At 47.0% G+C, this 288,358-nt stretch overlaps 8 protein-coding genes across 16 annotated transcripts in view; 2 read left to right on the forward strand and 6 right to left on the reverse strand.

Moving 5' to 3' along the window:
* PARVG (parvin gamma) overlaps positions 1 to 8,202 on the reverse strand; it is an 88,229-nt gene extending 80,027 nt beyond the window's left edge. For both annotated transcript variants that reach the window (XM_075342148.1, XM_075342149.1), the window contains exons 1-3: positions 8,117 to 8,202; positions 3,145 to 3,210; positions 2,726 to 2,790 (exon numbers count right to left, since the gene is read on the reverse strand). In XM_075342148.1, the coding sequence (XP_075198263.1) occupies positions 2,726 to 2,790; positions 3,145 to 3,205 (126 nt within the window). In that variant the 5' untranslated portion in view covers positions 3,206 to 3,210; positions 8,117 to 8,202. The remainder of the gene's footprint in view (positions 1 to 2,725; positions 2,791 to 3,144; positions 3,211 to 8,116) is intronic.
* A 5,031-nt stretch (positions 8,203 to 13,233) lies between these two features.
* On the reverse strand, positions 13,234 to 91,383 carry PARVB (parvin beta). Of its 3 annotated transcripts, none has more exons than XM_075344218.1 (13): positions 91,213 to 91,383; positions 70,849 to 70,938; positions 67,251 to 67,321; positions 60,436 to 60,538; positions 49,396 to 49,536; positions 46,919 to 47,034; positions 43,270 to 43,328; positions 38,266 to 38,285; positions 34,752 to 34,813; positions 34,599 to 34,667; positions 28,248 to 28,349; positions 19,306 to 19,378; positions 13,234 to 16,274 (listed from the first exon to the last, which is right to left on the reverse strand). In XM_075344218.1, exons 1-13 carry the CDS (start codon positions 91,325 to 91,327, stop codon positions 16,198 to 16,200), a joined length of 1,098 nt encoding a protein of 365 aa, XP_075200333.1. In that variant the 5' UTR covers positions 91,328 to 91,383; the 3' UTR covers positions 13,234 to 16,197. The 3 variants fall into 3 exon arrangements, with proteins under 3 accessions (XP_075200333.1, XP_075200336.1, XP_075200334.1); XM_075344221.1 differs by lacking the exon at positions 91,213 to 91,383 and adding an exon at positions 87,123 to 87,165; XM_075344219.1 differs by lacking the exon at positions 91,213 to 91,383 and adding an exon at positions 71,243 to 71,546.
* Positions 91,384 to 95,235: 3,852 nt separating this feature from the next.
* Positions 95,236 to 99,309, forward strand: YARS2 (tyrosyl-tRNA synthetase 2). The gene is made up of 5 exons (XM_075342150.1): positions 95,236 to 95,989; positions 97,321 to 97,488; positions 97,911 to 98,066; positions 98,693 to 98,863; positions 99,035 to 99,309. Exons 1-5 carry the CDS (start codon positions 95,268 to 95,270, stop codon positions 99,192 to 99,194), a joined length of 1,377 nt encoding a protein of 458 aa, XP_075198265.1. The 5' UTR covers positions 95,236 to 95,267; the 3' UTR covers positions 99,195 to 99,309.
* Positions 99,310 to 100,770: 1,461 nt separating this feature from the next.
* CDPF1 (cysteine rich DPF motif domain containing 1) lies at positions 100,771 to 109,018 on the reverse strand. 2 transcript variants are annotated; one of them, XM_075344227.1, is made up of 4 exons: positions 108,913 to 109,018; positions 106,890 to 107,002; positions 105,231 to 105,342; positions 100,771 to 101,883 (listed from the first exon to the last, which is right to left on the reverse strand). In XM_075344227.1, the coding sequence occupies exons 1-4, from the start codon at positions 108,997 to 108,999 to the stop codon at positions 101,767 to 101,769; spliced, it is 429 nt and encodes a 142-aa protein (XP_075200342.1). In that variant the 5' UTR covers positions 109,000 to 109,018; the 3' UTR covers positions 100,771 to 101,766. The 2 variants fall into 2 exon arrangements, with proteins under 2 accessions (XP_075200342.1, XP_075200343.1); XM_075344228.1 differs by having other exon boundaries at positions 108,870 to 108,957.
* On the forward strand, positions 108,958 to 133,920 carry TTC38 (tetratricopeptide repeat domain 38). Of its 2 annotated transcripts, XM_075344225.1 has the most exons (14): positions 108,958 to 109,059; positions 115,192 to 115,269; positions 117,582 to 117,663; positions 122,155 to 122,326; positions 124,459 to 124,632; positions 124,979 to 125,054; positions 126,689 to 126,808; positions 126,997 to 127,056; positions 127,234 to 127,272; positions 127,378 to 127,459; positions 129,709 to 129,874; positions 131,950 to 132,109; positions 132,863 to 132,936; positions 133,460 to 133,920. In XM_075344225.1, the coding sequence occupies exons 1-14, from the start codon at positions 109,030 to 109,032 to the stop codon at positions 133,551 to 133,553; spliced, it is 1,407 nt and encodes a 468-aa protein (XP_075200340.1). In that variant the 5' UTR covers positions 108,958 to 109,029; the 3' UTR covers positions 133,554 to 133,920. The 2 variants fall into 2 exon arrangements, with proteins under 2 accessions (XP_075200340.1, XP_075200341.1); XM_075344226.1 differs by lacking the exons at positions 108,958 to 109,059; positions 117,582 to 117,663 and having other exon boundaries at positions 115,190 to 115,269.
* A 1,258-nt stretch (positions 133,921 to 135,178) lies between these two features.
* Positions 135,179 to 158,280, reverse strand: SAMM50 (SAMM50 sorting and assembly machinery component). Its single transcript, XM_075342151.1, has 15 exons — positions 158,147 to 158,280; positions 154,638 to 154,748; positions 150,963 to 151,064; positions 150,806 to 150,893; positions 150,513 to 150,619; positions 150,089 to 150,219; positions 147,685 to 147,772; positions 140,261 to 140,389; positions 139,992 to 140,063; positions 138,913 to 138,999; positions 137,864 to 137,934; positions 137,703 to 137,770; positions 135,967 to 136,113; positions 135,748 to 135,889; positions 135,179 to 135,401 (listed from the first exon to the last, which is right to left on the reverse strand). Exons 1-15 carry the CDS (start codon positions 158,165 to 158,167, stop codon positions 135,356 to 135,358), a joined length of 1,410 nt encoding a protein of 469 aa, XP_075198266.1. The 5' UTR covers positions 158,168 to 158,280; the 3' UTR covers positions 135,179 to 135,355.
* Positions 158,281 to 169,065: 10,785 nt separating this feature from the next.
* Positions 169,066 to 259,387, reverse strand: PACSIN2 (protein kinase C and casein kinase substrate in neurons 2). Of its 3 annotated transcripts, XM_075342156.1 has the most exons (11): positions 228,428 to 228,641; positions 208,387 to 208,520; positions 191,448 to 191,604; positions 190,060 to 190,295; positions 189,746 to 189,901; positions 186,973 to 187,148; positions 185,630 to 185,750; positions 183,699 to 183,823; positions 182,570 to 182,677; positions 170,933 to 171,123; positions 169,066 to 169,749 (listed from the first exon to the last, which is right to left on the reverse strand). In XM_075342156.1, the coding sequence occupies exons 2-11, from the start codon at positions 208,444 to 208,446 to the stop codon at positions 169,637 to 169,639; spliced, it is 1,443 nt and encodes a 480-aa protein (XP_075198271.1). In that variant the 5' UTR covers positions 208,447 to 208,520; positions 228,428 to 228,641; the 3' UTR covers positions 169,066 to 169,636. The 3 variants fall into 3 exon arrangements, with proteins under 3 accessions (XP_075198271.1, XP_075198270.1, XP_075198268.1); XM_075342155.1 differs by lacking the exons at positions 182,570 to 182,677; positions 228,428 to 228,641 and adding an exon at positions 259,336 to 259,387; XM_075342153.1 differs by lacking the exon at positions 182,570 to 182,677 and having other exon boundaries at positions 228,428 to 228,639.
* Positions 259,388 to 267,318: 7,931 nt separating this feature from the next.
* The window catches only part of TTLL1 (TTL family tubulin polyglutamylase complex subunit L1), a 65,980-nt gene continuing 44,940 nt past the window's right edge, over positions 267,319 to 288,358 (reverse strand). For both annotated transcript variants that reach the window (XM_075344231.1, XM_075344230.1), the window contains exons 6-10: positions 286,531 to 286,639; positions 283,149 to 283,292; positions 277,798 to 277,884; positions 272,673 to 272,836; positions 267,319 to 271,380 (exon numbers count right to left, since the gene is read on the reverse strand). In XM_075344231.1, coding sequence (XP_075200346.1) covers positions 271,251 to 271,380; positions 272,673 to 272,836; positions 277,798 to 277,884; positions 283,149 to 283,292; positions 286,531 to 286,639 — 634 coding nt within the window. In that variant the 3' untranslated portion in view covers positions 267,319 to 271,250. The remainder of the gene's footprint in view (positions 271,381 to 272,672; positions 272,837 to 277,797; positions 277,885 to 283,148; positions 283,293 to 286,530; positions 286,640 to 288,358) is intronic.

A 288,358-nucleotide genomic window follows, 5' to 3' on the forward strand; every position in this document is an offset into this window, starting at 1 on the left:
TCTAGCTGTCTGTCGGTCAGTTCCCCCCTCTCTCATACTTACCATTCCCCGATCTCCGGCGCAGCGCTGCACGGCTGTTATAAAAACTCCAGCGGCTTTTCCTCTTTTGAAAAAGCCGGCCGCCCATTAATCAATCTCGTATTCCCTGCTTTACCCGCCCACCGGCGGCTGTGATTGGTTGCAGTGAGACACGCCCACCACGCTGAGTGACAGGTGTCACACTGCACCCAATCATAGGCGCCGGTGGGCGGGTAAAGCAGGGAATACGAGATTGATTAATGGGCGGCCGGCTTTTTCAAATTAGAAAAAGCCGCCGGAACAGTGTGAACGCCGTGCAGCGCCGGTGATCGGGGAACGGTGAGTATGAGAGAGGGGGGGACACTTCAGTCACTCGGGGGATTAGTGGTCACCGGTGAATCCTTCACAGGTGACCGCTAATCAGTACACGGCACAGACAGAGCCGCGGCATGACAATGAAGTCGGGTGAAGTTCACCCGAGTTCATTCTCATCCCGCTACTCTGTCTTCCGACATGTAGTAACGACATTTTGCATCACACACGTACATTTCACACGGACAACACATACACGTCAGTTATTTCACTCACGCACACACGGACATTCCACACGCACATACGGCTAGCATACGGGATACACACGCAGGCCACACATACCATAAAAACGGACCTAAAAAACGGAAAACGGACCCGAAAAACGGCCCGTTTTACACGGACGTGGTTTTCACGGATGTGTGGCGGAGCCCTTAGATAGAGAAGAACATGTTTTTTTAGGGATTCCACTTTAAGGGTGAAGAACAAAGAATAAATCTAAATTTAAATTCTCTAAATGGGCCATAGTCAGCAGTGGGGGCCGCAGGGATCTGTGCTTGGACCGATTCTTTTTACTCTCTTTATTAATGACCTTGTGGATGGGATTGATAGTAAAGTGTCAGTCTTTGCCGATGACACCAAACTATGTAGGATATTAAAAACTGACCTGGATAGTACAATATTACAAAAAGATCTGGATAAGATGTCAGAATGGGCAGATACTTGGCAAATGAGATTTAATGTTGATAAATGTAAAGTAATGCACCTAGGACGGAGTAATCCTATAGCTGCATATACATTAAATGGAAGTAAACTCGGGACTACAGAACAGGAGAAGGACTTGGGTATTCTCATTACAAATAGGCTGAGCAGCAGCACTCAATGTCAAGCAGCAGCTGCTAAAGCAAACAAGATTTTAGGGTGTATAAAAAGAGAGATTAGATCCCGTGATCCCAACGTATTGTTACCCCTCTATAAATCAGTTGTAAGGCCACATCTGGAATACGGGATCCAGTTTTGGGCTCCACATTTTAAAAAGGACATTCAGAAGTTAGAGTCAGTTCAAAGGCGGGCAACTAGATTATTACAAGGAATGGAGGCCGCCCGTATGATGAGAGGAATGGAGGCCGCCCGTATGATGACAGGTTGAAAAAGTTAGATATGTTTAGCTTAGAAAAAAGACGTCTCAGAGGAGATCTCATTTATATGTATAAATACATGTGTGGTCAATATAAAGGACTGGCACATGACTTATTCCTTCCAAAGACAGTACTAAGGACCAGGGGGCATTCACTGCGAGTGGAAGAAAAGCGATTCCGAAACCTAAATAGGAAAGGGTTCTTTACAGTTAGAGCGGTCAGACTGTGGAATGCCGACCACAAGAGGTAGTAATGGCAGATACTATAACAGCTTTTAAAAAAAGGGCTGGATGATTTCCTCAGTACACAACATTGTTGGTTATAAATGACTTAGTGACTAAATGTAGAACTGGTGGAGGAAGGTTGAACTAGATGGACCTAGGTCTTTTTTCAACCTAAGTAACTATGTAACTATGTAATACCTATTGGTCCAAAAAACATGACCTAAAAGTTGGCTGAAACCATCCAATGTCAGGCAGTTGAAATTCCAACTGCCAATTCTTATTTTTTCAGATAGTCGGGAGATATTGCTGTTGGTCGACATTCATGATTATGGCCAGTTTTAGACTGACCCAATCTTATTCCAGTCTCCAGGAACCAGTCTCTAGTTATAGACTGAGCCAATCTTATTCCAGTCTCCAGGAACCAGTCTCTAGTTATAGACTGAGCTCCTGGAACTGGTCTCTGGTTTGCGCCGCACATTTAGCTCTACCCAAACCTACTGTATCCTCACCTATCCCTTGTAGACTGTGAGCCCTCGCGGGCAGGGACCTCTCTCCTCCTCGTGGGCAGGGTCCTCTCTCCTCCTCGCGGGCAGGGTCCTCCATCCTCCTGTACCTGTCTGTGTCTTGTATTGTTTATGATTATTGTACTCATCCCTATTATGTATACCCCTTTCACATGTAAAGCGCCATGGAATTGATGGCGCTATAATAATAAATAATAATAATAATAATAATAGTTATAGACTGAGCCAACCTTATTCCAGTCTCCTTGAACCAGTTTCTAGTTTTAGACTGAGCCATCCTTATTCCAGTCTCCAGGAACCGGTCTCTACTTATAGACTGAGCCAACCTTATTCCAGTCTTCTGGAACTGGTCTCTAGTTATAGACTAAGCCAACCTTATAATTGGTCTCTAGTTTTAGACCGATCCAACCTTATTCCAGTCTCCTGGGACCAGTCTCTAGTTACTGTATGTCTCGTAAGATTTGAGCAAACTGTGGAATTTACAACACACATACAAAAATACACAGCCTACCGTCTTCAGCTCCTGAAGCTTTACGTCATTCTCCGAGGTGGGCTGCAAAATTTTTCGCGCTTCACCTGCACCAAAATAAAATCTTAAGGACTATACATATATACGGCGGATATAAAGACATCTACCACGGAAGATATATACCCATTTTACTAAAAACAGATTTATGGATTTATGCATTTATGGATTCGCCAGCTGTAATGACCAAACCCTCTTTAATGTATCCAACCTTCACCCATTAGACTTGGTCACAAATAGACACTCTGTTTGGACTTTTTATACCTAATTTTCCAAAAAGCAGCTCAGTGAGACTCTCAAATATATATAAAAAGTGGATAAGTTGAGCATATATATATATATATTTTATAAATTAAAACTGACAGCGATTCATAAAATAGTAGCAGGTGCCCATTAAATATTACCTATAGGTGCTTCATCAAAAATAGTTTCCTGGGAGCCTTCAGACTGATTTTCTGGGTCCATTTAGTCTATGGGAGAATATATCGATTACTATCTTCTTTACTACAATGCTTTGCAAACCACATTCAAAAAGGGTCATATATAGGGATGAGAGGACTCATGGATGTTTGGGTTGCCCAGTTCAGCAAGACATTAGTTAAAAGTTTGGTTCGGGACCCAGACTTGAGCATGGACCCCATATAAGTCAATAGGGACCTGAACTTTGGTGTTGTAAAATGGCTGCAAAATGGATGTTGTAAGGATTAGAAGCCTGCAGAGGGTAGCAAAATGGGGGTAAGAGCAGGACAATTGCCTGCCAAACAATTGTTGATAGGGAATCAAAAATGGCATGAGGTCCCCCCTATTTTGAATAACCAGTGCAGGTGAAGCAGACAGCTGGGGACTGGTATTATCAGGTTGGGAAGGCCCATGGTTATTTGGCCTTTCCCAACCTAAAATTAGAAGCCCGCAGCCACCCCAGAAGGGCACATTCATTAGATGCACCAATTCTGATGCCCTGTCCTGCTCTTCTCGATTGCTCTGGTGTGGTGGCAATCGAGGTAATACTTTTGGGGTTAATGTCAGCTGTGAATTGACAGCTAGCATCAAGCCCAGACACCCTCATTACTCACCTGGTACGTGTAGAGTTAAAAAAAACACACGCACAGGAAAAAATAGTTATTTGAATAATGACTCAGCCACACAATAAAGTGGTGAAAGAGGGGGCTTTTTTGTCTTTTATTTCAAATAAAGGATTTTTTCAGTGTTTGTGTTTATTTACTTTCACTTACAGATTAGTGATGGGTGGTGTCTCATAGACGCCTGCCATGACTAATCTAGGACTTAGTGGCAGCTATGGGCTGCCATTAACTCCTTATTACCCCCATTGCCTCAGTACCAGGGTAATCAGGAAGAGCCAAGTACAGTCCCGAGACTGTCGCATCTAATGGATGCAGCAACTCCAGGTGGCTGGTCGGTGATATTTTTAGGCTGGGGGCTCCCAATAACGTGGGTCTCCCTAGCCTGAGAATACCAGCCGTCAGCTGTGAGGCATTTTCTTGGCTGGGTATCAAAATTGGCGGGACCGCACGTCGTTTTTTTTTTAATTATTTATTTATTGTAATGCACGATATAGACCCGCCCACCAGTGGCCGTGCTTGGTTGCAGTTAGACAGCTGTCACTCAGCGTGGGGGCGAATCTGACTGCAACCAATCACAGAAGGGGGAAGTAGTTAATATGTGTGAGCCTAATGAGCGGGTGCTGTGAATAGATAGGTCGGAAAGAAGAATGAGAGGCCATGGGAGCAGTGTGACAGCCGTGCCAGTGATCGGTGAGTATGAAGTGGAAAGAGAGAGACACTGACACCAACACCCCAAAATCATTGCAGCATTGATTTTGTCATTCTGGAACTCAGTTGGTGACAAAACCGAGGGTAAAACATACAGTGCCTACAAGTAGTATTCAACCCCCTGCAGATTTAGCAGGTTTACACATTCGGAATTAGCTTGGCATTGTGACATTTGGACTGTAGATCAGCCTGGAAGTGTGAAATGCAGCAAAAAAGAATGTTATTTCTTTTTTTTTTTTTTTTTTAAATTGTGAAAAGTTTATTCAGAGGGTCATTTATTATTCAACCCCTCAATCCACCAGAATTCTGTTTGGTTCCCCTAAAGTATTAAGAAGTATTTCAGGCACAAGAACAATGAGCTTCACATGTTTGGATTAATTATCTCTTTTTCCAGCCTTTTCTGACTAATTAAGACCCTCCCCAAACTTGTGAACAGCACTCATACTTGGTCAACATGGGAAAGACAAAGGAGCATTCCAAGGCCATCAGAGACAAGATCGTGGAGGGTCACAAGGCTGGCAAGGGGTACAAAACCCTTTCCAAGGAGTTGGGCCTACCTGTCTCCACTGTTGGGAGCATCATCCGGAAGTCGAAGGCTTATGGAACTACTGTTAGCCTTCCACGGCCTGGACAGCCTTTGAAAGTTTCCACCCGTGCCGAGGCCAGGCTTGTCCGAAGAGTCAAGGCTAACCCAAGGACAACAAGGAAGGAGCTCCGGGAAGATCTCATGGCAGTGGGGACATTGGTTTCAGTCAATACCATAAGTAACGTACTCCATCGCAATGGTCTCTGTTCCAGACGAGCCCGTAAGGTACCTTTACTTTCAAAGCGTCATGTCAAGGCTCGTCTACAGTTTGCTCATGATCACTTGGAGGACTCTGAGACAGACTGGTTCAAGGTTCTTTGGTCTGATGAGACCAAGATCGAGATCTTTGGTGCCAACCACACACGTGACGTTTGGAGACTGGATGGCACTGCAAACGACCCCAAGAATACCATCCCTACAGTCAAGCATGGTGGTGGCAGCATCATGCTGTGGGGCTGTTTCTCAGCCAAGGGGCCTGGTCATCTGGTCCGCATCCATGGGAAGATGGATAGCACGGCCTACCTGGAGATTTTGGCCAAGAACCTCCGCTCCTCCATCAAGGATCTTAAGATGGGTCATCATTTCATCTTCCAACAAGACAACGACCCAAAGCACACAGCCAAGAAAACCAAGGCCTGGTTCAAGAGGGAAAAAATCAAGGTGTTGCAGGGGCCTAGTCAGTCTCCTGACCTTAACCCAATTGAAAACTTGTGGAAGGAGCTCAAGATTAAAGTCCACATGAGACACCCAAAGAACCTAGATAACTTGGAGAAGATCTGCATGGAGGAGTGGGCCAAGATAACTCCAGAGACCTGTGCCGGCCTGATCAGGTCTTATAAAAGACGATTATTAGCTGTAATTGCAAACAAGGGTTATTCCACAAAATATTAAACCTAGGGGTTGAATAATAATTGACCCACACTTTTATGTTGAAAATGTATTAAAATTTAACTGAGCAACATAACTTGTTGGTTTGTAAGATTTGTGCATCTGTTAATAAATCCTGCTCTTGTTTGAAGTTTGCAGGCTCTAACTTATTTGCATCTTATCAAACCTGCTAAATCTGCAGGGGGTTGAAGACTACTTGTAGGCACTGTATGCAAAAAGCAAACAATTTGTAACCATGCGGTTTTCCTTGCGTTTTTCATCCCCTCATTGATTTCAATGGGTGACAAAAGTTGACAAAAACTCAAAGAATGAACATGCTGCTTCTTTTTTGTCACAAAATTCTGTAAAAAACAAAACTGCTGACAAACTGCAACGTGCGCACAGCAGATCTGACTTCTCATAGACTTTGCTGGGGAGTCAAAAGTGAGAAAGTTCTGACAACAAAACAGCCCCCACAGAGCCTGGTGCAGAGTGCCCCCACAGAGCCTGGTGCAGAGTGCCCCCACAGAGCCTGGTGCAGAGTGCCCCCACAGAGCCTGGTGCAGAGTGCCCCCACAGAGCCTGGTGCAGAGTGGCCCCACAGAGCCTGGTGCAGAGTGCCCCCACAGAGCCTGGTGCAGAGTGCCCCCACAGAGCCTGGTGCAGAGTGGCCCCACAGAGCCTGGTGCAGAGTGCCCCCACAGAGCCTGGTGCAGAGTGCCCCCACAGAGCCTGGTGCAGAGTGCCTCCACAGAGCCTGGTGCAGAGTGCCCCCACAGCGCCTGGTGCAGAGTGCCCCCACAGAGCCTGGTGCAGAGTGCCTCCACAGCGCCTGGTGCAGAGTGCCCCCACAGAGCCTGGTGCAGAGTGCCCCCACAGAGCCTGGTGCAGAGTGCCTCCACAGCGCCTGGTGCAGAGTGCCCCCACAGAGCCTGGTGCAGAGTACCCCCACAGCACCTGGTGCAGAGTGGCCCCACAGAGCCTGGTGCAGAGTGCCCTAACAGAGCCTGGTGCAGAGTGCCCCAACAGAGCCTGGTGCAGAGTGCCCCAACAGAGCCTGGTGCAGAGTGCCCCCACAGAGCCTGGTGCAGAGTGCCTCCACAGAGCCTGGTGCAGAGTACCCCCACAGAGCCTGGTGCAGAGTGCCCCCACAGAGCCTGGTGCAGAGTGCCACCACAGAGCCTGGTGCAGAGTGCCCCCACAGAGCCTGGTGCAGAGTGCCCCCACAGAGCCTGGTGCAGAGTGCCCCCACAGCGCCTGGTGCAGAGTGCCCCCACAGAGCCTGGTGCACAGTGCCCCCACAGAGCCTGGTGCAGAGTGCCACCACAGAGCCTGGTGCAGAGTGCCCCCACAGAGCCTGGTGCAGAGTGCCCCACAGAGCCTGGTGCAGAGTGCCCCCACAGAGCCTGGTGCAGAGTGCCCCCACAGAGCCTGGTGCAGAGTGCCCCCACAGAGCCTGGTGCAGAGTGCCCCCACAGAGCCTGGTGCAGAGTGCCCCCACAGAGCCTGGTGCAGAGTGCCCCCATAGAGCCTGGTGCAGAGTGCCCCCATAGAAGAGTGCCCCACAGAGCCTGGTGCAGAGTGCCCCCACAGAGCCTGGTGCAGAGTGCCCCCACAGAGCCTGGTGCAGAGTGCCCCCACAGAGCCTGGTGCAGAGTGCCCCCACAGAGCCTGGTGCAGAGTGCCCCCACAGAGCCTGGTGCAGAGTGCCCCCACAGAGCCTGGTGCAGAGTGCCCCCATAGAGCCTGGTGCAGAGTGCCCCCACAGAGCCTGGTGCAGAGTGGCCCCACAGAGCCTGGTGCAGAGTGCCCCCACAGAGCCTGGTGCAGAGTGCCCCCACAGAGCCAGGTGTAGAGTGCCTCCACAGGTCAGAAAAGGTATTACACCGCTCCAATTGAAATCAATGGATTGTGTGTATAATCCACTAACAAGTCAGGTCCTCCACTGTGAGAAACACTCTTTACAGGCACTTTTCACTTTGGCTAAGAAATCAGGGTCCTGTTTGTAAGAAATGACTTCTCTTTAGAGCAGTGAGCAGCCCCTTTAAGTGACTGCAGCTATTGTCCGTCTATTCTTGGATAAACCCCTCTTATTATTATTATTATTATTATTATTATTATTATTATTATTACCTTGCCTGTCCAATCTGAGGTCGAAGTTTTTAGCAGCTGCTGCGTCCACACCGGGGACCAAACCGTATATAGCTGTAACGTCTAGGAGATGAAAAAGTGACCGAATTAAAGCTGCGCGCCGTCACTTCCTCTTCCTGTGCGGCAAGTGACAGCGAAAAAAAATTGTGGTGTTCGAGGGAAGATTACAAAGTTCCCCATTCTGCTGTAAACGAGAAGTCAGCGGCACAAATCTGACTGTGACCAATATCAGAAGTTATAAAAAGTGAAAACTCCTTTAATCTGACATCAATAGGATGTAACAGGAGTCAGATTATCAAATATTCCAAATTATCAAACAGTCATAGAGAAGGAGCAAGCAGAATAGAAAATGTCACCATGCTAGAAAATGGCGCGGTCTTGGCTCAGTCTTCTGCTTCTGGATTTAGGAAATTCTATACTGTATTGCAGACGATATTCTCAAGACAGATCATTAATATCAGAAACGTGGGGATCGGACTTCACCGCCGCAATCAGCTGGTACCAGGTCCCACCACCAGAACCAGAACATCACAGCGCCATGTACAGTGTCCATTCTCATATACTACAGCTCAGATCCCATTCTCTTCAATAGGAGCTGAGCTGCAGTACCCAAAGCAGCCACTAAAGATCAAAGCTAATCCATCTCCATACAATTTCTAGTTTCTGGTGGCCACGTGCCGTTAGATCGGCATCTGCCCCTCATGATGGCGACTAGGGGGTCCAATCTGAGACTTTAGCCATAACTGCATGGTATATACAGTTGAAACCAGACGTTTACATACACTATCTATAAAGACACATCTGCAGGTTTTTCCCTCTGTTCTCTATAAAGACACATCTGCAGGTTTTTCCCTCCTCTTTCTAGAAAGACATGTGGCGCCCTGGTCTAGCCAGGTCATCACAGATAACACTCAAACACCCCCACCCCCATTAGACAGGGACACCAACCAAACAAAAATCCTTGTTGCCTCCCTCCAGCGTCTGATGTCCACACCAGGTGGGGCAGAGCCAAGCGGTTGGCCCCACCCACCGTGGAGTTCACAGGCCTGGAGGCGGGAAAAGTGACAGAACAGTGTTGGAGTTTGAGGAGTGAACACTTGGGTGTCTGGGTTTGTGGCCCAGGCACTGACAGCAAGGTTGGCAGACGGTGGTGGCCGTCTGCAGGAGTGGTGGAGCAACGCGGAACCGTAGGACCGGGGTCGGGCGACGGCCCGCCGGTACCGACCGGGGAGCGAAGTGAAGCCAGCACACAGAGGCAGGGCCATCGGACCCCGACCAGGCTTGGAGCCGCCGACAATAGTCAGATCCAAATGTGACTGGAACCCCAGGGGTTTCACAACAGCCAGAGTCCCTATTGAAGGCAACCGCCCACACCGTGAGGGTATACAGCTACCGCCTAAGGCTAGAGACCCAAGGGCCAGCGCCTGCGGGCAAACGGGCTCCTCCGGTACCCATACACCGGGGAGCGGACTACCGTTGGGAATCCATAGTAGTCAGAAAGAGAACATTAAGGTGCAGGGAAAGACAGCTGCCATCACCTGTCCGGGGAGAAGCACTACAGCCTGCTGCGGGACCCGTCCATCCAGCCGTTTGGTTTACCAAGGACTTTGTACCTTTCTTGCTGAGTGAGTACACCCGTGCCATCCGGCACCGCGCCGCGCTGCCCCTGCAACCCTGCACCTTGCCAACCCTGCCTCCCCGTCACATCACCGGGCCCCGGGACCACCGACCCCTACCCACGGAGGGGGAAAACAACATCCCATTACTGCTTAGTTGCTAGGCAACCTGGAAACCAACTAGGCCCAAAGCCTAGCAGTAAACAACAAAGTGTAGTAAAACACTTTCCTCATAAATACCATTACAGAAATAATTTCTTCCCCAAGCGGCAAAATATTACAGATTAACTGGAGTCTCAAACGGGGCTTACTTTTTGATATGCGGACTTTTGATGCATTTATATCTGTGGGAGTTTTGCTGACATCCCTAGAATGGTTTCTACTTTTTCAAGATGTCACCTAAACACAAAATTGTTCTAGGTCACAGGTGACGTGAAATATAGCAGTAACCACTACAGCTTAGTTGCCAAGTTTCCCACAAGGTCTCAAAAAAAGGGGAGACCTCCAGGGAACGTCTCAAATTTGGCAAGTCATCTAGCTTCTGAAGAAAACTTCTAGAAATCAGTGATTCTCAAAGGTGTTTTGGTGGCTATGATCTATTCATAAGGCTCATGACCGGGCTCTGAAATCCATAAGCCCGCTTTCACACTGCGTTCCGACCTCCGTTCAATGGTCCTGTCGGGGTTTCCACCTGAACCCCCCGCAAAACGGGTTTTGGGCACATGCACCGACGGAGCCATTGACTATAATATTGCAGCCAGAGTCACTGTGTGCTCTGTTCTGCACCATTTTCAGGAGTATATGTGACGCACACACACACCCCTTCCCCTGGGTAGGTGACACCAGTCATTCAAATCCTTGTTGCCACCCTCCAGGCTTGATGTCCACACCAAGTGGGGCGGAGCCAGGCGGTTGACCCCGCCCACCAAGGAGTTCACAGGCCTGGAGGCGGGAAAAGACAGTAGTTAGAGAGTTGGTGGTAGTGGAGGTGAGAGGAGTAGAAACTGTTGGTGTCTGGGTTGGAGCCCAGGCACGTTCAGCAAGGTCGGCAGACGATGGTGGCCGTCTGCAGGAGTTGGTGTAGGTCAGCGGAACCGTAGGACCGGGGTCGGGCGGTGGCCCGCCGGTACCGAACCGGGGAGCAGATTGAAGCCAAGCACCAAGGCAGGGTACTCAGACCCCGGCTAGGCTAGGAGCCGCCGAAAAGGTCAAATTATCTGATTGCGGTCTGGACCTCAGGGGTTCATTCCCACCTAAGTCCCGTCAGAAGGCAACAGCCCAACAGGTCCGGATAAGTGCCACCGCCAAGGGCCAGAGATCCAAGGGCCAGCGCCTGCGGGCAAACGGGCTCTCCCGACACGTACACGCCGGGGAGAGGACTACCCGTGGGAAGCCATAGAAGTCAAATACACTTACACAGGTGCAGGAAAACGACAGCCGCCATCAACCCGTCCAGGGAGAGTGAGAACACCGCAGCCGGCTGTGGGCCCCGTCCATCCAGCCATTTGGTTTACTAGAGACTCTGTCCTTCTGTGTCTGAGTGAGTACAACAGTGCTATCCGGCACCGCGCTGCACCCGCGCCCAACGCTGCCTCCCCACCTCGGCACCTGCACCTATACCTACTCCCTACCTCCCCAACCGGGGCCCCGGGACCAACAGCCCCTACCCACGGAGGGGTCAACACCTCAGCTGCTCTCCGCCATCTCTCCCGGGATCCCCCGTCACCAGCAGTGGTGGTGCCCACCATCACCACAACCCGTGGGTGGCGTCACGACCGACATCCCCAAATACCCACCGAAAACCTCCCCTTTTCACTCGTGGGCGAGGAGGCGCTGCTCGAGCCCCGGGTTCGGCCCCGTGCTCGAGCCGAGGAGCAGAAGCACCGGACCAGAGCGCCAGCAATTCCAGACGAGCGGCGTTCCCCACCCCTCCGCCCGCGACATATACACTTTCTGGAGGGAAACACCCAGATGCAGTCTAATACGTCTGGGTGTCTGCCTTCAGAAAGCGTAAACTCCCGAAAATGGTGCTAGACAGAGCACACGGTGACTCCAGCTGCACCATTACAGTCCATCTGAAACCCATCTTGCGGGGGGTCCAAACAGAAGCCACGATGGGACCACTGAATGGAGATCGGAATGCACTGTGAAAAGGGCCTAAGACCCCAACTTTCCTGGGTTCCTAAATTCAAAAATTGTCAACTAGTTGGTTCCTAGAAAATGGGAAGAGTTGGCAAATTTTTCAGGTGGAAATCTAAGACCACCGGAAAGCAGCACTTCTTGAAAATGTATTTTACATTCCAGAGGTTTTAAACGGGGTTCAGGTCTGGAGATTGGGCTGGCCATGACAGGGTTTTGATGTGGTGGTTCTTCATCCACACATTGATTGACCTAGCTGTGTGGCATGGCGCATTGTCCTGCTGGAATAAACACTCCTCAGAATTGGGGAACATTGCCTGAGCAGAAGGAAGCAACTGTTTTTCTAGAATAACCTTGTATGTGTGACACTCCTGACCTTATCAGGGTGTCACAGGGAACTGCACTCCTTTCTCTTATGGTGCAGAACTCATCCTCCATGGTTCTGGGATCCTAACTCTGGTCGCAGGGTATTGGAGAAGGGTGCCCAGACTTAGTTTGGGAGAACGGTCGGCACCGGAAAGTCCAGTAACCGGACCGGTACCGAGCACAGAGGGGTACAGGACCCTAGATCAGGGAGTAGCTTCACGCAACCTGGTAATTCACCTGTGGAGGATAGTCTCTTTATGAACTTCCCCAAGAGCTCAGAGATTGAAGGCATCAACACAACGAGGGGGATAGGGCTTTCCAACCCATGCGTCCCACTGCAATCCCAAGTGTCAGCCATCGAGAGCAAAGCTTCCCTATTTAAACATAGGAAGTGGGACCCCGACAGCTTCAGACAAAGGGGTCACTCAGAAACATCTATCTACATGTGCATGGAGGCAGGCTTCAGTCCACCAAAAAATACCAGAGGCGAGCTCCCCAGAGTGGCAGCGGCACCTAGAGACTTGGTTTACTTTTGTGTCAGAGTCTGTTTAATGGTCGCACCAACATCTTCACAGCCTGAGTGAGTACACTGCTCCCCCTGCGTCCTGCCTGCCCACGCAGCCCGCCCCACGTTATCCTCCACCTATTCTCTAGAGTCCCGGGGTCTCCCCCACCTGTGGAGGGATCATCATCTGGCTGCCCCGCTAGATCTCCCCCGGGTACTCCCATCGGCAGCGGCGGTACTCCCCTTACTGCGAACCACGGGTGCCGTCACGAACTCTCCTTTGTAAATATTCCCCCTTTTTACTTCGAAGTGGCCGCAAGCCCCCGGGTCTGGAGACCCTCGAGCCACAGTGACCCTGGATCCGAGCAGTTCGACTGCTGCAAGGGCGGTACGTATGCGCCTTGATTCATACGTCCTACGAAAACATAAAAGTAACGCACCAGTATATACAGTCAGTATATATACAGTCAGTATTCCAGAACATCGTGTTTTATTATATTTATCATATTTCCAGAGAATAAATACATGAAAACATAATACAAAATGCGAGAAAAACCAACATAAATAGCAGTGGAAATAAAAAGGTGGAGCCACCCAGAGCCGGAGGCCTCCGTTCTGTGGATTTCCACCAGGCACACAGGGTATGCAGTATCACATGGCTCTTTGGTATAAATTAGCTAAATGGCAATTCTGAAATAATCTGTAATTCCAGCATTATCAGAGTAAAAACAATCGCAAATATCGTAGAATAATTCTATTTTTGGCTTTTCACAAAAACAGGACCACTTCGGTGTCTATGGGCCCTCGCTGGTATTGCAGGGGGCAAAAAACCCATTGTTCCTCATAAGATAAATAAACTAAATAAAAGTCATTTTCAAGTAATTTCCTAACAATACTTACATCTGGGAAAATGACCACCAATATGGCCGGCCCAGAGGTCCCAGTTAAAGGGGGTATATATAGAATTATATATTCAGGATCAGTAATGTAATGTCTGTACACAGTGACTGCACCAGCAGAATAGTGAGTGCAGCTCTGGAGTGTAATACAGGAGGTAACTCAGGATCAGTAATGTAATATATGTACACAGTAACTCCACCAGCAGAATAATGAGTGCAGCTCTGGAGGATAATACAGGATGTAACTCAGGATCAGTAATATAATGTATGTACACAGTGACTGCAGCAGCAGAATAATGAGTGCAGCTCTGGAGGATAATACAGGATGTAACTCAGGATCAGTAATGTAATGTATGTACACAGTGACTGCACCAGCAGAATAGTGAGTGCAGCTCTGGAGTATAATACAGGATGTGCAGCCATATTGGTTGTCTCTTTTGGAAAAATGGTCTCTAACAAAATCGAAACCTGCAAGAGGAGGATGGAGTGTAGTTTATTTACAAGCCTTTATTTCAGTAATAAAGACCTGAGGGAGTAGTATTTTCTTATAGGATTTTATTTGATGAGAATATGCCACCAATGAACACTATAATACAGTTCATAAATGGGATTATTCTCTACCAAGAGTCACTTTGTAAGCCCTGCACTGATCTGGAGTTACCTCCTGTATTATACTCCAGAGCTGCACTCACTATTCTGCTGATGCAGTCACTGTGTACATATGTTCCATTACTGATCCTCAGTTACCACTGATATTGAACTGCAGAGCTGCACTCACTATTCTGCTTGTGCAGTCCAGTGTACATACATTACATTATTTATCCAATACTGATCCAGAGCTACCTTCTGTATTATACCCCAGAGCTGCACTCACTATTCTGCTGGAGCAGTCAGTGTGTACATACATTACATTAAATTATTCAGTACTGATCCACAGTCACCTCCTGTATTATACTCCAGAGCTGCACTCACTATTCTGCCGGTGCAGTCACTGTGTAAATATGTTCCATTACTGATCCTCAGTTACCACTGGTATTGAACTCCAGAGCTGCACTCACTATTCTGCTGGTGCAGTCCAGTGTACATACATTACATTATTTATCCAATACTGATCCAGAGCTACCTTCTGTATTATACCCCAGAGCTGCACTCACTATTCTGCTGGTGAACTCACTGTGTACATACATAACTTAGCCTTTACTGATTCTGAGTACAGCTGTGGAGTATAATACAGAATGTAACTCAGGATCAGTAATGTAGAGTATGTACACAATAATTGCACCAGCAGAATAGTGAGTGCAGCTCTGGAGTATAATACAGGAGGTAACTCCGGATCAGTACAGGATAAGTAATGTAATGTATGTACACAGTGACTGCACCAGCAGAATAGTGAGCGCAGCTCTGGAGTATAATACAGGAGGTAACTCAGGATCAGTACAGGATAACTAATGTAATGTTTGTACACAGTGACTGCACCAGCAGAATAGTGAGTGCAGCTCTGGAGTATAATACAGGAGGTAACTCAGGATCCATAATATAATGTATGTACACAGTGACTGCACCAGCAGAATAGTGAGTGCAGCTCTGGAGTATAATACAGGTTGTAACTCAGGATTAGTACAGAATAAGTCATGTAATAACTCAGCTTTTCAAGTATATAATTAGAATTTCCAGTAGTCTCCTAGAACAGGCTACGACCTCAGATTTGGATACAGTTGCACAAAATTATAAAATACCACAATGGGGTATTTAAATCTAAATGGCAGGAGCTATAAGCTGCAAGAAAATACTGTTGCAGCTGCACCGCGCCATACATTTATTGGTGTTGCAATACCAGGTGCAGCCACTAGTAACAGTATGGAGCATCACAGATCCTTTAATCACCTGATCAGAGGTCCTTTAAATTTAGTCGTCCCTGAAACCCCATGGAAATAGAAGGATTTTTATTTATTTGCTTTGTTTGCCTTCCTAGAATAACCTTTCACAATAAGGACACCAGCGTTCTCCTACGACGATGAAGGAAAGTAAATGTGTCGGGCAGAGATTCGTCACTACCGGCTGATGTTACTGAGTAATACTGAGAGCGCTGAGGAATATTTCAGCAGCCGGGGACATTAATCTAACCTGAAGGTCTCGGCTGCTTTAACTCTGCAGCCTTCAAGATGATCAGAAAAAGGTGCAGACCCGCACTTAAAACTTCTAAAGAAGCATCAATATAAATTAGGGGCTTATTTACTCACAAAAAATGACGAAAATGACTACAGGTCACCACTGAGCAATAAAAGATCAGAAAAGCCTCTCGAAATGTCGGCCATTGCTAGGAGGAGTGTTACAGTAGCCATTAGTCCTTACCCCTATAATTTAGGTGTTCAGGAACTACAGAGCCTAGAAAACCCTAAAGCAGTGTTAAGACTTATAAAAAAAAAAAAACATTATGTATAAAAAGTTTTTTGGCTTCCCCGAGAAGGGAAAAATTGAGAGTTCTCAAAAGCAGAAACCAACATAAGGCAAAAGTCTTTTTTCAGCCCCAGCGTCTCGTCATTCAATGTTCTTATACTTTGTAAACAGGTTGTATAACACTCGCATGGTGGACTTCAAATCCAGGTTTACAATGTCTGTAAAAAAAGAAAAAAAATTACATTTTTTATTATTTTAAATTATTATTATTTTTATTATTTTATTTATTTTTATTATTATTATTATTTTATTTATTTATTATTATTTTTTAATTAATTAAATTTATGTAATTATACACTGAGGATCCTAAAAGCCATCAATATCGGACCGGTGGAGATCAGACTCCTTAAAAAAGTTATTCCCATCTCCAAGATCTTATCCCAAGATGTAGTAGGTGTAATAATAAGAATATGAGCAAATACCTCCAATTAGAAATGTAGTATAGTTCTCCTGATTAGCCAAGTCTCTCACCTCATGTGCAGGGCATCGTAGTAGCTTAGTTATGTCTAGTCATATAGTGACAGTTAGTTGCCAGTGGTCGTAACCATGGATACCTAAGCTACTACAATGCCCTGCACATGAGGTAAGAGACATGGCTAATCAGGAGAACTATATTAAATTCCTTAAAAAACGTTTTACAAAAGGAGAGATTTGATATACACATATAAAAATTTATTTTTTTTCTTTCTTAATTTAGCTCTGTGACGGACCACTCCTGGCCCAATGTCACCGAGACTAGGAGAAGACATGAAGGTCACACCAGGAGTGTTTATGGAACCCTGACAACAGATTGAACCAATCAGATTGCTGTAAATTTAGGCATCTCAAGGGAGAAGAGGAAATGGAATTGTCAAGCCTTGCTGCGAAGAGCGAAGTCCATTATCACATTGATTTGTAATCCTCGTCACCTCGGGGCAACGTGCAAACTCAGAATAATAAACCCAATTTACACAGTCATTTTATTCCACGCCACCAACAGAATACTGACAGATATCGACACGCGGGCGAGTGCACGCCGCTCCTGCAAATCATGGAAGATGGAAAACAACCGTCCTTGTGATTATTAAAGGGATTGTACACGTTTAAAAATAGAAAAAATTATATATACTGTATATTATATATATATATATATATATATATATATATATATATATATACACACACATACCCACGCACACACACACACACACACACACACACACACACACACACACACACACACATACATACATACATACACCCATACATACAGTTGAAGCAAGAAGTTTCCCTTCGCTCTCTATACAGACACATCTGCAAGTTTTTCCCTCTGCTCTCTATACAGACACATCTGCAGGTTTTTCCCTCCGCTCTCTATAAAGACACATCTGCAGGTTTTTCCCTCTGCTCTCTATACAGACACATCTGCAGGTTTTCCCCTCTACTCTCTATACAGACACATCTGCAGGTTTTTCCCTCCGCTCGCTATACAGACACATCTGCAGGTTTTTCCCTCCGCTCTCTATACAGACACATCTACAGGTTTTTCCCTTTGCTCTCTATACAGACACATCTGCAGGTTTTTCTCACTATCTGACATGAAATCAGAATAAACCTTTCCCGTTTTAGGTCAATTAGCAACCAAAACTATATTTGCCAAATGCCAGAATAATGAGAGAGAGAATGTTTTAAGACATTTTTATTACTTTCTGCATAAGTAGGTTTCCATACACTAATGCCGGTGTCACACGAGAAGATATATCGGGCGATATGTCGTCAGGGTCACGTCGTTAGTGACATACATCCGGCATTGTTAGACATATCGTAGCGTATGACATCTCCGAACGACTGTGAACGAGCAAAAATACTCGCCTTATCGTTGCTCGTTGACACGTCGTTCATTTTCAAAATGTTGTTCCTCCTTCTGTGCTCCGGTTGTTCATCGTTCCCGAGGCAGCACACATCGCTCCGTGTGACACCCCGGGAACGACGAACACAGCTTACCTACGTCCCGCCGGCAATGCGGAAGGAAGGAGGTGGGCGGGATGTTTACGTCCCGCTCATCTCCGCCCCTCCGCTTCTATTGGCCGGCCGCTGTGTGACGTCGCTGTGATGCCGCACGTCCCTCCCCCTTCAGGAAGAGGATGTTTGCTGCCCACGGTTAACGACTTTGTGCAACACGGGCAACTAATTGCCCGTGACGCACAAACGACGGGGACGGGTACAATCGCACGATAGATTGTCCCGTGTGACGCCCGCATAAGAGTACTATGCCTTTGAAAATATGGGACAGCCCATATGATGATGTCATGTCTTTGGAAGTTTCTGATAGGTTTATTGGCAACATCTGAGTTAATTAGAGACACACTTATGGATGTATTGTAATGCACACCTGATACACACTGCCTCTGTGTAGCATCATGGGAAAGTCAAAAGAAATCAGCCAAGATCTCAGGAAGAGGATTGTGGACTTGCACAAGTCTGGCTCATCCTTGGGTGCAATTTACAGATACCTGAAGGTGCCTCATTCATCTGTACAAACAATTATACGCAAGTACAAACAAGATTGCTGCAGCAGCCGGTATGACATGTGCGTCTAGTGGTTGTGACCCTCAACCCCACAAGGTGAACACCCTCAGTGTTTGTCTCCCATAACACCTTTCAGATAAGACCCTATTTGTGCTCCTTTTGTCTTCCAGTTTATTTATAGGTTAATGGGACTAAGCTGCAATACCACTCACAACCTGTCAACTGGGGTGGCGCTGTTTTGGAAGAAATCCTAATCCTGTACAACACAAAAAAAAACCAAACTATTGGAGATGTAGTTTATATAGTTGAGTGTAATAAGGTGGCCGTACATTGTCATTAGCTGTGGGATGAAATCTCATTCATCTGACAGCAGTTCCTCTAGGCCTTCCTGCCCATACACATGCATGCTCGAATCAGTTAAGTGTGCATGTGTACTGCATGGGAAGAGGCAAGGAGGCCAACGCACGATACCTCTAACAGTAGCTTATCTCCTGTGAGAATAAATGATTGGGCATATTGAATTTCAACATGCCCAATACTTTTCAATCAGCTGTCAGGAGGGAAGATCCAAGATATACAAACTAAAAGGTTGTCCTGAATTCTAGAATATTTGATGATCAGGTATGTATACAGTCATTGATGCCATGGGAAAACAATGTTATCGTTAGTAATAATCCATACCTTCTGGTCTTGCTTTTGGCTTCTTGAGACCCCCATCTTGCATCAATTCGAAAGCAAAGATGACATTGTGGACCTGCAACGATAGACCGTCATTGTAATGACAAAGTATTCGGTGATACATGTCCGATCCTATCTGTATGGATACCTGTAAACAAACAGGGTGAAAATCTACTGGAATATACCTCAGGAGCCTATAGGCCAAGGATATCTAGAGCCATCAGCCAAGCCATACCTTACACCTTAAAGGGGTTGTTTCTTTTGCAACACTTAGCACCTGACCGGTGGCAAATGTATGATTAATACGATCCCCAAAATCTTAAAGTCCCTGTGTGAATGAAGCAGCAGTTTTCATCAGTTTTCGACTTTGCAGAATCAATCTCTAATTTCCAGTTGTCTCTGAGCTAGCGGATGGAAATTAGCTGCTATGATATCTACCTTACACAAACATGAGGGAACCCTCTCCTGTCTCTTTGTAGTATTGTCTCTGAGCTAGTGGGTGGAAATTAGCTGCTATCATATCTCCCATACATAAATATGAGGGATACCTGCTCTCCTGTCTCTGTGTAGTATTGTCTCTGAGCTAGTGGATGTTAATTTGCTGCTATCATACCTCCCATACATAAATATGAGGGATACCTGCTCTCCTGTCTCTGTGTAGTATTGTCTCTGAGCTAGTGGATGGAAATTTGCTGCTATCATACCTCCCATACATAAATATGAGGGATACCTGCTCTCCTGTCTCTGTGTAGTATTGTCTCTGAGCTAGTGGATGGAAATTAGCTGCTATGATATCTCCCTTACACAAACATGAGGGAACCCTCTCCTGTCTCTTTGTAGTATTGTCTCTGAGCTAGTGGGTGGAAATTAGCTGCTATCATATCTCCCATACATAAATATGAGGGATACCTGCTCTCCTGTCTCTGTGTAGTATTGTCTCTGAGCTAGTGGATGTTAATTTGCTGCTATCATACCTCCCATACATAAATATGAGGGATACCTGCTCTCCTGTCTGTGTAGTATTGTCTCTGAGCTAGTGGATGGAAATTTGCTGCTATCATACCTCCCATACATAAATATGAGGGATACCTGCTCTCCTGTCTCTGTGTAGTATTGTCTCTGAGCTAGTGGATGGAAATTTGCTGCTATGATATCTCCCTTACACAAACATGAGGGAACCCTGCTCTCCTGTCTCTGTGTAATATTGTCTCTGAGCTAGTGGGTGGAAATTAGCTGCTGATATCACCTATGTACAAACATGAGGGATTCTCACTCTCCTGTCTGTGTAGTATTGTCTCTGAGCTAGTGGGTGGAAATTAGCTGCTATCATATCTCCCATACATAAATATGAGGGATACCTGATCTCCTGTCTCTGTGTAGTATTGTCTCTGAGCTACCTGGTGGAAATTAGCTGCTATCATATCTCCCATACATAAATATGAGGGATACCTGCTCTCCTGTCTCTGTGTAGTATTGTCTCTGAGCTAGTGGGTGGAAATTAGCTGCTATCATATCTCCCATACATAAATATGAGGGATACCTGCTCTCCTGTCTGTGTAGTATTGTCTCTGAGCTAGTGGGTGGAAATTAGCTGCTATCATATCTCCCATACATAAATATGAGGGATACCTGCTCTCCTGTCTCTGTGTAGTATTGTCTCTGAGCTAGTGGATGTTAATTTGCTGCTATCATACCTCCCATACATAAATATGAGGGATACCTGCTCTCCTGTCTCTGTGTAGTATTGTCTCTGAGCTAGTGGATGGAAATTTGCTGCTATCATACCTCCCATACATAAATATGAGGGATACCTGCTCTCCTGTCTGTGTAGTATTGTCTCTGAGCTAGTAGGTGGAAATTTGCTGCTATCATACCTCCCATACATAAATATGAGGGATACCTGCTCTCCTGTCTCTGTGTAGTATTGTCTCTGAGCTAGTGGATGGAAATTTGCTGCTATCATACCTCCCATACATAAATATGAGGGATACCTGCTCTCCTGTCTCTGTGTAGTATTGTCTCTGAGCTAGTGGATGGAAATTTGCTGCTATGATATCTCCCATACATAAATATGAGGGATACCTGCTCTCCTGTCTCTGTGTAGTATTGTCTCTGAGCTAGTGGATGGAAATTTGCTGCTATGATATCTCCCTTACACAAACATGAGGGAACCCTGCTCTCCTGTCTCTGTGTAATATTGTCTCTGAGCTAGTGGGTGGAAATTAGCTGCTGATATCACCTATGTACAAACATGAGGGATTCTCACTCTCCTGTCTGTGTAGTATTGTCTCTGAGCTAGTGGGTGGAAATTAGCTGCTATCATATCTCCCATACATAAATATGAGGGATACATGATCTCCTGTCTCTGTGTAATATTGTCTCTGAGCTACCTGGTGGAAATTAGCTGCTATCATTTCTCCCATACATAAATATGAGGAATAGCTGATCTCCTGTCCCTGAATAGTATTGTCTGAGCTAGTGGGTGGAAATTAGCTATGACTCACGTACACAAACATGAGGGATTCCTGCTCTCCTATGTGTGTGATGTTGTCTCTGAGATAGTGGGTGGAAATTAGCTGCTGATATCACCTATGTACAAACATGAGGGATTCTCACTCTCCTGTCTGTGTAGTATTGTCTCTGAGCTAGTAGGTGGAAATTAGCTGCTATCATATCTCCCATACATAAATATGAGGGATACCTGCTCTCCTGTCTCTGTGTAGTATTGTCTCTGAGCTAGTGGATGTTAATTTGCTGCTATCATACCTCCCATACATAAATATGAGGGATACCTGCTCTCCTGTCTCTGTGTAGTATTGTCTCTGAGCTAGTGGATGGAAATTTGCTGCTATCATACCTCCCATACATAAATATGAGGGATACCTGCTCTCCTGTCTCTGTGTAGTATTGTCTCTGAGCTAGTGGATGGAAATTTGCTGCTATGATATCTCCCATACATAAATATGAGGGATACCTGCTCTCCTGTCTCTGTGTAGTATTGTCTCTGAGCTAGTGGATGGAAATTTGCTGCTATGATATCTCCCTTACACAAACATGAGGGAACCCTGCTCTCCTGTCTCTGTGTAATATTGTCTCTGAGCTAGTGGGTGGAAATTAGCTGCTGATATCACCTATGTACAAACATGAGGGATTCTCACTCTCCTGTCTGTGTAGTATTGTCTCTGAGCTAGTGGGTGGAAATTAGCTGCTATCATATCTCCCATACATAAATATGAGGGATACATGATCTCCTGTCTCTGTGTAATATTGTCTCTGAGCTACCTGGTGGAAATTAGCTGCTATCATTTCTCCCATACATAAATATGAGGAATAGCTGATCTCCTGTCCCTGAATAGTATTGTCTGAGCTAGTGGGTGGAAATTAGCTATGACTCACGTACACAAACATGAGGGATTCCTGCTCTCCTATGTGTGTGATGTTGTCTCTGAGATAGTGGGTGGAAATTAGCTGCTGATATCACCTATGTACAAACATGAGGGATTCTCACTCTCCTGTCTGTGTAGTATTGTCTCTGAGCTAGTAGGTGGAAATTAGCTGCTATCATATCTCCCATACATAAATATGAGGGATACCTGATCTCCTGTCTCTGTGTAATATTGTCTCTGAGCTAGTGGGTGGAAATTAGCTGCTATCATTTCTCCCATACAAAAATATGAGGGATACCTGATCTCCTGTCTCTGTGTAATATTGTCTCTGAGCTAGTGGGTGGAAATAAGCTGCTATCATTTCTCCCATACATAAATATGAGGAATACCTGATCTCCTGTCCCTGAATAGTATTGTCTGAGCTAGTGGGTGGAAATTAGCTATGACTACCGTACACAAACATGAGGGATTCCTGCTCTCCTATGTGTGTGATGTTGTCTCTGAGATAGTGGGTGGAAATTAGCTGCTGATATCACCCATATACAAACATGAGGGATTCTCACTCTCCTGTCTGTGTAGTATTGTCTTTGAGCTAGTGGGTGAAAATTAACTGCTATGATATCTCCCATACACAAACATGGGAGATTTCTGCTCTATTGTCTCTGTGTAGTATTGTCTCTGAGCTAGTAGAGGGAAATCAGCTGCTAGGATATCTACCATACACAAACATGAGGGATTCCTGCTCTCCTATCCGTAGTATTGTCTCTGAGCTACTGAGTAGAAATTAGCTGCTATCATATGTCCAAGAGACAAACATGAGGGATTCCTACTCTCCTGTCTGTGTAGTATTGTCTCTGAGATAGTGGGTGGAAGTTAGCTGATATCACCCATACACAAACATGAGGGATTTCTGCTCCCCTGTCATTGTGTAGTATTGTCTCCGAGCTAGTGAGTAGAAATTAGATGCTATGATATCTTCCATACACAAACATGAGTGATTCCTGCTCTATCTGTAGTATAGTCTCTGAGCTAGTGGGTGGAAATTAGCTATTATCATATCTCCCATACACAAATATGAGGGATCACTGCTCTCTTGTCTCTGTGTCGTAATGTCTGAGCTAGTGGGTGGAAATTAGCTATTATCATATCTCCCATACACAAATATGAGGGATCACTGCTCTCTTGTCTCTGTGTCGTAATGTCTGAGCTAGTGGGTGGAAATTAGCCGCTATGAAATCTCCCATACACAAACATGAGGAATATTTGCTCTCCTGTCTGTGTAGTATTGTCTCTTAGCTAGTGGGTGGAAATTAGCTGCTGATATCACCTATACACAAACATGAGGGATTTCTTCTCTCCTGTGATTGTATAGTTTTGTCTCTGAGCTAGTGGGTGGAAATTAGCTGCTATTATATCTCTATATATAAATATGAGGGATACCTGATCTCCTGTCTCTGAATAGTATTGTCTGAGCTGGTGGGTGGAAATTAGCTATGACTCCTGTACACAAACATGAGGGATTCTCATTCTCCTCTCTGTGTAGTATTCTCTGAGATAGTGGGTTGATATTAGCTGCTATCACATCTCCTACACACAAATATCAGGAATTCACGCTCTCCTGTCTCTGTGTAGTATTGTCTGATCTAGTGAGTGGAAATTAGCTGCAATGATATCCCCCAAACACAAATTTGAGGGATTCCTGCTCTCCTGTCTCTGTGTAGTGTTGTCTCTGAGCTAGTGGGTGGAAATCAGCTGCTATGATTTCTCCCATACACAAACATGACGGGATCCTGCTCTCCTGTCTCTGTGTAATATTGTCTCTGAGCTAGTGAGTGGAAATTAGCTATGATTTCTCCCATACACAAACATGAAGGATTCTCACTCTCCTGTCTGTGTAGTGTTGTCTCTGAGCTAGTGGGTGGAAATCAGCTGCTATAATAACTCCCATACACAAACATGAGGGATTCCTGCTCTCCTTTCTCTGAATAGTATTGTCTGAGCTGGTGCGTGGAAATTAGCTATGACTCCTGTACACAAACATGAGGGATTCTCCTTCTCCTCTCTGTGTAGTATTCTCTGAGATAGTGGGTTGATATTAGCTGCTATCACATCTCCCACACACAAATATGAGGAATTCACGCTCTCCTGTCTCTGTGTAGTATTGTCTGATCTAGTGAGTGGAAATTAGCTGCAATGATATCCCCCATACACAAATTTGAGGGATTCCTGCTCTCCTGTCTCTGTGTAGTGTTGTCTCTGAGCTAGTGGGTGGAAATCAGCTGCTATGATTTCTCCCATACACAAACATGACGGGATCCTGCTCTCCTGTCTCTGTGCAATATTGTCTCTGAGCTAGTGAGTGGAAATTAGCTATGATTTCTCCCATACACAACCATGAAGGATTCTCACTCTTCTGTCTGTGTAGTGTTGTCTCTGAGCTAGTGGGTGGAAATTAGCTGCTATAATAACTCCCATACACAAACATGAGGGATTCCTGCTCTCCTGACTCTGTGTAGTGTTGTCTCTGAGCTAGTAAGTGGAAATTAGCTGCTATAACTCCCATACACAAATATTAGGGATTCCGTCTCTCCTGTCTCTGTGTAGTATTGTCTGAGCTAGTGAGTGGAAATTAGCTGCAAGGATATCCAACCATACATAAAGATGAGGGATCCCTGCTCTCCTTTCTCTGTGTAGTACATGGAGAACATTATACAGAAGTACTAAGCAGTGTAGCTGTGAATCCATCTCGAGGGTGAGAAAACACTAGAAAGCAGCAGCACGATTTCTCTCTGACTCTTACTTTACTCACCCGCCCCTCTCTATACTCCACTGTAATCTGATCCCTCAGTGAAGAAGCCGTCAGTCATTTTAGCTATTTTTTTAAAGTAAATGAGGAGCTCAAGAGTCAAAGAAGTGGCTCATAAGTGGTGACAGAAGGACATTTCTTCAGTATGATATATTACAAAGTTTCTTCAATCCGCTTGTACTATTGATTTATGCAAAGTTTGTTGACCATTTAATCATTAAAAATAGGAAAATTAAAAGAGGATCAAACAGAATATATAATAAAAAATAGTCCCTGGAGGTGTAAAAAAAAAAAAAATCATCGATAAACCCGCTATTTTCCTACCAGCCCCGCGTGGAGAATAACACGCAATACTGATTAGGTGGCACAGACTGAATGTCACGTTAGACAAATTAAAATGTCACCTTCTGATTTATGTAAGTTTCATGCAGAATTTTAAAAGGAAAATATTTAATTTACATGTATAATTTGTTTTACATTTTTTAGAAGTGTTTGCAAAAGATGTGCACACAAGAAGTCAGGGAAATTGGCCTTTCGGTACAAAACGTTTCATGGGTAATTAGAAGCAATTTTACTAAAATCTACCATAAATTACCTTTAAATTGTACCCGTCATCCCTCCTGTCACATCTGTTATAGTTTTAGAATAATGAGTCACAATTCTACAGCATTGTTAGGACTATTCGTTGTGCTGATCCTCTGTTATTCCTCCTGGAAATTTATAAATGTACAACTGGGTGTGACTTCTGTGTCCTACAAATCACACTGTCCAATCAGAGCTATCAGTGCCAGACTGCGGGGAAACGCCCATCTGTCAAAACTAATGCTGACCCTTTGTATCATAATAACTTCGCTATGTTCTCTCATTAGATTGCTGATGGTTTCCATAAAAAGAGCAGAATTGTGAATTCAGCTCTGGACTGATTAGAGTAGAATTGTGAATGTAGCTCCGGACTGATTAGAGTAGAATTGTGAATGCAGCTCCGGAGTGATTAGAGTAGAATTGTGAATGCAGCTCCGGAGTGATTAGAGTAGAATTGTGAATGCAGCTCTGGATTGATTAGAGTAGAATTGTGAATGCAGCGCCGGAGTGATTAGAGTAGAATTATGAATGCAGCTCCGGATTGATTAGAGTAGAATTGTGAATGCAGCTCCAGAGTGATTAGAGTAGAATTGTGAATGCAGCTCCGGAGTCATTAGAGTAGAATTGTGAATGCAGCTCTGGATTGATTAGAATAGAATCTGTGAATGCAGCTTCGGAGTGATTAGAGTAGAATTGTGAATGCAGCTCTGGATTGATTAGAATAGAATCTGTGAATGCAGCTTCGGAGTGATTAGAGTAGAATTGTGAATGCAGCTCCGGAGTGATTAGAGTAAAATTGTGAATGCAGCTCCAGAGTGATTAGAGTAGAATTGTGAATGCAGCTCCGGAGTGATTAGAGTAGAATTGTTAATGCAGCTCTGGATTGATTAGAGTAGAAATGTGAATGCAGCTCCGGAGTGATTAGAGTAGAATTGTGAATGCAGCTCCGCAGTGATTAGAGTAGAATTGTGAATGCAGCTCCGAAGTGATTAGAGTAGAATTGTGAATGCAGCTCCGGAGTGATCAGAGTAGAATTGTGAATGCAGCTCCGGAGTGATTAGAGTAGAATTGTGAATGCAGCTCTGGAGTGATTAGAGTAGAATTGTGAATGCAGCTCCAGACTATAATAGATGTGATCAACAGGGGCTTAACGATCGCAGTCTGAGCAATTGAGACAGGGCTCAGGGGTACAGGGAGGCCGTTGGCCCCAGTGCCTGTTTCAACTGGCTATGCATCCGAGAGGGCTCATCCAGCTGAAATACATCACAGCACAGACTGCTTACACGCTGGTCAGTAGCAGCATGCCATCACTGGAGGAGGACACTGGGGGAGCGGGGGAAAGGAGAGTATAATCTTCAATTATTTTACTGTGTGCGGCGCCCAGGGATATCTTATGTATCAGGATGCGGCCATAAACCAGGCTGGGGCCATTCTGGGGACATGTATACCAGGATGGGGCCATAAACCAGGGTGGGGGTCATAAATTAAGCTGGGGCCATTATGGGGACGTGCATACCAGGATGGGGCCATAAACCAGGGTGGGGGTCATAAACCAAGCTGGGGGCCATTATGGGGACGTGCATACCAGGATGGGGCCATAAACCAGGGTGGGGGTCATAAACCAAGCTGGGGCCATTTTGGGGACATGTATACCAGAATGGGGTCATTATGTGGGATCTATACCAGGATAGGGCCAAGATGTGGACATATACCAGGAAGGGCCACGATGGAGGTATATATATATACCAGGATATAGCCATGATGGGGTCATACACCAAGATATGGCCACGATGGAGACATATACCAGGATGGGGTCATGATGGAGACATATATACCAGGATGAGGTTATTATGGGGATATCTATACCAGGATGGGGCCAGGATGTGGACATATATTCCAGGATATAGCTATGAAGAGGTCATACACCAGGATGGGGACATATCTACTAGGAAGTGGCCCAAGATGGGGGACATTAGTGCATGATGGGGTCACTACTACACAATAATGGGGGGGTCAACTCGTATGTGTTATAGGATTTAGAACGCTACAATGGCCCATGCATCTGACCAACATGTGGGGGGGGGGCCAGGCTCAAACTTTGCACTGAGGCCGTCAGACGAATTACGCCACTGGTGAGTAACGTACAAGATCAGTCTCTCTATAGGCTTTACCTTCTGGTCAAAGTCTTCTGGGGTCAAGAAGAAATTGTGCAGTGGGACGAAGTAATTCTCCAGGAGTCCCATAATGAGGACAAGGTAGACGCCATCGGCAAACTGGGGACAAAAATAGACAAGAAACACATTTTTCGATGCGCGGTAAAATGAACCCCCCCGTAACAAATTTCTCCAGGTCTGTACAATTCCGGAAATACGTACATTTATGTAGATCTTCTTAATAATTTTATGGGTTAAAAATTATATAAAAAGAAATAATAGTTGTGTTGCAATTTCCTAAGATCCCTTAGCTTTTTTTGGGGGGGAGGGGCTTATGTATATGAGTGCATGTGTATTGCATACTGGAGCTAATTTTGGGGGACGTGGGATGCTTAATTCCCTTTTTATTGAAATTTTAATTACATTCTATTTACTAGTTATATGATTTTATATATATATATATATATATATATATATATATATATATATATATATATATATATATATACACACACACATACAGTGCCTTGCGAAAGTATTCAGCCCCTTGAATTTTTCAACCTTTTCTCACATTTCAGGGTTTAAACAAAGATAAAAAATTAAAATTTTATGGTGAAGTGGAACAACAAGTGGAACGAAATGTATTGCTTATTTTAAACTTTTTTAAAAAAATAACTGAAAATTGGGGCGTGCAATATTATTCATCCCCTTTAAGTTAATACTTTGTAGCGTCCCCTTTTGCTGCGATTACAGCTGCAGTCTCTTGGGGAATGTGTCTATCAGTTTTGCACATTGAGAGGCTGAAATTCTCGCCCATTCTTCCTTTGTAAACAGCTGGAGCTGAGTGAGGTTGGATGGAGGCGTTTGTGAACAGCAGTTTTCAGCTCTTTCCACAGATTCTCGATTGGGTTCAGGTCTGGACTGTGACTTGGCCATTCTAACACCTGGATACGTTTATTTGTGAACCATTCCATTGTAGATTGTGCTTTATGTTTGGGATCATTGTTTTGCTTATTTTTTTAAAAAAAGTTGAAAATAAACAATAAAGACCGTTCAACTTCACAATTGTGTCCCACTTGTTGTTGATTCTTCACCAGAACATTAACATTTTATCTTTATGTTTGAAGCCTGAAATGTGGGAAAAGGCTGAAAAATTCAAGGGGGGCGAATACTTTCGCAAGGCACTATATATACGGTATATATATATATATATATATATATATATATATATATATATATATATATATATATATATATATATAGAGACACATACATACATATACAGTATATACACTGTTATATATTTTTATATATATATATATATATATATATATATATATATACATACACACACACACACATATAGATACACACTGTATTACATTATATATAATATTATATATTATTACAGTGCTAACCACTGAGCCACCGTGCCACCCATGTTATATATATATATATATATATATATATATATATAATATATAATATATATATATATATATAATATATAATATATATATATATATATATATATATATTATATATTATATATATATATAACATGGGTGGCACGGTGGCTCAGTGGTTAGCACTGCAGCCTTGCAGTGCTGGGGTCCTGGGTTCTAGTCCCACTAAGGACAACCTCTGCAAGGAGTTTGTATGTTCTCCCTGTGTTTGCGTGGGTTTCTTCCAGGTTCTCCGGTTTCCTCCCACATTCCAAAGACATACTGATAGGGAATTTAGATTGTGAGCCCCAATGGGGACAGAGTTGCCAATGCATGTAAAGTGCTATGGAATTAATAGCGCTATATAAATTAATAAAATTATTTTTATCAATTTTATATATATATATATATATATATATATATATATATATATATAATATATATATATATATATATATATATATAATATATATATATATATATATATATATACACACACACACACACACACACACACACACACTGTATTACATATATATACATATATATATATATATATATATATATATATATATATATATATATATATATATATATATGCAAAAAGGAGGGGAGCCAGCACTGCTTATGAGTGGCATGCAACAATGAGAAAGTAAAAAGTGTAATATTCACAAATTCATTCCTACTGTGACAATTCAATGAGATTTTTGGCAAATAATTGATCAATGATTTGAGCCCCCTGCCCCGTCACGGCAAATCTCTATAGGGGGGTCCCTACACTATATTTATAATTTATATACGTACCATAAGGTCTCGTGTAATGCGCAGGACCGTATAAGAACATCACCTACCTGAGAAGTGTCAGAACCGCTCCCATGCTGCAAGGGCTGACAACTGCGAGTAAAAGGGCAGTCCAGGTGCCAGCGTGTGTGGCAGAACCATCAAAATTTTTATAATAAGTACAGTTTGGAATGTTTAGTGCTGAAGTGCACATTTGGTGCTGGCTTTTTGTTTTTTCTTCATATATATATATATATATATATATATACATATATATTACTGTATATGTGTGTGGGTATGGAAGTGGTAGTAAAGCTTTTTTTTTAATTCTTTATATTTGAACTGGGAAAAAGATGGCCAATTCATCAAGGCTGGTGTCTTGCCTAAGTACAAGGTGTCAAACTCACCAAGATACACACACCATTAGCTTGTCACCTCTTATGATTGATGTGCACTAAGGGCTGGAGTACAATTTCTGGAGTACACAGCGCCGGCAGCTATGATTCATTTGACAGCCGGGCTTGGCCATGCCCCTGCCCCAGCTGCGCCCATAAAACGGCAAAATTCACAAAACTTTTTTGTGCTATATTCTTGTGACTTTTCAAAGCATTAATGCCACTTTTCCCGACATATAAAAGTTCTGTTGAATCGGCATCTTACACTTTTAGCATATACATATATGAGCTGGAATTCATAGAAGGCCTTGATTTTCATTATACATCGCAGTGCTTATGCACTGCTATGTATAGTACAAGCAATCAGCCAATCGCAGCTTTGAGCCTTGTAAAAGAACTGGTAAATAGAGAAAAAAAAAAAATTTTCAAACTCTAATCCCCCCTTAAAAACAAAAAAAGTTAAAATCACCTTATTTGGCCCCATTGAAAATAAAAAGTAAATAAAAAATTACACATATATTTGGTATTGCTGCAATCAGAAATATCCAATGAAAAATCTAAAAAAAATGTGGCAGTCTACTGATCAGATTAAAGAAAATAAAATTAAAAAAATAAATAAATAAATAAATAAATGAAAATTAAAAAAAAAAATGGCCAGAATTAGTTTTCGGCTCCCGCATCTGCAACCAAATACAGTAAGAGGCAATCAAAATATTGCATCTACTCGAAAATAGTATCAGAAAAAACATCAGCTCAGTGCGCAAAAAATAAGCCATCACACAGCCCCAGATCCCGAAAAATAAAAATGTCATGGTTCTCGGAAAATGGAGACAAAAGCAAAATTTTTCTTTGTGACAAATTTCTGAATTTTTTTCCACCACTTAAATAAAAAAAAACAACAAAAAAACAAAAAAAAAACTATATGTTTTGTATATACAATCTCGTACTGACCTGGAAAAACATGCTGTCAGGTCAGTTTTACCATATAGTGAACATGGTAAATAGAAAAAAAAAAAAATTGTGAAATTGCAGGGGTTTTTTTTTTGCAATTTTACCGCACTAGGATTTTTTTCCCGTTTTCCACTAGAATAAGGGGCAGAATAAATGAGGTCATTCAAAAGTACAACTCGTCCTGCAAAATAAAATAAGTCATCATACGTATATATTGATGAATAAACAAAAGTATGTCTCTTTTAAGAGTAAGAGGAAAAAACAAAAAAATGAAAAATGGCCATGGCATGAAGGGCTTAAAGCCTAGGAACACACCGGACAGGTCAGGGATAAAGTTGTGGATTAAAGGAAAGAAAGGTTAGGTTCTAAAAGTAAAAAATTAAAATACAGTTAGGTCCAGAAATATTTGGACAGTGACACAATTATGGCGAGTTGGGCTCTGCATGCCACCACATTGGATTTGAAATGAAACCTCTACAACAGAATTCAAGTGCAGATTGTAACGTTTAATTTGAAGGTTTGAACAAAAATATCTGATAGAAATTGTAGGAATTGTACACATTTCTTTACAAACACTCCACATTTTAGGAGGTCAAAAGTAATTGGACAAATAAACCAAACCCAAACAAAATATTTTTATTTTCAATATTTTGTTGCGAATCCTTTGGAGGCAATCACTGCCTTAAGTCTGGAACCCATGGACATCACCAAACGCTGGGTTTCCTCCTTCTTAATGCTTTGCCAGGCCTTTACAGCCGCAGCCTTCAGGTCTTGCTTGTTTGTGGGTCTTTTCGTCTTAAGTCTGGATTTGAGCAAGTGAAATGCATGCTCAATTGGGTTAAGATCTGGTGACTGACTTGGCCATTGCAGAATGTTCCACTTTTTTGCACTCATGAACTCCTGGGTAGCTTTGGCTGTATGCTTGGGGTCATTGTCCATCTGTACTATGAAGCGCCGTCCGATCAACTTTGCGGCATTTGGCTGAATCTGGGCTGAAAGTATATCCCGGTACACTTCAGAATTCATCCGGCTACTCTTGTCTGCTGTTATGTCATCAATAAACACAAGTGACCCAGTGCCATTGAAAGCCATGCATGCCCATGCCATCACGTTGCCTCCACCATGTTTTACAGAGGATGTGGTGTGCCTTGGATCATGTGCCGTTCCCTTTCTTCTCCAAACTTTTTCCTTCCCATCATTCTGGTACAGGTTGATCTTGGTCTCATCTGTCCATAGAATACTTTTCCAGAACTGAGCTGGCTTCATGAGGTGTTTTTCAGCAAATTTAACTCTGGCCTGTCTATTTTTGGAATTGATGAATGGTTTGCATCTAGATGTGAACCCTTTGTATTTACTTTCATGGAGTCTTCTCTTTACTGGTGACTTAGAGACAGATACACCTACTTCACTGAGAGTGTTCTGGACTTCAGTTGATGTTGTGAACGGGTTCTTCTTCACCAAAGAAAGTATGCGGCGATCATCCACCACTGTTGTCATCCGTGGACGCCCAGGCCTTTTTGAGTTCCCAAGATCACCAGTCAATTCCTTTTTTCTCAGAATGTACCCGACTGTTGATTTTGCTACTCCAAGCATGTCTGCTATCTCTCTGATGGATTTTTTCTTTTTTTTCAGCCTCAGGATGTTCTGCTTCACCTCAATTGAGAGTTCCTTAGACCGCATGTTGTCTGGTCACAGCAACAGCTTCCAAATGCAAAACCACACACCTGTAATCAACCCCAGACCTTTTAACTACTTCATTGATTACAGGTTAACGAGGGAGACGCCTTCAGAGTTAATTGCAGCCCTTACAGTCCCTTGTCCAATTACTTTTGGTCCCTTGAAAAAGAGGAGGCTATGCATTACAGAGCTATGATTCCTAAACCCTTTCTCCGATTTGGATGTGAAAACTCTCATATTGCAGCTGGGAGTGTGCACTTTCAGCCCATATTATATATATAATTGTATTTCTGAACATGTTTTTGTAAACAGCTAAAATAACAAAACTTGTGTCACTGTCCAAATATTTCTGGACCTAACTGTATATAACCCAAGCTCTGGACATCTTACAGAGCACTGTTCAAACCATCATCCAAGCATGGAAGGAGTATGGAGCAACTCGAAACCTACCAAGACATGGCCGTCCACCGAAACGGGCGTCCCAAGAGAGGAGAGCACTAATTAGAGAAGCAGCCAAGAGGCCCATGATCACTCTGGAGGCGCTGCAGAGATCAGAGCTCAGGGGGGAGAATCTGTCTACAGGACAACTATTAATTGTATACTCCACAAATCTGGCCTTTAAGGAAAAGTGGCAAGAAGAAAGCCATTTTGGAAGCAAGGAGCTTTAAGAAGTCCTCTTTGTGGCTTGCAAAAATCAAAGTAGGGGACACAGGTAGAATGTGGACGAAGGTGCTCTGGTCAGATGAGACCAGAAAAGACCTTTGTGGCATAAATGCAAAATGTATGTGGTGAAAAATTAACCTTGTCACATCACCCTGAAAACACCATCCCCACCGTCACACATGGTGGTGGCCGCATCATGCTGTGGGGAGACTTTTCTTCAGCAGAGGCAGGGAAGCTTGTCAGAATTGATGTGAAGATGGATAGAGCTAAATACAGGGCAATCCTGGGGGAAAACCTATTAGAGGGTGCAGAAGACTAGAGACTGGGGTGTAGCTTCACCTTCTATCCTGCCAGAGCTACAAAGGAGGGTGTAGATCAAAGCATGCTCATGTGTGTGTTTTCTACAAGTAAAAAGGCAATTTTTGTTTTTCTATGGAGCACATAGGAGGGGACGGTACCTGCGTCTCCAGTTCTGTGACCTCCAGGTTCAGCTTGTTTAGATGCTTATTAACAAACGTGATCAGCGACTGCAAATAAAGTGGAGATGTCAAGAGCGCGTCCATGATATCATCAGAGGAAACGCACCGGTGTCAGGACCACAAAGCACTCACCTTCTTGACGACACTCAGTTTATCGGGGGCGTGGTCGAAGAGGGTGTCGAACGCGTCTCGCTCTGGGAAGAGAGATACGAGAAAAACATAACTTCTCTCTTTCAGAAACAGCGCCACACTTGTCTACAGGTTGTACTTGGTATTGCATCTCCGTCCCATTTATTTCAATAGAGCTGAACTGCAATATCAGACAAGTGTGGCGCGGTTTAAAAAAGTAAGTGGAAAGAGCTCTATATTCCATGCATAAATAGGTGAAATGCTGACATTCCGGCTGCCTGCAGCCCCCACTAGAGGGAGCCGGTGAGTTCACTGTACACAGATTATCATCAATGTACTCACTGTGTATAGCAGCAACTAGGATGATGAAAGAGCAACTAGGATGATGACGGAGGCGTTATCACGTCAATCAAGAAAGGAGGACGGCGAACAGCGACAGGAGGGGGGACAGGAGCCAAAAACGAGGACGCCCACCCGACTAGATGAGGTAATTAGCATACATGGGGGTCAGATTTTATAAAGTTATTTTTGGGGTCTGCAAGGGGAGTCAGGGCACAAGTTGCACCTTCATAGAATGCAGCCGAGGAGCTGTAGAAGGTGAGACTTTCAGTTTAATAGTGAAAAAACTGGTGACAGGTTCCCTTTAAATACTCTGTGCTGCTGTGGATCAGTACTTCTTTAGCAGTGTGCGCTTTCCCATATTAATATCCCGCCCTTCTCCCGATCTGCTACAGCAGCCATCTCTCCCGCCCTTTTCCCGATCTGCCACAGCAGTCGTCTCTCCCGCCCTTTTCCCGATCTGCTACAGCAGCCATCTCTCCCCCCTTCTCCCGATCTGCTACAGCAGCCATCTCTCCCGCCCTTTTCCCGATCTGCCACAGCAGCCGTCTCTCCCGCCCTTTTCCCGATCTGCTACAGCAGCCATCTCTCCCCCCTTCTCACGATCTGCTACAGCAGCCGTCTCTCCCGCCCTTCTCCCGATCTGCTACAGCAGCCGTCTCTCCCGCCCTTCTCCCGATCTGCTACAGCAGCCGTCTCTCTCGCCCTTCTCCCGATCTGCTACGGCAGCCGTCTCTCCCGCCCTTCTCCCGATCTGCTACAGCAGCCGTCTCTCCCGCCCTTCTCCCGATCTGCTACAGCAGCCGTCTCTCCCGCCCTTCTCCCGATCTGCTACAGCAGCCATCTCTCCCCCCTTCTCACGATCTGCTACAGCAGCCATCTCTCCCGCCCTTTTCCCGATCTGCTACAGCAGCCGTCTCTCTCGCCCTTCTCACGATCTGCTACAGCAGCCATCTCTCTCGCCCTTCTCCCGATCTGCTACAGCAGCCGTTTCTCTCGCCCTTCTCCCGATCTGCCACAGCAGCCGTCTCTCCCGCCCTTTTCCCGATCTGCTACAGCAGCCATCTCTCCCCCCTTCTCACGATCTGCTACAGCAGCCATCTCTCCCGCCCTTTTCCCGATCTGCTACAGCAGCCGTCTCTCTCGCCCTTCTCACGATCTGCTACAGCAGCCATCTCTCTCGCCCTTCTCCCGATCTGCTACAGCAGCCGTCTCTCTCGCCCTTCTCCTGATCTGCTACAGCAGCCGTCTCTCCTGCCCTTCTCATGATCTGCTACAGCAGCCGTTTCTCCCGCCCTTCACCCGATCTGCTACAGCAGCCGTCTCTCCCGCCCTTCTCCCGATCTGCCACAGCAGCCGTCTCTCCCGCCCTTCACCCGATCTGCTACAGCAGCCATCTCTCCCGCTCTTTTCACGATCTGCTACAGCTGCCATCTCTCCCGCCCTTCTCCCGAGCTGCTACAGCTGCCATCTCTCCCGCCCTTCTCCCGAGCTGCTACAGCAGCCGTCTCTCCCGCCCTTCACCCGATCTGCTACAGCAGCCATCTCTCCCGCTCTTTTCACGATCTGCTACAGCTGCCATCTCTCCCGCTCTTTTCACGATCTGCTACAGCAGCCATCTCTCCCGCTCTTTTCACGATCTGCTACAGCTGCCATCTCTCCCGCCCTTCTCCCGAGCTGCTACAGCTGCCATCTCTCCCGCCCTTCTCCCGATCTGCCACAGCAGCCGTCTCTCCCGCCCTTCACCCGATCTGCTACAGCAGCCATCTCTCCCGCTCTTTTCACGATCTGCTACAGCTGCCATCTCTCCCGCCCTTCTCCCGAGCTGCTACAGCAGCCGTCTTTCCCGCCCTTCTCCCAATCTGTTACAATAGCCATCTCTCCTGCCCTTTTCTCTATCTGCTACAGCAGAAGTCTCTCCCGCCCTTCTCCCGATCTGCTACAGCAGCCGTCTCTCCCGCCCTTCTCCCGATCTGCTATAGCAGCCATCTCTCCCGCCCTTCACCCGATCTGCTACAGCATCCATCTCTCCTGCCCTTTTCCCGATCTGCTACAGCAGCCATCTCTCCTGCCCTTCTCATGATCTGCTACAGCTGCCATCTCTCCCGCCCTTTTCCCGATCTGCTACAGCTGCCATCTCTCCCGCCCTTCTCCCAATCTGTTACAACAGCCATCTCTCCTGCCCTTTTCTCTATCTGCTACAGCAGCCGTCTCTCCCGCCCTTCTCCCGATCTGCTACAGCAGCCGTCTCTCCCGCCCTTCTCCCGATCTGCCACAGCAGCCGTCTCTCCCACCCTTCACCCGATCTGCTACAGCAGCCGTCTCTCCTGCCCTTTTCCCGATCTGCTACAGCAGCCGTCTCTCCTGCCCTTTTCCCGATCTGCTACAGCAGCCATCTCTTCTGCCCTTTTCCCGATCTGCTACAGCAGCCGTCTCTCCCGCCCTTCTCCCGATCTGCTACAGCCATCTCTCCCGCCCTTCTCCCGATCTGCTACAGCAGCCGTCTCTCCCGCCCTTCTCCCGATCTGCTACAGCAGCCGTCTCTCCCGCCCTTCTCCCGATCTGCCACAGCAGCCGTCTCTCCCACCCTTCACCCGATCTGCTACAGCAGCCGTCTCTCCTGCCCTTTTCCCGATCTGCTACAGCAGCCGTCTCTCCTGCCCTTTTCCCGATCTGCTACAGCAGCCATCTCTTCTGCCCTTTTCCCGATCTGCTACAGCAGCCGTCTCTCCCGCCCTTCTCCCGATCTGCTACAGCCATCTCTCCCGCCCTTCTCCCGATCTGCTACAGCAGCCGTCTCTCCCGCCCTTCTCCCGATCTGCTACAGCCATCTCTCCCGCCCTTCTCCCGATCTGCTACAGCAGCCATCTCTCCCGCCCCTCTCCCGATCTGCTACAGCCATCTCTCCCGCCCTTCTCTCGATCTGCTATGACAGCCATCTCTCCCGCCCCTCTCCCGATCTGCTACAGCAGCCATCTCTCCCGCCCTTCTCCCGATCTGCTATGACAGCCATCTCTCCCATGCTTCTCCTGATCTGCTACAGCCGTCTCTCTCACCCTTCTCCCGATCTGCTACAGCAGCCATCTCCACCTCATTGTAAAACTACTACTGTGAGCTGTTGCTGGGAAGTAAACACCACTGTGATACCAGGAAGCACCTCAAATATAAAGTTACTTACCAAATTTTCCCATCATCATCCTAGAAGAAAAAAAAAATAATATATATTAGAGAAAAAAAAACACACACAGCTACAACAACAAAGCCAGCACTTTACCCAATATACCCCAATGACAGATACCAAAAACTCAGTAATCTCGGGAGTTGTTACTGTATTAAAGTAAGACTATGATGCAATATAGGGTTTAAGGGATGGAGTAGAACCCAAAAACTGAAAGAGTCCCTGCAGATTCATCCCCACCACTCCAGAAGGGACACAGACAGCTTCGGATTGGCTGTGGGGCCCTTATATATATGTAACATAAATAACAATGGGGAGGGGGGAGCTCTGTGATGTGTTCTCCCCTTTTCCTTTAAAATGCATTGTTTGTTTGTTTGTTTTTTTAAGTTCATTAAATCGTGTGCAGCCTGTTTTAGTGCTGCCACCTTGTGGTGACATTTTCCCGTTTTGCCGTTTACAATGAAAAAGAGAAAAATGAAAGAGAAAAGAAAAACAAAGGAAATAAAAAAAAGGAAGAGGAAAAAAGAAATCTTGTTTGTGCCAATTAGTTTACTCTCAACACTCCTCTGTTGTGAATGTCAACCGATTGGGTGCTAGTGTGGAGCTCCCTCTGGTGGCCAGGAATGGTAATGAAACTGAGTCTGAATCTATGACTCCGACAAGTGTTAGAGTTAATTGGGAAGTCAGGAAGTCCTATTGCAGATCAGCCTAGTGTATTTAGAAGAGCATTTTCTGCCTGGCGGCCGCCGGTGATGGTTGTTTTCCTGCCTGCTTCTGAAGATGGCTGGGAGTTTTCCCTTCAGTTTCTCCCATTTCTTCTGTGCCTGAATCTACTCCAGATAAGTTTGCTAGTTTCTGTGCTTATTTGCTGAAATTGCACTTTAGGGTGTTTCTGCTTATTCCATTTGGTTCTGTGTTTGGTTTCTTGTATGTGAGGATCTGTCTCTCTGCTTTTGTGAGCAGGGCGGTCCCTCCAGCAAAAAAGGGAGCTTGCTCCCTGTTCATGTTTGGATTATTGGCACTTTAGAATATTGTTTGCTCTGTGATTTGTTTCTTCCCATTATATCTGCAGTTCACCTTAAAGTGTCTGGCACAAGAGTACCTGATATAGCGGGGGAAGACCCCGTGGTCTTAGTATTTTTTTCCTATCAGGAGTTAGGTATTTTTTGCAGGGTTTTGTGCTGGCTGCAATCAGTTTTCTTTCCTGTCCTATCGTATCTAGCAAGTCGGGCCTCACCTTTGCTAATCTATATTTTCTATCTGTGTATTGTGATTTCTTTCATCACCGTTGTTGCATGTTGGGGGCTTGCTATTTCTTTGGGGACTGCTCTGAGGCAAGTAAGGATTCCTCATTTCTATCTTTGAGGTGTAGCACGTTTCTTCAGCGGTGACGAGGTGTCTAGGTGTGTTAGGAACATCCCACTGATACTTCTAGTGTTGTCTGATAGATAGGGGATTGCGGTCAGCTCAGTTTCCAACTACTCTTGTGATTTTGTTTTTTCCTGATTAATGGGATTTTTTCTGATCGTTTGACAGTTACCAAATCATAACACTCCTCTTTCTAGACTTGTCCTTTAAATGTAAACACAGTTGACATCTTCCTGCTACTACAGATCCTCTTCCATCGGCATCACAGACCTTGTCCTCTCCTGGATGTCCTCATTCCTCACTAACAGCACATTTAGACTCTTCAACACTATCTCCTCATCCCATCCTCTCTCTGTCCTGGGACTCCTTTCTCTTTTCCATCTAAACCTTTTGTTTGGCCTGGAACAACTCAGACCGTCCCACGTCTTCCAGGGTCACCTATACGCTGATGACCCTCACATCTACCTCTCTGGCCTGGACATCACCACCTTGCTGTCCAGAATTGTCTATAGGCCATATTCTCCTCCTCCTCTCGTTTTCGAAAACTCAATGTGGACAAATCTGAACTCACCATCTTTCCTCCATCTCACCTAACTCCCCTCCCCAATCTATCTATCACAACTACACTTTTCCTCGTACCGGAAGTCCACTGCCTCCAAGTAACCCTTGACTCTGTCCTTCAAATCGCACATCCAAGCTATCACCACCTCCAACTCAAAATATTTCCAGAATCCGTCCTTTCCTCAACCCTCAATCTACTCAAACGTTAGTGTTGCCCTCATCATCTCCCACATTGACTACTGCAACATTCTTCTTTGTGGAGTCCTTGCTAACACTCTCGCTCCTCTCCAGTCCGTCCATAACTCTACTGCCCGACTAATCCTCCTCTCTCCTCGCTGCTCCTCCCCTCTGCAAACCTCCTCACTGGCTCCTACTTGTTGAACAAGTCAAGTTCAAACTACTAACACTGACCTACAATGCCAACCATAATCTGTCTCCTCCGTAGATCTCCGAACTAATCTCCGGTCCTCTCAGGACCTTTTCCTCTCCTCCACTACTTGTATGTTCCTCACATAAATCACCTCCAAGACATATCCTGAGTATCCCTCCATGTATCCTCTGGAATTATGTGCCCCAACACGTCCAATTATCCGCCACATTCGAGACCTGAAAACCCATCTCTTCAAGAAAGCTACAGCCTGCAAAGACCACGCTGACACCTCACCACCACCGGAGCTGCCGAAACCTCCCAACCTACTGACTCCTCCCCCATTATCGTGTAGCCAGTAAGCCCGCGAGGGCCGAGCCTTCTGCCCTCTGCACCAGTTATCTGTCATTGTTAGTTTGTGCCCTGTAACTTATATTTGTTCTGTATGTAACATCTTCTCTTGTATGGAATCAAAGGTGCTCTAAAAATAAATAATAATAATGGGAGAAAGCTAATTTGCATACTTTTTCCCTCCCCCAAGGAGCCTTGCCAATAAGACTTCATAAACAGCCCATTTGGATACTTTTTCCCTCCCCCGAGGAACCTTTCCATAAACAGCTGGAATCCTTTTAAGGATATGTCAACTATAATTTCCATATATTGGGTTAAAAATAACATTTTTGCAATTGTCTTTCCTTAAAAATGTCTCACAGTTTGCTGTCTAAAGCCTCAGTGCTGCACTTTATAATGCGGGGTTTGTATGTTTTTTCTGAGCTCATCTCAGTTGATTCATGACCACCTCAAAGCTCAGCTCAACTTTGATGTGGTCTCATCAGTAAAGAACAGCTCAGAAAAAAAAAAGGACAGGTAAACGTGTTACAAATTGTCAGAATGAGCTCACTGATGGTTCCTCAGTTAGCTCATTCTGCAGTCAGCAATAGACAATGCAACATAGAGGCTGTGGAAGGCAAACTGTGCACAACTTTTAATGCTTAAAGTATTTTTTTACCAAAGATGCATACATTTAAGTAAAAAATTTAAGTGATTTTATTTTTTTATGTAAATAAAAAACAGTTCCTGAAGGGGTTGTTGCACATGTATAGCATACCCAAAGGTTCATTAGGTGGGGGTCCTGTGAGAGAATACAATCCATTTTGTTGTTGTCTTATAACTGAATGATGTCATAGGGCTCAGCTAACACTGCTGTGCGGGGAAGTTTCACATTTCTATACACACCTCTGCGGCTCTTATTGGTGCATAGTTCTGAGGAGTTGTTTCTTTGTTTGGGGTACTATATAAACTGGTCGGTCATAAAGCAAAAACTTCCAGTTCACCACAAAGCATGTGTCCTGCAATGATTTCCCAAGTTTCAGATTTCTATACACACCCCTGTGGCTCTTATTGGTGCATAGTTCTGAGGAGTTATTTCTTTGTTTGGGGTACTATATAAGCTGGTCACATGAGGTCATAAAGCAAAAACTTTCAGTTCACCACAAAGCATGTGTGCTGCAATGATTTCCCGTGTTTCATATCTCTACATACACCCCTGTGACTCTTATTGGTGCATAGTACAGGTGAGTTATTTCTTTGTTTGGAGTACTATATAAACTGGTCACATGAGGTCATAAAGTAAAAACTTTCAGTTCACCACAAAGCGTGTGTGCTGCAATGATTTCCCGAGTTTCACATTTCTATACATACCCCTGTGACTCTTATTGGTGCATAGTACAGATGAGTTATTTCTTTGTTTGGGGTACTATATAAACTGGTCACATCATGTAATAAAGCAGAAACTTTCAGTACACCACAAAGCATCTGTGCTGCAGTGATTTCTCGAGCGTTCATAAACAAATCGCATTAAATTTGGAGTTCCAATGGCATAGAAGGAGTGTATTTCGCTCACAGTCCCAACTCTGGGATTTTGAAAATGGGGGCCATTTTTCAGAACAAACAGCAGGTGGCGTACGTGCGCAGCTTTCTCCATTAGTTTGGATGGGAGTGCTTGGCAATTTTTAGAAATGATTGGAGAGAGCTGCGCAGGCACGGCCGCTCTCCGCTGTTGCAGGAGGGTAGCTAATGCTCAAAATTGATCTCATCCGTATAACCAGACCCCATTAGCATCAAACCCACGGGTCCGTCATTGCCATTTTGAACTTTTTTAGCAAAAGCCAGCAGCAGCCTGTGAATGTCACGAGGCGGCTCACACCTCAACATCAGCCGCTCGTCAGTACGGAGCCGCGGACGGCTGGAGATTAGTTAGAAAGCAATTATATTTTAGTCATGTCTCAGTGGTTCCACCGTCTCATATCAGGCCTTAATTTTCAGGTTGTCAGTCACGGCAAGACCCTGTATTATATATTCTGTGTGAACACAAGCAGCACGGAACAAGGCCAGGGTTGTACATAGCTGCTTACATCCAAAAATAGCGCCATCCCTGACCACAGGTTGAGAGCGGTATTGCAACTCGGTCATATTAATGTCAAAAGAGCTTAGCTGCAATACCAGGCATCACCTGCGGACATGTGTGGCGCTGTTCATAGAAGAAAGCAGATTTGTTTTTCCAATCCTGGACAAACCCTCCAAAAAAAAAAAAATGGCGCATGGGTGGCCAGACTTTTCCATCATGGCCCACAAGTTTATGCAGTTCGGACAACAGCATGACTTCTGGTACAGTGGGCAAGTGCGGCGTGTGTTTAGGAAGAGCTTACTCTGTGGTGGTCGTCAGTTCCTCGGTCACGTGGTTCGTCTGCAGGAGGCCTTCTCGTTTCTGAAACGCAAGGACGGAAAATTCAGATAAGTTTTCACACCGCGGCATGATTAACGCAAACGTGATCAAAGTTGACATTTTGACTGTAGCGGATGTCATGGCTGGTTTGTTTTCAGAAATAGCGCCACACTTGTTCACAGGAGGTGTCTGGTATTGCAGCTCAGTCCCAATGAGGTGAATGAGGCTGAGCTGCAATACCAGATGCAACCTGTGGCGCTGTTTGGGGAAGAAAGCAGCAATGTTTATCTAACCCATTTAACCCCTCAATGGTCACTGTTGTTCAAGCGGTTAAAGAGCCAAAATTTCAGGTTCCCCTGATCCCACTCCAGGGTTTAACTCATCTATTATGGTGGGGGTGAAATTGTGCACTCACTCCAGGGTTTATTCCATGGCCCTGTGAAGGGGTTAAAATCAGACGTAGGGGCTGCAGGGGTCCTGAAGCCCATAGGGGCACCCAAATGAGAAGACCTATACCAGACATGGGCCCCCATTTGAGATATTGGGGCTTATAAACGCTACCAAGAAGCTGGGATAGGAGGAGCTGTTTGATGCACCTATCCCATTGTAGAGCAGTTTGCCCTGCGCCCGCTGGTGGCATGAGAAGACCTACAGTGCCTACAAGTAGTGTTCAACCCCCTGCAGATTTAGCAGGTTTGATAAGATGCAAATAAGTTAGAGCCTGCAAACTTCAAACAAGAGCAGGATTTATTAACAGATGCATAAATCTTACAAACCAACAAGTTATGTTGCTCAGTTACATTTTAATAAATTTTCAACATAAAAGTGTGGGTCAATTATTATTCAACCCCTAGGTTTAATATTTTGTGGAATAACCCTTGTTTGCAATTACAGCTAATAATCGTCTTTTATAAGACCTGATCAGGCCGGCACAGGTCTCTGGAGTTATCTTGGCCCACTCCTCCATGCAGATCTTCTCCAAGTTATCTAGGTTCTTTGGGTGTCTCATGTGGACTTTAATCTTGAGCTCCTTCCACAAGTTTTCAATTGGGTTAAGGTCAGGAGACTGAGTAGGCCACTGCAACACCTTGATTTTTTCCGTCTTGAACCAGGCCTTGGTTTTCTTGGCTGTGTGCTTTGGGTCGTTGTCTTGTTGGAAGATGAAATGACGACCCATCTTAAGATCCTTAATGGAGGAGCGGAGGTTCTTGGCCAAAATCTCCAGGTAGGCCGTGCTATCCATCTTCCCATGGATGCGGACCAGATGGCCAGGCCCCTTGGCTGAGAAACAGCCCCACAACATGATGCTGCCACCACCATGCTTGACTGTAGGGATGGTATTCTTGGGGTCGTATGCAGTGCCATCCAGTCTCCAAACGTCACGTGTGTGGTTGGCACCAAAGATCTCGATCTTGGTCTCATCAGACCAGAGAACCTTGAACCAGTCTGTCTCAGAGTCCTCCAAGTGATCATGAACAAACTGTAGACGAGCCTTGACATGACGCTTTGAAAGTAAAGGTACCTTACGGGCTCGTCTGGAACGGAGACCATTGCGGTGGAGTACGTTACTTATGGTATTGACTGAAACCAATGTCCCCACTGCCATGAGATCTTCCCGGAGCTCCTTCCTTGTTGTCCTTGGGTTAGCCTTGACTCTTCGGACAAGCCTGGCCTCGGCACGGGTGGAAACTTTCAAAGGCTGTCCAGGCCGTAGAAGGCTAACAGTAGTTCCATAAGCCTTCCACTTCCGGATGATGCTCCCAACAGTGGAGACAGGTAGGCCCAACTCCTTGGAAAGGGTTTTGTACCCCTTGCCAGCCTTGTGACCCTCCACGATCTTGTCTCTGATGCCTTGGAATGCTCCTTTGTCTTTCCCATGTTGACCAAGTATGAGTGCTGTTCACAAGTTTGGGGAGGGTCTTAATTAGTCAGAAAAGGCTGGAAAAAGAGATAATTAATCCAAACATGTGAAGCTCATTGTTCTTTGTGCCTGAAATACTTCTTAATACTTTAGGGGAACCAAACAGAATTCTTGTGGTTTGAGGGGTTGAATAATAAATGACCCTCTGAATAAACTTTTCACAATTTAAAACAAAAAAAACAACATTCTTTTTTGCTGCATTTCACACTTCCAGGCTGATCTACAGTCCAAATGTCACAATGCCAAGTTAATTCTGAATGTGTAACCCTGCTAAATCTGCAGGGGGTTGAATACTACTTGTAGGCACTGTATATATATATATATATATATATACTGTATATTTTTTACATCGAATCCTTTTTAGATTAAGTTGTAGTGGAATATAGCGTCCAATGATTAAATGTGAACTTACACAGGTCTGGAAAGTATGAAGCGCTTACTCCAATCCCCCTATCCCTTCTACCACCATGGTGAAAAGATTCTGGTCCCCATAGACGTATATGGGGACCGACGTCCGGCCAGATATCCAGGATCAATTCCAGCCCTGTACCAGACAGGGGCCCCCATTGGAGATTTTGGGGCTTATAACTCTACCAAGAAGTTGGGATAGGAGGAGCTGTTTGATGCACCTCTCCCACTATGGAGCAGTTCGCCCTGCGCCTGCTGGTGGCATGAGAAGACCTATACCAGACAGGGAACCCCATTAGAGATTTTAGGGCTTATAACTCTACCAAGAAGTTGAGATAGGAGGGGCTGTTTGATGCACTTCTCCCATTGTGGAGCAGTTCGCCCTTCGCTTGCTGGTGGCATGAGAAGACCTATACCAGACAGGGGCCCCGATTGGAGATTTTGGGGCCTATAAATGCTACCAAGAAGCTGAGATAGGAGGAACTGTTTGATGCACTGTGGAGCAGTTCGCCCTTCGCCTTCGGCTTATAAACGCTATCAAGCAGCTAAGATAGGAGGGGCTGTTTCATGCACCTCTCCCACTATGGAGCAGTTCGCCCTGCGCCTGCTGGTGGCATGAGAAGACCTATGTCAGACAGGGGTCCCCATTGGAGATTTTGGGGCTTAGTAAAACTCTACCAAGAAGCTGAGATAGGAGGAGCTGTTTGATGCACTTCTCCCATTGTGGAGCAGTTCACTCTTCGCCTGCTGGTGGCAAAAGACCTATACTAGACAGGGGCCCCAATTGGAGATTTTGGGGCTTATAAACTACCAAGAAGCTGAGATAGGAGGAGCTGTGTTGATGCACTGTGGAGCAGTTCGCCCTGCACCTGCTGGCGGCACGGAGGCAGCGTAGTTATCGCTTTCTCTTTCTCTGTTTAACCAACTCTAACATTTTCATAAACAGAAATCCCATCTGAAAAGTAATGAATCTGTAAATAGACTATGACCATCGAGACAACAATTGAGACCCAGAAACCACAAGGCACTACCAATTGAAAAAAAACAATTTATCTGCGGGAGCGCTGATCGGAGAGTAGGCGCTGTGATCAGATGGAGGATTTCCTGGAGTTTTTAGTGTTAAACTCTGCTGCCATCTAGTGTCCGTTTACGAGAATTGTCCACATACATAGAAAACGATCAAACTAGTTGATTGCCCTCTGATAAAATGTTCAGAAAAGCCGTAATCTGATATGTAATGGCGCACAGACCACCCGGGCACACATCCATAGCTCCCATCGAATACACAATATTCAGGTCTTACCTTTACCACCACTACCTGCACACACACATGTTCAGGAAGTCGTATAGGAGCTCGGAAATGCATGGCCAGGGCTACTAGAAGGTGCAAGATGGCAACCAGGTTTTTTCCATGTATGGCTGGAAGCAAAAAAAAAAATTGAGAGCAAATGTCAGAATAACACGTTACAATAATATTTCTCAAAAAAAAAAGAAAAAGAAAAAAAACTTAAAATAAAATAAAAATGTTCCCTCCTCCTTTCCTTTTATAAAACACCTCCATCAGTGTCCCAGAAAATCAACCGTTTTCCCTTCTTATAAGCCTTTTCTTTGCAGATGTCTGCAGCAGGAGCCTCTCCCCATATTATCATATACTGAATATTATGTACAATGTTATCACTTTTTGTGATCATAGTTGACGATTTTGAGTTTATAGGCTTATTATTATCATTACTTGACCTAATTATACCAGGATATATCGGTATATTTCAGGATATATTCCCTTTCCTTTACAACACTTATTGATTTATGTTTAAATGTCACATACATTTTTGCACAGAAAGCCTGGAGAAAGGCCTCAAGGCTGAACCATTGGATGCTATATCTATTTGCCACATGTTGGCTTGATTTAAATGACCTATATTCACCAATTCTTCAAGTCTCTTATCTCTATAAATACAAGAGAACCAGAGCATAATGTGCAAAAGTAACAAAGGACAGAGAGTACACATTACCTAAAGTACCTAGTGCAAAGCAGCATACAAGTTATATCACTGATGAAGCAAGAAAACCCTAGCGAAATGTGCATTGGGGGTCCTTGGGTCATTTGATGGTGTGGGACCCCAACGCACGTTTTGCTAGGGTTTTCTTGCTTACTCAGGGATATACCCTGTATGCTGCTCTGCACTAGGCACTTTAGGTAATGTGTACTCTCTGTCCATTGTTACTTTTTGTACTATGTTACGGGGGGCTGGGGTTTTGTACCTTTGTTGTACTGATGCATTCTTCATGTTCTGAAGCATTGACTCTTAATAGCCTAATTTTTTCGCTATTTATACTAGCTATTTCTATCTGGTGCAGGAGGAGAGAGGAGGGGGGCAGCCACATTTTACATTCATGCCCTTTATGTTTATATCTTCTTTCCCTCTCCCTCCCAATTTCCCCTTCCCCCCTATCCTGTCATATGTACTCTCATCGGTCTAAGTACACTTACCTTTACTTTATCAACCATCATATCCCCTCTTTCATGCCTATTCTTAAAGGTATGGTGGCGCGGAATACAGTAGGGTGTGCGGAATACAGCGGAAAGTGGTATACAGCGGAGCACGGTATACAGCGGAGCGCGGTATAGAGCAGGGAGCACAGAATACAGCAGAGCGCAGTATATAGCGGGGCACGGTATACATCGGAACACGGAATATAGCGAAGTGCGGTATATAGCGGGGGCCCAAAAGACGGCGGAGCACAGTATACAGTGGGGGGGCACGGAATACAGTGGAGCGCAATATACAGCAGGGGGCGCGGTATACAGCGGAGCGCAGTATACATTGGCGCACAGTATACAGTGGAGCACTATGCCAGCTGTCCTCGGTGACACTTTAGACATTAGGATCACTTTACAGTCACCAACAAAATGGCTCCGTACTGTGATCCTAAATTTTATCCTCCCTTATCCTTTTGCAAACACCCAGATTGGGAGCGGGAGGTGACATCACACACAGGAGAGCAGATTCTGCCCACTTTACTGCAGCTGTAATGTGAGCTAGTTCTACAGTAGGATTTCAGCAGCTGCTCCCCCTAGTGTTTAAGAGTGGAAAATATCAAACTTTAATTTTTGCTCAATTAAAAACAAATAATATTTAAACAAAACATTAATACTTCACATTTTTTCAGTTGTTTTTTTTTTTACAACACCTTCCCTTTAATACACGGTGGGTTTTAATGTTAACTCTGTTTGTGAACAATTTAAATTTTGGTCAATAAATGTTGTTACTTTTGCCCATTATACTCTGGTTCTCTTGTATTTATGTTGTATTTTGAGTAGTGCATGACACTGGACAAGCCCTACCTCGACGTTCCAGCTGCTAATATGGTTAGCTATATACCTTCTGTAGAAGGCTGATCATGTTGAGGATCTTACGTTCTCCTTCTGAGCATGACTATGATTCTGCACAGGAGCGCGAACCTCTTTACCCGTTTATGAATTATACTGTACAGACCTCACAGGTTGATCGTTAAGGGGTTAATAGAGCGGAATCCTCATTTCTTGGAAATAGTAGCACCTCTGCCTCTCTGAAGCACCCGCTCTAAATTACCAAGACGACCCAATGGCTTAAATTAAACATTGTGTAATGCTTCATTTCTCCTGCGGAGGCACTGCAGGAAAACTGAGCACTTACTGCAAGGATTCCCTACAGCTGATCGCTGGGGTCCCAGTAGAACATATTGCGTTCAACTGTTAAAAAGACCCTTTAACAAGTAGGGACGGCCTGATCCACTTACAATCAACGTTCCAGCGTATGGTCCATCCCTGCGGCCTCAGAAATTCCTGTATATCATCCAAGATGGTCTGAAGCTTCTGTTTCTGTCCGATCTCAGACTGCGTCACCTCAGCAACACTCAGTTTTCGGTTTGCCAGCTTCTCTGTAAAAAAAGGGCACAGGTAGTAGTGTTGGTGCATGAGAAGAATATAATAATAATAATAATAATAATATAATAATAATAATATATATATATTATATATACATACATATATATTTTTATATATATATATATATACTCTGTATATATGCAAAAAAATTATATATATATATATGTACATATAATATGATATATAATATGTACATATAATATGATATGTAATATGTACATATAATATATGTATATATATATATATATATATATATATATACACACACACACAGTATATTACAGTATACGGTATATACATGCAAACATACATACACACATACTGTATATACATACACAAAAACAAATAAAAATAATTATGTATAATAGATATATCCTGTAAATATATTATATCTTTTTGATTTATATATATTATATACAGTGTATATATTTATTGTACACAAAACAAAAAAATAAAATAAAAAGATACATTTTTTGTTTTATTTTGCGTATAATATATATATATATATATATATTATTATTATTATTATTTATTATTATAGCGCCATTTATTCCATGGCGCTTTACAAGTGAAAGAGGGTATACGTACAACAATCATTAACAGTACAAGACAGACTGGTATAGGAGGAGAGAGGACCCTGCCCGCGAGGGCTCACAGTCTACAGGGAATGGGTGATGGTACAATAGGTGAGGACAGAGCTGGTTGCGCAGTGGTCTACTGGGCTGAGGGCTATTGTAGGTTGTAGGCTTGTTGGAAGAGGTGGGTACACATATACATATGTGTATGTACATATGTGTACATATGTGTATATGTGGGTACACATATACATATACACATACACACACACACACATATACATATATATATATATATATATATTATATGCAAAATAAAACTAAAAATATATCTAATTTATTTTTTTGTTTTGTGTGTATATATATATATATATATATATATATATATATATATATATTAATGTGTGTATGTATGTATGTATATATAGATATATATATATATATGTGTGATGTGTGTATATATATATATTATATGCAAAATAAAACAAAAAATATATCTCTTTAATTTATTTTTTTGTTTTGTGTGTGTGTATATATATCCTTTTTTGTATATATGTGTATATATATGTATATTAATGTGTGTATGTGTGTGTGTGTATATATATATATATATATATACACACATATATATACACACACACACACACACACACACACACACACACACACATACACACATTAATATACATATATATACACATATATACAAAAGAAGGGAATTTTGTTTACTTACCGTAAATTCCTTTTCTTCTAGCTCCAATTGGGAGACCCAGACAATTGGGTGTATAGCTACTGCCTCCGGAGGCCACACAAAGCACTACACTTAAAAGTGTAAAGCCCCTCCCCTTCTGCCTATACACCCCCCCGTGGGATCACGGGCTCCTCAGTTTTAGTGCAAGAGCAAGAAGGAGGAAAGCCAATAACTGGTTTAAAAACAAATTCGATCCGAAGAAACATCGGAGAACTGAAACCATTCAACATGAACAACATGTGTACCCGAAAAAACAAAAATCCCTAAGAAAACAGGGCGGGTGCTGGGTCTCCCAATTGGAGCTAGAAGAAAAGGAATTTACGGTAAGTAAACAAAATTCCCTTCTTCTTTGTCGCTCCTAATTGGGAGACCCAGACAATTGGGACGTCCAAAAGCAGTCCCTGGGTGGGTAAAATAACACCCCGTGATAGGGCCGTAAAAACAGCCCTTTCCTACAGGTGGGCAACCGCCGCCTGAAGGACTTGTCTACCTAGGCTGGCGTCCGCCGAAGCGTAGGTATGCACCTGATAATGCTTGGTAAAAGTGTGCAGACTCGACCAGGTAGCCGCCTGGCACACCTGCTGAGCCGTAGCCTGGTGCCGTAATGCCCAGGATGCACCCATGGCTCTGGTAGAATGGGCCTTCAGCCCTGAGGGAACCGGAATCCCAGCAGAACGGTAGGCTTCAAGAATTGGTTCCTTGATCCACCGAGCCAGGGTGGATTTGGAAGCTTGCGACCCTTTACGCTGACCAGCGACAAGGACAAAGAGTGCATCCGAGCGGCGCAGAGGCGCCGTGCGGGAAATGTAGATTCTGAGTGCTCTCACCAGATCCAACAAATGCAAATCCTTTTCACATTGATGAACTGGATGAGGACACAAAGAAGGTAAGACGATATCCTGATTGAGATGAAAGGGGGATACCACCTTAGGGAGAAACTCCGGAATCGGGCGCAGAACCACCTTGTCCTGGTGAAACACCAGGAAGGGAGATTTGCATGACAGCGCTGCTAGCTCGGACACTCTCCGAAGAGACGTGACCGCTACTAGAAAGGCCACTTTCTGTGAAAGGCGAGAAAGGGAAACATCCCTCATAGGCTCGAAAGGCGGCTTCTGGAGAGCAATTAGAACCCTGTTCAGATCCCAGGGCTCTAACGGCCGCTTGTAAGGAGGGACGATATGACAAACCCCTTGCAGGAACGTGCGTACCTGAGGAAGTCGTGCTAGGCGTTTCTGAAAAAATACAGATAGCGCTGAGACTTGTCCTTTAAGGGAGCCTAGCGACAAACCTTTTTCCAAACCGGATTGCAGGAAGGAAAGAAGAGTAGGCAATGCAAATGGCCAGGGAGAAACTCCCTGAGCAGAGCACCAAGATAAGAATATCTTCCACGTCCTGTGGTAGATCTTGGCGGAGGATGGTTTTCTAGCCTGTCTCATGGTGGCAATGACCTCTTGAGATAATCCTGAAGACGCTAGGATCCAGGACTCAATGGCCACCAGTCAGGTTCAGGGCCGCAGAATTCCGATGGAAAAACGGCCCTTGGGACAACAAGTCTGGTCGGTCTGGTAGTGCCCACGGTTGGCCTACCGTGAGGTGCCACAGATCCGGGTACCACGACCTCCTCGGCCAGTCTGGAGCGACGAGGATGGCGCGGCGGCAGTCGGACCTGATCTTGCGCAGCACTCTGGGCAACAGTGCCAGAGGTGGGAACACATAAGGTAGCCGGAACTGCGACCAATCTTGAACTAAGGCGTCCGCCGCCAGAGCTCGGTGATCGTGAGACCGTGCCATGAAAGCCGGGACCTTGTTGTTGTGCCGGGACGCCATTAGGTCGACGTCCGGCATCCCCCAGCGGCGACAGATCTCCTGAAACACGTCCGGGTGAAGAGACCATTCCCCTGCGTCCATACCCTGGCGACTGAGGAAGTCTGCTTCCCAGTTTTCCACGCCTGGGATGTGAACTGCGGATATGGTGGATGCCATGTCTTCCACCCACGTCAGAATCCGCCGGACTTCCCGGAAGGCTTGCCGACTGCGTGTTCCTCCTTGGTGGTTGATGTATGCCACCGCTGTGGAGTTGTCCGACTGAATTCGGATCTGCTTGCCTTCCAGCCACTGCTGGAAGGCTTGTAGGGCAAGATACACTGCTCTGATTTCCAGAACATTGATCTGAAGGGTGGACTCTTGCTGAGTCCACGTACCTTGAGCCCTGTGGTGGAGAAAAACTGCTCCCCACCCTGAAAGACTCGCGTCTGTCGTAACTACCGCCCAGGATGGGGGTAGAAAGGACTTTCCTTTTGACAATGAGGTGGGAAGAAGCCACCACCGAAGAGATTCCTTGGCCGCCTGAGAAAGGGAGACGTTCCTGTCGAGGGACGTCGACTTCCCGTCCCATTGGCGGAGAATGTCCCATTGTAGTGGACGCAGATGAAACTGCGCGAAAGGGACTGCCTCCATTGTTGCTACCATCTTCCCTAGGAAGTGCATGAGGCGTCTCAAGGGGTGTGACTGGCCTTGAAGGAGAGATTGCACCCCTGTCTGTAGTGAACGCTGTTTGTCCAGCGGAAGCTTCACTATCGCTGAGAGAGTATGAAACTCCATGCCAAGGTATGTTAGCGATTGGGTCGGGGTCAGATTTGACTTTGAAAAGTTGATGATCCACCCGAAACTCTGGAGAGTCTCCAGCGCAACGTTCAGGCTGTGTTGGCATGCCTCTTGAGAGGGTGCCTTGACAAGTAGATCGTCCAAATACGGGATCACAGAGTGACCTTGAGAGTGCAGGACTGCTACTACTGCTGCCATGACCTTGGTGAAGACCCGTGGGGCTGTCGCCAGCCCGAAAGGCAGAGCTACGAACTGAAGGTGTTCGTCTCCTATAACGAAGCGTAGAAAACGCTGGTGCTCTGGAGCAATCGGCACGTGGAGATAAGCATCCTTGATGTCTATTGATGCTAGGAAATCTCCTTGAGACATTGAGGCGATGACGGAGCGGAGGGATTCCATCCGGAACCGCCTGGTTTTCACGTGCTTGTTGAGCAGTTTTAGATCCAGAACGGGACGGAAAGACCCGTCCTTTTTTGGCACCACAAACAAATTGGAGTAAAAACCGTGACCTTGCTCCTGAAGAGGAACAGGGGTCACCACTCCTTCTGCCTTTAGAGTGCACACCGCTTGCAGAAGAGCATCGGCTCGGTCGGGAGGTGGAGAAGTTCTGAAGAATCGAGTTGGAGGACGAGAACTGAACTCTATCCTGTACCCGTGAGACAGAATGTCTCTCACCCAACGGTCTTTGACCTGTGGCAGCCAAATGTCGCCAAAGCGGGAGAGCCTGCCACCGACCGAGGATGCGGAGAGAGGAGGCCGAAAGTCATGAGGAAGCCGCCTTGGTAGCGGGTCTTCCGGCTGTCTTTTTTGGGCGTGACTGAGCCCGCCAAGAATCTGAGCTCCTCTGATCCTTTTGAGTCCTTTTGGATGAGGAGAATTGGGACCTGCCCGAGCCTCGAAAGGACCGAAACCCCGACTGTCCCCTCCTCTGTTGGGGTTTGTTTTGTCTGGGCTGAGGTAAGGATGAATCCTTACCCTTGGACTGTTTAATGATTTCATCCAAACGCTCACCAAACAGTCGGTCACCAGAAAATGGCAAACTGGTTAAGCACTTTTTGGAAGCAGAATCTGCCTTCCATTCCCTTAACCACAAGGCTCTGCGTAAAACCACGGAGTTGGCTGACGCCACTGCCGTACGGCTCGTAGAGTCCAGGACAGCATTAATCGCGTAAGACGCAAATGCAGACATTTGAGAGGTTAAGGATGCCACCTGCGGAACAGATGTACGTGTGACCGTGTCAATCTGTGTAAGACCAGCTGAAATAGCTTGGAGTGCCCATACGGCTGCGAATGCTGGAGCAAACGACGCGCCGATAGCTTCATAGATGGATTTCAACCAGAGCTCCATCTGTCTGTCAGTGGCATCTTTAAGTGCAGCCCCATCCTCCACTGCAACTATGGATCTAGCCGCAAGCCTGGAGATTGGAGGATCCACCTTGGGACACTGGGTCCAGCCCTTGACCACGTCAGGGGGAAAGGGATAACGTGTATCCTTAAGCCGTTTGGAGAAACGCTTATCTGGATAAGCGTGGTGTTTCTGGACTGCCTCTCTAAAGTCAGAGTGGTCCAGAAAAGTACTTAATTTACGCTTGGGATACCTGAAATGGAATTTCTCCTGCTGTGAAGCTGACTCCTCCACTGGAGGAGCTGTGGGAGAAATATCCAACATTCTATTGATGGACGCTATAAGATCATTCACTATGGCGTCACCATCAGGAGTATCCAGATTGAGAGCGGTCTCAGGATCAGAATCCTGATCAGCTACCTCCGCCTCATCACACAGAGAGTCCTCCTGCTGGGACCCTGACCAGTGTGATGAAGTCGAGGGCCGCTCATAGCGAGCCCGCTTAGGCTGTCTGGGACTGTCGTCCGTGTCAGAGCCTTCACCCTGGGATGCATGGGACACCCCCGGAGCCCGGAGCTGTTCCAACTGAGGGGGATCAGGGAGCAATGATTCAACAGTGCCCATGGTCTGAGTTACTGGTCTAGACTGCAAAGTTTCTAGAATTTTAGTCATAGTCACAGACAATCTATCAGCAAAAACTGCAAACTCCGTCCCTGTCACCTGGACAGTATTCACAGGTGGTTCTCCCTGGGTCACCTCTAGCAGAGGCCCCGGCCGAGCAAGTGCCACAGGGGCCGAGCACTGCACACAATGGGGGTCAGTGGAACCTGCCGGTAGAGTAGCCTCACATGCGGTACAAGCAGCATAGAAAGCCTGTGCCTTGGCACCCTTGCTTTTTGCGGATGACATGCTGTTGTCTCCTCTGAGCAATCTAGGAGGGTATATAGCCAAGAATCACCAGCGACCGTACAGTGCAATGTATCGCATGCAAGCATAAAAATACAAATGTACACTTCGGCACTAGTGGGGTCAGCACCAGAGGTGCCGCTTACCGCCCGCGGAAACGCGGGTGTGTGGTCGCCAGAATCCCGTGTCTGGGTCTCCCAGAACTTGTCTCCCCTCTCCAGCTCAGACTGCACACAGGAATGGCTGCCGGCGTTCTGTGAAGAGGGGCGGACCGTGGGCGTGCCTCAGACAAAGTGCGGGAAACTGGCGTCCCACTGTGCCCAGTGTGAGGGCTGGAGTATGTAAAGTAGACTCCAGCCCTCGGCGCTGACGTTCTGTACAGCGTCCCGCCCTTCCCCTGACTGGCAGGTCTGGGGGCGGGAACGAAACGAAACTGGGCCGCAAAAGCCGGGGACTCGAGTAATAAGCGCGGCCGTCATATATGCACGGCCAGCACGGAAGTCCCCGGCGCACCACAAGTCCCAGCCGCGCCGCAGCGTAAACTGACAGCAGCGGCCGGCACGGCAGTTCCCAATACATTGACTCACTCAGCAGAGCTGTAGCTAGTAATGGCACAAGCGCGCAGCGCTGTTGTCCCCGGCGCACTAACACACCCAGCAATGCTGCAGTGTGTCTGCGCGCGGTCTGTACGGGGACACAGAGTACCTTGACGTAGCAGGGCCCTGTCCCTGACGATACTCAGCTCCATATCCAGCAGAATCCCCAGCGGCTGTGGATGGAGCACGGTCTCAGTGCCTGGAGACCGGTAAAATCCCACTTCACCCAGAGCCCTAAGGGGGATGGGGAAGGAAGCAGCATGTGGGCTCCAGCCTCCGTACCCGCAATGGGTACCTCAACCTTAACAAACACCGCCAACAAAAGTGGGGTGAGAAGGGAGCATGCTGGGGGCCCTAGTATGGGCCCTCTTTTCTTCCATCCGACATAGTCAGCAGCTGCTGCTGACTAAACAGTGGAGCTATGCGTGGATGTCTGACCTCCTTCGCACAAAGCATGAAAACTGAGGAGCCCGTGATCCCACGGGGGGTGTATAGGCAGAAGGGGAGGGGCTTTACACTTTTAAGTGTAGTGCTTTGTGTGGCCTCCGGAGGCAGTAGCTATACACCCAATTGTCTGGGTCTCCCAATTAGGAGCGACAAAGAAAAGTATATATATATATATATATATATATATATATAGACACACACACAAAACAAAAAAATAAATTAAAAAGATATATTTTTTGTTTTATTTTGCATATAATATATATATACATACATAGAAGAAAGTATAATATATAGATATACACACACATACACACACAATACTAAAAAAATAACATGATATATATATATATATATATGTATCATGTTATTTTTTTAGTATTGTATGTGTGTATGTATATATATATATATATATATATATATATATATATATATATATATATATAAAAACATATATAAAGCAGCTCTTCTCTGCAGGTTAGGAGCATTTGCCGCTCTGTGCACTTTAAATAGGACCAGACCAGTCACTTGCCGTATATATGTAATATGTTTACCCGGTGTAAATGCCGTTGTTCTCCTGAATCCGGGGATGTTTTTCTTTTGTTTCTGCACCTCTCTGTTCCCGAGATATGGCCCCTTCTTCTCTATGTATAAATCTAGTCTTGTTTGCCAAGAGGGCAGAGTCTTCAAGACGACGCCCACATGAGTTGAAGACCACGCCCATTTAGCCAGCAAGACTAGATTTATATACAGGGAACAAAGGATTATATCTCAGGAACAGAGAGGCGTAGGAAGAAAAGAAAAACAACGCCGGATTCAGGAGAACAGCGGCTTTTACACCAGGTAAAAATAATACATATTAATGGTGAGTGACAGATCCCCTTTAAGAAGGCAGAGCTGCAATATCAGCAGTGGACAAGAGTGGCACCATTTCAGAAAATAATGCAGACCCCTTCTTTCTAATCTAGGCAGCAGAAAACGGTTATATAGTGTGGAGAAGGATCATTCTATCAGCAATTATCAACACAGTCTTAAAGGGGTATTCCAGTGTTTGCAAAAAAAAAGTTATATAGTTTTCTAAGCAAATAAAACGTTAGTTATACAGTTTTCCAATAAGCTTATTTCTGGATCACCTTTTTAAAGATCTCTGCTTGCTGTGGATAAAAAAAGAAATCATAGGTCATGTGACCTTACTTTTAGGCTATGTGTGCACTTTGCGTACAGTTCACTGCAGAAATTTCTGCAGCGATCTGAAGAGCACATGTGCGCTTTAAATCGCTGCAGAAATGTCCGTAGTGAAGCCGATTCCATGCGCTCTGCCTGCAGCTCCTCCCATAGACAGAGCAGGAGCTGCCGGCAAAGCGCACGGAAGAAGTGACATGTCACTTCTTTTTACGCAGCGCTTCGGCGGTAGCCGAAGCGCTGCGCTCTAAAACGCCACGTGCGCACGGCCCCTGCACAATCTCCATAGACTGTGCAGGGGACGCAGGACGCATGCAGTTACGCTGCGCTACAAAGCGCAGCGTAACTGCATGAATTTACGCAACGTGCGCACATAGCCTAAATCCATCAACTGATTCGTACAGATTTATATCCTGGGCACTGATTAAGGTTTTTATTGAATGACAGCAAGCAGAGATCTTGGAACCTATGTACACAATTCATAGTATCTGTGTGCTAAGAACCACCCCCCCCATAGTATCTCCCTTAGATAATGCACCATTAATCCTTAAAGGGGTATTCTTGTTTAGCAATTCACTTAGAAATCAGTGATAAGTTAATATAAGGGGCTACAACATTCAGAAAAACTGCTATAAAATGTGTCTCCCACCCCGGAGGACCAGCATATATATATATATATATATATATATATATATATATATATATATATATATTGTATATAGAAAACCCATTGATTTAAATGGAAACTGCAATGCTTCATTTTTCCTGCGGGGGCAGTGTAGAAAAAAAAGGAATTCTTGAGTTTCTCCAAAGATCACAGTTTATATCTAAAAGGGTTCCTACAACCTGCAAGCAACGTATAGTCAAAGGATAAACTTTTAACTAAAAGGGATTGTCCATTGTAGACTTTCCCTTTAACAATCCTTGGTAAGTGGCTATTGAAATTAAAGTGAAAAATCCCCTCTCGTTCCCACAATAATCATATAACTTGGTTAAGCTCCGAATGGATTTATAAAAGAGCTGCGGAGATTTCTACAGGTTTAAAAAGTAATTTAATTTGGACTTAACCTTTAAGGAGGGCAGAACGAATGGAGATATGTAATTAAAAGACCATAATTCCTTCCCATCCTACTAGATCATTAAATCCCAGGTGTAGGAAGCGGGTCAATGAAAATTAATTAAAGCTTCCTGAATAATGTCAAGAAAAAAACAAACGAAAAACTCTGCACTGAATAGGAATTGAACTGCAGTATTCAAAATCAGCCACTAGATTGTGTACTGAGCTGTGTTCTGGTCCTGTACCCGTGTAATTCCAGTGGATATTGATGAGCTATCCTTAGGACAAGTCATCAGGTCCCCCCCATTTAATTAGCTGTTAGCAGGTCATGTGGCAGCCGGATGTATAGAGAGTGGCACATCGCAGCTCCATACACCGTGTAGTGGCCACTCTCAGGTACTGCAGCCCAGCTGCAATTACAGTGAATAGGAGCTGAACTGCCGTATTCAAAAAAAAGGACCCGTGAAATTTCAGTGTATATTGATGAGCTATACTTAGGACAAGTCATCAAATCCCCCTATTTGATTAGCTGTTAGCAGGTCCCATGGCAGCCAAATACATACAGAATGGCACATCACAGCTCCATACACCGTGTAGTGGTCATTCTCAGGTACTGCAGCCTAGCTGCTATTACAGTGAATAGGAGCTGAACTGCAGTATTCAAAATCAGCTACTAGATGGTGTACTGAGCTGTGTTCTGGTTCTGTATCCGTGTAATTCCAGTAGTTCTGGACCCCCAACCATCTGATATTGATGATCGATTAATATTTTGGTTGTGAATAACCCCTCTAATATTAATTACACAGCTGTATCATAAAAATTGCTGTGAGCTGTGTTCAGCTTTGTGTCTGAGGCCCATTTGCAGATTTTGGGTCTATTTGCTAAGAAAAAATAGAGTCGAGCGCCAATCATTAGGGGCACGTTAGGTGGGTGTGGAGGTCAGCTGTGCACCAAATATGGCACAAAGTCATGATGATCTAGGAGGGGGTACTGTTTTTTCTTGTAGAAATTGCCAGCACAGGCAATGCCCACAGGCAAAAAAAAAAGGGTAGGCAAATTAGCTCTCCTTAAAAAGAAAGGGGGCGGTCACTCTAGTGCCCACATTTTGGAGGTAGCGACCCTAAAAGTCAGCATTCAACCCTTAAAATAACCGTATAATAGCAGATGTTGGTATTATTTGAGCACCATATGGTGGTATTTATTTATAATTATATTATATGAGCAATGTATGATGGTGGCGGCGCAGTATAGCATTATTATAAGCGACTGGAGCAGACATTTGTGGGAACACCTGGGACCAAACAAGTGAAAATGTGACTCCATCAGTTTCTAAGGAAACTTTTCTGTCCATTAACTCCCGTTCTTTGCAGCAGCCATAAAGCGTACACACCCTGCTGTACTGTCTATACAGGCATATTATCATTTTAGTCACCTAGGAGCTTCTGTAAGACCTGTCCGTCGTAAAAGTCTTCCTCCAGGTTCTTCACTATTATCCGCTCCTCCACAAGGACTTCATTAATCCAGTCTATTAGGACCTGAGGAGGCAGTAGACAGATATGAAGGGGTGAATATTTATTAAAAAGGAAAGCATGTCTGTCATTTCAGGTGACTGCTCAGAATAAGCTGTGAATGTGCATCAGGGTTAATGGTATTACAGGACTCTGTATTCTGCATTTTTCCCCTCTGCAGGTTCTATTGCTAATTATCAGTTGTCTCTGAGCTAGTGGGTGGAGTAGAGACTCGCTGCTATGATGTCTCCCATACACAGCACACACACAAGGGATTCCTGCTCTCCTGTCTCTATGTAGCGCATGTCACAAAGCACGGCGGACATTGTACAGCAGCGCATTGCTATGTAGATGTGAATCCAGCTCTGGGATGAAGTAAAAGACTTGTTAGAACGCTCAGCAGGATTTCTCTGTGTTTCCCTCTGCTTGTTTCCTTACTCTGCTCCTTCCAACTAGAATTTAGGAGGTGTAACCTGACACCTCATTGTGTTTGCAGTCCATTTTGTCTGGAGATAAAGTTGAGCTATTTATTTCAGAGTGGATGATAACTTGAGGAAGCAGATGGGACTGGAAATAAGCGGCTGCTCAGAATAAGCTGCGTATGCTCATCAGGGTTATTACAGGTCACTGTATCCTGCATTTTTCACCAATTTGTCCCTATGTAGGCTCTATTGCTAGTGGTCAATTGTCTCTGAGCTAGTGGGTGTAGTAGAGACTAGCTGCTATGATGTCTCCCATACACAGCACACAAGGGATTTCTGCTCTCCTGTCTCTATGTAGAGTCAGTAGCATGGAGAACATTATACAGCAGTGCTGTGCTATGTACTGTAGATGTGCTGTGTCTGGGGTGATATAAAAGACTTGTTAGAATGCTCAGCAGGCTTTCTCCATGTCTCCCTCTGCTTGTTTCCTCACTCTGCTCCCTCCAACTCCACTTTCCAAAGCATATAAGAGGTGATGTAACCTCACACCTCACTGTGCTTTCAGTTTGTGTGGTCTGAAGACAAGTTTGAGCTGTCTTTTTCAGTGTGGATGATAAGCTGATGAAGCAGGTGGGACTGGAAATAAGCGACTGCTCAGAATAAGCTGCGTATGTGCATCAGATTTAATGTTATTACAGAACTCTGTATCCTGCATTTTTCACCAGTTTTCCCTTCTGTAGGCTTTATTGCTATTGGTATTGGTATGAGCTAGTGAGTATTGTAGAAACTAGCTGCTATAATATCTACCATACACAAAACCAACACACATGAGGGATTCCTGCTCTCCTGTCTCTATGTAGAGCATGTTCAGATGCAGCAGCAGCATGGAGAACATTATACAGCAGCACTGTGCTATGTACATGTGAATCCAGCTCTGTGCTGAAGTAAAAGACTTGTTAGAAAGCTCAGCAGGCTTTCTCCATGTCTCCCTCTGCTTGTTTCCTCACTCTGCTCCCTCCAAATCCACTTTACATAGGTTACATCTCCTATTATATTCTAACACCTCACTGTGCCTATAGTCTGTCTTGTCTGGAGAGAGAATTAAGCTGTTTTTTTTTCCTGAGTCCAATGATAAGCTGAGGAAGCAGATGGGAGTGGAAATAAGTGACTGCTCAGAATAAGCTGTGGATGTGGATCAGGATTAATGTTATTACAGGACTCTGTATCCTGCCTTTTTCGCCCGTTTTCCCCTATGTAGGTTCTATTACTAGTGGTCAATTTTCTCTGAGCTAGTGGGTGTAGTAGAGACTAGCTGCTATGATGTCTTCCATAAACAACACCAACACACATATGGGATTAGGGTATGTGCGCACTAGGCGTTTTTTTCACGCTGCGTTTTTATGTGCGTTTTTGTCTAAAAAACGCACCCGCGGCTAAAAAAACGCGGCAAAAACGCATGCGTTTTTGCCGCGATTTGGTGCGTTTTTTGCTGCGTTTTTGCTCACTGCGTTTTTAATCAGTGCACAATGCCATTAAAGATTGTTGATGAAAAAAAAAAAAAAAAAAAGGTCTGATGTCATTTCCTTCTTCAAAATGTTCATTGTATGCAGGAGAGCAGACAGCTGCAGAACTAGTGTATGCAGGAGAGCAGACAGCAGCTGCAGAACTACAAGTCTCAGCATCCTCCATTCACTAGTGTATGCAGGAGAGCAGACAGCAGCTGCAGAACTACAAGTCTCAGCATCCTCCATTCACTAGTGTATGCAGGAGAGCAGACAGCAGCTGCAGAACTACAAGTCTCAGCATCCTCCATTCACTAGTGTATGCAGGAGAGCAGACAGCAGCTGCAGAACTACAAGTCTCAGCATCCTCCATTCACTAGTGTATGCAGGAGAGCAGACAGCAGCTGCAGAACTACAAGTCTCAGCATCCTCCATTCACTAGTGTATGCAGGAGAGCAGACAGCAGCTGCAGAACTACAAGTCTCAGCATCCTCCATTCACTAGTGTATGCAGGAGAGCAGACAGCAGCTGCAGAACTACAAGTCTCAGCATCCTCCATTCACTAGTGTATGCAGGAGAGCAGACAGAAGCTGCAGAACTACAAGGCTCAGCATCCTCCTTCCAGGACTGTATGCAGTTTTTTGCCCAAAAAGAAAAAAAAATGACATGGGCTTCGCCATATTTTTGTATGCTAGCCGGGTACAGCAGGCAGGTACGGGCTGCCCCCAACCCCCAGCTGCCTATTTGTACCCGGCTGGGAACCAAAAATATAGAGAAGCCCTTTTTTTTAATTATTTCATGAAATAATTAAAAAAAAAAAATGACGTGGGCTTCGCCTAATTTTTGAGTCCAGCCGGGTACAACTAGGCAGCTGGGGATTGGAATCCACAGTGCAGGGTGCCCATGCTTTCTGGGCACCCCCACTGCGAATTGCAGTCCGCAGCCACCCCAGAAAATGGCGCTTTCATAGAAGCGCCATCTTCTGGCGCTGTATCCAACTCTTCCAGCTGCCCTGAAGCCGGGTGGCTAGCCGGGTAATAATGGAGTTAGGGCTAGCTGTATATTATCAGCTGGCCCTAAGCCCGAAATTCATGGTGTCACGCCAATATTAGACATGGCCACCATGAATTTCTAGTACAGATAAAAAAAAACCACAACACACAGAAAAATATTTTTATTAGAAATAAAACACAACACAATTAGTGACTCCATCTTTATTGAAATAAAGAACCCCCCTCCGCAGTAATCCTGGGTTAGGGTCCCGCGCCGTCCAATCAGGATCCAATATCATCTGATCGGTTTGCTGGAAGGCAGAGCGATCAGATGATCTGTCAGGTTCAAGGATGTGAATCCCATCACACATCAGCTGATTGTATAAAAGCCGATTATACAATCAGCTGATGCATCAGTAGAAAAAAAAAAATAAATAATAATACTCACTTATGTGCTGTGGTGATTACCCGCAGCTCCTGGAGCGATCGATTGGACAGGAGTCTGATCCCGTCCGATCGCTGCAAGAGCTGCCGGTAATCAGCTGATGAAGTCCCCTGACGGCAGGATCAGCTGATAGCCGGCCGGGCGCCCGCGTCACCGCGATCAGCTGATGCGTCAGGTGACTGCATCAGGTGATCCACCGCCAGGTCCTGCAAACAAGGTCCTGCCCCGGGGAGACTGCACACAGCCAGAGCGGCGGGACCGGGAGGAGCTGGGAGCGGGCATGGCACCGGGACCCTGCGGACAGGTGAGTATATATGACATTTTTTTTTTTTCTACTGTTCACTTTGATTTTCGCCGCTGCCTCCACCTCCCGCTCAGACATGGCGCCGCACGGAGCTGACATGCACAGGACGGGAGGTGGAAGCAGCGGTGACAGTACCGGGAGGATTCACGCTTCTGTGTTTACCAACAGAAGGAATCCTCTTCCTGTACACGTCACTGTAGTACCCACCCCTTGCGTTTATAGCTGCGTTTTTAGTCATAGAAACGCGGCTATATGCGTTATTCATTGCGTTTTTAACATCTCATTGAATTCAATGAGTGAAAAACGCAGTGGAAAACGCAGAAATAATTGACATGCTGCGTTTTTGTGGTCACCACAAAAACGCAGCTAAAAAAAAACGCTGTGTGCGGACAGCACTTATGAAAACCCATTGACATTGCTGGGGAAGCAATGTCACTGCGTTTTCAGCACAAAAACGCGGTAAAAAACGCCGCTAAAAACGCGGCAAAAACGCCTAGTGCGCACAAGGCCTTACTGCTTTCCTGTCTCTATGTATTGCATGTTTAGAAGAAGCAGCAGCATGGAGAACATTATACAACCAGCACTGTACTATGTAGTTGTGAATCCAGCTCTGGGCTGAAGTAAAAGGCTAGTTAGAAAGCTCAGCAGGATTTCTCTGTTTCTCCCTCTGCTTGTTTCCTCACTCTGCTCCCTCCAACTCTACTCTCCATAGAATATAAGAGGAGGTGTAACCTGACATCTCACTGTGCCTGTAACCTGTCTTATGTCGAGATAAAGTTTAGCTGGTTTTTTTTTTCAGAGTAGAAGATAAGTTGAGGAAGCAGATGTCACAGTCGTCTCCCTATTTTTGGGACCTAGTGGTAGCTAAGAACTGGAGCCCCTCATCTCTATCTGGGACTCTGCATTAAACTTTGTTTCATTTCCTTTGGCACTGAAGTAGTTAATATCAGTTTTTCTGTTTGCAGCTCTCCTGCAGTTGAGGTCAGCTGCACCTGCTCTGTAGCCACACCCCCTTGTATTTAAATAGCCAGGTCTCCCAGCAAGCTTTGCTGACTATACAAAGCCATTTGTAAGGAATCCGCCTTGGTGGAAGGAGCTGCTGTAGAGTCTCCAGGAGTCATCCCCTCTCCATTTTAGTATTTTGCCCCAGGTTTGTCTCTCTTACCCTCTTGTCTCTTTAGTGCAGTGGTGGGACTAGTGAACCTCATCTGCCTCTCACTAGTCAGGGCCTCTATAGAGTTTCTCAGGGACCCAGAGTACTGTTCAGCGACAGTTGTGGAGACTGTATAGGGACTGGTTAGCAGAGCAGAGACAACTCAGGTGAGGTTAGGAGGTTTCCATCTACCCTCTCACTTGTCCCAGGGCCCAACATTGTTATTGTGTTCTCAGTGTTTCCCCCTTGTCTGTGGTGTTTTTTAGGGAGTCTGAACACGCTCACCACGCACGTTGTGTGACAGCAGATGGGTGTGGAAATAAACGGCTCACAAACGGAGAAAGACAAAAAAAATAAAAAAAATTCACTGATAAGATATATTTCAAAAGTTTCTTGCATTTATATATACTAAATTATTTATTTCAAAGAATATTTTTTTTTTTTAAAAAATGTCCTGTAGCATAATTTTTTATAATATTATTAATATTATTTAATAGTAGAAGGATTTGTAAAATAATAATAATAATAATAATAATAATAATAATAATAAATATTTTATTTTCATTTAAAAAAAATCCTTCTCTACAAACCTGCATATAGATGAAAAACTGGTTAGTTAAAGGAGATGTCCACTACTAGAAAAAAAATGGCCACTTTCTTCCAGAAAGAGCACCACATCGGTACACAGATTACATGTAGTATTACTTAAAGCATTACCCAAATCTGGAGGTGACCCAAAAGTGGATCCAGTCCAGCCTTTTAGGCCTTCTGAGTGGATCCATACCTAATTGCCAACAGTTTCCTGGGACTATCCCTATTTGTGGCCACTATGTGCTGTATTCGGCCAAACAAGGTGATGGATTTCTGTAAATGCCACCAAAGTCGGGAGGTCCCTCTTAGTTTCAGGCGTCACCAAGTGGAGCTTGCGGCGGGGCCTAAATGTCCCTAATGCGCCAACAGCAGAATAGGGACAACTGGAGAACATGGCCTCCAAGACCAAATCTGTCCCGGGGGGCCGCAACTATCACATGGGCCTTGTAGTCAAGGAGATGTGCTAAAACTTAAGGAGGACCACCACTTACAAAAATCAAATATATAAAGCTGAGTGTATGTGTATGTATGTATGTATGTATGTATGTGTGTGTGTGTGTGTGTATGTCCGCTAAAGGAATCCGCACCATCGCATTTACAATCAAGACATTTTGCACAGACGCCTCATGTGACTCAAGGAATGTCATACACTATGTTTGGACGGGAAAATTTAACCCCGCGCTTTACAGTTACTCTCCAAAAAAACCTGCCTCCATTAAAGTCAAAGGAGCTGCGAGCTACAGGTTATTAATAGGAGCTGTAATTGGTTGCTATAGGAACAAAATAAAAATTGTTAGTATAAGAAGCGTATGTGTGAGGTAATAAGATGTCGGTGGAGAGGCGGATAGCGAGAGACAGACAGAGAGACAGACAGGGAAAGAGACAGAGAGAGCAACACAGTCAAAGAGACAGACAGGGAAAGAGACAGAAAGGGAAAGAGACAGAGACAAGTAAAGAGACAGGGAAAAAGACAGACAGACGGGGAGCGAGACAAACGGGGAGCGAGACAGAAGGGGGGCGAGACAGACGGGGGGGCGAGACAGACGGGGGGGCGAGACAGACGGGGGGGCGAGACAGACGGGAAGGCGAGACAGACGGGGGGGCGAGACAGACGGGGGGGCGAGACAGACGGGGAGCGAGACAGACGGGGAGAGAGACAGACAGACAGAGAGAGACAGACAGACACAGACATAGAGATAGACAGACAGAGACTGATACAGAGACAGACACACAGAGACAGACAGACAGAAATTCGGAGAGAGACAGTTACTATCCCGGACAACGCCTGTGTACTACAGCTAGTAAGTGTATAAAGATATATTGTTCTGACCTTTATAAGTTCCTTAAATTTTGCTTCTTCCTTGGAGTTGGGGTCGATCATGGTCCGCTCCTCATTCTCCTCTGCGCGTTCAGAAAGGAGAGAACCAGTCAGAGACATGACAGAGGCCTCGACAATAATGAGACAGACGGATATCACAGGAAGGACAGAAGACACCCCTGGAAAATACTCAGCAATATCAAGTGACTCTGAAGTCATCGAGTTCCAGACTAAAAATGATCAGGAAAATATATATATTACAAAAAAGGGAAGTAAATAAAATTTAAATGGTTCTGTCCTTAGGATAAGTCTTTCATAAAAGTGTTGGGGGTCTAACTCCTGCAATCGAGTTAGACCCCCAACACTTTTATGAAAGACCTATCCTAAGGACAAAGCTAATTGCAACACACGGTCCCATTAAAGTGAACGGGACTGAGCTGTAGTACCTCTTATACTGGGTCCCTGAAAAGCCTATAATTTTATGGGTGGGCAGAAATCTGCTAATAGAAAATTAAAAATTGCCTTAACCTGATGGGAAGGAGTGCTTAGTCAGAAGGCATGACCCTATAGTCTGAAATGAAAGAAACCGACGCCAATACTTTCTTGTATTAGATTATAGGGTCATGCCTTCTGACTGAGCACTCCTTCCCACCAGTTTAAGGCAATGTTTAATTTCCTTTGAGCAGGTTCCTGCCTACCCATAAAATTGAAGGCCTAGTTAGAGGCATTAGGTAGGGACCCAGCATAAGAGATACGCCTTAAGACTGGCTGTTGGGCTCATATAAAACTGCCCTTTTTCATGCACTGTCTCAAATTTTTTTTATTTAATTTCCTCAGCAGTAATACATGTCCAAATTTCTTTCAATGTTTTCATACTTTAGTTTCTCGAAGTGCAGCTGTATATTCTTAAGAGTATACTTCATGTTCGGTTTTCATCTGTTCACATTTGTCTCTTAGGAAGTGCCATCAGTTTTCTCATTTTAGATGATAGGGTCATGTCTTCTGACTGAGCACTCCTTTCCCCACCACCTTAAAGTAATTTTTAATTTTCTATTAGCAGGTTTCTGCCCGCCCTATTCAGCCCGGGTAGAGGCATTTAGGTAGAAACCCAACATAAGAGATACGCCTTGCTGCTGGCTGCTGGGCTCATATAAAACTGTATTTTTATTATGCGCTAAGTGTCTCTATTTTTTTATGTAATATCATTAGCAGTAAAGTACGTCAAAATTACTGTATTCAATGTTTGCATGCCTTAGCAACTCAGAGTGCTGCTGTATATTTGTTATCTTTCATGTTCAGTTTGCACCTGTTCACACTTGTCTGTTTGGAAGTGCTGTCAGTTTTTTCATTTTTACACTACACAATAATTGGTGCTATGCCACTTTGGAAACGCCACAATATTGTCAATCAGGCGATTGCTAGAATTCCAACTTCCCGATCTGATCTGATATTGATGACATATCCGAAGGATAGTCATAAAAAAAAAAAAAATAAATAAATAAATAAAAAAAATAAACATTAACTGGATTATTTTTTTCACTTTTGGCAAAAAAAATATGAAAATAAAGTAGCTTTAAAAAAATAAATAAATAAATAAATAAATAAATAAAAATTGATTTATTTTTTGCCACTAGAGGGAGCTAAAGTACAAAAACTGCAGATTCAGTAGTGAGACTCCATAGCTGTCACATGGCACAAATGTGACTTGCAGCCAATTTACTTGTGTGCTTTTGTTTTTTTTCATCCCGTGTTATGTTTTCTTTTTGTCATTACTGATATTATGTCAGCTGATCACTCCTGGTCTTACTCCAGACGTTCCGGGAAAAAAAAGCTGATTTTGCCAGGGGAAACTATGACTAGTCAGCCACATACTGGCTCCCAGTTCTGCCTTCTACAGCGGTGTCCTAAACAGGACACCTAATCAAGCAGGGGGTCACCATGAGACAATCCCTTTAACCGTGAGCAGATAATTGTTCCAGCACTGTAATGGATATATCTGCTCCTGCCAGGGAGTAGAGCGAACTCAGCAGATAACCGGCAACTTAACCCTTTTGATGCTGTGGTCAATTGTGAGTTATGCATCTAAAGGGGTTTGACAGACTAAAAATAAATCAATATATTTGAAAATTGTTTATCACAAAATATACATATTTACTTGTATTTGTCTACATGGTAAAGTGCTAAAACTACAAAAAAAAGTATAATATATATATATATATATATATATATATATATATATATATATATATATATATATATACATACAGTATATATATAAAGTATATAGCAAATCAAATTACAAGCACCTAAAATGGTCTTACTGGAATCATTCAACCCCTTTCCTTCAAAAAACAATCCCTCAAACAGCTCCATCCTTTTACAGGTTAATTAAAAGGGATGTCAAGTAACATATTAATATGCTATCATTGAATACATTATTAAGATCAGATCTATGGGAGCCCAACACTCGGCACCATCATCAATCAGCTGACTGCAGCTGGAAAAACAGCAAAGCTCCATACTTTGACTAGTGGCCATTCTTGGGTACTGCAGCTCAGATAACATTCACTTTAATAGGAGCTGAGATGCAGTACCAAGATTGGCCACTATATAGTGTATGGCGCTGTGGTGTCCATTTTGTATAATTTGCGTACTTTCGAACTCAGATTGTTGATTGCTATTTGAAAATTATCCTAAGTCTTACAAAACGCCCCTTAAAATGAATATGTAGGGTTATTTAAAAAAAAACAACTAAAAAAAATAATATAACTACATATATACATAATGTATATACGAGATTATATATATATATATATATATATATAAATAATATATATATATAAATAATATATATTATATATATATATATATATATATATATATATATATATATATATATATATATATATATATATATATATCTAGATATATATATATATCTATCTCTAAATATATATATATATCATGGTGTAAAGTGAAACTGGCTCAGTTGCCCTTAGCAACCAGTCAGATTCCACCTTTCATTTACCAAAGAGTCTGTGAAGAATGAAAAGTGGAATCTGATTGGTTGCTCAGGGCAACTGAGTCAGTTTCACTTTACATCATGTTTGATAGCCCTATTACACATACTGTCCACCTACTTTTGGACCACCCTGTGTATATATAGCGTATGCTCAATTTTGGATCTATTCATTGTCTATGGGACTGCCAAATGAGACACAGTCTCATAGACAATGAATGGATTGGAGGTTGAGCATCCATACAAGATGGAATTTCTGGGGGTCCCAGCAGTCAGATGTACAGTGATTAGCAATATATCTTCTATTCTTTCTATTGGGGGGGGGGGTTTAACTTGTTTTTTGGGGGGAATAACCCTTTAAAGGCATATTAATGCACAGTGATTATCTCAAGAATACGGCCTGGGGGTTACAGTGGCAGGAATGGTGGAGGGGGGGGGGGGGGGGCAGGTGGGCGCTCAACATTCACTTCTATGGGGGAAAAAAAGTCCAAGTCCTCTGGTGTGGATTTGCTTTTCATGCCAGAGATGGGAGTACCCCCCTTTAAAAAAAACCCAAAACATTTAACTGATATTTAGGTATTAATACTGTACCAAGTAGGGTGTCCTCCGGGTGGATGTCAATGGTGCTGGGCGACATCGGGGCGTTGATGGCGTTTCGGCCTTCATCCTGGAGATCCGTCACTAGAAAATAAAAATGAATATCTTAAAGGGGCGTGCATAGGGATACAATTTGGGTACATGGTCTTCGGGGGGGGGTAGAGGTTTACACAGAATCTATAGGGGCACTATTACTGAGTTATGTGGGTCCATGCCATAGGTAATATGGTGCTCATGGACTTCTATGGACGCCGACACCATATGGCAAAACAAAAAGTCCATACTCCAAATCTATGGGGCCTTAGTGTCCCTACAGATGGGAAATCAGACGGGTGGCATTGGCAATAATCCATTTCCAAAACCCAATCGTTCAAGCCCGTCTTCTCACCCTTCTCCTCAGCGGCCTCCTTTCTGCGTTTCCTGCACAGAAGCCCGGACATGGTGGTCTCAGACTGGGGTGGTCAGCAACGAGGAAGAAGAGGGACAGACCGGAGCCAGGTTATTTCTGACAGGGTGACGACGAGGGCTTGACAGGAGCTGGTCAGATTGGAGGGGTCTGGACAGCTGGCAGGAAAAGAGGAGCCGTCTCTAGGGGGGGGGGCGACTAATGAGCGATACAGGATGGGAATTTAGGAGACAATAATGGTAAAAGGGCTATGGAGCCGGACCGGAGGCATACGCAGCGTCGCTGGGAGGGTATGCTGTGCCAGGAGCCGTGCCAGCTGCTATGCAGTATAATTAGCTCAGTACGGAGAAGCTGCGGTCGGTGCCCAGGCTGACAGCTACAAACACTGCCTAGACAATGAGATGCGGAAAAGTGTCTTGCAAAAGTATTCAACCCCCTAACAAGTGAATGGATTCGTCTGGCTTACAGATGTTATCATGTTTCTGCACAATACAAGGACGGTGCGTTGTCCGTGGGAGTTCACCATCACTGATCACCAGTATACACAATTTGGGTTTATGAAAATTGTTTCAAATCTAATCTGATTGATTCTTATGTTTTCTTGTGCCCTGATTTTTCTTTTTTTTTTTAAAAAAAAACACATCTATTTTTAACTATTACTTATGTATTTTTCAGAAATCACAAATGAAATTACGTACAAGCGAGAAGAACAAGAAAAATCTATTGTAGCCAAAAATGAGCCCAATATTATATACATAAATTTACTGATCATCCATTCTGTAGCTATTGGAAATTAATTCTTGCGCCTTTTCCTTTTCTCTTATAGAACGCTGTGGATCTGCTCTGTGAAGCCTCCAGCTGTTGTCCCCATCATCTTCACCTTCCAGCTACCTTGGTATCGTCGTTCCATCATCTTCCCCTTCTATATACCTTGGTATCGTCGTTCCATCATCTTCCCCTTCTATATACCTTGGTATCGTCGTTCCATCATCTTCCCCTTCTATATACCTTGGTATCGTCGTTCCATCATCTTCCCCTTCTATATACCTTGGTATCGTCCTCCATCATCTTCACCTTCCATTTTCCTTGTTATTGTCCTCCATCATCTTCACCTTCCAGCTATCTTGGTATCGTCCTCCATCATCTTCACCTTCCATTTTCCTTGGTATCGTCCTCCATCATCTTCACCTTCCAGCTACCTTGGTATCGCCGTTCCATCATCTTTACCTTCCATCTATCTTGGTATCGTCCTCCATCATCTTCACCTTCCATCTACCTTGGTATCGTCCTCCATCATCTTCACCTTCCAGCTATCTTGGTATCGTACTCCATCATTTTCACCTTCTATATACCTTGGTATTGTCCTCCATCATCTTCACCTTCCATCTATCTTGGTATTGTCCTCCATCATATTCACCTTCCAGCTACCTTGGTATCGTCCGCCATCATCTTCACCTTCCAGCTATCTTGGTATCGTCCTCCATCATCTTCACCTTCCATCTACCTTGGTATCGTCCTCCATCACCTTCACCTTCCATCTACCTTAGTATCGTCCTCCATCATCTTCACCTTCCATCTACCTTGGTATCGTCCTCCATCATCTTCACCTTCCATCTACCTTGGTATTGTCCTCCATCACCTTCACCTTCCATCTACCTTGGTATCGTCCTCCATCACCTTCACCTTGCAGCTATCTTGGTATTGTCCTCCATCATTTTCACCTTCCATCTACCTTGGTATTGTCCTCCATCACCTTCACCTTCCATCTACCTTGGTATCGTCCTCCATCATCTACACGTTCTATCCTCCTTGGTATCTTCGTTCCATCATCTTCACCTTCCATCATCTTCACCTTCCATCTACCTTAGAATCATCATTCCATCATCTTCACCTTCCATCTACCTTAGAATCATCATTCCATCATCTTCACTATCCATCTACCTTGGTATCATCATTCCATCATCTCCACTTTCTATCTACCTTGGTTTCATCATTCCATCATCTTCACCTTCCATCATCTTCACCTTCCATCTATCTTAGAATCATCATTCCATCATCTTCACTATCCATCTACCTTGGTATCATCATTCCATCATCTCCACTTTCTATCTACCTTGGTTTCATGATTCCATCATCTTCACCTTCCATCTACCTTGGTTTCATCATTCCATCATCTTCACCTTCCATCTACCTTGGTTTCATCATTCCATCATCTTCACTATCCATCTACCTTGGTATCATCATTCCATCATCTTCACTTTCCATCTACCTTAGAATCATCATTCCATCATCTCCACTTTCTATCTACCTTGGTTTCCATCATCTTCACCTTCCATCTACCTTGGTATCATTGTTCTATCTTTTTCCTACCTCTTAACAAACAGCACCAAGGTTTTCAGGACAGTCATCCAAATTGGAATGTAAAAAATGTAACTTGTACCGTAATTCATCAGACAACCCAAGACTTCCAAACGTTTCAGCACGTTCTCCATAAGGGTCTTACATTTTGAATCTTTACTGTTACCCTTTTCTCAACAGTTTTCATTTTAAATTCGAACGCATCGTCTTCACGAGTGTCCGAATAAACCTTTAGTTTGGCATCGGACAATCCCTGAAACTTGGTATCCAGGTACTTAAGTCTCTCCTTTCGATAGAGCCGTCACGAACTGCTTCTTCAGTCCAACCATAGTGTGGAGTGGTGACAGGAGAACTTTACTGGGATCAACTAAACATTCCACAACTACACTGTGTGCAGAATTATTAGGCAAATGAGTATTTTGATCACATGATGCTTTTTATACATGTTATCCTACTCCAAGCTGTATAGGCTGAGAGCCCACTACCAATTAAGTAAATCCGGTGATGTGCACCTCTGTAATGAGGAGGGGTGCGGTGTAATGACATCAACACCCTATATAAGGGGTGCTTAATTACTAGGCAACTTCCTTTCCTTTGGCAAAATGGGTCAGAAGAGAGATTTGACGGGCTCTGAAAAGTACAAAATTGTGAGATGTCTTGCAGAGGGATGCAGCAGTCTTAAAATTGCCAAACTTTTCAAGCGTGATCACCGAACAATCAAGCGTTTCATGGCAAATAGCCAACAGGGTCGCAAGAAGCGTGCTGGGCAAAAAAGGTGCAAAATAACTGCCCATGAATTATTAATAATAATAATAAAGTTTATTTATATAGCGCCAACATATTCCGCAGCCCTTTACATGAATTGAAGAAAATCAAGTGTGAAGCTGCCAAGATGTCATTTGCCACCAGTTTGACCATATTTCAGAGCTGCCACGTTACTGGAGTATCAAAAAGCACAAGGTGTGCAATACTCAGGGACAGGCCAAGGTAAGGAAGGCTGAAAAACCACCACCTCTGACCAAGAAACATAAGATAAAACGTCAAGACTGGGCCAAGAAATTTCTTAAGACTGATTTTTCAAAGGTTTTATGGACTGATGAAATGAGAGTGACTCTTGATGGGCCAGATGGATGGGCCAGAGGCTGGATCAGTAAAGGGCAGAGAGCTCCACTCCGACTCAGACGCCAGCAAGGTGGAGGTGGGCACTGGTATGGGTTGGTATCATCAAAGATGAACTTGTGGGACCTTTTCGGGTTGAGGATGGAGTGAAGCTCAACTCCCAGACCTACTGCCAGTTTCTGAAAGACAACTTCTTCAAGCAGTGGTACAGGAACAAATCGGTATTGTTCAAGAAAAACACTATTTTCATGCAGGACAATGCTCCATCACATGCATCCAACTACTCCACAGCGTGGCTGGCCAGTAAAGGTCTAAAAGATGAAAAAATAATGACATGGCTCCCTTGTTCACCTGATCTGAACCCCATAGAGAACCTGTGGTCCCTCATAAAATGTAAGATCTACAGGGAGGGTAAACAGTCCACCTCTGGGAGCAGTGTCTGGAGGCTGTGGTGGCTGCTGCACGCAATGTTGATCATAAACAGATCAAGCAATGACAGAATCTATGGATGGTCGGCTGCTGAGTGTCATCATAATGAAAGGTGGCTATATTGGTCACTAATTTTTTGGGGTTTTGTTTTTGCATGTCAGAAATTATTATTTCTAAATTTTGTGCAGTTATATTGGTTTACCTGGTGAAAATAAACAAGTGAGATGGGAATATATTTGGTTTTTATTAAGTTGCCTAATAATTCTGCACAGTAATAGTCACCTGCACAAACAGAATCCTCCTAAGATAGCCAAATCTAAAAAACCCCTCCAACTGCCAAAAATATTAAGCTTTGATATTTAGAGTCTTTTGGGTTGATTGAGAACATAGTTATTGATCAATAATAAAAAAAATCCTCTGAAATACAACTTGCCTAATAATTCTGCACACAGTGTATGCTCTTGAGTCAAGGTTACAAAAATGTTCTCGTTGGCCAACTTTTTGAGCTCCAATGATGAGTCCTATCCCAGCTGTCCCATTCACGCAAAAAGCATGCAGACTTCATCTACTAGAATCAAAGAGAACTTTCAGATCACCACATATTGACCATCCTTGATCCTCAGATTTAAGTTTCTTGAGAATAAAGTCTAAATTCACGTAGCTTTCCCTCAAGTGCACAGAATGTCCTACAGGCTCTGTCCCTGCCATTGTGGAGAAACAACTTTAAGGCTATATGTCCACGGGAGAATGTAGCTGCGGATTTTTCTGCATCAAAATCCGCGGCTTTCCCGCAAAATCCGCACCTTTTCAAAGGTTCGGATTTGCCGCGGATTTACCGCGGAATTGCCGCGGATTTGATGCGGATTATGGTGCGGATTTTTTATTTTTTTCCCAATTTTAAGGCTATGTGCCCACGCTGCGGAAAATGCGCGGATTTTTGCCGCGGATTTCTCGCGGAAAAGCCGCGGATTTTCCGAAAATCTGCAGCAGCGGCACTTCCCAGCCATTTCTATGGCTTTTTGGAAATGCTGTGCCCATGTTGCAGATTTTTCCGCGGCGGATTTGGTGCGGATTTTTGTGCGTGCGGCCGGCCGCCTCTCTGTGCGTGCGGCCGGCCGCCTCTCTGTGCGTGCGGCCGGCCGCCTCTCTGTTCGGGCGGCCGGCCGTCTCTCTGTTCGGGCGGCCGGCCGCCTCTCTGTTCTCTGTCTCTGCGGACTGACGGCCGCCTGTCTGCGGGCAGCCCGCCGCCTGTCTCTGCGGGCAGCCCGCCGCCTGTCTCTGCGGGCGGACGGCCGCCTGTCTCTGCGGGCGGACGGCCGCTTCTCTGTGCGTGCGGCCGGCCGCCTCTGTGTGCGTGCGGCCGGCTGCCTCTCTGGTCGGGCGGACGGCCGCCTCTCTGTGCGGGCGGACGGCCGCCTGTCTCTGCGGGCGGACGGCCGCCTGTCTCTGCGGGCGGATGGCCGCCTGTCTGCGGGCAGCCCGCCGCCTGTCTGTGCGGACAGCCGGCCATCTCTCTGTGCGTGCGGCCGGCCGCCTCTGTGTTCAAGCGGCAGGCCGCCTCTGTGTGCGTGCGGCCGGCCGCCTCTGTGTGCGTGCGGCCGGCCGCCTCTCTGTTCGGGCGGACGGCCGCCTCTCTGTTCGGGCGGACGGCCGCCTCTCTGTTCGGGCGGACGGCCGCCTCTCTGTTCGGGCGGACGGCCGCCTGTCTGTGAAGGCGACCGGCCGCCTCTCTGTTCGGGTTGCCTCTTTGTGCGGTCAGCCCGCGCCTCTCTGTGCAGCGGCCCGCCGCCTGTCTGTGCGGGCGGCCCGCCGCCTGTCTGTGAAGGCGGGCGGCCGGCCGCCTGTCTGTGAAGGCGGCCGGCCGCCTCACTGTGCGGGCGACCGGCCGCCTCACTGTGGCTGCCTGCGTCTCCGTGCTGGAGGCCCGCCGGCTCCCTGCGTCTCCGTGCTGGAAGCCCGCCGGCTGCCTGCGTCTCCGTGCTTGGGGCCTGCTGGCTGCCTGCCGGCTGCCTGCCTCTCCGTGCTGGAGGCCCGCCGGCTACCTGCGTGTCCATGCTGGTGGCCCGCCGGCTGCCTGCGTGTCCATGCTGGAGGCCCGCCGGCTGCCTGCGTGTCCATGCTGGAGGCCCGCCGGCTGCCTGCGTGTCCATGCTGGAGGCCCGCCGGCTGCCTGCGTGTCCATGCTGGAGGCCCGCCGGCTGCCTGCGTGTCCATGCTGGAGGCCCGCCGGCTGCCTGCGTGTCCATGCTGGAGGCCCGCCGGCTGCCTGCGTGTCCATGCTGGAGGCCCGCCGGCTGCCTGCGTGTACATGCTGGAGGCCCGCCGGCTGCCTGCGTGTCCATGCTGGAGGCCCGCCGGCTGCCTGCGTGTACATGCTGGAGGCCCGCCGGCTGCCTGTGTGTCCATGCTTGAGGCCCGCCGGCTGCCTGCGTGTCCATGCTGGAGGCCCGCCGGCTGCCTGCGTGTCCATGCTGGAGGCCCGCCGGCTGCCTGCGTGTCCATGCTGAATGGGTGTGGATGGGGAGTGGATATGGGCGTGACTGTGAAATGGGTGTGGTTAGGGGGCGTGGCCTAAGAACTGTGTCGTGTTTACTGGCTGAGTGAGTACCTCCGTGCCGTGCGGCACAGCGCTGCCCCTGCGCCCCTGCACCTCCACAGGCCCCCTACCCGCCTGCCCACCATCCCAACCCCATCACTGGGCCCCGGGATCACCAACCCCTACCCACGGAGGGGCAAAACAACAACTGGCTGCTCCATACCATCACTCCCGGGATCCCCAGCCAGAGCAGTGGTGGTGTACACATAATCACCACAACCGTGGGTGGCGTCACGGAGAATAAACAATCCCCACAACCAAACCACTTTCACTCACGGGCGAGGAGCGCCGCTAGAGTCCCCGGGATCCGGCCCATCGCTCGAGCCACCGAGCAGCAGCAGGCCGCGGCAGCCGGACCCGAGCAGTGGGAGAGCGCGGCGTCCCCTCCTCCGCCCGCGACAGGGGCACCACCGCTGCTCTGTACGGGGATCCCGGGAGCGATGACAGGGAGCAGCTGGGATGTTTTCCTCCCCTCCGTGGGTAGGGGGGTTGTGGTAGTCCCGGGGCCCGGAGTGATTGTCTGTTTGTTGGATTGCGGGGCTTGGCCAGTTGCAGGGTCGCGGGGCAGCGCAGTGCCAGACGGCACGGTGGTACTTACTCAGCCAGTAACGCACACGGAGTCTCTGGTAAAACAAACGGCTGGATGGACGAGTCCCACAGACGGCTGCGATGGTCACTCCCGGTAGGTTGGCGGTAACTGTCTCTCCCTGCACCGGTGTTATGTTCTCGGCCCCGATGGCTTCCCACCGGTAACCCGCTCCCCAGCGGTATGTTTGCCGGAGGAGCCCCTTTTGCCCACAGGCGCTGGCCCTGGGAACTCTAGCTGTGGCGGTAGCTGTATTTCCCTTCACGGTTGAGCGGTTGCCTTCAGTCGGGTCTTTATTGCTGGGAAACCCGGGAGGTTCCTGTCGCTGACGGATTTGACCGGTTTAACGGTGACTCCAAGCCTGGTCGGGGTCCGTAGGCCCTGCCGAATGGTGCTGGCCTCTCTTCGCTCCCCGATCCGGTACCGGCGGGCCACCGCCCGTCCCCGGTCCTTACGGTTGCGCTTCAATCAGCCTCGCCTGCAGACGGTCACCACCGTCTGCCAACCTTGCTGCTTCTGTGCCCGGGTCACGAACCCGGACACGGGCAGACTGCTTCTTTACCACCTTACTCCTTCACTTTCACTCTCTAAACCACTCTCTCTTCCTTTCCCGCCTCCAGGACTGTTAACTCCTCGGTGGGTGGGGCTAACCGCCTGGCTCCACCCCACCTGGTGTGGACATCAGCCCCTGAAGGGAGGCAACAAGGATTTCGTGTGTGCGGCTGATGTGCCTAAAAGGGGGGTGGGGTGTGTTGTTGCAGTACCTGTGACATCCTGGCTTGTCCAGGGCGCCACATATATATATTACATCACTATATACTGCCCCTGTAATGCATTACAGCACTATATACTACACCTGTAATGCATTACAGCACTATATACTGCCCCTGTAATGCATTACAGCACTATATACTGCCACTGTAATGCATTACAGCACTATATACTGCCCCTGTAATACATTACATCACTATATACTGCCACTGTAATGCATTACAGCACTATATACTGCCCCTGTAATACATTACATCACTATATACTGCCACTGTAATGCATTACAGCACTATATACTGCCCCTGTAATGCATTACAGCACTATATACTGCCCCTGTAATACATTACAGCACTATATACTGCCACTGTAATACATTACAGCACTATATACTGCCCCTGTAAACTACATAATTACATTCCCATATACTACATCACTACACCCAAATATTACACCCGTTACCGCCCTCCCCCTTCCCCTCTCCCTCCCCCTCAGGTTATTAGTGACCACTCACCTCTCCCTCCTCAGGCACCTCCGTACGGGTCCCCCGCTGAGCTGCTTCTTCCCTGGTACGGGCCCTGGCTGCGCCGCTGTTGTTCTTGTACGGCCCCTGCCCCCGCGTCTCTCTGTCCAGGCACCGGCTGATGCCGCTTCTCCTGCGGGGCGGGAACTTTTCAAATGACACACACGCGCCGTACTGCCGACATCAGGGCGCGCGTGTGTCAAAGAGAAAGCTGCCGCAGGGAACAGAGGACCGATCCTGAAGCTCCGCACAGTAACAGCGGAACGCAGGAATCTGTCCTCTGTTCCCTGCACGGCAGCATTTTCTGTGACACACGCGCGCCCTGATGTCGTCAGTACAGCACGCGTGTGTCATTTGAAAAGTTCCTGCCCGGCAGGAAAAGCAGCACCACGTCTCCATCTCTGATCTAATGGGCGGGCCGGTCACAGACAGTAGGCGGGCCGGATGTGGCCCGCGGGCCGCCCCTTGCCCAGGTCTGGTCTAGAGAAAAGTATCGAAGCAATTCCTTTTGGAATTCTATTCTTTTGGAAGCCTATGGAGTCAGTGTTTGTGAAAAAACTGTATATGATGAAATTTTTTCGGAGTTCAGAGATCGAAAGTATTTAAAAAAAAAAAAAACACTTTACTTTTCAAGCTTTTTTACCCTTCTAGACTAGTGATGGGCGGACTTGCAGATATCCGGGATCAGCGGGTCCAACCAGGTTTTTAAAAAAAAAAAAAATGGTTCAGGCCTGGAATTGATCCTGGATATCTGGCCGGACGTCGGTCCCCATATACGTCTATGGGGACCAGAATCTCTTCATCATGGTGGTAGAAGGGATAGGGGGATTGGTGTAAGCGCTTCATACTTTCCAGACCTGTGTAAGTTCACATTTAATCATTGGATGCTATATTCCGCTACAAACTTAATCTAAAAAGGATTCGATCTAAAAAATATACAGTATGTATATATATATATATATATATATATATATATATATATATATATATATATATATATATCTTGCCACAAAGAGCACAATCTACTAACGTCATCTGTGTGGATTCTCAGCACAAACAGAATAATGGAAGAGGACACAGATACAGATGTCGTTGCACACCGCCAACATACCAGGACGACTTTGTAAACCCAGGACAGTTGGGGGAGATATGGGACAATTTAGAAGTTAGGTGCCAAATAATGACACACACACCCCCTCCCAAGGCTGCCATCACCAAATTACTAATGCCAATTCAGTCTGAGATCTGTATCATTTATAGAGTCTGGTGTGTGGTCGCTAATCATTTTGGGGTCATATATACTATTTAGGTTGCAGATGGGGGGGGTCCTAAATAAACTGTTGGGGTATCTAGGGGTTGGGAGGGAGGGGGAAGACATTTTGAAACTCTTTTTTAATCATATTTTTGGATTTCAATGTCTTTTTCTCACTAGAATTAGGTCTAAAATCACTTATAGAAAAGATAGATAGAGTGCTGGCCAAAAGTGTTGGTACCCCTGCAATTCTGTCAGATAATACTCAGTTTCCTCCTGAAAATTATTGCAATCACAGATTCTTTGGTATTATTATCTTCATTTATTTTGCTTGCAATGAAAAAACACAAAAGAGAATGAAACAAAAATCAAATCATTGATCATTTCACACAAAACTCCAAAAATGTGCCAGACAAAAGTATTGGCACCCTCAGCCTAATACTTGGTTGCACAACCTTTAGCCAAAATAACTGCGCACAACCGCTTACGGTAACCATCAATGAGTTTCTTACAATGCTCTGCAGGAATTTTAGACCATTCTTCTTTGGGAAACTGCTCCAGGTCCCTGAGATTTGAAGGGCGCCTTCTCCAAACTGCCATTGTGAGATCTCTCCACAGGTTTTCTATGGGGTTCAGGTCTGGACTCATTGCTGGACACTTTAGTAGTCTCCAGTGCTTTCTCTCAAACCATTTTCTAGTGCTTTTTGAAGTGTGTTTGGGTCATTGTCCTGCTGGAAGACCCATGACCTCTGAGGGAGACCCGGCTTTCTCACACTGGGCCCTACATTATGCTGCAAAATTTGTTGGTAGTCCTCAGACTTCATAATGCCATGCACACGGTCAAGGAGTCCAGTGCCAGAGGCAGCAAAGCAACCCCAAAACATCAGGGAACCTCCGCCATGTTTGACTGTAGGGACCATGTTCTTTTCTTTGAATGCCTCTTTTTTTTTCCTGTAAACTCTATGTTGATAGATTTTCCCAAAAAGCTCTACTTTTGTCTCATCTGACCAGAGAAAATTCTTCCAAAACGTTTTAGGCTTTCTCATGTAAGTTTTGGCAAACTCCAGCCTGGCTTTTTTATGTCTCGGGGTAAGAAGTAGGGTCTTCCTGGGTATCCTACCATACAGTCCCTTTTCATTCAGACGCCGTTGGATAGTACGGGTTGACACTGTTGTACCCTCGGACTGCAGGGCAGCTTGAACTTGTTTGGATGTTAGTCTAGGTTCTTTATCCACCATCCGCACAATCTTGCGTTGAAATCTCTCGTCAATTTTTCTTTTCCTTCCACATCTAGGGAGGTTAGCCACAGTGCCATGGGCTTTACACTTCTTGATGACACTTCGCACCATAGACACAGGAACTTTCAGGTCTTTGGAGATGGACTTGTAGTCTTGAGATTGCTCATGCTTCCTCACAATTTGGATTCTCAAGTCCTCAGACAGTTCTTTGGTCTTCTTTCTTTTCTCCATGCTCAATGTGGTGCACACAATGCACAGGACAGAGGGTGAGGCAACTTTAATCCATGTCAACTGGCTGCAAGTGTGATTTAGTTATTGCCAGCACCTGTTAGGTGCCACAGGTAAGTTACAGGGGCTGTTATTACACAAATTACAGAAGCATCACATGAATTTTCAAACAGCGCCAATACTTTTGTCCACCCCCTTTTTTATATTTGGTGTGGAATTATATCCAATTTGGCTTTATGACAATTTTTTTTTTTTCATTGAAGACAAATTAAATGAAGATAATATTATCAAAGAATTTGTGATTGCAATCATTTTCAGGAAGAAACTGAGTATTATCTGACAGAATTGTAGGGGTGCCAATACTTTTGGCCAGCACTGTAGATAGATAGATAGATAGATAGATAGATAGATAGAGGGATAGATAGATAGAAGGATAAATAGAGGGATAGAGGGCGTCACGGTGGCTCAGTGGTTAGCACTGCAGTCTTGTGGTGGCTCAGTGGTTAGCACTGCAGTCTTGTTGTGGCTCAGTGGTTAGCACTGCAGTCTTGCAGCGCTGGGGTCCTGGGTTCAAATCCCACTAAGAACACCATCTGCAAGGAGTTTGTATGTTCTCCCCGTGTTTGCGTGAGTTTCCTCCGGGTTCTCAGGTTTCGTCCCACACTCCAAAGACATACAGATAGGAAACCTAGATTGTGAGCCCCAATGGGGATAGTGATGCTGATGTATGTAAAGTGCTATGGAATTAACAGCGCTATATAAATGAATAAATATTATATTATTATTATTATAGATAGATAGGATAGATAGATAGATAGATAGATAGATAGATAGATAGATAGATAGAGGGATAGATAGATAGATAGAGGGATAGATAGATAGATAGAGGGATAGATAGAGGGATAGATAGAGGGATAGATAGATAGATAGATAGATAGATAGATAGATAGATAGATAGATAGATAGATAGATAGATAGATAGATAGATAGATAGATAGATAGATAGAGGGATAGATAGAGGGATAGATAGATAGATAGATAGATAGATAGATAGATAGATAGATAGAGGGATAGATAGATAGATAGATAGAGAGATAGATAGATAGATAGATAGATAGAGGGATAGATAGATAGAGGGATAGATAGATAGATAGATAGATAGATAGATAGATAGATAGATAGATAGATAGATAGATAGATAGATAGAGGGATAGATAGATAGATAGATAGATAGATAGATAGATAGAGGGATAGATAGAGGGATAGATAGATAGATAGATAGATAGATAGATAGATAGATAGATAGATAGATAGATAGATAGATAGAGGGATAGAGGGATAGATAGATAGAGGGATAGAGGGATAGAGGGATAGATAGATAGATAGATAGATAGATAGAGAGATAGAGAGAGAGAGAGAGAGAGAGAGAGAGAGATAGATAGATAGATAGATAGAGGGATAGATAGATAGATAGAGGGATAGATAGATAGAGGGATAGATAGATAGAGGGATAGATAGATAGAGGGATAGATAGATAGATAGATAGATAGATAGATAGATAGATAGATAGAGGGATAGATAGATAGATAGATAGATATAGATAGATAGATAGAGGGATAGATAGATAGATATAGATAGATAGATAGATAGATAGAGGGATAGATAGATAGAGGGATAGAGGGATAGATAGATAGATAGAGGGATAGATAGATAGAGGGATAGAGGTATAGATAGATAGAGGGATAGATAGATAGAGGGATAGATAGATAGATAGATAGATAGATAGATAGATAGATAGATAGATAGATAGATAGATAGATAGATATAGGGATAGATAGATAGATAGAGGGATAGATAGATAGATAGATAGATAGATAGATAGATAGATAGATATAGATAGATAGATAGATAGATAGATAGATAGATAGATAGAACCAGGACCCCGGGCACAGCTCTCCCAAACCCAACTGGACAAAATAACCAATCACAGCAGCCTGACAAGAACCAGAATCAGGAAGATGGTAGACGAGGGCCAGGAGAGGTATGTCAGTGACTGGAGGACCGACATCAACACCTCACAGAAACTGACCACGTACCAGAGACTACAGAGAGACTACAGACTGGCCCCATATCTGGAGAAAATCCCGGACCCCAGAGACCGCAGGACCCTGAGCCGATATAGACTCAGTGCCCACAGTCTAGCCATCGAATCCGGTCGACACAAGCAGAGCTACAAGCCCAGGGAGGACAGACTGTGCCAACACTGTGACCTGGAGGCCGTGGAGGATGAAACCCACTTCCTGCTACACTGCACCAAGTACTCAGCAGTGAGGGACACTCACTTCAGGAGACTCTCCCATCTCTTCCCGGATTTCAGCTCCATGAAGGAGGAAGAGAAAATATATATCCTGCTGGGGGAAGAAGAGAGCGCAGTGGAGATAGCAGCGCGGTATGTGAGCGAATGTCATAGACTTCCAGAAAGAGAACTATGCTAAGTCATGGACTTCCATAGCCCCCCATCCCAGATGTGGCCCCCCAATCCCCACCCTGGATATGTCCCATCCACCGTTACCACAGTCCCCACCGTGGATATGCCCCATCATAAGCCATGGACTTCCATAGCCCCCATCCTAGAAGTGCCCCCACAGTCCCCACCCTGGATGTGCCCCATCCATCCTTCCTACAGCCCCCACCCCCCATCCCCACAGCCCCAGCCCCTAATGTACACTTGCTTTGGCAAAACTAATTTGTATTTGGTCCTGCCAATAAAGCTTATTTGATTTGATTTGATTTGATTTGATAGATAGATAGAGGGATAGATAGATAGAGGGATAGATAGATAGATAGAGGGATAGATAGATAGATAGATAGATAGATAGATAGATAGAGGGATAGATAGAGGGATAGATAGATAGATAGATAGATAGATAGATAGATAGAGGGATAGATAGATAGATAGAGGGATAGATAGATAGATAGATAGATAGATAGATAGATAGATAGATAGATAGATAGATAGATAGATAGAGGGATAGATAGATAGATAGAGGGATAGATAGATAGATAGAGGGATAGATAGATAGATAGATAGAGGGATAGATAGATAGAGGGATAGATAGATAGAGGGATAGATAGATAGAGGGATAGATAGATAGATAGATAGATAAATAGATAGATAGATAGATAGATAGATAGATAGATAGATAGATAGAGGGATAGATAGATAGATAGATAGATAGATAGATAGATAGATAGATAGATAGATAGATAGATAGATAGATAGAGGGATAGATAGATAGATAGAGGGATAGATAGATAGATAGAGGGATAGATAGATAGATAGATAGAGGGATAGATAGATAGAGGGATAGATAGATAGAGGGATAGATAGATAGATAGATAAATAGATAGATAGATAGATAGATAGATAGATATAGGGATAGATAGATAGATAGATAGATAGATATAGATAGATAGATAGAGGGATAGATAGATAGATATAGATAGATAGATAGATAGATAGATAGATAGATAGAGGGATAGATAGATAGATAGATAGATAGAGGGATAGATAGATAGATAGATAGATAGATAGATAGATAGATAGATAGAGGGATAGATAGATAGATAGATAGATAGATAGAGGGATAGATAGATAGATAGATAGATAGATAGATAGATAGATAGATAGATAGATAGATAGATAGATAGAGGGATAGATAGATAGATAGAGGGATAGATAGATAGATAGATAGAGGGATAGATAGATAGATAGAGGGATAGATAGATAGATAGATAGATAGATAGATAGATAGATAGATAGATAGATAGAGGGATAGATAGATAGATAGATAGATAGAGGGATAGATAGATAGATAGAGGGATAGATAGATAGATAGAGGGATAGATAGATAGAGGGATAGAGGGATAGATAGATAGATATCCTGCCAGTGTAAGAAGAGTTGGTGCTGGTTGTGTTGTGGGAGCGATAACATGATAAATGTCTGTGGGGAGAAAAACCCATAGAGCAACAAAAATTAGAGGCAGACTCAAGTGGCAGATAACAGAGAACAATAGCCTGCACCAGACAATAAAGACGGCGGTGTATTAATGTGTCTGAGTGTGCCAACGTTCAGTACGTTTGTTGAAATTTCTGAGTAAAATTAATCGACCACAAAACTGAGCCCCACGCCCTGAGGTTTCTGAAACACAATGTGACTCACATGTGATGGAAATAAGTGACCCAACCGGGGCGTCTTACAAAAAATATTAATAATAATATTACGCGCTTCTTCCGTTACCTGCGATGCATCTGAGGAACAGCAGAGGGCACTCTGATTTTATATACATACATATATATTGGCTTCCGCTTAAATACTCTGTACTGCTGAGAACGCTTCTTCCACTATCGATCTGCTCCCACCTGCCTCCTTTAACCTCTTAATACCCATATGTTGCCCCTCCGTCCTTCCCCTTTCCATCATAATGGATATTTTAATGCTTCAAGATTAACACTCTTCTCCTGAAATACTCTGTGCTGCTAGAAATCTGTAACACCCCCCCCCACCTAAAACACAATCACCCCCCCTTTTCCCTCCACATACAACTGTCCTCATTACATGCAGCAATGGCGGCCATTAACCTCCTATGAGGAGACATGACACACCGCCGCCCTCTTCTGAAATCCTCTGTGCTGCTTCCTTAAAGCTGTTGTATTCCATTTCTTCTAAGAAAAATTATATTAAAACAGAAGAAAAAGTCTTACTTTTCTTTCTGGAGATGATTCTGCCCGATCTGACCGTATGGGAAGAATTCTCCAGTATTTATATAGCCTGACCCCAACAGAAGTGACAAGGCAAATATCGTGTCCATACTGCTTCCTGCAGATAGCGGCTCGTCATGTGAATATGGCTGAATTCGGGGGGAAATTGGCATTTTAATTTAACCCTTGTCTGGTACCATGAAAAACAATTACTAGTTGTACCAGTCTGCATGGGGTCTTTCCCCCATGTGCAAAGTTTTTCCATTGGAGGAGGCTGAGGGGCCGGTCTGGTCAGATACTCCTCAGCCAGCGGCCATTTTGTATGCAGTCTGTGAGGAAAGACGCCATAACAAGAGAACGGAGGAGAACCTGTAATACTTATCTATTAGTAACTGACACAAAATCACGTTCACAACACATTTGTTGAAAAACAGATAAAAGTGATCAACCCCTTTAAAATTTGTGAGGTAAAAAGTGAGTCTCTTAGCAGTCTATGGGCTCATTATTATGCAATATGGAGGCATACACGAGGCCTAAATGTTCAGATCAGAGCAATTTATAGGTTTTCTCCTCCCTGCCCCCAGGACGCACATTCCTCACACCGAGCACAAGTGCCGCCTACATACAAACACTGTGAAGGTTAAAATGGCATCTCAGTGTCACTACACAACACACACCACACCATCATACAGGGGGACTACAAAAACCAGCTACCAGCAACCTGGACCGATACCATAGGCTACGGCGCCTGCAGAGGCCACACTAATGTAGTTTGGTTTTACTCATTTTATATTTTGATAATTGATCTGACTTACCGGGGGGTAATGATACCAAGTACCTAGTTAACGTAAATAAAACTATACATATATTATTTTTTTTATCTATCTACCTACATACATACGTACGTATATGTATATATATATATATATATATATATATATATATACACATATATATATATATATATACATATATATATCTATATATATATATATATCTATATCTATATATATATATATATATATAATGTAGAGGATCCCTGCAGAACATAAGGTGATGAACACCAACTATTGCATCAAGAGGCACTCCTTTATGGTGAGCTGGCTGCATGTTTTCTACATTGTTTGACTCTATATATATATATATATATATATATATATATATATATATATAAAAATAAATATTGTAATTTTTTTTAATTATTATCTTTTATATATCTCCTAATATATATATATATATATATATATATATATATATTTATTTACTATTATCTTTTGTTTATTATATATTTAAATATATTTATGTTATTTTATATATACATACATATATATATATATATATATATATATTTTACTAATATATACTGTATATTAGAAACATATATAACAAAGTAATACTTCAAAATAATTAATATATATTCATTATTTTGAAGTATTACTTTGTTATATATGTTTCTAATATACAGTATATATTAGTAATATATATATATATATATATATATATATATATATATAAAATAACATAAATAACATAAATATGTTTAAATATATAATAAACAAAAGATAGTATATATATATATATATATATATGTATATATATATATTAGGAGATATATAAAAGATGATAATTAAAAAAATTACAATATTTATTTATATATATATATATATATATATATATATATATATATATATATATATATATAATCAAAATATCCAGGCAGCTCTCACAATCTATAGCTGCTGTCACTCAACAAGCTGATGATTTTGTAAACTTTACTTTCTTGGGCTTCAAAACCTAAACATCCGAGGTGACAACTACAGGTATGTATAGAATCAGCCTGATAGTGCCAGTATAGCACTGGCTTTACCTTATATACGAAAATCCAGGTGATTGGGACGTTTAAAGGGAACCAATTTTACCAGTCTACACATATGCAGTGAGCTCCCTCTAGTGGTGACTGCAGGTAGCCAGAATGGTATCACTTCATTCTATGTCTGTGTAAGTGAGAGCTGGGGATTTGGAGCAGTGTGTCATGAAAACTACAGCTCAGATCTGTATAAAGTTAACCCTTTAGATAAAGTGCACCTCTCCCCATATCGTTTGCAGCTTAAATTTGGAGACAGGTGATGGATAAGTGGCTGCCAGGTACATCTGACACTGCTTATCTCAACAGGGAGCAAATGGTCTTCAAATTAAGTCCCAACATTTCCCACCAGTGGGTTTAACCGACTGGCAGAGACCCCACCCACATATTACATAAGGGGCTGATTACCCTTGGGCACGGCGCAGTGCTGCTCTGCTTTCCATGCTGCAATAGTAATATCTGTATATGAATGAGCGCAGGGTATATAAAGCTCATTAGACAATTTGTAAGCCCCCAAAATGTTGTGTTTTGGGCATCGTTGGCACTCCCAGTGCTGGGAGTACCAAAACGTCAATGAACTTTCCTCTCCTTCATCGCTGTCAGATCAGACTGGTCTCCGGATTCAGATTGATACCAGATAAGCAGCGAGTGCGATTAACTCTATCCTAACTGCCCAAAATGAGTGAAAATCAATACAGTCCACCCTTAAACCGTTACTCAGTCCATTAACCCATTACCATCTGCCCCAACACGACTCATTTCTGGCTCACCCTGCACCAGGGACCGGACAGGAATGGGTTAAAGAGGCTAACAAGTTTAAGTCTGGAAAGAAATGGGTTAAGCCGGGATAAAAATGCATTTACAATACTTCTTTATTTTATGTTATGGTTTAGGACAATTGGGCAAAAAAAGTGGGCACTGGAATGGGTTAAAAGGAACGATTTAGTGGATGGCAGGTTAGGAATGGGTTAAAGGGACTGACTGGGACCAGTCCAGTCCCTTTTTCACTGATCAAACCATTTAACCCTTTCCGGTCCCTCACTGTCGGTCCCTTTAACCCATTCCTCTCAGACAATACAGTGGTCAGCCCTGTTAACCTATTCCTGTCCAGTCCTGCACTAGTTAGTCCCTTTAACTCTATCCTGTCCTGACTTACTATTGATTTAATTTAACCCAATCCTCTCCAGCCCCCCTCTACTCGGCCCCCTTTGACAGAATCCTTTCTGGTTCCTTTAACCCATTCCTCTCCTACCCAACACTTGTAGGCCCCTTTAACACATTCCCGTCTGGTTCCTTTAACTAATACCTGTCCCTCATTACCCCGATCCTTTAACCCCTTCTAGTCTTATTCCTCACTACCCCATCCCTTTAACCCTTTGCTGTCTTATCCCTTACTAGTCGGTCCCTTTAACTCCTTCCAGTCTTATACCTCACTATGTTTAACCCTTTAACCCTTTCTATTATTATCCCTCACTACTCCATGTCTTTACCCCCTTCTAGTCTTATCCCTCACTACTCCATCCCTTTAACCCTTTCTATTATTATCCCTCACTACTCCATGTCTTTACCCCCTTCTAGTCTTATCCCTCACTACTCCATCCCTTTAACCCCTTCTAGTCTTATCCCTCACTACTCCATCCCTTTAACCCCTTCTAGTCTTATCCCTCACTACTCCATCCCTTTAACCCCTTCTAGTCTTATCCCTCACTACCCAATCCCTTTAACCCCTTCTAGTCTTATCCCTCACTACTCCATCCCTTTAACCCCTTCTAGTCTTATCCCTCACTACCCCATCCCTTAAACCCCTTCTAGTATTATCCCTCACTACCCCATCCCTTTAACCCCTTCTAGTCTTATCCCTCACTACTCCATCCCTTTAACCCCTTCTAGTCTTATCCCTCACTATTCCATCCCTTTAACCCCTTCTAGTCTTATCCCTCACTACCCAATCCCTTTAGCCCATTCCTGTCTTATTCCACACTAGTCAGTCCCTTTAACCCCTTCCAGTCTTATCCCTCACGATCCCATCCCATTAACCCCTTCCAGCTTTATCCCAATACCTTGTGTCCCTGTAGCCCACTCCATAAATCCCCCCAGCCCTTTTACCCTTTCCTGCCTGACACAGTTGCCCCCTTTACTCTTTGAGACTTGAATCACTTAACCCGTTCCCTCCTGCGTCCCAATCCTACACTGATTTATTAGTGTAACCCCCCCCCCCCCACTTCTCACCTTCTCTGGCTTTCTTCTTCCTCACCAGTGTGCCCCCCAGTTTGCCCAGGAAGGACTCATCTTTCTTCATCCTTTGGCTCTGCAGGGTGGGAGACCTGAGCGGGGTGGCTGACATGTTACCCCTGGATGAGAGGGAGAAAGTGAGGAGGGAGGATTGTCCTCATGTGATAAGAGACAGGAAGAGGATGTGGTGCACCACACACTTATCAGCCTCCAATGGCAGAGGCTGCAGGGCTGGGCAGGGAGGGCCCAAATTCATGTGGCCACTATGTGGCTATCACCTCTGCCACATTCCTGTGCTACAATGTAACAGGAGAGATCCAGCCTGGAACCTTGGTGTCAATCACCCCCAGTGTATCCAGTGCTCCATACAGAGGGGGCACTCAGGACCCCTGTCCTCATAAACGGTGGTACCCCCACACACACGTAGCACCTGTGCACATCTTTCTGCACCTATTTTGGCATGATGACCCCATTAGGCTTTGCAGGTTTTTCGTTCCATTGTAGGATCCATCAAATAAGGGAAACGGATGGACCCCAATACCTTATACCGGGGGCCACCATGGTGTCCATCACTCAGACAAAAAAGTACTGGACAGAGTGATATAATGGTGCACGGAGCGATGCTGGGACCTGACGCCATAATGGTGTCTATTAATGAATTCTAGACCTAATATTAGACTGTACTTCCTATTCTTCACATGGACATTGGCAGCAACACAATGAGTCAGACCCTATTTTAGTATAGAAGAGTTATCTGACACTAATCTGGACAAAAGGAGGAGGAGGTGAGCTGTGACATCACCTATTGTGAATGGTGGATCCTGTGTTATCTATTGTATATAGAGGTGTTATCAGTAATTGTACAAGAGGAGGACGGGGTGAGCTGATGAGTGATGGATCCTCTATTATCTACCATATATAGAGGTGTTATCAGTAATTGTACAGGAGGAGGAGGTGAGCTGTGACATCACCTATTGGGAATGATGGATCCTGGGTTATATATTGTATATAGAGGTGTTATCAGTCATTGTACAACAGGAGTAGAAAGTGAGCTGTGATACCTCCTATTGTGAATGGTGGATCCTGTGTAATCTGCTGTTTATAAAGGTGTTATCAGTCACTGTGTAGGAGGAGGTAAGCTGTGACATCACCTATTGTAAATGTTGACTCCTGTGTTATCTATTGTATTTAGAGGTGTTATTAGTCATTGTATAGGAGGAGGAGGTGAGCTGTGATATCACCTATTGTGAATGGTGGATCCTGTGTTATATACTGTATATTGAGGTGTCATCAGTCATTGTACAGGAGGGGGAGGAGGTGATCTGTGACATCACCTATTCTGAATGCTAGATCCAGTGTTATCTACTGTATAAAGAGGTGTTATCACTCATTGTTCATGAGGAGGTGAGCTGTGACACCATCTATTGTGAATGCTAGATCCTGTGTTATCTACTGTATATAGAGGTGTTATCAGAAATTGTACAGGAGGAGGAGGTGAGCTGTAATATCACCTATTGTGAATGGTGGATCCTGTATTATCTACTGTATATTGAGGTGTTATCAGTCATTGTACAGGAGGAGGTGAGCTGTGACATCACCTATTGTGAATGCTAGCTCCTGTGTTATCTACTGTATATAGAGGTGTTATCAGACATTGTACAGGAGGGGGAGGAGGTGAGCTGTGACATCACCTATTGTGAATGCTAGATCCTGTGTTATCTACTGTATATGGAGGTGTTATCAGACATTGTACAGGAGGGGGAGGAGGTGAGCTGTTACATCACATATTGTGAATGCTAGATCCTGTGTTATCTACTGTATATAGAGGTGTTATCAGACATTGTAAAAGAGGGGGGAGGTGAGCTGTGCTATCACCTATTGTGAATCCTAGATCCTGTCTTATCTACTGTATATAGAGGTGTTATCAGACATTGTAGAGGAGGAGGAGAAGGAGGTGTGCTGTGACATCACCTATTGTGAATGCTAGATCCTGTGTTATCTACTGTATATAGAGGTGTTATCAGACATTGTACATGAGGGGAGGAGGTGAGCTGTGACACCACCTATTGTGAATGGTGGATCCTGTGTTATCTACTGTATATTGAGGTGTTATCAGTCATTGTACAGGAGGGGGAGCAGGTGATCTGTGACATCACCTATTCTGAATGCTAGATCCAGTGCTATCTACTGTATAAAGAGGTGTTATCACTCATTGTTCATGAGGAGGACGAGGAGGTGAGCTGTGACACCACCTATTGTGAATGCTAGATCCTGTGTTATCTACTGTATATAGAGGTGTTATCAGACATTGTACAGGAGGGGGAGGAGGTGATCTGTGACATCACCTATTCTGAATGCTAGATCCAGTGCTATCTACTGTATAAAGAGGTGTTATCGGACATTGTACAGGAGGGAGACGAGGAGGTGAGCTGTGACACCATCTATTGTGAATGCTAGATCCTGTGTTATCTACTGTAGTATAAAGAGGTGTTATCGGACATTGTACAGGAGGGGGAGGAGGGGAGCAGATTTACAGTAAATCACTGTTATTACTCTCAATGGGAGCTGCATAAATGTAAATGTAGTGAGCGCCTCATAGTGGCCACAGTTATATGGCATTGTTTATGTGAGCGGTTTGGGAGGAGGGTGAGGTACAAAAAAGAGAAAAAATAAGGAAATATACACAGGATGTCCCTAACGTCTGGAAATCTCATTAACTAGAATTTAATAATAATTTTCTAGATAACTTGAGGTGTGTGATTGGTTTTCCAAAAATTGGGGGAAAACATTAGTTTCCCCGGAGGCTCTTGCGGTGTCCAGCGATGGCTCTGCTGTATGTGAATGGAGAGGTAACAGAATGTGCTGGGACCAGTCTTGCTCGATGAATGTGTCACTGGTGAGATCAGGGGCTGCCCCGAGCTGAAGGTGTGGGTGCAGGAGATCCTGAATGGCTCCAGCAGGAGGCGCCCCAGGACACTGGAAGACGCGGCCATGTGGGGTCTCCTCGTGCACCTCCCCACAGCCCCTAAATGAGGGAAATCCTATTGAAGACGTTATTTAATATTCCAAATTGAATAACATGTTATAATCAATGTCCTTTCTTGATAATATGTATTTTTGCCTCTGGGTCCAGACTTCAGGGACCACGACAGGACGAGGAAGACAAGATTTATTTTTGCTGGGATTTTTTTATGTTACTGTTCCTTTAATTTATAGATTTGTCCTTGTTTGCCACAGCAACTTATCACAGAGCAGCTTTTAAAGTGCTGCTAACAAATGAAAACCGAGGAACCAATCACAGCACAGCTTTTATAGTGCTCCTAACAGATGAAAGCTGAGTAACCAATCACAGAGCAGCTTTTATAGTGCTCCTAACAGATGAAAGCTGAGTAACCAATCACAGAGCAGCTTTTATAGTGCTCCTAACAGATGAAAGCTGAGTAACCAATCACAGCGCAGCTTTTATACTGCTCCTAACAGATGAAAGCTAAGCAGCCAATCACAGCACAGCTTTTATAGTGCTCCTAACAAATGAAACCTGACTATTGAGTAACCAATCAATGTGCAGCTTTTATAGAGCTCTTAAAAGATGAAAGCTGAGTAGCCAATCACAGCACAGCTTTTATAATGCTCCTAACAAATGAAAGCTGAGTATTGAGTAACCAATCACAGAGCAGCTTTTATAGAGTTCTTAAAAGATGAAAGCTGAGTAACCAATCACAGTACATCTTTCATAGCATGATTAACAAAAGAGTGAAAGTTGAGAAACCAATCACAGCGCAGCTTTTATAGTGCTCTTAAAAGCTTAAAGCTGAGTAACCAATCACAGCAAGCTTGAAAACAATGAAAGCTCAGTAACCAATCAGAGTAGATTTTGTGTTCTTAAAAGATGAAAGCTGAGTAACCAATCACAGTGTAGCTTTCATTTTTAGTGCGCTTGAAAGATAAAAGCTCCGAAATGATTGGTTGCTACAGGCAACTAACAAACTGATCATAACTCTGCCCTATCAGTCAGCTGACTCGTTTCCCATCAGCCACAGCGCTCGGACAAGATGGCGGCGCCCATTGGACACGCTCTTCGGTCGCTCCGCGGTCTTTCCCGGCCTCGTGTTCGCGGTCTGGCCAGTCTGACTGATCCGTTAGTGTCCGGGACACGTCGCGGCCTCTTTAAGGATGTGTTCCCGGCTGAGACCGCGAAGCTGCAGCTCCAGGAGCTCCTGTCCTCCGGCCCCCAGACCGTGTACTGCGGCTTTGACCCCACGGCGGACTCGCTGCATGTGGGGAACCTGCTGGCCGTGCTCGGGCTCCTGCACTTCCACCGCGCCGGGCACCACGTCATCGCTGTGGTCGGAGGGGCCACAGCTCTGATCGGGGACCCCAGCGGGCGGCAGCAGGAGCGGGAGGCGCTGAGCCCGGAGCGGGTGGCGGAGAACGTGAGGGGGATCCGGGACTCCCTGCACCGCATCTTCTCCAACCACGGCGGGGCCGGCGGGCGGGTGACGGTGCTGGACAACGCGGCCTGGTACCGGCAGCGCTCGGCCGTGGAGTTCCTGGGCTCGGTGGGCAGACACTTCCGGATGGGCACCCTGCTGAGCCGGCACAGTGTGCAGAGCCGGCTGCGCTCCCCCGAGGGCATGAGCCTGGCCGAGTTCAGCTACCAGGTGTTCCAGGCCTACGACTTCTACTACCTGCACCAGCGGGAGGGCTGCAAGATCCAGCTGGGGGGCACCGACCAACTGGGCAACCTGATGTCCGGGCACGACTTCATCCAGAGGTGCGGGCATCGGGGGGTTCTACCTGTACCCCTGCAAAAAGGGAGACACGGGGCGGGAAGAGGTGGTGTTACCGGGGCACCGACCAACTGGGCAACCTGATGTCCGGGCACGACTTCATCCAGAGGTGCGGGCACCGGGGGGCTCTACCTGTACCCCAGCAAATGGGGGACATGGGGCGGGAAGAGGTGGTGTTACCGGGGCACCGACCAACTGGGCAACCTGATGTCCGGGCACGACTTTATCCAGATGTGCGGGCGCCGGGGGCTCTACCTGTACCCCTGCAAATGGGGGACATGGGGCGGGAAGAGGTGGGATTACCGGGGCACCGACCAACTGGGCAACCTGATGTCCGGGCACGACTTCATCCAGAGGTGCGGGCATCGGGGGGCTCTACCTGTACCCCTGCAAATGGGGGACATGGGATGAGGATAAGGTGGGATTGCCGGGGCACCGACCAACTGGGCAACCTGATGTCCGGGCACAACTTCATACAGAGGTGCGGGCGCTGAGGAGCTGGCTGTACCTGTACCCCTGCAAATGGGGGATAAGGTGGGATTACCGGGCACCAACCAACTGGGCAACCTCCTGTCCGGGCACGACTTTATACAGAGGTGCGGACGCCGAGGGGCTCTACCTGTACCCCTGCAAATGGGGGACATGGGATGGGGATAAAGTGGGATTACCGGAGCACCGACCAATTGGGCAATCTGATGTCCGGGCACGATTACATGCAGAGGTGCTGGCACCGAGGGGCTCTACCTGTATCGCTGCAAATTGGGTCACATCCAATTCTGGCCAGTAGCACAGTATGTGGGGGCATTAGATACAGTGAGGCATAGGGAGACAGTGGAGCACTGTGCAGCTGGTTTTAGTGACACATTAGACATATTAGGATCAGTTTGCGGCCACCAACAAAAATTCTCCGCACTGTGATCCTAAACTTCATTCTCTGTTATCCTGTTGGAAACACCCAGATTGGGAGGGGAGGTGACCTCACACACAGGAGCAGATTCTACCCACTTTACTGCAGCTGTAATGTGAGCTAGTTCTACAGTAGCTACAGCAGGATTTCAGCGGCTGCTCCCCCTAGTGTTTAAGAGTGGAAAATAGCAAATTTTTAATTTTTTTTTATATTTTTCTCAATTAAAAACAAATAATTTTATTTAAAAACAACATTAACACTTTAGATTTTTTTTCAGTTATTGTAAAAAGATTTTTTTTTTTTTTTTTTTACGACACCTTCCCTTGAAAAGATAGATTTGGACCATTATCAATGGGGAAGGGGGTGGTCAGGATCGTACTTTGACCCTCATGCTTTACTTGTACACAGGACCACAGGAGAAGACGTGTTCGGGATTCTGTTGCCGCTCATCACGAGCACCACCGGGGATAAGCTGGGGAAGTCTGCCGGAAACGCCGTGTGGCTGAACAGAGAGCGGACGTCGCCGTTTGAGTTTTACCAATACTTTGTACGGCAGCCGGATGGCAACGTGGAGAGGTGATGTGTGGAAAAGCTTTATTTATAATCGGTTATCTGACATGAGAACACTTAGAGGGATTGTTCACTTCTGCGTCAGGAGATGAGTGGTGCTAATGACATCTTTGCACATCCCTCCGTGATATCTGCCGACCATGCAGGTGCCCTGGAAAGTATGTGTAGACAGTGTCATCGCATTGTGTTAAATGTAGATTACAAACCAGTTTTTGGAGAATGTTCTGCTTCAGTATGAGTATATGAATGATCGGAGAAAGGCAACATCTCAGATGAAACCTCAGCTGGACGCACATAGGTGTGAACGGAGCCTTAGTATACAGATATACACTACAGACTTGGATAGTCAGTCACAGTCCCCGCACGTCAGCGATGGATCCCCCTGTGTATTTATATGGTGGTATTCATATGGATTTGCTCTTTTTCAGGTTCCTAAAACTTTTCACTTTCCTCCCCCTCCCGGAAATTGGGCACATCATGGAACAACACGCCAAGGAGCCCGAGAAACGGATTCCCCAGAAGAGACTGGCAGCAGAGGTGACGAAGCTCGTCCACGGCAAAGAAGGACTGGAGTCAGCCAAGAGGTGAGGTGTCAGCCCGATCCTTGAAGCTTTGTATCGTAAATAGTGATGGGTGAGCACTACCATGCTCGGGTGCTCAGTACTCGTAACTAGTGATGAGCGGGCACTACCATGCTCAGGTGCTCGGTACTCATAACTAGTGATGAGCGGGCACTACCATGCTCAGGTGCTCGGTACTCATAACTAGTGATGAGCGGGCACTACCATGCTCGGGTGATCTGTACTCGTAACTAGTGATGAGCGGGCACTACCATGCTCAGGTGCTCAGTAATCGTAACTAGTGATGAGCGGGCACTACCATGCTCGGGTGCTCAGTACTCGTAACTAGTGATGAGCGGGCACTACCATGCTCGGGTGCTCAGTACTTGTAACTAGTGATGAGCGGGCACTACCATGCTCGGGTGCTCAGTACTTGTAACTAGTGATGAGCGGGCACTACCATGCTCAGGTGCTCAGTACTCGTAACTAGTGATGAGCGGGCACTACCATGCTCGGGTGCTCAGTACTAGTAACTAGTGATGAGTGGGCACTACCATGCTCGGGTGCTCAGTACTAGTAACTAGTGATGAGCATCCCTAGGCAGACTATTTCCACCATTGCATGGCTGTAATACCACCTTTCTCCACTAGGTGCACGCAGGCGCTGTATCACAGCAGCATTGACGCTCTGGCGGCCATGTCTGACCAAGAGTTGCAGGAAATTTTCCAGGGAGCCCCATTTGCTGAATTAATGCTGGAGCCTGGTACTAGGGCACTGGACGCCTGCCTGAAAGTGTCCGCCGTGCCAGAAGGTGTCCGGGGGTAGGTTTTGCAATCTTTACAAGTCAAAATGACCATTTGTGCCCCCTGTTGGTGGTGACGGTCACAAGAATGGAATCTGACCACTGGGCTGGTTGATATGGAGTTAGGCTGCCAAGTGCCAATTCCAGGCGGATGATGATCCTCCTTCACTAAATCTCCTTTACCCTTCAGCTTTGACATACTGAGCAGCGGAGGAGTTACCTTCAACCACACGAGAGTCACCAACCCAGACGAGGTCCTTGTGCTCGGCCAGCACATCCTCCGCAACGGACTGTCCCTCATCAAGGTCGGCAAGAAGAACGTCTACGTGGTGAAGTGGCTGTGCCTGTGATGGCAGCCGCCTGGTATTGAGGCGGGCGATACTCTCACTAAGTGAGAACAGCTCTGTAAATATGGGACAATGACTGAAGTATTTTAATAAATAACTGTATCAGTTGGGTATTGCACCATTTCTTGTGTCTTTTCTCTTCCTCTTTTAAAAGGAACCTGTCACCACTTTTTCGGCCTATAAGCTGCGGCCACCACCACCGGGCCCTTATATACAGCATTCTAACATGCTGTATATAAGAGCCCAGGCCAGGGGTATAACATAAACACTTTATAATACTCACCTAACAGTCGCGCTGTGGGCCTAATGGGCGTCTCCGGTGCCGGCGCCTCCCCTTTCGGCCAGCTCCTTCCTCCTTCTTCTTTCGGGCCCAGCTCCGTCCTCCTTCTTCTTTCGGGCCCAGCTCCGTCCTCCTTCTTCTTTCGGGCCCAGCTCCGTCCTCCTCCTTCTTTCGGGCCCAGCTCCGTCCTCCTCCTTCTTTCGGGCCCAGCTCCGTCCTCCTCCTTCTTTCGGGCCCAGCTCCGTCCTCCTCCTTCTTTCGGGCCCAGCTCCGTCCTCCTCCTTCTTTCGGGCCCAGCTCCGTCCTCCTCCTTCTTTCGGGCCCAGCTCCGTCCTCCTCCTTCTTTCGGGCCCAGCTCCGTCCTCCTCCTTCTTTCGGGCCCAGCTCCGTCCTCCTCCTTCTTTCGGGCCCAGCTCCGTCCTCCTCCTTCTTTCGGGCCCAGCTCCGTCCTCCTCCTTCTTTCGGGCCCAGCTCCGTCCTCCTCCTTCTTTCGGGCCCAGCTCCGTCCTCCTCCTTCTTTCGGGCCCAGCTCCGTCCTCCTCCTTCTTTCGGGCCCAGCTCCGTCCTCCTCCTTCTTTCGGGCCCAGCTCCGTCCTCCTCCTTCTTTCGGGCCCAGCTCCGTCCTCTTTCCTGGGTGCATGACGCGTCTACATCATACACACTCGCCGCTCCTGCGCAGGTGCACTACAATACTTTGATCTGCCCTGGTCAGGGCCTGAATGCCGGCGAGTGTGGATGACGTCAGACCCGTCCTGCACCGCGGCTAGAGAAGAATGGGAACAAAGATGGCCAAAAGAGGCAGCGCCAACACCAGAGACGCCCATAAGGCCCACCGCGCGAATGTTAGGTAAGTATTCTAAAGTGTTTGTTATACCCCCAGCCTGGGCTCTTATATGCAGCATATTAGAATGCTGTATATAAGACCCCGGTGGTGGTGGCCGCAGCTTATAGGGCAAAAAAGTGGTGACAGGGTCCCTTTAACATCTAAGCATTGGGCACACGTATAAACTCAGGTCCCCTGTAAATGTAACCAGCCGCATCTTATGAGCAATCTCAGGTGAGTGCCAAAACCAGCCATTGATAGGTAGAGGTCCTGAGATGCTTAGCAATTGCTCAAACTACTAAACTGAAGCGGTGATATACAGAAACCTGCGTATACACATTGTTTGAGTGATTTGGAAGGGGGGGGGGGGTCTGGGGGCATTTGACCCATGTCATACTATGTCCATCATGGGTCATCTACCTGCACGCAAAAAAAAAAGCCCCCACACAGCCCCAAATCCCAAAAAATTGAAAAAGTCATGACAGATGCAAGATTTTTATTTTTTCTCAATTTTTTTATTTTTTATTTTTTTTCTTGAATAAAACAAAAGCTATACATGTCTGGTGTCTACCTAATTGTACTGACCCGGAGAATCATACTGACAGGTCGGTTTTGTAGTAATAGATGCTGTATATAGGGAAAAAATTGCAATTTTTTTTTTTTTTTTAATTTTACCACACTAATTTTCTCACTTATCATATGATGTAATGCTGTCATTCAAAAGTATAATGCTGTCATTCAAAAGTACAACTCATCCTGCTAAAAAAAAGTCCTCAAAAGCCTGTATCAACAGAAAACTAAAAAAAAAATTATGGCTCTTGGAATAAGGGCAGGAAGAAATGAAAAACTGTCTGGTTCTTAGGTGGTTAATTGGTTGTGGGCATTTAAAGGGAACTTCTCAGGATGATTTTACTGCTCAAACTAGTGATATGGCTGTAAAGGACCTAGTGCAACAATAAGAAGGATACCTGTCTTGTAAAAATCCGATGTACCATCTCTGAGAAATTAAGCTTTGAAACCCCATGCAAATGATCTTGAAAGTGCATTGGGGGTGTGTCCATGTACTCCATGCACTTCCAGGTTAATTTACATATTTTTTTCAAAGTGCAATTTCTCAGCGCTGGTACATCGGATTACTAAAAGACTGGTATCATTTTTATTGTTACACTAGGTCCTATCCAGCTGTTGCATTAGTTTCAGTAACAAAAATCCTGACACTGTTCCCTTTAAAAACATATATATGGAAAAAAACATAGGATTTCCTAGCTAGAATTCCCCTTTAAACTTTCTTATGCTTGTTGCAAGGAATGAGAATGTCATGCTTTGTCCCTTCACGTTCTACATCAGCTAACATCTATGTAGTGTCCCTTGTGTTACAGCGCTGCAGATAAGGGTAGGATGTGTCTTCCATTATATATCGTGGACACCGCTCTCGTCATGTTCAGGCTGTGAGGATCCTGAATTTCCAGAGATCACTTAGCCTGGGCCTTCCTCTTATCCAGGTCCTGCAGAATCTCTGGAGGAAAAGCGTCCTTGTTCTTGGTGACGCAGGGGAGACAGAATCTCTTGGAGTAGAAGAGGCTGCAATCCTAAAATCGGACAGAGAAAACAATATAGGGATGACAGAAGCCTTGTGGGGGTGCGATATTCTTAGGGTCTATGGCATAGCCATATTGGCAATAAGTTTAACCCCTTAATGACCCATGGATCGTGTGCTGGTAAGCCCCGCCCCCTGGCGGCGGCGATCCGCGCACATATCAGCTGTTATCAACAGCTGACATCTGTACCTGCTAGCCGCGGGTGGAATCGCTTCCACCCGCGGCCATTAACCCCTTACATTTCGCTGCCAAAATCTGGCAGCGATATGTATATGGGCGCCGCCATGACAGTCACTTACCCCGCCCCCACCGGAAGTCACGTGACATGATCATGTGACTTTCGGTGGTTGCCATGGTAGCACAGGGTCATATGATGACGCCTGTAGCTAACATGACTCACTTCCTCTCAATGTCGGAATACAGCCGGCATTGAAAGTGAAGCAGCAAATCTGCAGTTCTCAGCTCTGTAGCTGAGATCTGCAGATAGTGCAGAGCGATCGGATTGCTGATCGCTATAGCCCCCTAGGGGGACTAGTAAAATAAAAAAAAAAAGTAAAAAAAAAAGTTTTAAAAAAAATTAAAAAAATAAAAAAACCTAAAAGTTCAAATCACCCCCCTTTCACCCCATTGAAAATTAAAGGGTTAAAAAAACAAAACAAAAAAAACCACACATTTGCTATCGCGCGTTCAAAAAATGCCCGATCTATCAAAATATTAAATCAATGAATCTGATCAGTAAACGGCATAGCGGCAAAAAAATTCCAAATGCCAAAATTACGTTTTTTGGTCGCCACAAATTTTGCACAAAATGCAATAACAGGCGATCAAAACGTAGCATCTGCCCAAAAATGGTACCGTTAAAAACGTCAGGTCGAGACGCAAAAAATAAGCCATCAATGAGCCTCAGATCCTAAAAAATGAGAACGCTACGGGTTTTGGAAAATGGCGCAAAACGTGCGCCATGTTTTTTGGACAAGGTTGTGAATTTTTTGTAACCCCCTTAGATACAAGTAAACCTATACATGTTTGGTGTCTACAAACTCGCACTGACCTGAGGCATCACAATGACCCATCAGTTTTACCATTTAGTGAACACCGTGAATAAAATATCCCAAAAACTATTGTACGATCACACTTTTTTTTGCAATTTTTCCGCACTCTTGGAATTTTTTTGCCGTTTTTCAGTACACTATATGGTAAAACTTATGGTTTCATTTAAAAGTACAACTCGTCCCGCAAAAAAACAAGCCCTCATATGGCAAGATTGACGGAAAAATAAAAAAGTTACGCCTCTCGGAAGAAGGGGAGCAAAAAACAAAAACGCAAAAACGGAAAGTGCCCGGGGGCTGAAGGGGTTAAGGATGTGTTTGCGGTTTTTATTGCTTTTTATTTTTCAGGCAGAATCCAGCTGAAAAAGATGTGTACATATACCCTTTAAAAAAAAAAAAACAATAAGGCTCTATGCACTTGTCATCTTTTTTAAGAGGATTCTGTATGAAATTTGCCGAAAGAAAAACAACCCTTCAAAAGTAAATGAACACGTGCAGCAATGTCAAGACGACTTGCTGTGCAGATGTTCTATCTTTTAAAGGGAACCAATCATCAGGACTTTCGTGTATAAGCTGCAGCCAGTGCAGTACTGGCACTATCATGCACAGGCTGTACATACCATTGGGGTGCAGCTCGGGTGTTTAGGCAGTGAAATTCATCTTTATAAAGTTTGAAATTTCGTGCACTTTTTGATTGACGTGTGCACCTCTCTGTTTGTCCGGGCGGGTTATGCAGGAGTTCCCCGCCCCCCCACCAGCCTGTTCCTCCCTCTCTCCTGATGTCCGGGCTGGTTATGCACGTGTTCCCCGCCCCCCCGCGCCGCCTGTTCCTGCCTCCCTCCCTCTGGCTGTATGTAAATATCTAATCTTCAGAAACACGGCGCCGGAGTGGGCCTCTGCGCATAGCGCTTATCTCCGGCGCCATGTTTCTGAAGCCCCCGCATTACACAACTTGGTGTCTGAGAGGGCGGCGCCACAGCGATGTCTCACCGGCTGGTGTGTTGGCCCGGTGTCCTGGGGCGGCACGATACAGGAGCAGCAGGTAATCGCGTCCTCCGATCAGCTGTTCTGCAGTCCTGTTGTGATCGCGCTCGCTCCTGCGGTCACAACGGGACCTGAAGGAGCGAGGGCGCATGCGCCGCCCTCTAACACCAAGCTGTGTGATGCGTGCTTCAGAAACATGGCGCCGGAGATAAGCGCTATGCGCAGAGGCCCACTCCGGCGCCGTGTTTCTGAAGATTAGATATTTACATACAGCCAGAGGGAGGGAGGGAGGGAGGAACAGGCGGCACGGGGGGGCGGGGAACACGTGCATAACCCGCCCGGACATCAGGAGAGAGGGAGGAACAGGCTGGTGGGGGGGCGGGGAACTCCTGCATAACCCGCCCCGACATCAGGAGAGAGGGAGGAACAGGCTGGTGAGGGGGGCGGGGAACTCCTGCATAACCCGCCCGGACATTAACAGAGAGGTGCACACGTCAATCAAAAAGTGCACGAAATTTCAAACTTTATAAAGATGAATTTCACTGCCTAAACACCCGAGCTGCACCCCAATGGTATGTACACACTGTGCATGATAGTGCCAGTACTGCACTGGCTGCAGCTTATACACGAAAATCCTGATGATTGGTTCCCTTTAACAGCTTCAGTGTTCAAAAGCTGTAAAGGCTATGTTGCACACTGAGTTGTTTTGGCGCTATAGGTGGTTTCACTGCGTAGCGCATGGCTACTTTACTATACCTAGACACCACTTCTATGCTATAGCGGCCGCCGTTCTTAGGTTAATGGTGGTGGACAGGAAATGGGTGGACACACACAGTGTATATATATATAAATAGTTTTTGTTATATATATGTATATATACAGTGTGTGTATATATATTATAATATAATTGTGTGTGTATATGTAAGGTTGTAGTCACGTTTGTGCTAGTCTCGCACCGCATCACCCGGTATGGCCGCACACTCTCCTGACAGGAGCGGGCCGGCTGCATGCATTTCTATGCAGCTGAGACGCTCGTATCCGGTGATGCGGTGGGAGACTCGCATGAGTGTGACTCTGGCCTCAAAGTGCTTCTTCTTCAACACAACATGTTATACACTGTGTTGCCCATAGCAACCAATCACAGAGCAGCTTTCATTTCACCAGAGCCATTTACAAAATGAATGCTGAGCTCTGATTGGTTGCTATCAGCAACAGAGTTTTGATAAATGAGGCCTAGCATTTTTTTCATCTCTATTGTGTTGTCATTTTACCGTATAGCTGTAAATAACAAAAAATATTTATTACCGTGCCGACACAGACCACCCGCTTACACACACTGCAGGGGGAGCCCAGAATCAGGAACTTCTCTTTGTCCGGCATGAAGGGATCCCTCATGACATAGCTTTCTTCTAGGAGGCTATAAGAAAATAAGAAATCGCTGTTTATATTGCTTAATGGTGGTTGCACACAACGGATAGATAATATAGAATTGGGAGGGCTTAATACCGTATTCACTTACAGGGGATGGGAACGCTTTTCGTTAGAAAGGTTCCATAAAAATAGGCTCAACAATTACGCATTTTTCACCATTTCCAGGCTGTACATGGCAAGGTGAATGGGATGACTCAAAATTACATTTTTTTCTGCAAAAAAAAAAAAAGTCCCCATATGGCTATGGTGACAGAAATATATATATATATATATAAAAGAAAAAGTTATGGCTCTTGGAAAAAGGCGAGGAAAAAAAAAATTGTCAGTATCCGTAAGGGGTTAAATTTGCTAAAGCCTTGTACACACGCTGCTTTTTTTGGTGCAGTTTTGGGTCCAGTTTGCTAAACTGTATGACCTTCCACAGCAAAGTCTATGAGAAATCCAAAAGGCTGCGCACAGGTTGCTTCTTTTTTGCCTGCAGTTTTGGTTGCAGCAAGTCTCTTCTTTTCTGCACTTTTCCCTATGTTTTGCCATTGACAATGTTTTTAAAAAAAAGGGGCAAAAATGCACAAAATGTGGCAAAAACATATGCGTTTTTGATGCGTTTATTGGGCCAGAGGGTGCATTTTTAGCTGGAGAAACAAAACTGCAGCGTGTGCACATACCCTAAGGAGAACAAACTTTTAGGTTTTAGGGTATGTGCACACGCTGCAGATTTGGTGCAGAACTTTTCTGCACCTTGTGGCAGAAAAACGCATGCGTTTCTTTGGTGCGTTTTTTGTGCCATGCATTTTTTTTAGTAAAGTCAATGGTTAGAAGGGCTACAAAATGCAGGGGGAAAAAAAACAAACGAACGCACCAGCAATTGACATGCTGCAGTTTTTTTCTGCACCAAATCTGCAAGGAAAAAATAAGCAACATACGCACAGCACTTCAGGATTCTCATTGACTTTGCTGAGATAAGGATAGACATGCGGTTTTGTCAAAAAAACTGCACCAAAAAAACGCATAAAAAACCCGCACTGTGTGCACACAGCCTTAGGGCTCTTTCACACGTCCGTCCGTGCAAAACACATGTTTTGCACGGCCATGTTGAAGAGGCTTATGGCCCTCCATGTGCCGTAATGTTAGCACATGTGTTCTCCGTGTGCTATCCGTGATAGCACACAGAGAGCAGGAACTTTTTACTCACCTGTCCCCGACACTGCTGTCTCCCACACTGCTGCTTCTGGGTCCGTGGTGCAGTGAATATGCATGAGCAAAATGAGCGGGCCCGGAAGAAAGTGACAGCAGCGCCGAAGACAGCAGCGCTGGATACAGGTGAATATAGAAATAATTTTATTTCAAAAACACATGTTTTCTCCGGTACGTGTCACACGGATCATATCAGTCTGCGGGCTCTCACACTCTCCATAATAACAATAAAAATAAAGCCAAAACAACTGTATAAAGAGAAGCCGCTAGCCTGCTTGTTGATGGTTTCCATGTAACACCAAGATGAAATGTTTTACTTCATTGATCACATTTACTTACACAACGGATTGTGTATTTGGTGGTTTCTGGCCGAAGTAAGAATATGGGACAGATAACCTGCAGAGCTGACATTCAAATAATCCTTTAGGATTTTGGGATTCATCGAGATCCATCTGGAAGTAGAAATACATCATCAATTATAACCAAGTGTATAATACTACGTTTATTGGCGTAAGCATGTAGCAAATGTGCACAACTGCGTCACTATCGGCTATACATGTCACTTGGCACCGGGCGGAAATCTAATATATAAAAGTGTAGGTGTAGGGGTGTGTGTGTGTGTGTACGTCCACTAAAGGAATCGGCACCGTCGCATTTACAATCACGAAATTTTGCACAGGCGCCTCATAGACGTCATAGACTATGTTTTGAGGGGAAAATGTAACCCCGCGCTATTCACAAAAAAAAACCTGCTTACATTAAAGTCAATAGAGCTGGGAACGGATCTGTTATTATAGATTCCTATTATGGACAGAGAAAGACACACACACAGAGAGAAAGATACACACATTCAGAAAGACACACACACATATACACAGAGAAAGACACACACACAGAGAAAGATACACACATTCAGAAAGACACACACACACATATATACACAGAGAAAGATACACACATTCAGAAAGAGACACATACACAAAGACACACACACAGAAAGAGACACACACATATACACAGAGAAAGACACACACACACACATATACACAGAGAAAGAGACACACACACATATACACAGAGAAAGATACACATAGAGAAAGATACACACATTCAGAAAGAGACACATACACAAAGACACACACAAAGAGACACACACATATACACAGAGAAAGACACACACACACATATACACAGAGAAAGATACACACATTCAGAAAGAGACACATACACAAAGACACACAGAGAAAGAGACACACACACATATACACAGAGAAAGACACACACACACATATACACAGAGAAAGAGACACACACACATATACACAGAGAAAGATACACACACACACATATACACAGAGAAAGATACACACATTCAGAAAGAGACACACACATATACACAGAGAGACACACACACACATATACAAAGAGAAAGAGACACACACACATATACACAGAGAGATACACACATTCAGAAAGAGACACATACACAGAGAAAGACACACACAGAGAAAGATACACACATTCAGAAAGAGACACACACATACAAAGAGAAAGACACACACACAGAGACACACAGAGAAAGATACACACACACATATACACAGAGAAAGATACACACATTCAGAAAGAGACACACACATATACACAGAGAGACACACACACACATATACAAAGAGAAAGAGACACACACACATATACACAGAGAGATACACACATTCAGAAAGAGACACATACACAGAGAAAGACACACACAGAGAAAGATACACACATTCAGAAAGAGACACACACATACAAAGAGAAAGACACACACACAGAGACACACAGAGAAAGACACACATTCAGAAAGAGAGACACACATACACAGAGAAAGAGACACACATACACACAGAGACACACACATAGCTCCACTTCTATTTTACTACAGGTGCTTGTACCTGAAATGGCTATCAACAACAGCTAGTTACAGGGAAAAAAAACCTCCATCAATGGAAAAGGTCGGAATTGCAGTGGGATTTTTTTCCCTCCCAGTTTTATGAAGTCATTAAAAAAAAGATAAATCTTAATATGGCGATGTTGGTGAAAAAGACAACAAAAATTCTGGCTTTTAGAAGAATGGAATGAAAAACGGAAAAAGCAGAGAAGTGGTTTTGACAGGAAGGGGTTAAAAAACCAGGCCACGCAGATGTAGCAGTGCTGAATCATTGATGTCAGGGTTTGCGATCAAAGCTTTTACCCAGGACTGCAGAGTAACCCTGCACACAAGCAATGCAACCGACTCCGCTCTGCTACCTTTCTGCATGCACAGCACACTGGGCGCACCTCTTATATACAGTATATTGGGCTGCGCTTCATCATGGCCTACCCCAGTCCTGACTCTTCCTGTGTGCAGGTCTCCTCCTACTGTGGGGGAAGGCTTTAGTGCAGCACAAGCAGCCTCAATACTGTGCATAATCCCAGCAGCCTGAGAGTAGGACTCAGCATGGCCCCTGTATGTCTAAAGGACTGTAAGGTGAGTCCATGCCCCCTTATACTATAGGGCGCACCATAGCAGACAACTTTCCTTTCCATTCTCCGCACAGACATTCAGTCCTTTATGCCTGAAGGTGGTAACAACAAGCTGCAATGTATTACGTAATGCTTTTTTAATTCCAGCCAAAATCTGAAAACTCAGTGGTGACTACAACTAACTCCAATGTTTGCCCACTTTTCCATTTACTGGGTCCGGAAAGTTGGGATAAGACGGGAAGTTCTTGCGGCTTAGGGCCAGGGTTACACAGCTCCATAAAGGTGCATCTGTAGCGCCCCTGAGCTGGTCAGGCACCACTGACTACTGCACTCAGGCTGAGTGAGTACAATAGAGGTAATCCAGAAGGCTGACCAGGGTGTGGAAACACAAACACGAAGTACCAGAACATACACACAGCTTAGAGGGGACCCCTGGGCAGACCCAGGGAGGGGGTGTAGCCCTCGCATCCCAGCTAGTGGTGGGTGGTGGGACTGGAAACAGGAGTTGTGCAGTGGCCGTTGAAGGAGCAGGAGTGTAAAGCCGCATCTGGAGTGCAGGACGGAGTTGTGGAGCACTTTCAGACCCTGCACCTGTAGTGGCTGCTGCTGGCGGGGGAGAAGGGCTACCCAGTGGTGCCGCCTGAAAACCACCTAGGCAGTAGCAAGAGGTGGCTGAGAAAGGGGACCGCCGGTAGACCGAGCCCGCACGGGGAAACAGGTCCCCAGAGCAGGAACCCATCTACTAGGCCTGCAAAACCTGCTGGTGAGGGTACTGTATGCACCTCACCAAACCACACAGAGTCCGCAGCATCAGCAGCAACGAGGGGGCCCATAAGGAGGATTGAGCCTAGAGCCATCTTTACCTTGGTCCACACTGCCCGCAAACGGGCCAGAAAGGGGAGACCGGCAGCAGCGACTTCCCTGGGTGAGTCGTGGTCACCTCAAAACAAGAAGGGCTAGGAAGGCGAGTCAGCAGTCATCCCTACATCAGCCGGAGGAAACCTGGTTCCACCAAAGTTCATCAAAGCATCGCCCGGGTTGACTCACCACTGCCATCTGAAAGTGAGTACAGCCCTTGAAAGACATTGCTGCTTATGTGTGAGTTCTTCTGCGACCTGTGGTGCCACACACTAACACTGGGCCCTGGGGCCCGCCTCACTCTCGGGAGGCCATACCACCAAACTGCACTCACCATCAGCCCCAGGCGTTCCCCAAACTGCAGTGGCGGTTATCCCCTGACCGCAATTACCGAGAGTGGCGTCACGATTCCTATAGAAGTTACCCTGACATACCTGTGGCCAGAAGATCCCCAGCGCGTGGAGTCCCTGAAGACCCTGAGGCGATCTGAAGGTAATGGGATCCATAGAGCTCCACACATCACAGATGCCATAAAAAGAAAGTTGCAAGCGACCAAGCTTCTGTTGAAGACCCAAAATTTCACCAAAGTGAAAATATGTGAAATGAAAGGCCATCGGCAGCTTTCCCATAATAATATCACTGGTTTTGTTTTGAGAAGCCTTTATCCAGTTAGGTAGTCGTTTTACGCTTTAGATGCAGCAGTTGCTATTGACTGCGGCATATAAGGGGTTACAAAAAAGAGACAGTTTGCACTCTGAAATGCTAAAGCATGAAAACCATGAATGTGAGAATATAGATCTGCATTACTGCTAAAGATATTTAGCATACAAAAATGGCCATTTCTATATCTGCCCAGTAGCCACGTCACGGCATATCTCGTTAGTGGGTACCTTTTTCAGCTTTAGAATTTCACAGTGCAAATTGTCTTTTTTTTAATTTTATGTCTTCAGTTATGCACCTGTTCATATTGCAGTTTTAGGAGTGCCGGCAGTCTTTTTGTATAGCATATAAGGGGTTAGGCAACTATAATTGGAGTATTCTCTAGTGATGAGCGGGCACTACCATGCTCAGGTGCTCGGTACTCGTAACTATTGATGAGCGGGCACTACTATGCTCAGTACTCGTAACTAGTGATGAGCGGGCACTACCATGCTCGGGTGCTCAGTACTCGTAACTAGTGATGAGCGGACACTACCATGCTCGGGTGCTCAGTACTGGTAACTAGTGATGAGCGGGCACTACCATGCTCGGGTGCTCGGTACTTGTTACTAGTGATGAGCGGGCACTACCATGCTCTCGGGTGCTCAGTACTCGTAACTAGTGATGAGCGAGCACTACCATGCTCTGGTGCTCAGTACTCGTAACTAGTGATGAGCGGACACTACCATGCTCGGGTGCTCAGTACTAGTAACTAGTGATGAGTTGGCACTACCATGCTCGGGTGCTCAGTACTGGTAACTAGTGATGAGCGGGCACTACCATGCTCAGGTGCTCAGTACTGGTAACTAGTGATGAGCGGGCACTACCATGCTCGGGTGCTCGGTACTCGTAACTAGTGATGAGCGGGCACTACCATGCTCAGGTGCTCGGTACTCGTAACTAGTGATGAGCGGGCACTACCATGCTCAGGTGCTCGGTACTTGTAACTAGTGATGAGCGAGCACTACCATGCTCAGGTGCTCGGTACTCGTAACTAGTGATGAGCGGACACTACAATGCTCGGGTGCTCTGTACTCGTAACTAGTGATGAGCGGGCACTACCATGCTCTGGTGCTCTGTACTCGTAACTAGTGATGAGCGGGCACTACCATGCTCGGGTGCTCAGTACTCGTAACTAGTGATGAGCGGGCACTACCATGCTCGGGTGCTCAGTACTCGTAACTAGTGATGAGCGGGCACTACCATGTGTAACGAGTACCCGAGTGTATTTGAAGTCAATGGGGAAATTAAGCATTTTTCTGGAAGATTTCCCTTTACAAGAATGCTCTTGTAAATAAAGGAAATTATGGCTTTGAATGTAAAACTTTGTGAGCCACAGAGCCCCTGAAAATAGTATTGCCATCTTTAAAATAGCAAAGAATGACTGTTCAAACCAAGTACAGGCGCTCGGTGCATCCTTGGTGTGGGCATAAACAGTTCAGTGCTTCTTCCCACCTCTTTGTTTTTTCACTATTTCCACCTCCCCTTTCTTTGATTGACAGCTCTGGCTTCAAAAAGCCAGAGAAGGATAGTTAGATGGAAAACAAGCAGTAGGGAAGGTGCACTTCAATGTTTGGCCGCACCAAGGGTGCATCGGGCACCTGTAGTTGGTTTGAACAGTCATTCTGTGCTGACAGTCCATTTAAGATTGGCACTTTTGTAGTGTGCTGAGGCAGCATGGCAAAGAAGGCATTGAACTAATTTCCAAACATCGCTCCCCATTTTTCAAGTCACACCCCATTACCTGCCCATGTGTAGGATGGAGCAAACCTGTTTCTACTGCAAGTGTGATTTTTAACTTTTCTTCTACATGAGGCTAAAATTGAAATGGTGCCCCTTCCCGCAGTGAAATATAAACCTGCAGTGAAAAAACACAATTCCTTAACTGTTTCTTGGGGTTTGATTTGACAGCATTTATTAATTTTTTATTTATGCTGATTGCTTATATTATATAGTGCAGTATATAGAACAAATCACTGTCTCCTATGATGTACTACAGTATCAGAACCACCTTCAGTACAGGGATACAGCACCAGAACCACCATCAGTACAGGAATACAGCACCAGAACCACCTTCAATACAAGAATACAGCACCAGAACCACCATCAATACAGAAATACAGCTCCACCATTAGTACAGAAATACAGGACCATGACCACAATCGGCACCAAAAGCACCGTCAATTCAAAAATACAACAGCAAAACCACCGTCAGTACAGGAATACTATACCAAGCTTAGTACAGCAATCAACTGTAAATTCCAGGTCATCCCTCCCAATAAATGTTTGTATTACATGAACCTACAACTCCAGGTATGAGTGTTAACAATGGAAAGGAGATGCTGGGAGTTGTTGTTACCAGCTATCGTCAGACTGTGGACCATGCAGGAATCACATTACTTATGAGACCCCAGCAGGATGATAAATATTTCACACCTACACCTTCCAGATGATGTTTTCTTTGATTTGAGTCGATCCCATCCCCTTTTGTCTCCATCAAGATCAGACACTATGATGACTTTTGACATTCACAGTTTGTCTCTGAACACTTCCCTCTTTTCCAGTCTTCTGCTGCAAATCCCAACATTGTGCCTTTAAAAATAATTGTCATTTGTCACCATTTTCAGGGTATCCCCCTGTCTTTATGCTGTATCACATCTCTTCACTGTGCCCCTTCTCCATACTGTATCTCCTGTCTATACTACCTCCGCCGTATACTATGCCAGCTAAGCATTACCCCTGTCTATACTATGCCCCTTCCCTACACTGTCCACTCTCTATTCTGTGCCCTATTCTGTGCTCTCACCACCCTTTCCCCGACATGTAGTAAATGTCCGTTGAATCTTTGACTCCATTTACCGCAATCATCTCCTGTTCTGCTGCACTTTGGTGATGTCAGCAGTGTGATGAGGTGACCTCATCATGCTGCGGTATGTTGGGCCGGAAGCTGATTAGAGTTCCCCTGCACTGCTCGTATCTTCAATTGTATTTGCATTACTCCCGGGGCAACATCTCAAACTGCTATCACCATCTTGCCTCATGGCGGTAGCAGTGCTCTAGTGCCACTATGTCAATGTCTGACCCTTAGGCTGTGTGCAAGTTGCAGTTTTATTACGTTTTTGATGCCTTTTTGAGTGCAGATTTGTCATACAACCTGAAGGGAATCCTGATGCCAGCAAAGTCAATGAGAATCCTGAAGAGTCATGCACACATTGCTTTTGTGTGACTTGTAGATTTGGTGCAGAAAATAATCTGTCGTTTGTCAATCTTATCAGCTTTTTGAGCATTTTTTTTCACCCATTCATTTCAATTAAGGTTATGTGCACACACAGTGTTTTTATACATTTTTGCATGTTATTTACACATGCGTCCTTCTACTGTTTTTGGACACCAGTGGCTACAGAGATAGGTAATAGATAGAGATTGAGAGAGACAGATTTACAGACATATAGACAGCCAGATATACCGTATAATTGCCCCCCCCCCATCCCCCTGCTGACATATAATAAAATTGCACACTGTGGAGCTTAATGGACAGCTTTTTATGATTAAATAAATGATTGAAAAAGAAGAATAAGACGTGGGGTCCCCCCTACAGCTTAAAAAAAAATGGCACCCTATGGAGCTTATTGGTACAGCTTTTTTTATAATTAAGTAAATAAGTTAATGGTAAAAAAAAAGACGCATTTTTGAAACCAGAAAAGGTAAAGCAGACAGCTGGGGGCTGGTATTATCAGGCTGGGAAGGCCCATGGTTATTTGGCCCTTCCCAGTATAACAATAGCAGCCCGCAGCCACATCTAATAGATGCAGCAGTTATGGTCAATAACCATGGACCTTCCCAGCCTGATAACATCAACCCCCGCTCTCTGCTTTACCTTTTCTGGTTCTCAAAAATGCTGGGGACCCCACGTCTTTTTTTTTTTTTTCTCATTAACCTATTTACTTAATTATAGAAAAAAGCTGTACCAATAAGCTCCATAGGGTGCAATTTTTTTTTAAGCTGTCTGTTGCTGTTTCTTTCTATTTCTATAGATCTGACAGAAATTAAGAGACTCTTCTCCAATGAATAATGTAAAAATCCTTTATCGGTACATCAATTCAAAGGGATATATATATTAACACTAGAAGTCCCAGAGAGGGGTCATTTAACATTTCTATCATTGGAACCCTATGGCGCTCGAAATTCCTGGGACTTCTAGTGTTAAAGCCATTTAAAAAGAGAAAATAGGAGAATGTGTAGGATGTAAAAAAAAACACCCCCCCCCCCAAAAAAACAGACCCAGGGCCCAAAATGAAACCATTGTAGAATCAATCCATCATATTGTTTGTATAAATCACATTTAAATAATGGTTGTTCTTGTGATGCACAGGGTAAGTAGAAGTAAACATGTATATAAGGACAAAAGAAAATAAACAGGGTGTGTGAATAATTGCTCTATGGTGTGAAAGTATGGGAGTCTCACAAAGGGAGGACTAAGGCAGTGCAAAGAAATGGATGGGGATCAGTGCCGCTGATGGGTATTTTAGCTGTGTTTCCCCTTTAAGAGCTTCTGATCATTATTTGCTTCTGATTCCAGGCCTGGCAGGATGCGGGGATGACCCTTTCCACTACTAGCAATGACGCTTGTAAACTGTTTGACGCCACCTTGTATCAGGTAACACGTGATCCCGCTCCTCTGGGCCTTTGGCTCTGTGTATAGTATATTATTGCCGCCTCTATCCGTAAATGGAAGAACCCCCGGTCCAAACCGATGGCCTGTGACCCACAACGCCATTATAAGACAACCGCGCTGACTCGGCAAATTGTCCAAATAAAGAACCAGCCTTGTAAAATTATATCGCATGGGTTGCTTAATAGACTTTTATTGCTTAGAGTGCAATTCCAGGCAGATATGGACATTTTTCTTAACCGTTCAGTTCCATATTCTTACAGGTAGGGGGCAGTACAGAGCAATTAGTATTGCATTAATTAAAATATTAATGTGACAACCCCCGAGCAAAAAAATGTGCTCAGAACAGTTGTCAATTCCCTGCCCCCACTTCTCTTCGTAGGTTTTACCAAATGCATTAGCCAGCAGGGAGGGACATGAATATAATATAATAATATTTATTCATTTATATAGCGCTATTGATTCCACAGCGCTTTACAAACAATGGTAACACTGTCCCCATTGGGGCTCACAATCTAGGTTCCCTATCTGTATGTCTTTGGAGTATGGGAGGAAACCGGAGTATCTGGTGGAAACCCACGCAAACACGGGGAGAACATACAAACTCCTTGTAGATGTTGTCCTTGGTGGGATTTGAACCCAGGACCCCAGCGCTGCAAGACTGCAGTGCTAACCACTGAGCCACCGTGCCGCCATGAATATGACATTTAGGGGGGGGGGGGGGGTTATTATATATTTTTTTTTTTTTACGGAATTTTCTGATTGGTGATCAATCTTAAAGTGAAACAACATACCAACCAAAATATATGCCATGACAGTCTTAGGGTCAGGCACTGTACTATCATGTCCTACATAGCAAGAAAGCTTTGAGAGCCCTGAGGATTAGAGCATGATAAAGTCGGGATTTCTACTTAGTCTGCTTATATTATATCCTGCAATATTAGGAGGGCATTGCAGTATATGGAAAAAAAAATCACTGTTTCCTACAATGGAATACAGCACCAGAACCACTATCAATACAGGAATACAACACCACCATCAGTACATGAATACAGCATCAGAATCACCATCAGTATAGAAATTCAGCACCATCAGTTCATAAATACAGCACCAAAATCACCATCTGTACATCACCTGCCTCAGCAGGGCAGATTAAAGCGTGCAGGAGCACAAGAGAGGTTTCTCTGTGAATGACGCAGGAAACGTCATGCGCACAGGGCTGGCCAGGAGGATGGCGTTCACATAAAATGGAGGCGGCACCGGACCGAGAGCAGCGACACGCAACGGACAGCACCACCCCCTAGGTGAGTACTATAAAGGTGTTTTTTTTTTTTACGTTATACAGCGTAGCCTGGGCTCTTATATACAGTATTATAGAATACTATATATAAGAGCTCAATGGTGGTGGCCGCAGCTCATAAGAGAAAAAACCCGGTGACAGGTTCCCTTTATAAAGAAACTTTTCACCAAATCCTAAATGGTCAGTTTTGATTTTTGTTTCACTACTGATACCCCTCTTAGTATTGTTTCTTTACAATTCCATAAGTAGAGACCTTTTTAATGAGTACAAATTGTATGTTATTTTCCAAGGGGGCGTCACTCATTGGTTAATTATGCAGAGAAGCCTAAAGACACGCCCCTGAGGATCCAGTGAATAACACCCCTTGTAAAGACCATAACAACTAGCACTAAATAAAAAGGCCCATATCTATGGAATCATATGGCGGATTTACAAAAAAAAAAATAAAAAACTGGTTATTTTTCTTTTTTGGATGTGGTGACACATTCTCTTTAGAAACTTATTCCCTTCTTCAAAAGTGATGGCAAATCATGTTGATAGATGGAAGTCTAAGCTCTGGGACCCCCCCCCCCCTCCCCGCAGATCCTGAAAATAAAGGGGCAGCGGCTTTAAGTGAATGGCGTCGGCTTCAGCATGGGGGGACTCGCATTTATTTGACTTCACAATTTTTATTTTTTTTTTTTGACAGGGGGGAGGGGGGGTCAGATAACAAAATACTGCGGCCTAATTGGGTTTTTTTTTTTAGCAAATTATTAAAAAGACTAAATATTTAGAATTTTTGTCGTTTTTTTTCCTCATAGGTTTTTGTGTAGGACTTAAAAAATGACAGAAAGTACACAAAATAAAAAATATCACCAAAATATAGAAAAATAGATATATATATATATAATTATAATGTGTGTTCGTGTATGTGTGTGTATATATATATAATATATATATATATATAATATAATATAATTTTAATTAGAATTTACTATTTATTTAATTTTTTACATAGTATGTTACATGGACAAATGACCAAACAATGGGAGGCATTGAGGGCTGCCTGCAGAAAATCAAAGCAGCGGATCCAAATTTTGGTACGTGCCCGACATACATCCATTGCAGATACATACGACATCCTAATAGCATCCATGCTGCAAGATCTCTGATTGCTGTCAGTGAATGAAAACGTTCTTGATCACATCCAGAGACTATGAACTTCTACAGGCCTAATACACTTCAGCTGAGTTTTTGCTACAATTGCATCCTGCTTAGCTCGGAGCCACATCGCGTCACCCAGAAATCTTAATTTTTTGTAACTGAATCATATAAGCTTCTGAAAACCTGGATATATGATACAGTGCCTACAAGTAGTATTCCACCCCCTGCAGATTTAGCAGGTTTACACATTCGGAATGAACTTGGCATTGTGACATTTGGACTGTAGATCTGCCTGGAAGTGTGAAATGCTCTGCAGCAAAAAAGAATGTTATTTCTTTTTTTATTTTTAAATTGAGAAAAGTTTATTCAGAGGGTCATTTATTATTCAACCCCTCAAACCACCAGAATTCTGTTTGGTTCCCCTAAAGCAGCGGTGGGGAACCTTTTTTCTGTCGGGGGCCATTTGGAAATTTCTACCAACCTTCGGGGGCCGCACAAAATTATCAATGTTTAAATGACCCTGCTATATTGGGTGAAGCAATTAATTAACTGGGGGCATGGGGCTGGGGGCACAGACACCACACGCGGGGCTGGGGGCACAGACACCACACGCGGGGCTGGGGGCACAGACACCACACGCGGGGCTGGGGGCACAGACACCACACGCGGGGCTGGGGGCACAGACACCACTGGAGGGGCTGGGGGCACAGACACCACTGGAGGGGCTGGGGGCACAGACACCACTGGAGGGGCTGGGGGCACAGACACCACTGGAGGGGCTGGGGGCACAGACACCACTGGAGGGGCTGGGGGCACAGACACCACTGGAGGGGCTGGGGGCACAGACACCACTGTGGGGAAGGCACAGACATCACTGTGGGGAAGGCACAGACATCACTGTGGGGAAGGCACAGACATCACTGTGGGGAAGGCACAGACATCACTGTGGGGAAGGCACAGACATCACTGTGGGGAAGGCACAGACATCACTGTGGGGAAGGCACAGACATCACTGTGGGGAAGGCACAGACATCACTGTGGGGGAGGCACAGACATCACTGTGGGGGAGGCACAGACATCACTGTGGGGGAGGCACAGACATCACTGTGGGGGAGGCACTCACGACTGTGGGGGCGCACACACGACTGGGGGGGCGCACACACGACTGGGGGGGCGCACACACGACTGGGGGGGCGCACACACGACTGGGGGGGCGCACACACGACTGGGGGGGGCTGCACACACGACTGGGGGGGCTGCACACACGACTGGGGGGTGCACACAGGACTGGGGGGGGTGCACACAGGACTGGGGGGGGTGCACACAGGACTGGGGGGGGGGTGCACACAGGACTGGGGGGGGGTGCACACAGGACTGGGGGGGCTGCACACAGGACTGGGGGGGCTGCACACAGGACTGGGGGGGCTGCACACAGGACTGGGGGGGCTGCACACAGGACTGGGGGGGCTGCACACAGGACTAGGGGGGGTGCACACAGGACTAGGGGGGGTGCACACAGGACTAGGGGGGGTGCACACAGGACTAGGGGGGGGTGCACACAGGACTAGGGGGGGGGTGCACACAGGACTAGGGGGGGTGCACACAGGACTAGGGGGGGTGCACACAGGACTAGGGGGGGTGCACACAGGACTGGGTGGGGTGCACACAGGACTGGGTGGGGTGCACACAGGACTGGGTGGGGTGCACACAGGACTGGGTGGGGTGCACACAGGACTGGGTGGGGTGCACACAGGACTGGGGGGTGCACACAGGACTGGGTGATGGGCTGCACATAGGATTGTGTGGGGGTGCACACAGGACTGGGGGAGGGGTGCACACAGGATTGGGGGGGGTGCAAACAGGACTACTGGGTGATGGGCTGCACACAGGACATTGGGGGGCTGCACACAGGACTGGGGGAGGGGTGCACACAGGACATTGGGGGCCACACTGCGCTGAGAGTTTCATGCAACTCTGGGGGAGAGGGTTTACAGAACTGGTGTGGGGAGGCACAAAGCATTGGGCAGGGCACATAGCAGCAGAGGGTCGGCGCTGGACTCACAGCAGCATTGCACTCACATCACCGGAGGGCAGGGGGCGGACACACTGCATCAGAAGGAGAAGGCACTGATCTCCGGAGGGCAGGGGGCGGACACACAAGGCAGGAAGCTGAGGCTGCTGTAGACCCGCCCACAATTGGCACTGGCCGACGGGAGAACACATTGCTGCACAAACAGCAATGTGTGGATTTAAAGGGCCGGCGGCAGCAAACCGCGGTGACAGCACGAGCACTGCCTCCCCCGGGAATCTGCCCGGGGGCCACATAAAAGGTCATGGCGGGCCGCATGCGGCCCGCGGGCCGGAGGTTCCCCACCCCTGCCCTAAAGTATTAAGAAGTATTTCAGGCACAAAGAACAATGAGCTTCACATGTTTGGATTAATTATCTCTTTTTCCAGCCTTTTCTGACTAATTAAGACCCTCCCCAAACTTGTGAACAGCACTCATACTTGGTCAACATGGGAAAGACAAAGGAGCATTCCAAGGCCATCAGAGACAAGATCGTGGAGAGTCACAAGGCTGGCAAGGGGTACAAAACCCTTTCCAAGGAGTTGGGCCTACCTGTCTCCACTGTTGGGAGCATCATCCGGAAGTGGAAGGCTTATGGAACTACTGTTAGCCTTCCACGGCCTGGACAGCCTTTGAAAGTTTCCACCCGTGCCGAGGCCAGGCTTGTCCGAAGAGTCAAGGCTAACCCAAGGACAACAAGGAAGGAGCTCCGGGAAGATCTCATGGCAGTGGGGACATTGGTTTCAGTCAATACCATAAGTAACGTACTCCACCGCAATGGTCTCCATTCCAGACGAGCCTGTAAGGTACCTTTTACTTTCAAAGCGTCATGTCAAGGCTTGTCTACAGTTTGCTCATGATCACTTGGAGGACTCTGAGACAGACTGGTTCAAGGTTCTCTGGTCTGATGAGACCAAGATCGAGATCTTTGGTGCCAACCACACACGTGACGTTTGGAGACTGGATGGCACTGCATACGACCCCAAGAATACCATCCCTACAGTCAAGCATGGTGGTGGCAGCATCATGCTGTGGGGCTGTTTCTCAGCCAAGGGGCCTGGCCATCTGGTCCGTATCCTTGGGAAGATGGATAGCACGGCCTACCTGGAGATTTTGGCCAAGAACCTCCGCTCCTCCATCAAGGATCTTAAGATGGGTCGTCATTTCATCTTCCAACAAGACAACGACCCAAAGCACACAGCCAAGAAAACCAAGGCCTGGTTCAAAAGGGAAAAAATCAAGGTGTTGCAGTGGCCTAGTCAGTCTCCTGACCTTAACCCAATTGAAAACTTGTGGAAGGAGCTCAAGATTAAAGTCCACATGAGACACCCAAAGAACCTAGATAACTTGGAGAAGATCTGCATGGAGGAGTGGGCCAAGATAACTCCAGAGACCTGTGCCGGCCTGATCAGGTCTTATAAAAGACGATTATTAGCTGTAATTGCAAACAAGGGTTATTCCACAAAATATTAAACCTAGGGGTTGAATAATAATTGACCCACACTTTTATGTTGAAAATTTATTAAAATTTAACTGAGCAACATAACTTGTTGGTTTGTAAGATTTATGCATCTGTTAATAAATCCTGCTCTTGTTTGAAGTTTTCAGGCTCTAACTTATTTGCATCTTATCAAACCTGCTAAATCTGCAGGGGGTTGAATACTACTTGTAGGCACTGTATGTGACTATATTTTGCTCGCAGAGTTGTCACTCAGTTTTCAGCACAATGGATTCCTGCTGTTCAGGAATCTGGGAAAGGTGGGTGCAGTAATCTTGGCCTATAGTTCATGGGCGATACTGTGAGACTGGGGTGACATTTTGAGGGTGTAGAGTACTAGTGTGCAGCAAATTGCTCCAGTTTTATGGCAAGTACTGGTTAACCATTAGTTACACCTATACTTGCCACAAATCCGCATCAATTTGTGCCATTTGGCACCCTATAGCCGGGAGCTGCAAAGTGTCACCCGGCTATACTGATACTTGTCATATATCAGTTTCTGGGAAATTTGACAACCGATTTTTGTTCAAATGGGGTTGTCACTCAACTTTCCATAAATGCACAGCTAATCAATCTAGTGGAGTTCAGGGCTCTGAATAATCACCTCGTGCCATTTGGCAGTCCTATAGCCAGGAGGTGCAACACGTCACCCGGCTATACTGATATTTTTAATATATCAGGTTCTGGGAAACCTATCTGACAACCAATTTGACCGATTTTTGTTCCCGTCGGGTTGTCATTGAACTTTCCATAAATGCACAGCAGGTCTTATGGAATTCAGGGATCTGGGAAAGCTGGATAGTCGCAGTAATGTCTACTTGTATTTTAGTAATAGTGACTGATTATTTTTTCTTCTTTCAGTAATGGGACATGTGATTTCTAACGGTTTGGACCTGATCGGCACTGGTCGGTCACCACTGCTCGATAAGGAATTTGAGAGGGACCTGAAAACCATGTCAGATTTGGCCAAGACTCAGCCCCTGACCGAAAGGGAAAAATTACACGTAGACGCACTGGAGATGTTTGCTAAAGGGTAGAACGACTTTTTTTAATTTTCTCATATTTTTTAGTATTTTTATTTTAATTTTTATTTTCTTCTACTCCATTTACATCTAAAGTGGCCAAAAACATCGATAAAAGGGGATATATATATATATATATATATATATATATATATATATATATATATATATATATATATTATTAAAAAAAGATCCTTCAGGAAAAAGATGCCAGCGTTTCATGAAACATCTTCACCTTGAAATTGCGTCGGGTCTGCACATACCATTGGGATGTATTCACACCATATTATTTTTTTTTTTGCTGATCCCTCTTGATATTCTTCCTGGAAATGTATCACTAGATAATAATTAGTCCTCCCTATTCCCCTGCCTTGTCAATAGCCCCTGCACAATCCGCTCTATTTGGGCAGCTCCAGAGGTGTAAGCACCTTATTGGCATGACTAGTCTATGCATACATTTCCAGGAGGAATAACTGAGGGACGGCACATGAAATACAGTGCCTACAAGTAGTATTCAACCCCCTGCAGATTTAGCAGGTTTACACATTCAGAATTAACTTGGCATTGTGACATTTGGACTGTAGATCAGCCTGGAAGTGTGAAATGCAGCAAAAAAGAATGTTATTTCTTTTTTTATTTTTTTTTTTTAAATTGTGAAAAGTTTATTCAGAGGTCATTTATTATTCAACCCCTCAAACCACCAGAATTCTGTTTGGTTCCCCTAAAGTATTAAGAAGTATTTCAGGCACAAAGAACAATGAGCTTCACATGTTTGGATTAATTATCTCTTTTTCCAGCCTTTTCCGACTAATTAAGACCCTCCCCAAACTTGTGAACAGCACTCATACTTGGTCAACATGGGAAAGACAAAGGAGCATTCCAAGGCCATCAGAGACAAGATCGTGGAGGGTCACAAGGCTGGCAAGGGGTACAAAACCCTTTCCAAGGAGTTGGGCCTACCTGTCTCCACTGTTGGGAGCATCATCCGGAAGTGGAAGGCTTATGGAACTACTGTTAGCCTTCCACGGCCTGGACAGCCTTTGAAAGTTTCCACCCGTGCTGAGGCCAGGCTTGTCCGAAGAGTCAAGGCTAACCCAAGGACAACAAGGAAGGAGCTCCGGGAAGATCTCATGGCAGTGGGGACATTGGTTTCAGTCAATACCATAAGTAACGTACTCCACCGCAATGGTCTCCGTTCCAGACGAGACCGTAAGGTACCTTTACTTTCAAAGCGTCATGTCAAGGCTCGTCTACAGTTTGCTCATGATCACTTGGAGGACTCTGAGACAGACTGGTTCAAGGTTCTCTGGTCTGATGAGACCAAGATCGAGATCTTTGGTGCCAACCACACACGTGACGTTTGGAGACTGGATGGCACTGCATACGACCCCAAGAATACCATCCCTACAGTCAAGCATGGTGGTGGCAGCATCATGCTGTGGGGCTGTTTCTCAGCCAAGGGGCCTGGCCATCTGGTCCGCATCCATGGGAAGATGGATAGCACGGCCTACCTGGAGATTTTGGCCAAGAACCTCCGCTCCTCCATCAAGGATCTTAAGATGGGTCGTCATTTCATCTTCCAACAAGACAACGAGCCAAAGCACACAGCCAAGAAAACCAAGGCCTGGTTCAAGAGGGAAAAAATCAAGGTGTTGCAGTGGCCTAGTCAGTCTCCTGACCTTAACCCAATTGAAAACTTGTGGAAGGAGCTCAAGATTAAAGTCCACATGAGACACCCAACGAACCTAGATAACTTGGAGAAGATCTGCATGGAGGAGTGGGCCAAGATAACTCCAGAGACCTGTGCCGGCCTGATCAGGTCTTATAAAAGACGATTATTAGCTGTAATTGCAAACAAGGGTTATTCCACAAAATATTAAACCTAGGGGTTGAATAATAATTGACCCACACTTTTATGTTGAAAATGTATTAAAATTTAACTGAGCAACATAACTTGTTGGTTTGTAAGATTTATGCATCTGTTAATAAATCCTGCTCTTGTTTGAAGTTTGCAGGCTCTAACTTATTTGCATCTTATCAAACCTGCTAAATCTGCAGGGGGTTGAACACTACTTGTAGGCATTGTATATGCAAAAAAACCCCTCAAAAAACAGTTCGGCACTTATATTCTTTTAATATTTAGAAATATTCCAAAGGCGGCGGACATGTGGGACCAGATCTTACAGGATCACCCCTTGGACTTGCTGGCTATAAAACTTGCCCATGATTCCTACTTCTACCTTGGACAGAAAAATCAGATGAGAGATTCCATCTCCCGGATTCTTCCATATTGGACCCCGGATACTCCTTTAAGTAGGTGCGTCAGCATTACATGTATTTGCTTTATACTATGCAATCACAATGACCAAAAATCAGCATGGAAAGAGATGACAATTCCCCTTCAGTCCTCTGCCCCCCTCCATTTACACATTATAAAATGTTAACTTCCTTCAGCCACCACTAGAGGGAGCTCACTGCAGACATAACTAGTGCAATGTCCAAACATATCCCACAAGCTCCCCCTAGTGGTGATTGCTTTAACATAAAAAATGACATCTTGGCTTTGTACTATGCATTGACATAAAATGAGCTAAAATTCTGGATTATCCTGCTGATTCTGGACTATGAGATGATTATTTAAAGGGATTTTCCTTTCGTTATAGTTACGTGAAAGGCATGTACTCATTTGGGCTGCTTGAAACAAACTTTTATGATCAAGCTCTGAAGGTGGCCAAAGAGGTAAACAAATTTTAATTTGGACATGTCAAAAAATGGATCGGTTGAAAATATTAAAAAAAAATATTTCCATGTAAATTATATTTTTAAGCTTATAACCTATGTTAGGTAAATAAATATTATTATTATTATTATTATTATTATTATTATTACCGTATTATTTTAATTAAAAGAGATCACTGCAGTACCAGTCACGGCCACTGTCTTGTGTGGCGCTGTGCGATTTTCTGTGCTCTACAGCCCCATCAATCAGATGATTGGTTGGAGTGCTGGGACCCCCACGGTGCCCACCAGCCTCATATTAATGACCTCCATAGCTCCCATTCGCTTTAGGAAGACTGACATGTGCAATGGGAAGATGGACCAAAAAACCCTAATTTTGTTTGCTTTTGTGCGGTCTTATTAGTCAGTATTCAGCTTATTTCACTTCATATTATCCAAAGGCAGCTCTATTCTTGAGCACCTTTTGCATAGTGATGTCCCTCCTATTATTCCTCCTGGAAATATAGAAATAAATTGAAAAGCAGGGGTTACCCTTCCCCTTGTTGGCGGAACATGCTTCTGTAATCAGTGCTGATTCACTAAGGACACACCATATTGAAAGGGGAACGGTTAGCACGTCAATTATACATTTCCAAGAGGAATTGTAGAAGGACGGCACACCTTTTTTTTAAAAAAAAAATAAAATAAAAATAATATATATATATATATATATATATATATATAAATATCTTTTTCTTTCTTTTTTTGCTTGAGGTATACAGGTGTGTGATTAAAACAGACCTGAGTGCTGACCCCAGAGAACACAATCTCATCTTCAGCTGCATCCCACTCCTCCCTCTCATAGCATAATCTCATAGGAAGGACCTGAGACTGCAGCTGCATCTCCCTCCTCCTTCTCATAGCATAATCTCATAGGAAGGACATGAGAGACTGCAGCTGCATCCCCCTCCTCCCTCTCATAGCATAATCTCATAGGAAGAAGCTGAGAGACTGCAGCAGCATCCCCATCCTCCTTCTCATAGCATAATCTCATAGGAACGACCTGAGAGACTGCAGCTGCATCCCCCTCCTCCCTCTCATAGCATAATCTCATAGGAAGAAGCTGAGAGACTGCAGCTGCATCCCTCTCCTCCCTCTCATAGCATAATCTCATAGGAAGGACCTGAGAGACTGCAGCTGCATCTCCCTCCTCCCTCTCATAGCATAATCTCATAGGAAGAAGCTGAGAGACTGCAGCTGCATCCCCCTCCTCCCTTTTATAGCATAATCTTATAGGAAGAAGCTGAGAGACTGCAGCTGCATCCCCCTCCTCCCTTTTATAGCATAATCTTATAGGAAGAAGCTGAGAAACTGCAGCTGCATCCCCCTCCTCCCTATTATAGCATAATCTTATAGGAAGAAGCTGAGAGACTGCAGCTGCATCCCCCCCCCTCCCTCTCATAGCATAATCTCATAGGAGGGAGCTGAGAGACTGTAGTTTAATTTCCCTCATTCATCTCATAGCAAAATCTCATAGGAAGAAGCTAAGAGACTGCAGCTGCATCCCCCTCCTCCCCATCCAATCTGAATGTCACTTAGTGCAGTATCAGACAATATGACGCCATAGTTTTCTTATCTCTCCTTATATTATCTAGGCACTGACTATAGACCCGAAGGACTGTTGGTCGGTGCACACCGTTGCTCACGTATACGAGATGAAGGCCGGTGTAGAGGAAGGCTTGTCCTTCATGAAACAAACCGAAAACAACTGGAAGGTAAAGTCCTGGTGTTACTGTCTGACGCGTCCCTATGAAAGTTCTTATTGTCAAAGCATCAGTAGAAGAAATCATGAGAACATGGGGCTAATTACCGCCTGCACCCCTCTGGCCTGTCAGTTGCCTCACGGTCGCGGTTGGGTGCGATCTTCAGCCATTGTTTAGATTTTCCTTGTATTTTCTTGCAGGGAGGAGACATGCTCGCCTGCCACGTCTACTGGCACTGGGCCTTATACTTCATCGAGAAGGTGGGGCAATTATAATTTATATATTGCGCATGGCGGTGTTATTTGTACACAACCACCCAGTTGTGAGCCCCTGCATTTATCTCATTTATCATCTGGCTGACAACAGAGAACAAAAGATGCATCTATATAGATTAGGAGTGTACAGAACTGTCTACTGACCATTTATTCTCTTTCCAGGGGGAATATGAAGCGGCCATGACCCTGTACGATGAATATGTGAGTACTTGGCGTTCTGCACAAAAATTACTTAAAGGGATTTTCCATCTAGAAATTGAGATACGGGCGCTGTGCAAAACTAATCATCCCCCTCCTCGGCCGTAGATCGCACCCATCTGCTTCACCAGCGGGAGCATGCTGGACGTCGTGGACAATTCATCTCTGCTCCTCCGGCTTCAGATGGAAGGTACAGTCCTGTGCGACGACATATTGGATCGACCCCCGGAGCTTTCTCTATATTATCCAGCAGGGGGCGACAATTTTAACTTGTCCCCTTTATCCTTACACCATGGTGCTCCTAGGCAGCCCTCACTTTATAAAATAGGAATATCTCTTTAAAGGATAGCCTAGAATTATAAAAATATTGCACTTTTTTGGCTTTGTTTTCCCTGCGGGATGAAGAATGAGCTAACTGATATTCCATCAGTGAGCTAGTCCTACCCAAAGTCTGGAATTCTTCTCTCTGGTTTGTTTGTTTTTTTCTTCTTCTAGGCTTCTCTCAGCTAAGTTATGACCACATCAAAGTTCAGTTCCACTTTAATGTGATCTGGTGTAATAAATCAGCACAGTGGAGGTCAGAAATGGGCAGATAAAAAAACGAGACAGATCAAATAAATAATAAAATAATAAAAAATAAGACCAATTAGAGGATAACAAGACAGATAAAAATAAATAAAATAATAAACTATATATAAATAAAATAAGACAGATAAAACAAGACAAAATCAATAAATAAAGAATACTGATGGAAAAAATAAAATTATAGAGATAAGACATAATATAAAATAAAAAGTAATAGATAAAAGATAAAACAAGACGGAAAAATGAATAGAAAAAAATAAAATAAGACCGATAAAAGAAAAATAAATTAAGACAGTTAAAAGACATAATAGATAAGAAAATAAATAATATATAAATAAAATAATAAATACAGATAAAACAAGGAAAAATAGATAAAACAAGACGGAAAAATAAATTAAAATAAAACAAGACATTAAATAATATATGAATAAAATAATACAGATAAGATAAAAAAAGACTGAAAATAAATAAAATAAGACAGATAAGACAAAATAAATAGAAAAATAAAATAAGACATAGGTAAGATAAAATAAAATATAAATAAATACAGATAAAACGACAAAATAATTATATAAAATAATACAGATAAAACAAGACATAAAATAAATAATATAAATAAAATGAAAAAGATAAAAAAAACAAAATGGAAAAATAAATAAAAGATAATTCTGTCCCCTTCCTCCCTATGTCTCCTTGTCTAGTATTGTAGTGTCTGTTTTGTCACATTCTTTGTTTCTAATATATCAATGGATAATATGATGTGTGTCCTGATTTATGGTTTAAAATTACTGCTCACATGTTTGCGGGCCATATCCATGTATTTTCTTTGTTTTGAAAAATTCAATAAAATATTCAGTTATAAAAAAAAAGACATAAAATACTTAAAAAAAATAAAATGCATATAAAAGATAAAACAAGACATAAAATAAATATCAATCAAATTAAAAAAGATAAAATAAGGCGGAAAAATAAAATAAGACAGATAAGACATAAAATAAAAATATAAATAAAATACAGATAAAAGCAAACAAGATGGAAAAATAAATAAAATAAATGACAGAAAAATAATAAAAAATAAATAAATAAATGTAAGACAAAAATAAATAATAAGACCGGGTAAAAGATAAAACAAGAGATAAAATTAAATATATAAATATTATAAATAATAATACAGATAAAAGGGATACAGGTAAATATCTTTGTACAGTGTTAGCCAGTAGAGATAAAAATTGTTTAAAAGAACTGAATTCCTCAGTGGTTGATACCTTTTAATGGCTAACTGAAAAGATGGTAATAATTGCAAGCTTTCGAGACTACTCAGGTCTCTTCAGGTCTACCATGCCTGATGAACAGACCTGAGTAGTCTCGAGATAAAAGGGAGAAACTCATCTGATGGAGTGAGCTCACTATTGGATTCTTAGTTACCTCATTATGCGACTTTCAATGGTTCCAGAAAAAGAGACTGTAAAAAGCCAAATGATGCAACAGTTTAAATGAAAGTCAGCTGCAAAAATTAAATATTAAAAATAAATGTCTCTGCAAGTGTCCTGCTCCTTGAAAGTGAATGGAGAACACTGACCAAATCTCCTGCATAAACATAGATAAAGCTGTAAGTTCCTGCAGCCGCCACTAGAGGGAGCTCACTGCATACAGGCTTCTCATTAACCTCCATGATAAATCTGTATACGGTAAGGAATTTATTGATCTAGATTTGTCTTATGGGCAATCCCTTTATCTAGAGTCAGTGGTTGAGAGGCTAGATCAGCGCTCAGCCACCTGCGGCCCTTCAGCTTATAAGATACAGCTCCCAGCATCCCCTACCGGAATAATTCCTGACCTTTCTGTGCCCTCCAGGCGTGGATGTTGGAAAACGATGGGACAAACTGGTGCAGGTTACCAAGAAACACCGGGACGATCACATCCTGATATTCAATGACCTCCATTTCTTAATGTCTTCCCTGGGTTCCAAAGATCAGGAGATGACGACGCAGCTGCTCCAGGCTCTGGAGGAACTTTCTAAGTAAGTAGAGCCGAGCAAAAAGATGAACGAACCTGGATCTGCGCGCCACGTCACTATTCTGCAAACCTCCTACCTGCAGCATCCCTTATGCCACTGCCGATTAGTAGGCCCGCGCATCGTCAAGTCGGCAGATAGGTTTGCGCGGCTCTAGTCCGGTGACCGAGGCATCAGGTCCAGGTTCACGCTAGCCATGATGCTTACCTCTATCCCTGTGTATCCACACTGAGAGGCCACTTTTATTAGAGACCGCCATCTACTATCACATTGGACTTCCTCTGATGGGCGAGTGTGCTCATCCCTGCTCCATAATCATGCGAGTGCTTGATATTTTAAGCGGAGGGCCGGGGAGAGAGTGCTAGCAATCGAGAGTGAGCAAGAGTGCTAGATAGCGCACCTGGAAGACAGACATGAATCGCACGTCCCAAAATCATAGCTTGATCTAAAGCCGCTAGGCAAAAATTAAATACCTGAAATGAGGTTCTTGGTTTAACATTCGGATCAGACTGTATAAAGCCACTGCTGGGTCATGGCGAACCTCTGAGTGGGTGCCTAATCTATGCCTCAAATGTGCGGCGCCGTGCGGCTACAATGCACCAGCAGGGCCCATGACCTGATTCCTCAAAACACCCATGCTACAAAGCAGAGTCTCCATGACTCCAGGCCACAACACCCCGCCGACGCAAAACCACCACCACAATGGCTGCCACACAGCACCAGCACAGATTGCTAGAGAGGAAGAGCAAGCGAGAGAGGGCTGGCGAGGCGGAGCACGAAGCGAGAGAGGGCTGGCGAGGCGGAGCACAAAGCGAGAGAGGGCTGGCGAGGCGGAGCACGAAGCGAGAGAGGGCTGGCGAGGCGGAGCACGAAGCGAGAGAGGGCTGGCGAGGCGGAGCGCGAAGCGAGAGAGGGCTGGCGAGGCGGAGCGCGAAGCGAGAGAGGGCTGGCGAGGCGGAGCGCGAAGCGAGAGAGGGCTGGCGAGGCGGAGCGCGAAGCGAGAGAGGGCTGGCGAGGCGGAGCGCGAAGCGAGAGAGGGCTGGCGAGGCGGAGCGCGAAGCGAGAGAGGGCTGGCGAGGCGGAGCGCGAAGCGAGAGAGGGCTGGCGAGGCGGAGCGCGAAGCGAGAGAGGGCTGGCGAGGCGGAGCGCGAAGCGAGAGAGGGCTGGCGAGGCGGAGCGCGAAGCGAGAGAGGGCTGGCGAGGCGGAGCGCGAAGCGAGAGAGGGCTGGCGAGGCGGAGCGCGAAGCGAGAGAGGGCTGGCGAGGCGGAGCGCGAAGCGAGAGAGGGCTGGCGAGGCGGAGCGCGAAGCGAGAGGGCTGGCGAGGCGGAGCGCGAAGCGAGAGAGGGCTGGCGAGGCGGAGCGCGAAGCGAGAGAGGGCTGGCGAGGCGGAGCGCGAAGCGAGAGAGGGCTGGCGGGGCGGAGCGCGAAGCGAGAGAGGGCTGGCGGGGCGGAGCGCGAAGCGAGAGAGGGCTGGCGGGGCGGAGCGCGAAGCGAGAGAGGGCTGGCGGGGCGGAGCGCGAAGCGAGAGAGGGCTGGCGGGGCGGAGCGCGAAGCGAGAGAGGGCTGGCGGGGCGGAGCGCGAAGCGAGAGAGGGCTGGCGGGGCGGAGCGCGAAGCGAGAGAGGGCTGGCGGGGCGGAGCGCGAAGCGAGAGAGGGCTGGCGGGGCGGAGCGCGAAGCGAGAGAGGGCTGGCGGGGCGGAGCGCGAAGCGAGAGAGGGCTGGCGGGGCGGAGCGCGAAGCGAGAGAGGGCTGGCGGGGCGGAGCGCGAAGCGAGAGAGGGCTGGCGGGGCGGAGCACGAAGCGAGAGAGGGCTGGCGAGGCAGAGCACGAAGCGAGAGAGGGCTGGCGAGGCAGAGGGGAGTCAGAGAGGGCTGGCGAGGCAGAGCAAGAGTGTTAGAGAGCAAGAGAGTGATAGCAAGGTAGGGGGAAGCGAGTGCACAATTTCGTCCCCAGCAGCAATCATTCGGCAGTGTACGTGTTGCTGTTCCTCACACTGTGATGTACAGTATATCTGTGCATTTGATAAATGTATGAACTTTGTAGGCTTTTATTTCATGTGTTGTGTATTTTCCATCCTCAGATCTCCGGGGGAGAATCATCAGCACTCCCTGATCAGAGAGCTCGGCCTCCCGCTCAGTCAGGCCCTCGTAGAGTTCGACAGCGGTAACTATGACAAGGTGGTGGAGCTGATGCAGCCGATCCGCTACAAGATCCTGAATATTGGAGGAAGCGATGCCCAGGTAACAGCATGAAGATGTGATGGAAAATAGAAAAAGTTCAGAGAATACATTAAGATGTCTTTATAGCAGTGGAGCACTGGTTTCCTGACAAAGAGCTCCAAATCCCTGCAGAGACATGGATAAAACTGTAACTATCTGCAGTTGCCACTAGAGGGAGCTCACTGCATACAATATAATTAACATCTTGCATCCTCCACTAGAGGGAGTTCACGGCACACAACATAGATAATTGTAATATAATTAAGCCACACTAGAGGGCGCTCACTGCACACAACATAGATAATTGTAATTTGCTGAAGCCACCACTAGAGGGAGCTCACTGCATACATAGATAATTGAAATTTCCTGAAGCCACCACTAGATGGAGCGCACCGCACACAACATAGATAATTGTAATTTCCTGAAGCCACCACTAGATGGAGCTCACTGCATACAACATAGATAATTGTAATTTCCTGAAGCCACCACTAGAGGGAGCGCACTGCATACATAGATAATTGTAATTTCCTGAAGCTACCACTAGAGGGAGCTCACTGCATACAACAGATAATTATCATATAATCAAGCCACCACTAGAGGAAGCTTACTGCATACATAGATAATTGTAACCTTCTGAAGCCACCACTAGAGGGAGCTCACTGCATACAAGTGGGTTTTTTTTATTAAACTCCATGATAAGTAAAGAATGTATTGTGATTGGTAATATGGGTTTATGTGAAATTTTACCCATAATTTCTATGTTCTGTTCCCCAGAGAGATCTCTTCAACCAGGTTCTCATTCATGCTGCAATTAATAGCAATAAAAACTCCCATCACAATTTAGCCAGGTAAGATCACACATCACCTGCACATAGCCACGTATCCTTTCAGGGGTTGGGTCACGTTTCCATACATAGGTCTTTTCTAGGGATAATTAATGAGTGATATTACACCCTCTAGGGAAACTTTTTAAAGAGGGTATTCAAAATAAGAAAAATGTGGCTACATTTTTTTCCCAGAAACAGCGCCACCTCTGTCCACAGGTTGTGTGCGGTATTGCAGTTCAGCCTCATTCACTTCAATAGAGCTGATCTACACTACGAGACATTCTTTTTGGAAGAAAACATTTTTTTATGCAGGATAATTAAAACTCCTTAAAGGGCTTATCCCTTTTCAGGAAATATTGTTTCACCCCAAAGCGGCTGTATCGGGAACAGTATAAGTGAGCTCTGCGGCTCGATCCAGACACCGGGAGCAGGGGCAGATATTTACCAGTGGACCCAGGGACAAACCTATCATTTAAAGGGCACTAAATCCATTAAAAAATTCTAAAATTTTTTTTTTATTTATTTATTTATTTTTTTATTGCAGAAGTCTTTTAATTGAAAGAGACGTCTTGAGACCAAACTCCCCCATGACCGAGCGGCTTATGAGGAAGGCCTCCGCCGTACACACCCTGCTATAGATCGCACCGAACCGGAATCCATACCGATCAATCGCCATAATCTGCAATTTTTAATAAATCGTCCCATCGAGGCCTTACCATTGTTTGGGGGAGGGGTACACAGCCCCCCTCCTCCAAAGCCCAAAAAAAGTTACTTCCTCACTGTTGTATTGACTAATGTTGGGGTGCGGCCTCCTCTACAGCCAGAAGAACACACTTTGGCGCCATCTATAGGTACGATTGTTTATTCCCCTTTTCATTGTAGAGATCGGAACTCTCAGGGGTTTGTTTGGTTTTTTTTTTTCCTTAAATACTTTGATGGTAATTTTCTTAATAAAATTGTAAAAATTAATTTTGCTGCAAAAGATAAAAAAAACCTCCGGTGTGATGTCAAGTTTATTTTTCCGTTTTTTTTTTTTTTTTTTTATTAAACACGAATGCTTTCTTCTCACAGCGCCTCCCCTGGTTGTGTGGGGTATCTGCAGCTCACCATTGACTTCAATGGAACTATGCTGTAATACCAGACACAACCAGAGAAGAGGGGGGAGCTGTTGGTGGAATAAAGCAGCCATTTTTTTTTTCTCCTTCCCCATCCTCCCCTCCTTTTTTCCCCCCCCCTTGTTTTTTTTATTGCTAAATATAATTAATCCATTATTCGCAGAGCTCTTCTCCCCCTTACTTTAACCTTCGTCACTGATCACTTAGTAAATACCCCTGCTCGGACCTATATATAAATTCAGGTTTTGGAGTGATATTACTAGACCGTATGTATCCTCCGTTTCAGACCTACCGTATTTTTCGGTTTAAGACACGCCAAATTTAGAGGGGGGGAAAAAAAAAAAAAAAAGTCCATCTTATATTCTGGTGGTGTCTTACCGGAAGAGGAGTAGTGTCAAGGGAGACAGGGGGGTGCGGCGGGTGTCCCAGATGCTCTGTTGGCAGTGTAGGCTTCAAAGAAATGGCGCCCGGAGCCGGCACAGATTGATCTATTGGCTTAATGATAAGCACGCTCCGCCTCCGGGTGGCATTTTCCTTACGTCCACTGCCGGGAGATCAATGGGCCAGAGGCGGAGTGTGCGCAGATGAGATCTTGAGCCAATAGCTCAATCTGCGCATGCACCGACTCCGGGCATCATTACTTTAAGCCCTCAGCTCCCGCAGCAGCACAGGCTCGCTCCCGCAGCAGCACAGGCTCGCTCCCGCAGCAGCACAGGCTCGCTCCCGCCATTGCACAGGCTCGCTCCCGCAGCATCACAGGCTCGCTCCCGCAGCAGCACAGGCTCGCTCCCGCAGCAGCACAGGCTCGCTCCCGCAGCAGCACAGGCTCGCTCCCGCAGCAGCACAGGCTCGCTCCCGCAGCAGCACAGGCTCGCTCCCGCAGCAGCACAGGCTCGCTCCCGCAGCAGCACAGGCTCGCTCCCGCAGCAGCACAGGCTCGCTCCCGCACTGCACAGGCTGGCTCGCTCCCGCATTGCACCTGCCTCCTGCTACCCCTCTCCACATCCTCTCGGTAAGCTACATTCGGATTATAAGACGCACCCCTCATTCTCCTTCCAAATTTTTGGAAGGAAAAGTGTCTCATAATCCGAAAAATACGGTATATTATTAACCAGCGCAGACAACAACACCACAGACTGGACCACAACCCCTTTAAATCCATCCAAAATGGACTGTTTATTATTTTGAATAGTACGGCCAGTCTGTGCATAAAATATATTACATACATGAAACTTTAACAATTTTTGAGGGAGCGAAAAGAAAACCAAATTTCTGATTTTAAATAAGGGAAGAGCTTGGATGTTGGCGGTGAACTTGTCCAAGAATTACAGGAACCGGATCCCAGCGCCGAACTGCACCCCGTCACATATCCTGGAGGAGAGGAGAAGACACGGGTGAAGCTGACAACATAGGACGGGGTTCACAAGACCAATTCGAAATCATTTTTTTGTTTTTTTTTTAAAAGCTTATAGAATGATACAGTTTAGACGCTCTGATCATTATTGACTGTAGCATCTAAACGGTTAACCGGCCTGGAACAGAGTTGGCTCCGATCCTGGCCAGTGCAGTAGACTGTGCGCGTACAGCTCCTAAACCCCACACCATAATGCTGGAAAGGGTTAAAATCGTGCCCAAGGATACTAATCAATCTCCCTTAGATCGAAATGGCTGATAACAGAGAGCACTAGTGTAATTGATGGGGTTTTCTCCTACGTACCTGTCTCCGCTCTGGACGCCCATGGGGATGCAGTAATTTAGTTCCAGTCTGGCGATGTTTCCGAGTCGTAGCACGATGCCGGCACCATACGACCAGCGGATACACTCGGCCAACCTGCGGAGGTGAGCTCGGGGGCCGTCGCCTGGGAAAGAAGAGACCATATTATACCATTCCCCAGCTCTGGGTGCGGCCCCTCTCACATTCACCCGTTCTCCGTACCGTAGTTCAGGTTGCAGAGGTTTCCAGCATTAAGGAAGAAATGTGTCCTGAAGAGGTCGCCAAAACCGCCGCGGCCAGGACGGAAGGGTAGGGGGGTGTAGAGGTGAATACCCCCGGCCCAGTACGCCTCGCCACCCAGATAGTCACCTGCAGGGATAGAGTACAAACCACAGATCACAAAGGCATCATAACCGAAGTGCAAGAAGTGAAGAGATCTCAATGGCTCAACGACAGCTCCTGTGTCCCTATGACAACACTTCTGGTTTTGTGTTCCAGCTCACTCATAAGGACATTAACCCCTTGACAATTCATTTTTTTCCAACAGACCTGGTTTATAAGGGCTTGATTTGCGTAGGCCGAATTGTAGTTTTCATACTACCATATTGTGCACTGATAAGGGGAGTAATTCAAAAACTTTATTATATACATGTCTATAATATAAAAAGGTTGAATTACTCCCCTAAACAGTGCACTATACAGTAGTATGAAACATACAGTGTGTCCACCCATATCCTGTCCACCGCCATTAACTTGAGAACGGCAGCAGCTATAGGCATAGAAGTGGTGTCTAGGTATAGTAAAGTAGCCATGCGCTACGCAATGAAACCACCTATAGCGCCACCTGGTGGAAAACAATGGAGTTAGCATTTTTATCTCGAAAATGGAACGAGATAGAGAAAAAAAAGTGAATTACAAAGTAGTAGGGTATCATCAATTCAATACGAATCGACACCTTGCATACAGAAATGCTATGATAAGAACGTGTAAAACTCACAAGGCTGCGGACGTGAAGCGATACCTCATGGAGACCTTCCTACAAGTCATTGGGTATGGTGGCTGTGTGGAGGGGCCTCCGCTCACCTGGCCCGACCCCATTGGACTTCTTTCTGTGAGGTCACATCAAACAGCAGGTGTATGCGACCCCTCCACCAACATTGCAGGACCTACGACCACGTATCACAGAGGCTTGTGCAGACGTGTCACCTACCATATTGCACAACGTGCAGCAAGATACAGTATGCTGTGCAGAGTCCAGATGTGCATTGCAACTGACGGGGGCCAGTAATGAGCGCCGTGTGCGTGACCAGCATTCAATGTTTTTGGGGGTCATGGGTTTCATATCATAGCATTTCTGTATGTAAGGTGTCGATTCGTATTGAATTGATGATGCCCTACAATTTTGTAATTCACTTTTTTTCTCTATCTCGTTCCGTTTTCGAGATAAAAATGCTAACTCCGTTGTTTTCCACCAGGTGGCGCTATAGGTGGTTTCATTGTGTAGTGCATGGCTACTTTACTATACCTAGACACCACTTCTATGCCTATAGCTGCCGCCGTTCTCAAGTTAATGGTGGTGGACAGGATATGGTGGACACACTGTATATGTGTATAATATAAAAAGGTTCAATTACTCCCCTAAACAGTGTACTATATAGGTTTGATCACTTGTAGACTTCTGGGTAGCAGTATGGAGTACAAATAATGATCCTTAGGTGCATGGAGCGGCCCCCACGCACTCGGCTGCCATTGGCACTCTACCTAAGTGGTTAATCAGTGGCGATCGGAGTTGGTCTGATATTGAGAGGCATCCAGTCTACACAGCGATACCCAGCTGTAGTCACCGGGGGGCGCTGTACTGATTTTCTCCATGATGTTGGACCCAAGTTGCAGCCGCCATTCAGTTTAGATTATAACCCCCCCCCCCCCCCATCTGTCATCTGCTGTGAAGTACTGACCTTCGCTCTGGGGTCCGATGCTGTACATACTGAATCCCCGCACACTTGTCGGCCCTCCCAAATAGAACCTGCACAGAAAAGATAAATCTTGATTAACCGCTAAATAACAATAATAGACATTCACGTCAACCAAATGGCAGCTCGTCCCATCTACTACTCACCGATCTGCAATACTGGACGGCCGATCTCCAAGAGGGACCAGCATCCCGCCCCAGAGAGACGTGGACAGCACCTACGGAGAAAGACTAGTATCAATAAAAACTGAACAAGCAAAGAAAAAAAATAAAAATAAAAAAAAAAATAAATGGGCATTTTTTTTTTTTTTTTAACAAAATTTCTCCAGCACAGTGTTAAAATTATAAAAATCCAGAGCTGCCACTAGGGGGAGCTCAAATACAATCCAATAAGCTCCCCCTAGTGGTGGCTGCAGGCAGCCGGCGTTTTATTACTCAACGTACCCCTCCCACGTTTGTTTTTCCTTTTTATTTCCCCATCCATATGCTATCAGTAGTGTATGTTCAGTGTATACAATAAAATACTTACTAGTCGCCGTCTTCTCCCGTTTCCAGCGCTGCTCCGGTCCTCTGCTGGGCTACGTTACCGCAGCGGTTTCCAGCTCACTTTGTGGATCGTTCATTTCTCAATGCCGAGTCTATGATGGCCTGTTTCTGTGTCTCATAGACTTACATTGAGAAAGGGACTTCTGGTCTACAGAGGAGGCGCTGTGTGAGCCGACAACTGCGGTCAATGTGGTCCGGGAGAGGACCAGAGCAGCGTTTTTTGGAAATTAACTTTGTTTTTCCCTAGTGGACTTGAACCTACAATTGGTTTAATCACTTTGTTATATATGGCAATATTTCAGTATAAAGTTATATAGTAGAAATGGCGATCTCCCATGGATCTCAACCGAGAGCTGGGCTTCATAAAAGTACAAAGATGGCTACAAGGGATCTTCAGTAGACACCTGAATTAAATGGTAACCAATCAGCACCTCGCATTGTGAAGGAAGGTTTTGTGTAATGTAAATGTGTAAACAGAAATGATAGGAGCTAGCTCCGGTCGCTGCTGTTAGAAGCACGTGCTGGCAGTATAACACAGCCCTCTGAGGAGCAGGCTCAGCTCCTGAGCCTGCTCCGTACATTCACAATATGAATTAACGGAACATGAAGAAAAACAAAGGAAGTTTTCATCAATCTGTCACTCATCTCACCGAGTCCCAGGCGAGACGCTTGTTAATTTGCAGTTCAAAATCTTCCTTTAAAAAGCTGACGTCTCCTCCGGTGTAACCGGACAGTTCCTGCAAAGCACAAATAGGCATATAGTGTATGTACCGTATACGTGCGAGATTATATGGGAAATGGTTTCTACAACTGTAGGTTCTCTATTAGTGATGAGCGGGCACTACCATGCTCGGGTGCTCAGTACTGGACTAGTGATGAGCAGGCACTACCATGCTCGGGTGCTTGGTACTCGTAACTAGTGATGAGTGGGCACTACCATGCTCGGGTGCTCAGTACTCGTAACTAGTGATGAGCGGGCACTACCATGCTCGGGTGCTCAGTACTCGTAACTAGTGATGAGCGGGCACTACCATGCTCGGGTGCTCGGTACTCGTAACTAGTGATGAGTGGGCACTACCATGCTCGGGTGCTCTGTCCTTGTAACTAGTGATGAGCGGGCACTACCATGCTCGGGTGCTCTGTCCTTGTAACTAGTGATGAGCGGGCACTACCATGCTCAGTACTCGTAACTAGTGATGAGCGGGCACTACCATGCTCGGGTGCTATGTCCTTGTAACTAGTAATGAGTGGGCACTACCATGCTCGGGTGCTCTGTACTCGTAACTAGTGATGAGCGGACACTACCATGCTCAGGTGCTCTGTACTCGTAACTAGTGATGAGCGGACACTACCATGCTCAGGTGCTCAGTACTGGTAACTAGTGATGAGCGGGCACTACCATGCTCAGGTGCTCAGTACTAGTAACTAGTGATGAGCGGGCACTACCATGCTCAGGTACTCAGTACTGGTAACTAGTGATGAGCGGGCACTACCATGCTCGGGTGCTCAGTACTCGTAACTAGTGATGAGCGGGCACTACCATGCTAAGTGACTAGATGCTGGGTACGAGCACCTGAGCATGGTAGTGCCCGCTCATCACTCCTCTGTATACAGAGCTCAGACCCCTTGGATACTGCCCAGAGATTTCTGCTGCACATCCGCATTATTGGATATCCCACTCTCTAATACATCATATATCAATCATCTTAGGGTCATTAGATGGCGTCACCTGGTTGATTTTCAGTAGGGCGCCCCTCTTTGGCAGGATTGTAGAGTTGCGGGAATCAATCATCATTGAATGCTGTAAACAAAAAAAACACGTCAATATGGAGAAGCCCGGTTCTAACATGTCCTGGACATCTCATCCGATGGTCAGATATAGGGGCAGCAGTAGTCAGTGGCCGCGGCTCTCGTGGTCACCGCAGGGAGGGATTTGGTGGCATCAGAGCCTATAAGACCCACGTGAACCTCTGTAAGAATGGAACAGAAGACACTGACCGAGAGGGAAGACTTCAGGGAGTGACCGCTCTCCTCCCGAATGGCGAATGAAGCGGTTCTTGCTAAACAGCCGAGTTCTCGCCAGACGCCTTCCCACTTCAGGGTGTGACTGGTCTTCCATATTGGAAACTGGAAAAAAAATGCAAGCAGAAAGGAGATGGAGAGGATTGAGCTACAATACCACCTGCAAACCTACACTGAATCCTGAGCAATCCCTCTAAATTTACCAATGATCATACGTCATGTCCCTGACTATGATGCAGGCTCACACGCCGAGCCTGCATCTTTCCACGGGTGAAACAGAGCTCCACCTGCGGCATGTGGTGGAGGGTGCATTCCTCCTGCCCATCACGTGATTGTGAGGCGCCAATGGGTTGTCAACAAAGCCGGAGGGGGGGGAAGGTATCAGTAGATGACCCCTGTGTCTGTCATTACAGATCTCCTGTGAAAGGCAGCATTTAGCTAGTGTTCATAGGAGATTGGGATTTTCACAATACATAGCAGTGCTCATGCACTGCTATGTATGGTACAAGTGATCAGACGATTGTACCTTCAAGTATTATTAAATGCAGTAAGAAGTGAAGAAATAAAAAAAAAGTGTTTTCTAAAATTATGAAACTTTTTTTTTTTACAAATATAAAAGTTCAAATCACCACTAAGAATAAAAAACAAACAAACATGTTTGGGGAATCTTACAAACAGGTAAGGTTTTCCGTGCAGTAAACATGGTAAATAAAAAAAAAAAATAAAAAAAAAATTATATATATATAGTAAAAAAATTGCCCTTTTTTTGCAATAAATAAAATAAAAAAGAAAATAAAAAGAAGGGAATTTTGTTTACTTACCGTAAATTCCTTTTCTTCTAGCTCCAATTGGGAGACCCAGACAATTGGGTGTATAGCTATGCCTCCGGAGGCCACACAAAGTATTACACTAAAAGTGTAAAGCCCCTCCCCTTCAGCCTATACACCCCCCGTGCTGCCACGGGCTCCTCAGTTTTGGTGCAAAAGCCAGAAGGAGGAAAAAATTATAAACTGGTTTAAAGTAAATTCAATCCGAAGGAATATCGGAGAACTGAAACCATTCAACGTGAACAACATGTGTACACAAAAACAGGGGCGGGTGCTGGGTCTCCCAATTGGAGCTAGAAGAAAAGGAATTTACGGTAAGTAAACAAAATTCCCTTCTTCTTTGTCGCTCCATTGGGAGACCCAGACAATTGGGACGTCCAAAAGCAGTCCCTGGGTGGGTAAATAATACCTCATAATAGAGCCGTAACGGCTCCGTCCTACAGGTGGGCAACCGCCGCCTGAAGGACTTGCCTACCTAGGCTGGCATCTGCCGAAGCATAGGTATGCACCTGATAGTGTTTCGTGAAAGTGTGCAGGCTCGACCAGGTAGCTGCCTGACACACCTGCTGAGCCGTAGCCTGGTGTCGCAAGGCCCAGGACGCTCCCACGGCCCTGGTAGAATGGGCCTTCAGTCCTGAGGGAACCGGAAGCCCCGAGGAACGATAAGCTTCGAGAATTGGTTCCTTGATCCACCGAGCCAGGGTTGATTTGGAAGCTTGTGTCCCTTTACGCTGGCCAGCGACAAGGACAAAGAGTGCATCCGAGCGGCGCAGGGGCGCCGTACGAGAAATGTAGAGTCTGAGTGCTCTCACCAGATCTAACAAGTGCAAATCCTTTTCACACTGGTGAACTGGATGAGGGCAAAAAGAAGGTAAGGAGATATCCTGATTGAGATGAAAGGGTGATACCACCTTAGGGAGGAATTCCGGAACCGGACGCAGAACCACCTTGTCCTGGTGAAACACCAGGAAAGGAGCTTTGCATGACAACGCTGCTAGCTCAGACACTCTCCGAAGTGAAGTGACTGCTACTAGAAAAACCACCTTCTGCGAAAGGCGTGCGAGAGAAATATCTCTCATTGGCTCGAACGGCGGTTTCTGAAGAACCATCAGCACCCTGTTTAGATCCCAGGGTTCTAACGGCCGCTTGTAAGGAGGGACGCTGTGACAAACCCCCTGCAGGAACGTGCGTACCTGTGGAAGTCTGGCTAGGCGCTTCTGGAAAAACACAGAGAGCGCTGAAACTTGTCCCTTAAGGGAGCCGAGCGACAAACCCTTTTCCAATCCGGATTGAAGAAAGGACAGAAAAGTGGGCAAGGCAAATGGCCAGGGAGAGAAACCCTGAGCAGAGCACCACGACAGGAATATTTTCCACGTCCTGTGGTAGATCTTGGCGGACGTTGGTTTCCTAGCCTGTCTCATAGTGGCAATGACCTCTTGAGATAACCCTGAAGACGCTAGGATCCAGGACTCAATGGCCACACAGTCAGGTTGAGGGCCGCAGAATTCAGATGGAAAAACGGCCCTTGAGACAGCAAGTCTGGTCGGTCTGGCAGTGCCCACGGTTGGCCGACCGTGAGATGCCACAGATCCGGGTACCACGACCTCCTCGGCCAGTCTGGAGCGACGAGGATGGTGCGGCGGCAGTCGGCCCTGATCTTGCGTAATACTCTGGGCAACAGTGCCAGAGGAGGAAACACATAAGGAAGCTGAAACTGCGACCAATCCTGAACTAAGGCGTCTGCCGCCAGAGCTCTGTGATCTTGAGATCGAGCCATGAATGTTGGGACCTTGTTGTTGTGCCGTGACGCCATTAGGTCGACGTCCGGCATCCCCCAGCGGCAACAGATCTCCTGAAACACGTCCGGGTGAAGGGACCATTCCCCTGCGTCCATGCCCTGGCGACTGAGAAAGTCTGCTTCCCAGTTTTCTACGCCCGGGATGTGAACTGCGGATATGGTGGAGGCCGTGTCTTCCACCCACGTCAGAATCCGCCGGACTTCCTGGAAGGCTTGCCGACTGCGTGTTCCACCTTGGTGGTTGATGTAAGCCACCGCTGTGGAGTTGTCCGACTGAATTCGGATCTGCTTGCCTTCCAGCCACTGCTGGAACGCTTTTAGGGCAAGATACACTGCCCTGATCTCCAGAACATTGATCTGAAGTGAGGACTCTTGCTGAGTCCACGTACCCTGAGCCCTGTGGTGGAGAAAGACTGCTCCCCACCCTGACAGGCTCGCGTCCGTCGTGACCACCGCCCAGGATGGGGGTAGGAAGGATTTCCCCTTCGATAATGAGGTTGGAAGAAGCCACCACCGAAGGGAAGCTTTGGTTGCCTGAGAGAGGGAGACGTTCCTGTCTAGGGACGTCGGCATCCTGTCCCATTTGCGTAGGATGTCCCATTGAAGAGGACGCAGATGAAACTGCGCAAAAGGAACTGCCTCCATTGCCGCCACCATCTTCCCCAGGAAGTGCATGAGGCGCCTCAAGGGGTGCGACCGACCTTGAAGGAGAGATTGCACCCCTGTCTGTAGTGAACACTGTTTGTCCAGCGGAAGCTTCACTATCGCTGAGAGAGTATGAAACTCCATGCCAAGATATGTCAGCGATTGGACCGGTGTCAGATTTGACTTTGGAAAATTGATGATCCACCCGAAACTCTGGAGAGTCTCCAGAGAAACGTTCAGGCTGTGTTGGCATGCCTCTTGAGAAAGTGCCTTGACCAGCAGATCGTCTAAGTAAGGTATCACCGAGTGACCCTGAGAGTGGAGGACCGCAACTACTGTAGCCATGACCTTGGTGAAAACCCTTGGGGCTGTCGCCAGGCCGAACGGCAGTGCCGCGAACTGAAGGTGTTCGTCTCCTATGGCGAAGCGCAGGAAGCGCTGATGCTCTGGAGCAATCGGTACGTGAAGATAAGCATCTTTGATATCGATCGATGCTAGGAAATCTCCTTGGGACATTGAGGCGATGACGGAGCGGGGGGATTCCATCCGGAACCGCCTGGTCATGACGTGTTTGTTGAGCAGTTTTAGATCCAAAACAGGACGGAAAGACCCGTCCTTCTTTGGAACCACAAACAGGTTGGAGTAGAAACCGTGACCCTGTTGCTGAAGAGGAACCGGGACCACCACTCCTTATGCCTTCAGAATGCCCACCGCCTGCAGAAGAGCCTCGGCTCGCTCGGGAGGCGGAGATGTTCTGAAGAATCGAGTCGGAGGACGAGAGCTGAACTCTATCCTGTAACCGTGAGACAAAATGTCTCTCACCCAACGGTCTTTTACTTGTGGCAGCCAGGTGTCGCAAAAGCGGGAGAGCCTGCCACCGACCGAGGATGCGGTGTGAGGAGGCCGTAAGTCATGAGGAAGCCGCCTTGGTAGCGGCACCTCCGGCGGTCTTTTTAGGGCGTGATTTGGACCGCCATGCGTCGGAGTTCCTCTGATCCTTCTGAGGCCTTTTGGACGAGGAGAATTGGGACCTGCCCGTCCCCCGAAAGGACCGAAACCTCGACTGTCCTCTCCTCTGTTGGGGTGTTTTTGGTTTGGCCTGGGGTAAGGATGTTTCCTTTCCCTTGGATTGTTTGATGATTTCATCCAATCTCTCACCAAACAAGCGGTCGCCAGAAAATGGCAAACCAGTTAAGCACTTTTTGGAAGCCGAATCTGCCTTCCATTCCCGTAGCCACAAGGCCCTGCGTATTGCCACCGAATTGGCGGCTGCAACCGCCGTACGGCTCGCAGAGTCCAGGACAGCATTAATAGCGTAGGACGCAAATGCCGACGTTTGAGAGGTTATGGACGCCACCTGCGGCGCAGACGTACGTGTGAGTGCGTCAATTTGCGTCTGACCAGCTGAGATAGCTTGGAGTGCCCATACGGCTGCGAATGCTGGAGCAAAAGACGCGCCGATAGCTTCATAGATGGATTTCAACCAGAGCTCCATCTGTCTGTCAGTGGCATCCTTGAGTGAAGCTCCATCTTCCACTGCAATTATGGATCTAGCCGCCAGTCTGGAGATTGGAGGATCCACCTTGGGACACGGAGTCCAGCCCTTGACCACGTCAGGGGGAAAAGGGTAACGTGTATCCTTAAGGCGCTTGGAAAAACGCTTATCTGGACAAGCTCGGTGTTTCTGGACTGCCTCTCTGAAGTCAGAGTGGTCCAGAAACATACTCTTTGTACGCTTGGGAAACCTGAAACGGAATTTCTCCTGCTGAGAAGCTGACTCCTCCACTGGAGGAGCTGAGGGAGAAATATTCAACATTTCATTGATGGACGCAATAAGATCATTCACTATGGCGTCCCCATCAGGAGTATCAAGGTTGAGAGCGGCTTCAGGATCAGAATCCTGATCAGCTACCTCCGCTTCATCATACAGAGAGTCCTCTCGCTGAGACCCTGAACATTGTGATGATGTCGAGGGGATATCATAGCGAGCTCGCTTAATCGGTCTGGGGCTGCGGTCCATGTCAGAGACCTCACCCTGGGATCTATGAGACACCCCGGGAGGACATTGTTGTTCCAACTGAGGGGGACCAGGGGGCAATGATTCCACAGTGCCCATGGCTTGAGATGCCGGCCTGGACTGCAAGGCTTCTAATATCTTAGCCATAGTCTCAGAAAGTCTTTCAGTAAAAACTGTAAACTCCGTCCCTGTCACCTGGACAGTGTCAACAGGTGGATCTCCCTGGGCCACCCCTAGCAGAGGCTCCGGCTGAGTAAGTGCCACAGGGGCCGAGCATTGCACACAATGAGGGTCAGTGGAACCTGCCGGCAGTATAGCCGTACATGCTGCACAGGCAGCATAGTAAGTCTGTGCTTTGGCACCCTTGCTTCTTGTGGACGACATGCTGTTGTCTCCTCTGAGCAATACAGGAGGGTATATAGCCAAAAACAACCGTGCACCATACAGTGTAAAGTATAGCCTATAATCATATAATCTATAAGTACACTTCTGCACTAGTGGGGCCAGCACCTCAGGTGCTGCTTACCGCCCGCGCAATGCGGTTGTGTGGTCACCAGAATTCCTGCCTGAGTCTCCCTGAGCTTGTCTCCCTTCTCCAGCGTTAGCAGAGCTGACAGGAATGGCTGCCGGCGTCCTGAGGAGAGGAGGGGGCCGTGGGCGTGCCCTAGAAAGTGCGGGAATCTGGTGCCCCACTGTGCAGAGTGAGGGGGGTGGAGTATGCAAAGCATGCTCCAGCCTCAGTTGCTGATGTCCTTTACAGCGTCCCGCCCTTCCCCTGACTGGCAGGCCTGGGGGCGGGAAAAGAATGAGACTAGGCCGCAGAAGCCGGGGACTATAGTTATAAGCGCGGCCGCCGTATAAGCGCGGTCGGCGCGGAAGTCCCCGGCGCACTAACAGTCCCAGCCGCGCCGCAGTGATAACAATGGCAGCGGCGGTCAGCGCAGCAGTCCCTCTACACTAACACACTCAGCGACGCTGCAGTGTGTAAAGGCACAAATGCAGTCAGCGCCGCGGTCCCCGGTGCACTAGCACACCCAGCAATGCTGGAGTGTTGCTGTGCGCGGTCCCCACGGGGACACAGAGTACCTCAAAGTAGCAGGGCCATGTCCCTGAACGATACTCGGCTCCTATCCAGCAGAGTCCTCAGGAGCTGTGGATGGAGCACGGTCTCATGTGCCTGGAGACCGATAGGATCCCACTTCACCCAGAGCCCTAAGGGGGATGGGGAAGGAAAACAGCATGTGGGCTCCAGCCTCCGTACCCGCAATGGATACCTCAACCTTAACAACACCGCCGACAAGAGTGGGGTGAGAAGGGAGCATGCTGGGGGCCCTGTTATGGGCCCTCTTTTCCTCCATCCGACATAGTCAGCAGCTGCTGCTGACTAAGCTGTGGAGCTATGCGTGGATGTCTGCCTCCTTCGCACAAAGCATAAAAACTGAGGAGCCCGTGGCAGCACGGGGGGTGTATAGGCTGAAGGGGAGGGGCTTTACACTTTTAGTGTAATACTTTGTGTGGCCTCCGGAGGCATAGCTATACACCCAATTGTCTGGGTCTCCCAATGGAGCGCCAAAGAAAATATATTTTTATATATATATATATATATATATATATATATATATATATTTTATATACATACATATATACATATATACATACATATATACATATATACATACATATATACATATATACATACATATATACATACATATACACATTATATATTTTATATATATATATATATATATATATAATATATTTTTTTTTATTTGTTTTTCTTATTTTATTTATTGCAAAAAAAGGGCAATTTTACTATATAAGTAAAATTGCCCTTTTTTTGTAATTTCAATGCACTTGGAATTTTAGTTTCCACTTTCCAGTGCATCGCATGATATATTAATGATGACGACACTGAAAGGTCCAAACAAAAAAAAAAAGCCCTCCTACGGGGGATAAGTGGACATAAAAATAAAACCATGGCTCTAGGAAGAAAGGAAGGAAAAAAATAAATAAATAATAAATAAATAAAATGAAAAATTGGCTGGTCATGAAAGGGTTCATAGAACCAGCACCGGTTTCCTCCCCCCACCCCATTAATACTCTTTCTCACATTGACTTCTGCTGACAGGCCGCGGTCGGTCTCTCGCAGTGAGCTCCAGGGGAACTGCCCGGTCACTTTATACAGATTGAAGCAGAAGCTGCACAAAAAGACAATAGAAGGGAGTTAGTAACCGGCATGCAACACCATTTAGGTGCAAATGTTAGCACTCACCATAATTGGAAATGGGAGAAATTAACCACCAGGGGGCAGCGTGAATGGGGTTCCAAGGTTTTTCCTATTAACGTTGTCTCCTCATCAATATCAGATCAATGGGGATATGACCCCAAACACCCGCAGGATGGAAACTGTGCACAGCTCTTTACACCGTGTAGTGGTCACTGCGGGTACTGCAGCTCAGATCACAGGCACTTTAAAAGGGGTAGTCCAGTACTTTACATTGATGGCCTATCCTTAGGAGAGGTCATCAATGTCTGGTCGGCCGGGGTCTGACAACCCGCACCCCCGCCGATCAACTGTTCTCGGTCGCAGCATCCGGAAATGCTCCGTGACGGAGCTGCTCCAGCTTCTGAAAGTGTCCGCTGCCGGGTACTGCACATCCAACTCATATTGATTAGAATGGGAGGCCTTAGCCGCTATCAGAAGACAGAGCAGCTCCAAAACTGAGCATTTCCGGCTGCCGCGACTGAGAACCGCTGGGGTGCAGAGTCTCGGACCACTACATGGTGTATGGAGCTGTGCTACTGCAGTACCGAGAACGGCCACTACATGGTGTATGGAGCTGTGCTACTGCAGTACCGAGAACGGCCACTACATGGTGTATGGAGCTGTGCTACTGCAGTACCGAGAACGGCCACTACATGGTGTATGGAGCTGTGCTACTGCAGTACCGAGAACGGCCACTACATGGTGTATGGAGCTGTGCTACTGCAGTACCGAGAACGGCCACTACATGGTGTATGGAGCTGTGCTACTGCAGTACCGAGAACGGTCACTACATGGTGTATGGAGCTGTGCTACTGCAGTACCGAGAACGGCCACTACATGGTGTATGGAGCTGTGCTACTGCAGTACCGAGGACGGCCACTACATGGTGTATGGAGCTGTGCTACTGCAGTACTGAGGACGGCCACTACATGGTGATGGAGCTGTGCTACTGCAGTACCGAGGACGGCCACTACATGGTGATGGAGCTGTGCTACTGCAGTACCGAGGACGGCCACTACATGGTGTATGGAGCTGTGCTACTGCAGTACCGAGGACAGCCACTACATGGTGTATGGAGCTGTGCTACTGCAGTACCGAGGACAGCCACTACATGGCGTATGGAGCTGTGCTACTGCAGTACCGAGAACGGCCACTACATGGCGTATGGAGCTGTGCTACGGCAGTACCGAGGACAGCCACTACATGGCGTATGGAGCTGTGCTACTGCAGTACCGAGAACGGCCACTACATGGCGTATGGAGCTGTGCTACTGCAGTACCGAGAACGGCCACTACATGGCGTATGGAGCTGTGCTACTGCAGTACCGAGAACGGCCACTACATGGCGTATGGAGCTGTGCTACTGCAGTACAGAGAACGGCCACTACATGGCGTATGGAGCTGTGCTACTGCAGTACCGAGAACGGCCACTACATGGTGTATGGAGCTGTGCTACTGCAGTACCGAGAACGGCCACTACATGGTGTATGGAGCTGTGCTACTGCAGTACCGAGAACGGCCACTACATGGTGTATGGAGCTGTGCTACTGCAGTACCCAGAACGGCCACTACATGGTGTATGGAGCTGTGCTACTGCAGTACCCAGAACGGCCACTACATGGTGTATGGAGCTGTGCTACTGCAGTACCCAGAACGGCCACTACATGGTGTATGGAGCTGTGCTACTGCAGTACCGAGGACAGCCACTACATTGTGTATGGAGCTGTGCTACTGCAGTACCGAGAACGGCCACTACATGGTGTATGGAGCTGTGCTACTGCAGTACCGAGAACGGCCACTACATGGTGTATGGAGCTGTGCTACTGCAGTACCGAGAACGGCCACTACATGGTGTATGGAGCTGTGCTACTGCAGTACCGAGAACGGCCACTACATGGTGTATGGAGCTGTGCTACTGCAGTACCGAGAACGGCCACTACATGGTGTATGGAGCTGTGCTACTGCAGTACAGAGAACGGCCACTACATGGTGTATGGAGCTGTGCTACTGCAGTACAGAGAACGGCCACTACATGGTGTATGGAGCTGTGCTACTGCAGTACCGAGAACGGCCACTACATGGTGTATGGAGCTGTGCTACTGCAGTACCGAGAACGGCCACTACATGGTGTATGGAGCTGTGCTGTCCCACACTGTACGTCCGGGCGGAGCAGCTGATCCGATATTGATGACCACCCCCTTTAATAAACCCCCTTAAAGTCCAATACAGCGGGGGGCGCAGATTCTTACTTCCTGTCAAAGTTCCCCACTTGCGGCTTGAAGAAGGACAGGCCGTACGACGTCTCCTTGGTTCCGTACGAGAACTGGAAGGTCATTTTTTCGGCACGACCAAAGAGGTTGGGCAACTTCAGTCCAAGAACCTTAAAAAATAATCAAAAGTTAAGGCAGATGCCGGCCCTTCCCCCATCTCCAGATCTGTCTGATTAGGAGACACTGGACTGGCCTTATTCCAGGGCTCTGCTTTACACCGTTCCTCTGTTATTCCTCCTGGAAATATAGTAAGTGGGTGTCACCATCTCTACTGGTCTCATTCTGCCACCACAGACTTTGCAGGAACCCAACCCTCCTGGGTGCTACTTTATTCATACATTTCCAGGAGGAGTCGCAGAGGAACGGCCCACTACTTGTATTGTATATACGGAATATATCGTACCATGCTGCCTTCATTGTTGCCCACCATCGTGTTATAACTTCCAGTGACCCTCCGTAACTCTGTGACTTCGAAGGTGACATCCAGGCCGTTGGGAACAGCGTCGTCGTCTAGATGGGGAGGATTAAGGGGTTAAATGATGACTGTAAAGGAGACTAATAAAGCTCCAGACATCACAGATCTTTCCTATACAGATATATAGTATTTGGCGCCCTCTGCTGGTCAGCATTGGTAATACTAATTATATTGGTAGAACTACCAATACTGCCCAGCAGAGGGCGCCATCTTCCCCTCACCTTGGCAGGTGTCCACCAGCACCTCCACTTGTCTGAATATTCCCATTCGGAGAAGCTTCTCTCGGGCCTCGTGCGATTTCCTCATCACCTACAAAATGTCAAAATTGGTAAAGGGTCCGAGCAATGGCAGAAATCCCCTCCCCCGCCCCGCACTCACATCAATAAGATTCTTCGCCTTGAAGACCTCGGAGATCTCGTACATCACCAGATCTTCTTTTGTCCTCCCCAGACCTTCAAAGTGAACGCGCTGAACCACCACCTGGAAAAAGAAATAAGTTAAAAAATATTAGGAGAGTCCCTTTAAATTTTTTTAACCCCTTGTTAAACTGTCACAATCAGGGACATCACAAGAAAGAGCCCCTTTATCCCGATGCAGATGTATGTGATGGTGATCGGGCAGAGCAATCACCCGCCGGAACATGGCCACCCTCCAGCACTAATGTACAGGATGGGAGAAAACTCTAATCCCGGCATTTTCATTTGCTTGAGGACAGATGTTGTTGATAGGCACCCTCCAGCACTAACGTTCAGGATTGGCGAAAACACTGATGCCGGCCTTTTAATGCCTTTAAGGAAGGGTGTAAGGTGACTGAACGTCTCTGTGACACATCCGGATGTACATGTGTGTGATCCTGATTGGGCAGAGCGCTTATTTGCTGCAGCATGTTTGTTATTGATAATACCCTTCCAGCACTAATGTACAGGATTGGCGAAAATACTTATCCCGGCCTTTTAATCCTTTTAAGTAAAGGTATAAGGTGATTGAACGTCTCATATGTATGTGATAGTGATCGGGCAGAGTGATCACTCGCTGCAGGAAGGATGTTATTGATCGTCACCCTCCAGCACTAATGTACAGGATTAGCATCAGCTCTAATCCCGGTCTTTTTGATCCCTTTAAGGAAGGGTATAAGGTGACTGCATGTCTCTGTGACACATCCGGATGTACATGTATGTGATGGTGATTGGGCAGAGCGCTTATATGCTGCAGCATGGATGTTGCTGATAATCACCCTCCAGCACTAATGTACAGGAGTGTCAAAAACACTTATCCCGGCCTTTTTAATCCCTTTGAAGAAAATTTGAAGAAAGATACGAGATGATTGAACGTCTCACATGTATGTGATGGTGATTGGGCAGAGCGATCACTCGCTGCAGGAGGGATGTTGTTGATAGTCATCCTCCAGCACTAATGTACAGGATTAGCATAAAGTCTAATCACGGCCTTTTAATCCCTTTAATGAAGGGTTTAAGGGTATTGCATGTTTGTGTGACACATCTGGATGTACGTGTATGTGATGGTGATCGGGCAGAGCGATCATTTGCTGGATGACAGATGTCATTGATTGTCACCCTCCAGCACTAATATATAAGATTGGCATAAACGCTAATCCCGGCCTTTTTAATCCCATGAAGGAAGGGTATAAGGTGATTGAATGCCTTACATGTGATGGTGATGGTGATAGCACAGAGGGATCACTCGCTGCAGGACGGATGTTATTGATAGTCACCCTGCAGCACTAATGTACAGGATTGGCGTAAACTCTTATCCTGGCCTTTTTGAATCCCTTTAAAGGGAACCTGTCACCAGATTTCGGGCCTATAAGCTGCGGCCACCACCAGTGGGCTCTTATATACAGCATTCTAACATACTGTATATAAGAGCCCAGGCCTCTGTGTAGAACGTAAAAATCACTTTATAATACTCACCTACGGTGCGGTGCAGACTGGTTGGATGGGTGTCTCCGTTCTCCGAGTGCGGCGCCTCCTCTTTCGGCCATCTTTGTCCTCCTTCTTCTGAAGCCGGGGTGCATGACGCGTCCTACATCATCCACACTTGCTGGCATTGAGGTCCTGCGCAGGGACCTCAATCCGATGCACATGGATGACGTAGGACCCAGGTTTCAGAAGAAGGAGGACAAAGATGGCCAAAAGAGGAGGTGCCGGTACCGGAGAACGGAGACACCCATCCGACCAGTCTGCACTGCCCCTTAGGTGAGTATTATAAAGTGATTTTTACATTCTACACAGCGGCCTGGGCTCTTATATACAGTATGTTATAACGCTGTATATAAGAGCCCACTGGTGGTGGCCGCAGCTTATAGGCCCGAAATCTGGTGGCAGGTTCCCTTTAACCCCTTCAGCCCCGGGGCACTTTCCGTTTTTATTTTTTGCTCCCCTTCTTCCGAGAGCCGTAACTTTTTTATTTTTCCGTCAATCTTGCCATATGAGGGCTTGTTTTTTGCGGGACGAGTTGTACTTTTAAATGAAACCATAAGTTTTACCATGTGGTGCACTGGAAAACAGCAAAAAAATTCCAAATGCAGAAAAACTGCAAAAAAAGTGTGATGGCACAATAGTTTTTGGGATGTTTTATTCACGGTGTTCACTATATGGTAAAACGGATGTGTGGGTGTGATGCCTGAGGTCGGTGCGAGTTTGTAGACACCAAACATGTATAGGTTTACTTGTATCTAAGGGGTTAAACAAAATTCACAAGTTTGTCCAATAAAAGTGGCGCACGTTTTGCGCCATTTTCCGAAACCCGTAGCGTTCTCATTTTTTTGGATCTATGGCTCAGTGACGGCTTATTTTTTGCGTCTCGAGCTGACGTTTCTAATGGTACCATTTTTGCGCAGATGCTACGTTTTGATCGCCTGTTATTGCATTTTGCGTAAAACTTGCGGCGACCAAAAAACGTAAATTTTGGCGTTTGGAATTTTTTTGCCACTACGCCGTTTACCGATCAGATTAACTGATTTTATATTTTGATAGATCGGGCATTTCTGAACGCGGCGATACCAAATATGTGTGTATTTATTTTTTTTTTAACCCTTTAATTTTCAATGGGGGAAAAGGGGGGTGATTTGAACTTTGTTTTTTTTTTTTTAAAACTTTTTTTTTTAATTTTTTTTTTTTAATTTAAATAGTCCCCCTAGGGGGCTATAGCGATCAGCAATCCGATCGCTGATCGCTATCTGCTGATCACAGCTATACAGCTGTAAACAGCAGATACAGTCACTTTCTTTTTCCCTCTGCTCCGTGCCGAGGGAAAACGAAAGTGAAACTTCATAGCTGCAGGCGTCATCACGTCTTTCCTTCATCTGATTTGGTTTACCGGTTCCCTCTTTTTTCGTCATCACATGACCCTGTGCTACGATGGCAACCACCGATAGTCACGTGATCACGCACGTGACTTCCGGTGGGGGCGGCGATAAGTAAAAAAAACATGGCCGCGCGCATTTAGATCTTGCTGCCAGACTTTGGCAGCAAGATTTAAGGGGTTAATGGCCGCGGGTGGAAGCGATTCCACCCGCGGCTAGCAGGCACACATGTCAGCTGTTGAAAACAGCTGATGTGTGTGTTGACCGCCGCCGCCTGCCCGCGGCAGGGGGCGGGGCTTAACGGGACACGCGCCATGACGGATATATCCGTCCATGGTCGTGAAGGGGTTAAGGAAGGGTATAAGATGATGGAACATGTCACATGTATGTGATGGTGATCGGGCAGAGCGATTATTCGCTGGATGGCGGATGATACTGATCTCATGTTATTGTCTCCCTCCAGTACTAATGCATGGGATTGGAGAAATCTCTGATCCCGGCTGTTTCATCCTTATTGACCTGCACTCAGTGTATATCGCAGGGCCCCAATTATCCCATTGTTATACCACTTGTCTCCTCCTGTAAAGCACCGGGATCTATGCGGGGCCCCTCCAGCTTTAGAGCCCCTCCGGCTTTAGGGCCCCTCCGGCTTTAGGGCCCCTCCGGCTTTAGGGCCCCTCCGGCTTTAGGGCCCCTCCGATCCTCGCCGCCATCCTTCGCATACTCACATCTTTATTTTCTAGGATTTCCTGCTTCTTCAGCGGCTCCACCTCCACCAGATCACCGTCATCACTTCCAGATCCAAAATCCGGCCCGTCCATAGGAAGAGGATCCAAACTCTGCGGAGAGATAAACGTTAGCAACGCGCCCCGGTCCGACAAATCCCCCAGATTTAGATTTCAGGGGTGTGTAAACTTATGCAACCATATATTTTTTAGTGCACTTCAAAGCAAACTACAAAAGAAAAAAAGTAAAGCCGTGTTCACACATTGCAGCTTTTTTCTGCAAATTAAAAGTTGCTTTTTACACGTCCAGAAAAAGAGGAGACGTCAGGAATCCCCTGCACAGAATTGCTTTTCTTCTGACTTGAATTGGAAAACTGCGGCGTCAATTATTTCAGAGCGTTTCATGTTGTGATTTTTCACAATAGAATATAATGAGGAAATGCAAAAAACAAAAACAAAAAAAACAGCCATGCGTTTATATTGAATAAAACTAACTTTATTAAACATGTTCCGTAGACAAATGACAAAATCTGCAGCAAAAATAATAAAAACAAAAAAAAAAGCTTATTTGCTGCCAAGATAGCAGGAAAAAAAAAAAGTACTGTGTGAACATAGCCTCAATGTGTAAACAAATACTTCAGACCATTCTATGTATACAGTTCCTCTGCAGACCCATGAGTTTCCATGGTAACAGACAAATCCTACTCGCTTCTATCTGTAATCTAAATGGGCCGTTTGCTCTATTTTTATAAATACTCCTTTAATAGGAAGGAGCAGAGAGACAGGTGAGGGGGGATGGGCAAGAGAGAAGACAGGTGAGGGGGACGGGCAAGAGAGAGGACAGGTGAGGGGGACGGGCAAGAGAGAGGACAGGTGAGGGGGGACGGGCAAGAGAGAGGACCAGTGAGGGGGACGGGCAAGAGAGAGGACAGGTGAGGGGGGACGGGCAAGAGAGAGGACAGGTGAGGGGGGACGGGCAAGAGAGAGGACAGGTGAGGGGGACGGGCAAGAGAGAGGACAGGTGAGGGGGACGGGCAAGAGAGAGGACAGGTGAGGGGGACGGGCAAGAGAGAGGACAGGTGAGGGGGGACGGGCAAGAGAGAGGACCAGTGAGGGGGACGGGCAAGAGAGAGGACAGGTGAGGGGGGAAGGGCAAGAGAGAGGACAGGTGAGGGGGACGGGCAAGAGAGAGGACAGGTGAGGGGGACGGGCAAGAGAGAGGACAGGTGAGGGGGACGGGCAAGAGAGAGGACAGGTGAGGGGGACGGGCAAGAGAGAGGACAGGTGAGGGGGACGGGCAAGAGAGAGGACAGGTGAGGGGGACGGGCAAGAGAGAGGACAGGTGAGGGGGACGGGCAAGAGAGAGGACAGGTGAGGGGGGACGGGCAAGAGAGAGGACAGGTGAGGGGGACGGGCAAGAGAGAGGACAGGTGAGGGGGACGGGCAAGAGAGAGGACAGGTGAGGGGGACGGGCAAGAGAGAGGACAGGTGAGGGGGACGGGCAAGAGAGAGGACAGGTGAGGGGGACGGGCAAGAGAGAGGACAGGTGAGGGGGACGGGCAAGAGAGAGGACAGGTGAGGGGGACGGGCAAGAGAGAGGACGGGTGAGGAGGACGGGCAAGAGAGAGGACGGGTGAGGGGGACGGGCAAGAGAGAGGACAGGTGAGGGGGACGGGCAAGAGAGAGGACAGGTGAGGGGGACGGGCAAGAGAGAGGACAGGTGAGGGGGACGGGCAAGAGAGAGGACAGGTGAGGGGGACGGGCAAGAGAGAGGACAGGTGAGGGGGACGGGCAAGAGAGAGGACAGGTGAGGGGGACGGGCAAGAGAGAGGACAGGTGAGGGGGGACGGGCAAGAGAGAGGACAGGTGAGGGGGGACGGGCAAGAGAGAGGACAGGTGAGGGGGGACGGGCAAGAGAGAGGACAGGTGAGGGGGGACGGGCAAGAGAGAGGACAGGTGAGGGGGGACGGGCAAGAGAGAGGACAGGTGAGGGGGGACGGGCAAGAGAGAGGACAGGTGAGGGGGGACGGGCAAGAGAGAGGACAGGTGAGGGGGGACGGGCAAGAGAGAGGACAGGTGAGGGGGACGGGCAAGAGAGAGGACAGGTGAGGGGGGACGGGCAAGAGAGAGGACAGGTGAGGGGGACGGGCAAGAGAGAGGACAGGTGAGGGGGACGGGCAAGAGAGAGGACAGGTGAGGGGGACGGGCAAGAGAGAGGACAGGTGAGGGGGATGGGCAACAGAGCGGACAGATGAGGGGGGATGGGCAACAGAGCGGACAGATGAGGGGGGATGGGCAAGAGAGCGGACAGATGAGGGGGATGGGCAAGAGAGCGGACAGATGAGGCGGGATGGGCAAGAGAGCGGACAGATGAGGCGGGATGGGCAAGAGAGCGGACAGATGAGGGGGGATGGGCAAGAGAGCGGACAGATGAGGGGGGATGGGCAAGAGAGCGGACAGATGAGGGGGGATGGGCAAGAGAGCGGACAGATGAGGGGGGATGGGCAAGAGAGCGGACAGATGAGGGGGGATGGGCAAGAGAGCGGACAGATGAGGGGGGATGGGCAACAGAGCGGACAGGTGAGGGGGGATGGGCAAGAGAGCGGACAGATGAGGGGGATGGGCAAGAGAGCGGACAGATGAGGGGGGATGGGCAAGAGAGCGGACAGATGAGGGGGGATGGGCAAGAGAGCGGACAGATGAGGGGGGATGGGCAAGAGAGCGGACAGATGAGGGGGGATGGGCAAGAGAGCGGACAGATGAGGGGGGATGGGCAAGAGAGCGGACAGATGAGGGGGGATGGGCAAGAGAGCGGACAGATGAGGGGGGATGGGCAAGAGAGCGGACAGATGAGGGGGGATGGGCAAGAGAGAGGACAGATGAGGGGGGATGGGCAAGAGAGAGGACAGATGAGGGGGATCAGCAACAGCAGACTACGTAGGGCTTGTTTGTAGTCTGTTACCATGGAGACACATAGGTGTGAATAGAAGCTGTATACACAGTACGGTAGATTCTTTTTTTCGTTGGTGCGTGATCACACAGGCTTTTTAGTGACTTTTTAGAGCAGAAACTCCGAGGTTGTTTTTTTTTTCAATTTTGAGTTGGATTTGGAGAGTATCTGCTAAAAAAACAAACGAGTGTGAACATGTCCTTAGACAAGTGTGATGTTATTGGGGGGGGGGGGGGGATCTGCGTGCTGAAGCCCCCCACAATGAAGGAGCCAGTATGGAGAGGGTAAGTTCCAGTGATGGTCATGTCCCGCGATGCATAGGTACAAATCACTATGGAAACACTATTCTCTGCACAGAAAAACATGACTTTTCCATTTCTAACTCAAAGCAACAAGGACAATAAGACATTTGAGTGGAATCGCCCCAATGGCGGCCATATTGGTCCACCCAACAGTCCTGTTATAACTGCCCTGCACTAATACCCCTCCATATATCTGTCCAAACCTACACTGCACGGCCCTATGCAACATACAGATATAACCCGCCCCCTGCAGGCCTCACCCGAGCGTGCACCGTCCCCATCTCTCCGGCTTCCGTCCGTCTCCCGGTAGCAGCCGCTTCGATGACCCCGGGAAGAAACCTATCAAACGATCCTGGAGGCGGCCATGACACTTCGAGGAAACTCCGCCCTCCTCGGCGATTGATTGGCTAAAGCAGGAAAGGCGTGACACGTGATGCCGCGAACTTTCCTGCCTAGTGAGAAGTGAGAAATGTTGTCCCTTGTTGCGAACCGTAGACAGACTTGTGAGGAATTTTGTTCAGTGTGGCTAACCGTAGATAGTCTTTTGCCTATCAGTTACTATGACAACAGGTCTTTGCTGCTTTTATTTATTTTTTTGTGGTCAGACATAATTGTTTAGATCTTATAAATGATAAAAAAGAGGAATTGGATCATGAACATAGTTAATATTTTATGCAAATATTAAAGTTAAGTTTTTGAATGCAGCAGATTAATAATAATTTGTATAACAACAGCCCTTTAAGTGGATTTAGTTTTAAAATTATCTGCTAGAGATGGTCCAAATGGATGTGCTCTACCATAATAGTAATCTGTGGGAGCCGTGAAGAGCCTCCATTGCTTTTTTCATTAGCCAGTCCGGTACGACGTCGTGTACACACACAAAATAACGCCAGAGCCTACCGTGAAATTTGTGGCATCTGTGGCTCACGTACGCTGCATGTATGGAGCAGGTTCAGGTGTAGACTGCGTTATACAGCCGGCACCACAATTTAACTACTAAGAATGGAGCCAGAATGGATTAGTTTAACCTCTTAGATGGGGCAGTCAATCATAACAACGGCATCGTCTTCTTTTCCTTTAATTGCCTTCAGTTGAATCCCGAGCCATGGCGACATGATGGATGAACGCTCTGTAAGAAGATTGATCTTGTGCAGCCTAGATGGGTCCACCGGGCTCTTCTCCTCCTGGATGGGTCCACCGGGCTCTTCTCCTCCTGGATGGGTCCACCGGGCTCTTCTCCTCCTGGATGGGTCCACCGGGCTCTTCTCCTCCTGAATGGGTCCACCGGGCTCTTCTCCTCCTGGATGGGTCCACCAGGCTCTTCTCCTCCTGGATGGGTCCACCAGGCTCTTCTCCTCCTGGATGGATGGGTCCACAAGGCTCTTCTCTGCCTAGATGGGTCCACCAGGGTCTTCTCCTCCTAGATGGGTACACCGGGGACTTCTCCTCCTAGATGGGTACACCGGGGACTTCTCCTCCTAGATGGGTACACCGGGGACTTCTCCTAGATGGGTACACCAGGGACTTCTCCTCCTAGATGGGTACACCAGGGTCTTCTCCTCCTAGATGGGCACACCAGGGATTTCTCCTCCTAGATGGATGGGTCCACCAGGAACCTCTCCTCCTAGATGGGTGCACCAGGGTCTACTCTGCCTAGATGGGTCCATCAGGCTCTTCTCCGTCTAGAGAGGTCTACCAGGGTCTTCTCCTCCTAGATAGGTCCACCAGTCTTCTCAGCTGTAATCTTGTTAGCATCAAGCCATCGGGTTGCTGGTCTTCCTCTTCGCCTTGTTCTCAAGAGGTTGGAAATGGGGAATGGCATCCCTTTCAGCGCCCTATGGGCCCCCACCCCATAATTACTGGATTCTACTGTTATGGCAATTCAGGGCCTACTGGAGACGCCCATGGCTGGCCTTCATAAAAAAAAATCATTAATGTTACAATTCACCTCAATGTTATAGTATTAGAGTGTATTGTACAAGAGGTCAATAGTTCAAGTTCCCCATGGAGGACCAATAAGAATTTTTTTAAAATATGAGATGTTTAAATAAAAAAAAAAAAAGAATTATATATATATATATATATATATATATATATATATTTATATATATATAACCCTAATTTTCCTGGAATATTTGCCATATATGCAACTGTACAAACTATATAAAGTATCAGTTTATACCACACTGTAACCACCAGAACGAAGGAAAAAAAAGTCATAATCACTGTTTTATGGTCACATCCCCTGAAATAATTGAATAGCGCGATAAGACGCCACAATGGTATTGCTAAAAACTATAGCTCATACTGAAAAAAACAACCGAAAAATGTAACAGTTATAGCTCACACACAGAGGAGGAAACATTCGCAAGCGAAGGGACCGCATAGGTCTCTGCCACCCAGTGGTCCACATAAACATGGTGGCAGTTAACTAGATCTGGCGTGTTATTGGTGTATGGGGGGGCTCATACAAACTGTAATGGGGGGAGCTCTGACCCATTGCCTGGAACACAATGTTAATAATTGGGTCTTCTTCCATAAACGAGTGTTCAAGAATGGGTTGTGGTGGGTTTCCGATAAATCCTAAAAGTAAAATGTAATTTCCTGATGAGGTTATTAGAGGACAGTATTATAATACTGCCCAATGGTTGAGGATGTTATGAATGGGTTAACAATCATCTTACCTTTTGCAAACCCTCCATGAGCGGTAACCCTAATCTGGGATCTTATTTGTAGTATCCTCAAGCCCTTGTATGATGGCTGAGTGAGGAAGTACTAAGGTAGTTAAAGGGGTTGTCCAGTGAAACAAGTGATCACTTGTTCATAGAATAGGTGATAACTTATTGATCGGTGGCATCCAGCACGATCATCAGATCTTTCATCCCCATGAATGGAGCCGCAGTGTGTATGTTCAACCTCCGCTCCATTCATTTCCTATGCAGCTGCCCAAAAAGTGGAGTGCTCAGCAGCAAAGGAAATGTGGCACCCCTGAGGCTTCAGTCGCCACAGGGTACTACACCTCATTTAAGGTGCAGTATTCATCTCGGGTAAGGAGAGGGTAAATCACCGGTGTTTCCACATTCCACCTTACATATAGCTTGGGAGCCTTCTCAGTGGGGATTGGACTAGGGTAGACAGGGGGTTGGCTATCACGAAGCATGGGACTTTCCCAGTCAATAGGACAACCACCTGGGGGGAGGGCACCACTTAGGGCAGAAGTGGGAGCAACCACACACTCTCGACAGTCAAGTTGGGACTACAGTTCTGACGACACAACACCACTTTCTTCTCTTCTTTTTTCACGGGGCCTGCGGCTTGGAGCGGAAGCTCAGCCCGGGTTCCTCACTCCTGAAGGGGCATCATTTGGAAATGACATTTTCAAATACCGGTGGCTACCTCTAACTTAACCGTGATTGGCTGGAGCCCACCACGGCGGTGACCGGTACCTCCCGGGCAATCTAAAGCTAGTGAGTAAAAGACCTGGAACCGCATATGACTCAACCTTTTGATCCCGGCGCCGTCGTCCCACGCTTTGGGGCCAACGGCCATTACGCCCGTTCCATATGTGGGGAGCAAAACCATCCTTGCTGCTACAACCATTCGCCCCGGAGGACAGCAACAGCAGCGGCGGCTAATCCCTGGCCGCGTACCGCAGGTGGCGTCACTAGACAATCATCTTCTCCATCTCTTCCGTGGACACCTCAGGGTCATGAAACCGGGCAGGACTCCCATGGCATCCCACGACCCTTCACCGGCCCGGCGACGAGTATCCCCCCAGGCCCCGTGGGGTGCTCCAGAAACAATGATGTTATGGTCGAACATGGGCTCGGCTGCTCCATTCTAATGGAGATCAAAGCGCCCCTTTCTGACAATCGCTGCAGGCGCCTGCGGTCGGACACCACCGATCTATATGTTACTACCTATCTTGTTTATACTTGGTAACTTGTTTTCACTGGACAACCCTTTAGTCACCCTTCACCCCTACATTAGTCCTTTCTGCTGTCACCCTATCAGCCAGGTGCCCCATTTTCAGTGCCCCCAAAATCCGCCCATGTCATGGGGAGCACTGTGGAATCTTCGTTGCCTTTCCAATAGTTTAGGCAAGCAGCAATGTCAACAGAGCTGCGTTGCATCCACAGAGGCAAGAAATTCAGGGAAGGGGCAGTTCCATCACAGTACTCCCCATGACGCTTGGGCAGCCATTTTGGAGATGGAATTATGGGAAGCCCCTCTTTTAGGCCCATTTCACAAGTCCGTTTTTTCCATCCGTGGGACCAGTACTGAAAAAAATGCATAATCATGAAATAAATTTATGTGTAAAAGATGTGCAAAGCTAGAAAATGACATAGCTGTACAAGCTATTTAGCAGAATAAATAAAGGGAAAGAATGACATAGGCTCTGGTTATTGGGCCCTCCCCAGGCTAAAAATTGCAGCCTGCAGCCACCTCAGAAGTGACGCATTCATTAGATGCACTAATTCTGGCACTTTAGGGGTCTCTTTTGGATTGCCCTGGTGGGGTGGCAATTAAGGTAATAGTTTATGGGGTTGATGCCAGCTGTGAATTGACAGCTGACATCACGCATTTGGGTTAGTAATGGATAGGCATCTATCAAACACCCGCATTACTAACCAGGTGATGAAAATACAAAAAAAAAAACAACAAAAACCACACCCTCACTCACCAATTTATTAAAAACAATAATCAAAAAAGCCTTTTCAACATAATTCACATGGAGGTTCCTCGACGTTCCCCCACTCAGTATATGGATAAAGTTCAGAGAACGAACCCCATAGGCTGGAACAGCACACCTTGCCAGCTCTCATGCTGTGCTATGTGAGAACGGCTGACAGCAGTAAACTGCGGTGACGTCATGAGGTCACTGCACCAGTCCCCCAGAAAGTAGCACGAGACACAGCAGTGGCTGCTGTTCAAGCCTATGGAGTTTGTTCTCTGACCCTGCTCCATATGCTGTGCGAGTCGGACATCGTGGGACCTCCACGTGGATTACGTCGGAGCTGCTTGTGGTTCTTTTGGGAATAAACTGGTGAACAATGGACTATGTCCTGTCTTTATTTCTCTCTTTATATGTCTTTCAAGTTCGCTTTTGTGGAATTCATGGGACCTCCATGTGGATTACGTCAGAACATCAAGGCTTTTTTTTAATATATAAATTGATGAACGTGTCAGTGGCTTGTGTCAGTGAAGTGTCTTCTTAAATATTTTTTTTTTTCTATTTATATCTACTGGGTTAGTGATGGAGTATGATACCCCCCCCCCCATTATTATTAACACCAGGGCTTGATGCCAGCTGTTAATTCACAGCTGGCATCAACCCCATAAACCATTTCCCAGATTGCAACCGCACCAGGCCAATCAGGAAGAGGCAGGTTCAGCATCAGAATTGGCACATCTAATAGATGCACCACTTTTAGGGTGGCTACAGGCTGCCATTTTCAGGCTGGGAAGTGCCAAATAACCATGGACATTCCAAACTTAATAATACAAGCCCCCAGGTGGTTTACATAGACATACGATAAATGTGAAAACACGTGGGTGTGTCATGATCGCCACTGATTTTAATTAGTCTGTGTGTGACCATATCTCCAGTATGAGTGATAATGGACAGAACGTGTACCGGAAACAGGGACTTGTGAGGGGAGCTTACGAGAAGTGACACAGAATGGAAGACATTAGGTGACTGTACATTAGAAACCTATAATTAGGGCAGAGGTTCACCAACCAAGGAGGCTCGACAGGTTGATACACCAGGCCAAATTAATAAAAGCATTATCTCACTGACCTATTCATCGGCATGTGAGTTTTATCTGCAAAACAAACTTGAACGCTTTTTTTTTTCTTCTTCTAAAGAACCATTTGCTCACTACTGCCGAGTACAGAAACCATCAAATTCCTGATGAGTCCAAAGGGCGGAGTTGAAGTCCCGACGAGTCCAAAAGGGCGGAGTTGATACCTCGACGAGTCCAAAAGGGCGGAGTTGATGCCCCGACGAGTCCAAAAGGGCGGAGTTGATACCTCGACGAGTCCAAAAGGGCGGAGTTGATGCCCCGACGAGTCCAAAAGGGCAGAGTTGATGCCCCGACGAGTCCAAAGGGCAGAGTTGATGCCCCGACAAGTCCAAAGGGCAGAGTTGAGGCCCCGACAAGTCCAAAGGGCAGAGTTGAGGCCCCGACAAGTCCAAAGGGCAGAGTTGAGGCCCCGACGAGTCCAAAGGGCAGAGTTGAGGCCCCGACGAGTCCAAAGGGCAGAGTTGATGCCCCGACGAGTCCAAAGGGCAGAGTTGATGCCCCGACGAGTCCAAAGGGCGGAGTTGAAGCCCCGACGAGTCCAAAGGGCGGAGTTGAAGCCCCGACGAGTCCAAAGGGCGGAGTTGAAGCCCCGACGAGTCCAAAGGGCGGAGTTGAAGCCCCGACGAGTCCAAAGGGCAGAGTTGAAGCCCCGACGAGTCCAAAGGGCAGAGTTGAAGCCCCGACGAGTCCAAAGGGCAGAGTTGAAGTCCCGACGAGTCCAAAGGGCAGAGTTGAAGCCCCGACGAGTCCAAAGGGCGGAGTTGATGCCCCGAGTCCAAAGGGCGGAGTTGAAGCCGTGACGAGTCCAATGGGCGGCGTTAAAATGGTAATGAGCCCATGTCTGTTCTGATCAAGTCAGATTCTTTTGTTCAGCAATAAATCCTGGGTCAGATGGCTAACCAATCAGCTTTCAGTATACAGATAAGGAGTGGCCAGAATTCTTAATTAAAAATATTTTTTTTTGTATCACACTGTACCTCTACTGAAATTGACAACATGGGAGGAAAGACCGACCAAAGTGTCTCTTGTTTTATTGTAAGAATGTGCATACTATGCTGGGGGAGGCCACACACATTGGGATGAATGGTTACCTATGTAATAGTTGCACCACATCCTCCACAGCAGGTTGGTATTTGCAGCAGCTATAGAAGAAAGGTGGTTGAAGAAAGTAATGCTACCACGTCTTATACTACCACCTCTTGCCACATACCCCAGCAGTTGTGAGGATAGTAGGATGCCTGAAATCCCTTGTTTCTACAGCCCTTGTTTCTTCACACTTATAACATAGTGGAGGGAGGGGGGGGGGGGGGTAATGATCATCCTCCACCTAATAATGACAGCCATAATTTCATAATCCCCTGCCCTGACACAAACAATTTTTGCCTGTAGTCACCACTAGAGGGAGCTCACAGCACTGTTATTTATTGAACTTGATTATAAATGAGCGCCCCTCTAGTGGTGACTGCAGTCAGAAAATCATTACGTAATTCTAAGGCTATGCATTAGACTTGGAGGTCTGTGTCTCTACCTGTCTCTATCCCACTTAAAGAGCACCAATCATCAAGTTTTTCCTATATAACCTAAAGCCAGTGCTATACTGGCACTATCAGGCTGATTCTATACATACCTTTAGTGGTCAGCTAGGATGTATAGGTTTTGAAACACAAGCAAGTAAAGTTTGTAAAATGAGCAGCTTTTTGAATGGCAGCAGCTGCCGATTAGCTGATAGCTGGGGGTTGAGGGGGTATTCATAGTGGTTCCCGCCCCCCTGCCTGTCCCTTCTTCCCGTTATTTATGCTAATACTAATAGAATCTGTTGTGAATACGTTTAGACTAGGTTCCAGTTGGGGGCTCCCTCTTGTGGTGAGTGCTGGTGGTGAAGTTTGCTTGCTGAATAGAAACCAGACAGCTGGGGATGATTGGCAATCAGGTTCTTCTGACTGGGCCTATATAACTGAGTAGTGTTCTCAATGGTTCTCAACCGTGCTCAATGTTGTAAGGACATTCTGAAGCCAGCACTTCTTTCTATGTCTACCAAAACTCCTTTCAGATAAGTTTGGTCCTTGTACCTCTGCTGGTGGTTTCCACCTTCTGATTGTTTTTCTGTTTAGGTACAAAGACTTATGTTTGTGTAACTTGCTCCATATTCTGCTATGTATTTTGTTTTGTCATGCTTGGTACTAATTTCAGTCCCTCCACTATATTAGTATTTGTTTGGATCCCAGTAACACCTGAGTACTGATATAGTGGGGGAGAGTCCGTGTGGGCTCAGTATTTTTCCATATCAGGCGTTGTTTGTTCTTTTTCTAGGGTATTGCACGGCTGCAGACAGTGCTCTTTTCTGTCCTTTCCTATTTAGATAGATTCAGTAAAGATGAGGCTCAAACTGTTTTCTACCTGTGTATTGTGTTTTCTGACATCACCGTAATCTTTATCTCTGGGGGGCTATCTATATCTTTAGGGACTGCTCCGAGGCAGATTAGCCTTTCCTTAATTTCTCTCTGTAGGAATAATTAGTTCTCCGGTTGTGTCAAGGCGACCAGGTCATCGTAGGCACGGCCCATGGCTACTTCTGTGTGTAAGGCCAGTTTCACCCATCCTTCTTTTTGCCGGTTTGGCGGATCTGGCGCGATCCCGTACAGTGAATACAGTACAATGACAGCGCTGTAACTTCCGGGTCACATGACAGCATGTGACCGCGCTTGTTGCGCTGTCATTGTACTGTATTCACTGTACGGGAGCCCGCCGGATCCACCAAACCGGCAAAAAGAAGGATGTGTGAAACTGGCCTTAGTGGTAGGTCTGCAGTTCGCTGAGATTCCAACCACTCTGGTACATTCTGGGTTTCCTAGTTTTTGTCCTTTTTCTGATCCTCCTCTGTCACTGCATCATAACAAGAATCGTTTTATTAAGTGGCTAGAAGGACCTGTGCTGATGTCATACTCATGTGACCAGAAGGGGCAGGGCCACAGCCAACATATTTGATACCAGGAAGCAACATTTTTCTGTTGGCTGGAAAAAAAAAAATAAAAAAAATAAAAACAGGAAGCTGCCTTGACACAAAAAGAAAAGTAAACATTCAAAATGGCGGCACCAAAGCCAAACTCCAGGGGACATAACGTAAAAAAAATAAACCCAACAATAAAAAAAACATTGTGTGAGTCTTTTAAATTATAAGGCAGCACAGATTAGCTTTTAAAATAAACTAAAGTTTGAGGTCGGAAAACCCCTTTAAATTATGGACATGACTAGTCGACAGGCTTCTGTGACAAGGTGTAAGGCCAGAGTCTATGAGTGGTAACGGGAATGTAAACCCATACAGTGTGTGTCGGTGTAACCCTGCATAAAATAAAATAAAAAAATAGAAAATAAACACACAAAAACACCGGAGAATTCCAATAAAATATATTTGTATTCTTTTCATAGGATAACAGCCAAAGATTCCTGGTGTGGCACAACTTACCCGAAATCCCACAAATCAGCTTTGTGTACAGTTATTTGTGCTATAGTATATGCAGTAAAGACTTTCCTCAACAAATCGCATTAGAAACTAATCGACAACACATCATTATAAACCAGGAGGCCTCTCGTGCCGGTTCCATACAGAAAAGGTGGGGGCAGGGAAGAGGACGACGGAGCACGAAAAACAAGGGATCTACTCTGCACACCACGGGATCCACCAGATCAGTTAGGCCCTGGTCATTACTCAACCATCCGGACTCGTGGCACCGAGGTAAGAAGTCACCGCCTCCTTCCGAGAAGACCAACTCCGCAGGTGCCACCGCCCCAGATTCTCGTTCTCCGAGACGTTGTGGAAGACGGTTTTTACAGTGTTTCGCTACGAGAAATCCACACAGGACTGAGAAGAAGAAGCTTACGGAGGTCACCAAATTTCCAAAGTTACGTATTCACGACACTTTATTTTTTTCCTTAGTTTATTACTAATTTTTTTTTGTATTTTTTTTTTCAATTTTTAAAAGGTTTTTCCAGAATCACAGAATACTTGTAAGACTATGATACAGCCAAAACTAGGGAGGATGGAAGGATCTAGAGTCGATAACAGTCTTCAAGCATAGTCTGTCATGAAATCCACGAGACGACATGCGCTTTGTTTTTTTTTTTTTTTTAAAAGTATTCTCTCCGGTATAGTCAATGGTTTATATATCTATATTATATATAGAGGCATAAATATGTAGATTTTTTTTTTTATTATTTTTTTTCCATATAGACACAAACGCACATTACTCTAAACACAGCGTTTGGCTACTTGTACAGTAGATGACGACATGAAGAAAGTCTTGACACATATGTAGCCATTTGGATGTAACTAGATCAGCTCTGTTCTGCATCAAGTCTACGGAGAAGGTGGGAGGCCAAGGTCGACCCCCTCCCAAAAAAAAGCCCTTACCCACCATGACAAGCTCGAAATAAATAGGTGCATGGCTCTCGGTTGGTCCTAGGAATAGAGGTTTTCATGTAATACTTTATCTCTGACCAACAAGGAAGTGGCCTACGACTAATATCAGAGGTTTGCTTTACCGTACAGGACAGGACAGAACATTAAAAAAAAAAAAAAAATTCAAAAATTACAATAATAAAAATAGACATCATCATCAAATCATCTGTACAACACACGAGGGAATGTGAGGTGAGAAGAAAGAGTTAAATACCAGAAAATAGTCCCAAGTTTTGATCTATTAAGGTTGGAATATAATTGATTCAAATACTAAATGAAAAAAATAAAAAAATAAAAAAATAAAAAATTATAAGTTAAAACTTTTACTTTATTTTGGTGGTCAATGACCCAAATTTAGGTTTTGAAGCTCTGCCACAATTTATTGTAACAGCCTTTATTAAATACAATACTATAGTACTATCCGCTAGGGTTAACTTTATTATTTTTTTTAATTTTTCTTTTTTTCTTTAATATATATTTTGTTTTTTTCTTTAAATATACGGAGTCACATGGTTGTGATAAAACCCGATCTTATAATTTAGAGATTTTTTTTTATCATGGAGGAGGAGCGGTGATCCATCTTGCTGGGGAAAGAAAAAAAATAATCTAAGTAGAAAAAAAAAGGAAAAAAAAAAGAAGAATTAAAAAAAAAAAAAAATTAGAAGAAAAAATATAAAATGGAAAAAAAAAAAATTAGAAAAAATAAAAAAACAAAGAATAAAAAAAAATTAAAATATAAAAAAAGAAAAAAAAATAAGAAAATAAAGGAAAAAAATATGAAAAATAAAACAGAATATAAAAAAAATAAATGAAAGGAAAAAAAAGAAAGAAAAAATAAATGAAAAATACTATAAAAAGAACATAAAAGAAAAAATATAAAAAAAAAAAAAGAAAAAAAAATATCTAACCCCAGCATTAAATTAGACAAGATTCTTATTAAAAAAAAAAAAAAACAGAACTGCAAATCTTAAAAAAATATATATTCCACATTACAGAAAAAAGGTCACTTCTAAACAAGTCATATGGATACATGAATGCGCAGGATCAATGCAAGGCACCGGTCCACAACAGCGACCGATAAAATTATATTAAATGGAATAAAAAAGGAAAACAAAAAAAAAAAAAATTTACAGCAAGAAAATAAGCAGGACCATTTCTTAAAGGTGCTGATTTTGCACAAAAAAAAAAAAAAAAAAATGGGTCCCTTCCAAAAGTAAGGACAGCTGCCGCTAAGGGGACTGTGTCTAAACTTTGAAAATGAGGGAGAAAAAAATAAAAATAAAATAAAATAAAAAAAAACAAAAACATCAAGATTCCCAGTTCTACCGAATGTATGCAAAGTCATTCCTAGTGTCAACCGCATCTTCCTTACATTGTAATATTTACAAGGTTATGTCGCATTCAGCTCATCCCAGTGACGAGATTACAGGTTATTACGAGAACTAGGTGCGCGCTAGAGGCGGGGGGAGGACGGCGCTCCTGCGTCACTGCACGGGCTCCACGTAGTTTGCAGGGTACAAGCCCACTTGGCCACCGTCCAGACGCCCTTTGCACCAGCCTTGTTCGTCTTCATCTTCTATTTTTGTCAGCTCTTCTCCTAAAAATTAAAAAAAGAAAAAAAAAAAAAAAAAAGTGATGGGTCATATTATGCATCTATAGGGGCTGAAAAGGGGTTTTCCGCTTTGGGCAATTCCTACTTGACAATGGGTTGATAAGAAAGTGTCCTCCTTACGGAGATCATCAGCGATCAGTGAGGAAGTCCTGCAATAAAGTGTTCAGTTTCCCTGCACTGCCCCCGCAGGAAGGATGGAGTATTACACGCTGTGCATTCAAATCAGTGAGGTGTGGTGTAATGCAGGACAGCAGAGGAAGGTCATCCAGAGAGATACTTTTTATTACTGCATTCTAGTCTTGCCAAGCAATGAGGATCCTCCATTAACTCACAATTTAAAAAGAGAATATATAGAGGGACCGACAGAGGGACCGACAGAGGGACCGACAGAGGGACCGACAGAGGGACCGACAGAGGGACCGACAGAGGGACCGACAGAGGGACCGACAGAGGGACAGAGGGACCGATAGAGGGACCGAGGGACCGATAGAGGGACCAAGGGACCGATAGAGGGACCGATACAGAGGGATAGCTTTATAACTTTTACAGGTTGGTCTTGTTATTTAAAAGACTCAAGCTAAAACTCATAACTATAGATTAGTTGAGCGCCTAACATTGCCCTCTGCTGATGCTTTACACTGCAGCTCTGCTCCATTCTGAATGATTGGTGCCTAAAACAACAACAACCACCACACCTAGAGGAAGTCTTTTTGCAAACCAACTAGCCCTAACAAATGACAGTGAGAGGACAGGCCAGGTCTTTGGTAGCCAATAAATCATGATATATCCCCATCCTATGGATTTCATAGAGACAAATCTTTAAATAATAAAGAACATTTATCGCCTAATCACAGGATAGATGGATTTAATCTTGGTGTGATGGCCGGATACTTAGGTACTGAGCATGTGCAGACGACAGTGAATAGAGCAGTGGTCGCACATGCTCAGTACCAACTGGACAATTTGGGACTCTTGTTCTTGCGACCGGTGGGTTATCCAGCAACCGGACTCCAAAAGATAATAAACACCTATCGATACGTGTTTTATGAGACAACCCCTTTAAATTATTAAAAAAAGGCACCACACGACTCGCCCTGCTTTACCCTTCCATTATTCTTTACTACCTCCCTTGTAAATCACTGCTGACCGGCATGGTCCCCCTCCTTACCAGCTTTGAAGCTGAGCTCATCGGTCTCTTGCCCGTCGTAGTCGTACAGTGCTCGGACCCGGACCTCCGCTCCGGCAGCAGCCTCTTCATCAAACGGGTTGCTGTCCCCGTTGGCGTCGTTGGTGGTGAAGGGGTTGTTGGACTCGTCATCGGACCACTCGGTGGGGTAACTCTTCTCGTAGCTGCTGACGCTGAAATACAAGACAATGATGGGTAAGAATCTGTATACCTGGACACAAAAAGGAAGGGGGACAGCCTTGCGGATAAAAACAACGAGGTTGGTTAAGTGACTGCGGCGCGTGCCTAAGAGTCAGCCGCTACAGGAATGGTTAGGACTGGCTGCGGTAATGACTGCCCCCTACTGGAGGAGAAAAGTCAGCGCAGAATAACGGCTAAATTATCTACACAGTAGACAAAAGTTCCAATTTTAAAAACAGAGCCACCAATATAGGAAAAAGTAGTGCTCGGTGCCTAGTGACTCCAACGTGGGACTAAAAGGTATTCAATCCCGGAAGCAACACGGGTATATACATATATACTGCATATACCAACCGTATACTTCCCAATAGACCCAATATTCCTGGCTCCAAAATGGACACCAAGTGGGTGGGTAATGGTGGCAGGGACTAGACATCCCAAATTTTGTTTTCAAAAGTGCAGCCACCACCGGTGAGCTCTTATATACAGTATTCTAGAATACTGTGTATAAGAGCCCAGTCCACTCTGTAGAATGTAGAAAAAAACACCTTTACTATATTCATCTAGGGGGCGGTCCGGTCCAATGGGAGATGCCGCTCTCCGGCCGGTCCCGTGGGAGACGCCGCTCTCCGGTCCGGCGCCTCCTCACTGAGGCAGTGTGCATGACGCGTCCTACGTCATCCACACTACCCTGCATTGAGGTCCTGCGCACGCGCACTTCGATCTGCGCTGCTCAGGGCAGATCAAAGTACGGTATAGTGCGCATGCGCGGGCGGTCTTTAACCTTTCCTCATACCTGAGCATTATCATACTTTGATCTGCCCTCAGCAGTGCAGAGAGAAGTGCGCCTGCGCAGGAACCTTAATGTCAGCCAGTGCGGATGACGTCATGCACACTGGACTGCGAAGAAGAAGGACGACGATTGCCGCAGAGCAGAGACACTCATCGGACCGAACCGGTCCCTAGGTGAGTATAATAAAAGTGTTTTTTCCAATATACAGAGCGGCCTGGGCCCTTATATACAGTATTCTGGAAAGCAGAATATAGGGGCTCACTGGTGGTGGCCGCAGCTTATAGTCACCAAATCTGGTGACCGGTTCCCTTTAATATAAGGAACTCTGGACTATCTCCAATAAAAGTGAATAAAAAGATGAACTGCAATACCACATGCCACCTGTTGATCAGGGGTGGTGCTGTTTCTTAAACTACAACCTGTGTGAACACAATGGGGTAGAATACCTATAACTGCCCAAAAATGGAGACTAGTGTAGAGCGGGCACTACCATGCTATAGTAGTGCTCGTTCATCACTAGTTACGAGTACTGAGCACCCGAGCATGGTAGTGCCCGCTCATCACTAGTTACGAGTACTGAGCACCCGAGCATGGTAGTGCCCGCTCATCACTAGTTACGAGTACTGAGCACCCGAGCATGGTAGTGCCCGCTCATCACTAGTTACGAGTACTGAGCACCCGAGCATGGTAGTGCCCGCTCATCACTAGTTACGAGTACTGAGCACCCGAGCATGGTAGTGCCCGCTCATCACTAGTTACTAGTACAGAGCACCCGAGCATGGTAGTGCCCGCTCATCACTAGTTACGAGTACAGAGCAACAGAGCATGGTAGTGCCCGCTCATCACTAGTTACGAGTACAGAGCAACCGAGCATGGTAGTGCCCACTCATCACTAGTTACTAGTACAGAGCACCCGAGCATGATAGTGCCCGCTCATCACTAGTTACTAGTACAGAGCACCTGAGCATGGTAGTGCCCGCTCATCACTAGTTACCAGTACAGAGCACCCGAGCATGGTAGTGCCCGCTCATCACTAGTTACGAGTACTGAGCACCCGAGCATGGTAGTGCCCGCTCATCACTAGTTACAAGCACCGAGCACCCGAGCATGGTAGTGCCCGCTCATCTCTAGTAACAAGTACTGAGCACCCGAGCATGGTAGTGCCCGCTCATCACTAGTTACGAGTACTGAGCACCCGAGCATGGTAGTGCCCGCTCATCACTAGTTACTAGTACAGAGCACCCGAGCATGGTAGTGCCCGCTCATCACTAGTTACGAGTACAGAGCAACCGAGCATGGTAGTGCCCGCTCATTACTAGTTACCAGTACCGAGCACCCGAGCATGGTAGTGCCCGCTCATCACTAGTTACAAGTACTGAGCACCCGAGCATGGTAGTGCCCGCTCATCACTAGTTACGAGTACAGAGCAACCGAGCATGGTAGTGCCCGCTCATTACTAGTTACCAGTACCGAGCACCCGAGCATGGTAGTGCCCGCTCATCACTAGTTACAAGTACTGAGCACCCGAGCATGGTAGTGCTCATCCACCACCAGTGAAGACGGAGGTGTCGACAGCCCCTAGACACCCACATGCCAGTTTCCAAGTTAATAAGCGGCGTTAATAGAGAACAATAAAGAGAAAAATGGTAGGTTAGTGTCCGGTGCTGGAAGGAAAAAATAAAGAAGGGGGGAAACCAATGTTAGTGAGAGAGCGAGTGGACGGAGTAGAGTCATGCGTTGCGCTCCGCGGCTCTATGCCCCCTACGGACATACAAGTGCAGACAACAAGAAGAGACAACAGGGAGCAGCGGAGTCACCAACTTTTTCGTTTTACTGTCCTCCTTCTCAATGATATTGTTCGTCTCCTCCTCGTCCTCAAACGGGTTGGGACTGGACTGTGTGGACTGCACTGACTGGACGCTAAGATGGCTATGTGGGAAGAAGAGAGCAGGCACATCAAACCAGCAACGCATCACATACAGGGGCGCACACTTTATACACCGCCACAGCCGGCACAGGGGAGTGACAAATCCTCGGCGGCACACGAATGCCGGCATCCTGGGTCATCGAGGAAGTTGGCACTACCCTGGTACGGCCGTCATGGAGTCCAAAAACCGTGGCATAAGACCTGGCGCTGTGAGGTAAATCCGGAGATATGACGATAAATCATGATATTCAAGTATGTCAGGAAGCCCTCTCCTGGTGTCACCCCCCCTTTCCTTCACACAACTGGTTTAACAACAAACTCCATGGCCATGTCCTGTGATATGGAAATGAGGTGGCTTTAGGACAAAGGACACAGGATGACTCCCTGCCGTCACCCTGTAACAAGAGTTGTATCTCATTAGCAAGGCTATGGAAATAGCCAGACAGAACGACTCCAGTAAAAAATGGTTCACATCTCGCAAGCCATATTTCCGATAAATATGGCAACCATAAAAATGGTGTCTCCGCATGCAGACGATGCCGGCACACCCTTTTTATGGGAGCAGGACATCGGGAAATGCCCCAGGCGTGATATCAGCCGATGGGGAACTGGCAGACAGGTCATGAGTCCCCTCGTTCTGTAGCTAAATTCATAACTGTCACAATGAGAGCATTGGCGTCCGCCTACGACGCTCCCAGGCAAAGTTATGGCCCATATTCCATGTTGGGATATTGTCCATAACTCAAGCCAGGGGTGGAGCAGTGCTCCCTGTGAGGTCACGAAGGTAGGAGGGGACCTGGATTTGGCCAGGTTGATAACCCTACTTCGGCCATTTTCCAGGGTTCTTCTCGCTGGGGGCACGTGTAGGAAACATCTGTGAGAGTTCCTGGAAACCTGGTCTACAGCGCCCCCCTGTGGCCAGACGCAACAAGGTAACTGCTGGAACTGTGTATGCCTGTTTGTAACCCATGCTTTGATTGTAACTGTACTCTGACATAACTGTATATTCTGTAGATTCCCTATTGTATGTATTGTAGTTTCTAGTGTGCTTTAGGCGATTAAATTATATAATTAATCTTGGGCTGTTCTGTTATCTCGATCTTGAATCCCACGTCTGTGTGTTCGGCTAATAGTTACCGTAAATCGGTTGGTGGCAGCGAATTGTGCCAAGGATTATTGTGGGGAGGCCAGTGAGATCCGGGGAGATTTTATATATTCCGCCCGCGGAGGTCGGGGGAATATATACCCTACTCTCACCGGGGACCCTTCAATAATCGGCATAAGTAGTATAGCGGCCTCCTTGCTTATTGTCGGGCAATTCCATAATTGGCCTGACTATAAGAGGGGCGCTAGAGAGCGCATCACGTGCTCTGTCTGTCGGTCGGGAGGTATAAAGTAGGGGTGACCCCCACTTGTTACCCCCCGATTGTGACGTACTGGTAGCCAGCGCGGGGGATTTCTGAGTGACCCCCCCGGTGGTTTGTGACATATTGGTGGCAAGCGGTGGGATCGAGATAATAGTGTGTGTGAGTGTGAGACCCATACTCCCAGACACTAAAGACTGCCTGCAGCAGCTGTGGCTGCTGGGGTCTTCAGACTAGCTCAACACTAGAGTGTCAGAGTGCAGATACTGTAAGGTGTGTGGGTGCATCAGGTGTCAGTTCTGTGTCAGTGACCAAAAGTCTGCAAGAATGGCTGAGAGCACCAGGAGCAAAGCCAAAGGAATGGCCGATGCTCAGGCCAGAGACGATGAGGAGGTTGTCCACGAGTCCTCCAGGAGCTCGACGCCAGAAAACAGCTCTGCAGAGGACATTGCACAACCGGGCACTGCTGGACAAGATGAGGAGCAGCTCGCCCAAGGGTCCTCAACGAGCCAGACGCCAGCCCTCCGCTCTGCAATGGACAGTGAAGCACCAGGCTCCGCAGCGGGCCGCAGATCACCACGTGCCATTCCACCGAGCCTGGGAGGCTCGGATAGCCTTCTTCAAATGGCTATGGCCCTACGCCAGGCTGGAGACCGGGAGGGCTACAAGGAACTCATGGCCGAGCGTGAGCGGCAAGCAGCGCGTGAAGAGCGCCAGGCAGAGCGTAACTACCAGCTGCAGCTAGCTCAGCTCCGGCCCTCATCAGCCACCCGTGACCTTCCAGACACCAAACTTCCAAAGGTCCGTGTTGAGGACTTCCCAGTGCTGGAGAAGGATGGAGACTTGGACTCTTTCTTGACTGCTTTTGAACGGACTTGCTTGCAGCATCATCTGAACAAGGACCAGTGGGCCAAATACCTGACCCCCCGTTTAAGGGGTAAGGCCCTGGATATCCTTGGGGACTTGCCTGCTGAGGCGGATCAGGGCTACGACACCATCAAGCGGGCCCTGATCCAACAGTACAACCTCACCCCGGAGTCCTACCGCAAGAAGTTCCGGACGCTGCAGAAGGGACCAAAGGACTCCTGGGCTGACCACCGGCGGGCACTTGCCCGAGCTGCCGACCACTGGACCCAAGGCCTGCAGCTTTCCACCGGACCGGAGATCCTGGACTTGTTCATCACGGAGCAACTCTTGTGGAACTGCCCTGAGGATCTCCGCCAGTTCATCCGAGACCAGAAGCCAAAGGGATCCACGGCTACAGCTGCCCTGGCAGATGACTACACCAACAATCGGGCTCCTGAAGCCAGGAGAGCAGCCACCAGCAGCACCTGGAGAGGGGGTAAGATGAACTCTGCGACTGCCCCACCTGCCCCTAGACTGCAGGGGGTGTCCCCCTCAACTCCCCTCTCCAGGCCCGTGGCACAGCCAAGACGGTGCCACCAGTGCAACCTACCTGGACACTTCAAGGCCATGTGCCCTCAGCGTCCCAAGGCCCCGGCTCCGTCCCCGTCCCAAGGGCCGCCCAAGGTGTATTGTGTGGGTGGGGGTGGTGGTAGGTCCCTGGACAGCTTCCAACCTGTCACCGTCGGCCAGTCTGTGACCATAGGACTGCGAGACAGCGCCTCGGAGGTGACTCTGGTGCGGCCTGAGATGGTGTCCCCCCAAGACTTGATCCCTGGAAAAACCCTCGCTGTCTCCGGGATTGGAGGCATTGACCCGGCGCTGCCTGTTGCTGACATTTATGTGGACTGGGGCGCAGGGCGAGGGGTGAGGGAGGTGGGGGTAACTGATCGGATCCCTGCAAACGTGCTACTTGGGACAGACTTGGGGCAGATAACCTCCCAGTTTGGGCCCCAACCAAGGGCTGAACCTTCAGCCCGTACTGACATGACTCCTGACAATGTTAATGTGTTATCTATGAATGATGTAAGGGAGGAGGGAGTGAACTCTGATATTTCTGCTTGCACAGACACCATAGACACACACACAGCTGCAGCTGTGACAGGGGAGGGGGTCAGAGAAAGGTGTGACAATGCCTCTACAAGTAACCAGCCTGTGAGCTGGGATCTGCTGCCCTCTGCAGGGATAAGCAGAGAGCAGGGTGCTGCAGGGGGAGGACCAGTGTGTGGGGTGGGGGCTACCACAGCAAATGTGGGGTCCCCAGAGATTTCACAGCGGGGTTCTGTTGCTGCAGGAGGGGAACAGGCAGGTGAGATTGGGGCCGGTCCAGGAGCGGAAGTGCTCCCAGGTAAGATCTCGGTGCATGGTTCCCCCACAACCGGGGTGTCAGGAAGCCAGGTAGGTCTGCCTGAACCGGCGACTTGGTCAGGAACGGAGGAGGAGCAGGCACGACCCACGGTCGCAGCGGCTGTGGCCGCTGTCACCCGCAGTGGGAGTGCTGGAAGCCAAGGGGCCTCCCGGAGGTCCGATAGCTCTTCCCCTTCTGACCAAGTGGCAGCCGAGTCAGGTGGAGGCCAGGACACAGGTCCCGGGGTACTGACCGAAGATGTGACAGTCTCGTCGATTCTGGCCACATCTGGTCAGGGGTTTCAGGCAGCGTTAGAAGCTGACGACAGCCTGAAAGCTCTAAAGGAGCAGGCGGCACAGCCTCCCTCGGACTCGGACCCGGAGCGAGTGGTCTGGGACCAAGGACGGCTGTACCGGGCCACGGTCCAGCAGGGTTCACCGGAGGCGTGGCCCAGGGACCGACAGTTGGTGGTACCCTATCCGTTCCGGACGGAGTTGTTGCGGATCGCACATGAGATTCCGATGGCCGGACACCTAGGGATCGCTAAGACCAAGGCCAGGTTAAACCAGCATTTCTACTGGCCAAAAATGGGGGCCGATGTGGCTGCCTACTGCCGTTCGTGTGAAACCTGTCAGAGAGTGGGGAAGGCGGGGCCACACCCCAAAGCCCCACTGGTATCTCTGCCAATCATCGATGAGCCTTTCAGGAGGGTGGCTGTGGATCTGGTCGGCCCGCTGGCCATCCCCAGCAGCTCCGGGAAACGCTTCATACTGACGGTAGTGGACTATGCCACCCGGTACCCAGAAGCAGTGGCCTTGTCGTCCATTCGGGCTGACAAGGTGGCCACCGCATTGCTGGAGATTTTCTCCCGAGTGGGTTTTCCCCAGGAAATGCTCACTGACCGGGGGACCCAATTCATGTCCCAGCTGATGGAGGCCCTCTGTAAGCAAGTCCAGGTGCGACATCTGGTGGCCAGCCCGTACCATCCACAGACTAATGGCCTGTGCGAGCGGTTCAATGGCACCTTAAAGCAGATGCTTAAGATGTTGGTCGACTCCCATGGGCGTGACTGGGAGCGGTATCTCCCACACCTGTTATTTGCTTACCGGGAGGTTCCACAGGCCTCAACAGGATTCTCACCGTTTGAGCTCCTGTACGGGCGACGTGTGCGGGGCCCCCTGGCTCTGGTGAAAGAGGCTTGGGAAGGGGATTTGGCCACCCCTGGAGTGTCGGTTATCGAGTATGTCATGCGCTTCCGGGACAAAATGCAGGCCTTGACGCAACTGGTACACGACAATATGGCTCAAGCCCAGGCCGATCAGAAGCGTTGGTACGACCAGAACGCTTGTGAGAGGACCTACCAAGTGGGTCAAGAGGTGTGGGTACTGGTCCCCGTACCACAGGACAAGCTTCAGGCAGCCTGGGAAGGCCCATACCTCGTGTACCAGCAGCTCAACCCTGTGACGTACCTGGTCACCCTGGACCCTGCCCGTGGAAGGCGGAAGCCCTTCCATGTGAACATGATGAAGGCACATCATGAGCGGGAGGCATGTGCGCTCCCCGTGTGCAACCTGCCCGAGGAGGGAGAAGCGGAAACCCTCTTGGATATGCTAGCCCAGGTTAGGGCAGGCGGATCCATTGAGGATGTGGAGGTTGGCCACCAGCTCTTGGAGGACCAACGGTCCCAGCTGTGGGCCACCCTACACCCCTTCCGGGGGTTGTTTACCAACCAGCCCGGAAGGACTGACTTGGCTGTCCATCACGTGGACACTGGGGATCATCCCCCGATCCGGCGTTCAGCATATCGGGTCTCCCTGGAGGTGCAGCAACACATGCGCCAGGAGATTGACGAGATGCTGGAGCTGGGGGTGATCCAGGCATCCAACAGCGCTTGGGCCTCGCCTGTAGTCCTCGTCCCTAAGAAGGACCGAACCACTCGGTTCTGCGTGGACTACAGGGGGCTCAATGCTGTCACGGTCGCCGATGCGTACCCAATGCCACGCATCGATGACCTGCTCGATCAGTTGGCCGGGGCTCAGTACCTGACCATCATGGACCTGAGCCGGGGATATTGGCAGATCCCCCTGACTCGCAAGGCCAGGGAACGCTCTGCCTTTATTACCCCATTTGGACTGTACGAGTCCACGGTGATGCCATTCGGGATGAGGAATGCCCCTGCCACTTTCCAGCGGATGGTCAACACCCTGCTCAAGGGACTTGAAGGGTACGCGGCCGCGTACCTGGATGACATTGCCGTCTTCAGTCCCACCTGGGAGGACCACCTAGAGCATCTAGCACAGGTGCTCAGGCGGATCCACCGGGCAGGTTTGACCATCAAGCCGGGAAAGTGTCAGCTGGCCATGAGCGAGGTCCAGTACCTCGGTCACCGGGTAGGTGGGGGAACGCTGAAGCCCGAGCCTGAGAAAGTGGAGGCCATCGCATCCTGGCCCACCCCCAGGACCAAGAAGCAGGTGATGTCCTTCTTGGGGACCGCTGGGTACTATAGGAGGTTTGTTCCATGCTATAGTAGCCTGGCAAAGCCCTTGACGGACCTCACCAAGAAGAAGCTGCCCTCTGCAGTCGATTGGACAATGGACTGCGAGACAGCCTTCCGGGCCCTAAAGGACGCCCTGTCCAGCCCGCCCGTGCTACAGGCAGCCGACTTCACGCGGCCGTTTGTAGTACAGACCGACACCAGTGACTTCGGCCTCGGTGCGGTGCTCAGCCAGGTGGACTCTGCGAGCCAAGAGCACCCAGTCTTGTACCTGAGCAGGAAGCTGTTACCAAGGGAAGTGGCCTATTCTACAATGGAGAAGGAGTGCCTGGCCATAGTGTGGGCCCTGCAGCGTCTGCAACCCTATCTATACGGGCGCCACTTCATCGTGGAGACGGACCACAATCCCCTCAGCTGGTTGCACACCGTCTCTGGGACGAATGGGCGATTGTTGCGATGGAGCCTTGCGCTCCAGCAATACAACTTCACCATTCGCCACAAAAGGGGCCGTGACCACGGTAACGCAGACGGGCTGTCCCGACAAGGAGAGGTCGCGGACGGGCGCACGGGGGAACACCGGAGTGTGCTGCCCCCTAGCGCCCTCAAAAGGGGGGAGGTGTGAGGTAAATCCGGAGATATGACGATAAATCATGATATTCAAGTATGTCAGGAAGCCCTCTCCTGGTGTCACCCCCCCTTTCCTTCACACAACTGGTTTAACAACAAACTCCATGGCCATGTCCTGTGATATGGAAATGAGGTGGCTTTAGGACAAAGGACACAGGATGACTCCCTGCCGTCACCCTGTAACAAGAGTTGTATCTCATTAGCAAGGCTATGGAAATAGCCAGACAGAACGACTCCAGTAAAAAATGGTTCACATCTCGCAAGCCATATTTCCGATAAATATGGCAACCATAAAAATGGTGTCTCCGCATGCAGACGATGCCGGCACACCCTTTTTATGGGAGCAGGACATCGGGAAATGCCCCAGGCGTGATATCAGCCGATGGGGAACTGGCAGACAGGTCATGAGTCCCCTCGTTCTGTAGCTAAATTCATAACTGTCACAATGAGAGCATTGGCGTCCGCCTACGACGCTCCCAGGCAAAGTTATGGCCCATATTCCATGTTGGGATATTGTCCATAACTCAAGCCAGGGGTGGAGCAGTGCTCCCTGTGAGGTCACGAAGGTAGGAGGGGACCTGGATTTGGCCAGGTTGATAACCCTACTTCGGCCATTTTCCAGGGTTCTTCTCGCTGGGGGCACGTGTAGGAAACATCTGTGAGAGTTCCTGGAAACCTGGTCTACAGCGCCCCCCTGTGGCCAGACGCAACAAGGTAACTGCTGGAACTGTGTATGCCTGTTTGTAACCCATGCTTTGATTGTAACTGTACTCTGACATAACTGTATATTCTGTAGATTCCCTATTGTATGTATTGTAGTTTCTAGTGTGCTTTAGGCGATTAAATTATATAATTAATCTTGGGCTGTTCTGTTATCTCGATCTTGAATCCCACGTCTGTGTGTTCGGCTAATAGTTACCGTAAATCGGTTGGTGGCAGCGAATTGTGCCAAGGATTATTGTGGGGAGGCCAGTGAGATCCGGGGAGATTTTATATATTCCGCCCGCGGAGGTCGGGGGAATATATACCCTACTCTCACCGGGGACCCTTCAATAATCGGCATAAGTAGTATAGCGGCCTCCTTGCTTATTGTCGGGCAATTCCATAATTGGCCTGACTATAAGAGGGGCGCTAGAGAGCGCATCACGTGCTCTGTCTGTCGGTCGGGAGGTATAAAGTAGGGGTGACCCCCACTTGTTACCCCCCGATTGTGACGTACTGGTAGCCAGCGCGGGGGATTTCTGAGTGACCCCCCCGGTGGTTTGTGACATGGTAGTGCCCGCTCATCACTAGTTACAAGCACCGAGCACCCGAGCATGGTAGTGCCCGCTCATCACTAGTTACGAGTACTGAGCACCCGAGCATGGTAGTGCCCGCTCATCACTAGTTACTAGTACAGAGCACCCGAGCATGGTAGTGCCCGCTCATCACTAGTTACGAGTACAGAGCAACCGAGCATGGTAGTGCCCGCTCATTACTAGTTACCAGTACCGAGCACCCGAGCATGGTAGTGCCCGCTCATCACTAGTTACAAGTACTGAGCACCCGAGCATGGTAGTGCCCGCTCATCACTAGTTACGAGTACAGAGCAACCGAGCATGGTAGTGCCCGCTCATTACTAGTTACCAGTACCGAGCACCCGAGCATGGTAGTGCCCGCTCATCACTAGTTACAAGTACTGAGCACCCGAGCATGGTAGTGCTCATCCACCACCAGTGAAGACGGAGGTGTCGACAGCCCCTAGACACCCACATGCCAGTTTCCAAGTTAATAAGCGGCGTTAATAGAGAACAATAAAGAGAAAAATGGTAGGTTAGTGTCCGGTGCTGGAAGGAAAAAATAAAGAAGGGGGGAAACCAATGTTAGTGAGAGAGCGAGTGGACGGAGTAGAGTCATGCGTTGCGCTCCGCGGCTCTATGCCCCCTACGGACATACAAGTGCAGACAACAAGAAGAGACAACAGGGAGCAGCGGAGTCACCAACTTTTTCGTTTTACTGTCCTCCTTCTCAATGATATTGTTCGTCTCCTCCTCGTCCTCAAACGGGTTGGGACTGGACTGTGTGGACTGCACTGACTGGACGCTAAGATGGCTATGTGGGAAGAAGAGAGCAGGCACATCAAACCAGCAACGCATCACATACAGGGGCGCACACTTTATACACCGCCACAGCCGGCACAGGGGAGTGACAAATCCTCGGCGGCACACGAATGCCGGCATCCTGGGTCATCGAGGAAGTTGGCACTACCCTGGTACGGCCGTCATGGAGTCCAAAAACCGTGGCATAAGACCTGGCGCATTTTACCATCCCATAGAGAAATATTGGGGCGCCATTGTATGACCTGCCTGTCGGGGAAGGAAGGGGGAGGCTGGAGCTGTGCCCATATCACAGCCGAGCCATACCGTCCTCTCTCAGGGAAAAGTGGACAGAAAATCTGCTGCCATTGTACCCGGATCACCCCAGTAAAGTGGACCAACGCCACCAGCGGGTGCTTCTGTCTCTAACAGATCCCGCCCACCTGACTAATGTGTGGTCCGGTCTCCCGCCACCGAAGTAACAAAGACTAACGCATAATTTGCATCTCTGCTCCTTTACTTTAGGGACCCCCTTCGGTATCCGGATAATGGCAAAAGTACCAGAGACCTTTAAGGATCAATCATAGGCAAAATATAGTCATCTTAAAGGGGTCCTCCACCTAAGAGGGCTGATCAGAGTCTCCCCTCTAATTAATGGGGGTATTAATACTCCCTGCAGAGCCCCCACAGGGAAATTGAGGGTTTACATGACACCCATTGTAACCCAGGGATGGAGACGCACTGATTTCAGGGGCGCTGAATGTGTATAATATCTAATAGCTTCAAAACATAGGGGTTTTCAGAACCAGCCAGCCTTATTAAAAAGGGTTTACTTTTAGAAATAGCGCCCCCCCCCCTGACCATTGGTCATGTGCGGTATTGCAGCTATGCTCCATTCACGTCACTGCGGCAGAGCTGCAATACTAGACACAACCTGTGGTCAGGAGTGGCGCTGTCTCTAATCTTGGACACCCCCCAGTACAAGTGGAAGGAATAAGCCATGGTGTGACCTGAATAAAGAAAATGTGGGGACCCACCTGCTGTGTTTATTCTGCAGAGACCCCTCGCCCGCCTGGCTGATTCCGGTCAGGGTGACCCCCTCTCCGGGCTTCTTTTTGTTCTCTCTTCGGCTGAGCGTACGGTTTAAGTCGGCGGACCATTCCTACAAGAAAGGGTTAACCAAAGAGCAGTTGAGCGCCCAACTGTGCAGTACACATCATCCTCCAGCAGGGGGCACTGGTGCACAAAGTAATGTAGACAATCGGCCATTTTTTTTCCCATTTCCCCATATCATGAGGTTCATGCATCATGCGGGGAGAGAGGACGGCCCCGAAACGAGAGCGGCTCCGGATCGTGACGAGCGCGAGGACGAGCCGCCCCCAGGTTGCCATGGCAACACAAAATCTGAGCGAATTGGCCCCGAAGCCTCCCGGTCGTGTTACACGCACCATTAAACGGCAGCACAAAAACGCTTTTTACATATTAAAACCGAACACCACAGAATAGAGCCATCTGCTATTACAGCTGGTCACCACAGGGTGGCAGCAGTGGGGCTGGCAGAGCCCGGGGATGGGGGGGGCGCGCACATGCCCTTGAAAAATAGCATTGATGTAACGAGGGCGATCGCATTAACACGTAGATCCAGTGCGGCGTGATGTTACACCAGCAGGGGGCGCTACGCCTGGAGGATATTACATCCCTATCGGTGTGTAAAAAATGTACATTTCCCTTTGCACTCAACAATGTGGAGCTACAAACACCAGCCAGTCTGTATATATTATAGGAAAGTCATTAGTCTTGGGGGGAAAAAGGGAGAAGACAGCGCCACTCACGTGCACTGGTAGCATCTGGTATTACATGTCAGCCTCATTTATTTAATACAGGGATGAGCTGTAATTCCAGACATCACCTGTGCACAGGAGGGGCGCCATTACTGGGTGGTTTTTTTTTCTATTCCCGGACAGCCCCCATATTCAGTAAAGACCCCTGCCCAGGGCCAAGATTAATAGGATAGATCATCGATATCAGATAGTTTCGGGGGGGATCTGACAACTGACACCTTCACTGCTCAGCAGTTTATGGCATCTGCGTATAATATAGTGCCATGTAGTGGCCATTCTCAGGTACTGCAGCTCAGATCCCATTCACTTGAATAGGAGCCGAGCTGCAGTACCCAAGAATGGCCACTACCTAGTGCATGGCGCTTTACTGTCTGCCATGTAGTGGCCATCTCCAGTATTGCAGCTCAGGTCCCATTCACGTTGATAGGAGCCGAGCTGCAGTACCCAAGAATGGCCACTACCTAGTGTATAGCGCTGTACTGTCTGTCATGTGGTGGTCATCTTAGGTACTGCAGCTCAGGTCCCATTCACTTTAGTAGGAGCTGAGCTGCAGTACCCAAGAATGGCCACTACCTAGTGTATGGCTCAGATAAACTTACTACAGCTGATGAGTGGGGGGTGCCGGGTGTCAGCCCCCCACCAATCTGATATTGATGACCCATCCTATTTCTGGAGAACCCCTTTAATTGACCATAGACACAGCCTACATAGGAACCCGCGCACAAAAAATGAAACATGCGAGCAACAGACGACTGCAAACACCGGAAGAGAGGACCGCAAGACGTTACTTACTTCATCCTCACGTCATGGAAGGCAGGAGAGACAGGAGGAGAAATATTAACAGTGCATACACGTAACAGCCTGGTATATAGAGATATGCTGCGGTCAGCAATGTCATACCCAGCAGTGGCCATCCTCAGGGGGAGGGCGCCACTGCTCCGGCCTTAAATCCTCTGCACTGCTGACAGATTGGTGTAACGAAGGCCTGGATCGTGTAATACTCAGCAGAGACCCGAGCCCCCCGTTACCTCTTCCCCAAACAGCCGAACCCCCACCTCTTCAACCCCTGCCCCCACTCCAGCCCATATAAAAACATCGGATGTCCATCCATAATCGTCCCTCCTCACCTCGAACTGAGGCCAGTTCATGGACATGCCGGGGCCGTGATTGTTCTTGAACCATTTCAGGTCTTCCAGGACGTCGGCCGACTTGATGGCGTAATCCAGGTCTCTGTATATACTGGAATAACTGGGAGCAGGGAGAGGAAACAAGCAATGACACGTCCAATATGTCATTTCACATTGCAGTCAGCCTAATTAGTGCCGCCATATATCACTGAAGGATAAATCAAGTGCACATTTATACAAAAGGAGGTTTTAGGGTCTTTATATATCCCCCCCCAGGGAGCCTTCAATATGGAAATTAATCAATACGGTCACAGGAAAGTGGAAGAGGGCGAAGACTATCAGCAATGAGGCTGCGCTCGCTGCACGTTCTATGTGAGGAGTCTACGGAGGAGCAGCCTCCCCTGACAAAGCTACAAAGAATACAAAGCTTTTATTACATGTGATGTCATAGGAGATGCCATCCTGTTCTGTGTCTACATCTCTCTGTATCCCCCCCATCCAATTCATCCCACCCCCCCATCCAATCCATCCCCCCCCCCCATATCCAATCCATCCATCCCCCCCTATCCAATCCATCCTCCCCCCCCCCTATCCAATCCATCCTCCACCCCCCCTATCCAATCCATCCTCCCCCCCCATCCAATCCATCCTCCCCCCCCATCCAATCCATCCTCCCCCCCTATCCAATCCATCCTCCCCCCCATCCAATCCATCCTCCCACCCCCTATCCAATCCATCCTCCCACCCCCTATCCAATCCATCCTCCCCCCCCCTACCCAATCCATCCTTCCTTCGCCCCCCCTACCCAATCCATCCTTCCCCCCCCCCCCAATCCATCCTCCCCCCCTACCCAAGCCATCCTCCCCCCTACCCAATCCATCCCCCCCTATCCAGTCCATCCTTCCCCCCCCTATCCAGTCCATCCTCCCCCCCCCCCTATCCAGTCCATCCTTCCCCCCCCCCTATCCAGTCCATCCTTCCCCCCCCCTATCCAGTCCATCCTTCCCCCCCCCTATCCAGTCCATCCTTCCCCCCCCCTATCCAATCCATCCTTCCCCCCCCCCTATCCAATCCATCCTCCCCCCCTATCCAATCCATCCTCCCCCCCCCCTATCCAATCCATGCTCCCCCCCGCCCTATCCAATCCATCCTCCCCCCCGCCCTATCCAATCCATCCTCCCCCCCCTATCCAATCCATCCTCCCCCCCCCCCTATCCAATCCATCCTAGCCCCCTACCCAATCCATCCTACCCCCCCCCCCCTTCCCCCATCCAATCCATCCATCTACATTTCCTCCATCCAGTCTTGACGCCCCCTCCATGGAACCAATGCTGAGATCTCACCCATCCAGATTGGACAGATCCAGATGCTTCTCCACGTCGAGCAGCAGATCCCGGAAGAAGCGGAGTCTCTTATCCTCGAACTGCTGGCACTGCTCAAACACCTGCTCCATGTTCTCCATGTACTGCGGGGTGGTGCCGTCCAGGTCCTTCAGGGTCTTCTCGTACTTCTCTTTGGTCTGTGAAGAGCACAGGACGGGGTGGGGATAACTCACCGACATTGCTCCCTGCAGTCATCTCCTTCTCTTACTACAGCGTGTTTTAAAAAGGGAGACCATCAGCAGGTATGACCCTGCAAAACTGGAACCCGTGCTAAATAGGGATAGTAGTGCAGCTCCTGCACTGTGCACTGTGCACTTGATTGGACGCTAAAGCCAAGCGGAGGGGATGTGGGGCGCTTGCCCGATGCCCCCATAACGTTGCTGACTGTACACATTAGACCCCTATCAGGTGAATGCTCGGACCCCCTCCCGTCCCCCAGGTACATGGACGCTCAGCCGAGCATGCATATGTTTTAAGAAAGAAGCTAGACTCCAATTGCAATCTATAGAGGGTCGGGTGGCCGAAATCCAACATCGACACCGGCCCCCATAGATGTGTCCCCCAAACCAGTGACTCTGCTGGAGAACTACAACTCCCATCATGCCCTGACAGCCATAGCTTGGGGAACGCGGCATCTTATCCCATCCTTTCCTCCCCCAAAAAACTAGCACACTTCCCTTCTGAAATACTCTGTACTGCTTCTTCCAAAAGCCTGTGTTGATCCGAACAAGTCCCTGCCTCTAGCGAAGTCAGCACTGTCCTCTCCTGAAATACTCTGTGCTGCTCATAATTTCGTATTGTTTCCCATTTTAGGCAGGGAAGCAATAATCAGACGAGGGTAAAAAGTGACATATGTAAGCCTCATAGACCCCCATATAACCACGTGCGTCACGGTGAGAAGGAAAGTCCCCCTACTCTAGTGTCCTATGTATTATTCACCAGGGGCGCAATGAATTATTGAACGGCTTCTAACAGTTTGTGGAGATGTAGATCAGGATTCTCCGGCATAAAAACAAGAGGTCGTGACACGTATCGGAGCCCCGCTCATATTATCCACCACATCGCGGGGGCGCTGCGCAGAACACCTCCGGCCAGGCGGGGCGCTGTGTAACCGGCATCACGGGGGGCCCGTTTTGTGCTCTTTAGGATTGGAGGAAATGGGCAGAAAACACCTAAAACTAATAAATGCCAAAGTTTGGTCCTGTACGACGCGAGCTTAGCACCTGCTCCCCCTCCATGACAAGCTCAGCACCTGCTCCCCCTCCATGACGCAAGCTGAGCACATGCTCCTCCATGACGGAAGCTCAGCGCCTGCTCCCTCTCCATGACGCAAGCCTAGCCCCTGCTCCCCCTCCATGACAAGCTCAGCACCTGCTCCCCCTCCATGACGCAAGCTGAGCACATGCTCCTCCTGCATGACGGAAGCTCAGCGCCTGCTCCCTCTCCATGACGCAAGCTCAGCGGCTGCTCCCCCTCCATGACGCAAGCTGAGCACATGCTCCCCCTCCATGACGCAAGCCTAGCCCCTGCTCCCCCTCCATGACGCAAGCTCAGCGCCTGCTCCCCCTCCATGATGCAAGCTGAGCACATGCTCTTCCTCCATGACGCAAGCTCAGCGCCTGCTCCCCCTCCATGACGCAAGCTCAGCGCCTGCTCCCCCTCCATGACGCAAGCTTAGCCCCTGCTCCCCCTCCACGACGCAAGCCTAGGCCCTGCTCCCCCTCCATGACGCAAGCTCAGCGGCTGCTCCCCCTCCATGACGCAAGCTGAGCACATGCTCCCCCTCCATGACGCAAGCCTAGCCCCTGCTCCCCCTCCATGACGCAAGCTCAGCGCCTGCTCCCCCTCCATGATGCAAGCTTAGCCCCTGCTCCCCCTCCATGACGCAAGCTCAGCGCCTGCTCCCCCTCCATGATGCAAGCTGAGCACATGCTCTTCCTCCATGACGCAAGCTCAGCGCCTGCTCCCCCTCCATGACGCAAGCTCAGCGCCTGCTCCCCCTCCATGACGCAAGCTTAGCCCCTGCTCCCCCTCCACGACGCAAGCCTAGGCCCTGCTCCCCCTCCATGACGCAAGCTCAGCGCCTGCTCCCCCTCCATGACGCAAGCTCAGCGCCTGCTCCCCCTCCATGACGCAAGCTTAGCCCCTGCTTCCCCTCCATGATGCAAGCTTAGCCCTGCTCTCCCTCAATGACACAAGCTCAGCGCCTGCTCCCCCTCCATGACGTAAGCTTAGCCCCTGCTCCCCCTCCATGACGTAAGCTTAGCACATGCTCCCCCTCCATGACGCAAGCTTAGCATATGCTCCCCCTCCATGACGTAAGCTTAGCACAAGCTCCCCCTCCATGACGCAAGCTTAGCATATGCTCCCCCTCCATGACGTAAGCTTAGCACAAGCTCCCCCTCCATGACATAACAGTACATCTTGGGGCAGGAATTTAAAGGGGTAACACTGCAATACTATGAACTGCCTACAGACAAGAGTGGTGCTAATCCTGGAAGAATGCAGCCAATGTTTTCTAATCTCATGCAATCCCTTTAAGCAGAGGTTGTAGTTGCAGGTACTAGTAGGGAATGCAAAAACAACATAAGAGGCAGCCATGATATTGATTTTGCACAGAGTCATCCACTCTCGCGCTGCGGTGGCTGCAGATCAGAGGGCGTATTTGCTCGTCGGGGCGTTACACCAAGGCAGGTATACAAACAAAGGAGAGATTAGCCGCCACATCCGGTACCTTCTGAGAGTCCTGCTTGCTCTTCTCCACCTTGTCCTGGAGTTTCTTCAGCTGCTCGGGGTTGAGCGCAGGATCGGCTTTGCTGTTTGTCTCTCTGGAGATGGCGAGTTTCTCCTCCTTGCAGGCAGCGTGGTAGGCCTTCTTGGCTCCTTCCACCTGGAGAGAGGGAGAAAGCATTATTTTAAGACCATCAGGGGGCCGAAGAGTAATGGCCAACCCCTTTAAGAAAAAAAAACGATCTCAGTGCCGCTTGCTCCGCTCTTCCCTGTGGTTTGTGCCGAAAATGCTGAAGATCCTGAATCCCTTCTTCTCACCTCTTTCAGCTTCTTGGCCCAGGGCTTCTGCGCTTTCCTGAATCCGTCTTCGGCTTCTTTGGTCTCCTTGAAGCCCCCCATCATCTGCTTGTGGTAGGCCTCCTTCTGCCAGTTCTTCACTTTCTCGAAGTCGTCATTCATCAGCGCATTCTTCACCTCGAGGTGGAGCTCGCTGACCCTCTCCGCTTCGGTCATCATGGCGTTCCAGGCCTTCTCCCCGGTGCCGTACTGAGGCCCTAGAAGACGTAAAGTGGTATTAGACTGAGGAATGCTGGGAGATTTCTGCTCTGACCTATCGTGAATGCAGCGCTGGACGTAAAAGTCGTACCGTATTTTTCGGATTATAAGACACACTTTTCCTTCCAAAAATGTGGGAGGAAAGTGAGGGGTGCGTCTTAGAATCCGAATGTAGCTTACCGGGGGTGGGTGGACAATGGTAACAGGAGGCAGGGGCGTTGCTGCGGCACTGTGAGGCAGAGAAAACAGCCAGGAATGTAGCTTAAATGGTGGAGAATTGTGACAGGAGCGATGCTGCGGGCGGGCCGCCCTGCTGCTGGTGCGGGCCGACGCCCTGCTGCTGCTGCTGCTGCGGGCCGACGCCCTGCTGCTGCTGCTGCTGCGGGCCGACGCCCTGCTGCTGCTGCGGGCCGACGCCCTGCTGCTGCTGCGGGCCGACGCCCTGCTGCGGGCCGACGCCCTGCTGCGGGCCGACGCCCTGCTGCGGGCCGACGCCCTGCTGCGGGCCGACGCCCTGCTGCTGCTGCGGGCCGACGCCCTGCTGCTGCTGCGGGCCGACGCCCTGCTGCTGCTGCGGGCCGACGCCCTGCTGCTGCTGCGGGCCGACGCCCTGCGAAGACGTCACAGGAGTGGTCTTAAGGAAAACGGCGCATGCGCAAATGAGATCTTGGTTTGTCAATGAGCCGAAAACTCAGCTTTTAGATCAATGTATTTTTGGGATGTGCGATCCATGTCTTTTTCTCCATGGCTTGTTCGAAAACTCAGTCTGTGCACGTGCCGACTCTGGGCGCCATTTCTTTGAAGCCCGCACTGCCAACGTCTTCAGGATGTCCCTTGCCTCACTGCCCGCAGCGCCCAGACCACAGCCCGGCGCAGCATTGCTCCTGTCACCATTCTTACCCGTCCAGTAACCTACATTCCTGGATATTTTCTCTGCCTCACAGCGCCGCAAAGCATCTGGAACACTCGCCACAGCATCGCCCTGCTCCACGACCGCCCCTGCCTCTTCTGATCCCCGCTCCACCACCGCTACCCTACTTAAAGTCTGTATTATACTCCAGAGCTGCACTCACAATTCTGCCGTTTGCTACAGACAAATCGGTTAACCATGTTAACATGGATGTGACCCTCCCTGTCTCCTTCCCGTTTACCTTTCTCCACGAGCTGCTTCCACCTCTTCGCCCATTCGGTCAGCTGCTGGGCGTACGCCTTCTCGATTTTCGCCCGCTCGTGGAGACAGTTCATTAAGTCGTTGCAGAGTCTGTGCCCGTCATCTATCCTCTTGACTGCACGCTTGTAATTGCCGATCTGCCAAAAATAATACAAAATATGTTATTAGCAAATAGTCTGGATTAAAAATTGTCGTTTTGGGTATACAGCTCCTATGCGGACACATGGTCACCACAGGTTAAATAAAACTAACTGTAGGCACTTCTGCCCATATTACCGCTCTAAGAACATGGTAAGTGGGGCAACTAGAAGGGGGTAACCCAGGACTGCAAGACCAAGGACCTTCCCAAATTAGTGAGTACAGGCACGGACCCAACTGTGCCTTGTGCCAATTTTCCGAAAGGCAAAAAAGTTAATAAGTATCAAACAAGGACCAAACTCAAACTAAGGCAAAGGAAAAAGTGGAAAAACTTGCAGAGTTTGTGTGTATATTCCAGCCTATCTAGGCTCCCGCAGGATATAAATTTGCACACTCTTTTAGGGACACGAGAAAAACTGCTCTCAAATATAATTTGTTAATTCACACCAAGACCAAACAAGAAAAAGCATAAAATCAAAGGAAAAGATGGAAATTCTTGCAGAATGTGTGTGTATATTCCAGCCTATTTAGGTTCCCGCAGTATATAATTTGCAGGATCCTTTACGGACACGAGAAAAACTGCTCTCAAATATATAATTCGTTAATTCGCATCAGAAACAAACAAGAAAAAGCAAGGTCATAGGAAAAGATGGAAATTCTTGCAGAATGTCTGTGTGTATATTCTAGCCTATCTAGGCTCCAGCAGTACATAACTTTGCACGATCCTTTACGGGCAGGAGAAACTCTGTTCCCAAACACATATTTATTCAATCACGCCAGGACCAAACAAGAAAAAGGCAAGCTCATTGGAAAAACTGGAAATTCTTGCAGAATGTGTGTGTGTATATTCCAGCCTATCTAGGCTCCTGCACTATATAACTTTTCAGGATCCTTTACGAACAGGAGAAATGCTGCTCCCAAATACATATTCATTCATTCACACCAGGACCAAACAAGAACAAGCATAATCACAGGAAAAAATGGAAATTCTTGCAGAATGTGTGTGTGTGTGTGTGTGTGTGTGTGTGTGTGTGTGTGTGTGTGTGTGTGTGTGTGTGTGTATTCCAGCCTATCTAGGCTCCAACAGTATATAACTGTGCAGGATCCTTTATTGACAGGAGAAAAAACTGCTCTCAAACACATAATTCGTTCATTCACATCAGGAGCAAACAAGAAAAAGCAAGGTCATAGGAAAAGATGGAAATTATTACAGAATGTGTGTGTACATTCCAGCCTATCTAGGCTCCAGCAGTATATAACACCACAGTTCTCTAATGACGTGGGAAATGCTATTCCAAAATCCATATAATTTTTCTTTTATCAAGAACTCCACTAGGAAATGTGAGTTACACAGGAAGGTGCACAGTAATGCAGAGAAGAATGTGTGTGTATATTCCTGTCCATCTAGGCTCCAGCAGTATAGAAGCTCACACATTTTTCTAGGTAAATAACATGCTACAGCAAAATCCATATTCCTTCATAAAAGAACTCCGCTGGGAAAAGAAAGTTACAAGGAAAATGGCTCAGTAATGCAGAGTAAGGGGTGTGTGTGTGTGTGTTTATTTATATGTATGTGTGTGTGTATATTCCTGCCTCTCTAGGCTCCAGCAGTATATTTTCTCACACATTTTTCTAGATACATGAGAAAGGCTACTCCCAAATCCATATTCCTTCCTTCACAACAGCATTTAGCTGAGAATAGCAAGTTACAAGGGAAGGTACACAGTAATACAGAGTACAGTGTGTGTATATTCCTGCCTCTCTAGGCTCCAGCAGTATATTACCTCATACATTTCTCTAGGTATATGAGAAAGGCTACTCTCGAATTCATATTCCTTCCTTCTCAACAGCATTTAGCTGGGCATAGAGAGTTACAAGGGAAGATGAATGTGTAATGCAGACTATGCTTTGTGTGTATTCCTGCCTTTCTAGGCTCCAGCAGTATATTACCTCACACATTTCTCTTGGTACATGAAAATGCTACTCCCAAATCCATATTCCTTCCTTCTCAATAGCATTTAGCTGGGCATAGAGAGTTACAAGGGAAGATGAATGTGTAATGCAGACTATGCTTTGTGTGTATTCCTTCCTATCTAGGCTCCAGCAGTATTTAACCTCATACATTTCTCTAGGTATATGAAAAAGGCTACTCCCAAATCCATATTCTTTCACAAAACCACTCAGCTGGAAATAGCGAGTTACAAGGGAAGGTGCACAGTAAAACAGAGTAAAGTGTTTGTATATTCCTGCCTATCTAGGCTCCAGCAGTATATTACCTCACATATTTCTCTAGGTACATGAGAAAGGCTACTCTCAAATCCCTATTCCTTTCTTCACAACAGCACTCAGTTGAGAATAGCAAGTTACAAGGGAAGGTACACAGTAATACAGAGTAAAGTGAGTGTATATTCCTTCCTCTCTAGGCTCCAGCAGTATATAATCACTCACATTTCTCTAGGTATATGAAAAATGCTTCTCCCAAATCCATAGTCTTCCACAAAAGCACTCAGCGGGAAATAGTGAGTTACAAGGGAAGGTGCACAGTAGTGCAGAGTAAAGTGTGCGTGTATATTCCTGCCTCTCTAGGCTCTAGCAGTATATTACCTCACACATTTCTCCAGGTACTTTCTCCAGGTACATGAGAAAAGCTATTCTCAAATTCATATTCCTTCCTTCACAACAGCATTTAGTTAGGAATAGCGAGTTACAAGGGAAAGTACACAGTAATATAGAGTGAGGGTGTGTGTGTGTGTGTGTGTGTGTGTGTGTGTGTGTGTTCCTGCCTCTCTAGGCTCCCGCAGTATAACCTCATACATTTCTCTAGGTTATCAGAAATGCTACTCGCACACCCATATCCTTCCTTCACAACAGCACTCCGCTGGGAAGAGAAAGTTACAAGGGAAGGTGCAGAGTAAGGTGTGTATATTCCTGCCTCTCTAGGCTCCAGCAGTACATCACCTCACACATTTATCTAGGTACATGAAAAATGCTACTCCCAAATCCACACTCTTTCTTTCACAACAGCACTCCGTTGAGAATAGCAAGTTACAAGGGAATATGCACGGTAATACAGACAACGGTGTGTGTATTCCTGCCTCTCTAGGCTCCAGCAGTATCTTACCTCACACAGTCCTCTAGGAGCATGAAAAATACTTTGACCAAATACATATTCCGTCACTTAGGCCAGAATGTAACTAGGAAAAGCAAGTTACAGGGGCAGGTGCATGATAATATACAGGAGAGTGTATATTCCTGCCTATCTAGGCTTCAGCAGTAAACATTTTTATTGTGATTTCCGGATAACTGGATACTAAAGAGTAGAAATCACAGGGGTACTTGGCATGAGGAAGGGTGTTTTTGGGAAGCTGCAATGTCATATTATGGCTAGTGGCCCGGCTTTACAGCTCTGCTGTAACGTCATCGTAATAGCACCAATAATAATAAAAAACAATGACTGTTCCGGTAGATTGCAGCTTCGGGAGCCATTTACTCCTCCGGTGCCTTTGGTCAATCTTTCATCTAATGAAATAAAAATTGAATAAAGGGATTCTGCCGGCACAACGGTACGTAATTCACCAACCAAACCCATCTAGGTAATCCGGTAACTCCGCACATATTATTTTTGCATCGGTGTCTCAGTCACAACAACATAAATCAATCAATGAATATATTTTAGATGTTGATGTTAGACCCAGATTTGGTCTGTGTACTGCAAACAAAAAGAGAAAAAAGGAAGAATTGTTTGCAACCAACAAAACAGTAACAGGTCCAAGAAGATCTGCTGACCGATAAACCCAAACGCTTAACCCTCCATTTCCCTTCACGTCCTTCTAAAAAGTTTCCTTACCCTTCCTTTCCTCACATTATTTCCGTTCCCTCTGAAGCTTCCTTCCTTTTCCCACTTTTCATTAACTTTTCCCAGTTTTTTCTTCTCTTTCCCTTTTGGTCCTCCCTTTCCCCCCCCCCTTATATTCTTTTCCTCCACTTTCCATTAATCTTTTTCCTTCTTTACCTTGTTTTGTCTTTCCCTTCATTTTTTTCCTCTTCTTCCCAATTCTTACCTTTCCCATTTTTTGTTACTCCACTTTTACTTTCCTTACCACATAAATAATCTGTTTTTGTTTCCCTTTTGTTCTTTTGACTTTTCCCTCGTTTCTTCTGTTTTTGTTACTCGAAGCTTTTTTTTTTTAATTTAGAATTTTTCTGTTTTATCACCCCCCCCTCACGCCATTTTTCAATATCCTTTCTTTTCCTTTCCCTTATATTATTTTAAATTTACCATCCCAACTTTTTTTCTCCCTCTTCCTTTCCTCATTTTACCCTCTTAATATTCCCTTCACCCTTTTGTTTCCTTTCCCCACTTTACTCTTTTCCCTTCTTTCCTCACATTTCCATTCCCTTCACCCCTTTTTCCCAGCTGTACTACCCTTCACCCTCCTTTTGATTCCCTTCCCCAATTTCTTTCCTTCACCATTCTCTTCATCCATTTTCCTTGGTTGTCCTTCATTTCACACCTTTCCTTCGCTCCTTTTTCATTCCCTTCACACCCCTTTTCCCTAGTTGTCCTCCCTTTCATTCCCCTTTCCCTTCATAATTGCTCCTTTTTCATTCTATTCACTTCTTTATTCACTCTCCCCCCATTCTCTTCACATCTCCCCTTTTCCATTCCCTTGACCCCTTTTCCCCAGCAATCCTTCCTTTCACCCTCCATTCCCCCCCTTTCCCTTTAGATTGCTCTTTTTCCATTCCCTTCACCCTTTTTTTCTTGGCAGTACGTCATTTCATCTGCATTTTCCTTCGTAATACTTCTTCTCCATTCCCTTCACCCCTTTTCCCCCGATTGTCCTTCATTTCACCCCCTTTTTCCCAGCTTCCCCTTCATATCACTCTTTCAATCTCTTCAGCCCTTTTCCCTGGCTGTCCTTCATTTCGCACTCCTTTCCCCTTCATATCACTCTTTTTCCATTCCCTTTACCCCTTTTTTCACACTCCTTTTTCCCCATTCCCTTCACCCCTTTTCCCTGGCTGTCCTTCATTTCACCCTTCTATTCCCCCCCCTTTCCCTCCATATCACTCCTTTTCCATTCCCTTCACCCCTTTTTTTCACCCTCATTTCCCCCCCCCATTCCCTTCCCCCCCTTTTCCCTGGCTGTCCTTCATTTCACCCTCCTATTCCCCCCCCTTTCCCTCCATATCATTCCTTTTCCATTCCCTTGACCCCTTTTTAGCGGTTGTCCTTCATTTCGCCCTCTTTTTCACCCTTTCCCTTCATATTACTCCTCCATTTCCTTTACCCATTTTCCCTGGCTGTCCTTCACCCTCCCTTTTCCCCCCAATTCCCTTCATTATTTCCTTTTCCATTCCCTTCACCCCTTTTCCTCGACTGTCCTTCATTTGACCCTCCTTTTTTTTCCCCCTTTCCCTTCATATTACTCCTCCCCTTTTTCCCGGCTGTCCTCCATTTCACCCTCCTCTTTTTCCCCTCAATTCCCTTCAGATCTCTTCTCCATTCCCTTCACCCTTTTCCCCGGCTGTTCTTCATTTCACCCTCCCCCCCCCCATTTACCCTTCACATCTCCTTTTCCATTCCCTTGACCCCTTTTTCCCAGCTGTCCTTCATTTCACCCTCCTATTTACTCCCCTTTTCCCTCCATATCACTCCTCCTCCATTCCCTTCACCCCTTTTCCCCGGCTGTCCTTCATTTCACCCTCCCCCCCCCCCCCCCATTTACCCTTCACATCTCCTTTTCCATTCTTCCATACCCTTTGCTGTACTCTCTTTATGTCTACCTTCCTTTTTTGTCACATCTCCTATCCCTTTCCCCCCATCCTCTCCCCTCCATCATCCATTTCCCGGTGACTGCTCCCTACCCCGATGATAACCATCTCCCTAGCGCATAGTGGCACATTCTTCACATATCTGTTTTGCTGAGTACGGGCGAGAGCGCCAAATCATTAATGGCACTGGCTCCCAGGGACCAGAACCCTCTAAATGGCTTCATACAGAAGGAGGACAGAAATCAGGTTGGACAAGTCTCTCCCTCCCTCTCTGGTTATATAACGTCTTATCCCTGTATAAACACTCTCTGGCTCTGCAGCGCGATGCTCTGCGGGGCGAGCAGAAAGCTCCTCTTGTTATATCCCGGCTCCGGGTTGCACAAGACAGAAGTGTCACTGAATGAGGACTGTGAATCCCCAATGTATACCGGTTGCGAATAGTCCAAATTCCTGCAACGTAATCCAAAGCAAAACAAGGCGGCATTAACCCCGTGGCTGCCGAGACTCTTCGCCTCGCTCCTTAAATAGCGTGGTTTACAGATTTGCCGAATTACTCATCGTACGACGCTTCAGAGCGCATCTGGATGGTGTAATTTTGTCAAACAAAACGCGATGTACATTAAGCGCCCCCGTTCTGCGCGCCGCACAAAGACGAGCATGACATCAAATCGGGAAAAGCAAAGCTTCTTCTACGTATTCTAATCTCGCTTTCAAATATCACCATGACAACAAAAAAATGTGATGGGAAAAGGGAAGGGGGGGGTGTTAAAAAAAAAAAAAAAAAAAAAAAAAGAAGAAGAAGAAAAATTAATGGGATTATTTGCAAAAAATTAAGACGCGATCATCCCCGCATAAATCATGTCGTCTCGAGCTTCTGATAAGGTATCCATTTGGAAATCCTCATGTTATACCAGAGGGTAATTTGTATATTCGTAATCAGCACTCCTAGATGAAAATGTAGCCTCCCCTTCCCCACGATCTATGTAAAAATTATGCCTCTTCTGCTCCTAGACGCAACTGTAGCCCCCCTCCTCCCTCCCTTAATATCTAAAAATTATGCCTCTTCTGCTCTTAGATGCCGCTGTGCCCCCCTCTACCCCTTAATATCTCAAAATTATGCCTTTTCTGCGCATAGATGAAACTGTAGACCTCTGCCACCCCTTAATATCTAAAAATTACGCATTTTCTGCTCCTAGACGCAACCTTAGCCCTCCTTAATATCTAAAAATTCTGCTTTTTCTTTCCTAGACATAACTCTAGCCCCCCTTCTCCCCTTAATATCTAAAAATTATCCCTTTTCTGCTCCTAGACGCCACTGTAGCCCCCTCCCCTCTTTACTATCTAAAAATTATGCCTTTTCTGCTCCTAGACGCAACTATAGCCCCCTTAATAACTAAAAAAAATGCGTTTTCTGCTCCCAGACAACTGTAGCCCTCCTTAATATCTAAAAATTATGCTTTTTCTTTCCTAGACGCAACTGTTGACCTCCGCCACCCCTTAATAGCTAAAAATTATGCCTTTTCTGCTCCTAGACGCAACTGTAGCCCCCCTCCCCTCTTTACTATCTTAGGCTAAGTTCACACATCCTGTGTTTTCAATCCGTCAGGTCCGTCAGCAACGGATCAGTCATTTTCAAGATGTCAACTGATGCAACTGATGTGTTTTTCACAGGATTCCTTTCACAGGAATCCTGTGAAAAAACGGATCAGTTGCGTCCGTTACATCCGCTGTGCGTCCGTTTTTTGACGGATCAGTCATGATCCGTCTGTGTTTGGGACAGCCCAGTGGGCGTGCCAAGCATGCTGGGCATGCTCAGTAGAGCATGACGGAATCCTGCGCTGGATTCCGTTGTAAGACGGATTACGACGGAATCCAGCACCATAGACATGCATTACAAGCTTGACGGATGGCGACGGATTCCTGCGCGGCGCGTTAATTTTGACGGCCCGAAAAACGTTACATTCTGCGTTGCTACCCGCTCGGCGGTCAGTCAAAAACGACGGACCGCGACGCAGCGGATGCAACGCAGGGTCATCAGTCGCAATCCGTCGCTAATAGAAGTCTATGGGGAAATACAGGATTCCTGCAAAATATTTTGCAGGTTACCGTAATTCCCCAAGGCGACGGATTGTGACTGATGCAAAACACAGGATGTGTGAACTTAGCCTAAAAAAGTTTTCTGCTCCTAGACAACTGTAGCCCCCCCCCCCTTAATATCTAAAAATTATGCCTTTTCTACCATTTTGTAAGAAAAAAAATAATTTTAACGCAAGAGACCGTGGATTTAAAGAATTCACAGAGTGCTGGGGGGGTGCGTGAGGTCAAGTCCCAAATGCTCTAGTTTATTTAACAGGTCTTCTGCAGTGTACCCCCAGTCCACCAGGGAAAATCCTCACCAAAGGAACAAGGCCAACAGCCAATTTTGAAAGGGAAAAGGCTGAAAACGCCTCAGTTCCTCCATAAATGGAGTGATTGGAGTCGATTTATAAAGGTTGTGTTCATACTCATGTGATAGCCTCCATATGGGATCCCAACAGACCCTACTACATTTTTCTAGGGGTCTCTTTATATTTCTGAGCCTAAAAATGCGACGGAGGTAGGAACTGGACCCAAAAGGTGAAAAATAAAAAAAAACAGAAACAGTAAAATGTGACCATTGGTCAAGGCATAGATGGACTTCACCAATGAGTTGGAGCTCAGATCTATATTTTCGATGGGTAAAGGTTCCATAATGGAGAAGAACAATATGGTTCTGACGTCAAATGTCAGAGGCGCCCAAGCATAGGGGTGAAGGCCGGCGGCCATGGGAGGTGCGGACTGGACACCAGACCAGGGCAACGCAACTCAAACTTTCGCGGGAATCAACCAAAAAACAACCAGACCGTTCGGCATCAGCTCCGAATTTGTAGGTGTAATCTGCAGACAAGCAAAGCATTGAAGACGGTTTCTGGGGAAGCAAGCTGCTTCCCAGGCAGAGAGAAAACCGCTTATACCAATTCCCCTTTACTAAAATAGTCAGATCAACACTTGCGTGCTCTGCTGCATTGAGCGTGCATGTGCCTTTAATTGGGAACCTGGAGCAAGCAGCTTCAGGTTCATTCCCTAGGGAAACAAACAAAAAAAACTAAAAAAAAAAAACCAGACACTGAAAATCATCAAACCCAACGGTAGATGAGACAGAAGCATCTAGTACAATTTAGATAGTCATCCGCTCCTGCAGAACATATACCTTAATCTAATGTATATAGGGGCTTAAAGGGGTATTGCAAGCTCCAAGGTCCTATCTCAATATGTACTAGGCTTAATAATAACAGCTAATACCTGCAATTAGAAATGTAGTATAGTTCTCCTGACTAGCTATATCACTTACCTCATGTGCAGGGCATTGCAGCTTAGGTATTCATGGTTAAGATATCGCCTAGTGTCCGTTGCTTGTGGTTGTAACCAAGGCTACCCAGCCTACTGCAATGCCCTGCACATGATGTAAGAGACACAGCAAATACCTCCAATTAGAAATATAGTATACTTCTAATTAGCTATGTCATCTACCTCATTTGCAGGGCATTGCAGCTTAGGTATCCATGGTTACGATATCTTGTAGTGTCTGCTGTTTGTGGTTGTAACCAAGGATACCCAGGCTACTGCAATGCCCTGCACATGAGGTAAGTGACATAGCAAATATCTCCAATTAGAAAAGTAGTATATTTCTCCTGATTAGCTATGTCACTTACCTCATGTGCAGGGCATTGCAGCTTAGGTATCCATGGTTACGATATCTCCTAGTGTCCGCTGCTTGTGGTGGTAACCAAGGATACCCAGGCTACTGCAATGCCCTGCACATGAGATAAGTGACATAGCTAATCAGGAGAACTATACTACATTTCTAATTGGAGGTATATAATAATAATAATAATAATAATAATAATAATAATAATAATAAAAAATTAATTTTATTCATTTATATAGCGCTATTAATTCCACAGCGCTTTACATACATTGGCAACCATTGGGGCTCACAATCTAGAGTCCCTATCAGTATGTCTTTGGAGTGTGGGAGGAAACCCACGCAAACACAGGGAGAACATACAAACTACTTGCAGATGGTGTCCTTGGTGGGATTTGAACCCAGGACCCAAGCGCTGCAAGACTGCAGTGTTAACCACTGAGCCACCACAAGACTATAGTGCTAACCACTGAGCCACCGTGCCGCCGTTATTATTATTATTATTATTACTCCTACTACAAATCTTGGAGATGGGAATACCCCTTTAAGGCTTACTACCCTCAGGATCGGGCCATTTGCCGATAGTTTAGAAATCGTTCAGCCCCTTTAAACGGATTTTCTAGTTTCAGTAAGTATTATTAAAAAAATAAACTGTGCTTTCCTCACCTTCCCCAGGTCCTGCACTGAGTTTCTGCCGCTGCTCCCGATTATCTATTATTGCCCACAGCGCTGCAGCCAATTACTGAGCTCAGCATAATTTGTCGTCACAAGCCGCTTCGAGCCACTGAGCTCAGTGATTGGCTGCAGCGGGCAGGAGTCGACATGAGGTCAAAGCTGTAGACAATAACCAATAGGAACAGCGGCGGAGACTCCGCCCTGAACCTGAGGAGGGTGAGTAAAACAGATTGCAGCTGGTGAAGAGGATTTTCTGAAACTAGAAACCCCCTTTAAAAAGGTAATAAAAACTTCTTTATGTAGAGGTTTCCTGGTAAGCCAATCAAAAAAGTGACAAGCTGTAGTGGGAGGAGAAAGCAGCAGTCTGAACCAATCAATAGGCAGGGGGCGTGTCTCAGACTACCACAGATCCCCTGTAGGCACTGTAGCCGAGCTGTAACGAGTCGCCAACCGAAGGGAATTGGTTTTCCTGGTCTATGCAATGCTCCCTCTATAGATTCACCGCGACGTGTCAAAGGGCCATTCAGTGCAGAGTGATGAAAAGAGAACATAACTGATCGTATCAGAGGGAGGCTTCTCCTGGGGTGTGATTATTTTTACAAGGCCCTTGTCGGCATCACACGTGTGCGCACATCAGTCCCCGCAGCCTCAATTGAGAGAGGCGCCGGCCTCATTGACATGCAGCGCTGACAGTGGGGCGAGTCATCGTCATCCAGCGCCGGCCGCGGTGCAGAACAGCCAGGCCTGTGTTGGGAGGAATCCGATAGCAGCAAAGTGGATAAATTCTGCCTGACCTTGAGCCACGGAAGAAAACACTCGTCTGATTGTGACCCAGTTTTCTCTTCCATCCTCATCAGGTCCTTACAACAATTTCCTAATGGCTGCTGAATAGTGATGGGCTGTAAAATCCGGATCCGCGCGATGTCTAAGGTGCCCGGGTGTTTGATCCGGATCCGGCACTCGAGAAATTAAAAAAGCGCTTCATACTTACCAAGGCTCCTGCAGCCTCCAGGCCGCTCATCATTGCTCATACATATGCACTGCTTTCCCCGCCCACCAGCCATCCTGGCGTCTGTGACTGGTCGCAGGCAGACACTGTCACCCAGGCTGGGGGCTTGTCTGACTGCAACCAATGACAACTGCTGTCTGCAGGTCAGAATCTTGATTCATGAAGCAGGTGACCCAGGATGAGCAGAGGAGGACACATCATGCTCACCCAGAGCCTCATTCTGCACGAAACAGGAGGACACATTGTGCTTTACCTGAGCCTCCTGCTGCATGAAGCAGGGTGAGGACACAGTGCATTCATCCTGAGCCTCCTCCTGCATGAAACAGGAGGACACATTGCGCTCATCCTGAGCTCCCTCCTGCATGAAGGAGGACGACACATCGCGCTCATTCTGAGCTGCCACCTGCATGAAGCAGGAGGACATCACGCTCATCCTGAGCCTCCGCCTGCATGAAGCAGGTGGACACACTGCGCTCATCCTGAGCCTCCTCCTCCATGAAGCAGGGCGAGGACACATCGCGCTCATCCTGAGCCTCCTACGCCATGAAGCAGAAGGACACACTGCGCTCATCCTGAGCTGCCTCCTCCATGAAGCAGAAGGACACACTGCGCTCATCCTGAGCCTCCTCCTCCATGAAGCAGAAGGACACACTACGCTCATCCTGAGCCTCCTCCTCCATGAAGCAGGACACACTGCGCTCATCCTGAGCCTCCTACGCCATGAAGCAGAAGGACACACTGCGCTCATCCTGAGCCTCCTCCTCCATGAAGCAGGGAGAGGACACATCGCGCTCATCCTGAGCCTCCTCCTCCATGAAGCAGAAGGACACACTGCGCTCATCCTGAGCCTCCTACGCCATGAAGCAGAAGGACACACTGCGCTCATCCTGAGCCTCCTACGCCATGAAGCAGAAGGACACACTGCGCTCATCCTGAGCCTCCTACGCCATGAAGCAGAAGGACACACTGCGCTCATCCTGAGCCTCCTCCTCCATGAAGCAGGGGGACAACACTGCGCTCATCCTGAGCCTCCTCCTCCATGAAGCAGAAGGACACATCGCGCTCATCCTGAGCCTCCTACGCCATGAAGCAGAAGGACACATCGCGCTCATCCTGAGCCTCCTACGCCATGAAGCAGAAGGACACACTGCGCTCATCCTGAGCCACCTCCTCCATGAAGCAGGGCGAGGACACATCGCGCTCATCCTGAGCCTCCTCCTCCATGAAGCAGAAGGACACACTGCGCTCATCCTGAGCCTCCTACTTCATGAAGCAGAAGGACACACTGCGCTCATCCTGAGCCTCCTCCATGAAGCAGGGCGAGGACACATCGCGCTCATCCTGAGCCTCCTCCTCCATGAAGCAGAAGGACACACTGCGCTCATCCTGAGCTGCCTCCTCCATGAAGCAGAAGGACACACTGCGCTCATCCTGAGCCTCCTCCTCCATGAAGCAGAAGGACACACTGCGCTCATCCTGAGCCTCCTCCTCCATGAAGCAGAAGGACACACTGCGCTCATCCTCAGCCTCCTACGCCATGAAGCAGAAGGACACACTGCGCTCATCCTGAGCCTCCTACGCCATGAAGCAGAAGGACACACTGCGCTCATCCTGAGCCTCCTACGCCATGAAGCAGAAGGACACACTGCGCTCATCCTGAGCCTCCTCCTCCATGAAGCAGGGGGACAACACTGCGCTCATCCTGAGCCTCCTACTCTATGAAGGAGGCTCAGGATGAGCAGAGGAGGACATATTGCACTCATCCTGAGCCTCCTCCTACATGAAGCAGGATCAGCAGAGGAGGACACATTGCACTCATCCTGAGCCTCCTCCTGCATGAGGACACATTGCACTCATCCTGAGCCTCCTCCTACATGAAGCAGGATGAGCAGAGGAGACATCATTGCAGGCACAGAAATCTGCTCATCCCTCTCCCCCCTCACCCCCATCTAGGGGTCTTACCCTAAAGACCCCCACTTCTATTATAAACTCCATGCACACATGGACTTAAGAAAAAAAAAGAATGTTTATTCTAAAACCGGGCTGCATTTTGAACCCGCCCCCGTCACATGACAAATTAGGTCATACCTAGAAGGAGCCCATACATTCTAGCATCTACCTGTATTTTTAGTGCACGATCTAGACGCACACAGCCCCGGAAGTGAATGTGTGACCTGGAAGCAGCAACCCGCCATGACACAGAGCTTTGATCAATATACCGAGCGCGCTCCTAATCCCACAGTTAAAGACTACATCTATAACGTTATCTGAATATTATCAGTTTCAACAGTGAAAGCTGAAGTTTGTGCTCCAGAGCTGGAGTTCCTACCATAACCATTTTTGTAGGCTCAGATTGTATACACAGACTACCTTCTTATGCCTCTATCCAGGGCTGTGGAATGGTCTCATGGCACCCTGAGAAACAGGTCAATCTCTGCCTCTAAATGTGTGTCACCCCCCCCCCCCCCTTCCATTTATACATATGCACGCTCTTCAGAATAGAGCATACATGTGTTTTCAACAGAGAGGTGCTGTCAAAAACCTCCCTTGACGAGACATGTAGGAATCAAATATAGCGGTCCTTCTTTGTCACATTGGAAGGGGGAGGTGGGGAAGGGGGGTAAAATCAGGACACCTCCAAACACACTACATGATCCGAGGTCGACCAAAATCTGCAGGTTTGGCTGGGGTTCTTCTTAAGGGTTTCATTCATTTGAATCTAAGGTACAGCTATGAAACAGGGGGTAAGATTTACCAAATTACGGTAGCTTAAATGGTCACAGCCGTAATAAAGTGTGTAATTTTCTCCACTTATGAGCCACTTCTCACCCCTAACTCATGATACACTCTGCTTGGTCAAAACAAAACGCACTGCAGGGTCACTGAGGGATCACATTACAGCTGCCGATTGTATTCTATGAAGAGCAGAATGGGAAATGCTTTATAGGAAGTTCTGGATTCACAGCTGCACTGCTCAGTACTGCTGAAAAATAACAGCAGCTGCATAGAGGACATTTTTCGGCAGTACTGAGCAGTGCAGCTGAGAATCCAGATAGCAGCAGCATGGAGGACATTATACAGCAGTACTGAGCAGTGTAGCTAGGAATCCAGATAGCAGCAGCATGGAGAACATTATACAGCAGTACTGAGCAGTGTATCTGTGACTCCAGATAGCAGCAGCATGGAGGACATTATACAGCAGCACTGAGCAGTGTTGCTAGGAATCCAGATAGCAGCAGCATGGAGGACATTATACAGCAGTACTGAACAGTGTTGCTAGGAATCCAGATAGCAGCAGCATGGAGGACATTATACAGCAGTACTAAGCAGTGTAGCTGTGAATCCAGATAGCAACAGCATGGAGGACATTATACAGCAGTACTGAGCAGTGTAGCTGTGAATCCAGATAGCAGCAGCATGGAGGACATTATACAGCTGTACTGAGCAGTGCAGCTGTGAATCAAGATAGCAGCAGCATGGAGAACATTATACAGCAGTACTGAGCAGTGCAGCTGTGAATCCAGATAGCAGCAGCATGGAGGACATTATACAGCAGTACTGAGCAGTGCAGCTGTGAATCAAGATAGCAGCAGCTGCATGGAGGACATCTGGATTCACAGCTGCACTGCTCAGTACTGCTGAAAAATGCCCTCCATGCAGCTGCTGCTTGTGAACTTGGGCTTCATAGGAGACAGGAGAGCAGGAATCCCTCATATCTGTGTTTGGGAGACATCATCATTGTAGACCCACCAGCTCAGAGACAACTGATAACTACACCTAGAGACTGCAGAGGGGGAATGTGGTGAAAATGACCGAGTAAGAGCATCATTCTCAGAAACCGCAGCATGCTCGGAGCAGTAGTTGGGCGGCAGGTTGTGGACCCCTGCCGTGTATTGTAGTACTGTGGAAAGCCAGTTTCCTTTTACACGCTAATAAGTTCCTTTCGGGGCGAAATCCTGGCCTTTCATGACTCACAGTAATTGTTACAAGTTTCCTACAGAACTTCCAGATGACTTCACATCACGGTTTCCCCGCTGGAACAATGCAGAGAGACAAGGGAACACGGCTCAGCAAATTTTAACTAACGCAAAGCAGATGGGTCGAGACGGCAAATAAGCCGATACCGCGAGGAAAATACGATCGAAAGTGAGGACAACATGGCTCTGCGGGAGCGTCAGAAAGACGAACCTAGCCAACAATGGCCGGGCCAAAGAAAGAAGTCTTGTAGGTCAAAGGCAGCGGAGGGTTTTCTGGCACGTCGATCATCGGATCCATTCGGAAAATAATCCTACGGGCGACGTATCGTAGTCGTGTGCGCGCAGCTCGTCCTTACATAGCGCTATCCCAAAAAGTCGGCAATGTCAATGGCTTAAGTTTGATGTCACAGCACGAGGATGACCAAACGAGGCTGGCGGTGCCTCCCTCCCTCCAACCAAACGAGGTCCGACCAAACGAGGACGGAGGCACCCCCTCCAAACCAAACGAGGACGGAGGCACCCCCTCCAAACCAAACGAGGACGGAGGCACCCCCTCCAAACCAAACGAGGACGGAGGCACCCCCTCCAAACCAAACGAGGACGGAGGCACCCCCTCCAAACCAAACGAGGACGGAGTCACCCCCTCCAAACCAAACGAGGACGGAGGCACCCCCTCCAAACCAAACGAGGACGGAGGCACCCCCTCCAAACCAAACGAGGACGGAGGCACCCCCTCCAAACCAAACGAGGACGGAGGCACCCCCTCCAAACCAAACGAGGACGGAGGCACCCCCTCCAGACCAAACGAGGACGGAGACACCCCCTCCAGACCAAACGAGGACGGAGGCACCCCCTCCAAACCAAACGAGGACGGAGGCACCCCCTCCAAACCAAACGAGGACGGAGGCACCCCCTCCAAACCAAACGAGGACGGAGGCACCCCCTCCAAACCAAACGAGGACGGAGGCACCCCCTCCAAACCAAACGAGGACGGAGGCACCCCCTCCAAACCAAACGAGGACGGAGGCACCCCCTCCAAACCAAACGAGGACGGAGGCACCCCCTCCAAACCAAACGAGGACGGAGGCACCCCCTCCAAACCAAACGAGGACGGAGGCACCCCCTCCAAACCAAACGAGGACGGAGGCACCCCCTCCAAACCAAACGAGGACGGAGGCACCCCGTCCAAACCAAACGAGGACGGAGGCACCCCCTCCAAACCAAACGAGGACGGAGGCACCCCCTCCAAACCAAACGAGGACGGAGGCACCCCCTCCAAACCAAACGAGGACGGAGGCACCCCCTCCAAACCAAACGAGGACGGAGGCACCCCCTCCAGCCAAACAAGGGCGGAAGCACCCCTCCAACCAAAAAAAGGACGGCAGCACCCTTTCCAACCAAACAAGGACAGTGGCACCTTTCTCGAACCAAACAATGCTAGCGCCCCAACCAAACAAGGTTGGCAGTCCCCCTTCAAGCCAAGTGACTCTACAACATCGATAAAAGAAAGCTAGATCACTATATTTCGGTGCAATCATCATCTCTTGTGGGGGGCTCAGGCAAAGGAGTAACTTAAAAAAAAACCAACACCCTAAAAACAAAAAACCCACGTCTTTACCTCCCAGAAGCTGTCGCTGGACACTTCAACCCCAACCGCGTCATCGTAGTTTCCAGACATGATTTCTGAAGAAGCGAAGAGTTAATTCCGATGGCGAATGATCCGTGTTCTCCTCTTCAATAGACGGTCAGTACCTGCGGAGAGAAGATGATGGGGGTCATTATACAAATATACGAAAATATGAAGCAAAAAAAGTAAAATTACCAATAAAGATCAAATTCGTGGCCTCCATTATCGTGGACGAATTTCTAAAATGATATCTGGACGGACGAGTCCTTCACACCCCGGGGATGGACACCTGCAGGATCATGAACATGGATCTCTAGGGACTAAAAGGCCCCAAAAGTTCGGACCCACCATGAATTTTACGGAAACTTAGGCGGTGCGCGGCGCTGTCTCCCGGATGTTTGCAGAGCACTCCTTACAATGTGCCAAGGACACAGAATCCAGGTCGCTCCGCTCACCTGCCACCTGCACTGATGGAAAGTGACAGCGCAGAACACGGCGCCTCCGCTCTATGGAACAATTGTCTTCTCCGGGTAAAGAATGGGCCGAGCGTCAGAATGGCGGCCAACCCTATAATGACTGTTTACACTGTAAACCTGCGGAAAACCAAAAAGTACAACTCTCCGAGCGCACCCTCCACGCTGCGGGGCTGAGCGGCCCAACACACCGCTGCTACCACGAGACGCACTGCACTGAACACAAAGGGTTAAATAATTCTGCTCAAACCTCCTACATGGTCTCCATGAACACAGACCCCCATATGGCAGCATTTATACCCCATAGGCCCAGATTATAGCTTAATGACCACCTCGGGGTCGGCGCCGCTGCCCCTCCAACCCTCCTGGGGTCGGCGCCGCTGCCCCTCCAACCCTCCTGGGGTCGGCCGCTGCCCCTCCAACCCTCCTGGGGTCGGCCGCTGCCCCTCCAACCCTCCTGGGGTCGGCCGCTGCCCCTCCAACCCTCCTGGGGTCGGCCGCTGCCCCTCCAACCCTCCTGGGGTCGGCCGCTGCCCCTCCAACCCTCCTGGGGTCGGCCGCTGCCCCTCCAACCCTCCTGGGGTCGGCCGCTGCCCCTCCATCCCTCCTGGGGTCAGCCGCTGCCCCTCCATCCCTCCTGGGGTCCGCCGCTGCCCCTCCATCCCTCCTGGGGTCAGCCGCTGCCCCTCCATCCCTCCTGGGGTCAGCCGCTGCCCCTCCATCCCTCCTGGGGTCAGCCGCTGCCCCTCCATCCCTCCTGGGGTCAGCCGCTGCCCCTCCATCCCTCCTGGGGTCAGCCGCTGCCCCTCCATCCCTCCTGGGGTCAGCCGCTGCCCCTCCATCCCTCAGGGTCAGCCGCTGCCCCTCCATCCCTCAGGGTCAGCCGCTGCCCCTCCATCCCTCAGGGTCAGCCGCTGCCCCTCCATCCCTCAGGGTCAGCCGCTGCCCCTCCATCCCTCAGGGTCAGCCGCTGCCCCTCCATCCCTCAGGGTCAGCCGCTGCCCCTCCATCCCTCAGGGTCAGCCGCTGCCCCTCCATCCCTCAGGGTCAGCCGCTGCCCCTCCATCCCTCAGGGTCAGCCGCTGCCCCTCCATCCCTCAGGGTCAGCCGCTGCCCCTCCATCCCTCAGGGTCAGCCGCTGCCCCTCCATCCCTCAGGGTCAGCCGCTGCCCCTCCATCCCTCAGGGTCAGCCGCTGCCCCTCCATCCCTCAGGGTCAGCCGCTGCCCCTCCATCCCTCAGGGTCAGCCGCTGCCCCTCCATCCCTCAGGGTCAGCCGCTGCCCCTCCATCCCTCAGGGTCAGCCGCTGCCCCTCCATCCCTCAGGGTCAGCCGCTGCCCCTCCATCCCTCAGGGTCAGCCGCTGCCCCTCCATCCCTCACCATTGGTGCAGGGCACCACCGAATCAGCACTTCTGCCCCTCTATTCTGAGGATTGGTGAAGGGTACCACTGAATCAGCGCTGCGGCCCCTCAGTTCTTCTTTAAAGGGACAATAAATCTAAAGAACTAATAGGAGGCGACGTCGGCGGGTAGTCAGACCTCATGAACGTTCACCATGGTCAGATCGGCAGCGAGTCATGAAATTATAAGCTGCCAGGGTGTCGGCGCTCAATTTTGAGAGGGTCACCGACATTGACATCACTTTGTATCAAAAAAATATTGAGGCTGTCTAGACAGCCGCCTGACATTGGTGCAAACGCTGCGCCTGCCAGAATAAAAGGGCAACGAAAGTCAACGCTCGGTGATGAGCGGCAGCTCCGGCGGACATGTACTCATTGCCTCAACCCTTTCCTTACTCCTAGGACTGAATACATATCATGTACTCGGCTTATTGGAGAATTAATGGCATCTTTACGTAAAGCTTCTTTTTTTTGTGTTAATGGCCTTTTAATACGAGAACCAGTTTAGAGGTTTATAATCCCCAAGCGTTACATTAAAAATCATCTTGGGTCAGAAGAAAATCCTCTCTATGACCAGGGAAATAAATCGCAGGATAAAAGGATTTAATAAATAAAAAAAAAAAAAAAATTGGTGTTGTTGACATTCTAAAAATATCTTCTACGTAAAAAGGGAAGTTTTTAATATAAAACACTTAACTCATTGATCTTGTGGCTAAACCCCTTTAAGGGGGACTGGTCACTGGGTCAGAAGAGGCCAGTTATTGCCTTAATATTTTCCCCCAGTTTCCCTGATTTTTCAATTGTTTGTCTTTTTAAATTTCGCCATACTGTTCCAGAGATATGGGCCTTTTAGTTAAATGTATTTTGAAGGGGGCGTGGCTTACAGGGTAATTATGCAAATCAGCTTAAAGACACGCCCCTGAGGAGCAATAAATAACTAAAAAGGCCCATTTCTTTGGAATCACATGGCAGAAGGGATTGGACTGGGAAGGGGCAGGGATGGTGACAAGCCAGGGTTCAGAAATGGTCTTTAATGCAGTTTAATGAGGGCATGAAAAGCCACAGGGGCCAAATAAAGGAAGGGGCCACATGTGAGGATGTCAATCTTCTGACACACAGAGCACAGAAGTTTCTGATAACACACAGAGGAGCAGAGGAAGGAGCTGCAGAGATTAGGAGATGCAGCAAATACAGATCTTATGGGCTGGAATCCTTTAAGGGTGCCTTTGTATCAATAAACAAATCTAAGGGAAGCCCATTGGGCCAGAAAGGCAAAAAAAAATAAAAAAAAAAAAATTGCTTCATTATCCACACTGCGTACGACCAAAAGTTCAAAAGATAGTCCTGCGCAATGCGCCTAATGAAGCTGGGAGGAGTCCACCCTGCCTGCCTGTGAGGCGCACTGACGCTGCCAAAGTAAGCCACGCGCATGCGCAAGATTTCCAGGAGCTAGTGATGACATCGGCTTGTTAAAATCACGACCAAAAGGCGAATGATAACAGGGAAAAGGTCTACTAGTCTGAGACCGCTGCAACTAGTCCAGTGCTAATTAGCATAGGGACAATGAGGTTTATAAGTAGTTTTTTTTAAAAAATATTCATATTAGTGAATAGCGTTACATAGGGCTGGTAAGGGAGGGACTTTGGGCACACAGGCGTGAGCGCCGCTGGGCGGGAGGGCACAGGCATGAGCGCTACTGGGCGGGAGGGCACACAGGCATGAGTGCCGCTGGGCGGGAGGGCACAGGCATGAGCGCTACTGGGCGGGAGGGCACACAGGCATGAGTGCCGCTGGGCGGGAGGGCACACAGGCATGAGTGCCGCTGGGCGGGAGGGCACAGGCATGAGCGCTACTGGGCGGGAGGGCACACAGGCATGAGCGCTACTGGGCGGGAGGGCACACAGGCATGAGCGCTACTGGGCGGGAGGGCACACAAGTATGAGCGCTACTGGGCGGGAGGGCACACAAGTATGAGCGCTACTGGGCGGGAGGGCACACAAGTATGAGCGCTACTGGGCGGGAGGGCACACAAGTATGAGCGCTACTGGGCGGGAGGGCACACAAGTATGAGCGCTACTGGGCGGGAGGGCACACAGGCATGAGCGCTACTGGGCGGGAGGGCACACAGGCATGAGCGCTACTGGGCGGGAGGGCACACAGGCATGAGCGCTACTGGGCGGGAGGGCACACAGGCATGAGCGCTACTGGGCGGGAGGGCACACAGGCATGAGCGCTCCTGGGCGGGAGGGCACACAGGCATGAGCGCTACTGGGCGGGAGGGCACACAGGCATGAGTGCCGCTGGGCGGGAGGGCACAGGCATGAGCGCTACTGGGCGGGAGGGCACACAGGCATGAGCGCTACTGGGCGGGAGGGCACACAGGCATGAGCGCTACTGGGCGGGAGGGCACACAAGTATGAGCGCTACTGGGCGGGAGGGCACACAAGTATGAGCGCTACTGGGCGGGAGGGCACACAAGTATGAGCGCTACTGGGCGGGAGGGCACACAAGTATGAGCGCTACTGGGCGGGAGGGCACACAAGTATGAGCGCTACTGGGCGGGAGGGCACACAAGTATGAGCGCTACTGGGCGGGAGGGCACACAAGTATGAGCGCTACTGGGCGGGAGGGCACACAAGTATGAGCGCTACTGGCCGGGAGGGCACACAGGTGTGAGCGCTACTGGCCGGGAGGGCACACAGGTGTGAGCGCTACTGGGCGGGAGGGCACACAGGTGGATTTTCCAGCTTGATACAGTTATGCCCAATGGCATTAATGAGAATCTTTTATTTACTGGGTACTATAAAAAATAGACACTTTTATCCTGCATTTTGATTGGGCTCCCCTTACCTTCTCCTCTTTGTTCCACTATAAACATGAGAATTCCATATAAACTTTCTCTAGGATGCTTTACTGTGTCTGCAATTAACCCATTCTCTGCTCCATTTGTATACCTGTTTGTTTGCTTATTCCTGTTGCTTTGCACCTGTGCATTATATTGTATCTAAATGTGTATTGTCCTTGCAGAGAAAATATTAAGTCGTTCTTTTGTTTCAGCACACACTGGGGTGACCAGTTTCCTGTTTTACACTAAAAGGATTACATTACTATGGAACCAATAGATGTGCACATCTGCTGTTCAGGGTCTTATCTGTGGTATCCTTAGTGATACCAGACTCTGAATGACGCTGATAACTGCCTCTGTACTCCATAGGAGTTGAGGGGCGGGGCTTGACGTCACTCCGGTCACATGACCGGATCACATGGTGCTGCATTCCACTGTGGAACGCACGCCGACAGCCTGGTTCCTGTTTACAGGGAGATTACAGAGGATTCTGCCCTCCTCACCTGCTTGGTGAGTGGTTTATTCAACCCACCGGTTAGTAATTATTAATGGTCCTTTTGTATATATATATTTAGGCTCTGGTCACTCCTCAACTTACCCCTGATGAAGCCACATATGGTGGCGTAACGCGTGGGGCAGGCGCACCCACACCACCTCCCTCACTATTTACTTACCTGGTATTGTATTAGCTCTCTTTGATCTGTACCATATTTATGTGAATCCTACAATTGGTGACTATGTACTGCTGTATACTGTCCTTTGGTACTGCTTTTGTGAGCTAGTATGCTTTATATTAATTCATGAGGTTTTGGTTGGTGATGTGCCAATTTGCTCATGGGTAGATCATTCTTTTGATCTTTCCCATTTTTAAATGGTCTTAACAATATTTCTCTGTGTTATTAATAAACTTTTTCACACTTTTTGCATGCAACAAGGGACTCCTCTTGCTTGATTCCATTATCCTGGATTTTCCAGTATATGTTTGGTGTAGTTGTGCTCACTCTTTCCCATGTTTTGTGTTCCAGATTCTATTTATGGGTTGAAGCACACTTCCATTACCTATATATATTTAATGGTGGTGCCGTCCCTATTTTGTTCTATGAGCCGGGTGGGAGGGCACACAGGCGTGAATGCTGCCGGGTGGGAGGGCACACAGGCGTGAATGCTGCCGGGTGGGAGGGCACACAGGCGTGAATGCTGCCGGGTGGGAGGGCACACAGGCGTGAATGCTGCCGGGTGGGAGGGCACACAGGCGTGAATGCTGCCGGGTGGGAGGGCACACAGGGATGAGCGCCGCTGGGCGGGAGGGCACACAGGGATGAGCGCCGCTGGGCGGGAGGGCACACAGGGATGAGCGCCGCTGGGCGGGAGGGCACACAGGGATGAGCGCCGCTGGGCGGGAGGGCACACAGGGATGAGCGCCGCTGGGCGGGAGGGCACACAGGGATGAGCGCCGCTGGGCGGGAGGGCACACAGGCATGAATACTGTTGGTGGGAGGGCACACAGGCATGAATACTGTTGGTGGGAGGGCACACAGGCATGAATGCTGCTAGGTGGCAGGGCACACAGGTGTACAGAAAGGATAAAAACAAAACAGTTTTTCCTTTATCATTAAAGCAATAACAGAGGGCAAAAGCAAATCAAAAACACCTCCTTTTTTTTTTTACAGTGGGATCATGGGAGTGATATCCTGCGCTGGGCCCATTCATCAGCACCTCCGTTCCTCCTCTGCAGGCTCTATAACGTGATGTGAACAAGTGCTTATTGCTAAAGAGCCGGATCCTGACAGCAGCAAGAAACCAGGACGGCTAATTACTGGCAATGACTAAAATAACATTAATGAGGAGAAAGAGCGAAGTGTGAAGCCGGTCACATCTGCAAGCTCATGTTATACCGGAAAGGCTTGTATGTAGAAAGACGCCATAGTCCTCCCCCCCGCCCCACCATTCATGTAGCCTACCCGCTAATTATATCCTATTGACTCCAGATCAAGTGCTGAGAGGGCTTAAGTCACCTGATCTGGGGTTTAGCACATTTAAGCCCCTTAGTAATACGGATGCTCCGAGGGGAGAGAACACCGGCAAGGTCTGATCATCAATCTGTCCAGGATCCTCGCCCTGGAGGACCCATCCTGTATTACGTAGACATCCCAGTGATTTGAAGACGTACGGTGTAATACTTCATTTCACCATTGGTGGTGCTGCAGGGAAACTGAACCCTTACTGCGAGGTTTGCGCGCAAATCACAACTGATCGCTGGAAGTTCCATAGGTCTAGTTTAAAGGGTTCTCGATTTAGGACAAACCCTCTTTATAAGGAGGATCCCTAGACAATAAGCTGATCCTAACCATGACTTCTTGTGATCATCAGCAATAAAAGTGTGAAAACCTGGCAGTTTCCCTGCAGCAACCCCGCAGGAAACAAGAGGCATTACACCTTGTAGGCAAGGACAGGTCCTCCAGAGCAAGAGAGAAGCTCTTCGTAAGCCTTCTCCACTCTGGCCAAGAAATGACCACTTTGGAATGAGAATCCCAAACCCAAAAGAGGTGATGAAAATGGGGTTTTATTAGGACAGGTCCTCCAGAGCAAGAGAGAAGGTCTTCGTAACCCTTCTCCACTCTGGCCAAGAAATGACCTCTGAACAGGAACCCCAAACCCAAAAGAGGGTATGGAAAAAAAAAAAAACAAAACATTTTCATACCCTCTTTTGGGTTTGGGGTTCCTGTTCCAAGATGGTAATTTCTTGGCCAGAGTGAAGAAGGCTTACGAAGAGCTTCTCTCTTACTCTGGAAGACCTGTCCTAATAAAACCCCTTTTTTTATTAGGACAGGTCCTCCAGTGCAAGAGAGAAGCTCTTCGTAACTCTTCTCCACGCTGGCCAAGAAATGACCACCTTGGAATGAGAATCCCAAAAGATGTGATGAAAATGGGGTTTTATAAGGACAGTTCCTCCAGAGCAAGAGAGAAGGTCTTCGAAACCCTTCTCCACTCTGGCCAAGAAATGACCACCTTGGAATGAGAATCCCAAACCCAAAAGAGGTGATGAAAATGAGGTTTTATTAGGACAGGTCCTCCAGAGCAAGAGAGAAGCTCTTTGTAATCCTTCTCCACTCTGCCCAAGAAATGACCATCTTGGAACAGGAACATTTCTTGGCCAGAGTGGAGAAGGCTTACGAAGAGCTTCTCTCTTGTTCTGGAGGACCTGTCCTAATAAAACCCCTTTTTTATTAGGACAGGTCCTCCAGTGCAAGAGAGAAGCTCTTCGTAACCCTTCTCCACTCTGGCCAAGAAATGACCACCTTGGAATGAGAATCCCAAACCCAAAAGAGGTGATGAAAATGAGGTTTTATTAGGACAGGTCCTCCAGAGCAAGAGAGAAGCTCTTCGTAACCCATCTCCATGCTGGCCAAGAAATGACCATCTTGGAACGAGAACCCCAAACCTAAAATAGGGTATGAAGAAGGGGTTTTATTAGGACAGGTCCTCCAGAGCAAGAGAGGAGCACTTCGTAATCCTTCTCTACTCTGACCAAGAAATGACCATCTTGGAACGAGAACCCGAAACCTAAAATAGGGTATGAAAATGGGGTTTTTATTAGTACAGGTCCTCCAGAGCAAGACAGGAGCTCTTCGTAATCCTTCTCTACTCTGGCCAAGAAATGACCATCTTGGAAGGGGAACCCCAAACCCAAAGGAAGGTTTTATTAGGTAGTGAACACCTTTTAAACAAGATCATCCTACAGTACTTACGTAATAAAGACTAAAGCTCTATGAGGAAAAGGCAAGAGGCCAATTGCCCCGTAGGGATTTTCAGTCTTCAGCGTGGGAGGACATATCTGCACGGATCGTCTCCTTTCCTGCTATGGTAGACGCACACCCGGTGGAAGAGTTAATACCGGAGGAGGTGGTAGAAGCAAACACTTTCTAGCTACACACAGAAGTAATTGTCACAATCCAACCACTCCACCTTCTTAGTAAACTTCTTCACGCGGGATATTCTTAACCCAAAAGTGCAAGGAAAGAAGTAAAAACTGAACGGCTTTACTACAGTCACAACCGAGGGATGGCAGTGCCAACTCCGCGTTACTGCTGCTTTACCTTTCTCGCCGGGCACTGCATTGCTCCAGTTCATCCAGTTGTGCAGAGAAACTACAACTTGAATTGTGGCGTGCTGCGGTTCCCCTGCACAGTGGGGTACGCTTTGATTAAAAAAAAAAAAAAAAAAAAAAAAGGGGCAGCCCAGCCCATTCCAAAAAAAGGGGCAGCCCAGCCCATTCCAAAAATAAAGGGGGCAGCCCAGCCCATTCCAAAAATAAAGGGGGCAGCCCAGCCCATTCCAAAAAAAGGGGCAGCCCAGCCCATTCCAAAAAAAGGGGCAGCCCAGCCCATTCCAAAAATAAAGGGGGCAGCCCAGCCCATTCCAAAAATAAAGGGGGCAGCCCAGCCCATTCCAAAAAAAGGGGGCAGCCCAGCCCATTCCAAAAATAAAGGGGGCAGCCCAGCCCATTCCAAAAATAAAGGGGGCAGCCCAGCCCATTCCAAAAAAAGGGGGCAGCCCAGCCCATTCCAAAAATAAAGGGGGCAGCCCAGCCCATTCCAAAAATAAAGGGGGCAGCCCAGCCCATTCCAAAAAAAGGGGCAGCCCAGCCCATTCCAAAAATAAAGGGGGCAGCCCAGCCCATTCCAAAAATAAAGGGGGCAGCCCAGCCAATTCCAAAAAAAGGGGGCAGCCCAGCCCATTCCAAAAATAAAGGGGGCAGCCCAGCCCATTCCAAAAATAAAGGGGGCAGCCCAGCCCATTCCAAAAATAAAGGGGCAGCCCAGCCCATTCCAAAAATAAAGGGGGCAGCCCAGCCCATTCCAAAAATAAAGGGGGCAGCCCAGCCCATTCCAAAAAAAAGGGGGCAGCCCAGCCCATTCCAAAAATAAAGGGGGCAGCCCAGCCCATTCCAAAAATAAAGGGGCAGCCCAGCCCATTCCAAAAATAAAGGGGGCAGCCCAGCCCATTCCAAAAAAAAGGGGCAGCCCAGCCCATTCCAAAAAAAAGGGGCAGCCCAGCCCATTCCAAAAAAAAAAGGGGCAGCCCAGCCCATTCCAAAAATAAAGGGGGCAGCCCAGCCCATTCCAGAAATAAAGGGGGCAGCCCAGCCCATTCCAAAAATAAAGGGGGCAGCCCAGCCCATTCCAAAAATAAAGGGGGCAGCCCAGCCCATTCCAAAAATAAAGGGGGCAGCCCAGCCCATTCCAAAAATAAAGGGGGCAGCCCAGCCCATTCCAAAAATAAAGGGGGCAGCCCAGCCCATTCCAAAAAAAAGGGGGCAGCCCAGCCCATTCCAAAAATAAAGGGGGCAGCCCAGCCCATTCCAAAAATAAAGGGGGCAGCCCAGCCCATTCCAAAAATAAAGGGGGCAGCCCAGCCCATTCCAAAAAAAGGGGGCAGCCCAGCCCATTCCAAAAATAAAGGGGGCAGCCCAGCCCATTCCAAAAAAAGGGGCAGCCCAGCCCATTCCAAAAAAAAAGGGGGCAGCCCAGCCCATTCCAAAATAAAGGGGGTAGCCCGGCCCATTCCAAAAAAAAGGGGGCAGCCCAGCCCATTCCAAAAAAAAAAAAAAGGGGGGCAGCCCAGCCCATTACAAAAGGGACAGCAAACTACAAAGGAGGATGTTCTATGCCCATGTTAAAGTATCAAAAAATCAAGGTTTGCAACAAGATAGAGGCGAATATAACAAAAAAAGGAGCAGGCCGGGCCTGGAGCCAGAAAGTCTAATGTCTGCCAGGTGTAAATTAAAGGGCCCTGGAAATAAAAAGTGGATAAATGAGCACAGAGAATCTCCGAGCATCGTCATTGGCTTACAGTAAAGGGAACGTGTCTTCTCTCGGAGCAAGGTCGTCCTCCCAGCCAGGTAACACCCCGGCCTCCTCTGTGCCTTTCCAAAAAACACATGTGCAGAGCGCCCCAGGCCACCGGCGAGCAGCCATAGCAACGGTGGAGAGAAGAGACGGGGGTCTTGTTGTACAGCGAGGGTTATAAATAGAGTATGAAATGCCAACTGCGAGCGGCACTGACTCACCCATCAAGCTGGAATGCAATTAAGAAAGCTCAATAAATAAAAGCTGAAGAAGGGGGCAAGGACGCACCGCAAAGTGCCACGAAGACCCCCCATGTGATCAGGGATGGAGTGCCGTCTGGGACCCCCGCTGATCTCCAAAACTAAAAGGAGTGCACCAAAGCGCTATCGTGCACCAACGTGCAGTTTAGGCCGGCCCAATACTTTTAATCTAACCATAAAAGGTTTCTAAAACCCAAAGTACCCTCTTGATACCCTGACTCTGGGTCAGCGGGGGATTGATCCCCGGTATGGGGCCAGATGCCGGTCCCCATAAAAAGTCAATAGGGACCAGAATCCGGTGCAAAGGGGTTGGAGCAAGCACTTCATACTTATGAGACACCAGCGCGGCTGTCACATTGCTCATTTGGCATCTCCTTCTTCCTGGGCCGCTCATTAGGCTCATACATATTCACTGCTTTCCCCACCCACTAGCATCTGTGATTGGTTGCAGTCAGACGAGCCCTCACACTGAGTGACAGCGTGTCTCAGGCTTCCAATCACAGACGCCAGTGGGCGGGTCTATATCATACAGTAAAAGAAAAATTTAAAAAATTGGCGTTGCATCCCCCCATATTTTGATACCAGCACAGATAAAGCCCGACAGCTGGGGGCTGGTATTCTCAGGCTGGGGATACCCATGGTTATTGGGCACCCCCAGCCTAAAAATATCAGCCAGCAGCCACCCAGAATTGCCGCATCCATTAGATGTGACAGTTTCGGCTCTTCCAGATTACCCCCTATTGCCACCGCACCAGGGCAATGTGGAACTCCTAGATTAGTGATGGCAGGCATCTATGATACACTCTCCAACACTCCCCATCAATAATCTGTAAATGAAAAACACAAAAAAAAAAAAAATCCTTATTAACTGCAAAAACAAACCTGCAGGTCCGACGTAATCCACAAGAGGCCCCACGACGCTTCCACCACTGCTACATCTGAAGCTCACAGCGAGCGCAATAGAACATGACTGCCTGCTGTGAGCTCCATGTATTGATTGAAGTGAGCCACGTGATCAACATCAACTTAGCCAGAGTCCTTCCCCTGTGACCGCAAATCACCTGAGTGACGTCCCCGCTGATCGGCCGGCTCACTTCAGTCACTGCGTGGAGCTCACAGCGGGCAGTCATGCTCTATGGTGCTCGCTGTGAGCTTCAGATGTAGCATTTTTGCCCCGGGGGCCAAAAACGTACATATTTGTGGTCACCACAAAGATGCAATGTGCGCACATAGCCTTACGGCCAGGTTTCTTAGCCGATCTCTACCAGTTACACACTTTATGATCCACTTGTTGAGAGACTCTTATAAAGCCATTGGTGTAGGGTCATATACAGTCCACCGAGTGCAGACTACACCTGGTTTAAGGGGGATCTGTACAAGAGACTTATTACTTTGACCCCCACTGATTCCAAGAGCGAAGGTGTTCTGTGCTCACTCCCTAGTGAAGGGGCCAAGCGAGGACAAACAAGTCTCCACTTGAGTGAATGGGAGTTACGGAAATCCTACAACGTTAACTGTCCTCCATGCTTTACATCAAGTGAACATGATCAGCGAGAAAGAAAAAAAATTCAGCAAATCTTCCTTTTATGGAGAGAAAGCAAGTCAGGAAAGGTCTGCCAAGAACAAGCCGATCATCTAATTATAATCCGTACGCACAGGGAGATCACGTAAATCAGTGATACGGAACAGCCAGCGCTAATCTGGAGAGAAATCTCACAAGAAACCTACATTGCACAAGTCATATGAGAGCCCCGACTCGGGAAAGGAACTATAAATCGCACACATCAGAAGAAAACGCTGAAAGGGTCAGCACAATCCGGCTTCATGGTCACAAAAAAGACGCAGACATCAACCAGTCTACTACTAGAGACCACCAACCTGTCCCCGCTACTCCAAACCACCAAGGAAGAGAGCACCAACCTGTCCACCACGCCAAACCACCAAGGAAGCAAGGAACCTGTCCACCACGCCAAACCACCAAGGAAGCAAGCACCAACCTGTCCACCACGCCAAACCACCAAGGAAGCAAGGAACCTGTCCACTACTCCAGACCACCAAGGAAGAGAGCATGAACCTGTCCACTACTCCAGACCACCAAGGAAGAGAGCATGAACCTGTCCACTACTCCAGACCACCAAGGAAGAGAGCATGACCCTGTCCGCTACTCCAGACCACCAAGGAAGAGAGCATGACCCTGTCCACTACTCCAGACCACCAAGGAAGAGAGCATGAACCTGTCCACTACTCCAGACCACCAAGGAAGAGAGCATGAACATGTCCACTACTCCAGACCACCAAGGAAGAGAGCATGAACCTGTCCACTACTCCAGACCACCAAGGAAGAGAGCATGAACCTGTCCACTACTCCAGACCACCAAGGAAGAGAGCATGAACCTGTCCGCTACTCTAAACCACCAAGGAAGCGAGCACCAACTTGTCCGTTACTTCCATGGTGGTAAGGAGTGAGTACCAACCTGTTCGCTAATCCATGCCACCAAGGAAACAAGCACCAACCTGCCTGCTATTCCAGACAGCCAAGGAAGTGAGCGCCAACCGGTCTGCTACTCCAAACCACTAAGGAAGCAAGCAAGCAAGCAACTGGTCTGCTACTCCAAACCGCCAAGGAAGCGAGCACCAACCTGTTCTGGAATAGTGGACAGGTTGGCGTTCGCTTTTTTACTTGTCTGAAGGAGTGGACAAGTTGGTGCGCTATTCTTTGGTGGTATGAAGTAGCGAACAGGTTGGTGCTCGCTTACTTAGTGGTTTGGAGTACCAACCACTAAGAAAGCGAGCACCAACCTGTCCGCCACTCCAAACCACCAAGGAAGCGAGCACCAATCGGTTCACTACTCCAAACCACCAAGGAAGAGAGCGCCAATTGGTCTGCTACTCAACACCATCAGGGAATCAAAGACAAACCGTTCTACTAATCAACACCACTAAGGAAGAGAGCACCAACCTGCCTGATACTCCAAACCACCAAGGAAGCAAGCACCAACCTGTCCTGGAGAAGCAGACAGGTTAGTGCGTTCTTCCTTTGTGTTATGGGGTAGCAGACAGGTTGGTGCTCGCTTTCTTAGTACTCTGGGGTAGAGAGACCACTAAGAAAGTGAGCACCAACCTGTCTGCTATTCCAAACCACCAAGGAAGAGAGTACCAACCTTTTCACTACTCCAACCCACCAAGGAAGAAAGCACCAACCTGTCTTCGAGTAGCAGACAGGTTGGTGCTGGCGTCCTTGGTGGTCTGGAGTAGCAGACACGTTGGTGCTCGCGTCCTTGGTGGTCTGGAGTAGCAGACAGCAGGGCTGTGGAGTCGGTAAGCCAAACCTTCGACTCCGACTCCGACTCCTCAAATTCTCTTGCACCGACTCCGACTCCGGCTCCGACTCCGACTCCGGCTCCGACTCCGACTCCGACTCCGGCTCCGACTCCGACTCCGGCTCCGGCTCCGACTCCGGCTCCGACTCCTACATATATTGCTTATAGTTAGGTGAAAAATTTATTGTAGTACATGAATATGTGTATGTGAACATCAGACATTTAATAATTTTTATGATACAATAATCAAGATATTTGGATAGAACATAAAATATATTTATTGGAATACAACTTTAGAACACAAAAAACTGTAATAAATTGTAAATATGTAATACACTATGTAATATACAGTAGATTACATATATATCTTGTGTGTGTATATACACTGTATATATATATATATATATATATATATATATATATATATATATATATATATATATTATATATATATATATATATATATATATATATATATATATATATATTACATATTTACAATTTATTAGTTTTTTGTGTTCTAAAGTTGTATTCCAATAAATATTTTATGTTCTATCCAAATATCTTGATTATTGTATCATAAAAACAATTAAATGTCTGATGTTCACATTGTACTACAATACATTTTTCACTTAAATATAAGCATTATACTAAATGTTATTATTTAGTAAAATATTCAGCACATTCTGCATTGCACTCCTGTCCCCAATTTATTATATATTTTAGGAGTCGGAGTCGGTGCATTTTATACCGACTCCAACTCCGACTCCGACTCCACCAAAATGAGCTCCGACTCCGACTCCACGACTCCGACTCCACAGCCCTGGCAGACAGGTTGGTGCTGGCGTCCTTGGTGGTCTGGAGTAGCAGACACGTTGGTGCTCGCGTCCTTGGTGGTCTGGAGTAGCAGACAGGTTGGTGCTGGCGTCCTTGGTGGTCTGGAGTAGCAGACACGTTGGTGCTCGCGTCCTTGGTGGTCTGGCGTAGCAGACACGTTGGTGCTCGCGTCCTTGGTGGTCTGGAGTAGCAGACACGTTGGTGCTCGCGTCCTTGGTGGTCTGGAGTAGCAGACACGTTGGTGCTCGCGTCCTTGGTGGTCTGGAGTAGCAGACACGTTGGTGCTCGCGTCCTTGGTGGTCTGGAGTAGCAGACACGTTGGTGCTCGCGTCCTTGGTGGTCTGGAGTAGCAGACACGTTGGTGCTCGCGTCCTTGGTGGTCTGGAGTAGCAGACTGGTTGGTGCTCGCTTTCTTGGTGGTCTGGAGTAGCAGACACGTTGGTGCTCGCTTTCTTAATGGTCTGGAGTAGCAACCACTAAGAAAGCAAGCACCAACCTGTCTGCTACTCCAAACCACCAGGAAAGAGAGCATCAAACCATCCGCTACTCCTAACCACCAAGTAAGCGAGCACCAACTTGACTGCTACTAAAGACCACCATGAAAGCGAGCACCAACCCTGTCTGCTGTTCCAGAGAGCCAAGGAAGAGAGAATCAGCCGGGCTGAAACTAAAGACAACCAAGGAAGTAAGCACCAATCTGTAAGCTACTCCATACCACCAAAGAGGCCAGCACCAACCTGTGTTGCTTCCTTGGTGGTATGGAGTGAGTACCAACATGTCTGCTAATCCATGCCACCAAGGAAGCGAGCACCAACCTGTCCACTACCCTAGACCACCAGGAAAGCAATCATCAATCTATACTCTACTTTAGACCACCAAGAAGGCAAATCTTTAACCCCTTTAGTACCAGAGACTGCCATTAAAAAAGGAATTAAAGCGATTACCATCTGATTAAAGGGAATCTGTCACCAGGTTTTTGCCAACTAATCAGAGAGCAGCATTATGTAGGGGCAGAGATCCTGATTCCAGTGATGTGTCACTTACTGGGCAGCTCCGTGAACGTTTGATTACTGAAGGGCACTGCTTTATGGAGGAATCCATCTACTAAGCCCCACATCAACCTCGTGGATGAAGGGGCCGCTACGCTTCACTCAGCACTGCAGCCCCTTCACAGTCTTTCCCTGGCCAAAAACTGTGCAGAGAAACTGCAGCAGAGAGCTTCAATTGAGTGAATGGAGCTAGATACAGTTCAGGCCATAGCTGGGCAGCCAGGAGCGCTGCTCTGCAGGAAAAACAATGAAAGAAGTAAATATAAATCAAAAAACACAATTAGTATTTCAAGCGGTAACATTCATTTCCATTTGCTATACATTACACTGCCTCTCCACACTACACAGGCTTGTTCATGTTACTCCATCCGACGAACCATGGCTTAAGAAATCATGTGGTTTAAAGAATAAAAAGTGAAAGAAAAAAAGTGAAAACTGAATAAGGAAGACCGAGAGCCAAGTGCCAAAAATAGGGACGGCGCATGCACTGTCTACTCCAAGTCACTGAGGGACGGGGGCTAAAGCCAATGTCAAAAGTCATTAAAATGTATAGAAATGATGAAAGAATGAACCGAAGGATCTACAGAAGAGCGAGGAATTCACAGAACTTCTCTGCAAAACATCTAAAAATACCAGGGGAGAAAACTTTGCACCAGAGGAGCTGTATTATACTCCAGAGCTGCACTCACTGTGTACAAACAGTACTGATCCTGAGTTATATTTTGTATTATACTCCAGAGCTGCACTCACTGTGTACATACAGTACTGATCCTGAGTTATATTCTATATTATACTCCAGAGCTGCACTCACTGTGTACATACTGTACTGATGCTGAGTTATATTCTGTATTATACTCCAGAGCTGCACTCACTGTGTACATACAGTACTGATCCTGAGTTATATTCTATATTATACTCCAGAGCTGCACTCACTGTGTACATACAGTACTGATCCTGAGTTATATTCTGTATTATACTCCAGAGCTGTGCTCACTATTCTGCTGGTGCAGTCACTGTGTACATACATTACTGATCCTAAGTTACATCCTGTATTATACTCCAGAGCTGCACTCACTATTGTAATGTATGTACATAGTGACTGCACTAGTAGAATAGTGAGTGCAGCTCTGGAGTATAATACAGGATGTAACTCAGGATTCATACAGGATCAGTAATGTATGTACACAGTGACTGCCTGCACCAGTAGATTACTATCCTGTACTGATCCTGAGTTTCATCCTGTATTATACTCCAGAGCTGCACGGGTTGTTGCTGTCTGCAGAATATTCCAATGACAAATAGCAGAATAGTGAGTGCAGCTCTGGGGTATAATACAGGATGTAACCCAGGATCAGTAATGTAATGTATGTACACAGTGACAGCACCAGCAGAATAGTGACTGCACCAGCAGAATAGGGAGTATAATACAGGAGGTAACTCAGGATCAGTTCAGGATCAGTAATGTAATGTATATACACAGTAACTGCACCAGCAGAATAGTGAGCGCAGCTCTGGAGTATAATACAGGATGTAATTGGTTACTCCACATAAATTAAGAATCAGATTTACAATGACAGCCATTAATTTACGACACGACCGCCACATCCCGGCTTCTCCACCGCAGCCCCAGTGAACAATAACTTTACTGTCAGAGCTTAATGTACTAGGGAAATATCTAAACTGCGCAATTATGGATTTCACAGGAGATTTTCATCACTGTCGACCAATTAAAATACTGAAAGAAATGTATACAATGCACCCACAGATCACGCAGAGGCCTAAAATACCCCAGAGACATGGACTCTCACTGCTCTGTAGCGGGGTGGTCTCATCAGACACCTTCTCCCATCACCCCCAGATAACAGCCCATTATACAGTTTTAAGCTGCCACCACTGCTGGGGAAATATAGCCGTAGTCGTAACACAAGGATGTCTTTAGTCCACCCAAACTGAAGCCTTTGTAGGAGCAGTAGACCCCTTTTATATTGTCAAAAGCCATGGTCCGTAAACAGCTTACAACACAGCAAAGGGATCTCATTGATAGCTTTTAACAATCAGAAGGGTACAAATAAAATTTCCAAGGCATTAGATATACCAGGAGATGCTTAAGACCGTCATCAATGAATGGTTTTGTGACATTAGCTTGGATGTTGCTCAAAAAACTGAATAAGTCAAGAAGAAAATTGGTCCGGGAGGCTGCCAAGAGGCTGACAGTAACATTAAAGGAGCTGCAGCAATTTCTGCAAGAGACCGAAAGTAACATTAAAGGAGCTGCAGGACTTTCTGCAAAGTGCTGGTTGTGTACTGTATGAGACAACAATTTCCCGTATTCTTCATATGTATGACCCGTGAGGTAGGGCGGCAAGATGGAAGCCTTTTCTTACAACAAAAAAACATCCCAGTTCTGCAACGTTTTGCCAAAAACTACATCAAATCTTACAAAATCATGTGGGAACACGTGTTATGGTCTAAGGAGACCAAGGTTGAATGTTTTGGCCATAATTCCAAAAAGGTATGTTTGTGCAAAGCCTGCAGTGCGCATTACCAAAAGAACAACATACCCACAGTGAGGCATGGTGGAGGCAGCATTATGCTTTGGGTCTGTTTTTTTTTAGCATCTTCTGTCATCTCCAATGTGAAAAACAAGGAGGAGAGGTAGCTGTTCCATGGTTCTCTCTATTCACTTCTATGGGAGATATAGAAGATAAGCCACTGTTCCATTCTGGCCTCTCACCAGGAGGGTACACCCTGGTGAGGGTGCCCATGTGCCAAACTCATTGCCGTGACTACCACTGACCTCAATGGAAAGAATTGTGAGCATGGCTGCACAAAAACAGCCATAATGGACTACGAAATGAGTTGGGGCACACGCAGAGCATCGCAGCCATGCTAGAAAGGAGTCGGGGCACGCAGAACATCGCAGCCATGCTAGAAAGGAGTCGGGGCACGCAGAACATCGCAGCCATGCTAGAAAGGAGTCGGGGCACGCAGAACATCGCAGCCATGCTAGAAAGGAGTCAGGGCACGCAGAGCATCGCAGCTGGGTGTGTAGTCGTCTCTTACCTAGGAAGAGATACAGTATGGGGAGAAAGCAAGCCGGCATAGACAGGCCAGGGCTGTATTGGTGGTCTCGCGGGGGCTGCACAGTACTGGGCACATGGCTCATAGGGGCACGTACCAACACCGCAGAACATCTCAGGAACCAAAATCCATTTCCCTCCATCCTCCCAGATTTACAGCAGCCTCCCCTGGCCCCCGCACAGAACATTCCTCCATTGTCACAAACACATTTGCTCAAATATATTCATTAACACTACCTACATGCCGCAGATGGGGACCACAACCTGATTACTCATCATCATCTCCAGCAGCTACAAAAAAGGGGTGAAGCGTGGGGGGACGACCCCTCCATCATGGCTCCAAATACTGCGCTCCACCCTTATTTACATGTGGGGTAAAAATAAAATATATATAAAATATTATATATATATATATTATATATATATATATATATTATATATATATATATATATATATATATATATATATATATATATATATATATATATATATATATATATATATATATATATATATATATATATATATATATATATATATATATATATATATATATATATATATATATATATATATTTTGCACACTTGCAGGGATACTGGATTTTATTGTTTCCTTTTACCTGAGCCAAAACCCTTGTACCACGCACGAAGGAAGCCAGCTCTGCTACATCTCTCCATCGTATTCTGTCCCCCCCCCCCATGGTAATAAAGGCGACATCTCCTGCATCTGGATGAGGGGGGTATTAAGCCACTGAGTGGAGAGCATTAGTGACAGATTAGAGGGAGGGTATGATGTGGGGAGGGGGTGGTGAAGACACAAAGATGAAGGCATTCTCCTGGGTACACCTGTGCTGTGCAGCAGATGGCTGCGGTGCTCTTGGGAGAAGCAGCGTGTGACATTCAGGCTCCGGTACTTACAGGCGGTGGCGGGTGGTGCGGTGCTCTGCCTGCATTGCTGGCGCTCAGCCTGACAGCACCTGCATTGCTCCTGCACGGCTGTGACCTCTCTCCATCCGCACGGTCCTCACTCTGCCCGTTTCATCATTTCCTGTGCAGCAGAAATCCTTGCAGCTCAGGGTAAGGTCATTCCTGCACACTGCAGCAGGAGTCGCGTCCTCCGCCTTCTCCTCGCTGCTGCTGACAGCACAGTGACATGTTTACATATTGCAGCAGAGGCAGCAGCAGCTCCCTCCTCCCCCCTCCACAGGTACAGCGACACATCACACCGACACCGCACAGGGATCCCATTCACCACCGGAGAACACGACACCCGGGCAACAAACCAGGGGCTTCTAGTATAATATTTATATTATATATATATATATATATATATAATATATGTGTGTGTGTGTGTGTTGGTGTGTGTGTAATGTAATATATATATATATATATATATATATATATATATATATATATATATATATATGTGTATATGTGTATATATGTATTATTTTTTATATATATATATATATGTGTGTGTGTAATAAATATATATGTATAATTGTGTGTTTTATATATTATATATATATAATATATAAAACACACAATTATACATATATATTTATTATACACACACACACACATATATATATATAAAAAATAATACATATATACACATATACAGTTAGGTCCAGAAATATTTGGACAGTGACACAAGTTTTGTTATTTTAGCTGTTTACAAAAACATGTTCAGAAATACAATTATATATATAATATGGGCTGAAAGTGCACACTCCCAGCTGCAATATGAGAGTTTTCACATCCAAATCGGAGAAAGGGTTTAGGAATCATAGCTCTGTAATGCATAGCCTCCTCTTTTTCAAGGGACCAAAAGTAATTGGACAAGGGACTCTAAGGGCTGCAATTAACTCTGAAGGCGTCTCCCTCGTTAACCTGTAATCAATGAAGTCGTTAAAAGGTCTGGGGTTGATTACAGGTGTGTGGTTTTACATTTGGAAGCTGTTGCTGTGACCAGACAACATGCGGTCTAAGGAACTCTCAATTGAGGTGAAGCAGAACATCCTGAGGCTGAAAAAAAAGAAAAAATCCATCAGAGAGATAGCAGACATGCTTGGAGTAGCAAAATCAACAGTCGGGTACATTCTGAGAAAAAAGGAATTGACTGGTGAGCTTGGGAACTCAAAAAGGCCTGGGCGTCCACGGATGACAACAGTGGTGGATGATCGCCGCATACTTTCTTTGGTGAAGAAGAACCCGTTCACAACATCAACTGAAGTCCAGAACACTCTCAGTGAAGTAGGTGTATCTGTCTCTAAGTCACCAGTAAAGAGAAGACTCCATGAAAGTAAATACAAAGGGTTCACATCTAGATGCAAACCATTCATCAATTCCAAAAATAGACAGGCCAGAGTTAAATTTGCTGGAAAACACCTCATGAAGCCAGCTCAGTTCTGGAAAAGTATTCTTTGGACAGATGAGACAAAGATCAACCTGTACCAGAATGATGGGAAGAAAAAAGTTTGGAGAAGAAAGGGAACGGCACATGATCCAAGCCACACCACATCCTCTGTAAAACATGGTGGAGGCAACGTGATGGCATGGGCATGCATGGCTTTCAATGGCACTGGGTCACTTGTGTTTATTGATGACATAACAGCAGACAAGAGTAGCCGGATGAATTCTGAAGTGTACCGGGATATACTTTCAGCCCAGATTCAGCCAAATGCCGCAAAGTTGATCGGACGGCGCTTCATAGTACAGATGGACAATGACCCCAAGCATACAGCCAAAGCTACCCAGGAGTTCATGAGTGCAAAAAAGTGGAACATTCTGCAATGGCCACGTCAATCACCAGATCTTAACCCAATTGAGCATGCATTTCACTTGCTCAAATCCAGACTTAAGACGGAAAGACCCACAAACAAGCAAGACCTGAAGGCTGCGGCTGTAAAGGCCTGGCAAAGCATTAAGAAGGAGGAAACCCAGCGTTTGGTGATGTCCATGGGTTCCAGACTTAAGGCAGTGATTGCCTCCAAAGGATTCGCAACAAAATATTGAAAATAAAAATATTTTGTTTGGGTTTGGTTTATTTGTCCAATTACTTTTGACCTCCTAAAATGTGGAGTGTTTGTAAAGAAATGTGACAATTCCTACAATTTCTATCAGATATTTTTGTTCAAACCTTCAAATTAAACGTTACAATCTGCACTTGAATTCTGTTGTAGAGGTTTCATTTCAAATCCAATGTGGTGTCATGCAGAGCCCAACTCGCCAAAATTGTGTCACTGCCCAAATATTTCTGGACCTAACTGTATATAAAAATGTGTGTGTATACACAAACACGCATTATTTACACATACCCACACACACATATTACAGTGTATATACAGTATATGTACACACGCATAATAAATGTGTGTATATATGCGCATATTATATATATTTTACTTACATACAGTACAGCCCAAAAGTTTGGACACACCTTCAAATTCCAAACGTTTTCTTTATTTTCATGACTGAAAATTGTAGATTCACATTGAAGGCATCAAAACTATGAATTAACACATGTGGAATGAAATACTTAAAAAAGTGTGAAACAACTGAAAATATGTCTTATATTCTAGGTTCTTCACAGTAGCCACCTTTTGCTTTGATTACTGCTTTGCACACTCTTGGCATTCTCTTGATGAGCTTCAAGAGGTAGTCACCGGAAATGGTCTTCACTTCACAGGTGTGCCCTGTCAGGTTTAATAAGTGGGATTTCTTGCCTTATAAATGGGGTTGGGACCATCAGTTGTGTTGTGCAGAAGTCTGGTGGATACACAGCTGATAGTCCTACTGAATAGACTGTTAGAATTTGTATTATGGCAAGAAAAAAGCAGCTAAGTAAAGAAAAACGAGTGGCCATCATTACTTTAAGAAATGAAGGTCAGTCAGTCCGAAAAATTGGGAAAACTTTGAAACTGTAACCAAGTGCAGTGGCAAAAACCATCAAACGCTACAAAGAAACTGGCTCACATGAGGACCGCCCCAGGAAAGGAAGACCAAGAGTCACCTCTGCTGCGGAGGATAAGTTTATCAGAGTCACCAGCCTCAGAAATCGCAGGTTAATAGCAGCTCAGATTAGAGACCAGGTCAATGCCACACAGAGTTCTAGCAGCAGACACATCTCTAGAACAACTGTTAAGAGGAGACTTTGTGCAGCAGCCTTCATGGTAAAATAGCTGCTAGGAAACCACTGCTAAGGACAGGCAACAAGCAGAAGAGACTTGTTTGGGCTAAAGAACACAAGGAATGGACATTAGACCAGTGGAAATCTGTGCTTTGGTCTGAGGAGTCCAAATTTGAGATCTTTGGATCCAACCACCGTGTCTTTGTAGAAAAGGTGAACGGATGGACTCTACATGGCTGGTACCCACCGTGAGGCATGGAGGAGGAGGTATGATGGTGTGGGGGGGGGGGGTACTTTGCTGGTGACACTGTTGGGGATTTATTCAAAATTGAAGGCATACAGAACCAGCATGGCTACCACAGCATCTTGCAGCGGCGTGCTATTCCATCTGGTTTGCGTTTAGTTGGACCATCATTTATTTTTCAACATGACAATGACCCCAAACACACCTCCAGGCTGTGTTAGGGCTATTTGACTAAGAAGGAGAGTGATGGGGTGCTACGCCAGATGACCTGGCCTCCACAGTCACCAGACCTGAACCCAATCGAGATGGTTTGGGCTGAGCTGAACCGCAGAGTGAAGGCAAAAGGGCCAACAAGTGCTAAGAATCTCTGGGAACTCCTTCAAGACTGTTGGAAAACCATTTCCGGTGATTGACTCTTGAAGCTCATCAAGAGAATGCCAAGAGTGTGCAAAGCAGTAATCAAAGCAAAAGGAGCCTGCTGTGAAGAACCTAGAATATAAGACATATTTTCAGTTGTTTCACACTTTTTTGTTATATATATATATACATACATATATACACACACACACACACACACACACACACACATATATCTATAATATACTGTATTTTTTTTATTACACACACATATGCACACGCACTTACATATATAATGTACACACAGACACAGCTCTAGCAAAACTTAAGAGACCACTTTCAAATTGTCATTTTTTTCTGATTTTTCTCTTTCTATTTCTGAGTAAAATGTAAATTGTTCTTTTATTCTACAATCTACTGACGACGTCTGAATTTCCAGCAATAAATTTTGTATTTATTTTCTGAAAATGAGAAATGGTGAAAATAACAGAACAATGCACAAATAATGCAGAGAAAACAAGGTCATAATCATTTAGAAACAACAAAACTAATAATGTTTTACCTCAGGAAGAGTCAGAAATCAGTATTTTGTGGAATAACCATGTTTAATCCCAACTTTACACTGCTTTTGGGTGACATTATGCCTCTTCTGGTGCAAAAATGTAAGCAGTTCTTCTGTGTTTACATTCCAGAGGTTTTCAATTGGGTTCAGGTCTGGAGATTGGGCAGGCTATGGCAGGGTTTTGATGTGGTGGTCCTTCATCCACACATTGATTGACCTAGCTGAGGACTGGTTTTTCCAGCAGGACAACGCGCCATGCCACACAGAGTTGGGGACCATTGCCTGAGCAGAAGGAAGCAGCTGTTTTCCAGGATAACCTTGTATGCGGCTTGATTCATACATTCTTCGCAAACATTAATCTACCCAATTCCAGCCTTGCTGAAGCATCCCCAGATCATCACCGATCCTCCACCAAATTTCACAGTGGGTGCAAGACACTGTGGTGTGTACGCCTCTCCAGGTCTCACCTAGCCATTAGACGACCAGGTGTTAGGCAAAGCTGAAAATTAGGTAAAGAAAATTCAACAAATATCTTTGTGAAGGACGTATGAATCAAGCCGCATACAAGGTTATCCTGGAAAACAGTTGCTTCCTTCTGCTCAGGCAATGTTCCCCAACTCTGAGGACTGGTTTTTCCAGCAGGACAATGCGCCATGCCACATAGCTAGGTCAATCAATGTGTGGATGAAGAACCACCACATCAAAACCCTGTCATGGCCAGCCCAATATCCAGACCTGAACCCCATTGAAAACCTCTGGAAAATAATCAAGAGAAAGATGGATAGTCACAAGCCATCAAACAAAGAACTGCTTACATTACTGCACCAGAAGTGGCATAAGATCACCCAAAAGCCGTGTGACAGACTGGAGGAAAGCAGCCAAGACGCATGAAAGCTGGGAATAAACATCGTGGATATTCCACACAATATTGATTTCTGACTCTTCCTGACGTAAAACATTATTAGTATTGTTGTTTCTAAATGATTATGAACTTGTTTTCTTTGCATTATTTGTGCATAGTTTGTTATTTTCACCATTTCTCATTTTCAGAAAATAAGTACAAAACTTATTGCTTGGAAATTCGGAGACGTCGTCAGTATTTATAGAATAAAAGAACAATTCACATTTTACTCAAAAATATAAGAGAAAAATCAGAAAAACTGGAAATTTGGAAGTGGTCTCTTAATTTTTGCCAGAGCTGTGTCTGTCTGTATGTATATAATATTATTATAATATATATATATTTTTTTTTTTACACCGATAAAAAAAAAAAAAAAAAAAAAAAAAAAAAGAAGAAGTGACATAAGAAAAATATTTGTATACGGGTATTTAGAGGGAATCTGTCACCAGATTTTTACCACCTAATCTGAGAGCAGCCTAATGGGGAGACAGAGATCCTGATTCCAGCGATGTGTCACTTACAGGGCTGTTTAGTGTGCCTTTGATAAAATCACTGTTTAATCAGCAGCAGATTATCATTACAGGACTACTTTGCATGCTGCAGGTAGTCCAGTATATTCATGAGCTCTGTATAACTGCTAGATCTGCAGCAGAGAAAACATTGATTTTATCAAAAAGACAGCAAACTGCCCAGTAAGTGACACATCACTGGAATCAGGATCTCTGCCCCTTCATTATGCTCTTCTTGGATGGGGAAGCAAAACCTGGTGACAGTTTTCCTCTTTTAGGTGCATATTTTTTCCCTTTCTTATATTTTTATATACAAGTTTACAAGGAGGGGTGCAAATGTGGTAATATAAAGTGTTTTTCCAGGCAGAATACGTCCGGAGGATTTCCTAGCAAATACCTCTAACTGAAGGCTCCAATGTAGGTGACTATAGGTATACTGGTCCATACAATAGTGCCCATGCGCCCCGTGATCGCTTTTTACTTCTTTGCAGTGGTAACATTCCATATAAACATGGGACCACTGCAGACAATCACATGCCTTAATCATGGTGTGCCGCCTACCCTTTAAGCCAACGATTGGCTGCAGCAATCAAGTATGTAGACGGCAGGACGAGTAAACTGAGACCACCGGGGAACACCTGAGAGGTGGGCAAGTGAAAAAGGAGAGTCTAACATTAGAAAACCCCTCCATAAACAGCGCCACGCCTGTCCAAAAGGTTGTGGATGGTATTGCAGCTGAGCAAGACTAAAAATGGGACTGAACTGTAATACCACACACAACCTGTAGAAAGGTGAGGCGCTGTTTTTGAATGGCTAATGCCATCTGTGACACCAATGGTGACGAGCAGAGCAAAGAGCTTACAATCTATTGTCCCCCTCTCAGGCGCCAGGATTCCAAGAAAAGGGAGGAGGGGGTCATTAACCTTCAGGACAAGGTGCTCACATTGTGCTTTGATAGGAGGAGTGCTAAAATAGCCACAGCGATAAATATGTCACCACAATAGGGACCTTTGTCCCCGGCCGGTGAAGACGAGGAAGCGCTGAGCACAGGTCTACGAAGCTGCTGACAGGTTAATAAAAAGGGTCTGTTTTTAGAAAAACACGGCCAGATCCGAAATCAAAAACAGAACGACCTCGGAGCAAGGATGTCAGCCAAGAAAAGAGCGGAGACGGCGAAAATATCCACCGCCCCGGTGCCCTTCACCTGTACAGATCACCTCATCAGCCCCCATCAATGACACAAAACGGCTCATTGCTCCGGGCGACAAGTCTCAACTTGGGCGACTTTTGGATCAAAAAGTCAATTATGTGACATTACAGGTCGGAAGAGGCGGCACCGAAACATCAGAGGAAAATCAGAAGACAAAAAAAGGCTCAAACAACCTAAAAATGTGACATCATATTGCCATAGCCCTCTTTACAGTTCTGGACCATCATGTATGGAGAAAGCTTCTTCAGGTACCACCTTGAAAGGTCTTCCACCCAAGAGATCTCCTTCTACCTCCATTTGTAAGTTTCAGGTGCCACCTTGGAAAGGTCTTCCACCCAAGAGATTTCTTGCCTCAATTTGTAAGTTTCAGGTGCCACCTTGGAAGGTCCTCCACCCAAGAGATCTCCTCATCCCTCCATTTATAAGTTTCAGGTGCCACCTTGGAAGGTCTTCCACACAAGAGATCTCCTTCTGCCTCCATTTGTAAGTTTCAGGTGCCACCTTGGAAGGTCTTCCACCCAAGAGATCTCCTTCTCCCTCCATTTGTAAGATTCAGGTGCCACCTTGGAAGGTATTCCACCCAAGAGATCTCATCCCTCCATTTATAAAAGTTTCAGGTGCCACCTTGGAAGGTCCTCCACCCAAGAGATCTCCTCCTACCTCCATTTGTAAGATGCAGGTGCCACCTTGGAAGGTCCTCCACCCAAGAGATCTCCTAATGCTTCCATTTGTAAGTTTCAGGTGCCACCTTGGAAGGTCCTCCACCCAAGAGATCTCCTCATTCCTCCATTTGTAAGTTTGACAAACCCACAAACAACAAAATAAATAAATAAGATACAAAAACGAGGGTCAGACAGAGCTAAACAAAATATCCTGTGCCAATAGCCTTCATATTCCGTGACCTTTCCCACGACGTAGGACATAAAAAGCCTTCCAATATCTCTGCCAAAGTGAAGTGTCCAAAAAAACACCCCTGCAGGTCCAACGTAAACCACACCAGGTCCCACGACGCTTCCAGCACTGCTACAGCTGAAGCTCACATCGAGCGCCATAGAACAAAACTGCGAGGTTCAGACAGCGATTGATGTGAGTCGCGCAATCAGCACTGATGTCGCTCAGGTGATATGCGGTCACATGTGGAGGTCTGCAGCTGTGGCTAACCTGAGCGACGTCACCGCTGAACACGCAGCTCACTTCAGTCACTGCGTGGAGCTCACAGCAGGCGGTCATGATCTATGGCGCTTGCTGTGAGCTTCACATGTAGCAGTGCTGGAAGCCTCGTGGGACCTTGTGTGCATTATGTCAGACCTGCAGGGGCGTTTTGTGGGTTAATAAAGTGGAGAAAGTTTGACTTTTTTGTCAATTATTTCAAATAAAGGATTTTTTGAGTGTTTGTGTTTATTTTCTCTCACTTACAGATTAGTAATGGAGTGGGGGGGTCTCAGATGTCTCCCATTACTAATCTAGGATTTAGTGGCAGCTGTGGGCTACCATTAATTTATTATTACCCAGATTGCCACCGCACCAAGAAGAGCCGTGTCCGGTGCCAGAATTTCAAACAAAATCAAAAATCCCAGGGGTAAAAGGGCTTACAATGCCAAAACCGGTGACCGACACCCTTTAATTTCAATAGTTAAGGGACTGTTCTGTAATACGATGTTCCCTTTTCAACCAAGTAACACGTGGCCATAATATGAACATCTCGCCAAGATCGTAAATTCCATCTATGACTCAATCACCAAAACCCGCCTAATAGGAGAATCAAGAGCTCCAACGATCCCGACTTTTGCAACATCAGGTACTATTATTACACAGAGTATAGTTTACAGTGTCCCAGCCCTTATGTAGTACGGATATTCCTAATAATATTGTAGGAGAGTTCAAAAATGATAATTAGCAATTCCAAAATTAAATCCTATACACACCCACTGGCCCGGCACTCCCAGGAAGGACGAGAAGACGAACCTGATGAGAGGACTCACGGAAGGACAGGAGAAAACGTGACTGCCGGTAACATCAACCTGCCGAGACACGCGGAGGAGCCTGGAGATGTTGTGACCACATCAAGCTTAAAAAGTTTTCATCTGGAGACGTCTGTCTCGTCATTTGAAGGTCATTAGAAAGACGATCAAAAGTACGTCACTACGTGAAAACAAGACTTTGTGGTGTCGGTCAACACTCTGGAGAGTTCAGAACGATCCTGCTGATGTTGGTGGAAAAATGATTGGGCAAGAAATGATATCAACATGCCCAATCCTTATGTTCCTACAGGAGCAAAGCCACAGCCGGAGGTGGCAGCTTGTCCTCCACTCCCCACCAAGCACTTATGCAAGGTTGCCAATCCCATGTGTTTGGAGTCAGATGGAATAGGTGAAGGCTAAAGTCCACCCAACTGTCCTCGTATTCAAAGACCAATGTGGATCTAGACATAGTTAGCCTTGACTACAGTTTTGATCTACATCTTGAGGGGATTTATTTTGGAGTAAGACCCATGGAGTTAACACTAGAAGTCCCAGAGAGGGGTCATTTAACATTTCTACCATTGGAACCCTATGGAGCTCGAGATTCCTGGGACTTCAGGAGTCAATTATTTCTCACTGCCCCACAAATATATGCACACTCGGCTCAGACGACTGAGCATGCATGGGTTTTCAGATGAGAGGGGTGTATAAGCGGTGACTAGATACCTCCGGAAGTGGTCAGCTTCCCTGGAAACGCTAACATGTTCCTTCCTTCTTTCGAATGGAATATGCCATTGGGGAGAGCCCCACCAAACACATTGGATTGTTGGCCATTAGTGATGAGTGGGCACTTCCATGCTCAGGTGCTCAGTACTCGTAACTAGTGATGAGCGGGCACTACCATGCTCGGGTGCTCAGTACTGGTAACTAGTGATGAGCGGGCACTACCATGGTCGGGTGCTCAGTACTTGAAACAAGCAGTTGGATACTCGGATGGCCACGACTCGAAAGTCAATAGGGTACGCAAGCATTTTTCTGGGAAATCTTCCATAAAATTGCTCAAGTCCCCCATTGACATCCATTATATGCAGGTACTTAAGTTGCGATCATCTGAGTGTCCAACTGCTCAATGAAACCAGAGCATGGTAGTGCCCACTCATCACTAGTTACGAGTACTGAGCACCAGAGCATGGTAGTGCCCGCTCATCACTAGTTACGAGTACAGAGCACCCGAGCATGGTAGTGCCCGCTCATCACTAGTTACGAGTACTGAGCACCTGAGCATGGTAGTGCTCGCTCATCACTAGTTACGAGTACTGAGCACCTGAGCATGGTAGTGCCCGCTCATCACTAGTTACGAGTACTGAGCACCTGAGCATGGTAGTGCTCGCTCATCACTAGTTACGAGTACTGAGCACCCGAGCATGGTAGTGCCCGCTCATCACTAGTTACGAGTACTGAGCACCTGAGCATGGTAGTGCCCGCTCATCACTAGTTACGAGTACTGAGCACCTGAGCATGGTAGTGCCCGCTCATCACTAGTTACGAGTACTGAGCACCTGAGCATGGTAGTGCCCACTCATCACTAGTTACGAGTACTGAGCACCCGAGCATGGTAGTGCCCGCTCATCACTAGTTACGAGTACTGAGCACCTGAGCATGGTAGTGCCCACTCATCACTAGTTACGAGTACTGAGCACCCGAGCATGGTAGTGCCTGCTCATCACTAGTTACGAGTACTGAGCACCAGAGCATGGTAGTGCCCGCTCATCACTAGTTACGAGTACTGAGCACCCGAGCATGGTAGTGCCCGCTCATCACTAGTTACGAGTACCGAGCACCTGAGCATGGTAGTGGCCGCTCATCACTAGTTACGAGTACTGAGCACCCGAGCATGGTAGTGCCCACTCATCACTAGTTACGAGTACTGAGCACCAGAGCATGGTAGTGCCCGCTCATCACTAGTTACGAGTACTGAGCACCCGAGCATGGTTGTGCCCGCTCATCACTATTGGACATGGGTACAGCTTTGTCCTAGCTAATATGTAAATGGGGGTGGGGATGGCTTCCCAATAAAAAGAATGGGGCATGTTGGTTTTCAACATGCCCAATCCCTTATTCCTATGGGAGCTAGGCTACTACTAGAACAGTCCCACAGCATCATATTTATGGCGGAATCAGGAAGAAAAGCTCTCTCAAAAAAAGGGGTATTTCCATTCCAAAAAGTGATCTTCTGTGACCAATCCCAAGAGTGAAGGGAATGGTTTAAATATAGGGTCCCTTTGTAAATTATTTCCAAAAACACTGGCCACCAGATCATGGATGGGTCTGCATCCAAAATCAAGTGTATAGGATTAGCTATAAGTCTTGGCTATAGCCTGGGTTACATTGAAGGTCCAGGTGTAGTCCTCAACCATCTCAATTTCCAGACAACCTTTCCCACCACCAGTATCTGTAGATGGAACCGGAGATCCTCCAGTTATGTCAGTGTGGCCACGATGGAGGTAGTCGTAGTCAGAAAGCTCTGGCCCTGTAGTCTTTCTCTGTACTATTTGCAAAGACATAAACGTGACAGTCACCACATCCTGACCAAACAAAACGGTCACGTAAAGTATCAGAGTCTAAAAATATGTGAACCAGAAACCAGACTAAAGAGAAGTCCGTGAGATGTCCAATTTTCCCAACCAGGTCACAGTGTGATAGTCAGTGTGGCCGCCGTCGTAGCAGAAGGTTTGCCGCTCAGCTTCTCCACTTGGACCAGAACGGTTATACAGGAGCTTGGGTAGGTCGGACATCACCCAATGTTGTAATGGTGGCTATAAGGCCAGTAGCCCACCACTGCCGGTATGACAGCTTCAGACAAGCCTATGCTAATAAGTTGTGTTCTTCATAGGTCTTGGATCTTAGGGTTCCAACAATGGTCAGGTGGCCCCATTTCTCCCAACCTCAACAGACAAAAATGGTCAGCAGGAGCGTGAGGAGGTCGGACATCATCCACGGTTGTAATGGTGGCTATAAGGCTGGTAGCCCACCACTGCAGGTATGACATTTCCAGGCATGCTCATCCCCAAATGGTGTTCTTCAATGGTCTTGGATCTCCAAAAAGAGTGTATGGGCATCTTAGGGATCCAATAGTGGTCAGGTGGCCTCATATCTCCCGACCTCATCAAACAATAACTGTCAGCCAAGTGAACAAGTGTTCTCAATGGGGAGAGTGGAGTTAGCCAATATCAGACACCTCCAGCTGCTTTACTCACCCTCCCCAGGTCAAGTGAAGTGTGTCTGCAGTGCTGGATGTCACGTCAACAGCGCTGCAGCCAATCAGTTGCTCTGTTCGAGTTGAGAGCATGAGCTGCTCAGAGCCAGAGGTCACAGATTGTCAGCAGCACTGTTGACGTGATGTCAACGACAGACCCGAGAGTCAACGTTGGACCCAGGGAAAGTCCAGAATCTTAACTAGATCAATTAGACAACCCCCCCTTTCCCGAGAACCTTGCCACTCTGGCAGGCAGCAGGAGAAGGAGGACACTTTGGTGACCCTTGATGCCGATTTCACAATAGCAAGCAATCCAGGATAAGAAGTCGAGGCACTTAATATTTTACTAACGGCGTGAATAATGTAGGAAGGCGGCAGGATAACTCTCCAGTGTGCACTCAAGGCCTCCTCAGAAGTAAAGGAGCTAAGAGGTCAGAAAAGAGGGAAGTCTCATTTCATCTGCATCAGAAGAAGTCAACAAAACGCTCCCGTGACGGATTTGGGAAATGTTTGGACTTTAAATGAAGCGACTATTGCAGTACGGCTGGAATTTCTATTTTTGTAGTCTCCATTAATTTTCTTTCGTATAGGTTGATCTTTCCATCATAGATAGAATCCATGAGAAATGTAGGACTTGTGACGGCCAGCAAAAAAAAAAAAAAAAAAAAAAAAAAAAAGATTAAACACGAGGCGGTGGTAGAAAAAAAAAATAAAGTAGACCGGCAGGAGGAGGCGGCGGCAACAAGGGGAGGTCGGCAGGAGGAGGCGGCGGCAACAAGGGGAGGTCGGCAGGAGGAGAAGGAGGCGGCAAAAAAAAGGGGAGGTCGGCAGGAGGAGGCGGCAAAAAAAAGGGGAGGTCGGCAGGAGGAGGCGGCAAAAAAAAGGGGAGGTCGGCAGGAGGAGGCGGCAAAAAAAAAGGGGAGGTCGGCAGGAGGAGGCGGCAAAAAAAAGGGGAGGTCGGCAGGAGGAGGCGGCAAAAAAAGGGGAGGTCGGCAGGAGGAGGCGGCAAAAAAGGGGAGGTCGGCAGGAGGAGGCGGCAAAAAAGGGGAGGTCGGCAGGAGAAGGCGGCAAAAAAGGGGAGGTCGGCAGGAGGAGGCGGCAAAAAAGGGGAGGTCGGCAGGAGGAGGCGGCAAAAAAAGGGGAGGTCGGCAGGAGGAGGCGGCAAAAAAAAAGGGGAGGTCGGCAGGAGGAGGCAGCAAAAAAAGGGGAGGTCGGCAGGAGGAGGCAGCAAAAAAAGGGGAGGTCGGCAGGAGGAGGCGGCAAAAAAAAGGGGAGGTCGGCAGGAGGAGGCGGCAAAAAAAGGGGAGGTCGGCAGGAGGAGGCGGCAAAAAAAGGGGAGGTCGGCAGGAGGAGGCAGCAAAAAAAGGGGAGGTCGGCAGGAGGAGGCGGCAAAAAAAAAGGGGAGGTCGGCAGGAGGGGACAGCAAAAAAAAAAAAAAAAAAAAAAAGGCAGATGGGAGGCAGGCAGCAAAAAGGAACAGACTGACAAAAGGAAGGCAGCAACAGCAAAGAAGGCAGGTCGGCAAAGGGAGGCAACAGCAAAAACGTGCCTGGCAGGGTAGGCAGCTGCAATAAAGCTCAGTCGGCAGAAGAGCTGGTAAATGACGCCGGAGCTCACACATAATCATGCTGGAAATAGCCTTTCCCCATGCACTGACCGGCAATATGCGCAGCGTTATCATACAGTGAAGCGTAAAAATTGCATTTACATTTCGGCGTTTCCCAACACATTCATGAAAGGGTTTCTTCTCTTATCGAGCCTCGGAAAAAAAAAAAATGAATAAAAATCAAGATAAATCCACGTGCCGCCTCCGGCAAACTCTGCTCCAGTTTTCAGAAGACGCAGACATACATCAAACCAATGGAGGAGAAGAATGAAAGGAAGCTCCGATCCAAACTGGAATACAAGGCAGCGAGGAGCACGTTCTGTATCAAGTCTATCAACAGAGATTAGCGTCTCCTCTCCAGATGAAGGAGCTCCTCTCACCAGGACAGAAACCCTTCTATCGGGATGTCTACATTACTGGGGTGGATGCCAACTGGAGAACCCAACCTTGCAAAAAAGATCTAAATGACCATGCGTGCCACCTATGGAGAGACCCAGTCTATGGACGACTCCTTTAATAGTCACAAGTACAAGACCGCATGGGAAAAGTGGCCAATTTTCCAGGAGTTAAAGAAAGTTAGGTCTTCAGGGATCCAAAACCACCATCGCTGAATCTTTGATGGATGCCTAAAACGTTAGGGAACCAAACCTACGAAGGGTCAACCAACTATGAGGTGTATGGATTCCCCAACGACAGATGCAGGGAGAAGAATACGATGATGAGGCAGTTTGACTTCAACATGCCCAATCCTTTTGCTCCACAGGAGATAAGCAGATGCCACCAGCAGCCCACTTACAATAAATTCATGTGTATGAGCGAGGAAAGTCAAGTGGGCCCATAACTATTTAAATGCTCAGCCTTAAAAAGGGGACTTGTCACAGAGTCAAAAAGTGGGCAGTTTTTGTTATTTTATTCCCGCCGCTCCACTGAATATTTAGCTTTTGATTTTTTTCTAAATCCGACGTACGGTCCCAGAGATACAGGCCTTTTTATTTAGTGCCAAGTTTTATGGTCTTTACTAAGAGGGCGTGGCTCCCATGCTGATTGGGTAGTCTAAAATCAAAACCCTCAGAGAAACCTGTGAGCCACACCCCCTTGTCAGATCATAAAAACTAGCACCATATAAAGAACCCCCAGATCTCTGGAACCATATGGCGGATTTAAAAAGAACAAAAAGTGGAAAACTCAGGGGAGAAGCGGAAAAAATATAAGAGCAAAAGCTGGTAAACGTTTACCTGGTGACAGATCCCCTTTAAACTTTCTAATACATTAGACCCAGAAAAGAGAACATGTGTGTTATGCCCGATAATACAATCTTCAAAAGCTGTTTTCCAGGTACTGGAATCCTCTGTCCACAGGTGCATTTTTTTTTACTCCTGGCGTCTGGGACAGACTGATAAAACCTCTTTAAGGGGTTGTCCATCTTTAGAAAAAGATAGCTGCTTTAGTCCAAAAACAGCTGTAGCGCCAGCGTCTGACGCAGACTTACCTCCTCGGCCGGGTCGTGTCCTCCTCGCACTCCCTTGGCCATCCACGTGTGCTGCTGCCTTCTTCCCCTCCCTGGCCCTGTACACGCCGCAGAGGGTTCCCGGGAGTGCACTTAAGATGCGCAAGCGCACATTGTCCCTCCTCTTTGGGAGGCATGCCATATCCCGGAAATACCTCTCAGCCTATGGCTGAGAGGCACTATGTATTTAAGGCATCCTCCCATTAGGGGAGGTGCCTGCGCAATGCTTCTAGATCGTCAGTTTTCCAGTCTGCTACCTAGCTACTGTAGTTGTCAGACCCTGGGCTCTTGTCCTGTTATCCCTGTGTCCGTCTTCAGTACCTGCCTATCCCTGCCGTGCCCACCATTCTTGTCCGCCTCTGTCACCCCACCTGTACTCATCTATTCCGGAGTCCGTCACCTGTCCTGGGGTCAGCTGCCACAGCCCCAGTCACTGCCCTGGGAGTGGTACCTGGCAGCCGCCCCGCGGTGGGTGCTTGGTCAAGCCCCTCTTACTAAAAAATAAGTGCGCGTACCCGCTGTGATCCAGTGGGTCCACTAATCCCGCTCATTGACCCTACACCAGCCGCAAGTATTAAAACACATATCCACAGGTTAGTTGTATTGCGGTGCAGTCCCACTGAAACGACTAAGGCCCCGCTGCAATACCGCACACGACCTGTAGACACGTGTGGTGCTGTATTTGTAAGAAAGAAGTCAAGTTTTTCTAATACTTTCATATAAATACAAGGGAGACATACATTTTGGAATCTAATCAGGTCTGTCTGGTCATTTTTAACGATTACGCACTTGTCGATGCCAATCTCTCATCATTAGTGGGTTCTTTGCCATCAGCAAAGCCGTGATTCAGATATTATTTGCAGATTTAGTGTTCACCAGTTCTGTTACAACATCAAGATCATCGTGTTTAGGAAACACAAAGCTGCACATTTTGCAAAAACAATAGCAAACCTTCTCTACAGCCAAATTACAGACCAATACAGTGTGACAAGTGGGATTTCCCAACTGGAAGGTCTACTGGGAAATGAAGACAACCAGCTCACCTTGGCCTGGTAAAAAGGTTCTCAACAAGTCTTGGCCTACAAGAATCCCCATAAAACGGAGCCTCATGGACCACCACTACACACTCGCTAAAAACAGGAAAGTCAATTATGAAGGAACAACACCCTCCTGACTCTTAATTTAACGGGATTGCACGGTCTTCCAAAACACAGAAGAACCACCACAGGTTGTGGATGACATTGAAGCTCAGTCCCTATGGTCGGGTGTGGTGCTGCTTTTACGTCAATAAATTACAATCTCAATGCCAGTTTGGAGGATGCGATGTTCTGCTCATTCGCACCCCACGTCCATTGTAATATCCATACATGGCAGGTTTTACAATGGTTTGTCCCTCTTATGGGTAAGGTGGCCATTAGGTTTCTCCATGCAAACCCAGTAAGACTTCACAACCTCAACAGAAGCTCCTTGTAGACACTGAGGTGTCAGCCCTGGTCAAAGCCAGTCATCAGATGGTGGTCTCTATAAGCTTTGGTTAAAAGGAGTCAATCCTTATCTCTTCTGATTCGGAGAGTAAGGTACATCTGCTCCATCCATCCCTGACCCTTCTGGTTCAAATGCGTTGGGGGGATTGTTGATTCTGGTCAATTTGAAAGAAATTCTCCTGCTTGGCTGGTTTGGAAAATTAGGTTCGTGGGCACTTCCTACCTATTGAGCCATGACCCTCCTAATTGGAGATAGTTGTTTGGGGAGCACCTATCCTTCAATCCCTAATCTTTCTACTTTGGAGGGTTAAGGACAGATTGCTTCTACCCAATTGATCCCCTTTCGGTTTAACTCTTATGTTGGGGACGGTTGGTTGAGGGCCCTTCTTCCCCAATGATCCTCCTGCTTTGGAGGGTTCGGGCCAGCTGGTGGAGGGCCCTTCTTCCTCACTGATTCCTGTTCCTTCTAGTTTTAAAAGGTTGGGGATGGATGGTTGAGGGTACGTCTCCACTATCGAACCCTAAACATTCTGGTATGGAGGGTTGGGGATGATTGGTTGAGGACACTTCTTCCACAGCGATCCCTGTTCCTTCTGGTTTTGTGGGTTGGGAATGGTTGGTTGAGGGCACTACCACCCCCCACCCCCACCCACCCACCCACCCATAAATCCCTGATCCTCCTGCTTTGGAGAGTTGAGATTGTTTGGTTGAGGGAACTTCTCCCCTATTGATCTCTGATCCTCCTGCTTTTGATGGTTGGAGATGGTTTGTTGAAGGTACTTCCACCCCTCCCCTCCCCCATAAATCCCTGATCCTCCTGCTTTGGAGGGTTGGGGTTGGTTGGTTGATGGCTCTTCTTTCCTACTGATCACTGATCCTTCTGTATTTGTAGATTGGGGACGGATAACTGAATGCACTTCACCACTGGTCCCTGAACCTTATGGTATGAAGGATTGGGGATTGTTGATTGAGGGCACTTCTTCCCCATTGATCTGTGATCCTCCTACTTTTGAGGGTTGGGGATGGTTGGTTGAGGGCACTTCTCCAGCATTGATCTTGCATCCTCCTGCTTTGGAGTGTTTGGGACAGTTGGTTGAGGGTACTTTTCCATTGATCCCTGATCCTTCTAGATTTTGTTGATTGGGGATGGTGAATTAAAGGCACGTCTCCCCCACGGATCCCTTAACCTTTTGGTATGGAGAGGAGGGGGGGTGTGGGGGGGGGGGGGGGGGGGGAGTACTTTTACTTTGGGATGAAGCTAGAACTAGACTCAAATTTCTGCGCACTGTGTGCCTTGTTGCCCTTTTTTTTAGTAGCCCTGGGGTATAGAAAGCACCCGTCAGGCTGTTCAGTTGAGACCACGGACTCTTCTCGTAAGGGGTCAGAAGTGGGGTTCCCTTTACAATAGGGGACCATACTAGGTTGGCATCTTCGGTTTACGATTACCTTCTATTAAATTCACGCATCTCATGTGGGATAATATAATTGATCGGCTTCCTATTACCCTCTGCACAGAATTACATTAAACGAGAGAGAGAGTAAAAACAGATTACTACCCGGCGAGTAAAATATAATAAAAGCCTAAAAGGAAAAAGCTGGCGGCGGTGGCGGCATCACGCTGCAGATAACTGGTGCGCCATTAACCCCTGCTCTGCCAGACAATAGCAAAACGCAACAGGCACAAGCCTTATTGAGTCCTCCGGGCACAATGTCACATTAGAAAGGACGCTGTCGTCCTCCTACAGTGACGAACGGTGCCCGCAGGGACTGTAAGGCGATGCCAGCCTCGGTGGTGATCCACACTGCTGCAGGGAAGCTCTGCATTGCTACGCGGGAGGGAAAATAAATAAATAAAACCGCCCGCAAACAGCTGACGATCAGAGGGCTAAGTACTGCAAACGAGATTACAGCTTCTGAAAATAGTGCCGACATAATCTTAGAAGAGCAACGAGGGCACCCTGGGCTGAAGAGCAGACATGGACGCCGAGCGCGGCCATAGAACATGAATATATGGGAATGGCATGTTTATAGGATATTTTATTAATGTCTCAGATATCCTTTGCTGTCCCTCTGTAGCCTCAGGGCCTAAAAAATAACATAGGCCTAGATTTGAGAGAGCAACATAAACAAACTGTCTGTTGCTCATAGCAACCAATCACAGCGCAGCTTTCATACCATACTCTGCTCTTGAAAAATGAAAGCTGAGCTGTGATTGGTTGCCATGGACAACAGCTCCTGGGCCACTGCATAAATCTACCTAATACGATCATTAAAATCAGGTAATGTCTTGAGTGGGGACAACGAAGGTGGTCGGGGTCTTATGAGGTCTCAGTCCTCTAATATGGGAAAACTTTGTAAGCAACTGTCTTTACGGCCCATAGCAACCAATCAAATCACAGCTTTCATTTTCTCAGAACAGAATCTAAAATGAAAGCTGAACAGTGATTGGTTGCTTTTAGATTGATTGAAACTATCTAATCCACTCCTGCCATTCAGACAGCGAATGGGTGTGGCTTATGCAAAGCAGCATAAACCGCAAAGGGGGTGTTCCTAAGTGGAATTGGCGCCATCTCGTTGAAAATTGAGACATCATGGAGGAACGCTGGCGCAACTCGTTTCTCCGACAAATCGCTAACACCGCCAACCAGTTAGTGTACCGGGAATGTAGACTAGAAAGTCCGGCTACACTTCATTATTACACCATGATGCCTGGGAGTAGGGCCGGTATGACGTTCCCATGTGAAGGCCTCTTCGAGGGGTTGTCCATGTGATCTATAGACTAATCTCCGGCTATCATTGCATCCAAGGCAAAAGCGGGACTTATAGAGGCAAGGCCTCCATTCCAACCTCTAACCATAATGGCCTCAGAGTGATGTTCCTTTGTTGACCTCTCACCCAGTCCTACACATCGAATTATAGTATGAGGGGGCATAACCTACAGTAGCCAGACCCTTGTGGTAGAACCAGTGGGGCAGCCATTTCTACAAAGTGTCTTAGGAGCCATTTTTGAACATGACAACACCAGGCCTAATGTGGTTCGTGGTACTGTGGGCAGCCTACGTGGCCTAAACGTGTCACCATGGCTGCAGCGTCTCCAGACTTGTCTCCCATTGAGCACATCTGGACCATCATTGGATGGGGATTCCCATGAGAGCTCTCTGTAGAGGATCTTGATGATTTTGGTGCCCAATTCCACACACAGGAGCTGCCAGCAGAGGATCTTGATGATTTTGGTGCTCAATTCCACACACAGGAGCTGCCAGCAGAGGATTTTGATGATTTTGGTGCTCAATTCCACACACAGGAGCTGCCAGCAGAGGATTTTGATGATTTTGGTGCTCAATTCCATACACAGGAGCTGCCAGCAGAGGATCTTGATGATTTTAGTGCCCAATTCCATACACGGGAGCTGCCAGCAGAGGATCTTGATGATTTTCGTGCCCAATTCCATACACAGGAGCTGCCAGCAGAAAATCTTGATGATTTTAGTGCCCAATTCCATACACTGGAGCTGCCAGCAGAGGATCTTGATGATTTTAGTGCCCAATTCCATACACGGGAGCTGCCAGCAGAGGATCTTGATGATTTTAGTGCCCAATTCCATACACTGGAGCTGCCAGCAGAGGATCTTGATGATTTTCGTGCCCAATTCCATACACGGGAGCTGCCAGCAGAGGATCTTGATGATTTTAGTGCCCAACTCCATACACAGGAGCTGCCAGCAGAGGATCTTGATGATTTTCATTCCGAATTCCTTTCAGCGCAGCAGATCTCTCCTCAGACAACTATTATTAACTCCACTGATAGCAGCCGAGGCTGTAAGTGCTGGGATTTCTGCACGTGGTGCTCATAGACTACGTGCACACGCTGCAGATCTGGTGCAGAAATTTTCTGCACGTTGTAGCAAAAAAAACTGTCAAAATCGGATGCAGTTTTGATGCAATTTTTTGGTCCATCAAGAAAGTCAATGAATTGAAGTCAATGTGTTAAAAAAAAAAAAAATGCTGCTAAACCCAACCAATAATTGACATGCTGCAGATTTTTTTTCTGCATCAAAATCTGCACCAAAACTGCATGAGGAAAAAAGGAAAAAAAAAAAAAAACCGCACCACGTGCACAGCAAATCTAAAATCCCATAGACTTTGCTGGCTTCAGGAAAGGCATGCAGATTTTGATGCACATTTTCACAAACAAAAGCTACACGTGTGCACAGGGCCATACTCTATATAATAATAATATAATAATTTATTCATTTATATAGCGCTATTAATTCCATAGCACTTTACATACATTGGCAACACTGTCCCCATTGGGGCTCACAATCTAAGGTCCCTAACTGTATGTTTTTTTGGAGTGTGGGAGGAAACCGGAGAACCCGGAGGAAACCCACGCAAACACGGGGAGAACATTCAAACTCCTTGCAGATGGTGTCCTTGGTGGGAATTGAACCCAGGACCCCAGCGCTGCAAGACTGCAATGCTAATCACTGAGCCACCATGCCCGTTCTGGGATTTCCATCATTCCCTGAATTTTCCTTCTTGGTGTTGCCATTTCAATATGGAGGGAAGTAAAGAAAATTTACACTGTGCCTTTAAATGAGCTAGATGCAATAAAGATGAGTGTCAGAGAGCACAATGCAGGACATAAATCTTTGGGACGGGGATTTGGCAGTGAATTTTTTTAAGTAATTAATCCAATTAAAGGCACAGTCTCCTTAAATGCCCTCCTGGGCTGCATTACTCAAGTATGGGAAGATCGTTGTTGTTCCAAAGTAGTAAAAAAAAAAAAAATATTATTATTATAATAATAATAATAATAAATATATATATTAATATAATATAATATAATATAATATAATATGTTGATTTTCCTTCCACCGCTTCCTTAGGCCTCCTTCACACGTCAGTTATTCTGGTACGTGTGATGTCCGTTTTCATACGTACCGGAGACACGGACATACGCAGACCCATTAAAATCAATAGGTCTGCAACCACATCAGTGTTTTCACAAGGACCATGTGGAGCACACGTGTGTCCACACAGAAGCAAGTCCCTTTTTTTCCCCGACAGCACAAGGTCCGCACACTGATGTGATCCGTGTGACACATACACGTGACTTTGAAATAAAATTATTTTCTATGCTCACCTGTTTTCGGCGCTGCTGTGACTTGCTCCCGGGTCCGCTCATAATACTCATGCGTATTCACTACACTGCGGACCCGGAAGTAGCAGCAGCGCCGGAGACCGCAGCGGCCGGAGACAGGCGAGTAAAACGTTCCTGCTCTCCGTGTGCCATCATGGATACAACACGGTTAACACTAGTGTGCTAAAATCACGGCACATGGATGTGTCATATGCACCTTCAACACAGCCGTACAAAACACAAACATTTTTCACAGACATGTAAAGGGAGTGTCCAGATTCCCAAAACAGCACCAGGTTGCATTTCTATCAGTGGAAGCTGCAATACCATGTTCAACCTCTACACATGGGTGGTGCTGTTTTAAGAAGAAAGTAGCCATTTTTTCCCCCCATAAACAAAGACAACCCATTTAGGCACTGTGCAGTTTTTGATGCATTTTTGGTGCAGTTTTATTGCCGAAATCTGCATGTTTATCCTTACTCCAGCAAAGGATATGAGAAATCAGAAATGCTGTCCGCACGTTGCTTCTTTTTTCCTTGCAGTTTTTGGAGCAGAAAAATAAAAAAGAATAAAAAAAAAGAAGCAGCATGTCAATTGTTAGTCTGGTTTTTCCTGCGTTTTTTAGGCTCTTCAAGCAATTGAATTCACAAAAAATAAATAAATAAAATAAAAACATATACATACACACATAATATATATATATATATATATATATATATATATATATATATATATATATATATATATATATATATATATATATATATATATAAAAACGCACCCAAAAAAAAAACCACGTGGTTTTTGGTCTGTTTTTTTTCAGCCACAGGGTGCTTTTTTTGGTGCAGAAAATTTCTGCAGCATGTGCACATAACCTTAAGCTCTCCATAAATAGTGTTAGAACAATCAAACCAGGCCAGACTGAAACTAGAGAACAGCGTACCCTGCCGCCGCTTATCCTCCCTTCAGTCCAAGTAGAGTCGAAGGGAGAAGTACAAAAACGGCCAAATCACTGTGTCGTTGAGGATGTTTTAGGCGTGTTGCTTAGCAAAGACATTGATTTTTGTAAAGCCGGACAGCAGGGGTCATACAGCAGCCTGCCTGCCTCTGCTCCACAGGCTTGTTTCGGTTGCTACCCATACAGACCAGGGTTAAGCTCCGGGTGCAGCTAAGGCGAATTGGGGGGGGGGGAGATAAAACCATTTCATCTTTCCGCACGTACAGACCGGATTGTACAATGCACGAGCTGTGCCGAGCAGATCATAATAGCCGGACTGCAGGGGGGAAAACTATAAAAATCCAGCAGAGGAAATAATGGAGGAAGCTGTAAAAATATTCCACTTTTTTTTCCCCTTATTATTTCCAATTATATAAGACGGCAGGAGCAGATGAGCGGCAGACTCTTCCACCCCCACCCCCGTAGCGACTTATTGATCCGTCCACCGGCCGAGAGAAAGGGGTGGGGGGGGGGGGGGGAGACATCCATCGTCAGAGCCACACACAGGAGCGGGAAAAGTGGAAGCAGCCGTGTGACCTCAAAATCAAAAAAAGATTTCCCATAGAGTTCAGAACATTGATGTGTCTGTGGTATATTCATTTTTGGGGGAGATTTTAGACTTTTTTTTCATTCTTTAGTTGATCCATGGACTAAGTTTTTCTTAAATTGTCCACATAATTGGTGGCAGAGATCACATACCTTTTAAAAATCCCCGAGTCCCCCCAGATTCGGAAGCAGTTTTCCATTTTGCGCTGCGTCGCTCCATTGCGAAGATATCCACGTTTGTTTCTTCTGAAGTGCGCTATGTGAAATCTCTGCTTTACAGTCCCAACAGGGCATTTCTTCTTCAGAGTCTTCTCTGGGGGCGTGTGCGGTTTAACCCCTCCCGCCAAACACACTCAAGCCAATCACAGCTTAGCTGATCCAGCAGTCTCAGATGCTGCTGTGTTGTGATTGGCAGCGGCTGGGAGGGAGGGGTGAAAGAGTCCTCTCTGGGGGAGTGTGCACTGAAGACACGCCCTGTTGGACTGCAGAGCTGAGATTTCACATAGCGCGCTTCAGAAGAAACAAATGTGAATATCGCCGCAATGGAGCGACGCAGCGCAAAATGGAAAACAGCAGCAGAATCAGGGGGAAGCCAATCTTAATCTAACGGGGGCCAAGTACTGACACAAGTAGCTTCCTTACAGAAGGCACCATAAAGGAGGATCCCGAGAGGAGTACTCCCATTTACAATATGCTCAAGTTTGGGGCTACTAAAGCAGGTGGACAGATGCGGACCACCCCTCATATAGTCGCCTACATATGTATCCAGTGAACCAAAAAGTAACCAGGTACATAAAAAAAAAAAAGAACATGGTAGTATCACTAATCCAAACAATGTGCTACAAACTCACTAATTACTAGACTTCCCCTTTCAAGAGAGGAAAAAGTCACAGGAAGAAACAGGACTCCCCCCACCGCCCATTACCACCACCGCCCCTCCCGGAGCGGAGCAGACTGCACGGAATGAAACTAAGGCAGCAATAAAAACATAACTATGTACTGTATAAGCAACAAGTGAGGTTCCTTGTAATGTTACCCTAAACCCAGGCACACCGGGAACAAAGAGCACCCAAACTCCGCATCACACAAAGGTTACAAAAAAAAAAATATAATAAAAAAATATATAATAATAAAAAAATTATATATTATCTCATATATATATTATATATATTATACATACACACAATTTTCTTGTTTGAAAATGATCATTTAACACAAAGTGATGAATGTTGATTGTAATGAGGTACACCCAGTATTATACTGCAGAGCTGAATTCACAATTCTGTTAGTAGAGGAGTTGTGCCTACACATTTCTCCAGCAGTGCAGCTCTGGAGTATAATACAGGAATACAGGAGGTAACTCAGGATCAGTAATGTGATGTATGTACACAGTGACTGCACCAGCAGAATAGTGAGTGCAGCTCTGGAGTATAATACAGGATGTAATTCAGGATCAGAACAGGATCAGTAATTTAGTGTATGTACACAGTGACTGCACCTAGCAGAATAGTGAGTGCAGCTCTGGAGTGAGTATAATACAGGATCAGTAATGTAATGTATGTACAGAGTGAATGCACCAGCAGAATAGTGAGTGCAGCTCTGGAGTATAATACAGGATCAGTAATGTATGTACACAGTGACCCCACCAGCAGAATAGTGAGTGCAGCTCTGGAGTATAATACAGGAGGTAACTCAGGATCAGTACATGATAAGTAATGTATCTAGATAACCCTACACTTCCGACCATCTTCATGAAATAAACATGTGACCCTTACATGGCAGCATGCTACGCTGGATCATCTGCACCTGTATAGGATTACAGCAAGACTCCAGGGATGGAAGGAAGGAAGGGGCGACGGCTGCCAAAGAACCCAAAACCTGAACCTTGTGCTGTGCAACATTGAAATATCACTATACAATGCAGAAAATCTCCACAAACAGCACCTAAATAATACCTGTCCTGGAAGGAGGCGGCACAGGACACCGTCAGCTCGAGATAGTATCATTATTCCTGTACGCTGGGTGATAACAGAGGACAACAGCATCACAGCTGTATTTTTCTATAATGTATCTTTTTTTTCCCCCCTTTGACGCATAATGGCCCTTCACAAGGAATACAATGCGGATTAATGGCTGTGAATGGCAGGCGCGCGCACCAGTACATTCAGCTTACATAGCACAAGTGGGGAATACAATGGCGGCCGCAGCGCAGGCATTGTTCTCTTTTATCAGATGAGCTCTTAACACACACAATGTAGGCCGAAGCGATGCCTGAAACCAACAAGTGAGAAGAAAAACATCGGAATGGAAGAAAAACAGGCGCAAGGCAAGGAGCGGGGGGCTACGAGGGCTACTCACAAACAGCGCAAGGCAAGGAGCGGGGGGCTACTCACAAACAGCGCAAGGCAAGGAGCGGGGGGCTACGAGGGCTACTCACAAACAGCGCAAGGCAAGGAGCGGGGGGCTACGAGGGCTACTCACAAACAGCGCAAGGCAAGGAGCGGGGGGCTACGAGGGCTACTCACAAACAGCGCAAGGCAAGGAGCGGGGGGCTACGAGAGCTACTCACAAACAGCGCAAGGCAAGGAGCGGGGGGCTACGAGGGCTACTCACAAACAGCGCAAGGCAAGGAGCGGGGGGCTACGAGGGCTACTCACAAACAGCGCAAGGCAAGGAGCGGGGGGCTACGAGGGCTACTCACAAACAGCGCAAGGCAAGGAGCGGGGGGCTACGAGGGCTACTCACAAACAGCGCAAGGCAAGGAGCGGGGGGCTACGAGGGCTACTCACAAACAGAAAAAGGCAAGGAGCGGGGGGCTCCGGCGGCTACTCACAAACAGTGCAAGGCAAGGAGCGGGGGGCTCCGACAGCTACTCACAAACAGTGCAAGGCAAGGAGCGGGGGGCTCCGGCGGCTACTCACACACAGTGCAAGGCAAGGAGCGGGGGGCTCCGGCGGCTACTCACACACAGTGCAAGGAGCGGGGGGCTCCGGCGGCTACTCACAGTGCAAGGCAAGGAGCGGGGGGCTCCGGCGGCTACTCACAAACAGTGCAAGGCAAGGAGCGGGGGGCAGGAATATGTACGTATATGAAAGCTCGCCGAGCACCATCACTTCTCCACAGTGCCGTCCTAGGCCCTCTTCTCTGTGATCACTCGGAAAACACCGCAATCATACGCTTTGTCACAGGCGTTACATACCCCCGAGTTAATTGCATTTTCCTTAGTAAACTAAATAACCATGTTTGCCGGGGGGGGGGGGGGGGGGGGGGGGGGGTGAACGACCAAGGGCAGTTCGGCTGCTGATCTCTGCCATGACGTAGGAAAGGGGGTGGCAACAATCAGATTATGGTTCGCTTTCACCCCCCGTTCACACTGCCCATTTATCACATGCGCCGCGCCCTATTTGCCAGATGGAGGTTACAAAGAGTCATCATTCAGATCCCGGACAATGCAAAGATGCCCATTGGACAGATGATCACTGGGGGGTTTCGAGGGGGGGGTTCAACATGGTCAACGTAAAAAGGGTGGTCCGAAATACCCTGGCGAAAAAGCTGTGAAGATGTGCACCACTGTCCTAGGCCTTCCATATGGGACTCTCTGGCTCTCGCTGTACTAGACCATAGACAGCCAACAGAGCATTTCGGAGTCCCTTGTTTGGGATCGATAGGGGTCCCGGAAGTCAGGCTCGCACCCATTTGCAAGTTGTGACCTATCATTTGAATAAATGATAACTTCTGAAAAATTAGAGCAAACCCTTTAAGGGACTGTTTATAGGGGGTTTCAATGTCCCCAGTTTACGACCCCCCCTCCTCTATCAACCTCTGTCATTCTGGTAAACTCCTTGTATCACACAGACAGGGGTTCATCTAAATAAATCGCCATATATGCCTGACCAACCCCGCATTAAAAGGGACGTCCCTAGTGATACAACCCTTTAAAAAGTGATTGTCTATAGGGGATTTCAATGCCCCCCGTTTAGGACCCCCTCCAATAGTCTTATACCCCGCCATATATGCCTGACCAACCTAGCACGAAAAGGGACATCCCTAGTGATAAAACCCGTCTCAGCTCCAAGGTACAAAGCCTCAACGTGCAGGTCTCTGTATCTATAGGATGCCCCTTTAAGAGACACCCCTGCAGGGCTAGAGGTCATAAATACAGGGAAATACCCTATAAAACCGCCAGAACATACACACAGGAGAGTGCAGCCACCATGTGTGACCGAGCAGAATGCAGGGAAGACTCCGCTATCTCATACCAAGGTGATGACATCACTGAGCAAGGAAACATGGAGGGCGGCAGCTCCCGCTCCTTCCTACAACCAGTTGCTATCCTCCATGAATCACAATTTACAGCGTTACTGGGAGTGGAGAGGACGGTTGCTACATCGTCACCGGAGAGCGAGCCAAGATTCACTGGAGTCACTCAGCCTCTCTCCATGTGGAGGAATCTCGCTCAGATCCAAAATGGGAAAAATGTACAGAAAGGAGCCAAAACCTGGTACCTCCTGTATTATACTCCAGAGCTGCACTCACTATTCTGCTGCTGCAGTCACTGTATACATACATTACTGATCCTGTACTGATCCTGTATTATACTCCAGAGCTGCGCTCACTATTCTGCTGGTGGAGTCCCTGTATACATACATTATTGATCCTGAGTTACCTCCTGTATTACACTCCAGAGCTACACTCACTATTCTACTGGTGGAGTCCCTGTATACATACATTACATTACTGATCCTGAGTTACCTCCTGTATTATACTCCAGAGCTGCACTCACTATTCTGCTGGTGGAGTCCCTGTATACATACATTACATTACTGATCCTGAGTTACCTCCTGTATTACCACTCCAGAGCTGCACTCACTATTCTACTGGTACAGTCACTGTGTACATGCATTACATTACTGATCCTGTATTGATCCTGAGTTACCTCCTGTATTATACTCCAGAGCTGCACTCACTATTCTGTTGATTGTCAATGAATACAGCAGACAAACATGATGCTGTGCACTTCGCTAACACGACCTGAGCTCCTATAATTCTTCCTGGCAGCCGAGTGAGCTGGTAACATGCAGAGAGATTTCAGCTCTGAAATCTGAAGAATTCTGAATACTACTTTATATAAATATAAAAAAATAAAAAATAATAAAAAATAAAAATGCATATTGATTATTAACAAGGATATACTGCAAATTGTGCTATGTGGTGACAATGATCATACAAGGACAGTGTATTATCAGCAGCAAGGAAGGACAAAACCGGCTCTGCTACATCACACACCAGCTCTGATGACAGAAGGTCACACTGCAGGCTGTCACATCATAAACCAGGTGGAGGGGGGGAGAAATCCTACAAACAGGCCGCAGTCTATACACCGATCTCGCAAATAGCGCAGATGACGCACGAGGCTCTGCTACATGCACCGCCTCCAACACCGCACCCTCCAGCAGGCACAGCTCCCCCTGCACCCTCCTGCAGGCACAGCTCCCCCTGCACCCTCCAGCAGGCACAGCTCCCCCTGCACCCTCCTGCAGGCACAGCTCCCCCTGCACCCTCCAGCAGGCACAGCTCCCCCTGCACCCTCCTGCAGGCACAGCTCCCCCTGCACCCTCCTGCAGGCACAGCTCCCCCCTGCACCCTCCAGCAGGCACAGCTCCCCCCTGCACCCTCCCAGCAGGCACAGCTCCCCCCTGCACCCCTCCTGCAGGCACAGCTCCCCCTGCACCCTCCAGCAGGCACAGCTCCCCCCTGCACCCTCCTGCAGGCACAGCTCCCCCTGCACCCTCCAGCAGGCACAGCTCCCCCTGCACCCTCCAGCAGGCACAGCTCCCCCTGCACCCTCCTGCAGGCACAGCTCCCCCTGCACCCTCCTGCAGGCACAGCTCCCCCTGCACCCTCCTGCAGGCCACAGCTCCCCCTGCACCCTCCTGCAGGCACAGCTCCCCCTGCACCCTCCTGCAGGCACAGCTCCCCCTGCACCCTCCTGCAGGCACAGCACCCTCCTGCACCCTCCTGCAGGCACAGCCACCCTCCTGCAGGCACAGCGCCCTCCAGCAGGCACACAGCGCCCTCCAGCAGGCACAGCGCCCTCTCCAGCAGGCACAGCGCCCCTCCAGCAGGCACAGCGCCCTCCAGCAGGCACAGCGCCCTCCAGCAGGCACAGCGCCCCTCCAGCAGGCACAGCGCCCTCCAGCAGGCACAGCGCCCCTCCAGCAGGCACAGCACCCCCTGCACCCTCCTGCAGGCACAGCACCCTCCAGCAGGCACAGCGCCCTCCTGCAGGCACAGCACCCCCCTGCACCCTCCTGCAGGCACAGCGCCCTCCTGCAGGCACAGCGCCCTCCTGCAGGCACAGCGCCCCTCCTGCAGGCACAGCGCCCCTCCTGCAGGCAACAGCACCCCCTGCACCCCTCCTGCAGGCACAGCACCCTCCAGCAGGCACAGCACCCTCCAGCAGGCACAGCACCCTCCTGCAGGCACAGCACCCTCCAGCAGGCACAGGCACCCTCCTGCGCCCTCCAGCAGGCACAGCGCCCTCCAGCAGGCACAGCGCCCTCCTGCAGGCACAGCGCCCTCCTGCAGGCACAGCGCCCTCCTGCAGGCACAGCGCCCTCCTGCAGGCACAGCAGGCACAGCGCCCTCCAGCAGGCACAGCAGGCACAGCGCCCTCCTGCAGGCACAGCGCCCTCCTGCAGGCACAGCGCCCTCCTGCAGGCACAGCGCCCCTCCTGCAGGCACAGCGCCCTCCTCTGCAGGCACAGCGCCCTCTCTGCAGGCACAGCGCCCTCCTGCAGGCACAGCGCCCTCCACCAGGCACAGCGCCCTCCACCAGGCACACGCGCCCCTCCACCAGGCACAGCGCCCTCCACCAGGCACAGCGCCCTCTCCACCAGGCACAGCGCCCTCCACCAGGCACAGCGCCCTCCACCAGGCACAGCGCCCTCCACCAGGCACAGCGCCCCTCCACCAGGGCACAGCGCCCTCCACCAGGCACAGCGCCCTCCACCAGGCACAGCGCCCTCCACCAGGCACAAGCGCCCTCCACCAGGCACAGCACCCTCTCCACCAGGCACAGCACCCCTCCTGCACCCTCCAGCAGGCACAGCTCCTCCAGGCTGCTGATCACTCATCATTGCGGCACCACACAAGCCCCAGAGGTCAGTGACTCAGTCCTGGGAGAAGCTGCATTTTCTGCCCGATCCTCCTCACAGGGTCTGGGCCACAACACAAACATGAACGTGAACGTTGCATTTAAGCCACCAATATGTAACCTGTGGCAGCACTACAACTCCCAGCATGCCCTGACAGCTCTGTGAAATAAGCTCACAGCAGGGGAGGATAAATAATGGTGCACACACGTAGTAATACAAATAGGACCCCCTCACTGACACATGACGCCGCATTACCTCCCGCTGCCTCCGGCTTCCCGGCTCCGCCGCTCCCCTCTCGGTTCCCTGTCAGGCGGGAGCTTCTGCAGCCTTCCCCAGCCACACCCAGATACCACGACTACCGACAGCGGATTGGTTCACGCTAAACTCCGCCCCGGAACGTCACACGGAAAGGCAGAGACTGTAAATAAACCCAAGCCTCGTTTTGATGCGCAGTGTGAAACGCAGTCACGTGATGATGGGACGAAGACGTGATAGGCGTGATTAGAAGACCCTAGCCTAAAGCCATCCAATGCATCAGAGCTCAGCGATAATGACGACCATAGAGCAGACATGTCTCGTACTAACGTCAGTGACATCCACAATGATAACCTGAGCGCGCACAGTGTCTAAGAAAGCCCCCACAAGCCAGGGTACCCCAATAATGATGACCAGAGAGCCCCCACAAGCCAGGGTACCCTAATAATGATGACCAGAGAGCCCCCACAAGCCAGGGTACCCCAATAATGATGACCAAAGAGCCCCCACAAGCCAGGTACCTCAATAATGATGACCAGAGAGCCCCCACAAGCCAGGGTACCCCAATAATGATGACCAGAGAGCCCCCACAAGCCAGGGTACCCCAATAATGATGCCCAGAGAGCCCCCACAAGCCAGGTACCTCAATAATGATGACCAGAGAGCCCCCACAAGCCAGGTACCTAAATAATGATTACCAGAGAGCCCCCACAAGCCAGGGTACCCCAATTATAACCTGAGAGCCCCCACAAGCCAGGTACCTCAATAATGATGACCAGAGAGCCCCCACAAGCCAGGGTACCCCAATTATAACCTGAGAGCCCCCACAAGCCAGGTACCTCAATATTGATGACCAGAGAGCCCCCACAAGCCAGGTACCTCAATAATGATGACCAGAGAGCCCCCCCAAGCCAGGGTACCCCAATAATGATGACCAGGGTGCACCCATAATGATGGCCAGAGTGCCCTCACAAGCCAGGGTAACCCAATAATGACCAGAGTGCCCCCACAACCTAGGGTACCCCAATAATGATGACCAGAGAGCCCCTACAAGCCAGGTACCTCAATAATTTTGACCAGAGTGCCCCCACAAGCCAGGTACCAGAATAATGATGGCCAGAGTGCCCTCACAAGCCAGGGTACCCCAATAATGATTGCCAGAGTGCCCCCACAAGCAAGGGTGCCCCAATAATGATCGCCAGCATGCCCTCCAAGCAAGGGTGCCCCAATAATGATGACCAGAGAGCCCCCACAAGCCAGGGTACCCCAATAATGATCATCTTCAAGCAAGGGTGCCCCAATAATGATGACCATAGTGTCCCCACAAGCCAGGGTACCTCAATAATGATGACCAGAGAGCCCCCACAAGCCAGGTACCCCAATAATGATGACCAGAGAGCCCCAACAAACCAGGGTGCCCCCATAAAGATGACCAGAGTGCCCTCAGAAGCCAGGGTGCCCCCCATAGTGATGACCAGAGTGCCCCCATAAGCTAGAGTGCACCCACAAGTCTGGGTGCCCCCATGATGATGACCAGAGAGCCCCGACATGCCAGGGTGCCCCCATAATGACCAGAGTGTCCCCACCGTCTCTGAGCAGGTGCAGAAGCAGTAGATTCCCCATCTGTATATTCCTGCCAGAAATTGTGCCCCATTTTACACTGCAGAGTGAGATTATAGAGCGTTTCAGAGGATATCTGCGGTGAACTGATCGGCTGATATGGAATGTGCAGTCTGTCAGTGTCCTGCGGATGAATCAGCGGAGTCCATAAAGTTCTTGAAACTGCCCCATTTTTGCAACAGTAACAGCACAGTACTCCCTAAGGACCGGTGATCACTGTGGTATTCCCTGGGGTCCTGTGTTTACTCTGGTACTCCCCAGGGTTTTGTGTCCTTACTGGTACTCCCCGGGGTCCCGTGTCCACTCTGGTACTCCCTGGGGCCTGTCTCCTCTCTGGTATTGCCCGGGTTCCCGTGTACTTTATGGTACTCCTCAGGGTCCCGTGTCCACTGTTACTCCTTGGGGCCCCGTGCTCACTATGGTACTCCCTGTGGTACAGTGTGCATTCCCTGTGGTATGTTGTTCACTATGCTACTCTGTGGGGTCCTGTATCCACTGTGGTACTTCTTGTAGTGCGGTGTTCTCTCTGGTACTCCCCGGGGTCCTTTGATCACTCAGGTACTCCCCAGGTTCCCGTGTCCTTTATGGTACTAACTGGGGTCCCATTTCCACTCTGGTACTTCTCGGGGTCCTGTGTTCCCTTTGGTACTCCCTGGGGCCTGTGTCCTCTCTGGTATTGCCTGCGTTCCCCTGTCCTTTATGGAACTCCCCAGGGTCCCGTGACAATTGTTACTCCTTGGGGTCCCGTGCTCACTATGGTACTCCCTGTTGTATGTTGTGCACTATGCTACTCTGTGGGATCCCGTATCCACTGTGATATTTCTTGTAGCCCGGTGTCCACTCTGGTACTTCCCGGGGTCCTGTGTTCACTCTGGTACTCCCTGGGGTCCCGTTTCCTCTCTGGTACTCCTCGGGTTCCCGTGTCCTCTCTGGTACTCCTCGGGTTCCCGTGTCCTCTCTGGTACTCCTCGGGTTCCCGTGTCCTCTCTGGTACTCCTCGGGTTCTCGTGTCCTCTCTGGTACTCCCTAGTGTCCTGTTTCCTCTCTGGTACTCCCTGGGGTCCAGTTTCCTCTCTGGTACTCCTCGGGTTCCCGTGTCCTCTCTGGTACTCCCTGGGGTCCAGTTTCCTCTCTGGTACTCCTCGGGTTCCCGTTTCCTCTCTGGTACTCTCTGGGGTCCCGTTTCCTCTCTGGTACTCCCTGGGGTCCCGTTTCCTCTCTGGTACTCCTCGGGTTCCCGTGTCCTCTCTGGTACTCCTCGGGTTCCCGTGTCCTCTCTGGTACTCCCTGGGGTCCTGTTTCCTCTCTGGTACTCCCTGGGGTCCTGTTTCCTCTCTGGTACTCCCTGGGGTCCAGTTTCCTCTCTGGTACTCCCTGGGGTCCAGTTTCCTCTCTGGTACTCCTCGGGTTCCTGTGTCCTCTCTGGTACTCCCTGGGGTCCCGTTTCCTCTCTGGTACTCCCCAGGGTCTTGTGTCCACGGTAATACTCCTTGCTGTCCGGTCTCCACCCTTTTACTTCCTAGGGTCCCGTGACATCTATGGTACTCCCTGGGGTCCGATGTCCACTGTGATACTCCCCGATAGCAGGACCAGGGTGCTGCAAACTGCCTTGGCAGGGCAATTAAATGCCGGCATTCTGGGCACCCCTTGTGCTTACTAGCCCCTGATGTCATGACCTCACAAGGGCCTAGTCTTCACAAGAAACACCCAGGATGCCGGCATTCAAAGCACTGCCAAGGAAGTTTTCACTGCCAGGGAGGGAGTACCAGGGTGGACGCCGTACCGCAGAAAAATCTATGTTGGAAAATCCGCAGCAAATAAGCATTGTGCGTTCGGTGCAGATTTTAGTTGGGAATTTGTCCCTTTGCAAAATCTTGGAGTGAAATAAAAAAAAAAAACTGAGCTGCAATACCGCCCACGGCCTGTAGACAAGGGTGGCGCTGTTTCTGGAAGAAAACAGCAGTGTTCAGGGTTTTTTTTTAATCTGATAAAGCTGTAGGAGATTTCCCATCACTTGTCATTTTGTGAGCGCTCATCATCCGGGCAGGGAACTCTGAGGATTTTCATCTCCGCCGCGGCTATTTTTATTCCTTTTTCATTGACAGATCTCACTTAACTCGCATCCTGTGATCTCACGGCTCAAGCAGGTTTTTTATTTTTTTTTTTTTTTTATATCCAGTCCAATCTTTGATGTGATCAAGAGACGTTTTGTTCTGCCGGCTGGCAGCGGCGGTGACGGGTGACGAGAGGAGATTCACGTGCGCCAGCCAGGATGGTGGAATAAATGAAAAGAGCAGCTGAAAGGGACAGATGGTTCGGGAGGCAGGACGCTTACCACTAGCAGATAACAGAAGGCCTGGAAAAGGGGGACAAGCACCCGGCCAAAATAAAAAGTTTGGAAATTTTTATTGTGTGGGGTGGGGGGGGAACTGTGATACAATATAAGCACGGCGGCAACTTGGAAACTCCAGACTAAACATTGAACATACATTATTATTCCAAATTTTCCAGCTTTTTGGGAGTCTATTAGCCCAAAAGGGGCTTCCATTGCCCCCCAGCCAGTACTTACATCCCCATTTTGTGACCAAAGCTGAAATCTATCGGTAATTAGAAAACAATCCTGCCATGTAGTAAACAATAATATCAGCCAATTCAACTAATGGCGTATAAAAAAAGTGTCACACAAGAAACATCTCATGATGGGGAAAACCAGTGAGCTGTCTCAAAACCTTTACAGCCTTATTGATGTAATTACTGACCATATTGGCCAGTACTTATATCCCCATTTTATGAGTAACAATTTTGACAAACAAGAGTAGCACTTTCCAACTTTTAGGCCGTGTTGACACACTTTTTTTGGCCACAACTTTCCAAAAATGTGGTGAAAACTTGGACAGTTTTTTTGAAAATCAAGGCAAAAAAAGCATTGTGTGAACACGGCCAATACCATCCTGCAATACCATTCATTACTTTCCAAAAATGTGGCAAAAATTTAACAATTTTAACAAGTTTTTGGAAAAATTGAGGAAAAAAAAAGCATTGTGTGAACAGAGTTGAGGTCTCTCTGAAAGATTTTGGCATGAATTTTGGTTATTTTTAACTAATTCATGTCTCTCTTGTTACAGGCCAGACCCCTATCACCACACCCCTGAATGTATAATGTGCTGATGATGGAATATACATAAAACAATGGAAAAAAAGTATTGAACACATAAGTAGAGGGGCAAAAAGCCATGGAAAGTCATAATACTAGCTGAAGTCTATCAGTAATTGGAAAGCGATCCTGCCATTTAGTGACAAAAAATATCAACTGGTTCAACTAATGGCATATAAAAAGGTCCCACACAAGAAACATCTCATGATGGGGAAAACCAGTGAGCTGTCTCAAAACATTTGTAGCCTCAACTATCAGCATAAAGAGGGGCATAAATCATTGCAGATTTATCTGGCACCGCTTATCTCAGGAATATGAAAGAGCAGGCAAAACAGGACAAGAAAAAAAAAGAACAGCAGATAACTGGGGACATAAGATTGTGGCGGCTGAACAATACGTTTTTCTTTTCGCCTATAAAGCAAGATTTACATATCAAATAGAGATTGCGGCGAGCTATTGTTCTCCTTTATCAGAACCATTGTTGGTGGAAGCAGTAAAAAGTTTCGGTGTAAATTAATTATTAACCCCCTGCGGGCCTCGCAGACGGCCTCAGTGTGCACACAAGGAGTTCAAGGTAAGAGGCATTGCTGTCACATTCCTTGCATGTTTCTGCGGTGGATTGTGCCGCCAGCACTTGTCATATTCTCAAGGGAGGAAAGGAGCGGGAGGTAAATGTGATCCTCTATCTGGACGTAATCCGCTCGCTGGAAATAAAAGCAAAGGCTAGTTTTCTAGTAAATAGTACCGTACAGTGTAAACTGCTGTTAAAGGGGCTCCTGGGACAATCAGCCGGTGTCCCTGGCAAGTGTCCCCCCCCCCTCCCACCACACCATAACATCCATCCTGGGTGTGTGGTTTCATAAAAGAGGTGCTCTGTTTTCAGAAAACCTATCCCCTAGCTAGAATTTGATTAAAAAAAAATAAAAAATAGTGCTTTACTTCCCCTCCCCAGGTCTGCACCACTGTTCCCGGTGTGTATTATTGTCTCCATTGCCGACAGAACTGCAGCCAATCCGTAAGCTCAGTGGCTCGTGCCGTCAACTGCGAACACCAGGCGCAGTGTTGGAGAATGCTTATCTCACCTTCCCCTGGTCCAATGGTAACTGCAGGTGGGAGAAAGGGGTTTTCTGACAATAAAAGGGTAACTGCAGCATATGGACACACAGTAAGTACTCTTACTGTCAAAAAACAAAGGCTTTACTTCCCCTCCCCAGGTCTACACTACACTGCTGCTCCCGGTGTCTGCAGTCCCGACAGAACTGCAGCCAATCAGTAAGCTCAGTGGCTTGGGCCACCAACACACCAGGCACAGCGTTGGAGACTGTTTTTTACTCACCCTCCCCTGGTCCAATGATCACTACAGGTGGGAGAAAGGGGGTCTCTGAAAATAAAAGGGCAACGGCAGTATATGGACAAACAGTAAGTTGAACATGTGCTCCCACAGTCTCAAAACCCACCCCCTGAGCGTAGAATATCTGACAGGGATATCTACCGAGGATGAAAAGTTAAAATTCGCCCATGCTCTGATGTGCAGCCACCAATAGGGGGAGCTCACTGCCCCATATACAGTGCCTTAATTTATTACTAATTGTAAATCATTATACTGTGAGCTCCCCCTAGTGGTGGTTGCAGGAAACCCTGAGCTCCCCCTGGTGGTGGCTTCAGGAAGTATGTGAGCTCCCCCTAGTGGTGGCTGCAGAAAAACAGTGAGCTCCCCCTAGCAGTGGCTGCAGGAAACCAGTGAGCTCCCTCTGGTGGTGGCTACAGGAAACCAGTGAGCTCCCCCTGGTGGTGGCTGCAGGAAACCAGTGAGCTCCCCCTAGTGGTGGCTGCAGGAAACCAGTGAGCTCCCCCTAGTGGTGGCTGCAGGAAACCAGTGAGCTCCCCCTAGTGGTGGCTGCAGGAAACCAGTGAGCTCCCCCTAGTGGTGGCTGCAGGAAACCAGTGAGCTCCCCCTAGTGGTGGCTGCAGGAAACCAGTGAGCTCCCCCTAGTGGTGGCTGCAGGAAATCAGTGAGCTCCCCCTAGTGGTGGCTGCAGGAAACCAGTGAGCTCCCCCTAGTGGTGGCTACAGGAAACCAGTGAGCTCCCCCTAGTGGTGGCTGCAAGAAACCAGTGAGCTCCCCCTAGTGGTGGCTACAGGAAACCAGTGAGCTCCCCCTAGTGGTGGCTACAGGAAACCAGTGAGCTCCTCCTAGTGGTGGCTGCAGGAAACCAGTGAGCTCCACCTAGTGGTGGCTGCAGGAAACCAGTAAGCTCCCCCTAGTGGTGGCTGCAGGAAACCAGTGAGCTCCACCTAGTGGTGGCTACAGGAAACCAGTGAGCTCCTCCTAGTGGTGGCTACAGGAAACCAGTGAGCTCCACATAGTGGTGGCTGCAAAAAGTCAATGAGCTCCCCCTAGTGGTGGCTGCAGGAAACTAATGAGCTCCCTCTAGTGGTGGCTACAGGAAACCAGTGAGCTCCCCCTAGTGGTGGCTACAGGAAAACAGTGAGCTCCACCTAGTGGTAGCTGCATGAAACCAGTGAGCTCCACCTAGTGGTGGCTACAGGAAACCAGTGAGCTCCTCCTAGTGGTGGCTACAGGAAACCAGTGAGCTCCACCTAGTGGTGGCTGCAGAAAGTCAATGAGCTCCCCCTAGTGGTGGCTGCAGGAAACTAATGAGCTTCCTCTAGTGGTGGCTACAGAAAACCAGTGAGCTCCCCCTAGTGGTGGCTACAGGAAACCAGTGAGCTCCCCCTAGTGGTGGCTGCAGAAAGCCAATGAGCTCCCCCTAGTGGTGGCTACAGGAAACCAATGAGCTCCCCCTAGTGATGGCCACAGGAAAACAATGAGCTCCCCCTAGTGGTGGCTGCAGGAAACCAGTGAGCTCCACCTAGTGGTAGCTGCATGAAACCAGTGAGCTCCACCTAGTGGTGGCTACAGGAAACCAGTGAGCTCCCCCTAGTGGTGGCTACAGGAAACCAGTGAGCTCCCCCTAGTGGTGGCTACAGGAAACCAGTGAGCTCCACCTAGTGGTGGCTGCAAGAAACCAGTGAGCTCCCCCTAGTGGTGGCTACAGGAAACCAGTGAGCTCCCCCTAGTGGTGGATACAGGAAACCAGTGAGCTCCTCCTAGTGGTGGCTACAGGAAACCATTATATAAGCCGCCAAAAATCAAAGTGCCCCTCTGCTGATATATTAGGAATATAAAACATTCTACAAAGTCTGTGCAGGTAGAATAAGTGTACTCTGCGGTGTTTTTATGCATAAACAAGAGCCAGAGGGGTCCCGCTGAGCTGTTTATTTTCCTGCCGAACATCACACAGACCCTCCGGCCAGAACAATGGCCCCCGTCATCCTGTAGAATAACATTCGCCTCCCGTAGAGGTCAGCGCCAGAAAAGTACGATGGATCTGAGCTGGTTGTAAAATGTTGGAAATCTTCAGCCGCTAATGTAGAAGTAAGAGGGGGCGTCAGGATCAGACGAGGGGATCCAAGGGGGGCACATACTTATACAATGTGACATGGAAAGTCCTCAGGATGTATGGCTCCCGGTAGGGTTCCTCATCAGCACGGTGACTCCGAAACTGTGGGGTACAGATGTAGCAGAGCTCTGCGAGTCCGTGCGGCTGAGCTGAATTTGTCCGTTTTTGTTTTTTACTCCTTTGATGTATCTATGACCCATGCACATGCACTGCTATAGGTGAATACAGAGGTACAAAAAGGGCCTATAGGGCTGTAAAACCCCAGAGGATAATCACCTATCTATACGATTGCTGGACCCTGACCCATCATGAGAGTGAGGTCCTGTTCTCTCTGTGTGAACCAAGTGCACACAGGTGACCACTGCTCCATTCACTTTTATGAGAGAGCTCACTGCTAAATTATATTTTATGGGTGACCACTGTTCCCTTCACTTCTATGGTAATGTACATGAGTAACCACTGCTCCATTCACTTCTATGGGAATGCACACATGACCACTGCTCCACTCACCTCTATGGGAATGCACACAAGTGACCACTACACCATTCACTTCTATGGGAGAGCACACAAGTGACCACTGCTCCTTTCCCTTCTATGGGAGAGCACACAAGTGACCACTACACCATTCACTTCTATGGGAGAGCACACAAGTGACCACTGCTCCATTCACTTCTATGAGAGAGCACCAGTGACCACTGCTCAATTATCTTTTATGGGAGAGTACATGAGTGACCACTGCTCAATTATCTTTTATGGGAGAGTACATGAGTAACCACTGCTCCATTCACTTCTATGGGAATGAACACATGACCACTGCTCCACTCACCTCTATGGGAATGCACACAAGTGACCACTACACCATTCACTTCTATGGGAGCATATACAAGTGACCACTGCACCATTCACTTCTATGGGAGCATATACAAGTGACCACTGCACCATTCATTTCTGTAAAATCACACGAGTGACCACTGCTCAATTATCTTTTATGGGAGAGCACACAAGTGATCACTGCTCCATTCACTTCTATGGGAGAGCATACAAATGACTACTGCTCTATTCACTTCTATGGGAGAGTACACAAGTGACCACTGCTCCTTTCCCTTCTATGGGAGAGTACACAAGTGACCACTGCTCCTTTCCCTTCTACGGGAGAGTACACAAGTGACCACTGCTCCTTTCCCTTCTATGGGAGAGCACACAAGTGACCACTGCTCCATTCACTTCTATGGGAGAGCACACAAGTGACCACTGCTCCATTCACTTCTATGGGAGAGCACACAAGTGACCACTGCTCCATTCACTTCTATGAGAGAGCACCAGTGACCACTGCTCAATTATCTTTTATGGGAGAGTACATGAGTGACCACTGCTCAATTATCTTTTATGGGAGAGTACATGAGTAACCACTGCTCCATTCACTTCTATGGGAATGAACACATGACCACTGCTCCACTCACCTCTATGGGAATGCACACAAGTGACCACTACACCATTCACTTCTATGGGAGCATATACAAGTGACCACTGCACCATTCACTTCTATGGGAGCATATACAAGTGACCACTGCACCATTCATTTCTGTAAAATCACACGAGTGACCACTGCTCAATTATCTTTTATGGGAGAGCACACAAGTGATCACTGCTCCATTCACTTCTATGGGAGAGCATACAAATGACTACTGCTCTATTCACTTCTATGGGAGAGTACACAAGTGACCACTGCTCCTTTCCCTTCTATGGGAGAGTACACAAGTGACCACTGCGCCTTTCCCTTCTACGGGAGAGTACACAAGTGACCACTGCTCCTTTCCCTTCTATGGGAGAGCACACAAGTGACCACTGCTCCATTCACTTCTATGGGAGAGCACACAAGTGACCACTGCTCCATTCACTTCTATGAGAGAGCACCAGTGACCACTGCTCAATTATCTTTTATGGGAGAGTACATGAGTGACCACTGCTCAATTATCTTTTATGGGAGAGTACATGAGTAACCACTGCTCCATTCACTTCTATGGGAATGAACACATGACCACTGCTCCACTCACCTCTATGGGAATGCACACAAGTGACCACTACACCATTCACTTCTATGGGAGCATATACAAGTGACCACTGCACCATTCACTTCTATGGGAGCATATACAAGTGACCACTGCACCATTCATTTCTGTAAAATCACACGAGTGACCACTGCTCAATTATCTTTTATGGGAGAGCACACAAGTGATCACTGCTCCATTCACTTCTATGGGAGAGCATACAAATGACTACTGCTCTATTCACTTCTATGGGAGAGTACACAAGTGACCACTGCTCCTTTCCCTTCTATGGGAGAGTACACAAGTGACCACTGCTCCTTTCCCTTCTACGGGAGAGTACACAAGTGACCACTGCTCCTTTCCCTTCTATGGGAGAGCACACAAGTGACCACTGCTCCATTCACTTCTATGGGAGAGCACACAAGTGACCACTGCTCCATTCACTTCTATGAGAGAGCACCAGTGACCACTGCTCAATTATCTTTTATGGGAGAGTACATGAGTGACCACTGCTCAATTATCTTTTATGGGAGAGTACATGAGTGACCACTACTCCATTCACTTCTATGGGAGAGCACAAGAGTAACCACTACTCCATTCGCTTCTATGAGAGAACACACAAGTTACCACTGCTCCTTTCACTTCTATAGGAGAACACACAAGTAACCACTGCTCCATTCACTTCTATGGGAATGCACAGGAGTGACCACTACTCCATTCACTTCTATGGGAGAGCAGATGAATGACCACTGCATACAATACATTTATCCCCTTTCCTATTGATAGCTGAGAAACGTTTTTGGCAGGATTACGGCTTCAATAGGCAAAGCAAAGAGCCACGATTAAAAATCTGCCCCCGTTTTTTGTATACAGCTCCTATGCAAAGGTATGCATCCCCAAATGAGCAGACCAGAAACCGCCAGATATAATTAAGTCCTCTGCCGCTTTTTCTCGCTAATTTAGAGGCCTTTTACTGCACATTAGAAATGTGAAAACAGTTTCTTAATTTCTTACTTCTAGTCTAAGATATGATCAGTTAAAGCTGCAGGCCCGAAGCCTGAGGCTGCACTACTGCGAATCCGAGATAACATGACTTTACATGGATCTAAATCAGCATGCATACCCACGGAACTTGTAAATATTGACATTTGTTGATTAGTGGTCTCCATGACAACCCAGCACCGGGCACAGCAGGCCGGGGGCCAGGACGTCTCAGTAGTGCAGCCTCAGGCTTCAGGCTGGTAACTTTAATCGATCACATCTCGGACTGGGAGCGAGATATTACAAAACGGTTTTCACTATAAAGTAAAAGGACTTCATTATTCTTACAATCAGCCTCTTATGAATAAATAGATAATATTTCTTTAGTTCCACCAGACTGGAGATGTTAGGGAAGACATTTAGATGCGCACAGCGCTCTTCCTGTGCGTCTGTGTTATGGATTCCCACATCCGGGGGCATCAATATCCCTATAAATTCCACCTAAACAATCAATAACTTCATTATTAGTCTCCTCTTCTGCGTGTCCATAAGACTTTGTGGGTTTTTCCACCTCCATCACATTAATGCTCCTTCCCTTTTGGTCTGAAAACTCCGGACCTTCACCCCCCCGATGTCCCTGTGAACCGTTTACTTCCAGGTCGTGGGGGCCGATCTCCCGGGCTCTTTGCTTCGGCCGCCTTTGAAACCAAATGTCTGTCCTGGTCGGTTCCTCAGGTCCCGTTCTGATCCGTCTGCCTGCGCCGCCTCCTCATCGTATCTACAACAATAGGACAGAAGCAAATAGCGTCACCTACACAAAGCGGGGGAACGGGGGGTGGATTAGAGGGGTCCTAGAGGAGTAGCAGAACCTAGAACTGCACAGGTCCCACAGAACAAGTAAAAAAAAATGTGGTGGGGGGTGGGGGGTGGGGGCTGGTGGTGAACATTTCCAGGAAAATTTCAACCACGGAGACCCCACAACCACACAACAGTTGCAGCCCCAGCGCTCCCTATTACAACAATTATGTCTGCAACATACCCCACCCATTACAGCCCCGGGACCCCCACCACCACAGCTGCAGCAATGGTGTCCCCCAATAGAGCCACAACACCCTTGACACAGCTCCAGCGCCCCCCCTATTACAGCCCCAAGTTGCCCCACATTAAAGCCCCAATGCCCCTCCCCCCCATTACAGCCCAATGTCCCTCCCCCCATTACAGCCCCGGCACCCCCTCCCCCCTTCCATTACAGCCCCTGTGCCCTTGCCACAGCTTCGGCGCCCCCCCCTATTACAGCCCCAAGTTGCCCCCCATTACAGCCCCGGTGCCACCTCCCCCCATTACAGCCCCAACGAGCCCCTCCTACTACAGCCCCGGTGCCCCCTCCCCCCATTACAACCCCGGCACCCCCCGCTACCTCCATTATAGCCCTAAAACGTCTCCCCCTATTCCATTACAGCCCCGGTGCCCTTGCCATAGCTCCAGCGCCGCCCTATTACAGCCCCAAGGCACCCCCCATTACAGTCCCAGCACCCCACCTATTACAGCCCGGTCCCCCATCCCGCACAATACAGCCCCAGCACCCACTCTACCCCCATTACAGCCCCTGTACTCCCTCCCCCCCCCCATTACAGCCCTGGTGCCCTTGCCACAGCTCCAACCCAGGCACCCCCCCTACCCATTACAGCTGCAACACGTCTCCACATTACAGCCCCCCCCCCCAATACCACCCCCGGCACAGCTACAGCCTGCTTTAATGCTCCCCCCATCCCCCATTGCAGCCCCGCCACCCCGCCACAGCTGCTGCTCCGGAGCGCACCTCCCCCACCTCCATTACAGCCCCGGTGCCCCCCCCCCCCATTACAGTCTAGCCTCCCACCACAGCCCCAGCCATGGCACCCCCCCATTACAGCCTCTGCCACAGCCCCAGCGCCCCACCCCCTCTACAGCCCCGGCGTCCCCATTACAAGGGCCCTGTACAGATGCAATCAGCTAATAATCGTTTGCTCGCTGGCCGGCAGATTACTGCTTACAAGTTTACATGTATCATGGGGGGGGGTTGCGTCTTACAGGATTTCGTAGCTCCCCAGGGCTTCTTTGGGGGGCACTTTATTCCACTTGCAGTCCGGGATCTCCCCGTTTGGGACCACGATGTTCAGCGTGTCATTGATCAGGTTGTACTTCAGTATCCGGTCGTTGGCGGTGCTCGACGTGAGCGACGGAGAAGCGTTAACCTGTTAGATACAGAACAGCAATACCAGGCATGTTAGATCAAGATGGCGGGTGGGGGGGGGGGGGGGGGGGGGGGGGGCAATCATCAGTCTGACATTGCTTGCAATGTACACCCTTGCGCTAATGCATTTAAAGGGATTGTCCAGGTCTTACAAATAGAGGACCTTATCCTTAGCTTAGGTCATCAACATCAGATAAATGGGACGTCCACCCTGACAGCACAGCGCCGTACATTGTATAGTGGCCATTCTGGGTACTGCAGCTCAGAATCCCATTTACATCAATAGGAATGGAGCTACAGTACACGGTGTATGGAGCGGCACTATTCAGGTTCAGTACATTGTATACATCAGGCAGAAGCTGCAAACAGCTGATCACTGGAGGGTCTGGATATCCTAAAGATCAATAGCTAAGTGATGGACAATCCCTTTAAATAAACAAAAAGTCTTAGAAACGGGTTAAAAATCTCTTACCGTTTTGTGTATACAGCTCCTATGCAGAGCAATGTGTCTCCATGGTTACATGCTACAAATAAGCTATTCAGACTCTTTCCTTTTTTACAACCTATTCCTGGACGCTGGAAATCTGTGCTCACATTGGAGCCGGTGACACATGTAATAACATCAGTCTACGTACGTGGAATATTATAAAAAGGCGTCTAAAAAAAGAAAGACTGAAATGAAAATAGGAAGTCGGTCACAAATGGCTGAAGCGTTCTCAGGGCTTTGAAGAGAGCAGGAAGGACGGTCACTCGGAGACACAACATCATTTATAAAACCGCCAAACTGTTTCCGCATGTACGACCGACATAGACCGGGGTGCATTAAGTGGCCGGAGTCGTGTGGTCCTCCTTTGATCGGCCATGATATGTGCGAAAACCTGGCAGCAAGGTGTTTACTTTCTCTGCAGCGCCCCCGCAGGTGAAATGAAGTATTACACAGTATGTATTCATATGAATTGAGGTCACGGGTGTGTCACGGATGACAGACAGTACTGTAGTGTCCGGCAATAGAAGGTCACAGCGTTTGGCTGCTCAAAATGCTCCCTGACTTTCTATTGTTCCTGCTGGCAGTATTCAGTGCTGGGAATTCATCCTTTTCCCTTTAGGACCCAGCAGAGCTCCTCTTCCCTTCAGCCACTAATCATCTCTCTTGGGATAAATACTCTCATTTTCCCTATACTTGTGCTGGTGATATTTTCAGTTCAGTCACATGCCCTGCATGCAAGCAGGTGGCTTGCACTCATCTGTGGTATTGTTGCAGTAACTTTTCTGAACGTCTACCCAAGTCATCTGTGGATAAGTACAGTAGTTCATACATTTTCCCTGTGTGTCCTCCTTGTGTCTTCTATAGTGTTTACTGGGGTTGAAGAAAAGCTCATCTCACCCATTCCTTTTTAGGGTTCAGCACTGGGATACCTAGGGTCAAGATCCAGCTTGGCGCATAGGGGCAGAACCTATTTAGGGTGGGGAGGGACCCCAAGGACCAGCAGTAGGTTCGGTCAGGGGTCACCATCTCCCCCTTCCCTAGACCCAGTATTCCCTCTCCCTTTACTTTCGCTTGGTACAGTGCCTTGCGAAAGTATTTGGCCCCTTGAATTTTTCAACCTTTTCCCACATTTTGAGGCTTCAAACAAAGATAAAAATGTTAATGTTCTGGTGAAGAATCAACAACAAGTGGACACAATTGTGAAGTTGAACGAAATTTATTGCTTATTTTAAACTTTTTAAAAAAATAAATAACAAAATTGGGGTGTGCAATATTATTCATCCCCTTTACTTTCAGTGCAGCAAACTCACTCCAGAAGGTCATTGAGGGTCTCTGAATGATCCAATGTTGTCCTAAATGACTGATGATGATAAATATAAGTCCCCTTTCACATTGTGTTTCAGTGGTTCCGTCGGGGCATACGTCCGAAATCCCTCCCCTCCCCCACAAAACGAGATTCAGATGTATGCGCCGACAGGGCCATTGAGTATAATGGAGCAGACGGAGCAAGCATAGGCGGATGCCCAGATGTAGCAGACTACGTTCGGGTGTCCGCCTGCATCTAACGTATAAACCCGAAAATGGTGCAAGACAGAGCATACGCTTGCTCTGTCTGCTCCATTATACTCAATGCCCCTGTCGGTGCAAACGTCCGAAACTCGTTTTGTGGGGAAGGGGCGAGATTTCGGACGTATGCCCTGACGGAGCCACTGAAACACAATGTGAAAGGAGCCTAAGCCACCTGTGTGTAATCTAGTCTCTGTATAAATGCCCCTGCTCTGTGATAGTCTCAGGGTTCTGTGTAAAGCACAGAGAGCATCATGAAGACCAAGGAACACAACAGACAGGTCCGTGATACTGTTGTGGAGAAGTTTAAAGCTAGATTTGTTTACAAAAAGATTTCCAAAACCTTAAACATCCCAAGGAGCACTGTGCAAGCGATCATACTGAAATGGAAGGAGTATCATACCACTGCAAATCTACCAAGACCCGGCCGTCCTTCCAAACTATCATCTCACACAAGGAGAAGACTGATCAGAGATGCAGCCAAGAGGCCCATGATCCCTCTGGATGATCTGCAGAGATCTACAGCTGAGGTGGGAGAGTCTGTCCATAGGACAACAATCAGTCATACACTGCACAAACCTGGCCTTTATGGAAGAGTGGCAAGAAGGAAGCCATTTCTCAAAGATATCCATAAAAAGTGTCATTTAAAGTTTGCCACAAGCCACCTGGAGACACCAAACATGTGGAAGAAGGTGCTCTGCTCAGATGAAACCAAAATCAAACTATTTGGGCACAATGCCAAATGATATGTTTGGCGTAGAAGCAACACAGCTCATCACCCTGAACACACCATCCCCACTGTCAAACATGGTGGTGGCAGTATCATGGTTTGGGCCTGCTTTTCTTCAGCAGGGACAGGAAAGATGGTTAAAATTGATGGGAAGATGGATGGAGCCAAATACAGAACCATTCTAGAAGAAAACCTGTTGGAGTCTGCAAAAGACCTGAGACTGGGACGGAGATTTGTCTTCCAACAAGACAATGATCCCAAACATAAAGCACAATCTACAATGGAATGGTTCACAAATAAAAGCATCCAGGTGTTAGAATGGCCAAGTCACAATCCAGACCTGAACCCAATCGAAAATCTGTGGAAAGAGCTGAAAACTGCTGTTCACAAACGCCTCCATCCAACCTCACTCAGCTCCAGCTGTTTACAAAGGAAGAATGGGCGAGAATTTCAGCCTCTCCATGTGCAAAACTGATAGACACATCCCCCAAGAGACTGCAGCTGTAATCACAGCAAAAGGGGGTGCTACAAAGTATTAACTTACAGGGGATGAATAATATTGCACGCAACAATTTTCAGTTTATTATTTTTTTAAAAAAGTTTAAAATAAGCAATTAAGTTCGTTCTCCTTCACAATTGTGTCACTTGTTGTTGATTCTTCACCAGAACATTAACATTTTTATCTTTACGTTTGAAGCCTGAAATGTGGGAAAAGGTTGAAAAATTCAAGGGGGCCGAATACTTTCGCAAGGCACTGTACTCTCCTATACCTAGCGCGACTGGGTGATCTGTGTAATGCAGGACAGGACCGGTCCTCCAGAGAGAGCAATGCTCTTTGTAACTGTTCTCCGCCCTGACCAAGAAAGAAAGACCCTTCCCCATTCCCATTTAAAGGGATTGACCACTACTTTTTCTTATTTTAAAAATGGTGGTATAAGTTTTTTTATTAAAAAAAAAAAAAAAAAGGACCTTCTCCCCCCCCCCCATTTCCCCATGTCTTCCCCTCCTTCCCTTTTTCTCTACCTATCTTTCTCTCCCTCTCTCTATATCTCTTTCTCACCTAATTGATATACATAGGGTCATGTTTTCATACCTATTGAACCAGACTATACAGAAGGAGTTGCCTTTAACACTTTACACGGAATAAATATAAAGATAGAAGATTATTACATGTTAAAATTAAGATGTTCTATAGGATGTTTTACAGATTTTACCTTCCACATGATTTGCGATACATTTCATAGTACCATACGTTTTACGAGACTTCAAGACATAGGTTATTTTATAATCTTCATATGCTGTAACATTGGGTAACATGAAAGACCCTTATGCATTTCTTATCTTCTGTTATATGAAAACTTTTGAAATAATAAAGAAATATTAAACGAAAAAAAAAAAAAGCACATACTCGCCTGCCAGACCCTCTATGCTCCTCATTATTGCTGCGAGGGTCCCACGTCACTTTCTCCTCCAGCAACATCATGTTGTGGCTACATTCAATCTTCAGGAGTCACAGTTGATCTGAAAGAATAGTCTCCTAAGACTGGCAGCAGTACTGAGGAGACATGAGGGTGAGTTTTTTTTTTTTTTTTACTTAAAGTGAATCTGTCAGTAGGATCAACCCACCACAGCCATCTATATGGGCATGTAGGTCATAGGAAGCTGAATAAAATGACACCTTGATGTCTGCGATCCGATGAATTATTGATGAAAAATCCATGTTTTTCTTAATATGTAAATTAGGTGTTTAGGGGCATGCACTGATAGGCACTGTCTTTCCTTCTGCCCTTTTATGGTCGATGGACGGATGCCTGAATCCCTGGTGGCGGACTCTCAGGAAGCTCTCGGTCCCGCCCAGAGATCTTAACAGCTCATTTACATATTAAGAAAAACATGGATTTCTCTTCAATAAGACATCATATTTCAGATATAAGGGTATAATTTTATTCAGCTTCCTATGACCTACATGCCCATATAGATGGCTTAGGAGGGTTGATCCGTCTGACAAATTCCCTTTAAAACCTTTATTAGGACCTTTTTTTTAAAAAAAATAAATAAATAAATCATAAAAAGTAGTAGAAAACCCCTTTTATCTCAGAATTTAAAAACAAGCTTGACAATCCATTACCGTAGCAAAAATATATATAATATTATATCAGGCATGGGAGGGGGTACTCACCTCAATCAGCCACGGCTTCAGCCTGTCGTCTATGATGATATCGTAACCATAACACTCGAAGCAGTGCTTGTCGTTATTCATCACTGGCTAATATAACAAACAAAAAATAGCAATAAATATATATATATATAATATATAATATATAATTACATTTTCTTTTTTTATTATTTTATTTATTTATTTTTATCTATTTTTTTTTTTTGATTCATTTTTTATTTTGCCTTTTATATATATATATATATATATATATATATATATATATATATATATATATATATATATATATATATATGACTAAAAGGCAAAATAAAAAATGAATCAAAAAAAAAAAATAGATAAAAATAAATAAATAAATAAAATAATAAAAAAAGAAAATGTAATTTAAGAGCTTAAAAAATTAAAGATATAAAAACTATTTGAGGGGGTTATAAAATATTATTTAAGGCCAGATTTTAACACAACTGACCGACTCTCTGTTCTGTATGGGGATGTCATGAGATATGGAACAGGCATAATGATCTTTCTACACTCTGCCCAATGTAAAAAAAATAAAAAAATATTATAACAATAATAATAATAATAATATGTACACTCATCCAAGCCGAGCATACATGTGTTTCAGGGGAGGTGGGAGAAAGCGTTTGGATGACACTACAAAGCTTGCGATGTGGGAAATACTTTCTCTGGGTTGGCGCAAAATGGATTAGAATATTCTTTGAAAGTTATTTTTAAGCCCTTTTTGGTGCGGTCCGTAAAAAAAAAATATATATCTATATATATATATATATATATATATATATATATATATATATATATATATATATATATGTAGATATATATATATATATAACATACATACACACACACACACACACACACACATATATATATATAGATATATATATATATATATATATATATATATACACACATACACATACACATACATACACACACTGTATATATAAATGTATGTATATATATATATATATATATATATATATATAAATATATATATATATATATATATATATATATATATATATATATATATATATATATATATATATATATATATATATATGCAGGTTTCTCCTGTAACAGCTGCAATGTGATCCCTGATATTCTTCTTCCCATCATATTTGGCCTTGACTCAGCCCACAGATGACTTGTTCCCACAAAACAAAAGATAAAAGCCGGGGGATGACACTCCACGTTATAAAGCAGGGTATCAGAAGGCCAATATTAACCATTCACTGCCCAGGTAGAGGCAATAGCCAGGGATCGAAGCCAGATTTATTGTAGAGTACCCCATGATTAAATCCTTTTTTAAACCTCTGCTGTCAGAAATTGACAGTGTCATCCAAATGGTTAAACAACAGTGAACGGAGCTAGCTCCGTTTGCTGCTTTTAGAAGCCGGTGCCATCTGTGTAACACAGCCGGAGCCTGCTCCGTACACCCGCACTCGACCTGTAGCGCGTATGCCCAACAGGCCATTAAGGGGTTAATACCTACGGCCCAAGCAGGTATTACGCACAGTCAGCCCTGGGGGGGTCTTTTCTCTGTCCCCTAATCCATGATCGCATCATTAGGAAGCCTTGTCACCTTATTGAAAAGGGGAGAGCCTTTTGATCGGGCCGGTGTCTCTCTCTCGACTGCAGCGATCAAAGGGTTAAAGAGGGTCAGAGAGACTGGAGACGCTATAGAATAAGGGTTACGCTGTAATTGCAGCTTATCCTGTGATTCCCCCCATTGTACGCCCCCCACCCAGTCATTTGAGGTTTGGGTCTTTGATTGGATCCAGAACCCCCGGCTGTAATTGACTGTGGACCCTGCGGTTACAGCAGACACATGTACGTAGGTCACAAGTAACCACATAAGTACGCGGGCGGCAGCGTGTAATTATATGCTACATAATGTTTACCACCGACCACAGGAGCCGCCGCCTGGAATAACATTCTGGCGTCAGATCCGTCCACTAATGCTGCGCTGCGGCAAACAGCTGCAGCACGGACTGCTATACTGCCGCCACCTGCTGGCCGCACACAGGAACTGCGCTACAGATCATTTACTCTACATCGCAGCCCATCTGCAGGCGGCTTCAACATGAAAAAGGCAATAAAACACATAAGACACCCTGGAAAAAGGGCTCAAGACCTGATCACATTACATTTGGGCTGAACCTAGGAAGTAAAGCAATACAATGGTATATATGTCAACAGTTCTCTTCACAAAATATTAAAAAAATTGTTTAAAAGAACTGAGAGTCCTCAGTGGTTGATACCTTTTAATGGCTAACTGAAAAGATGGTAATAATTGCAAGCTTTCGAGACTACTCAGGTCTCTTCATCAGGCATGGTATAACACAAAATCTGAAGAGTCACATATTTATACACAACAGGACATAGAAAAGTGCAGTAAAAAAAACAAAAAAAACAAAACAAGTTATATAAAACAGAACTATCACTATGGCAGGGGGGCAAACTGTTGTGGCCATAAATTTTGCTGCAGTTCAGTGTGAAAGTTTTATTGTCCTTTGATAAGGGTCTGGTCCAGGGCTGTGACACGCTCGGATGGTCAGAAGAGCACATCTCTTAATTGATGTAATCTTTTCATGGCCAAGCTTGAGAGTGACTTTTCCTCTTGTCCTATCAGGCCTCTGGCCTACTACCGTTACATTGACGATATTTTAATCATCTGGACAGAGTCTGAGGAGCAGCTGAAGACCTTCCATGAACACTTTAATCAGTTTCATCCCACCATCAACCTAACACTCAGCTACTCCTGCACGGAAATCAACTTCTTGGACACCATCATTAAACTACGGAACAATGAAATAGAGACATCCCTGTACAAGAAGCCAATTGACCGTCCAACATACCTGAAATGGGACAGTTTTCATCCAAAACACATAAAAAACTCTATTGTATACAGCCAGGCCATCAGGTACAATCGGATATGTTCCAACAGTACAGATAGAGACAATCACCTTGAGGGCCTCAGAAAAACCTTTTTGAATCAAGGCTACCACCCAAGAACAATTGAAAACCAGATTACAAGAGCCACCAGAATATCAAGAAACCATCTCCTACATTATAAAACTAAAGAAGAAAACAACCGGGTCCCTCTTGTAGTCACCTACAATCCACATCTGGAGGTGTTTAGAGGAGCTGCACGGAAACTACAACCATTACTGCAAAAAGATGCCCGGTTAAAATCTATTTTTCCAGACCCCCCACTTCTGTGTTTTAGACAGCCCCCAAATCTAAGAAGCATCATTGTCAGAAGCTCCCTGTCCTCTCCAACACCAACAGGAACATTTCCCTGCAACCAGAAAAAATGTAAGACCTGTCCATTAATATTGACAACGGACAAGATAAAGATTCCCAGATCACATCAGGACTACAAGATCCCAGGTACCTTCACCTGCACCACAACCAATGGGGTGTACTTAATTATATGTACCAAATGTCCAACTGGGGGCCTGTATGTAGGGGAGACAGGATAACCGCTCAGGACAAGGATGAATTCTCACCGCCACACAATCAGAGAAAAAAGGATGGATCTACCTGTGGCCAAACATTTCTGTAACCCCAACCACAGCATCATGGACATGAAATTGCTGGTATTGAAAGGAAACTTCAAGTCCCAGAGAGACAGGAGACTATGGGAGTACAAACTTATGATGACCTTTGACACATTCAGAGCAGGAATGAATGTGTCTCATGGATTCATGTCTTTTTACATCAATTAAGAGAGGTGCTCTTCTGACCATCCGAGCGTGTCACAGCCCTGGACCAGACCCTGATCAAAGGACAATAAAACTTTCACACTGAACTGCAGCAAAATTTATGGCCACAACAGTTTGCCCCCCTGCCATAGTGATAGTTCTGTTTTATATAACTTGTTTTTTTTTTTTTTTTTTTACTGCACTTTTCTATGTCCTGTTGTGTATAAATATGTGACTCTTCAGATTTTGTGTTATACCATGCCTGATGAAGAGACCTGAGTAGTCTCAAAAGCTTGCAATTATTACCATCTTTTCAGTTAGCCATTAAAAGGTATCAACCACTGAGGACTCTCAGTTCTTTTAAACAATTTTTTTTATCTCTACTGGCTAACACGGTACAAAGATATATTTTACTTGTATCAAAATATTAAAGAAAGTATGCCGATCTGTGGACTGTGTCAACGGAGGCCAAATAGACATGGTTGCAGCCTCACTGGATAAATGAGGGCCAATACTTATGTTTGGCATTTGCCGGGCGGAAGGGAAGGAAAAAGGAAAAAGAGCAAAGGAAAGGAAAAAGAGCAAAGGAAGAGCAAGAGCAAAGGAAAGGAAAAAGAGCAAAGGAAAGGAAAAAGAGCAAAGGAAAGGAAAAAAAGAGGAAAGGAAAGGAAAACGAGGAAAGGAAAAAGAAGAAAGGAAAGGAAAAAAGAGGAAAGGAAAGGAAAAAGAGAAAAAGGAAAGGAAAAAGAGAAAAAGGAAAGGAAAAAAAGAGGAAAGGAAAGGAAAAAGAAGAAAGGAAAGGAAAAAGGGTAAAGCGGAAACAGGGGAAAACGGAAAAAGGGGAAAGCGGAAACAGGGTAAAAGCGGAAACAGGGTAAAAGCAGAAAAAGGGGAAAGCGGAACCAGGGGAAAGCAGAAAAAGGGGAAAGCGGAAAAAGGGGAAAGCGGAAAAAGGGGAAAGCGGAAAAAGGGGAAAGCGGATAAAGGGGAAAGGGGAAAAGGAAAGGAGAAAAGGAAAGGAGAAAAAGAAAAGGGGAAAAGGAAAGGAGAAAAAGAAAAGGGGAAAAGGAAAGGAGAAAAAAGGAAAGGAGGAAAGAGAATGAGTGATAAAAAAAGACAGAGACAGATAAAGAAAAAAACAAATAAAAAGAAAAAAGAAATATAGAAAGAGAAAACGAAAGACAGGGAAAGAAGTAAAGAGAGAGAAAATAAAATAAAAAGAGGGAGAGTAAGTGAAAAAGGTTCAATTTAAGAGAAAGAAAAAAATAAAGAAAATAAATAAAAAGAGAAAAAAGTGAGGGAAGGAAAGAAAGACAAGAAAAGAGAAAAAAAGAAAAAAGGAAAAGAATGACAAAGGAAAAAGATAGAAAAAAGAAAGAAACAAAAAAAGAAAAATAGATAGAAAAAGACAGAAATAGAAGAATGAGAGAAAGGAGAAAAAAGAAGGAAAGAAAGAAAGACCTTCCGCTGTTTTCCACTGTAATCAGTGGCGTTGTGACTTTCCACCGTCGGCCTCATTACTGATGGCACCAGTGGTCACCGCCGCTGTGGCCCGCAGCCCTCTGCGCGGCAGTGATATGACGGTGCCCGGCTCCCAGCACAGGTGAATGGCTGACTCACCGCCACTGCCTTCAGGGACTGGACGATTATCCAGTGAATTTCATCAAACAGTTTATCAGTGACTTCTCGTCCTCTCGTGCTCTCCAGGTACAGACGTAAATTACTGACTGTCCATTTCCCGCCGTGGACGTGATTGTAATCATCCTGGAAGAGAGAACAGCATCTTATACCGCAGTGAGGAGCCGCGGGGAGGGAGCGATGTACTGGAAGAAGGACGAGCACGGCGCGATCATCTGCGCCGAGTACCTGCCTCACTGTACATACATTCTATATACAGTGCTCAGCCAGAACATTAATACCCCTGGTTAATATAGTGTAAGTTCCCTTCATGCACCAAAACACCAGAGCCCAGGTCAGAGACGCACCGGCCCTCGATATGATGGCGAACGAGGGCAGGCGCCTTCTTCCATTGCTCCTTGGTCAAGTTCTGATGATCACGTGCCCATGGTAGGTGATTTCAGCACGGGCACCAAGTGATACTGCCACTAACCACTACATACCAGGAACACCCCAAAACACCTGAGGTAAAAAGGAAAGACACAAACATGATAAGCACCAGTAGCTCTATAGTAAGGCTATGTTCTCACAGGGTGTTTTTGGTGCTTTTTTGGCACCAAAACTTAATCTCTTGGCATACAGCCCAGAAGATATATATGCCAACATAGAAGTAGGAAGATGGTCAATGAAGTATGACCTCAGTAGGTCACAGAATCCAAAGAATGAACTACAAAAATTAATAAATACTTAGACCAGAATTTACGTGTGACCTGTGCATCAATGACCCAAAATAGAAAATGGGGAGAAAACAATGAAATACCCACGCGTTCCGCCAAGCAGGGTGGCTTCCTCAGGGGCTTCCTGCATTTATCTCTTCTGGGCTGTATACCATGTGACTATACCTTTATTTCATTCATCTTGAGCCTTATTTTGGCTGAGAGGTAGTCAGGTTTACATCCCCTATATATATTAATTATAAGGGGATTTTGTACTTAACTTTTTAAAGAGATGATAATTATTGCACATACATTATATGATCCTTGTGTCTTTCCTTTCTACTTCAAGTGTTTAGTATCAGCACAGAACTCCTTTCTATCTAGGTGGTGCCGATGCCTCTGCTTGTTCATTACCCTACAACACCTGCCATATACCAGGAACACTCCACAAGACCCGCCGTATACCAGGGACACCCCACAAGACCCACCGTATACTGGGGACACCCCACAAGACCTACCGTATACGGAGGACACTCCACAAGACCTGCCGTATACCGGAGACACCCCAAAAGACCCGCCGTATACCGGAGACACCCCAAAAGACCCGCCGTATACCGGAGACACCTCACAAGACCCGCCATATACCGGAAACACCCCACAAGACCAGCCGTATACCAGGAACAACCCACAAGACCTGACGTATACCAGAGACACCCCACAAGAACCACCACATACCGGGGACACCCACAAGACCCGTCATATACCGGGAACACCCCACAAGACCTGCCTCGTACCGGGGACACTCCACAAGACCTGCCGTGTACCGGGGACACTCCACAAGACCTGCCGTGTACCGGGGACACTCCACAAGACCTGCCGTGTACCGGGGACGCTCCACAAGACCTGCCGTGTACCGGGGACGCTCCACAAGACCTGCCGTGTACCGGGGACGCTCCACAAGACCTGCCGTGTACCGGGGACGCTCCACAAGACCTGCCGTGTACCGGGGACGCTCCACAAGACCTGCCGTGTACCGGGGACGCTCCACAAGACCGGCCGTGTACCGGGGACGCTCCACAAGACCGGCCGTGTACCGGGGACGCTCCACAAGACCGGCCGTGTACCGGGGACGCTCCACAAGACCGGCCGTGTACCGGGGACGCTCCACAAGACCGGCCGTGTACCGGGGACGCTCCACAAGACCGGCCGTGTACCGGGGACGCTCCACAAGACCGGCCGTGTACCGGGGACGCTCCACAAGACCGGCCGTGTACCGGGGACGCTCCACAAGACCGGCCGTGTACCGGGGACGCTCCACAAGACCGGCCGTGTACCGGGGACGCTCCACAAGACCGGCCGTGTACCGGGGACGCTCCACAAGACCTGCCGTGTACCGGGGACACTCCACAAGACCTGCCGTGTACCGGGGACACTCCACAAGACCTGCCGTGTACCGGGGACACTCCACAAGACCTGCCGTGTACCGGGGACACTCCACAAGACCTGCCGTGTACCGGGGACACTCCACAAGACCTGCCGTGTACCGGGGACACTCCACAAGACCTGCCGTGTACCGGGGACACTCCACAAGACCTGCCGTGTACCGGGGACACTCCACAAGACCTGCCGTGTACCGGGGACACTCCACAAGACCTGCCGTGTACCGGCGACACTCCAAAAGACCTGCCGTGTACCGGCGACACTCCACAAGACCTGTCGTGTACCGGGGACACTCCACAAGACCTGTCGTGTACCGGGGACACTCCACAAGACCTGCCGTGTACCGGGGACACTCCAAAAGACCTGCCGTGTACCGGGGACACTCCAAAAGACCTGCCGTGTACCGGGGACACTCCAAAAGACCTGCCGTGTACCGGGGACACTCCACAAGACCTGCCGTGTACTGGCGACACTCCACAAGACCTGTCGTGTACCGGGGACACCCACAAGACTTGCTGTCTACTGGGAACACGCTGCAAGACCTGGTATACACCAGAAACACCCCTCAAGACCTGACGTATACCGGGAACACGCCACAAAACCTGCTATACACAAGAAACACCCCACAAGGCCTGCCATATACCAGGAACACCCCTACAAGACCTACCACATACCGGGGACACTCCACAAGACCTGCGGTATACCAGGGACACCCCACAAGGCCTGCCATATACCGGGGACACCCCACAATCTCAATTGTTGGTACTCTGTATAATAGCCAATGAGGGTACATGTGATCAGACTTTCTGGATTATCAGATGTCGGATTGTAGGAATTTCACTGCATTGATATTAGTCATTCATTAACAGTGAATTTGTAAATTCCCTTTCACTACCATCCACAGGATACAAGTTACCGTTTACGGCAGCTTGTATTCAGCACCTGGCCCGGTAACATAGTTAGCTCTTCTGGAGAAAAAAAAAAGGCCTGTTGTTGGCCATAGCAACCAATTAGAGCTCAGCTTTCATGTTTTAAACAGCTCAGGTGAAAGGAGTACTGTGCAGTAATTGGTTGCTAGGGGCAACATTGACAGTTATTTTTCTTAAACTGTTGACATAAATGGGTCCTAGTGTCCTCCAGCTTCTAATAGACCTGACTAGATGATACCAGATCTTCTGAACCCTCCAGGCAGCAGTTACAGCCCCGGTATATGACCCCCATCTCCTTACCCCATGTTTCTGTATAGCGACGTTCGTCAGATGAACAAACATGTTGTCCAGCTCGCTCGTACTCGGGGTGTATTTCACAGTGCAGAAACGACAGAATCCAAGTTTGTACCTGGAGCGGGAAGAACATTACAAAATGTGTGTAAGGAGATGACGGGCAGGTCCCGGGGGCGGAGCATAAAGGGATTCTGTTTTTGGGTCTTTTTTTAACCCCTGCGTCAGCAATTGACCATTGTTTTTTTTTTGTAGTGATATAAATAACATTAACACTGTATTCCACCTGGTGTACAGCTGCGGGAAAAACAAATGAGATATATATATCTATATCTATATCTACATTATATATATATATATATATATATATATATATATATATATATATATATATATATATATATATATATATATATATATATATATATATATATATATATATATATATATATATATATACATATATACACACAGTGCCTACAAGTAGTATTCAACCCCCTGCAGATTTAGCTGGTTTACACATTCGGAAGTAACTTGGCATTGTGACATTTGGACTGTAGATCAGCCTGGAAGTGTGAAATGCAGCAAAAAAGAATGTTATTTCTTTTTTTTTTTTTTTTTTTTTTTAAATTGTGAAAAGTTTATTCAGAGGTCATTTATTATTCAACCCCTCAAACCACCAGAATTCTGTTTGGTTCCCCTAAAGTATTAAGAAGTATTTCAGGCACAAAGAACAATGAGCTTCACATGTTTGGATTAATTATCTCTTTTTCCAGCCTTTTTTGACTAATTAAGACCCTCCCCAAACTTGTGAACAGCACTCATACTTGGTCAACATGGGAAAGACAAAGGAGCATTCCAAGGCCATCAGAGACAAGATCGTGGAGGGTCACAAGGCTGGCAAGGGGTACAAAACCCTTTCCAAGGAGTTGTGCCTACCTGTCTCCACTGTTGGGAGCATCATCCGGAAGTGGAAGGCTTAGGGAACTACTGTTAGCCTTCCACGGCCTGGACAGCCTTTGAAAGTTTCCACCCGTGCCGAGGCCAGGCTTGTCCGAAGAGTCAAGGCTAACCCAAGGACAACAAGGAAGGAGCTCCGGGAAGATCTCATGGCAGTGGGGACATTGGTTTCAGTCAATACCATAAGTAACGTACTCCACCGCAATGGTCTCCGTTCCAGACGAGCCCGTAAGGTTACCTTTACTTTCAAAGCGTCATGTCAAGGCTCGTCTACAGTTTGCTCATGATCACTTGGAGGACTCTGAGACAGACTGGTTCAAGGTTCTCTGGTCTGATGAGACCAAGATCGAGACCTTTGGTGCCAACCACACACGTGACGTTTGGAGACTGGATGGCACTGCATACGACCCCAAGAATACCATCCCTACAGTCAAGCATGGTGGTGGCAGCATCATGCTGTGGGGCTGTTTCTCAGCCAAGGGGCCTGGCCATCTGGTCCGCATCCATGGGAAGATGGATAGCACGGCCTACCTGGAGATTTTGGCCAAGAACCTCCGCTCCTCCATCAAGGATCTTAAGATGGGTCGTCATTTCATCTTCCAACAAGACAACGACCCAAAGCACACAGCCAAGAAAACCAAGGCCTGGTTCAAGAGGGAAAAAATCAAGGAGTTGCAGTGGCCTAGTCAGTCTCCTGACCTTAACCCAATTGAAAACTTGTGGAAGGAGCTCAAGATTAAAGTCCACATGAGGCACCCAAAAAACCTAGATAACTTGGAGAAGATCTGCATGGAGGAGTGGGCCAAGATAACTCCAGAGACCTGTGCCGGCCTGATCAGGTCTTATAAAAGACGATTATTAGCTGTAATTGCAAACA

The sequence above is a fragment of the Anomaloglossus baeobatrachus genome, chromosome 4, assembly GCF_048569485.1.
Source record: "Anomaloglossus baeobatrachus isolate aAnoBae1 chromosome 4, aAnoBae1.hap1, whole genome shotgun sequence".
NCBI lineage: Eukaryota > Metazoa > Chordata > Amphibia > Anura > Aromobatidae > Anomaloglossus > Anomaloglossus baeobatrachus.

What these genes read in the sequence shown, in the direction of transcription:
- CDPF1 (XM_075344227.1), bottom strand. Translation starts at nt 108,999, where the DNA reads ATGCACAGTATTGAGGCTGCTTGTGCTGCACTAAAGCCTTCCCCCACA. An exon ending in CAGGAAGAGTCAGGACTGGG is followed by an intron (nt 107,003 to 108,912) that starts GTAGGCCATGAT and finishes TTCTACTTCCAG; the next exon opens with ATGGATCTCGATGAATCCCA. An exon ending in GGGTGGTCTGTGTCGGCACG is followed by an intron (nt 101,884 to 105,230) that starts GTAATAAATATT and finishes GTCCGATTTTAG; the next exon opens with GATTGCAGCCTCTTCTACTC.
- PARVB (XM_075344218.1), bottom strand. Translation starts at nt 91,327, where the DNA reads ATGTCAGCCACCCCGCTCAGGTCTCCCACCCTGCAGAGCCAAAGGATG. An exon ending in CCCGGAGGACACCCTACTTG is followed by an intron (nt 67,322 to 70,848) that starts GTACAGTATTAA and finishes CTGAACGCGCAG; the next exon opens with AGGAGAATGAGGAGCGGACC. An exon ending in CAGAAGACTTTGACCAGAAG is followed by an intron (nt 19,379 to 28,247) that starts GTAAAGCCTATA and finishes CTATCGTTGCAG; the next exon opens with GTCCACAATGTCATCTTTGC.
- SAMM50 (XM_075342151.1), bottom strand. Translation starts at nt 158,167, where the DNA reads ATGGGGACGGTGCACGCTCGG. An exon ending in TGGGGACGGTGCACGCTCGG is followed by an intron (nt 154,749 to 158,146) that starts GTGAGGCCTGCA and finishes ATCTCTCCGCAG; the next exon opens with AGTTTGGATCCTCTTCCTAT. An exon ending in GCCTGTCAGCAGAAGTCAAT is followed by an intron (nt 140,390 to 147,684) that starts GTGAGAAAGAGT and finishes TTTTTTTTCCAG; the next exon opens with TTTCCAATATGGAAGACCAG.
- YARS2 (XM_075342150.1), top strand. Translation starts at nt 95,268, where the DNA reads ATGGCGGCGCCCATTGGACACGCTCTTCGGTCGCTCCGCGGTCTTTCC. An exon ending in GGACTGGAGTCAGCCAAGAG is followed by an intron (nt 98,067 to 98,692) that starts GTGAGGTGTCAG and finishes TTTCTCCACTAG; the next exon opens with GTGCACGCAGGCGCTGTATC. An exon ending in GTGCCAGAAGGTGTCCGGGG is followed by an intron (nt 98,864 to 99,034) that starts GTAGGTTTTGCA and finishes TTTACCCTTCAG; the next exon opens with CTTTGACATACTGAGCAGCG.
- TTC38 (XM_075344225.1), top strand. Translation starts at nt 109,030, where the DNA reads ATGGCCCCTGTATGTCTAAAGGACTGTAAG. An exon ending in CTCTGAAGGTGGCCAAAGAG is followed by an intron (nt 125,055 to 126,688) that starts GTAAACAAATTT and finishes TATATTATCTAG; the next exon opens with GCACTGACTATAGACCCGAA. An exon ending in AAACCGAAAACAACTGGAAG is followed by an intron (nt 126,809 to 126,996) that starts GTAAAGTCCTGG and finishes ATTTTCTTGCAG; the next exon opens with GGAGGAGACATGCTCGCCTG.
- PACSIN2 (XM_075342156.1), bottom strand. Translation starts at nt 208,446, where the DNA reads ATGTCTGGAAACTACGATGACGCGGTTGGGGTTGAAGTGTCCAGCGAC. An exon ending in GAGGACAGTAAAACGAAAAA is followed by an intron (nt 171,124 to 182,569) that starts GTTGGTGACTCC and finishes CTTGTATTTCAG; the next exon opens with CGTCAGCAGCTACGAGAAGA. An exon ending in TGAGCTCAGCTTCAAAGCTG is followed by an intron (nt 169,750 to 170,932) that starts GTAAGGAGGGGG and finishes TTTAATTTTTAG; the next exon opens with GAGAAGAGCTGACAAAAATA.